The sequence below is a fragment of the Acipenser ruthenus genome, chromosome 11 (assembly GCF_902713425.1).
Source record: "Acipenser ruthenus chromosome 11, fAciRut3.2 maternal haplotype, whole genome shotgun sequence".
Taxonomy (NCBI): domain Eukaryota; kingdom Metazoa; phylum Chordata; class Actinopteri; order Acipenseriformes; family Acipenseridae; genus Acipenser; species Acipenser ruthenus.
The window spans coordinates 3,690,072-3,907,346 of NC_081199.1; the positions used below are offsets into that span (position 1 = coordinate 3,690,072).

At 39.4% G+C, this 217,275-nt stretch overlaps 11 protein-coding genes across 24 annotated transcripts; 4 read left to right on the top strand and 7 right to left on the bottom strand.

Moving 5' to 3' along the window:
• Positions 1 to 69,219: 69,219 nt before the first annotated feature.
• LOC117963085 (iron-sulfur cluster co-chaperone protein HscB-like) lies at positions 69,220 to 114,634 on the bottom strand. 2 transcript variants are annotated; one of them, XM_059032921.1, is made up of 6 exons: positions 113,961 to 114,634; positions 113,078 to 113,174; positions 112,444 to 112,533; positions 112,151 to 112,295; positions 111,756 to 111,803; positions 69,220 to 69,395 (listed from the first exon to the last, which is right to left on the bottom strand). In XM_059032921.1, exons 1-6 carry the CDS (start codon positions 114,380 to 114,382, stop codon positions 69,235 to 69,237), a joined length of 963 nt encoding a protein of 320 aa, XP_058888904.1. In that variant the 5' UTR covers positions 114,383 to 114,634; the 3' UTR covers positions 69,220 to 69,234. The 2 variants fall into 2 exon arrangements, with proteins under 2 accessions (XP_058888904.1, XP_058888905.1); XM_059032922.1 differs by lacking the exon at positions 69,220 to 69,395 and adding an exon at positions 108,510 to 110,908 and having other exon boundaries at positions 113,961 to 114,626.
• Positions 114,635 to 114,745: 111 nt separating this feature from the next.
• On the top strand, positions 114,746 to 121,682 carry LOC117427120 (serine/threonine-protein kinase Chk2-like). The gene is made up of 15 exons (XM_059032914.1): positions 114,746 to 114,893; positions 115,739 to 116,015; positions 116,381 to 116,487; positions 116,877 to 117,009; positions 117,302 to 117,392; positions 117,526 to 117,622; positions 117,759 to 117,812; positions 118,062 to 118,126; positions 118,403 to 118,502; positions 118,783 to 118,869; positions 119,007 to 119,170; positions 119,409 to 119,524; positions 119,938 to 120,023; positions 120,138 to 120,227; positions 120,307 to 121,682. Exons 2-15 carry the CDS (start codon positions 115,754 to 115,756, stop codon positions 120,388 to 120,390), a joined length of 1,536 nt encoding a protein of 511 aa, XP_058888897.1. The 5' UTR covers positions 114,746 to 114,893; positions 115,739 to 115,753; the 3' UTR covers positions 120,391 to 121,682.
• A 107-nt stretch (positions 121,683 to 121,789) lies between these two features.
• On the bottom strand, positions 121,790 to 124,833 carry LOC117426514 (glutathione S-transferase theta-1-like). Its single transcript, XM_034044161.3, has 5 exons — positions 124,631 to 124,833; positions 123,775 to 123,862; positions 123,254 to 123,404; positions 122,838 to 123,014; positions 121,790 to 122,399 (listed from the first exon to the last, which is right to left on the bottom strand). The coding sequence occupies exons 1-5, from the start codon at positions 124,755 to 124,757 to the stop codon at positions 122,259 to 122,261; spliced, it is 684 nt and encodes a 227-aa protein (XP_033900052.2). The 5' UTR covers positions 124,758 to 124,833; the 3' UTR covers positions 121,790 to 122,258.
• A 194-nt stretch (positions 124,834 to 125,027) lies between these two features.
• On the bottom strand, positions 125,028 to 134,002 carry slc2a11b (solute carrier family 2 member 11b). 2 transcript variants are annotated; one of them, XM_034045058.3, is made up of 12 exons: positions 133,883 to 134,002; positions 132,663 to 132,761; positions 131,522 to 131,682; positions 129,992 to 130,116; positions 129,584 to 129,713; positions 128,943 to 129,091; positions 128,247 to 128,434; positions 127,480 to 127,590; positions 126,972 to 127,073; positions 126,707 to 126,782; positions 126,253 to 126,380; positions 125,028 to 125,857 (listed from the first exon to the last, which is right to left on the bottom strand). In XM_034045058.3, exons 1-12 carry the CDS (start codon positions 133,940 to 133,942, stop codon positions 125,651 to 125,653), a joined length of 1,536 nt encoding a protein of 511 aa, XP_033900949.1. In that variant the 5' UTR covers positions 133,943 to 134,002; the 3' UTR covers positions 125,028 to 125,650. The 2 variants fall into 2 exon arrangements, with proteins under 2 accessions (XP_033900949.1, XP_033900950.1); XM_034045059.3 differs by lacking the exon at positions 133,883 to 134,002 and adding an exon at positions 133,391 to 133,670.
• A 1,019-nt stretch (positions 134,003 to 135,021) lies between these two features.
• On the top strand, positions 135,022 to 151,696 carry LOC117426889 (uncharacterized). Of its 6 annotated transcripts, none has more exons than XM_059032915.1 (11): positions 135,022 to 135,169; positions 137,534 to 137,645; positions 138,741 to 138,834; positions 140,656 to 140,710; positions 145,567 to 145,707; positions 146,232 to 146,392; positions 146,505 to 146,603; positions 147,283 to 147,428; positions 147,992 to 148,163; positions 149,878 to 149,965; positions 150,216 to 151,696. In XM_059032915.1, the coding sequence occupies exons 1-10, from the start codon at positions 135,052 to 135,054 to the stop codon at positions 149,878 to 149,880; spliced, it is 1,101 nt and encodes a 366-aa protein (XP_058888898.1). In that variant the 5' UTR covers positions 135,022 to 135,051; the 3' UTR covers positions 149,881 to 149,965; positions 150,216 to 151,696. The 6 variants fall into 6 exon arrangements, with proteins under 6 accessions (XP_058888898.1, XP_058888903.1, XP_058888899.1 ...); XM_059032916.1 differs by having other exon boundaries at positions 135,055 to 136,354; XM_059032917.1 differs by having other exon boundaries at positions 135,055 to 135,320.
• A 643-nt stretch (positions 151,697 to 152,339) lies between these two features.
• LOC117426434 (apoptosis-inducing factor 3-like) lies at positions 152,340 to 169,541 on the bottom strand. 6 transcript variants are annotated; one of them, XM_034043984.3, is made up of 23 exons: positions 169,037 to 169,541; positions 168,167 to 168,207; positions 165,851 to 165,974; positions 165,526 to 165,709; positions 162,400 to 162,610; positions 161,792 to 161,901; positions 161,211 to 161,320; positions 160,983 to 161,027; positions 160,547 to 160,643; positions 159,938 to 160,050; positions 159,697 to 159,783; positions 159,407 to 159,498; positions 159,026 to 159,156; positions 158,729 to 158,844; positions 157,444 to 157,515; positions 156,830 to 156,893; positions 156,560 to 156,636; positions 155,969 to 156,086; positions 155,728 to 155,826; positions 155,140 to 155,215; positions 154,243 to 154,347; positions 153,909 to 153,929; positions 152,340 to 153,561 (listed from the first exon to the last, which is right to left on the bottom strand). In XM_034043984.3, exons 4-23 carry the CDS (start codon positions 165,554 to 165,556, stop codon positions 153,513 to 153,515), a joined length of 1,824 nt encoding a protein of 607 aa, XP_033899875.2. In that variant the 5' UTR covers positions 165,557 to 165,709; positions 165,851 to 165,974; positions 168,167 to 168,207; positions 169,037 to 169,541; the 3' UTR covers positions 152,340 to 153,512. The 6 variants fall into 6 exon arrangements, with proteins under 6 accessions (XP_033899875.2, XP_034781003.1, XP_033899877.2 ...); XM_034925112.2 differs by lacking the exon at positions 169,037 to 169,541 and adding an exon at positions 168,949 to 168,964; XM_034043986.3 differs by lacking the exon at positions 168,167 to 168,207.
• A 7,601-nt stretch (positions 169,542 to 177,142) lies between these two features.
• LOC117427627 (putative claudin-24) lies at positions 177,143 to 179,015 on the bottom strand. The gene has a single exon (XM_034045789.3). It carries the CDS (start codon positions 178,037 to 178,039, stop codon positions 177,389 to 177,391), a length of 651 nt encoding a protein of 216 aa, XP_033901680.1. The 5' UTR covers positions 178,040 to 179,015; the 3' UTR covers positions 177,143 to 177,388.
• A 1,621-nt stretch (positions 179,016 to 180,636) lies between these two features.
• On the top strand, positions 180,637 to 192,064 carry LOC117426201 (leucine-zipper-like transcriptional regulator 1). 2 transcript variants are annotated; one of them, XM_034043576.3, is made up of 21 exons: positions 180,637 to 181,139; positions 181,640 to 181,702; positions 181,795 to 181,851; positions 182,283 to 182,362; positions 182,979 to 183,087; positions 183,218 to 183,301; positions 183,431 to 183,488; positions 183,597 to 183,736; positions 184,491 to 184,692; positions 185,141 to 185,185; positions 186,014 to 186,124; positions 186,691 to 186,783; positions 186,905 to 187,000; positions 187,401 to 187,590; positions 187,769 to 187,938; positions 188,431 to 188,587; positions 188,673 to 188,799; positions 189,044 to 189,193; positions 189,332 to 189,437; positions 189,590 to 189,670; positions 190,540 to 192,064. In XM_034043576.3, the coding sequence occupies exons 1-21, from the start codon at positions 180,970 to 180,972 to the stop codon at positions 190,654 to 190,656; spliced, it is 2,406 nt and encodes an 801-aa protein (XP_033899467.3). In that variant the 5' UTR covers positions 180,637 to 180,969; the 3' UTR covers positions 190,657 to 192,064. The 2 variants fall into 2 exon arrangements, with proteins under 2 accessions (XP_033899467.3, XP_033899468.3); XM_034043577.3 differs by lacking the exon at positions 185,141 to 185,185.
• Positions 192,065 to 192,363: 299 nt separating this feature from the next.
• On the top strand, positions 192,364 to 196,202 carry LOC117427078 (tripartite motif-containing protein 16-like). Its single transcript, XM_034045428.3, has 6 exons — positions 192,364 to 192,953; positions 193,249 to 193,344; positions 193,508 to 193,741; positions 193,930 to 194,089; positions 194,424 to 194,489; positions 194,737 to 196,202. The coding sequence occupies exons 1-6, from the start codon at positions 192,366 to 192,368 to the stop codon at positions 195,273 to 195,275; spliced, it is 1,683 nt and encodes a 560-aa protein (XP_033901319.2). The 5' UTR covers positions 192,364 to 192,365; the 3' UTR covers positions 195,276 to 196,202.
• LOC117427080 (galactosylceramide sulfotransferase-like) lies at positions 195,477 to 203,208 on the bottom strand. The gene is made up of 3 exons (XM_034045430.3): positions 202,699 to 203,208; positions 198,758 to 198,890; positions 195,477 to 198,386 (listed from the first exon to the last, which is right to left on the bottom strand). Exons 2-3 carry the CDS (start codon positions 198,883 to 198,885, stop codon positions 197,246 to 197,248), a joined length of 1,269 nt encoding a protein of 422 aa, XP_033901321.2. The 5' UTR covers positions 198,886 to 198,890; positions 202,699 to 203,208; the 3' UTR covers positions 195,477 to 197,245.
• A 3,248-nt stretch (positions 203,209 to 206,456) lies between these two features.
• On the bottom strand, positions 206,457 to 215,309 carry LOC117426247 (pescadillo homolog). Its single transcript, XM_059032924.1, has 15 exons — positions 215,122 to 215,309; positions 214,288 to 214,367; positions 213,653 to 213,806; positions 213,286 to 213,395; positions 212,966 to 213,137; positions 212,600 to 212,689; positions 211,714 to 211,830; positions 211,469 to 211,546; positions 210,960 to 211,049; positions 210,346 to 210,476; positions 210,124 to 210,249; positions 209,364 to 209,548; positions 208,661 to 208,809; positions 207,827 to 207,994; positions 206,457 to 207,305 (listed from the first exon to the last, which is right to left on the bottom strand). Exons 1-15 carry the CDS (start codon positions 215,143 to 215,145, stop codon positions 207,225 to 207,227), a joined length of 1,755 nt encoding a protein of 584 aa, XP_058888907.1. The 5' UTR covers positions 215,146 to 215,309; the 3' UTR covers positions 206,457 to 207,224.
• Between the last annotated feature and the right edge of the window lie 1,966 nt (positions 215,310 to 217,275).

A 217,275-nucleotide genomic window follows, 5' to 3' on the forward strand; every position in this document is an offset into this window, starting at 1 on the left:
ACAATTTGCAGATATTTATTTATTTATTTATTTATTGATTGATTGATTTTGTTTCTTATTTCTGCAACACAATGATATACACCTTTAATCTAAATTGCAATGAGAGAATTTTTAAAACTGACGTCTGGAGAGTCATTTGTTATGAATTACCTTTACCTTAGCCATGTAACTTATGGTCACTCTGTGGCACACATCCTGCTGAGACAGCATTCTATCATTGAAAAAGAATGCCACAGTAAAGGAAACATAAACATCGATGGGAGATTTAACATAGAGGGCACTCGATGGAAACCGCTCCTGACAACTTGCCAGTCTTATATTTTACCAGTTAAAACTGGAACTGGAATGTAAAAAACCTCTTGGGGGAGGGATGCAAATCTACCTCCACATTTAACCGCTCCAAAGTCTAGTCACTTCTAACACAGTGTGAAATACCTAAGTGATGTAATGAGTCTTCAATTTGTGTACTACTTTATAGCTCTCTGCTTCATCTACAGTCTGTGTATAAGTTATAATCGTTAGCATTAGGAACGGGTGTTTTAAAACATTTTAGCCGTTCACTCAGGGACGATTCAACACAATGCTCAGGTACTGACATTTACATTTAATATTGTCCCTACAGCATTTGTAAAAAGTGGAAGTGATAACAGGCATGCTAAGGGAAATGTGCCCTTTTGCTCTCTCTCTCTCTCTTCAATTCAAATACGCTTTATTAGCAAGACTACACAGAAGTATTGCCAAAGCAATGTTATTATGCATAGTTACAATGTACTCAATGTGTAAATATTTGTGCACGATGTATGTAAATACACCATTGTATCAGAAAAGGGTTAGGGTTGGGGGTAGGGGTAGGGTTAGGGCTAATTACAAATGGTATTATATGTAAGTACACATGTATTTACTAAGCAACTACTATGTAAATACACAGTAATTTGTATTTGTGTGTGCTAATGATGCTTTAAACCCATGGTTGGTTATGGCGCCCTACTGGGTGAGCCACGGAAGCAAAAGAACAAAAAAAAGTCAATAAATGAAACCACTGTTGTTGTTAAATAATTAGGCGCCAGAAAATGTGAAATGATCGGTGATACAGCACAGAATAATAATAATAATAATAATAATAATAATAATAATGAAACCATCGTTATCCAATGCCTATCCCTCTTGGACTGGATGCCAGGATGAAGCTGAAGAGAAAGTACTTATGCACAGTGTACCTGTGTGGGTGTGAGTGTTGCTGTCACAATAATGCATATTGCATCAAGCTCTGAAAGATGCATAATGCCAGAAGCACTGGGATTGCACTGTAAGTGATTAAATTTGGGGTTGTTTGAGGCTTCTCTCCTAACTCGAAATCACAACTTGGATGTCTTTTTTAAGTTGCAAAATGAAGAGTGGGTTTATCTAAGGCAACATATGATCTCCTATCCCGCATTTACACGTTAACACTATTTACTCTGTGCGTTTCAGACCCTAATGCATCTAAAAGTTGATTTGAGCTCAGTGTGATAGCAGCGCAAGGTCAGGCAGTTTGTATCAGATGTTAATCCAAAAGATTAAAACAAAGGATTATACTCCCTGGAGACTGAGACCTGTGCAAGCCAACGATCACTACGGAGCAAAATGTTTACAGTAAGGCTTGCCAAACAAAGTTTTAATTAACATGGGAAACAGTGCGTAGAGGCTAGTGATGCATTGCAGGATGGTTGTTGATCCAGTGATCAGTTCTTATCTATGAACTTACGAATTCTTTGTAACCATGTGTGGAAGGGAAGCATTGCGGTAAAGGCTGGCAAGCGGCAGAAATAGCATAGCCAGGAGACAGAGATTGCGGTTCAAAAGCTGCACGCTTTTATTTAACAATTAATTAAACAAACAAAACCGTTAAACAAAGATACCAAATCAAAGAAATGGCACATCCAAGCTTTGCTATCACAGTCTTAGGACGAGCACAACCTGCTGCTGTCACTTCTTTCTCAAAATAACTTAACTCTCCCCAGAACAAAGGCTCTGGCTGCTCTTTTATACCAACAAAACACACACAACATACAATTGTTTTGGTGCAGGACCTCAACCCTGCCACACCACGCAAGGACTGTGAAAAACAACAGGGCCTGTTCAATTGATCTAAAGTGCAGCGGGTTTAAATCAAGCCCCTGTTTAAATCATTAAACTGGGGTTCTCTGTTTATCAAGGTCATGACAATCAAACATCAAACAGTGCTTGTTAGTCTATTTAGTGTATTTCTGTCAGTAAAAATAAGTGCGACAACAGGGTAGGCCCTGTTTAAAGATTTAAACGACAACGTTATTTAGATCTCCCACCACTGAAATCAATTGGCTCCAATATCTGAGAAAGAAAACATGTAAGTGGCTGTAGCTAAGAAAATAATTTCATAAATCTTCCCTGCCTATTAATAAATAGGTCTCATATGTGCAGTGTTGAAAGAAACACCTGCCTACCAGAAAATCTGTTACTGCTTCACTTCATACTGTAGGTCTTTCGCCTGTGCAGTGTCTTCTCAGGAAAAAGGATGTTACTGAAAGCATGTCAGTCAATAGGGGAAACAGCAGGTTGGTTAATGAAAGGGTAAAAGCCGTTGAAGGGGTGGTGACACTCTCCCGATGAAATGACCAGGAAAGTGCAAGACTATCTGAGAGCAAGGCCTGCTGACAGAGATGCAGTTAACATAGTGTGCTGCATGACATCCTGTTTGTTGAAAGTAAAAATAAATGATTGAGAAAATGTAGCTGAGATCTTATCATCGCAGCAACATATAAATGAACATATTCAGATGTGTGATCAAACAAAATGATTTAATTTGGTATAAGTGATTCATGAATGGAAAATTATTATAATATAAAGCAGCTATCAGGGCAGTGCAGAAAATCCATTTTTGGTAATATTAACAGCAAATGTATACCTTATATCTAACCATCCTGCATTATAGATAGATAGATAGATAGATAGATAGATAGATAGATAGATAGATAGATAGATAGATAGACAGATAGATATTCACATTGCCCAAGATGCTGGTTTTCGCACAGTTTTATAAATAGAACAAGCCCTAGTTTCACTGAACTGTTTTTAATTCCTTTGACTTTCTTTTAAGCGACTACTGCATTTGTCATGGATCATACGATGTGTAATCGCATGCATCTATTCAAGGATCTGGCTCTGCATCATACGAATCAGCTGTAACAAGAACATCACCTTAGGACCATGTCATTATCCCACCATGGACTAACCATGAATACCCAAACACAGGCCAAAGATGACGTTGGGTATCTGTGTAAAGTGTTCATGAAATGCAGTGGTTAAAGAATATATTTAGTTTGAGAAATGAGTTGACAACATAGGCCGTGGCTGATTGAGTATCTACTGTATGGATCACATTTCTAAACCATTTGCCATCTTTTCTATCTGTATCCTGAGAATATATATATTTTTTTCCTCTAACAGCAATCTCATCTTCATTCTCAGCCCATTAATAACACACTTTCAGCTGTGCTTTAGCTTGGCCCAACTCCGATAAAAGGCCTCTGAATCCCAGCTATTAATTAAAATGACACGTTGAAGCCAAGTGACACTAAGCTCTCATTTTTGTAGTGGAGGAAAAAAAATGGTTCATGCAACTCTGCTCCACCACGCAGCACTGACAGAACTGCGCCAGGATATGGTGCTAATTGACAATTCTCCTTGCAACACACAGCAGGAGGGGGGGAGAGAGAGAGAGACGTGTCCCCCTAACGTCTGGAAAAGCCACACATGAAACTTAAAAATAACAACAATATCAGCAGGTAATCCCAGAGATCTAATGAGTTCAACCGGATACGTGTTCGTCAAACTTCTTCTAATTATTAATGTTTTAGGAGTTTTTTTCTCTGTTTTAAAATATGCTGTTCAGCTCCAATAACATTCCCCTAGAGAGTTCAGAAGAGAAAACGGTGAAATAAATAAATGGTGTAAATACCAAGCCTTCCTATCAATAGACGGAAGTGACAATTTAAAGGTTGTCGCCAATGACTACCAAGTGCAACAAGAAAGAGGATGTGCAGAGAAATATGTCAACAGCCTTTGTGCTACTGCCCCCTACAGGCACCAGTTAAATTAACTGACCATGAGCTATGAGAGCTGTGGTAATATCAGCCTGCTAGAAACTGCTGCTGGTTAGCTGGTAACAGGCTGCATACGAAACTGAAACACACCATTTCTGGTTCATAGAGACCCAGCTACTAGAAATACTACACACCTGCACCCTGCTGGTGTCTTTGCTGCATAAATATTTTGCATGCCATTGAAAACAATGTCCTACATTTCAAAGGGAACTTTCACACTGTGCCATGACTCTGCATATGCGTGTTCTGGGTAGATCTGAAAGGTAAAATAAAAATAAAACATTTTTACTGTTCCTTCGTGTGAGAAGACGTAATTAGTGCCACGTTACTGCCCATTTGCTTAGTATTTGTGACTAAGTCTTGATGTCTGCATTACTCCCTAATTAACCAGTAACCTACTGTACACACACTTCATAGCTCAGCTGCAGCTACCTCTACAACACAGTGCAAAAAAAGTGCTGAAATACAGTTTTAACAAGCCGTTAATGCAGAAAATAAGCAGGTACTGTAATAAGCTCCAATTTTCAATATCATGGTATTCCCTGCTAATTATGCTTGCACTTACTGCTTGTAGAATTAACTAATGTTTTACATACACTTTGAATCTACGGATTGCCCGTCATTTGTATTTTCTGACAGCTCTGCGAGATATCAGCTCCCATGGCAGCTGCTGTAAACAGCGGCTTTAAGATTCCTTTCTATCCGTTTCTATCAGAGCCAAAAGGTTAAGCTTTACATTTTCCCTGGAGCATTTTTTGCAAATAAGTTTGCATAATTTATTAAGTCAGCAGTCCTCAGCTAAAGGCCTTAACCCGAAGGAGGGCTGCAAATGGAATGTCCAAAGAGGCATTCCAGCTTTTTATCTAGAGAAAGATTCTTTATTTTCTTCTCTGCAGGGCTCTCTACTGGGAAATGCATTTCACATGCACTGAGTGTCTGCCACATTATCTACTGAGCATTTCCTTGTTTTTTTGAAGAATTATCATGATCAACCCACCTTGCAAAATGGGGTGCTGCATCAGGATTAGATTCGAATCAGAAAAACATAATCAGGTAGGAGTCAACATTTCAGTTGTTTCGCATCTATATACAGTTTTTATGTGTTTATTTATAGGGTTGTGCCGAGTAATAACTATAAATTAATATCCGTAACAAGCATGGTGTTTTTTTTTTTTTTTTTCTACTAAGCTTTTTTTGTCATATTACATTACAGCACTGTTTGGTCACTTTTAGAGTGCCAGAAAAGCATTTTTTGCTGTACTTCCTGTTTTAGCCCCTCCTACTTCCATGTTCAATCTGCCTATGAGTGCTGGATCTTCTTCCCATACCTTACTGATAATCCCTGCACTAGATGACTATCCCTGGCAACAGGGGTATAGTGAAAACACCTGTACCGTGTCAGTCGTTACTTTATTGAAAGGTATTATTTTTAAAAAAGGTCAACGTGACCTCCGTTTTCACAGTGTTGACGCTTGATAAGAGTATTTCTTAGGAACTGCTAACCCCAATATAATGAAACTTTTCATGGCATTTGCTACAAGATGTTTATTATAATGTACTGTCAGAGGAGGTTATGATGACCTACTTTGTCGTTTGTAACAATGCATTGTGTTGTTTATAATCTTTGGTGGTGGATGTGTATGTTACCGGGATATCTTGTTATTAAAGCACTTTACACAAGTTGACCCAAAAAATAAACTGTGTGAAAGCAGCATATTATTACCATAAAAACATCAGGCATCTGGGCAGTATATTATGAGTTTTTTTTATTTTATTAAAAGACCAAGATGGGAGGGATGTGCACGCCCTGCGTAGCCTGTGGTTATGACAAATGAATGAGATAACGCTGTGTTCCTGTGAGAAGCGACCTACATTCATGATGGTTAAGAGACCCATCTTTTAATGCCAGCATTGTAATTCCAGTGTAAGAGTCTCACAGTGCATGGAAAAAGACTGCAGTAGCAGCAGGAAATCCCACATTAATGGCAACAATGAAGAGGGTTGCATTGGGAAAGTGGGTCTGTGGAAAACAGATAAATGTAAAGACATTCATACTGTCAATGGTAATGCAAAGTTGAGGTATAGCAGCAAGTTGCAAGCATTGACTATAGTCGACACAGGCCATGAGCACCAATTGAGTATGTATATCTGTACAGTACAGTTAATGCTTTTGCAGTAAGCTGCCTTGTATGGGGTGATTTTGTATTATAATATCATACTGTCGAATGGTTACAGCTCAGTTATAAGTAAATATTCAGCGAGTTAAAGTTGTTTACTGGGAGTCAACGGAGATAAAAAAAAAACACACACAATTGTAATCTAATGACCCTGCTGTTGAATAACTTCACATAGCCGTATCACTGCCTGGAGTAATACTGTATGCTTTATGTCAGCCTGTCTCCACTCAAATACTAAACAACACCATGAATAACAATGGCGTAGTCCCTGGAGAATTCACTGCCTGATTGCGCTGGGTATGTTTTGAGCCCCAGGGCTAAATAAAATGTATCATGCATGCGGGGTCAATGAGGTATTCTGTATGTAATCATCTGTACTAATGCCTCATCGGGGGAGCTCTGCAATCTGAACTGTATCACCTTTTCTCTCAGGTGTTTTCTCGTATTGTTGTATTGTAGTGTTTCATATGTATTTTATTGGGCGTCTCACTGTGGCCCTTATTTATCAAAACTTTTTTTTTTCTTATTTCAGTATGTGCTTTGCCCCAGTTTTGTGGAAGGAACCTACTCTTTACGTTTCATTTCAGGACTTTGAAGTCTAGGTAACTTCTCTCATTTGTTTTGATATATGACTCTTGAATCAAGCATTTAGACGTGGCCCAGTACATGTTCTCGATTCCACCAGCTAGACCACTGACCTCAGGGAAATAATTGTGTGGGTTCACTTCCTGCTTGAGAACATCTTATTATTGACAGCTGCAGTTTTTCATTCTGCTCACTTTACTTCACCAGATGAAATTCCATTGACCTCTGTTTGCGAAGCAACCTTGTGCCCAGTGAACTTCCCCACAAGGAGACTGGGTGTTAAACCTAATGAGAAGGTTACAGTACCTCCTCAATGTCTCCAATTTCAGTTAGCTTTGAGTGTTTACTGTTACACCTCAGTAAAACACAGCCAAGCCACTGAACTAAAAGGGTGGGGAACACTTGTTCCACATTCAAATGTTTTGGTAGTGTTACCCCAGCTAAGCCTACATCGTACACTGAAATCATATTGTATATCTGGGGTAAACTCTGCTGGACCAGCTAGCTCAGGAAACAGTCACTCACACACAAGGTGGTGTATTGTCAAATTAACAGGTTTATTTGCAAGAAGAAAAGGTGCAAACCACTTAACAGCTTCAGTGTCAGGGCTATGCTCACTGGCGCTTTATCTGCCAACTGCAGAGCTCCTGTAAAGCTGTGGTGCCCATGCAATCAGACTGCATCTGAAAAGTCAATCCTTCTATCTAAAGGTTTAAAAAACAGCACTGAATCACTGAAGGCAGAAGGATGTGTCACTGCGTCTCTTGATCTAATTTTAGCTTTAACAGTAATTATCAAACAAAGCTCATTCAGCCTGCACAAGTCATGTGCAATCCAACACAGGCCACTGTTCTGAGATGTGCACACAATCCAGGGATGAATATTATATTACTTCACAAATTGGAAGCTTGAGAACAAACTCTGTAGAAGTCGGTTTAGCGAGTTTAAGATTTTCTAGCTTTCAGAAAGTGTATCTGTTCCTGCTTCTTATCGATGCAGTGCACTGGCTTCATTCAAAGCACATGGGAAGCTTCTAATGAAATCTGTACAAAACCTTTGGGATGTATACTTAATTAAAACAGTGTTAAAAAATGACACGGTTAGAAGCAATTACACATCCGAAAAGTGTATGATTACGGAACAGGACATCTGGCACTATGCCAGAAGGAATAGATTAGGACACAATGGAGAATATGACCTTCACAATCAAGTATCCCAAACCCCAATGGGATTTGTAGTGCCTCAAGAGTTGCGCAATTGAAGATCATTATTGGACTTTAAAATATATGCAGACAAACTTTTAAAACTATTTGTAATGTTTAAACTATCTCTTGAATTAATTATACTGAAACCCTATGGATGATTCTTTCAATATTTCAGAAAAGTAGTCCATTAACATTGCCTGTCATTTGAAGACTATGGTAAATTACACTGGTTGACTCAAAACCAACCTTAGATGTACAGAAAATACAATTATTACTGAAATCAAGTCACTTTAATTACCTCTTAGGTGACAGATGAGTATTGATATTAAATAATTTCAAATCAACCTTGCAAAACATGATATGATAATTGCTGTGGCTGTCAATCCCAGAATCTCATACCACCTTCTTTTTTTATCCTGTTATCATCACACATTGAAGCATTATTATATTTTTGCACAATCTATGTAAGTACACAATTGTTTCAGAAAAGGGTTAAGGTTAGGGTTAGAGTTAGGCTTAAAGTTAAGGTTATGGTTATGGATAGGGTTAGGGTTAGGTTTAGTTAGGGTTATATTATGAAAAAAAAACATTTGCACATTAAGTACATTGTAACTATGCATAATAACAGTGTAATTATACATTTATTTACTAAGTAACTACTATGTAAATACGCAATAATTAGAGACACTTAATGCAAAGTGTTACCAAAATAATGTTAGATGCTTTGGTGCTGCTTTGACTAAAGAATGACTAAATCACCCACTGGCAAGCCTGCCTCTGATAAGCAAAAAGAAGCAAAAAACGTTTTCATTTTTTCTATGTCATTCAATCAGTCCCCTCTGAGATGCAACAGCTCAGGTCTTTGTTCCTTCTAGCTCTCTTTAATTATTAATTTGTACCAATTAAACCCCTGACCAGCTCCTAAATCATTTTAAATATACAAGAGCACTCCAGAAGCGGAGCTGCATTTACCAGAATGCACAATAGACTTGATCAGCGTTTTCAACATTTTAACACATTGTTTGAACCGTCTTGTTTGAACAATTTACAATTCTGTGCGAATCAGCAATAAGTTGTCTTCGGTACTTTAAACGTTTACAAGAAACCTCTGACGTTATGGCAAAGCAAAACATTGAAAAGGCAAATACACTTGTAAATTAGACATTATTTTTTTTTATATAACAATTACCAGTTTCTAATAGCAATAAAACCCTAAAGTATTGCCTTGGCAGTGCGGTCCTGCAATCCCGACGTGGTCAACATCTGAACCGTTCTGTAACACCTTCTAACCCTGGTGCTATTGCTTCATTATAAGCTCCCACTTTGTATTTTACAGAATTTGGAATTAAATGTTTCTGTAAAGTGTGAAGGGGGACGTATTGATTGATTGGAGCCCTACCTTTACTGATGAGGAACATTGACTTTCCCCAGGCAGTTGATAAAACTATCCATCACCATCTGCTTGGGAGCGCTGACTTGTTTCTGAGTGTTCAAATTTCAGTCTCGCACTAATGACCCAGGCTGTCCAGTACTTTTTAAATGAAACGTCAATACTCAAGGCCTCTGCTTGATCTGACAAAAGCAACTAGAGACAAACAAAACACCTAGTTAATGATGGCTTAGTTCTACCTGTAAACTTATTAGGAAAGCCAGTGCTCACTAAACACTGAAGAAACAGTGGGTTCAGGGAGAAATGTAATCTGTTTTTTAAGGGGTTTGCTCAATTATCTCTTAATTATATAGACAATAGCAGTCTGGTCTGGCATGACAAGTTTTCAGGTGTTACTCTACTAGTGTTTTGTGTGGAATAGATTCTTTTAAATCACTAATTCAGGTCACACCCACTTTTCTCTGTGTAAGTGTGTAATAGCTGACCACTTAGAGCCAGCCTCCAAACCAGGGACTCTGACATGATTGATAGATTCATCTACACAAGCCCAATAGTACTAAAATCAATGGGGGTTAGAACATGATTTTTAAAGGGCTGGAATGCAGAACTTTTAAATCTCTTATTTTACTAACACAGCATCAAGTAACGTACTCACCCACGTACGTCCGCAAAAACGTGACTAGAAAGGAATATCTTCTGATTAGAAATAAATATAATCTGATAGAATTGTTTACACAACAAGGCTTCTTCTTCTTCTTCTTCTTCTTCTTCTTCTTCTTCTTCTTCTTCTTATTATTATTATTATTATTATTATTATTATTATTGTTGTTGTTGGGTACTTTCATTCACCCGGGTACTTTCATTCATCATTATCAGTCAATCACTGTTTCCTCAAGGAATGCTATTCTCTAAGCGAGGTGAAACGGAATTCAAAGAAGACTATGCTCTGTCAAACAAGGTTACTATACCATCTTGTTAAGAATAATTACCACAGCACAAGATCAATCCTGGCTGCCATGGACAATAAGGACATTTTCTGGGTCAACTAATCTTGGTTCATTACATCAGAAAGGTCCATTCTGCTGAGGCTCCCTGGAGGAGTGAGATCTATGTGTGAACACCATTGTTGTATTAGAAGTCCTCTCATACTGGCGGCTGCTGAAATGCTTCCATTGTTTCTAACAATTTACAATTACAGTCATTTTACCATTCATACGCTTCTGAGAAACTGCCCTTCCTATCTGTGTTCTTTTAGTTTTGCAATTATCTCCAAACACATCCTGCAACTCCTTACATAAACTTTTAAACTGAACAGTAACATGCAGAAGGAACTCAAAGCTTTTTAATACAACGTGTCGTTTTACCATTGTGTTCTGCAAAGAGAAAAAAACATTTTTTAATGTCACAAAACTAGAAAAAAAGTACAACTGTTTTTGCTTCAAAGCTAATGACACTTGAGATGCAACACAAAAGGGAGTGTGAAAGATTTGGCAATTGAGAAAACAGCATTTACAAGAAACAATATGAAATGTATAGCGACTAGAATAGGAGGCTATGTGGTAATTATTATGTTTCTGTTTAGAATTTAGCAGGTTCAATTTAATACAGTGTATTAAAGCCTCTGCATGCATGCATGCATTCCTTAGCAAGACCCTGGAGGAACATACAATGATTAATGTAAAGCGTTCCTTAAAAATCTATTTTCACTTTGCTATTGAGAACATTCATACACAAAAAGCTGAGCCGAACACCATTAATGAATAAAGCCTTTGGTGTTTATAAATATGTTTAATAATTAATAGACAGGGTTCCTTTCCGATGTAACATTTAATGAAAAGGAAACGCCTTTTATTTATTCAAAGCAGCTTTCAAATGTGCTGTGACTGAATGCCTAACAAGGAAGCTCCCTTATTGCCTTCATGAATGAATCTTTTATAGTTAAGTGAATAACAGGCACAGACTTTGTTGAACTCTTATTTAGGAACCTACAAACTTAAAAAATGTACATATCTCCAGTTTTATAATCTCCATAACAAAGCATGTTTTGATTTACCACCCTGGAGCATGATTACTGATTTGTGTTAATACAATAGATATTGAAGCGGAACCTCTTTTTCACTGCATTCTAACATCTTTAGCAATGTATACATTCATATGAGTCTTACATTAATGTTTGTGTTTAGAAGAAGGGAAACACTAGCACTCCCCTTCCCCACCATCTTCGCAATGCAAACAACATCCAGAACAAATTGCAACCTCGGGAAACATGGTACCACGCTGTTAAACCCCCACACTGTGGAGTTCACTGACTAAATTTAAAAGCAGTTTTGAAAACAGTGGATTTAAGAGCTTTTGTGATGATCTTTTCCCCCTGGGGAAATAGTGGAGATCCGATAACTCTTTGATCTGATGAACGTATTGGACAGGGAGCTCCAGATTGAGGGTATAAGCAATGACATTAGTAGGATTTCTTTAATCGTTTAAAAGTTTCTTCTTTACCAAAAGTTTTCCCCCTAGTTCTTCCTAAGTTTCAGTTACAAGTAGGGAGGGGCCAGTGATATGCAGTGATTGCTAGCAGTGTTTCGGCCAAGAAAAATGAGTCCCCTCCGAATCATCCAATAATAACTTTTTTGAGGAAATGGAGGTGTTAAGCAAGCCGAAAACTACAAATTGCCAACGCTTCAAGAGATGTTTAAATGATGTTGTTTTCGGATTAACCATCACCACCTAAGTCTCGGGCTTCCTTAGAAATGCTCAAAGAAAACTTAATTCAATGACAACCATTTCTTCAAAGACACTGAGAGGAGGACCAAACATGTGGCATTGAATTTACAAAGTTTCTTTTAGCATTTCTAAATTTACCACTACCAAGTGTTATTTTGTGAACGAAACTGTGTACTTCATGAAATGGTCGCGATAAACCTCACTTCACTACGCCTGTGCTTTTAACCTCACTTCACAACGCCTGTGGTTTTAGGCTGGACATGGGATGCACTAGCTGTTTAGTTACTGTGGTTCTGGATGCCTGCTCAGCATGGCAACAACATTTTTTTTACTAATAAAAAAGATAAACTGAAGTAGATCATGCGACTTTCCAAGCAGATGGTAATTTTGGAGCTAACGCTGGCAGGAAGCGGTGGAAGAGCTGTGAGCTTCCTGTTGAAATTGAAAGGATGTACGGCTGTAAGACACCCCCCCTAACAATAATTATCCCTGCGGTGATTTCATGCAGGACACAGCAAAAAAAAAAATAACAAGCAAACTGTAAGCCTTGGCACAAAGTGGCACATTGAAAAACAACTGCTGGCATCCATTAACAGAAATAGAACTACAGGTTTGTGGATGAATGATGCTGTGTTATATGTACATATAGACAGATGAAATTCTAGGCAGCTAATTAGTTTCAGTTCTGAACCTCCTCGTCGTTCTATTCATTGGAAACTAAATTAATCTCTGTTAAAAAAAAAGGAATTTCTAAATAAATCTGTTTAAAAGAGGCATTTCTGCTTGGATTGGCATTGAGCTGGTTTTTCAATTAATCCATTCGTATAGACGGGTTGCTTTGCTTTTGTTCTTGATGTGATAAACTTGTACAGATGTGTCAGGATTTCTGCTCCTCATCTGATCATCCCTCGTGTTTTCCTTGACAGAAAGAGAAAGTCCCCTAAATCTTCAATCTCGGAACCAAAGCAGAAGACATCACCTTAATGTGTGCTTAAAGGAACTGAATTGAAATGAAAAGCTCAACACATCTAAGCCACTTCTTATGTGGGAGCGGCACAAAATGGATCATATAGGGGAAGTATTTTTTTTTTTATTGTTATATTGGAATCCGTTAGGCATGATTTATGCAGTGCTTGAAAGTGCACATTGCTTAGCTACAGAAAGCACCTTTGGAATAACAGAATAAATGTACAGTGATCACGACTTGCTTTTTGCCTCTGGATAAACAGGGTCCAGAGCAGTGTAAGTAACAAGAAATCATTAAGATGCCGGCTGCATATGTCCCAAGGGAAGCAGAATGGGGCTAATTTGGAGAATTAACACTCAGCTCTTCTAATCAATAATGCCCACTTGATGCATGACAAGCAGTACCATTTCTATTTGCAGGGAATGAGAACATTATATCAAACTGTAACTAGTTGGAGGGCATACTCACAAGTATAGCTTTCCACTTATGCTATACAACACTGTAAGATCTAAATTCTAAATGATACTGCTGGCCATTTGTACTCAATTTGATACTTTTGAGAGATTGAAGAGAGATGATGTAAAAGTCATGGTGGCCATTTGTCAAATTCTAACTATGATTAGCATGCACCACGCCATGTCTCTCCCCTCCCATGCATTCACATTGAGTCTCATGCACCCTCCCTGCCAATGTGTGCTACTGTATATAGAATAAGGCACATTTTATGTTTAGCTAGTGGAACTAAACTGACCAGAGTTTGCAGACAGAATGATTCCTCTTTCCTACCAACAGTTGCTCTTCACTGGCTCTGGCTGACCAGCTTTATAGAAAAGTTCTCCAGTTACCATTTATTTGATATGCCTCACTGAAGCCATTACAAATAGTTTCTGTGAGGTGATTGCATATCTTTTGAGCTGGGGAGGTGTTAGGTCCTTTAGGAGAGGTGTTAGCCAATGACAGGATGTGGATCCAGAATATACCTATTGGAGCATGCTAGCTAATGCTGGTGTTCCTATTGCAGAAATTAGGATTGACAAGGTGAGTTATGATTCAGCACAAACTTCATGCCTTGCTTAGTTTGATTTCGTGTGCCCTGACAGTAGGAGCTCACTCCCTTTCCTTTCCGTTCTCTCCTTTTCCCTCTATCCCACCCCTCCTTCCTCTTCGCTTCCCTTTGTTCCCTCCTCTCCTTTCACCTCCCGTACTTCACAGTATAAAAATGAAGAAATCACACAAAACATGGCCAAAATTGGCATATTATTCAACTTTGAATCCTGAAATCCATGGGCTTCCCGTGGGATAAATTAAACTAAACATCAATGGGATAGCATGCCTTGTGGAACTCTTTCCTCTAGAATTGAAGCAAGCCTTAGTTATGTAATATCTCCATTGTTTTTGTATATACATATACATTTCATTGAGCTGGAGGACAAGTTTAGTTTGACAAGTTTATTTATAAGCTGTTGTCATTCCACTGCATAGAAATGTGTGACCTGTGTTCCTTGGAATTCCTTCCCATGGGATCTGTGTGAGTCTGACACTCTCCGATTTAACTCCGGGCTGAATCGTATTTACACAACACAGCTCAAAATAATCACCTTGGTCTCTTTGGTGGGTTTGTATTGTAAAACACATTGGTATGCATGGCCATACAAGATGCACTAGACATCCAATAGATAGTTTAAGTACTGTAAGGGCTAGTTTCACAAAGCATGTCTAGGTAGCAGCCTGCTAAATCCAATTCACTTCCATAAAAAAATATATATAATAAAAAAATTAAACAAAATAAGACATTTATACTTTAATCATATAGACTTGCTGGATAAATTTCTACTAAACTTAATAGTGCAACCTTAAAAATATTGTTTTTGATAAGATCGCTTGCTAGCTAGCAGCTGGCAGCAGTGTTTTGTGAAACTGGACCCTGTACTTTAATATTAAAACCTCTTGTAATAGTAATTGCATTCTAGATACATAACCACATGGGTAATTATAGTGTAATTATACAAGATGCCAGCAATGTTTTTATTTTGTAATTAAACATGTTATTGCATTGTAAGTACACAACCATGTGTGTAATGGCAGTGTTATTACAGTGTAGAGACTGTTAATGTAAAAGCAGGCATTATACTCCCAATAAGGTATTTATAAATACATGAAAAGCATTGTATTGTAATCCACATTAATGGCTGTATATCCCACATAGTTTACTCTTTGCCAAGTTGCGGACAGTACTTTGATTCCCTCATTCTTCTTGAAGCGTTCCTCCAAAGTAGCTAACTAACCTTCAATTATTTCTTACAGATGCCTGCAAGGATCCATTATAGAGAGATTTTGACAGTCAGAAAGAAATTAAATTAAGGAGAGGCTTTGTGACCTTCTTTCAATAAGTCTTTGGTCCCTTCTCTTGAGCTTTGGCAAGGCCAGGAGGGGGTCTATAGGCTCTTTAAGGGTGATGTTTTTTTTTAACAGCCTGTGCTGCAGAATACTGTCTAGAATTAAATCCAACAAAGGCTTTTTATTTTCACTGGTACCTTTTAATAGGGTCAGCTGAATATGTATAGAAAATGAGCTCGCTTTCAAGAAAAGAAAGGTCTTTTCCCTCAAGCAAGAAGTAGAATCTGAAGGTCAGTTCAGCCTTTTCTGAGATACCAGATGGCCCTCAATCCTCCAAACTGCTAAAAAAAAATCTGCTTAAAAACCCAGCGACTTGTTTTACCTAACCAGGGTTTACTTCGACAAAATCTTTTCATAAGTTCAAAGGTTATTGTTGGTAGGGCAATCATCACTTTAAAGAAACGGTCTAAAAACATACTGCTTGGCTGCAAACCTGGTCACTACCTTGTCTTGCTGCAGGTATGTTCAAAGGGACTAACACTCACTGTGCTCTGGTTCTACGCAGGAGATGCATGTGACTGTGTCCCTTTCCCTTTGATTTTAGTTTGCATGTTTACAGGTTTCAGCACATGTGCCTAACACTCCAGCACCTACTCCCACAGATTCCTGCAACAACCCTGTTAAAACAGCCTCTTGCTGTTTCTGCACTTGCAAAAACCTGCTCATTTATTTAAGCCTCTGCCTCTATGTGATGAAACCAATGCTGAATATATATATATATATATATATATATATATATATACATATATTAGATATTTGTAATACCCATACAGTCTTTATTTTGAATTGAATTGAATATATAGGGCAGCTGGCTCTTTGAGCTAAATATATATCCCTCCCCCTTTTAGTGTAGAGAGGTCCTGAAAGCAAAATGACTAACTGGTCGAGATGGGCTGGTTCTAGTTAATGCCTGGGCTAAGGCTGTGATTTTGGTTTCTAAGCTACATCTTCAAATTCAACAGGATGTGTGCGTGCTTGCCGGACTGAAAAGAGAATCAGTGCACTGCCACCTCGGACTAAATTAATTCATGTACAGGCTCCGTTGAATGGGATTTCAGAGTGCCAGCTTGAAAAAATAAAATGAATTCGTTTTATACTCATTTTTCATCTGCAATGCAATGCATCATTATGCATACTAAGTCCCAGACAGTGCATCCATTAGTCTTTAATTCGACTCATAGTCTGTCATAGACCACAGCAGTGCTTTCTTCAAACAGAAACCAGAAAAAAACCTGCACAGTGAATGTGATGCCACACTGCTTTAAGCTAGACTGAATTAAACTGCAAAGCAATGAGCCTGAAATCTGATATCCTGAGATTTCACTTGGGAAACTCTCATATAAAAAGATCATTATTAGAATAAACAATGTAATCTTGAATCTAAAGCACCATAGGCCCTACAGGATTCACAAAGCATTGCAGTTTACACCATATTTTTAAACAAAAAAAACTGTTTAAACTCCTTAAAGTACAGAACTGACAAGAAACAACTCAGCTGCATGTAGGTGTCCTTGAGTAAACCTTGAAAGCGTCGTTCATTTGAAGCTTTTTAACATTAACTTTTTGTTTTCCATGTAGACAAAACTGTAATCTGCAATTATTAATTTCTGTAAGAAAAATAAAAAAAGTAAAAATGGCTTTTAGAAAGCAATACTGATGAAGATAATAGCCTGAGCTGCAGATGAAGCAATATTAAGGTAAATTGTGCATTGTATGATATCTGGTTTGATTAAACTGTAAAGGTGCAAGCACAAGGAGGGACACCGGTCCTCCAGGACCGGAATTGCCCACCCTTGCTGTAGAGGGTATTCAAGGTCTCAACTGGTAAATGCACACCCATGTGGTGTGTAGGTGAATCATACTGGCATGCCCGGAATGGATTAGTAATGGAATTAAAATAATGGAGACTCCTTGTAAAAGAAGAATGGCACCAAAATCAATACTGAAGCCTGTCGAATTTATTACTTAAGCTGAATTCAAGCTACCTCGTTATTTCACAGTTAGATTCATTGCAAGGTTATGCTGATAGCAAATTTAAGTGGTTGTCTACTGTGTTGCTGTATGTCAGCACAGAACCATGACATAATTGGATAATAGGACTCAAGTCCACATAACCCTTACACGTAGTTATGGCAAAGTCAAAGTCATTTAAACTAATATTAATCACAAGCTTTTGAAAGGTGTTTGAGTGGGGAGGAGAGCTAGGAATGTGCTCAATGAAAACCATGCTTGTTAAGAAACAGCAACATTTCACTGCTAATGTACGGAGCCACGAGTAAAGAAAGCAATCACTGCTTCAAGACATAGCTAGCAATCCACAGTGCATTATTCACGGCTATAGTTTACTATAGTTTTGCCTGACATTTAGTAGCATGCATAACAAATATTGAGATGTTCTAATACATTTGCATACAACTGTACCTGTTTTCAAATAGTCGAACTGTAGTATTTTTACAGTAGGCTACTATAGAGCACTTTCAAATGGCCACGGAATCCAACTTGGGCGTTTATTGGTGCAGAACTTTGCGGCATTCTGATAAATCAGTTTTATACACAAAGAAGGGCACATTTAATTAGATGATAGAAACTACTCTGGAAATCAAATCAATCCATTAAGTTGCTATAGGACAGAAATTGAAGCATTACAATAAATAAATACAAATGTGTCAATTAGACTGAAGCTTTCTTGATTTCAAATAAACTCGTGCATCTTGAGAGCTGCCGTGAAAAACAGCTCAATTAATTTCCATGTGAAAACGCAGTTTTCATTTAAGGGAGGTATTGAGCCGTCTGTGCTATTCGTAGACTGGGAAATAAAGTGCTGGGATCGGCAGTGGGAAACAGCTGCACTCGGGCCAGATATGTAATTATCTCCTAATGGAGTAGCAGAGACTCTGAAATAATGATAAAGACATTACGTTGTTTAACTTTCTTTTTTCTAGTAGCAGCAACTAATTAAATATTGATGTACAAGCCGTGGTACAAATATCTCGTTCAGTTTTACTTGGGAATTAAGACCCTAAAGGAGAAACCATGTTGGTCATTGCTATATCCTGTAGAATTACCACCACAATGGAAAACTAACCTTGCTTTACCTACAGTACGCTTTATTACACTTTGCAATCTTTTTAGCATGGTTTACCAGGGAAAAGTTATTTGTATTTTTCAAAGTCAAGTTATGAGTGTTTGATATTTTTTGATGTTTTACCTACGGCATCGCAAGATGAGAAAAAACATGATACTTACTAAGGGACATAACCCAAAACGCACTTACTTTATTTAAATTCTATTAGCTTCAACTCAAATGTAACTTGTTTAATACTGTTCCAATGAGGCACATTCATATTCAGTATCAGTAGAAAAAAAATGTTTTTCTGGTCTAAATATTGGTCTAATTGCATATCTTTTTAACTGAACAGCCATAGTGATCTTGTGTACATGGCAGCACGCAAAGGTCATCTTCACAATCCTTATTTTCTCTGGTTTATATAACATTTACACCGTGACCTTTACTGGAGACTTCCTTGCCTATTGATGGGTAAGACACATCAATATTACTGGTCAGCTGTGTTTAACAACCGTAGCCTTGGAAACTACCTAAGATACTGTACCCAAGATATTTGGATGCGTTGTGCTAATTAAGACCAATCGATCATCTGGCTGTATCAGTGCCTACATGTTGCACTACTTTGTGTTAGTTGCTGGTGTGCTCTGTCTTTATGACTCGGGAAGAAGCCTGACTCTTGTAAAACAATGTTAGCATGTTCTATCTAAGGAATAAGAAATGCACGACAAACTCTAACAAGACTGTTATCCTCTGAAATGAGTCTACTGCCAACCATGTTTTTATTTTCTTCCAAAATTGTACACAAGGTGGTCTCAGTAAATGGTTTTGGCACAGAATACCTTGCTGCCAATGACAGGCTTAGGATTGGACAGTCATGGGACCTCACCCCCAACAGTCTCGTCCTTCCATGTCGTTTGTTACATTGTCACAGCTTTCTTCACAGTTGGGTAAACAGGACTGTTGCATACTGTAAGTGGTAAGTGCATGGATATTAATTTTAACAGCAGTGGTAGAGGTTAAAATTTCCTCTTGTTGCCTTGAATTACATGTTACTGCGATACATTATTTGCATTGAGGTGCTAAGGTATATACAAGACATCTGTTACACCTTATAGAGATATATGCACTTTGACAGAAGGGTACCCCTAATTATGTTTCAGTGTTTGTCCTGACAATATAATTCTGTCCAGAAGGGAATAAAGAATCAAAGTACAATATCACTCCAGGAAAGAAATACTGACAAAGAGATGGCATGAGACTTGGAATGCAAACTAGCTCCTCGTTTTTCTCATCATCGTCTCCATAAATAGCATTTCCTGATGAGCATCACGTTTAATGGTTGAAAATAACCTCTGAAGTTTAACTGCTGTTGAAAACACATGCCTACAGTTTTTCTTTTCTTCCATCAGTTACTGGGTCTTACAGACGTGGCAGTGTTTCAGTCAGGACAATGGATTTCTATTACAGGAACACTAACAAATCAACAAATGCAGGACAGTCTATATATAATAAACATTATCTGCCTCGCTTCTGTGCCGTCTCAGGAAAATCTGATTGGCTACTGGATTGAGAAACACTTTGACCTCCACTTCCCCAAAAGCTTATTTACCTGCCTGGTTGTAAATGTTTTAAACAAGTGTCTTTAACTTCTTATAACACTGGCAAATAAAAGGGTAACACTTTACATGGTCTCTAATTACTGTTCATTTGCATAGTAGTTACTTACACATAATTACAAGGTTAATATGCATAATTAGAATGTACTTAATGTGTAAACCGTGTCTCGCATGATACATGTAAGTACACAGTTGTATCAGGAAAGGGTTACTCTAATTTTATTAAGTCTAAAACAGTTGCCACTTGTGTGAATGTGTTCATTTTTGGGCAAATACAGTACATAATAAAAATCAAGCAAGGTGAATGTGAACTATCCCACCTACAGGAATTCAATCTAATTTATTTCTGTAAAGACAGTCAGCAGGAGAGATGAGCCAAATAAATTGAAAACAGAAACCTCAGATAAAATGAGTTATTGCATTTGTAATGTCGTAATAGAATAATAAGATATTTACACAAAGAAGGGAAATAACTATATCTCAACTGGATTTACAGTTTAAACAGCTCATTAAATGGCAAAGGGATTATTCTTAATAAAAGCGCACATCCCTACGTATTGTCAGATCGTTATCAGAATGCATATCTTGAACAGAGATACTGCGCTTTCTTGCCACGTTAATACAAAGTGGTACAGAGACTGTGCATTAGATTATTGAGTTTTAAATCGTTGTGCCTCAAATGCTATCAAAGTTTTAAATAATGCCATCCTACATTGCAAACAATCACAAATATCGACTGGAACACCAACTGCTTTGTAAATGTGTTGTTTTTATTGAGAATAGCATCAGGCTGATTTAAGTTCTGCTGCCTACAATACATTAATCAATTTTTTCTTGTGGTGTCTATGAACTTAGCTGTGATAAAGCACAATACACATCCATACACAAGAAATGACAACTGGCTTTTTATCTTATTGTAAGAGTTGACAATATAGGTACATTATTTTGCTTCATCTGAAGTTGAATATCATTATCCACAAAATCAGAGTAAGTTTTCATAACTCACTTTTTGAAAGCCCCATGTACATGCAATTCTGTGGCTGTCCTCTTTATAGACTGTGTCTGCGCTAACAATGTATCATACCAGCAATCACAGAGCTTTAAGAATTTTCTACATTTTAGAAAACATGCCTAATGTCAGTCCAACGTAGAGAAGATATTAAAATAGCTGTAATAACAATGGCAGCAGTGTGGAGTAGTGGTTAGGGCTCTGGACTCCTGACCGGAGGGGTGTGGGTTCAGTCCCCAGTGGGGGACACTGCTGTTGTACCCTTGAGCAAGGTACTTTACCTAGATTGATCCAGTAAAAACCCAACTGTATAAATGGGTAATTGTATGTAAAAATAATGTGATATCTGTATAATGTGAAACAATGTATAATGTGATATCTTGTAACAATTGTAAGTCGCCCTGGGTAAGGGCGTCTGCTAAGAAATAAATAATAATAATAATAATAATAAAACACAAACACTGTAATTTTACACATACACTGTGCACCTACTGTATAACATGCACCTCTAGTATACCACACACATGTATACTCCCCTACCAAAATAACAGTGTACTACTAGACTACTATAAGCCGAGTATACTGTGTACCTCATATATAGCAAGCAGAAATTATATGATATGAGTTATACTGTAAAAATTATGTTTATAAATGTTATTAAAAATAACTAAGGGAAGAGATAAGGCAACTCTTTATTTTGGTGAATCCCTAATATATTATGAAAACTTATGGAAAATAGAAATACCTTTGTTTCCCTTACAAAAAAAAATACTACTTATCTACAAAATGATTTTCGAGTTAGCAGAACACCTCCAAAATGAGTCACAGCATAAATCGTTAATGAGAATGTGACTGGTCTAATAATCATTTTAGAAGCTGTGTTCATAATGGAATCCCTGCAGCACGACATAAAGATGATTTATCTATTCCCTGACCTCCAAGGCTAACGAGAGTAGTGTTGATATCCTGCGTAGGTCGCCAGGGTGACAGATGCACTGGTCTTCTGGAATTCTAAGACTCACGACAACATCTCCATATAATAAGCTCAAGCCACAATACTGGCTGTAAATGCAATCATTAATTGGTGCAGTATAAGGATGATGTGTCACAGTTGACCCTAATTATGTTGCTATCTGACTTACACAAAGTCTAGAGAAACAGTGAAAGGGGCCTCATGCAACAACATACAACAGTGTAGTACCAGTACACATAGAATTTGCTGCCAACAGGGCCTAACCATGAAGGAACCAGATTTATGAATTGAAATAACGAGGCACAGCTTTTTCTGTTACACGCTCACAAGTGTGTGTATAAAGAATAAGTAGCTCCAAAACTTCCTCCTCTCTCAATCTGCTGTTTTACTCACCTGCCAGGTACATTTTTTCAGCCAAATCTTTTTATTTTGCCAAACCATTTCTCAATCGCCACATTTCCCTGGAAATGTCAAGGTGGGTATTTCCTAACTGACACTACTCTACACTATTTTGTACATTTTAATAGCGAATGTCAGAAAATATTTCCCAAGAGTAGGTTACTAGACTTCAATTGGGCCCTCCGTATATTGCCTGTCTGTTTCCTTTGTGCTGTTGCTGACAGCTTGACATGTCCTCCTGGACAACACTTGACACGAGGCAGGGTAACATTGGCCTCTTATAAGCCGTCTCTTTTATATGTACACATAAGGCATTGATTTGTTTTTGTTTCTTTTTTTTAATCCACAGCTTGGTTTCCATTAATATATTGAAAAATATAGAACATACCAATCTATAAATTCATTGCATGCACAGTTTCATATAAAAAAGAAATAGGTAGGAATTGCTTTGAGATGTTGGTCAGTTTTGTTCTATATACACGTATATATATAGTAGCACCAACAGGAATGCGTTGAAGTGATTTGATTGGCCATTGGAACTGGCACAGAGATATTGTGTATGGGTTTTATCTTGAGAATTACTAATAGTGGAGAATCATGGTGGCATCAATTGACTCTTAATTCTAAGTTTGGATAAATACATTTGGACAGAAATCCAGAGCATGGACTTGAATTATAGCACATTCTTTATTTATATGAGAAACTTAACTTATTGCAATTGGTTTACCGGAGACAAATTTCAACTTGATGTAAACAAGATTTGTAAAGAATACAGTATGACAACAGTCTGCTATTGCCATAGACTAGATTTTCCTGTTTCACTGTGAGAATTATTCAGCTGAAGAGTCACAGTTATCAGTAATTGAATGCAAACCTGTCTTAGGACTTGGCAATGACATATATTTGTAGTTTAATGGGAAACAGTGTTGCTACATGCTGAAGGCAATCCTTGGCGTGCGAAAGTTGGGATACCAGAAAGAATATATATATTTTTTATAATCTTATTTTATAAGTTGTTTTTTTTTTGGGGGGGGGGGGGGGCTTTTTTTTATCAGGATTTAAATTGACTGAACGAAGTGATCTGCTGTTAACAAGCTGTAAAGGAGCAGTCCCAGGGTGATGAGAATATCATTTTGAAACTATTTGGTTTTATAACATCTTCCAGGCACTGGGCTGCTAGATTGCAAAGTGTTGCTCTAAGGGAGTCTTTGGTGTTAAAATCAATTAGAAATGGAATGGAGTTAACGATAGGACCAGCTAGAGTCCCAGAAGCTTTCTACAAAGACCCCTTTCTTCCCCTGAAATGAAGAGGTTTTTGGTTGTTTGAGGCAAAAATTGCTTCTGAACAGGAAGATCAGTTCTTCTTCTGTGATGGTAAATCCCCACCTCCCACTCTGCAGACAGAAGCTTGAACCAAACTTGGAAGGTTATAAAGGAGTGAGGAGCACAGAAAATAATTGGGCACCAAACATGATATTGCAGTTCTCAGTGAATGTGACCATTGGGACATATGCATTTCAAGCTCATCAAAGTATCAATTTTGTATGATTCTCTCTTCATCAAAACACTGTGTTGTTACATGTGAGTATAAGCAACCTCCTTCCTTACGCTCCATGTCCTTGAGAAATGTGTATGACTTGAATTCACTGGAATTCACAGTCTTGACTCTTAACCCCATTAGCTTATCCAGTCAAGGCACTGTTGTGTGATTTATACAATCAGAGCTGGCCATGCTGATTTGTCAATCTTGACTGTGAGCTGCCTTTGGGAGAAGAATCTGCTGGGATAAGTTCACCTGGTGATTTCACAGGCTGGACCTCTGCCTCCAGGGTTCAGTATCTGTAACATAAGTGAAAATTGAAAAAAAAACTAATGAATGGTAGAAAGCAAGTCCATTTTAAAGGTCCATGTTTTAGTGCTAATGCCTTTTTCTGTAGCTGCCAGTAGGAAACGTGTTTTTCGTAGTGTTACTATAGATTTGAAAAAACACAGCAGAACCCTCAGGAAGATGTTCTGCAGTATGTGATTTATCTTTGCTGTCACAATCCTATGTAATATAGATAGGAACCTCCAACACTGGCTCTGGCCACACATTATAGCTAATACATTATTGCTCCTAATGCTAATAGGCTGCCAAATTAATCTCCTCTAGAAATATGTAGATGGGAAAGAAGTTCATGAAATTGGTCTTACCTTGTATCTTGAGGCACTGAAACCCCTAGACATGCCATCATTACTTCCAAAGAAACTGTGGGAAACATGATTACCCCTATTCCTACTCCCACTCCCCAATTACAGATTGATGGACAAGCTGCCTGAAGGATACAACAGACTTTCATACCAGCCAACATGCTGTATTTTCCAGGACAAAAATGTCTCAGCTAAGTATTGTAAAGGAATGGTTTTCAGTGAAAGATGTCAGGAATAACACAAACACACACACACACAATATGTGTATTTATATATATATATATATATATATATATATATATATATATATATATATATATATATATATTGGTGTTGGGCCATTGACATGGCTTAGACTCCACAAGGGATGTTAATACATTGTCATTAATGGCAGAATTACTGTTTTGAAAGTATATATCATATCAGGGTTCAAGTGAACTATTGGTGGATGGACTTGATCCCCACTGATGCTAAAGTAAAGTACGTCAGGTTTGTAGTACTGCAGGGGTCACAACACCTGATTAACCTAATTTACAATTCAGAGCAATGCCAAATCCAATCAGGTAGGCAGGACCTAATAAAGTGGCCAGATAGTGTATATGCACGCGTACCTCTGCAATACGCATGTGTTGTACTGCGGATAACTGCCACCTTGATTATAACTGAGGAATGGGTATTACCGATGCCATGTGTTCACTATGACTTTACATTGTATGAAAGAAAACTCCAATAGCAAGATCACTAACATGACTTAAGCACAACTGATGTGCTTCTGCTGTAGTTAAACACGAAAGCAGCAGCAATAACCTTCTTCACCAGAAGGTCACCTGTTTGAATCCCAGCCCTATCTGTCAGCAAGAGGTCCGCACTCATCCGTGAAATGCAGCTCACTTCCAGATCTTAAAGCTGGACAATAATGGGCTGGTGCGTTGGCACAGTCATGGTGGTGGCTTCCCAGTTTAATAGGCTTAGCGGACTGCCTCCGGGGAAAGGAGGAAATTACTGCATAGCTTTTCCCAGCAGCACAGCCAGCTGCTAATTAGGAGCAGGCGCAGGCAGCACAGTGCATAGGCTGTCGTATCTCTGGATGCCCACTGTTCTGCTGTCTCTGGCATTCTCTGCACAGGTGCTGCTAGAAACGAAATGAGAAAACACAGGCTCTCAGAATCCAGCTAACATGAACTATAACCAGAAGACTGCTCGCTTGGTTGTACTGAAATAAGCTTTTTTTTTAATTAACTGTCTGTCAAATGTATTTTTCAGTACTCATATTGCACAGTGTTCTGTATTCGTATTGTACAGGTAACAATCTGTGTCGGTGTCTGATGTTTGCTACTGCAGATAATAACTGCATGTTTAACATTTGTGTTGCACTGCAAAATCAATGAAGGTCTCAGTTATTCTGCGGGTTACTGAATAAATGTATGTGAAAGGATACTGAAATGATCTCCCCTGTAAACAAATGTATATGTATATCTTGGCAATTATTGGGTTTTACTTAATGTCTACAATGTCACCTAGTGGTTAAATGCTGTAATTGTGTCATGTGTTGTAGCTCAAACTCACTCCAATGGTCTTGCTCCAATCAGACCATGTGACAAACAGCAAACGTGCCAGGATGTAGCAGTTATGTGTATATCCTGAATTAATGTCAAACAAAAAAACACAGAATTATTCGTGATGATGATGATGATGATGATGATGATGATGATGATGATGATTTCCGAGTATGTCACTAAATTTAGAAACAGTACCAATGAAAGGATAACGTTTGAAAGAAAAATCTTCCTAAATCGATCAGTTAAAAAAAAGAAATCAAACACCAGCTTGCAATTACTTTAACAACTGCAATGATGCTGCTGAGGGCTATTATGAACTCTGCAATCTCCAGATATCCTACACCTTATGAATCATCACAACAACACTGTCATCCAGAGGCACCAAGGTAACAATATTGCAAAATCTAAGTTAAAAATGCACTGCCTATGGCAGTTTACTGGTACCTTCTGCCAACAGGAATGTAATGAAGGATCATTTTAATTTAATGTATGATACATTTGAACAGTAATTAACTACACAATTAAAAAAATGTACAATGTTTACCATTTATTAGTTCCAAATAACCACATTACATTCTGCATTGAACATTATTGTTGAGATGCAATATGTGTTACTAGTATTAACTTTTCTCCCCAATTTTGTATGCCCAATTATTATCTGTATCCTCGGCTCCCCGCTTGCAACCCCCCCGCCGACTCAGGAAATGGCGGCTGGAACACACGTCCTCCAAAACATGCTCCTGCCAAGCTGTCATTTTTCACACTGCGGATCCACAGCGAGGCCACCAGACCTATAGGGCTGGAGGACAACATAGATCTGGCGGCTCCACTGCAGAACCACAGGCACCCTATCGGCCACAGGGGTTGCTGGTGCACGGTGAACCATGGATTCTCCCGCCGACCTAAGCCCTCCCTACCCTGGTGGCGCTCGGCTAATTGTGCACCACCCCTTAGGAACCCCCGGTCACGGTCGGCTGTGACATAGCCTGGATTCGAACCTGCGATCTCCAGGCTACAGGACGCATCCTGCACTCCATGCGGAGCGCTTTTACTGGATGCGCCACTCGGGAGCCCCTGTCTTACTAACCTTAATAGAAATTCGTTATTCAGCTTACTCCATTCAAGTGCAACCAACCACAAACTACTCTATTTTACAAGGTTACTGTGGTTCATTATTTACCACATTTCTCCTTCCCCACACATTCTTACACATGCTTTATCACTTCAATCATTCAAAGCCTAAATCACTTTGCCAACTCTACTTCTGCCAAAGTCAACTCCCTTAAAGTGGTTTAACATTACCAACACATTTCCTTTCATATGATTACCAATACATTTTCACTAACCAAGCCAGTGGGGTCATTCCACAGTGAACCCCAAGCCAATTGGGTTATATACCTATTTGGTATCTAAACATATAACATGCATACAACATTCACAACAGGGGAATTGAAGACTAACGGAAAAAGGAAAACAAATGGTGCAAACCCCAGCAGGAAACTATTTTATTTATGGAGATTATCTTGTCAGTGTGAGTTGGTCCCGTACATTTTTCTATGTGATATAAAATTAAGCCTGGCAAATATTTGACCCAAATTCGAAATGCTTTGAAGTTAGTGACTTGGCTGGGTATGTGGAAAATGAATCTGAAAAGGGAAAAGGGGAGCTGGTCAAATTAGCACCTTTTTACTTGAACGGAAGAAGAGATAATTACAGGAGGCCGTTTGTTGAAGCGATGGATGAAATGAACTACAGTAAGATCGTGCAGAAGTAGTTATCATCTTCTAAATAAGTGAAAGCTTAAAAAAATCAATTGGCTAGGCACAGAGTGTCAGGATTGACCACATCCACATATGACATCATTTATACACACATTGTCAAGTGCACATAGAATCCAGGTGGTACTGTATGGGCATTCACAGCAACACCTTCATTAAAAAGGGTTATGATGCGACAATTAAAATGAAAAACAGGAAGAGAATACCTGGAACTCAACCTGAGGACCAAATTCCACGTAATGCGTTTGTAAACATGGTTACGTGTTGCAACACTGATTTGCAAATGAAAAAGACTGAGGCCTTAATGCCTCTTGGCTCCATACCCAACATTGAACTTTGAAGTCCTTTCAAAGGACTATGCTTTATAGTTCTTAAAATACATTAAGCCCTGAATGTCACCGCATAGAGAAATACAGCCTTTCAGATACTGTTAGATCTCAGTTCAGGAGAATATTATCTGTGATTTTGTATAGAGATTTTCCATTAACTAACTCAGTTTCCCCCTTTACTTTAATTTAATTAGCAGTGGTGCACAACACTAGCCATCATCTCTAAAGCTGAGGCTTTTCAGAAGCCTGGGAAAATAGTGGTCTAAGCTGAAACAGAAGCAATAGAGTAATTACAAAAAAAACTCATATGTAAGTAAGTAAGAAATGTAATATTCCTAAAATGTAGATGGTATGATTATCCCTTCATAGAAAAACAAAGACACAAAACGAATGTATTTATAATAAGATTAAAGTGACCTGTTTTTCATCTCATACAGCCACATCTAGCTGTGATCATTACAATCTCAGTATGTATTACCTCTACTTTGCCTGTTAGTCATTCTTTTCTGCCTGAATAATCTTTTTAAAATCCTAAATAAATCCAACATGACACCTTCACAAGACCCTGAAGCTATTTTTCAACTCTACAGAGTACAATACAGTTTCAGCTCCCACTCTTCTAATTATCATTTTTCTCTTTAACAAGGTGCGCATTTCGATCTTCTCAGATGCACCCTGGGGCATTCCTCATCCATTAATCTCCTGCCCTCCAAGCCGTTCACAACTACAGATCCATTCCCGGACAACAAATTGTTTTTAAAGTTCTTCGGGGGATTTCGGACAGTATAACGTAAATCATGTCCCAGTTTTAAACATGTTATACATTTTAATCAACGCGGATCATTGTCCACATTGACACTGAGTTCTATTCTTTCACTGTCTTACACAGCTAGCGTTCACTCATAAAATAACAATACACATTCTGATTTTTTTTTAATCTTGTTTAAGATTATTCCAAGCCAAACAACAGACAGACATTATCAAAAACTATATCTTTGGGCTCAGTTCTGCATATCAAAGGTGTGGATATTTCATTTTATGAATGCAACCAAAATCGTTGTTTTGCACATTTCGATGACATTCTTTTAACAACAGAAGCTTAGCTTAGCACTGTTACATTTAAATTGCACAGCAGCACACCCGCTGTCGAAATATATTCTAAATGAAGACTATTATACTGTGAGAACTAAAGAGTATTCTGATCAAGAGCATAAGAAAGGTCTGGGAACAAGAAGAGGCTGTCCTTTCCTAGCACAGCCTGTACCCATATTAAGGGGATCTAACTTATTGGGACAGAATGTTTTTTTTTTGTTTTGTTATGTTTTTAATGCTATTGCTATTTAAGAATCTACTGCTTCACCTGGTAGGTTATTCTTTGCATATATAACTCTCTGTGTAAAAAAGTACTTCCTACCTTCTGTTCTAAACTTTTACTCAGATTCTATCCCACTATATATGCTGTGACTTTTCTGTGCTGAATAGATTTTATTATTTTAACCTGCCACACTTTTTTTTAAGGAAAGACAGGTTTTAAAATATCAATAAAAAAAGAACAAAACTCAAATCTGTATAAAAGTCCACTTGCACAGACATCTCATCCACCTGAATGGTTTTCACTGGAGGCCCCCATAGCTGTCAGATTGTCAGCCACTAGGAATTTTCACGCAAGGCTCGGTTCACACAACACAATTCAATAAAATCACAATAACCTAAACTGCTTGTGAGTACTTTTTTCTAAGCTTTAATGTGCAACATTAATTGAAACTGATAGAAGATTGGTTCCTCCATAATCTGAGACAGACTTGTAACCACACGAATACAGAATTAGAAGATGTGTGTGTGTGTGTGTGTGTGTGTGTTTTAGTTTTATCTGCAAAAGCCTGCGCAGAATAGTTTTTGTCTACTGATAAAAGGTGGAAAATTGATTACGTGGAGTAATTACATTATTTTTCAGAATTTAGCTAAGGATATTGTATTTCTGAGTAGAAGGGAAATGCACAAGTTTTTAAAATCTTCAATAAAACCTTAATTTAGTTTCCAATTCTAGCTCTTTTCTTAGTTGTTACTGTCAATAGTATATCTGATGAGTTCCACTTCAACTGCAATCTGTTCAGTCTATTAAAAGATAGAGAATCATTACCATTCTATTCCTATAACACAGCAAAATAGATACACCGTATGCCTTCCTGAATTGTTGTTTGTTTTTTGTTTTTTTTTGGGGGGGGGGGGTGGTTTCAAGAAGCAAAATATGATTCTTATAGGGAGTATACCTTAATTAGCCTGGACTACCTAATGTTATCTTAGCGAAGGCAGTCACTGCTAATCAGGGTCTATTAAACCAGTCGATAGCCTAGGTAGTTATTCTTAAACCTGAACATAAGAAATCACTTGTGGCATTTGCTGACATATCTTTTAAAATCATATGGATGCATCCCACTTGATAAATTTGTAATGCGGTTTATTGATAATTGTAATGCTTGCTGTCTGCAAGACACCTATTCTGTTAGATGTGCACATCACTGCTGTCTCTCCCCTGTACCAATGGAGAAAGCTGTCAACATAAATATGTATATATAGGAGGCAGTGTGGTCCAGTGGGTAAAGTCCAGGGCTCGTAACAAGAAGGTCACCAGTTCAAATCCCACCTCTGCCACTGACTGACTCACTGTGTGACCCTGAGCAAGTCACTGAACCTCCTTGTGTTCCATGCTGTGGATGAGATGTTAAATCAATGTGCTATTGTAAGTGACTGCATATGATGCACAATTCACAGCCTACTTCTATAAAGCACTTTGTGATGGTGGTCCACTGTGAAAGGCGCTATATAAAAATAAAGATATTACTATATTATTATATAAAGTGTTTAACAGCCTGTAACCGACAAAAAAATGACAGTCACTTTGAAAAACTCTGCCTCTTTTTTGGTCATGTTGGCTACTGTCTCATTTGAGAAGTTATAATCTGAAGTGTTGGTAAGTCTATGTCTTAGAAATCCTCTTTCTTAAAAAAAGATTTGTAAGCAGTTGTTATTTAACAGCACTGTTGCATGTAGCTGGAAGCTCCTCAGATTAATTGGCAGCAAGAAGCTATACGGGGCCACAAGAGAGGTTGGGTTCAATGATGTGCCCGCTTTGTGTTTTTTTCCCTGACTAATCAGATATGGGTGCTTCCGAATTAGCACTGATTTGTTCCTGGTATCCAATCACTTCCTGTGTGGTGGATCACATGGCCTGACTGATTTTGTACAAAACAATTAGCAAAGCTTCAAATGTAAAAACTTTGACTGATGAAGGTAGGGTCAGTACTGGCACTGTGTCACAAAGGTGTACTCCTTTCCATAGCTTCTAACTTAGAGATATTGACTTTCACTGTCATAAACATGCCTTTTAAAAAAACAGCATACAGCCGGGTGCTGTACTGCAAACAGGTTTTATACTGAAGCCTTACACATTTTCTTTAAACATCTGCAAAAGCAATGCTCACATGACAAGACCATACAAAACAGAATAACTGCAGCAACCAGACATACACACATGATTTCAGCGTTTGTATCTGATAGTCATTATTCCAGAGTTTATATTTTGAATTTGCATGCAAGCAGCAGTAGCAGCCAGACTGTCACATTTCCTTGGGTAATTGATAATTAAGGGAAGGCATAGGAAAGAAATGGTTAAAAGGACAAAAGAAAAAGGCTGCACAAAGAGCACACCGAGGACTGACTGCTATGTGCCATGTGAACAATTCAGTCACTTAGCTGCTCATAAAGGCAATTTATTTTAATCGCTGTGTGATATGCCTTCATGGCTCCTGCATTTTCAAGGCAGGACAGTTTCTGGATGGGGCTGTGGTTAGGACACTTTACATTCATTACAGACTGTCCTCATTGATTAGGCTTGATTTAACGGGTGTGTGGTCAACCACCGCTACTGTAATTCTGGCAGACTGCTAAAGTAAACTTCATGGTTTTTTTTTAAATTTATTTATTTATTTATTAAACTGGTTATTTAAAATTAAACAACAGCCAGTGGCAACTATGGTGTAAGTGTGAACCTCAGAACTTCATTATTTCAACACTATCATATAAATTACAAAGAGTTTGGATTAGCAAAGGGTATTTGTTTTTGCTGGTCCAGACTTAAAGATTTTACAGAAGTAGTTTCATACTGTTAAAAAGGAAAACTAAATGAATGGTGTTTGGTTACATAACGTTAACCAGACTTGTCTTGAAGAGATATATTATAAGAGTGCTGGGCCATTGAAGTGCACAAAATAAATCTATATTGTATTGTATTGTATTGTATTGCATTGTATTGTATCCATCATTGTGAGTGGTCCTCATTGTAGTTACTGTGTGGCTGCATACATTGTGTTGTTTGTGTCTTCATGTAATTAAACACGTGGCGCTGTGATATAAATACACACACACACTGCAATACAAATTTTAAATGTGTTAAGCCATGGATAAAAAAAGAGCTGAGCTGTTTGCTGAAAGATACATAGGAGGAATAATGCAACAGCAGCAACCCAAATACTCCTAGCACAGGGTAAAGGTAGGCGCAATATAGAATTCTGACACCATATTATTGTGAATAATATATACTACTTTGACCTGATGAGCTAACGAAATAAAGTGGGGTCAGAATAAAATAGGAGGTCAGATTAATATCTTGCTCAGGCTCTGTGAGTGTCCCTCGATCCATACCTGTATTAGGAGGACTAAAGTACAGTTTCTTTTCAAAACCAAATGGGTTGCTGTGACCAGTGTATGCCCTGCCACAATAAGATGGGTTGTATTGGAGGAGACTGGATTATTATTATTATGTCATTTAGCAGATGCTTTTATCCAAAGCGACTTACAGAGACTATGAGGTGAACTATGCATCAACAACTGCTGCTGCAGAGTCACTTACAATAGGAACTCGATTTTATATGGGATTTGAACCAGGAACCTCCTGGTATCAAGACCTTTTCTTTAACCACTGGACCACCAAGCCTCAAACATCTATCCATGGTTATCAGAGGATTACCCCTAAGAATAGTAGACAAAACCCAGGGGGACCCCCTAGTGCTGTACATGAAATCAAAACCAAATCATCTGGGGTTTATCCAGGTGCGGTCTGTGTTGATCCAATGAACCCCTGACAGAGGTTCTGGATTGCTTGGTGCTGTTATGATATATACTGCAGTAGGCTACTCATTTCATTTGTGATCTAAGCCAGATTTGAAGCATTACCCACTAAGCCAGATTTGAAGCATTACCCACTGCACCACCCCATCTAATGTTAAGTTAATATAAAAGTCATTACTGCTAGCTGTGGATATAGGCTTTCCTTTTATCATCTCAGGTTTCAAACAGTGCCTTCCCAGCCTTGTGAAAGTACCCCACCTGCTGGTATTGTTGAATATGTTTTTAGTTTCACAAATATATTATTGTTTAATTCTGGGTCATTTACATTGTACAAAATACATATTTATGTAACAGCTTAACTGAATGGGTTATGTGATAGTATATGGCAACCCCTCACCACCACCCACCCTCCCTGCACCCCCCAAAGTACTTAATTTTGCTAAATGAAATATAAAAGGTATTATATACAGCTTGTTTCTAAAATTATGCAATGCCCCCCAGACCTCTCTACCCTTACTGTATTTACAGCATTCCAGTGTGCCTTATATTTACATGTTCTGTTCTACTAAAAATACAGCTATCAAGCCAGCCCCTCTTGTTTTCAAATACAGCTCTAAACTTCTTATTTGATCTGCCTCCTTCATCTACCAGGTCGGCAAGGCCTAAGGCTCCTCTCCGGAGTACGCCTGTCTTGTTTCTCAGATCAGATTAAACAAGATCCATACTAAACACTGGGCTGCTTCCCCTGCTCAGCTTCTCACTTCAAACAGCCTCCTTCTGCATTGAAACAACATCTTTTATTATTTATGTGTCGTGACAATCGATGGTGAACACCTACTGCCACCTATACAGTGATTCGTGATATGATTCTTCTGCCCAAGCAATCAAATTCTGTCATCTCTTAAATGATCTTTAATTGGCTGAACAGGTACAGGTGTTGGCAATTGCTCCTTGATTAATAGGCGCTACCTTGTGTCTGTTGAAAGCTCAAGTCAATTTGCACAGCAGTTTTGCGGTTTCCTGTACTTTCACCATACTTATGTAACCATGTTTTCCTGTACTGTATATGGGATTCACCATGCCTAATCTAGATGAACCATGCTTTTCCCTCCCTTACTACACTTTGATATGCTTGTTCTGTGGTATAACACTGCAAAGTTTTAAAACATGAAAGAGGCAGAAAGCTAGAAGAGCAGAGCAGATGTACTTATGGTAACACTCTATATTAAGAGTCTCTAATTTCTGTGTATTTACATAGTAGTTACTTAGTAAATACATGTGTACTTACACATAATTACAATGTTATTATGCATAGTTACAATGTACTTAATGTGTAAATGTTTTTGCATGATATCACCCGAATCCTAACTCTAACCCTAACCTTAAACCTAAACCTAACCCTAACCCTTTTCTGATACAATTGTGTACTTCCATATATCATGCAAAAAGATGCACACGTTAAGTATATTGTAGCTATGCATAATAAGATTGTAATTATGTGGAAGTATGCATGTATAATGCTTTGTAACTACCATGTAAGTACACTGTAGTTAGTGACACTTAATGGAAAGTGTTACCGTATTTATATTATCGAGAGTTAAAGAACACCGGGCAAACTCATTTTCTTCCACTGGGTTCCAAAAAGCCAGGAAGATGATATCCATCAATAATTAATATACCAGCATGTTTTATGACAGTTTCAGTCAGTAACACTATTAAATAATAAACTGCGCTTGGTTCCCAAATAACTTTTCTTTAATATTTTTAACAATGAATCTTTGTCAGTGCCTGTCATGTTATAATAATAGAGCCTCATGACTATAATAAAAAAAATATTATATAAAGAGCAGCACACCCTAAGAGAGGTGGCGACATTTAAAAACTCTGCAGAGGTTTCCTCTGTACAGGTTTTGCCTTCCCTTCTGTGTTTTCTTTAGGTGGCTAGAAGATTAGTCAGCAACCCTTCATTTAATCACGTGTTATGAAAATGCATCCTGTTAACTTGAACCTTATCCCGGGACAAGCACAATTAGCACATCCATAGGACTTTGTTCCAACCATGTCCAACCATGTAAAGAGTTATTAAATTGAACCAATGAAGCCTCTGACCAAGTCTTTTAATCAATTCATATTAGTTATTAAACGTGGAATGGAATGGACTAAGTTGTCTAGTTGTCTAGTTCTGATCTCAAAGATTTCTGAAGGTTCGCTCTTTTGAAACATATTTAGTCTGGAAAGAGCCCACGCCCTGTCCCACGTCAGCAGTCAAACAGAATTACAAGTGGGGCACGTTGAACCTATTTATTATTATTTTTTAATTCCCAGTGGCCCACTTCAAGTGAATTCACTGCTTGATTTGTTAAAATACATTAAATCCTTACGTTAAGCAAGTGCAACGTCACCCATTCTGACCACGCTGCAGCCAAATCCCTTGATACAGTCAGGAAGTCTGTTCAGACACAGCACAATTAGTAGCAATGTGTGCTCCGGAAGCACAAATCTGCATTTAAACATATATATGTATAGTTCAAAGAGTAGTTTCAGAATGGTCTGGTTTATTTAAAGTGCTTGAATAGAAAAGCCTGCTGCAATTAAAGCAGGGAATTTTAGGCTAGGGGGAATCGTTTTCAATGGAAGATTAAATCATTAAAAAAAATACTCCTTTACATCACAACAAAAAAAATGACAGTATGTTGTGATACATATGATTTCAAACCTTGTAATTGCGAAGCTTTAAAGTAAACATTATTGCTCAGTATGGGCTCCTAAGCATTGTTTTCTCAGGAAAAAGGTTGGGAGTGAAGCTTTCATGCTCTTCTGGGAAACGTTTCCTGAATTCCTGCACTGCAGCCATACCATGCACATATGCCTAATTATCTCCCTAAGGAAAAAAGACTGAAGCTCACTTCTGCTTGAAAGTCTAAAGGTTTTTTTTCTTTCTTTCCAGCCCAGCACATAAAAACCCTCTCTTATCTGTCACACTTTAAAGACACAAGCCTTTCTTACTTGTTCCTGTTAGCTGCTGCAAAAATCTTCAAGCTTTGCAGGCTGTCTAATAACGAGGCCTGCTACAGCAGACATTATAGCTGTATAAAGATTTTCTGATTCATAAAGCTTGACAGTGAAAAATTTAGTTTAGGAAGGGAGAGTAAAATGAACAGAGTTACTAGAAAAAAATACTTCTAAAACCTTGCAGAAAAACTGAAATGTGCATGAAGATCAAATTAAAATGACCCCATAAGAAAGAAAGAAATAGATACAATAATTAGAATGTGTTTAAAAACAGCACATTTTAACATGGTTTGGCAGTGCTGTTAGTAATCGAATAGACTCTCTTTGGAGTCCTAGGTGAATTTCAGGGTCTTGATCGCCCTGTACGTTGCCTGGATAGCAGGGTTGTTTAAAGCAGGCTTCGGTTTACGATAACGCCTCTGGTGTACTATCAGCTTCTACACAACATTTCCAGATGAGGAATAGAGAATCATGAGATGGATCCGCTGTGCAACGGCCTGAACTCTGATGATAAATATGGTTCAGTCTCCAGAGCTGCCAATTTAAAGAAACATGCCTCTCAAAACAGTCTTCACATAAGAGTCTCTCCACTACGCCTTTCCAGGAGTAGGACTCTTGAAGACTCTTTTCACAAGCCCCATACTTCTTGTGGCCCTGTGGTACACAGCAGGTGGTGTCCCATGTATGCAGCACTCTGGCAGCATATGAGCAGTGTATTTTCTGTCTCTTTGGACCAAGGTAAATCAGATGGTTCTTTTTGACTTGCTCCTTTTCAATGTTAATTTCTGGGGCCCACAAAATACAATAGTAAATCATTCACCTAGTATTTTGTTCTCAATTCGGATTTTCGATTGAAACATCATAACACGATAATTTTTTATTTATTATTTTCTTCTGATCAGCAGGTGACCAAATGCGGCCACAAGGAACGAAACAGTTGTCAACCACACTTGACACCTTCCTGTCGTTGACGTTGGATACCAGTATCTCCGCCCCTCTCAATTACAGCATGTTGTCAGCTCACATGGTCAGAAATCACTCATAAAATGAAAGGGGCAGCACCTGTGATTAACAGATGTGCTCCAATGAAGAACCGACAGTCCACTACGTTCTCTAAAAGCCGAGTGATTTATTACGGTATTCTCTGAAAAATAAAAGTCTGTAAAAGCTACCAAATGGAAAACTAAAAAAAATGTCTCTGATATCTTTAATTAGATGAGTGCTAATATCACCCCCCACTGCAAAATGGTTGTTCCACATATGGAAAATGCAATATGAATTTTTGATGAATGAGAAAGCTCCCCGAATCAATTTGCTTACAGCAAATGTTTAAATCTTTCAAAGCACATTACTGAATGTTTTAATATGTCTGACACAAAGCATTAAAAAAAATATTATAGGAAGCTATAGACAATAAAAAGCTTGAGCTCATTTGTCTTATTTTAATAAATGGCTTCAGCTGAAAATCATCAACAGCTTTTCCAAGATGGTTGGTCTAAGCAAAGTGAAAAATGTAATCAATACAGAGCTCTATTGCTAAGCTTCCACTTGACGCAAGCAGCTTTCTGTTTTAAATGCTACCAGTTCCCTGGTGTATGATAGCAAGCATAAAGAAACTGGCAGATATGTGCATACACCGGCAGTTTCCAGAAACAGCATTGGTTCTTAATTGGCTGTCAGGCATAGCGTTGGCCTTTCACACATTCCAAACAAAGCAAAGGAATTGCAAAGGGGGGGTTTGTGCTGCAGTGTTTATTATTTGTAAAAACATTTTAATAAAGAGAAATAAAAAGTCTAAGAGGGGGGACATCTAAAATGCAAAACACAAAAATACATTAAAAAAAAAAAGTTTTTAAGAGAATAAAAAATCTGTGGTGGTTAACATCTATAACATCTAAAGAGCAGGCTATTCATGAGATGGGAGCGGATTGCTAACACACACATATAAATTGCTTTATGTTTTCAGGTGATGCAGTATATGTTACCCTTTTCATTTTTGTATTATTGGAATTTTTAGATTGAAATGTCTTTCAGAAATGTCATCACTAAAGACAGAGTTACAGGCTGGTTGCTGTATTTTATCTATTTTCTAGCTACTGTGTTGTGTTTTTACTGTTCACTGTGATGTTTGTGTAGCCCCACGATAATGTAAAAGCTTGCTTTGGCACCCTATTGGTTTGGATTCAATTCATAATTAGTTTGTGTGCTTGATAGGCAGTTTATACACCTGCCTCTCCCTTCATTATGTTTTATATCTACAAAAATACAGAAATGAATACATTATAATAAACTTAATTTTGAATTAGTTTATAAAATGCCTTACCTGCTCATATTCCCCTGACTGAAATGAACATTGCATGTTAACATCGTACTGGTCTGCTGAGGCCTTTTAATAGAAATAAAATGATTCTATAAAGCAGTGTGCAATGCTTATTGGTACTTGTAGCACGCAAACTTAAAAACATTCACTTCTACATGTGTAGATATATACACAGATGCCTGCCAGCCTATAACCCTGCTGTATTGTTGTGGCAGTCTGGCTCGCAGTGGTGATGTGTGATGACGTCACGGACCAGGAAGTAACTCAAACCAAAACAGTGGATGGGCGGGTGAAGCTGAATGCAATTGCATTCAGCGTATTTAATAAACAAACAAATGATTTTCACAAAACACAAAACAAAAGGGCACGAGGGCCAAACGAATAAACAAACAAACAAGTAAGTGTCGTGCTGGAGAATCCAGCACGTTTTAGCAATTTTTTTTTTAAATGTTGCTCACTCTCTCCGCTCCCTGTACTCTCCTCTGTACACCCAACCTCGAGTGCAGAGAGCTGCAGGTTTATATACTCTGGCCGAGGGATTAACTAGTTGTTAATTATCTTATTATCCCTCGGCCAGAGTCTGCACGCGTTTGGTAAGGATGCATGACTGTCAGCTAGTTAAATAATCAGTAGCTGATCAGCCATGCATCCTCACGGGGTTTTTAAATATAACAATAAAAGACGCAGCGCTTTTACCCGCGCCGCAAACAAAAATACAAATAATAATACATAGGGGCGGGACACTCCGCCACAATTGTATTCTGCTGTATTATTCTATTGATAACCAACCTTTTGTTTTGTCCATTGTAATTTAGTTTGAAAGAGGAGAATTCTTCTGAGATACATTGCCGGCTGTAATGTCCAAGTTTTGAATTGGCTTTGTAGTTCAAGGGTTTTCCTAGCAATGCCTCAGTTATGATCTTATAAGCAGGTGACATCAGCCATACCAGCATTGGTAGAGTTGTGTTATAATGCACTAAAACTGTCGCTCTGATTGACTGAAAGATCCTCCATAGCAAATCAGCAGAGACAACCATAAGAAAATAAGTAGACAATAAGGTTAATAATACTGTAGCAGTGTGATTTGGGTAAGTTTTTGGAAATATTTAATTAGTTCTGCAGGCTTCCTATCTTGGCCAAAGCTTTTCAGTTTTCAAGATAGATAATTGCAACCTTCTCTGTTATGAACGTCTGAGATGTCAGTCCTTGAAGAGAGGTGTTATTTAAATAGACTCGGCACAGTTTCAAAAGGCATTGCACTTTGCTGTTCATTGTGTTGCTAGTAAGTCAACATAAAAGGGGCTAAATGAATGTCATTAATGGTCAACATGCTTGAAAATATCCCTAGTTTTGTGAGCAAGATTGTGAGGTCCTTTTTCCATTCCTTTTCCAATACAATGTGGAAAATTAGGAAATTCTAAAAGAAACTCATAGACAAAGCACCCTGGTATAGATTTTAAAACAATTATTAACTGCTATAAGAACCGCTGATAATGAGTGCAAAAAAATCATTAAAAAAAAGAAAAGTTTAAAAAAGACATTGTAATTTGAAGCTACTTATTTGTTCAGTATTGCAGTGTTCTCTTGTTATATCATGAGCTGACTAAACTGTGAAATATTGAAAACAGTAAATCTGTGAAATGCGCTTATACAGTGTAGTAAAACACATGGTCTCCTCTTCTAACCAATTCCATAATTTATTGGGATGCAATTAATATATTCCAAATTGGTGATGAGATCCTGGGTTTTGCGTGTTGTTTTATTGCTTTTTAATTGGATACAGGAGCACAACATCTCAAGTGAGGTGTATCTTACATTTTTTAGAGGGAGTTGAATTGAAGGGGTAATTGCTCAGCAATAATAATTCAAATGCTTGGATTATTGGATTGCTTTCCTGTGATTGGTAGGAGGTGAGTTATTATAAATATTATCATCTAATGCAGTATTATTTAAACAGTAATATACCTGTAGCAGTAAATTCACTGAAGACATGAGCACATGACCTTCTTGTAACCCAGCGCTTTATATTTTGTAGACCAGCACAGTTTTCAGTTTGGTATGGGTCTTTAAGAATATGTGGTTTTCTTCTAATTTGATCAAGAGTTTTAATGAACATGCACTCTGATACATTAATTCCTTTTTTGTTCGCCAACGATGGACAGGATAAAGTGCAGAAGGCCTCTGTGCAAAACAAACATGGTTTAACGAGAATTAAACCAGGCTGTGTGTTAACACCTTCTTCAAAATAGTGCAGTTGAGTTCTGGCAGCGTCAATAAAACTACTTCCTGTTGTGTTCCATTAAAAAGCTTCCCACCCCCAGCACTGACCTGATTCAACCATGTTCCTTTTTTACAAGCTCCTTAACCTGCATTAAACTAGCAAATGTGTGTCCCTGTTGCTAATTACTGTTAGTCACCACAAAACAGTTTCTAGAGTTTTCTACATGGAGATGAACTGGTAAACCTCAATTTCAAGGCAAGCTATTTTATATACGGTTACATTAAGTAGTCAGAGACTGGTGCTAATCAGAGGCTGTGAAACTAGCCAATTGTTTTTTCAAGCTGTTTGAATTGATTTCTCTTTCTCTGTATGTTAGCAAACAGCTCAACATTGTGTGAAGGTTGTTGAAAGTGAAAAAACATGTTTTGATAAAAAAAATGGATTTAATTACAGCACAAAATCCAAAGGTGTATAAGAATACAGAATAGCACGACCACAGCTGCAGTACAAGGCAGGCAAACACTTGTGCAGGAATTACCTTTCAAAATATAATAACATTTTGAAAGGTATTTTGTGCAGAGGTGTTTGCATTCACATTTACACTTTCAAAATGGGTCTATAACTTATTGATATATACCACTTCCAACTCAGCAGCATTAAACATATTCTCCAAGAGGTCATGCCAATTTTTTTAACAATGTTCCAGGAGCAAGAATGTTACTGACAATTACACAAGTGCAGCTAGTATCTGGCAGTTTCAGAGATAAATGACAAGGGAACAACAATGTGTTGAAGGAAGACTTGCAAAGCTGGATACAATGGGGAGTCCAGAATGTAATATAGAATTATAGAATTATTGTGTGAGTCATCGGATGGTGAATAGATTACATTCTGTGCGCATTGGTGATCTTTAATTAGTTTAGCTGAATCAGTTCAACAGCACTGGCATGTAACACAATAAACTGTCATTAAATCTGTTGGGTTCTGAAACCTCTTTGCATTATTTCCAGTAAAAGCATGTACTGTAGACACAACAAAGAATCTCTGGATTTAAACACAGTATGTTGCCAGCAGGCAATTAGAGCGAGTTGGAAGCAGTGGACCAATAAAGTGCATTAAACTTACAGAGGGCTGCATTGAGTAAAAGCGAGGTCAGCTGTGCCCTTAGTGTAACAAATACCATTAACATAAAGAGGTGAAGAACTGGGAGGGAGAACGGAGAACCACTGAACTCTGAAAGCTGTGGAATCCACAGTGTAGCACAGGATTGTACACACACTGGGTGTTCTATGATGATGAATAGATTACAGTTTCAGAGCCAGTTCAATACTACTGCAGCATGCATGATACAGTTTTGTTCTAAAACACCATTGAAGGAATTCATAGGCTGTAGGAAATATTGTCTCTTTTGAGCAGTTGGTTAGGAATGTATGGTTGCAATGGGGGGCTGCTAAGGAGAGGGCCTCTCTGTTCTTATCTGGGGAATGTATGAGTTGTTGCAGGTAGAGGGTGGGGGGGTGTAGTATATCTATTGTGATATACTGGTCACTCAGCACAGTTGGAAAAGGGAGAAGAGAGCCGGCATCGGCAACTGTCCAGAGCTAACAGGAAATAGGAAGTATTGCCTATTATATGGGAAAATATTAACATTGTCTGTTAATCTGTATTAGGGCTGGTTCATATCCTCTAGCAGTAGTGAATTTCTCTGTATAATTGTACCTGTATGGTGATTTGAAATTGCTTGTCGTGCCTGGTGCTTCTGCTCGCAGGGTCTCAATAGATATTAAGGAAACAGCTGGCTTTGTTTTCTTACATCATCATATTATTATTTGCAGTTATATTTTTTGTATTCCCCTTTGCATTTCTACATGAAAAGGTACATACATTGCTACATGAAAAGCTACATACAGCAGATATTTCTATTCAGATCATTCATTGTAGGAATATATCAGTTACTTAGCTGGCATCATTTAATCTGGCAGCTTTGTCATTTTCAACTCTTTTTTTTTTTCGATCTCTCTTCTGGATGTGATGGTGGCATAGTAACGCAAATTTCATAACAAGGTAACACAAATACTGTGTATATTTTTTAATTTACAACTGTGGTGATAAATGTGCAGCTTGTAAGATGTGAGTGACTGAAGCCCTCTATTTGTCCACAGGGCATGTGAATAACAGCTGGCCCAGCGAACACACACGGCTTCAGCAATATGCCTGCAGGGACCACCTCCCCACCAGCTGAAGGAACTCAGCCAAGTGTTAATTCAATACGGGGCACGTCGGGGGGGGGGGGGGGCGGGGGGGGGGCGGGGACTGTTTTGCCTGGAAGTGTGACATTGATGTTTTCTTTTCTGTGCTATACAATGTACATTTGGGACCATAGGACAGCACGCGGATTATAAAACCACAAAGCTTGTTTTTTCCAGATCTGTTGCTGTCAAATATCCCAGAGACAGAAGTTGGATTTTGGTCACAATTAGAGGGAGTCTGTGACAACAACTTGGATTTTGACCAGATCACATCTAGTATCCAATTATAGAGAGCTGGTTTAAACCTCTGCTGGCATGACCCCAAACAGCAAAAATAAAGAACAAAATACTGCATGTGAAAACAGAAAAAAAAAAAAATTTAAACAAACGCTTACATGGCATTCTATAATGGAGTTCTTTAGAGGGACAACACATACAACTTTATTATTATTATTATTATTTATTTCTTAGCAGACGCCCTTATCCAGGGCGACTTACAATCGTAAGCAAAAACATTTCAAGCGTTACAATACAAGTAATACAATAAGAGCAAGAAATACAATAAAACAAGTAAAGTACAAGTTTGACAAACCACAATTCAATAATACAGCAGGTAATAGTGATAGTTACATCAGGATATGATTAAATAGTGATAGTTACATCAGGATGTGATTAAATACAAAGTACTACAGGTTAAAAACTTGGCAGATTACAGTATTCTGAAGTACAGGATTAAATGCAGTAAAATAGGGGCTGATAAGAGCAAAATAAAGCACATTTACATGAAGGGTGATAGTGTCCCAGGATACAAACAGAGGAGTTCTACAGGTGCTCTTTGAAGAGGTGAGTCTTAAGGAGGCGCCGGAATGTGGTCAGGGACTGGGCAGTCCTGACATCTGTAGGAAGGTCATTCCACCACTGCGGAGCAAGGGTGGAGAAGGAGCGGGCTTTGGAGGCAGGGGAGCGTAGCGGTGGTAGAGCTAGTCTTCTAGTGCAGGCGGAGCGGAGAGGTCGAGTGGGGGTGTAGGGAGAGATGAGGGTCTGGAGGTAGCTGGGTGCAGACTGGTCAAGGCATCTGTAGGCTAGTACAAGAGTCTTGAACTGGATGCGAGCGGTGATCGGGAGCCAGTGGAGCGAGCGGAGTAGTGGAGTAGCGTGGGCGAAGCGAGGCAGAGAGAACACTAGGCGGGCAGCAGAGTTCTGGATGAGCTGGAGCGGACGGGTGGCGGACGCAGGGAGGCCAGCCAGGAGGGAGTTGCAGTAGTCTAGGCGGGAGAGTACCAGGGCCTGGACCAGGAGCTGGGTAGCATAGTTGGTGAGGAAGGGTCGGATTCTTCGGATGTTGCTCAGGAAGAATCGGCAAGTGCGTGCCAGAGTGGAGATGTGCTGGGAATAAGAGAGGCAGGGGTCCAGGGTGACTCCAAGGTTCTTAGCTGAGGAAGAGGGAGAGAGTGTGGTAGATTCCAGAGGAACAGAGATGGAGAGATCAGAGGAGGGGGAGGAGGAGGGAAAGAAAAGGAGGTCAGATTTAGAGAGGTTGAGTTTGAGGTGATGCGAGTGCATCCAGGAGGAAATAGCAGACAGACAGGTAGAGATACGGGAGGAGATGGTGGAGTCAGAGGTGGGGAAGGAGAGGAAAATCTGAGCATCATCAGCATAGAAATGGTATGAGAAACCATAGGATGCGATGAGGGGGCCCAGGGAGCGGGTGTAGAGAGAGAACAGGAGAGGACCCAAGACTGACCCTTGGGGGACTCCAGTTAAGAGAGGGTGAGGTGTGGAGGTTGCTCCACGCCAGGTTACCTGGTAAGTGCGGTTGGAGAGGTAGGAGGAGAACCAGGCCAGAGCAGTGCCAGAGATCCCCAGGTCAGCAAGAGATGATAGTAGAATAGAGTGATCAACAGTGTCAAAGGCAGCAGAGAGGTCGAGGAGAATTAGGACAGAGGAGAGAGAGGCAGCTCGGGCACATTTAAGTGAGTTGGTGACAGACAGGAGGGCGGTTTCAGTAGAGTGAGCAGAGCGGAAGCCAGATTGGAGAGGGTCAAGCAGAGAGTGGTTGGACAGGAAAGCAGAGAGCTGGCGGTGTACAGTCCGCTCGAGGGTTTTGGAGAGGAAGGGTAGGAGGGAGACAGGACGGTAGCTCTGGAGGGAGGTGGGGTCGAGGGTAGGTTTTTTGAGGAGGGGAGTGATCGAGGCTTTTTTGAAGGCAGAGGGGAAGATACCAGAAAGTAGAGAGGTGTTGAGGAGGGAGGAGATGAAGGGGAGTAGAGCAGGAGCAGCAGCTTGAAAGAGGTGAGTGGGTAGGGGGTCCAAGGCACACGTGGTGGGTTTGTGACCCTGGAGCAGGGAGGAGAGGTCAGAGTCTGAGAGGGGCAAGAAGGTGGAGAAGGAGGGTGAGTTAGTAGGGGTTGCAGTGGGTGTAGGAGTTGGAGCGGGAGGGGGTGCGGGGGAGGGAGAGGTGTTAAAGAGTTTGCGGATATCTGAAATTTTAGAAGAGAAGAAGGAGGCAAAGTCATCAGGGGAGATAGAGGAGGGAGGAGGGGGGGGGAGGGTTAAGGAGGGAGGAGAAGGTAGAGAATAGTTTACGTGGGTTGTTAGTGGAGGCTTGGATTACAGATTGGAAATAAGCACATTTAGCAGAGGAGAGAGTAGAGGAGAAGGAGGAGAGGAGAGTGCGGTAAAGGTCTAGGGCAGCAGGGAGTTTGGTTCTCTTCCATTTCTTTTCAGCAGATCGCAGTGCGATTCTTGCCGAGCGGAGCACAGAGGAGAGCCAGGGATGGGGAGGGGAGGGGCGAGCAGGACGGGAGGTGAGGGGACAGAGGGAGTCGAGGGAGGAGGTGAGTGAGGAGAAGAGGGTGGAGGTAGCAGAGTCTACGGAGAGTTGTGAAAAGGAGTCGATAGGAGGGAGGTGAGAGAGAGCAGTGGAGGCAAGGACAGACGGGGAGAGAGAGCGGAGGTTACGGCGAGAGGTGACAGTGGGGGTGGGAGGAGCAGGGAGAGGGGGGAGAGACAGAGAAAAAGAGATGAAATAGTGATCAGAGAGGTCCAGGGGGGTGACAGAGAGGGTGGAGGGGCAGCAGGCCCTGGAGAAGGTGAGGTCCAGTTGACGGCCAGCTTTGTGGGTAGGAGGGGACGGAGAGAGACAGAAGTCGAAGGAGTGCAGGAGAGGGAGGAATCCAGCAGAGTGGCTGGGGTTGGAGAGATGGATGTTGAAGTCACCCAACAGGACAGTCGGGGTAGACAGGGAGGGGAGGGAGGAGAGTAGATAGTCGAGTTCATCCAGAAAATGAGTGAGAGGCCCAGGGGGGCGGTACAGAACAATGAGCAGGAGTTGACAGGGAGAGGTTAGTTGGACTGCATGAAATTCAAAGGTACTGACAGAGAGTGAGATGAGATCGGAGGGGACAGAAAAGAGTAAGGAGGGAGAGAGGAGAAGACCCGTCCCACCTCCCCGTCCAGTGAGACGCGGGGTATGGGACAGGACGTAGAGAGAGGACAGGGCAGCAGGAGTAACAGTGTTATCAGGGGACAGCCAGGTTTCAGTGAGAGCAAGGAAATCGAGCGAGAGGTGGGAGGCAAAGGCAGAGATGAAATCAGCTTTGTTAGCAGAAGAGTGACAGTTCCAGAGTGCACCAGAGAGTGTGCGGGAGGGGGGGAGAGGCAGAGAAATGAGGTTAGAGGGGTTAGAGGAGCAGTAGCGGAGGGAGGGCAGAGGACAAGGACGGGAGGACAGAACAGGGATGTGAGAGACAGTCATAGCAGGACAAAAGGCACAGTGGGAGCAGTAGGGTGGAGGGTACAGACCTGACTAGTAGAGAGCTTCTTCTAGAGCCCCGTTAGGTTAGGATCTATTGGAGAGCGTCTCAGTGCAGGCCTCCCCTTGCTGGACTCCCACAGCTAGACTCCCGGCTCTTTTGTTGAGGCTCTTCGGTTGGCTGGCGCGTCTGGCTGGCGCTAAAATAGGCTGCTTAATATATATTAAAAAACAACTGCGTGGAAACCAATCAGATAGCAAAACAACTTCTATTCAATTAAACCACTCACCCGGTACTAATCACACACACCAACTCAGCTAATTCAAACACCACCTTACAGAGTTACCAAATGTAGTTAATTAAAGATTACTTGAAGCAGGAGCTAGCCTATCTGCCTCAGACAGTCCTTTGCAAGAAGCACTGAAAATACATTTGGATTCAAAGTGGACCATTTCCATTCAAGTAACCAAACATGATTAATTCCTTTGTATCATAAAATGTATTAAATGAACATTGATGCAAGATAATTAGCTTGAACAACCTTGCAAACATCAACATGCCCTGAGAACTGACAAGCTGGCGTTGGAACCAGTCTTTTACAGGAGCTGTCAAATTTAGAGATGTGCAACTCATGCTATTGCCCTGCAGAGTACCAAAAACATTTGTGAAAATTAATTAATTGTTAACAGAACCTGACGATGGAGAGGCAGCAAAATGTCTCACCTGGTTGTGTGGACCCATACACGCCCTAAGTGTTAGCAGGACTCGAGTGTTAGGAAGACTTGTGAATTCATATCTCAGGAAATCGCACGAGGCATAGTTTACACAGGGGTTGCAGCAATTGTGCAAAAAAAAAAATGTATACAGTCATTGTTTTCAGAAATATTCCCCACTCTTAGCCGGTAAGAGGCTACATTTATTTCATTTTATTCAGATTTTAATCACAGTAAATGTAAAAGTAATGTTGTTTTTGCTCAAGTCAGTCCAGCTGAATATTTTAAATGTCTGTGTACCAGTCCTCTCTGACATGTGTGTGCCAGTCTGACTGCTAGACCAGAACACTCTCTTGCCCTGAAGCCACTGTGGGAAAAAGTCTGTCCACTTTTAGTCTATTGGGATCCATCAAGGAATGCTTGATTATGCAGCATACACTGCCTTTTAGACTTCAGAAAGAATGCTGGATATCCACATCCTAATTATAGAAATATACGGTGGTTTATCATCCAGCAAATTAGTAACATCTAGATTTGTTTTATGATCAGTACTAATCTATAGGCATTCTGTAGTATTAGCATGGACCATTCTCTTACATATCTCTTCATTTAATTAATCAATGAATTTCTTGCAAGAAATCAACATGGGGTCAGACGTAGCTTCTGAAGCTGTGGAATGGGATAAATCAAAGTACAAATCTTTAATAAAAGGGAATGGTCGGAAACATATGTATAACACAATCATTGTACATTTAAATGTGTCTAATAAGTATATAAATCGAATATATACATACTAAATCTTGCCTTAAATGAGCTATTATTCAATGCTGTAGGTATTCTATGGGGAAAAGCACGCCCAGTAACAGCGAGGACTGTGAAAGTGTTTCTGTCATGATCACTTCCATCTTACTACAGAGCAGCCAAATGGAATCCTTCAGAGATGAGGAGTTTTCAATGTGAAACAACACTGAGATAACTTACTTACTGAAGGGAATACAAATCACCTCGGAGAGTCATGAAGCAATAGCAGACAGAGGAAATAGATTCATAATACATGTGCATTAAAGCTAAAGTGAATGTCTTTTATTTTATTTTAAAATGCCAAATTTTGAACGTGTGTCTTTTTTTTTTTCATTTGACACCGGTGCCAAAGTTTTTTGGGATTTACTTTTAAGTGTTTAGTAATTAACAACACTGTAACGACACCTGCTGTTGTTTGTGAGGGACTCCTTCATAGTCCTTTCATTTATTTTACAGTGTTTGAAAACACTTTCACTTAGGGATCCAGTTGTTTATATACAATCTAAACATGTTATTAATAATATCACTGAATTACAATGCACTTTTGGAATACATATATATTGATATGTATAATTGCATGTTTCATATATGTAACCATTGTAACAGATCCCAGAGCCTGTCTGAGGCACCTACATAGATCATATTATTTGAACCCCCTGTTATGTAATATTTGCTTTACATACAACACCTCGATTCTGCATTGCCCAATTGAAATATATTGGATTGCAAGCCATGCAATATTAGAGTCTTGAAACAGGTACCTGGGAACAGATTCCTGTTCCTAGTATTTGAATTCATTATGAATGCAGATTGAATTCTTTAACTCTCAACAGGGAGAAGATGGATGTTTCTGCTTTTATAGTACAATTTTGCTATTTCAATTACCACTAAGAATTCAACTTCCACCACTAACATCCTTAGATTTTATTAATAACTAAAACAACTCTCCAATAACATTTTCTCTGTAATTAGGGACAAAAGGTGCTAACAATCTGTCTCTTTCCCAGAATAAAGTTGGTTGCATGTTTCTTGTAACCAGAAAGGTAAAGGGCATCCTACAAATTGGTAATTGGAGCCTGCAACATGGCCAGGATTCTTCAGTCTCTTGAATACGCCTGTAATTACACATAGGCAGTTACCAATGACATTTGTAATAATGCTATATTTACTAATGTGGTTGTGTAATTACTATGTAACAACATGTGCCATTATTTATGTTCTGAAATGGTTAAAATAAAGGCAGAAATGCATGAGATTGAGGAAGTATTTATTGCAGTTGTTCTAGTTTATTAGGAATGGACTTCATGTTGTATATTCTGTCAATTCACAGTAAAGGGTAAATATCAGGTTTGTTTAGATAGATATAGTCTATGGAACTGTGTGGCATTCACATTGTCAAAACCCCACCGGAAATGAGGCACTCGAATATTTGCAGTCATTATTTCATCATCATTATCACCCAGGGGATCCCGATGAGCCCAATGTGTTCCTTGTGTTATCAAGGGGCTTTTGTGATGCATCTGGCAGAGTTAGATTTTCCAGCCTTTACGTTTTGGCATCACACAGGCATTTGTCAGCTGCCACTGGGTAACACATCTTTCTTGTGAATGCATGCAGCTGAAGAGCGCGTACGGGTAGCGATGAGAGGCCAAAGAAGGAATCCTGATGAATAGAAATTAAATGAAAATCATGCAAATTGAAAACGTAAGCACCAAATTTATGGATGAACTATTATTATTATTATTATTATTATTATTATTATTATTATTATTATTATTATTATTATTATTATTATTATTTGTAGTAGTTGTAGTCGCAGTAGTATTACAGCTGTTGTTATTGATTATACTTACAATAAAGTATATATGGGTTTAAAACGTGTATTGTTCCAAGAAACTTTAAATATTTTGTATAGTTTACATACTTAAAAACCCTATTCTTTTTTTTTTAATATATTTTTAATGTGCGGGTGTATTCAAATTTAAACTCTTATTTCCTTGAGGTGCATCTACATTCTCTGTTGGGTTAAAGAAAACGACATAATCTCTGGATCATTCTTTGATAACCCTTGGGAAAAAAGTCAGCTGACAAACTAAACCGAGCATCTTATCTTGTATTGTTTAGTTCTTGGCTACGTTTAATAAATTCACCTGCAAATCCATTTGCAGTCTGGAATTCATTGCAAGGCCATTTATTTAAGTTTACAAATAAGGACTGGCGTGTGCGTTTAGCTTCAGATGTTTGATCCTGTCTCTACTAATTGAAGGAAAAATACTGAATATCGATTCCACAAAAAGCAAACCGGTCATTAAAGGAGTATAAAGGAATCATACCACACATGCCATTAATTATAACCGGCAGAGAATTATAACTGATCTGCAGAAACACTGTGCTTCTCTATCCCAACAGTATAGATTTAAACAAGTAAGACACATTAAAAGAATGAAGTCATTTATCTGCTTTGTTATTTCTGTACAAGAATATTGTATTGCAATACCTGTTGTTGATTAATGCATCACTGCAAGTTGTGCCTCGACATCATATTATATTACCAGTGTAGTTTGATCCTTGAGTATAAGGCAGACCTCATTATTTGCCATCTGTTATATTCGTAGGGGGATAAATCCTTTTTTTCAGTGGTTAAGCATGAGTTTCCACCAAGCCTTCACCTGTTACTTGACCAGAGTCTTTCTCCCAGGCAGATCAGTCTTGTGTGAATACACTCGCTTGGGAAAACGAAATGATTGCATCTAACCTCCGCTTGTTCCATGTGGTTTTTCTTGTGGGAAACACAGCAATGGCTTCTTGCTTCCAGCTGCATTTGGAATTTGCAATCACAGTGTCCCCTTAGACTTGTACAATTATCTGGCTCTGATGAACCAGAAATCAGACCCAAGCTAAATATACTTTCTATCCCTGACTTCTTTTATGCAATCACATCAGTCTATTCAAGAGTTCGATCCTTGGTCCAATTGATGGTATATTGAATTCACACAGCATGTTTCTGCATAATGCAGTTTATTTGACTCTAAGTTCAGCCTGCCAATTAAGAAAGTGTCAATTAAAATGTAATTCCAGCTGAGACTAGAGTAAAGCGCATTGCCTAATAGGAATGTGCTAATTATCTCCAGTGAGATATTTTTAATGACAACGCCTACTGCTGAATATTCTAGCACTGTCCTGTAACCAAGCAAGGCAGGGTGCCTCTAGCACTTACTTTGTGAGTGCTGTGCTTCTAAACCATGGGATCTATTGTTGATTTTGAAAGCTGAGTTCACACATGGCCAGTTGCAATTAGGATCCAGGCACCAATTGATGTTCCTAATTTAAAAAAAAACAGCTAATCTTCCATGCTGTGTCTTTTTGAAATGGCATCATTATTCTTGTGTTTGTTTCAAAGCAGTCTTCTGTCCTCTCTTATCTGTATACTGCAGTTTCCACACTAATAGTAATATCAAGCTCCTGTCTTTGGTACAGCTGAAGTATTTGTGTGTTCTCAATGGAGTACCTATATGCGTCCCGTATTTCTTAAGACACAGAAGTTGTGTTGTGATTTACTCAAAATGAGACGTGTGTTTAAATGTAAGTCATATTCTCTACAGCAGGGGTCTCCAACCCTGGTCCTGGAGAGCTACTGTGGCTGCTGGTTTTCGTTTCAACCAATCTCTCAGTTGCTTTTCAATTGCATACCCTGCTTAGGCTAAACCTACAATATATAATAAACTGTGAGAAATGCTTTCCAATACAAAAACACTGACAAACTCTTGAAGGATTCCTCTGTGGTTCCCTATACAAAACCCAGCAACAGAGGTGTGATTGTTGTAACCCTGGAGAAACGTCTAGGTTTCTTTTCAGTTAAAGCACAGATGAGTAAATGCTTTCTTCTACAAGGTAAATGTGACTTTAAAACGTTATTGAGTAAATGCGCTAGTCATCTTTTAGACCTCAGTGGAGAGCAGTAGTCATGTCAGCTGCACAAAGCTATAAAAAAGAACTTAACAGCTTACCTGAGAAAAGTCCTTTTGAATAATTGAATTAGTCAGAATAAAGGAAATGCATCACAGTGATACTGGGACATCAACACAAACAAGCCTGCATAAATCGAAGACTTCTTATATTGTTAGCGTCTAGGTGCGGTAAAACCGCATTTTTAAACAATAGTTAAAAATGCAAACTGCCACAGGCACCAGACAAGCTGTCCAGCTGATACAGAGACTATGAAGATCATGGAAGATGCCTCCCAGATAATGGGCTCTGAAAATCCCTATTTCAAGCAGGCAAAAGTTTTTGAAGTGGGTCAGATTCATATTGATATTTTAAAGGCAAAGGATATTTCAACATTTGTGTGTGTATCTGCATGTGCGTGTTTAAACTCAATAGTGGGAATCCCTACTAAAGTAGCCAGGTGATGAATTAGTCATTCTTTAGTGCAGTAAGTGCAGAAGGGAGAGATGCTGAGGGTTATGCGAGTCATAAAAGTACAATTCAACATGCTTTACCTGATTAATCTTTTACTGAAGAAAAGTTGTTAGAGGAACCACTCTAAGGAAATTCAGCAGGGCGAGCAGAACTGTTAATCTGTCGAAAACCAGATCTTCAATAGAAGCTTGTGACATGATGGCTCGTGTGGTGACATCAGGCCAGGACATGCAGTTCAACAATTGTTGACAGCTTTTGATTTCCTCTCCTCGATTGAGTGATTCGTGCCTCTATATATACAGCTGTGCTGGGATTCAATTGCTAATTAATCATTCACTTGAACCCCGGCACGTGAACTCATTTGTGCCCACATACTACTACACATCGTATCTGTATGTGAAGTGATTGTGCAATCCTTGTGCCTAAATACACATACACATTTTAAATCACTTGTGCTACATAGCCTACCTTATACTCTGTGCACCCATACATACACACCAACAATAACACACCACATAAAACATAAAATACTCACAGGGGTGGGGCACCCCACCACAGAGCTATTAAACAGAAAGTGCAATACTGTGCCGGCAACCAAATCCCCAGGACAATATGGAGTCATAGGGAGAAGAATAAGAAACAGAGCAGGAGAAAGAAAACATAGAGATGCTGCCACTTAAAGACCAGGCCTTGCAGACTGGATTGTTTGCAAAAGCCCCTTAAGCCTGAGCTTGATTTAATGAGACCAGGAATAAAATGAATCACTATCATTCACATATCAGTCACAGCTTCAAAGAGCATAGTAAGATCCAAAACACTTCAACAACAAGTAGCTGCAAAGTAGCTGCCCTTGTATTCATTTGTCCATTGCAATCAGTGAGAGTAGCTGAGTTATTATCATTGTTCTCTATATCTGTCTTTAACCGGCTTTGAACTTGCTTTGAGCTTGTCTGGAGAATTCTAACTGCCTGACACTGGACCCAACTTCCTCATTTTCAAACCGTTACATGAGTGTTTGACATTTCTCGAGATATTTGTGTCTCATGAAATAAACGTGGACATGGTGTCTTTTTGTGTTTGCATGTAAAGCCTCTCATTGAAGGAGAGGGGGTGGGAGGTCACATTTAAATTATTTTTTGCAGCACCGCTCTCTCTGTATTATAGATGTAAGGTACAATCGAAGGTCTTCACACAGCATTAGCATTGCTTGACATTGTTGCATTCTGCTGTTACAAACACAGATGTGTGTTCTCGTTTAAGATGGGTTTGTTTTGGACTTTTAAAGGTGCCATTTGATTATAGGATGTAAGCTGGAGATAATTGTTTGGATGTATGAATGTCATAAATCAGGTTATGCAGATAAGAAAGTGCAAAGGGCATTGAAAGCAATGGGTAGCATCTTATTAGCATGTCATTCTGTACAGCTGGGAATATCATACTTCATTGTCTCCAAGTCATTTTATGTCGCATTGTTAGTGTTGTCAGTTATTGTGGAATCCCTGTGGACCAATCACAAGATAGACAAGATTTGATTCAGAAGGGCATTTGTGATTTGACAGCAATAAGAGTTAGTCTTTTGACTGTTCTTTTCAGATAGCTGCAGTCTGAATGCGTCAACACAGCTTTTCCTCAGAGGGGGGTTATGCAAGTAAACACGACATTGAATTAAAAAATGACAATAATAACACCAAAATGGAAAATGAACAAATTGTCACACAACAAAGGCAATAATTATATTCATTATGGAAGTGTTTATGATAAATTATGCCTTATGGAATAACCAGATTAAATCATCGCTTTTACATCAAAATCAAATCATGAGAAAAATTGAAATAAGCAAAAATAATTGCCATGCAGCCAGAAACGGCACATGCATCCACTGCTGGTATTCGAACTCAGAGACTGGTTACTCAGGGCACAGTTTTAAAATACTAATATGTTTTTTTTTGCACAATTCATGTTTTTGGTATTAGCTCCAGTTTATGAATTGCTCTTTTTTTTGGAAATGCTAGAGGATAATTCAAGAGCTTTGGATGCAACAGCTGTCAGAAACTTCCATGTCAGCGAATATTCCCGAAAAACAGGAAAGAGAAATACTGGGTTATTTTGAATGACTAAAACTCAAAGACGGGAACAATTTTCCTTATTCCAATGAGTTATCTGACATACACTGCCACCCTAGCATGAAGACATGAATTTGCAATGTGATGTCGCTGTACTTTCTGTGGTTTGTATGAATTAGCTGTACTTTATTTCAATGTATTGCATTGTTTTATGTTTTGCAATGCAAAGGCCTTGATGCAATTAAAGAATAACTGTCAAGCGATGGATGATGGGATAATCGCATACCGAATGTAACCAGTTTAACAGAGTTGACAGAAAACAGGTAAAAGTAGCTGTGAAGGGAATTATTTCAGCTTTAGATAATTGTATTTGTTAGAAATGGTACACGGATTGCTTATCTTGAATTACCAAATGCTCAGAGAGCCCTAATTTAATTTCCACAATGTTTAATTGCTGAATGGTTTTCTAACAGGACAATCCAATCTCTGGTTTCATTGAAAACCTTTAATTTATCACCAGTTAACACACAATTATTTTCCTTTTTTGTTCCTAGGGGGATGATTTATTACTTTTTTCCCCCCTACATTTATTTTCTTTGTTTTTTGCATGCTTTTAGCCAGATTGCCAAGACAATTGTCTGGCTGCCCCAGAGACAGAGCTGCCTAAGGCATACAAAACTGCAAAACCATATTACATTTGCCCTCCAATCTGAGGCCAGAAAATAGATTATTTATGAAGACAGTAAATATCCCTGGTCTGATTGTTAATCTCTGGAGTACCCGGAACCTATAACTCTGACTCTGGAAATCTTGCACAAAATTGAGCCAATTTGTTAAGCACAAAAGAGAACGCTCCAAAGAATTTGGAATATATGCATGTTTCTAGTGTGTGACTGTGGAATGCACAGAATATAGAGGATACTAGGCGCTTCAAAGCGAGAAATACAAAACTGATCAACATGTATATATACATATATAGTTACAATGTTATTATGCATAGTTACAACGTATTCAATGGGTACATTTTTTTGCAAGATATATCCCTAACCCTAAAACGAACCCTATCCCTAACCCTAAATCTAACCCTAACCCTTTTTTCATGCAGTTGTGTACTTATATATATCGTGAGACTTGTCCTGAGTCAGAAAGCCGAAACCTCACAATAAATGCATGATTTCTATTTTTTCCAAAAATGAAATCCCTCGTCTTGCATGTTCCCTTATGTATGGGCATAACTGTGCCGAAGCATTGATTGTGTGATTGCTGTTTGTAAACGGACACATATTTTGTGTTGACAAATTCTTGAGTGTTAAATTCTTAAATCTACCTTGAAACGTGATAATCAAAACTAGTTGTTATAATTGGGTAAATATAACATGCTTGCCTGTATGACACATGATTGCAAAGGTGTTAAATGATGGTTCTGCATAGGATTGTATCACTAAAGAAAATGTGATGGCGGGCTGCTGCTGTAAGAGAACAGAAGTGTAACAGTACAGCTAATATATGGAGCTGCTACCGGCTGCTCCTTGTGTCACTTTATAGAGTACAGATCCTGCAAAGGGGCGATGCTGTAACTGGGCGTGGACCGCCAACCCTGCACTGCGCAAACTAGCATCATAACCACTATACAAAAGCTGTATTGTATGATTTAGCTGTTGTTGCTGCTGTTTTTTTTGGTTTTTTTTCAATCAATGCATTTAATCTAAGTGCTATTGAACTGTACTTGACACCCGGGGCTTCTGCAAAGTAAATAAATAGCAGGGTTCCAATTTCATTGTCTGCCTTTGTTGGGCCCCCTGGCTGTAACCAATAGACTAGGAAGAAGAAAAAAAAAAGGAAAATTGACAAAAGGCTAATGTGCCATATAGTGCAAGATCAGGTTATATTCTTATTGATAAACAGAGCTTGGAATGAATGACAATGAAACCAGCGCTTCCCCTCGGGGACCAAGAGTTGTATAATAGGCGGAAATAAGAATGATTTAAGATTGTGGCAACCTTCAAAGGCCTAAAAAACCATCACAAAACAGGGATACAGCGCCCAGGTTCCTTGTCTACAATCTGTCCCTCGTGAACTGCTCAGATAGACACTGTAGCGGGATTCCAAGTCTGGGTCAGCTGTAATAGGCTGTGACTGCTGCCTGGCTAATTAGATTCAGTCAGATTGCCAATACTCCATAGAACTGTCTCATTAAATGCAGATCATGTTACAACCTGTGCTCCCCTAATACACTGCCTGCAGTCAAAACGGTCTTCTCTAGACCTCAGGTATAGCCTGTGAGATAACCGCTAATGCCCCTGGGAAATTTAGAGGTATCAGCAGCTGGAAACAAAACATTAACATACAATGATCCCACACAGCCTGCCAATTCACACACACACAAAGTGAGGTGACAGCCATTCTGCTGCCTATCTCGTTCTCAGTTCTGATAACATCTGAATGGTTTTAAATGTGACACGAGAGAAAAGTGTGCTGCTTGTAATTCTGTCTGCTCCGTTATTTCTTCCGTTTGTAAAGCGGAGAGTGATATTTGAAACCTGTCGTGCCATCCGAGATAAGCAAGCCAAGTCATGGGTTATAATGGGGAATTGCTTGTCTGCCTCTGGGGAGCCAGTGTTCCATCAGTTCTCATTAAACAGTGACTACTGAAACAATAGGTACATGACCCTGCAGTTTACAAGGAAGGTCTGGGGTTGCATTGGCTGCTTGGATACATTTAAACATACAGGACTTCTTTACCTCCTAGCCTGGTCCAGATCACTGCTTAGCGGGTGATTAGCTACTGTATCTGAACTAGGATGAATGCAGATCACTGCAGCAGGGTAAAGTGTCCAGATGTTTCTGTTGCTTTTTTTTTTACACTGTTGTTGGATGTTTTATAACCTAACAGATTTTGGTATACAAAAAAAAGAACATTGTAGCTCTAAGCCAAAAGAGAAACATTTTGTTTTCACTAAAATATAACAGGCATACAGAAGTATACAGCGTCACCTATCTGCCCTAAGAGCTATTCGCACTGTAACGTTTATTGGCTGCGTCTTCTAGGGTAAAAAAAATCAAACCTATGGAATTGAATACTACCTTTCGTATTTGAGCGTAATCACTGCGGGGGGAAAAAAATTTAAATTCGCTGAGGAAAAAAAAATCAAAACAGGTTCGATTTTTGGACGAAAAACGCCTCACCACCCTGTGCTGCTAAATTTGGATATAATCTGAAGGCCATATGGATCGGGTGCAAGGTGGCGCATGGAAAACCTTTGCGTTTGACGGTTAAAGTCTGGAAACAAAAATCACATTGAAGCATCGGGAGTAAGAAACACATTGAAATAAACGCGGTAGTGTGATTAGCCCTTTATCGTTGTCCAACAGTTGACAATTTCTAAATTATATTTGAGGGAGGTCCATGCTAGATGGTGGTATATGTTGTTTGTAACTGTTCCATTAGTGTTCATTCTGATGAAGACTTTCTTTGTGAAGGTTTGCCATTTTATGGAGTTTATAATTGGGCATTCTTCTGCCATATTTGTGTACACCCAGAAGTCTGAACAAACTCAATAGGTTAAAAAAGATTTAATATGGAGAATGCTGGACAAGCCTAAGAATCAATGGAACTGCAGGTATCTGCCTTCTTGCAGCATTGCTACTAAATAATAGACTTGACCTTTGCAGTCTTTTAATGTTGTAGTGGATGGTGAAGAGATTTCACCCTCAGAAATGCACGTGCTGGATGTAAGCACTTACATGACAGTGAAGAAGTACTTGCTAGTCCGGTCCACAAGCCTGCATTAATTAAAGTTCATAAATAAGGGTGTTTCCACTCTGTCTGAACTGTAACTCTATTACATTGTCTGCAACTCCAAGAGAAATCAGTGCAGCAGCAGTAGGAGCGTAGTGAAGCCCCCCGATCCATTCAAACTGTATCAAGTGACAGGGCAATACTTATCACAAGCCAATCGCTGCTCTGCACCCAAACCCTTTATTGAATACAGCAGAGGCACTTGCTAGACACCCTCAGGTTCTATGACATCAGAGAGCATTCTGTATGGATTGACACGTTTTGGTCCAGTTGGTATAGAATTAGTTCATGGACGTATTATTGCGTCCTCGTTGTCCAAGTCTCAATTGGACTGCTGAGTTGAACTCCAAACAGCACTCACTCCAGTTTTCCCCTATTTGCATTTCTACTCTAGAATAATATGGCTTAATTGTATACAGTAGTATATACTATACCCAGTATGGAGCTGAACAATTCTTGTAAAATATGATTGAACAGCTGCAAATATTAAAACTTGAAAACTAAACAAATCAAACCAACTCCTTCATTTTAAAAGTTCTTTCAAAACTAAAGAGCTACTCACACTTTAGGGATAACTATTTATACAGTGCCTCCAAAAACTGAAATCAATGAGGACAACCCAGCAATGCCCCTTACATATACTTAGTTGAAATGACAGGAATATCAATGCACAGAGGGATTGAGTCAGCAGTCAATAGCATGACCTTAGCTGTTACTATCAATGACTCGGTCAATCAGCCGTGACTATGCATGCAAAGCATGCAATATATAATGAACTGAATTAAACCCATGGACACACTCCAAACATACAGGGTACTAATTATAAAGGCCGCTGACAATGACACTGAATTTTAGTCGGCTGCACTTGAGCATGCGAAACTTGGCATACTAATGTTGCTGAAATGACTGTGTTACACACACTTAAACCATAAACAAGCTGCCACGTCTGTTGTAATCAGAGCTTTAAAAACTGAAAACACAGCTGGACACCCAGTCACTCGCATTGCAGTCGGATTCCCAACGGCCAATCAAGTATTACTCATGGCGTGAACTGATCTTTTACTAAACTAAAAGGGTGTGCCCAGAACTGGTTGGAAAACTGAAGTGTTTGTACAAGTAGACAACAGCCCGTGCATAAGCAGACGTGAGGACCGAGGTTTTCTGACAGACAGGAAAGCCTATAATCTTTGTTAGCCTGGAGAAGCAACAGCGATGGAGATAAGGCTTAGGGTTAGTCTGAAAAAGACAGGATCTGTGCTGGGACCAAGACAGCTTTCAGAAATCATTGCTATAGGACAGCCCTTGTAATCGGGTCCACGTGTTTTGGAACGTGGCAAGGATTTTAGGATCAACAGGGTTGGATTCGTAAAGCTATTTAATCCAAGTTGTCATTAGCGCAATTTTGATCTGAAGGAACACTGTTTATACTTCTAAAACAAATAATAAAAACAGCTCTAGACGACTCACAGGCCCCTCAGTGAAATGTCTGAGTTGTTTATTTCGGGGTTGGTAACATGCTAATGACGATTTGGAGTAATAGGAGGCTGTGTGGTCCAGTGGTTAAAGAAAAGGGTTTGTAACCAGATGGTCCCCAGTTCAAATCCCACTTCAGCCACTGACTCATTGTGTGACCCTGAGCAAGTCACGTAACCTCCTTGTGCTCCGTCTTTCGGGTGAGACGTAATTGTAAGTGACTCTGCAGCTGATGCATTGTTCACACACCCTAGTCTCTGTAAGTCGCCTTGGATAAAGGCGTCTGCTAAATAAACAAATAATAATAATAATAATAAAATAGCTCTGAGAATCTGTGGTGACTTATTTGCTGTATTGGTTTCTGAGCTTAACTGTGTTTTTTAGGTTTGACTTTTAGAAAATAGCTCCCATGAATTATCATCTACAATGTAGGATTATCACCCTTAGCCCAGAATAAAAGTGGGATGCAAGACACACAATTCAGAATGTTTGCATATCCCTAGACAGGCTCTGCATGCAGTATCGCCATTTAATTGCACACAGCCACAGTAATGAATTGCAGAACTAAAATATGTAAATCCTATCGGTCTCTACCGACTGGCAGCACTAGCCCTGCAGACTTCTCAAGTACCCTCAGGCTAAGACTCAGCTTCTAGCATGCTCTTACTGCTCGTGATGCAGTATGCGGAGAAACAGCAGACGCCAGTCAGATGAAAACAAGCAAGGAGTAATTGACACAAGGTTAAATGGTCAAAAAGCTGAGTGACCTAAGTCAGTGCTTAGCTGCTAATTGTCTGCTTGATAAGAACGTTTAACAAGTGATCTGCCAGCTAAGCAGAGGTAGAGTTTCGTCAAATCCAATTCATTCTGAAAATGAGAAAGTGGGTCATGCTGTTTCAAACCACCACGATTCTCTTCAGAACCAGCACAAACAGAATAGCCTGCAACCTGGAATACCTCAGTGGGGAACCTCAAGCTTGTACACTGGAATATTTACTTTAAACTAGGAACAAAAAAGGAGCTGTTGGGCTGCACTGGTATTGTATTGTATTGTATTGTGTTCTTAAAAAAAACAGATAGTGTCCTCTCAATAATAAACCCAATATGAATCGTTTAAACAAAATTAATTCTTGTAAAAAAACCACTCATAACATGTTCTTCAACAAAAGACAACTTTGTCTTGTTTTCGTAATATACATAGCTCATGGAGCAAAACAAGTAATCATATTTTGTTTGGACAAATTGTGTTTTAACAGTACTTGGCATACTTTAGGGTTTGCGTGTGTTATTTCCTTCTAGAACAAACATATATTTTGCGGTTCAGAGAGAATGTTTAGTAAATATGACCAAACGCTGGTATATCTCTTGAGAAGCACTCTGAAGAATTGTCATCTTTATTTCCTAACTGTAACCATGCCTTATCATCTCAATACATTATCAGTACCGTATCAGATGTGTCTCCAAGTGTATTCCTTGATAAGTGTGTGCATGAGTCACTGTCAAAGCAAAAAGGGGAGCGCGAGTGATGTGAAAAAGCTGTGCTAAGAGTAACCCAAGTAATTCATTCACAAAATAAAAACAGACATGCAGAATCCTGTTTGCTTTACTTAAATTTGTTATGATGAATAAAGTATATCAGCAAATCGATGTTAGAAATGAGCTGACAGGGTGTGGGTAATCAAATAGTAGTGTACTGAAAGGCATTGTCATTTGTTTAAATTCGTATACAGTGCTGCCAAACAGGGACAGTAATATCCATGTTAAAGAACAATGGAATGTACAAGAGCTCTGAAACTAGTTTCATTGGAATGGCAGTCTCCCAGTGGGAGATCTAGATGGGAGGGCTGTATAGTACTGATACTGGATGACTTACAAATATCACCACTATCCCACTATCACAACTAGCACTGAAGTGCGCATTAACACAGGGAGTAGACTTGTTTTTGCAGCTTAGGCGTAAATGACTGAAGAGGCACTTATAGGTAAATCATATTATTATTTCCACTCAATCTGGGTCACAGCAAGTCAAGACTGAGTAGGTTACATGTGTGGGTGAGAGCTAGCAATTAGTGTAGTGCTCTAGTGTTTGCAAATATTGTACCAGTAGCTATATGCAAGGATTTTTGCTTTATGTATTTATGTTTGTTTGCTTTGTTTCTGGATCCTTGTTTAAAACAGTTTTACCCTCCTTTTTTTTGAACTGCCAGACTTCCAGGTTGCCTCTCAGCTGCAAACCACTCTCAATCACATAGATTTTAGATCGTCAACTATTGTTCCCACTCAGGTACGTTCTCCTCTTTTCACCTGCCGAACCTACATTAAGCACCGGAACCTTGGATCCTGGAGGACCAGACTAGAATCATGGACCAGCCTAGAACCATGGACCAGCCTAGAATCATCAGGAGTCTGGCCAGCAGGGGTCTCTGAAGCAGGATGAGGCAAACTATCCGCAGCCAACTTTCTTCCCTGACCCACCTGAACGCAAAGGCCAATGCAGAGCTCTCTGTGGTTCCCCAGCCAGGATTGGAACCTCGCTCACCCTGACTCAGCCGGCACCGTCAGCAGCAGTGTTTTACTATGATGGAGACCTTGCTCTATATGTATATATCTATCTCTATAAATACATCCCATTCAGTCACTGTGTGCATCACTGTACCGTGCTAAGTTTCCTATCTATCTATTTTATAATAAATAAATGTTTTTTTTTCTTTTCCTACATTCCAACCTCTCTTTCATCCAAAAGGCTCTGCGCAAACAACCAAGCTATTTCTATCACTTTTGACATTTACACCTCCTGCATTGCATCACCGCTCAGTCTGACAAAGACAGGAGGTGAAAATGATTCAATGACACTGTGCAGCATAGCCGCCCAAGTGTGTCCCACGTATCTGGGTAATTACAGAAAACAGAGTTTGTTGCGAGACACTTTTACGTTTAGGGGTGAGGGGTTAATGCTCAAAATCTGTCCTCAGCAGTCAAGCGCGGATTGGAAAATGTGCTTTTAATTGTTAGTTTACAAAGACGTAACCATGTCCTTGAATATGTAAGATAACTTTTCAAACAACCTGATTAGTCTAGACTTATAAAAGGCGCTTGGTAGAAAAATGACTTTGCATTCAGTTAATTCAATAACATCTTACAAGGCATATTTAGTTAAAAAATGACTTTCTTTTTTCTCTTTCAAATGTTATTTTTGTACAGTGAAGTGTTTTCCAGCTTGTCCTCTTAACATCTTGACCTCTCAACTCATCAACAATCCCAAACGTATGGCACTGGGTCCAAAGAGCATTTCATTTGCACTATTTTTGAACAACTAGGCTGTGGTTTTTAAAAATAAATTACTATTTTAGGGAGCACCTAAAAAGTAATTTGTTTTTAAAGAAATGTCGCAGCAGAGATCATTACAAAAAAAAGATGAAACTATATTCATAGCTCATTGCCAATCCTTGTGGAATATAGTAACTTTGTGACAAACATATTTTTCTAACTTTTGATAGATTTGTATATTCCATTTGAATGGAGCCAGTATCCAATAGGAATCTGCAAATACAGTATCTTGCTAAAGAGTGTAATACGATGAACAGCAGCTCGTGCAGCACGTAGGGTTATCTCGATGCTCCTGGCAGACCACGTCTGAGGTGCTCTGCATGCTTAAATTGTGTGGTTTTAATAGTTTAAATGATAGTTTGGTCTCCTGTGGCTATACAGTATATGCCATAAATAAGCAGTCCACTTACTACTTATCTGGCTACTCATCAGACCCCAATTAACATGAATCGTGCTCTGTGTTACCTTAGATAAGGCAGTCCAAGATTAGTGCTAATTGGGGACTGTGAAACCAACCGAAAATATGTATTTGCATGTGCTGTATTCATGTGGCCAGTTTCACAGTGCTAAGCGGGTTCTGTGGGAGCAGACGATACTGGGTGAATTCCAGTTTTACTGTCTCTTTTATTCAGATTATTAATAATAAAGATATAAGGAGGTTGCATGTATATAATTCCCTCACCCACTGCTGTTGCATAGCTCATCTATTTTGAGTTGAATGTATTCCGCAAGAGCGTAAGTGTATCGGAAATAATTATGTGTCTTCTTTTCGTATTAATCTGTTCTGAATTATAATTAAAAAAGGAAATGTATATAGCCCTACCTTTTGAAAGCTTGGTGATTTATAAAAATAAGTTGTGGCCACAGACACAGTAGCTTACAGCATATAATTAAGTGTGTCAAAATGAATTGAGTTATATATCAGTTATTTTAAGCCCTTTTCTACTCACTAGTTCGGTTGTGAAGACACGAGTGGTGATTAATGCTCGGTGAAGGTCAATTAAATAAAAATAATTCCTGCCTTTTTCTGTTCAATTCTCCTCCCAAAAGTAGGCAAGACAGCTGGAGGAGAATGTGGCTGGAATGTTTTTAGTTTGACCTGAAGTGAGAGGAACTGAAAAGAGACATGTGTGAATGTGGCCAGGTTCAAATGGTTAATCGACTGCAATGTAACATGGCTTGAACCCGGGCACTTCAGAAGAGCAGACGCTTGCATGCTCTATTTCGACTCGCACAGGGAGAGCTGCCTGCTTGGGAGGCTGTTGTGACAGCAGATCCTGCCTTAAAGGGACAGCATTTTTTATTTGAGGTTTTGCGTTTATTTGTTTATTTATTAAAATGAAAGTCTGCAACCCTGCGCTAAAACTAATATTTTTGTGTGTTCAGATGGAAAACAGTAGGTCGAAAGAGGCAATTGGCTTGTAGGACACCCATTGATGATTTTTTCACCTGCTCGGTAGGCAGTGAGGAGACATTTGAATTAGGCATTTCAAATTGGGTAAAATAAAAAACAGAATGAAAAATAAAACTGTGGGCATTGTTCTACCTGCAGCTGGCACTAGCAACTTGAGAGACTTGTTGACAAAGAATAGTCAATACGGAAATCAAAGTGTATGTGATAATGTAGTATTAATAAAACACTTGACACATCACAATAAGCAAGGAATGGAAACTGCATGTGGGTGTGGGTTGGATTAATGCTATGGGCAGTTCATTTAGGTGGGTACTGTATTTCACTACTTGCACATTTCCAGTAAGATCATATTTGCCCTGTTCTTTCCCCATGCTTGATGAGCACTCTCTCATTAAAAGAGAAGTATGGCATGTGGAATCTGCGCCACGCTGCTTCCAAGGCTTTCAGTGCTTAAAAGCTGCTGCAAAAAAGAGACATGTTTAAAAATGTAGTTTTCCTCTCAGGCAGAGATTCCTTATTCTACAAACAGTGACCCTGCGTTGGGTGTCAGGCTGAAATCATCGTGAGCTGTCATATAAAAAGTGAGGACAATACATGCAGTAATGGGAAACTGAGAATGTGGAAGATGACTTTGTTTTGCTAACAAGACGGCTGGCAAGGGTGACACATCACATCATGTTCACATAAAAAAGCGAGTAGAGTTGACAAGGGTTCTTTCACTGCCGTGTCTGCAGAACACCGCCCTTGTGCCAGAGTCTCTGTCTGTGAAGCCTTGCCGTGTCTGCAGAACACCGCCCTTGTGCCAGAGTCTCTGTCTGTGAAGCCTTGCCGTGTCTGCAGAACACCGCCCTTGTGCCAGAGTCTCTGTCTGTGAAGCCTTGCCGTGTCTGCAGAACACTGCCTTTGTGCCAGGGTCTCTGTCTGTGAAGCCTTGCCGTGTCTGCAGAACACTGCCCTTGTGCCAGAGTCTCTGTCTGTGAAGCCTTGCCGTGTCTGCAGAACACCGCCCTTGTGCCAGAGTCTCTGTCTGTGAAGCCTTGCCGTGTCTGCAGAACACCGCCCTTGTGCCAGGGTCTCTGTCTGTGAAGCCTGGAGGGGAGTCGAAGGACTAATAAGTGGCTGTGTGCATTTGAATTGCCGTGGCACGCACCCAGGACTGGTGACCGTGTTTGTATATTGTGTGTGTAACTGGACTGTGTTTATTATTTGGGACTGCAAACCTTTTATTTTGAACATTGCAATACACATTGCTGTGTATTGCCTAGGTTTATTGTTTGAGGTCACCAGACCTGGATTACACTGTTAAAGCCTTTTCTAATTGGATTATCTCTGTCTTGTCTCCTGATTAAGCACCACATCACTTCTGCACCTGTACACTGTTAACCACTTTGCCACAAGGTGTCAACATAGTATAAACCAATGCAGACTGGTAATGACTGCAGGACCATGGTACTACCGGTACTGCTGTGATACCAGTTTAAAACCATGTTTGTTCCAAATCCATTGTGTTGCCATTGGTGGTACGGCAATGCAGGGGTATGCTGAGGTTTCTTCAAGTTAATATAGTGACATTATAATGACATCCTAATCTATCTATACCAGGGCGGGTTAGGTCGGTCAGGGTGTCCTCGGCTCACCGCGCACCAGCAACCCCTGTAGTCTGGCCGGGCGCCTGCGGGCTTGCCTGTAAGCTGCCCGAGAGCTGCGTTGTCCTTCAACGCTGTAGCTCTTGGGTGGCTGCATGGTGAGTCTGCAGTGTGAAAAAAAGCGGTCGGCTTGACGGCACACGCTTCGGAGGACAGCGTGTGTTCATCTTCGCCCTCCCGAGTCAGCGCAGGGGTGGTAGCGGTGAGCCAACCGTAATAAAATAATTGGCCATTCCAAATTGGGAGAAAATAATAAAAAATAATTGGCAACGACTAAATTTATAAAAAAAAAAAAATAATAATAATAATAATAATAATAATAATAATGTAACATTATTCAGCAGGGTTCATTCACCTTTATGAAGCAAAATTAGTTAATTTTATAAGGTGATGAAAAGTTTTTGGCCAGCTGTAAACATCAAGTGATGTCTTCTCAATCATAAAAACAAACTAGTGAGCTTCCATTTGATGTGAAGTGTTGATCTCCCTGTAGTCACAGTAATCAGAACAGAAGAACACAAAAAAGAAGATCGACAAAACAGACTCTCTCCCATCTGACATGGTCGGCATAATAATAGAAAAAAAAACATTCTCATTCACATCTGCAGAAACCGTGACTCCACAAGAATATTGTCTCCCCTTAGCTAGGATCTATTAGAGAAAACAACAGCAAACAGAAATGACCTGCTTTTTGATTAGTGACTTCAATTAAAAATGTTCCTTCATACTGTGGCGTTTTTTTTTTTTTTTGTCGTTGTTTTATTTTTAAAGAAAGGTGTTCTGGAGTTTGATAAAAGTCAAAATTTGCATTTAAATTGAGAGTGTGTAAAATATGATTCACAAGAAATATGAAATACACAGGGGACCTTGACAGCTCCCAGTAGCTAGATAATACAGTTCTGCATTTATACATCTTGCCAGCTGTGTAGTAAATAGGATCAGCCGTGACATGTTGTTTTTTTTTTTTTTCAATTGCCTAGAAGGTTTGTAACAAGCTCTCTAAACGGCAATGCTGCTGAGATAGCGTGACCAGGTGAAGTAGATTTATCTTACTGTAATTATCATGCGATTCAGGTGTTTATTAGGTGAAGTGAAAATCAAAAATCTAGGTGCAGCAACATCATATGTGATACAATACACAGGATTGGCACTGAATAATAAAAAACGCTTCTTTCGGCTAACCTCTGTATTTTTCAACTCAGCGATGAAAGACATTGATACAAACCATGTTATGTTCATAAAATAAAAACTAAGTAAGTGTTATTCGTCAAGCAAGAGCTTACGTTTCCACCGTAGGGTTTTGAAGTATTGGAATGGGAAGGAAGATTGCTAGTATCAGGCTGATAATAATTTCAACGCTTCCTCATTAAAAAAAGATATTAGGGTCTGTTCAGTTGATCTAAACCGTAGCAGGTCTAAATACCAGCACTGTTTTAAATATTAAGATAGGGTCAAATACAGTCATTTTGCTTACTTTTAAAGACAAAAATACACACATTTGTCAAAAACATCAAACATTCTTATTGTCTTGTTATGCTATTAATATGTAATAGCAGTTATAATATTGCATATAGTAGCATGTTTTAGAAGTAATCATATTTCATTAAAGATGTAAAACTGCCTTTTAATAATGCATCACATGCTGCAAAATGACCTACTAACAAGTAACTAGATTCTGCTAATAAAACATGTATAAAAAGTACAGCTTTTGCTAAATATTATATATCATATATTCATCTGTAATATATACTTCTAGAATTGTGACTGCTTTATTTTTGTGCTGCAAGTTCCTGAGGTTCTTTAATTGACGTTCCTGTATCTCAGCATGTTTCACACATTTCTCTGCACACGCTGTATTACCATCTTCATCATGCACGTTGATTATCTCTTGTCACCTGCTTTGGCTCTCATTATTTCTTCCTCAGCTTCTGGCCCCGATGGGTACGTTTGTTAGAGCAAGACTTCTGGCACAGTGTGCATGACGCTCTGCCTCAGTAACCCCACCTCCTGTTTGGTTGTGTCTTGTATTTAAATATCTGTTTCTTGAGCACCAGGGACAACCAAGGTGAGAAGTCAGCTTGGCACTTTTGTTCCAGGTGTTCATTGTTGCAATCAGGGTCTCATGCAGACATGCACCTGGAGAGAAAAACCTTCCTTACACAGTTTCACAATGGTTGGTCTTACCATACATTCCAATGTGGTATGTAAGAGCATAAATACATGGAGTAGAGCAGAGTAGAGCAGACTGGGAAAACTGTAAATCCATAACTTTAAACACATAATCAGTGAAGGCATTTCACTGGTCTTCTACAAACAACATAACTCTTGTTTTAAGGTGCATATTTTTACTTTCATATACCCCCCTGTATATAAACAGTGCAGTACAGGCATTAAAGTACAAAGCAGATACTAATGAAAAGGAAAGCAAAACAGCTTAGATGTGCCGCTTTCCTTCTGTCTTTTTTTTGTTTTCCCTCTCTTCATGCGACTGCTCACATTAAGTTGCTGTGTGAAATACTCCAAGGAGCTGAGGTATGGTAGCAAGTCTGGAGAGGGATTTGACGGTTCAGCTGTGAAAATCGAAAGAAAACAGGAATAAACAGGATCCCCTGAACACAAGAACCAGCTGACTGAAGCCCCCCTCGGATGTTATGAGGATATATTCAAGGACGATAAAAGTTTGCATTATAGTTGAGCTTGCTGTTTTCGTTTTGAACACATTTTCATTACATTCATTAGCTTTCAAACCATTTTACATCTCCCTTGGACATTGTAATAATATGGCAGGTTTACACCACCTATCACAAGTCTAATGCATGCTTTATGGATCCTTAGGTTACAGTAACATAACAAATAGACCACATCGAGGTTATAGCTCAATATTAAAATCCTGATATGAAGCAAAGGTTGTCTTCTAGTATAAATGGTGCAAGAGTGGAAAGGTTTTCTGTATTGCTATTCTGAATATCACATTCAAGGACCTTCTCCTAAATTATTCTCAAAAGTATTTTATTATATATATATATATATGCCACAGGCTGGAGGTAACAATAGTCTTCCCGAGGGGCATTTAATTTTCCACTATGAGCTGAGTCTGCGGTACATATTTAATATATGAATCAGTCAACAAAATAAGTGAGGCAAGGTTGGGAAGTAAATATGACTTTATATATTCTCTTTAAATATAGCTGATACAGCATAAGCAAATACATAAATAACATAAATAAATAACAGAAAATGTTTTTGAAGTTCATACCGCATAGTTGTCAGTTTCTTTTGGCGTCCAGCTCTCCGTCTGGCTTGCTGACTGGTGTATAATACGGTTTAAATCCTGGCCGTCATATTTGTTTGCATCGTCGAGTTGAATTTGTTTGAATTTCAGAAAGTCAAAAAACAGTGACAGTGACGTTTTAATCACCATTTTAGTGTTTGGAGCATCTTTCTTTCGTAGTATGTTTTGTAATGTATTTACTGTTTTGTTACAGAATCGCTGTTCAGAGTTTTTTTCACATTCAGTCCTTTTCTCTTTTTGTGAGGAGTGGAGATGAAAGGCATTCCTTTGAAAAGGGGCGGGACTGACAGTGATGTGAACCAATCACATGTCAGAGGGTCTATTGCCCAGTGGTGTAAGGGTGTTAGGGCAATAGTTCAATCTATTTTTACTCCTATGATGTTTTAACCAATCACAGGCCAGAATTAATATATATATATATATAGGATCATTAAATTGACAAGGATCAATCTGAGAAGAAAAAATAATTGGTTCTTGATAAAAGTATATTGATAAGTAAAAACGAGTTTGAATAATGATGTTGTTAATAATCATTTGTGTTCCTTAAGTGTATGAATGACAAGAAAAGAGCAGGTATCACGCAGTTTGTGATACAGAAATCATTCAGATCTCTGTAGGGATGTCAGATTTTACTGCAGGGCTTAATCAGCTGTGAAACCCCTTTGTGATCTTATTAAAAAAAAAAAAAAACTGTGTTTTAATTACACCCTAATGAAAAACTCTAGCAGTCTTAATGACAATGCATCATCACTTAATCTGGCACAAGAAAACCTCTCAAGAGTATCACAACTAGCACTTGCATTTATCCCGGCAATGGGATGGATCTCACGCTGTTTATCAGTTGAGCAGGGGTTGATTTGCAGACATTTACACAGTTTGTTTCTCTTCATTTTTGTTATTGTAAATATGAATGTGGTTTTTGCATTACTTAACTCTATGCTGCTCAAATGATATCTATGCTGATTTAGTTTCTTAAGGGTTAGCTTATGTTGTTCTCTTACCTGAACTGTTTCAACACTGCAGACCTGTATGCGGGTCCAGATTGCTGCATGCCATTGCTGTATACACTGTATAGAGGCTCGATCTATTTAATTGGTAATATTGTGGGTTTTGCTGTAAGGTTACTGTAAGAAAACAAAGCCAGCTGTTTTCTTATTGAGACCCTGAGAGTAGAAATGTCAGGTGAACAGGTAATTTTAATACTTAGCTATTATCTCTGGATGTCAGCTCTTTCTCCCTTTTCCAAACTGCCCTGAGTCTCCAGTGTACCACAATAGATATATCCTCCAACCCCCACACTCCCTCTACGTGCCACAACTCACACATTCCCCAGACAAGATGAGCAAGGCCCCTCTCCTTATCTCTCTTTTCTCCAACACAGTTACAGTGTGTACAGTGGATGTTGTACATTCGTTGCAGAACAACATACAGAAACCTTAATCCTTAAAAAGAATAGGCTGCACAAGGATTACCAATACCATCATTACAGGATCTATACATTATTGGTTGTTTTTGCAATGGAAGGTTAATATATACAGGACGATCATTTATTTTCAATTTCTCTACTTTAACATTGGTTGCCAAGGTTTACGGGTATGCTGAAGACAGAAATGGGTTGTGTAAAACTTTCAGTGTCTGCATGTCCACTCCAGGTTGGATCCACTCATTTCCATTTTATTCCTACCCATTTCCATATAAAGAGTTTGATTTTCAAAATATAGCGAGAACGTGTACAGAGATGTACAGCATGAATGTATTGTTACCTCCTTTAAGGACCGCAGCTCATTCTCTCAAAAAGAATGTGTTGATTTAGCAGGGAGTAGTGTAACATAAAAAACACCTTCTTTTTAAAAACATCATGCCGAAGCATGACTGCCAGCTGGTGCCACTGATCTTGGATCACCTCCACTGTCTGACCTTTTGATTTCATTTGGGTAAACAGTACATCAAGGACACTCAATGTATCCCTCCAGATGGGTGATTCAATTAAACAAGATTTTAATAAAGGCAACATGAAACTCAAAATGCACTGTAACTAGATCATCCCTGGGGGGGGGGGGGGGGGTGCAACAGCAGGATTATTATAGAGTTAAAGAGCAGCGGTATTTACGTCTAACACTGTAAAGATCTATACATGTTTTCAGTGATGCATGGCTGCAGCATACGGGTGAGTAAAGTTATTCCAGAGGAGGGTGATTATATTAAAAAGGTGTTACAATGCTTCTCTTCTTCCTGTGAAGTTCCATCATTGAATTATCACTGAGAGCAGAGCTGCGGGCATTCAAAAGTGTACAATTATATAAAAATAACGGTATGATTAACGAGGCGTGCTCCTGGGATCCACAGTTGTTGGTGTATGGCTGCAAGCTCGTTGCAATCAAACAGTTGGAGGATACTGAAATGCATCCTTACAGAATTAACCCATTTCCCATTTTCTCTTGTTTTTGTTCTCCAGCCACCATCAATCACAATAACCAGCACCAGGCTGCATGGTGCGATTTTAGAATGACCCTGGGATGCAATAACTGAGATTTAAATTGTGCATCTGAGCTCTGTGAACCTGACTGCGATCTGCACTTTCCTAAATTTAAGTCCTATTTCTCCTGGTATCATCTTTAGGAGCACAAATCACTGCAGCAGCTGTGAAGACTTAAGAATCAGAGAATTAGTATCCGACCCAGCGGTAATTTCTTTTCAATACCTAAAGTTGGTCTTCAGCCCTGGACACTTAATTGCTGCAGCTGTCATTTCTCAAGGAATGAATAAATTAATACGGGTAATTAAATCCACATGAATTAACAGGGCTGAATTAAAAATGAATTACTTCAGAACTCAGAGGCAGTGTGTAAGATATTCAAGTGTTATTCCTGTGGTGGTCAGTTAGAATTCATTATGAATTTGCAGCCATTATTTTGAAGTGTTACTGTTGTATCTAATGTTACTATGTACAGTACATTAATTTCAGACAGCCACACCGGTCCGTTTATACACCATATTATTCAGTAAGTACATGTAGAAGCCCCTAAATTAACATTTTACAGTCATCAATTCTGCTGTGTGGGAAAGAAAGGTTTGTCGCTGTTCTCGAGTCCCCACTCTCCCCACTGTTCAGCTGAGTGACGGTTGACTCAACGGAAACTGCAGCAGAGTGTCGAGAGACTTGAAAAGCAACCGAGAGCTCTGAACTCCATCCAATTTCACACAAATCAGATGGGGCCAGACTTCCAGGCAGTTTGCATAATGTGTTAATGATAATTCCCACAACAAAAGGCAGCAATTTGCATTTGTTTTTGTTGCATATACAGATCCCGCTAATGATTGAATCGATAAGAGGCAAAGTTTAGAATGACAGCAGACACTAGTGAGTCAGGAGTGATTGCTAAAGCTTAATGTTTCCAAAGGAGACACACCATAATGGTGGTTGCTCTCAGATCTTTTACTGTTTTGCCTTTAATTGCTGCTATTATCATCAATTGGACATACTTCCGTTACAGGAACTAATGTATGGTGCTTATAGAAGATAGTGAGAAACAAATCATCAGCCAGATGGAAAACATGAATTTTGGACTGGAGAGACAGTTTTAGAAAAAGAAGAATGAAAGAATCACCATTAGCGTTAATTAAAAAAAGAGCCACTGCAGCAAAATGTCATTCTGTGGTGGGGACATGACTTTGTGAATCTAAATGGTAATTAGATTTTATAAAAAGGCATCTTGTCTGTGGGTGTACCATGGTAAAAGCAAAACAACTTAGAACATTAGTGAACGCTGTGAAAACTTACAGCACAAGGATGCATGGTGAATGGGGCACGTAGTGTGAAAATGACTATAGAATACACTGCCTGGCTATTTTATTTGCACTAGTTTATCCAGCTGAATTTTACATGGCCCTGGTGTTGGGCATACTCACCAGGTATACCCTGGGTCACTCTGTAAAGCTGAGGGACACAAAGCTCATTCTTTGGCTTGGAACTTGGTTTCAGGAGACTAGTGTAGGTTTCAGGCCACTTCATGGCACACCAGGGGAGACTTGGGGTTTGATACAGCAAAGTTACATCAAACTAGGTCTCACGGTCTCCTGGAACCAGGGTTCAAGCCACTGGTCCTGAAAAAGTGGCTTTGTGTTGCCTCAGCTTAATGCTGAATGAATGCCCCAGTATACACAAACATAGCTGTGGATCAATTCTGCCCAACAATGCTGCAGACGATGATGCACCCATCCACTGACACACTCATCATCATGATCCTCTGCCTCTCTACACCAATATTATGAAATATGAACTAGTAAACATTGTAAAAGACACTATTCTTCATTTTTAGGATTGTGTTTATTGTATTCGAGATTCAAATCTAGTATTTATCATTAAAGGTTTATATTTTTAGGTGGATCCAATCCCAGCCAAATATCAAATCCCCCCTTGACTTCCTTTCTTTGTCAAAACACAAAGGGTCCTAATCCCTTCTAAAAAAAATTACAAATAATTCTGGTGAGACTTCAAAGACAAGGTGATAATGTTTCATACTTTAATCGTTTAATGAAGTGCAGGTGTGAGTTAATTGTGGCTTTACAGTGAGTTCCTTTGAATTATTAATTTGGGTCAATTAGATGACTCCTTCTCAATCTATATTCTTTGTATTTGGTTCCCGAAGAGTTTCAGCTAACATCGTTGCAATGGCCAGAGTCGATCAAAATGTCCCCGCAAGCTGTGGGTTGCATATGAATGAGAGCGAGGCCATCCTGTGGGCCATTGTGCTAGTTCAGCTAATACTAAGTGACTGCCTGAGCTACTGTATATCCACATGTCTAATTGCTCTTCATTTGCATTCTCTGTCGCAGTTGAAAAGCACACTGCCTTTAGGATCACCTTGAACTAAATGCATGCAATGGAAAAAATAAAAAAAAAAAGAATGAAAGAAAAGGAATTCTGGCTTCCTACCCAGATGCAGACCTTCACAGTTTCTGCTTCAGCAGGGAAGCCAAATTGAAAGTTTAGTTTCAGTTTTTTGATGTTGTTGTTCTTAAGAAATATGGAATTTATTAAATGGATCTGACAGTCCTTCTTTAGCAGCAATGTATCATGGCTTTCCGTGACCTTCTGATTTTAAAGAACCCTATAATGACTGTACCCTGTTCCTCTCGAACCTTTGCCATCTTTTGCCATATTACTCTTGGTATCAGATGTTTATTAATTGTAAAATCAATGTATTCAGATTGTTGAAATACTATTGAAAAAATTGGTAATATAAAATTCCTTACCCAGAAAATTCTCGAAATGAGTACAATGCATCCGTTACCTAAACATTATACAATGTGCTGTACTGCTCTGCACTGAGCTGTCTGTAAATACCACAGACAGAGGACTGGACAGCACATGTTCTCACGACAGCATGGCGGAAGAGCTATTGCACAGCGGCTGCTTTGATAGCAGAGGTGTTTGAAAACAGAAGCTCAAATAATCTAGGATGTACTGTACTGTTTCAACAGAAAAAAAAATATTTGTTACCCCCAGGCAAATTTTAACTAACTAAAAGTCTTCTGGGGTTTTATTGGAATACATTTTTTATGCACTCAGTTCATGCTTTTAAATAAACTGGTAATTAAACTGTTTTAGCAAAGTGATGAACATCCCTGCACAATTCCTTCCTATTTCAAAAAGACATCAAATATCATCCCTCAATCTCCTTCATATCACTGGCCTTTTTTTGGCTGCAAAATGTCCACCAAAAACTGGTCTGACAGTGTTCTTTGTCTAACTTATCCACTAGTCCCCATGCAGCAGCAGCATGGACACTGGAGTAGAGCATGTCTGCTACTCGATCCGTGGGGTGCTCTATGTGATGTTGTTAATACTAAAGCTCACTTCTTGTGTAAAATGTAGAGGTAGCCAAAGGAAGTATAGCCTTTCCATACCACGTGATAGAATCCTGCTCTTACGGGACCTGTGTGATTTTCTGACTTGAATCTCAATTGAACTCGGCTCGCTGCTGGAGAGAGAGCGAGCGCGGCTCTGTGAAGTGTGCTTGTGTGTTTAGAGAGAGCTGGAGAGAAGAAACAGGCTGCTTGGAGCAAAGCTTTTTACCGCCTTCATTCTCAGACCTTTCTGAAATGTAAGTCTGGATTTCACATCTTGTGTTGAAAAAAGAAAAGCACGCAAAACGTTGCTCAGTATACAAATAAACACCATTTGACAGCAAGTATGTTGTAACAACAGGGTACTTACCAATGGTTTCTGCTCTTACTATGTAACTATTGTATAATTACCTGATGTAATTACACTTATTCCACCAGCAGTTGCCGCTTAAGAGCTGGAAATGTTGGTAGCTCCTCAGTTGTCACCATGGTTATGTAAGCCCCATGCAACTTATTTTCTGTATACCAGCAGAACATCAAAATGTGTTTCTTTGTGCAGGTATTGCGACCAGGAAAAAACATAACCGCAATTTCATTTCGACCAAGTGGCTCGGGTCGTTGTGATTAAATAAATACAGAGAAGCTGAAAAGCGCAAGCAAATGCACAGCAAAAGATATATGTTCTGAAACCAACAGGGAATACTTAGCTGGAGCAAAATGCATGTTTGTTGTTCTAATTAAAGAACAAAGACTTGAATAGTGCAAGCAATGTGTCTTCTGTCCCACACCTACAGTAGAGAGGACGCCTACAAAGACACATACAAATGAGCTGAGAGCTTAGCATGTCAATGCATTGCTATGCAGTCTGTGTTGTGCCGAGGGAGGAGAGTAATTGGAGTGGGAGTTGCTATCTTGCTATCTTTTTAACTAAGTTATGATTAGTTTCACAGGTTTGTGGATACTTACTCACAGTATGACGTAACATGTATTATAATTGGGTTCCTCTGGTTTGGATGATATAAATGCAACTTCCAGTGGCAAACGTATATTAGTCTTTCTGTCTGACTGGCTTGTAAACAAACATAAAAAGATCTGGTAACACTTTGCATGAAGTGTCTGTAATTACAAAAACAGATCCAGCTTGCCTTTATTCCTAAAGGATTAGTATCTTGGTTTTGTTTGTGTGTTGCACTGTGTATTTGAACTACTGCTATATGAATATGGCCTGCACCTACATTTATCATTACAGTCCTAAAATACAGGTAGTATATGAGAAGTCACTATATTTTGACTCAGTGTTATGAAAACCAGAAGCATTTAATCCATATCTTGTTATTATATATTACTCTGTGTGCAGCTTAAAGCTGCACATTTTGTTGTTCTAATAAATGATTTAGCCAGTGATACACATTTTCATCATTGTGGCACTTCTGTCTCAGTGAAATAAGATTGTGTTAAATGGATGCCCCTCTGGGGACACAGAGCACAAAGCATAAGGGCTGCCAGATTGCTATTTGCTATTTTGGGAGCAGGAGATACTGTAGACCCTGATCCTTTACATCGCTTTTATCAAATGTTATCAGTGTGTTGTTGCAGATTGGTTAACACTGGCCAGGCAACATAAAGGACAGGGTTTTTGAATCTCATTTTATGTGTTGCATGTAAAGGTATATGAATCAGCCTGCAGCTGAGTTACAGATAAACATGCTGGGTATTATATTGGACATCTGCAACCAGGGCTTACCACTGAGAAGCTTATGGATCAGTGCACAGAGGAGCACAGAAAAACCTTTAAAGCGAATCTTTTCTTTTACCATAAAATGGCATGCAGGCATATCATTTCACTTTGAACTCCTAGCTCCTGAGTTGTGTGCCTTGCCATGCTAAGTGGGGTGAAATCAACTTTTCAAACATGTTATCTCTATTTCCAATTGTATGTAATGAAATAAAATAACAGGCAGACATTAACAGGGTCATTTTAATACACTTCTGTAACTTCGTAAATGCAAATGTTGCTCCTGAGTTTAAGATCTACGCAGAAAGCTCTTGGAATCACATGATCAAATCACATGTTGCGGTGACATTTCAACTCAGCTGGCCCCATAATAAACGTATGAAGACGGAGAGTACAGCGTAGAAGGAAGATCACACGTCATGTCATTTCTTAGGAATCAGGAAGCAATCAAAAAGAAGCTGGCAACTAGGATTCTACAGACTCATGCAATATATTTAAGCAACCCAGAACCACTCAGCATGACTGTAAATGTAATTAAAAGGTATGGGAAACGAGACTTGAAGCGAAATACCCTTTACCATAAAGAAAAATGTCATATCCTTTTTAAATTACACCTACAAAACCAATTAGAATTAAATTAGCATTTTCAGATGCAATCTGTTTTGCATAGGTAATGAATACAATATCCTTTTGGGCAGAATCAATATTGAAATTATTTTTTTGCACGTATTTGATATTTATAATTACAGAACATGTCTGTAGTAAATAGTTAAAAATTAGTTTTTTTTTAAAAATGGCAAATCCAAATAAAATAGATCAAATAGGTTAATGGGTTAGATTGTGCAGCATGCAGTGTTAAAACTAGGGCTTTTAATAGAACAGTCTTTTTTATTTATTTAAAACTGTTTAGTCAACAAGACAATTTTTTTTATTTTTATTAATAATAATTAAAAAAAAAAAAAAACTTCTTAAAAAGTCTTAGTAAGCTAGCACGGCAGGGCCGCACTTGTAAATATTTTGTGTGGGTTTTAGTTGTAAATAGATGTCTGTTTATTTTAAATATACATTTGGCAGTGGTGGGGTTTAAATCCCTACCTTACCAAATCCAGGTGCAGAATGTGGGATTTGTTTTATTGTTGAACTCTTTAGTTTTGTTATTTGCAAACGCTTCCGCCTCTGCTATTCTGCTATTCCTACAGCTAGCCAACCTTGACCGCATCACTACACTACCACAGCTACATAATTGCAGTTTTAAAGCCACAGCTGTTCTAGAAATTCATCTCTTTAATAACTTTGATTTAAATTGAATTGCTTAATTCAAAAACAGTATTTCAAAATATGAATGCAACAAACTGTGTATAATACAGGATAGCAGTGTGGAGTAGTGGTTAGGGCTCTGGACTCTTGACCAGAGGGTTGTGGGTTCAATCCCAGGTTGGGGACACTGCTGCTGTACCCTTGAGCAAGGTACTTTACCTAGATTCCTACAGTAAAAACCCAACTGTTTAAATGGGTAATTGTATGTAAAAATAATGTGATATCTTGTAACAATTGTAAGTCTGCTAAGAAATAATAATAATATATTTCTGGAAACAGTTTTTTCTTGCATTTATTTTTTTTATATCCAGTTATGTTTGTTAAAGTAAAACAAGTTTTACTTTACAAAAACTGTCAAGTTTGGTGTTATTTGAAAGAATGATTTGACCTGTTTAAAATAAAAACAAACGATTTGTCATGGCTTTTGAGTTTTGTTTATTTGAATAAAACAAGCAAAATCGCAGTTTTTTGTCAACATTCCAAGGAATCTACAAAAGGGTTCTGTAATTGTTCTGCGGTCTAAAGGGTTAATAAAAGTTAGAAAACAAAAAAGAGGTCTCCTTAAAATAAATCTATTAAAGCTAACGTGCGTGAATAAAAAAACAATCTTTAACTGATTAAAACCTGCTAAATCCAAAAAAAAAAAACCCTGTTTGCAATAATCCTATGGATGAGAATGCATTTCTACTAGGACTGCACCTCATACATCCTCATCAGAAACACAGCTGTAACTGCATGGTCGATGCCACCTGCAGTTCATTGATCTGTCCAAGGCTTTAGGGGTGCTTCACTGTCCCTGTGGTTTATTGATGTCACTCCTATTTGTGTGCTGGAAGGCAGCAAGTCTCTCGTGGTGGTTTCTCCTCCAGCTCTGCAACAGTGGAGGTCTGGGATCCTGTGGCGGAGTGTCCCGCCCCTTTTTAAATATTATTCCTTCTCTCCGCTCCCCGTACTCTCTACTCCAACACCCCCCAACATCAAGTGCAGCGAGCTGCAGGTTTATATACTCTGGCCGAGGGATTAACTAGTTGGTAATTATCTTATTATCCCCCGGCCAGAGTCTGCACGCGTTTGGTAAGGATGCATGACTGTCAGCTATTTAAGTAATCAGTAGCTGATCAGCCATGCATCCTCACGGGGTTTTTAAATAATAATAAAAGACGCGGCGCTTTTACCCGCGCCGCAAACAAAAATACAAATAATAATAAATAGGGGCGGGACACTCCGCCACAGATCCCCAGGAGTCCATATAACTGTCACTACTGCTTTCATTATACACTAGAAACACATCAATAATCCCCAGTTCTTTGTAACTGCTCAACAGACAGCTGAATGGGTTGATGCAGTCATTGCCTTATGAAATCCAAAAGCTCGACTTCTTAATGTTATTCAGGAAAAAAAAAACTGTCAGCACAGGCCACTCGTTTGTTCTCATAGATGTTCTGTAGTGGGGGACATAGTGATTTGAAGTGAGATTTATGAAGCTTCTTCTGAACCACACATTCAGCATATTGAAGTCCAGCTCACTTACAGCTTTCACAATGCAAATGTTGTGTAGAAATCAGTTTAATCTTCATGTTCTTCACCCTTACCAGGCAGTAGTATCAGTGGAGGGTCTATAGTTTTACTATAAGAATGACGTCACGCAACTCCAGACAGACAGACTGATAGAAAGAAGACATTCAAACTAGATCACCTCTTCTTGCAATAGACGTTCTGTTACAGGATGTGGTCAATTTTAAGGGCAGAACAAAGCCATAATGTGCTGCCCAATAATTAGGGGGTCATGGAATTACAATGCGCAACTAGTGCAGTTAGCCTCTTAGGTTGTTAACGAGGTAATGCTAATAATAATAATAATAATAATAATAATAATAATAATAATAATAATAATACAAAATGATGCCCTCTATATTCAGGATTCCTACTGGTAGCTGAGGCTGAAATCCAATAAGTAAGACGTCAGAGAGAAAAGGGTGCATAGAAAGGAAGATAAAGCACAATACAAGTCCGTCATTGTTGCCTTAATAATTCCGTGTGAAAGGTTTTAAGAAAGCAATCAAAAATATGCTCTTTGTCGTGCCAGCTGAAGGAAATGTGAAGATTTTTTGCTGGTGGATTTGATTATTTAGTTATTATTGTGTAAAGAATAAATGTCGTTCGGTGTGTTTTCTGCCCTCTTTTCGTTTCGAGTTGTATGCAATCGTTTTAAGTAGTTCTGAGTCACGTTGTCCTCAATGCCATTTCATTATTGTCTTCACATGGCTGTTGCTTGGAGCCGACCTGAGGGCAGTATTTTTGTCTTTAATATTCTCGCCTCAGTAAGTATGAACTATTCAGTGGCTACTAGCACATTATCTGCATGCCTTTACCTTATCAGAAACCAATGTAGTTTACTTCTACTAGACAGTAAATTATGTCAAAATTGCATTGATCCATGCAGTGATAGTTAGTGGTGGATGCAACAGAGAACGTTTTGTTCCAGTTGAGAGACATAGATCTGATGAAAGCACACAAGCGCAAACAAGTATTTGTTTGCTTGTTTGCTTATTGGAATGGTATTATTCAGGTGTCTCCACTGAGATGCCAGCATCACTTCCACAGTGACACACTGTCAGGGGCACCGGCACACATGATCCAACAAGAAGAAAAGCCGAATAAATAAAATCCATGAGGCAAAACAGCTGCAATGAAAATGGATACAAAACCGGGCGAGGAGAACGCTTTAGGCTGGCTTGTTTAATGGTACATGCATAACTATTCAGAAACTGAGACCAGAGATATCTAAAAAGTCAAAAAAAAATTAAAAGATTAAATAGAGAACTCTTTCGGCTAATGCCTCACTACACTATTGAATGCTTTCCCTTTTTGAGAATTATGATTTACTCATAAGGTGAAGATTCAAATATACAAAAATCTTTCTTGGATTCAAAGCCACACTTAAGTATTTGCCAACAGACTTTAAAAAAACGACTGCTGCTTCTCACCTCCCCACCACTGGTACGTAACGCAGCATCTGTCTTTCTGCTTATCCCATCTGTGCCATTAACTTCATTACACTCCATGCTTTATTAAAGCAGACAGACATGGTTACATCAGGGCCTCTGAAACGAATGGTTTCTTCTTCTGTTTGTTTTACAAAATCAGTTTACTTAAACGAAATCCCAAGATCAGCTTGAGCCAATTTCTTGAAAACCAAATTATTTCCTATGGCCACCAACTGATCTATAACTAGCAGAAATCCATTCTAATTCTGTTGCCATTATATTTTTCAACCACACTTTATTTTATATTATTAAATAAATAATAATAATAATAAAAATAAACATTTTGTTATTTGTTAGCTATTAATAATCTGTTGTATATAAAGTATTAAAAGTAACCAAACTGAACTACTAATTTATTCACATTTTAAAATGATGAATAAATGAATTTGGAAACAGACATAGAATAATGTTGGAACATGACTGGAACACAATGAATTGCTAATACATGCTGGTGCATTAGGGAGGATGCTTACCAGTGTCAGAGATGGAGGAGAGGAGGAGGGTTAGGAAAGATTACCCCCCTCAAAACAAGAGTGCAAAATGCACTAGCATGGAGGTACAATTATTTTCAAGACATTGCAACTATTCGTTCTCTTAGGATTTAAAAGAGTTTCATATGTGTTATTATAAACAAACAACAATATATGACAGATCACTGATCTACAGATATCGACACACAGAGAAATGCAATCCTAATTATGAGAGGGCAGTGTTTGTACCTGGGTACCCCTTTATATATTGTTTTACACCCAAGTAGGGGTAGGGTTGGGGGTAGGCTGCTCTGGTTATTGTTGTACATTGGTTACTGGAGGCTCACACATGTGTATTAAAAAGTGAATGAGTCCCATTGCAGTCCCCAGAGACCCCAGCTTTATTAGTTGACACACAGCTGGATTTTCAAACTCCAATGGGGAATTTAAAAAGCCGCCACATTAATTAGTTACTGCTTTCTAATTTTCTCAAATCGCAATTCAATTATATCGAATACACCCAGCACCCTTCAACCCTCCACATGTTCTGTTTTGCTCTGCACAGAGATCAAAGCGGTTTGCGCTGCAGATAATTGCAGAGCATTCACAGCTAATCCTGGAAAAGAGATTTAGGGATGAAGAGGTAGATTTCCTAGTGGACTTGGTTACACGATTTGGAAAGTAAATGATTTGGTACCTATTATAAACTGCTAGTTATTCTGAAATGGTTTTGATATGGGGATCAATTGCTTTCTAAATGCAATCACTGGCATTAGCAAAAGAGGATATTTTTAAAATGATGTATTGTCTTCAGCAAGTCCCTTCCTAGTTTTCAAAGCTCACGACAGTATATTCAAATGACAACACTAAAGCTTTGGCATGCAGCAGAAAGCTAAATATGATTCTTTTGAAGTCTGAAGATCAAACATCACAGAACCTTTTTTGGCTCTGATGTAAAACCACAGTGTTGAATCTGCAAGCTGCATCTGCAGATGTTATCTTATTTGTGCACATGACGGGGACAAAAGACCAGGTAGTATTGAGGGTCTACTTACCTACCCAAAATGGAAATGCATTGCCATTGGTTTTCAGTGGGCTTTTACCATCTCTGACTCCTGGCTGGATGCTCAAAGCAATGCATACAATCTTAGGGCTTGGCACTTGTCGTGCAATAATCGCTCTTCATGCTTTCTGGCACAGATATGATGCCATGGTGTGTATTGGTTGTTACCTTTTGGAATGTCATAATGTGAAATTGTTAACAGTGTGGTACCATTCTACCAGTGGTTCATAGCATACAGCTGCTTTTCTCCTACCATTGTCTTTCGGGACAGAATCATTGCATTCTGATTTTAGCACCACTGTATTGGCATAGAATATCATTTAGTAAGGGATGTGCATTTAAATTAGTTGACTTATTATTATTACTATCATGTATTATGCACAGTGTTTTTTTTTTTTTTTGTTTGTTTTACTGTATAGCATGTATTATGCATTTCTCTGTATTTAAAGTATTATGGATTTTCTTGTTGTTACTGCATCTTGTAAAGCGCTTTGTGATGGTGGTCCACTATGAAAGGCGCTATATAAAATAAAAATTGATTGATTATTATTATTATTATTATTATTATTATTATTATTATTATTATTATTATTATTATTAATAATAATAATAATAATAATAATAATAATAATAATAATAATAATAATAATAACTGTAATTGCAATTTGTATTATTAGTACTATAGTGAGAGTATTAGTAGTATTAGAAGTATTAGTATTAGTAGTCACACTGCCACACAAATCAATCCCAGTGCAATTTCCAGACAGCTATACCAAGCAAACCCTAGAAACAGCTTTGTATGGCTCTTTGCTTCTGTGCGATTGTAACTGCTTTCATTTGGAAAAGCGGTAACTTGTTTGTTTTGTTCCAAAAGGGAACTCATCTATAACTCCATCAACTGCTCTAAAAATGTCATCCCGCCCCAGTAATTTTCTCCAGAGTCTGAGTTCCTCCCTCTGCACAATCCTCAGTCGTGTAGATTTGTAGAGATTGTGTATTGTAAACACATGGAGGGGGCTAAACAGTGACAGGTCTGAATACCGTCATCATTCAACTGTATCTGTATTTCTTCTTCTGTCTTCGAAAGAAAGGAAAATTGCAGGTTTGTCCCCCTTTTTAATATTTTAACCGTGCTCCATCACCGTTTAGATCAATTAATTGATGTATTTAAAATACAAGAAATGGGGTTTTAATAATCCCGGCTAATCTGGTGTATCAATCTGGTGTATCAATCTGGTGTATCAATCTGGTGTATCAATCTGATGTATTAATCTGGTGTATGCTCAAATATCCTGTAAAATGAGTGGTATCAGAAGTCTGGCTGTATGATTAACAGGGCTGGCAGATTAAAACTCAGTAATCAATATGTTATTGTAACATTATTCAGCAGGTTTCGTTCGACTTTATGAAGGAAAATGAGTTCATTCGATAGGCTGATATGAAACTTGTAGCCATAGGACTGTTTGACTGTGAACATGACAAAGTGCTGCATTTCACCTGTTAAACTGTACATACACAACACATAGCAATACTTAGGAGTGCAAGTAAGCTTTATACATACATATCATGCTGTTCTATACTGTGCTACTGTGCTTTGTATCCAGAACATTTGAAATCTGCAGTGCTAATGACTTACTCTAGCCCAGGTGGCTACTCACAGCAATGCACATGTTAGTCCTTGGCACTTGTATAACAACTGCAATTCAATATGTCTTATGGCACAGATCAAAACCATTCTGATGGTTGAAATAACACTTTTAATGCAGTTCATATGAACACGGCGGGTCATTCGTTTTTTAACACGTTGAAACACGCACTGTAGTAAGGATACAGCTTGATGGTGCATGTGAATTGCACCATTATATTTGATTTGCATTTCCACTTTCCGTCTTCAGTCAACTGAAATGGCTGCGTCAAAAATGAATGACCCGCCATGTTCATTGCTGCAATTATAGGGACAAACTCGCTTGCTCCTCAGTAATTGTTTTACTGTTCCCATATAATGGAACAAATTAGATCCATTAGTGCAGGAAAAAAAAAAAATCAATGTATCCTACACTTACAGTATAATTTGTCATGTCACATTGTGAGTCTGTGAAAAGGTACTGTGTGTGTTTATCATTGTTACCTATGAGGAGAGATAATTGCCTATTGTGGGATGTAGGAGCTAGCTAGTGAGGGTGGAAGGATCCCTCTGAATGTGGCAGGATTGGGATGCATGCCTCGGATTTGTCCAGTGTGGGTCATACAGCATAAAACAATGTTTCATTCAGGACAACTTTTCAAAAATATTTGGAAGCTACTAACTGAGTTGCCTCTCTGATGCAATATCTGCTTTGACTTTTGGTTATGGTTGCTAGCATTTGCTGCCTATGAAGTGCTCACATTGGTAGGGGTATTAGATTGCAGTGAGCTTTTGACCTCTGTTTGATCTATAGATAGTTCATTGTAAAGGTTATTAATGTGAATAATACTGTATCAGCTTTTCCTCGTGTCGGTCTTGCTTATCACTAAGCATTTTGAATACTCTGCTCACACAGCTCCGCCTACATCGTATCAAACTGAGATTCCAAGTCCTCCTTCATCAGATCTCACAGCCCCCTCACACCCCACCCCCATTGCATTTCACTTACTGCACTAAGCAACACATATTGAAAGCCAGAAGGTAGGATATTGTCTGCGGATTGGAAAAACCTGACAGTTTGCCAGGGAATGCAAGATATAGAGAAAAACAATTTGGCACGGCCCTTTGACATCATCATTTGATCTTCTGCAGCTCGAACATGAATATATTTCTGTAAGGCTTCGTGCCAGACTATTAGGATTCAGATTACATTTTGTCTGGTGTGCAGCGTAACCCAAAAATGTCTCATATTTTATAAGCAGTTGCAGGGCCCTATGAAATCGGTTTTATTATTTTTTCCTGATTTCAGATTTTTCGGTTTTAAAAATCTGTAATTTGTTAGTTTTTTTTATAACCACAAGTGTTTGATACATTGACAGCAATGATGAAAACAAAATCTTCACCATGATCAAAATAAGGGCTAGTGGGCAGAGGAATACCACAATATTACTCTTGTTTTAGATGCATAGTTGGCAAGATTTGCCTTCATTTTCATTCCTTGCTCAAATGGCGCCCTAAGGAAACACTGCAGTGCATTAAGATAGAAATGTGTTTATTTATTGCTTTGCAGTTGGGGGTAAACTGATGAGATTGTATGCCCCATTACCAGTAATGGAAGCCAAGTTACATTTGGTACTGTAGATATGCTATTAAAAAAACAAGGCTACACACTATGAAACACATTAACAGAATACCTAGCAAGCATGACAACGTTCTAAGCAAAAGCAACAACAGATGGCACACAGCGCACTCATAACAGTTTATTTATAGTTTAGACTAGCTTGATTTATGAGATTAGCTAAGTAGCTGGGGCCTGCTAACAAAACTTTAAACACTGTTGTGACCAGGATGGCTGGTGGTGATGTCAGACCAGGAAGTTAGACAGACAACAATACTGTGAGAGAAGCGCTGAGGCGCACGTGTAATAATAATAAATAAAAGGTCATAAAACCCTGTCACGCTGTTTAAAGGCATGTTTGGTTAAGGAAGCCCATTTTTCTTAAATAAGATAATCTTTTCATGGAATCCTTTTCAACTGCTTCAGAGAGCACATTTTTTCAAAGCCCTGCTTAATTAGCTGTCTACTGTCTTTAAAAAACAGCCCTTGAAACAGTTATGAATGTTGTGTGAATAAAGCCTTATGTGGGTTTGGGGCAGGGCATGTTGGACTGCAGCTTGTATGAATGGAAAATGGCCTAATACATTTGGGTTACTGAAGCTTTGCATGCTCAGCACAGAGAAGTGATAAAACAAGAATACAAAAAAAAAGTGCGCGTTCTAATTGATAACACTGGTCAAGGTTTTTTTTTTTTTTTTATGAAAATGAGATTTTAATTGGTCCTTTACCATCGGATTTTCAAAATAATTAAACTCAAGCTGTACCCACACTCGTTCTTTTATGAAACGTGTTCGGCGATGAACTGTTCCTGAATGGTTTTAAAAGTTATTATAAATGAAGTGCAGTGTAGCGAGGATATCGGAAATGTCATTAAGCAGCCACTACCTGAATTCAAAGTCCTTTAACCAAAATGTGTGCGCTATATCTGAAGCAGCATTTTTGATTGCTTACAATCTCTAAACCCCTCGATAATGAATAAGTAGGCTGGTCACATCCTGTCTTCTGTGATATACATCGGCTTTATGCCAGCTAGGGAAAAGGGTGACATATGTTAAAGTAAGAACGGTCTTTGGAGGCATATTTCAAGGGCATATTTATATCAGAAAGGAAACACTGTACAGTGAGTTTTTAGTGAAATGATAATGTTTTTAGGTGAATGGTAAATGTAAGTGTGAATCATTTGAACAGTGTGGAGACTTACCAGTATTGTTATTGAAGCTGATGTAGCCAATACTGGTCGATATAAAAAGATCAAAAGCACAGGGCTTGTTACAGGTGGGCCTTTCCTCGTTGTCTGTTAGGTCAACGTTTTGTCAGACGCCCACAAGAACATCCTTTATGTTTATGGTGTATTTGTATGCTATAATTCTCCTATCACACAACATTTATATATTCAGCTGATGATCAGTGCAGCCTGTTTAGTCCATTCTGCACTTCTCCTGTCACTGACAGTCCCGGAAAGTGCAGGAGATGCTATCCAAACTACTGAGATACAGATAGGGGAAGACGCCAGCTCAAAGGTTTCAAACAATACAGGCTATAACCTGAACGCAGGTAATGAATCAAACTGAATCAAACAGAACAAAGAGCACAGGGTGTAACACAGGGACTCTGCTAGGAACCCCACGACATTGTCCATAACCTGAACACCAACAAACTGTAGGAGGCTACGGTGAGCTGTACAAGACTAGAAACAGACAGTTAACCCTTCTTTCCTATTATGGCTTGGCTATGAAGACCTGCCTATGGAATCAGTAAGCGTCTTTAATCACTGGTCCCAGTCCTACCAGATATATTGGGTCGTCCCTCTGAATGGGACTCACTAATAGCAAACGGAAAGCAGCATTCAGTCATTTTTCTCCATAGATTGTGCATAATAAATTACAGTAGACTCTTGCGAATCCGAACCCTGGTAGTTTGAACTGACTTATCAAACTAACCATGCTTTCAAAAATAAATCAATGCTGATAGCAGCTATAAAACCTTCAACAGCATACTTCTTCAATAAGTGTGTACCACATTTACAGCATTCTCTGTATGTTTCATTCAAATGCGCATTACTGATTGCTGATGAAATGTAAGTATCAAAAATATTTCAAAAGTCTAGACACGGCACTTTTAGTACGGTACTACAGATAACAATCAGAACTCCGAACAAATCACTAATCTAAACATGGCAGGTCCCCATTGACTCTACTGTACAAGACTAGACACATCTATCCAACTCTGTGATGATAATTCACTTGGATGGAATCTCCCTACATAGCAATATAACCTTTGAACTTTAGAGATGGACTGCAGTGGGAAAGCTTGACCATTTATTTCACATATAGTACCAGTAATAAGCTCTTGTTTGGGGATAATGGTTTTTTAGGAGTGTTCTGTGTCTAATTTATTAAGAGGCCTGTAACCTATAGCACACTGAATTGTTCTGGTTTGTTTGTTTTGTTTGTGTTTGCTCTTTTTGAAATATCAAGCCTCCTTCTTGAAAATCCTATTGAATTTTAATATATTTAATATCTAACAGCTGTCAAGATAACCTTTTGCAGTGAACTGTAAATAGCTGAAAGCAACACGAGGAACCACTTCTGGGTAAAAGTCTATTGTCTGTTTCACTTATCCTAGGGGAAGAAATGTACAAATTATTTATTTATTAACAGATCGTAGATGTTATTGTGGTTTTTAATGCACGTCTGTATTTATTTCATGAAACGTTGTTCCCAGAATACTAGCCTAAAAACATATATAAAAAAAAAGATTAAATACCTATACCTGAACATCATTCAGGAGTTTTTAAAATAATAAACAGATCCAAAGTGAAAAGCACAGCAATCAATCTAAATCTTAATTTAATTAATTAATTAATTAATTAATTAAAATTAATCAGGTTTAATTAATTTAATTTTGTATTGGATACAACAACAGAAAACATTTTAAAAATGTAACATTTAACATAGAAATATATTTTTACAAGATGTTCATTTAAATGGGTGTTTTTCACACTTTTTCACCAAACCTGTGGTATAGGAACATGACCTAAAATATCACTGCTGAAGACATTGAGAAAAAGATTCCAGTAAAAACATTTGTTTCTACTAGCTTCTTTTAGTATCGACCTCACAGATAGCCTAGCATGTTCAACAAAATTCTTTTCAAAACCGCAGTTAACCAACAACACCTTTGTAAGGTCCCTACCATCTGAAACATTTCAACTGGTCCACAAGCAGCCAGTATCAACAACCACGCCCAGCAGCAGATCCAGTTAGGGATGTAGATTACAAACCAAGGAGGAAATTCAACAAAAGGTTTACTCCGCAATGTCATAAAGCACCCGCTGAAGTTACACAACTTTATATGAACACTGATGAATATAATTCAATGCCCAGGTATTCCTAGTTTGTTTATTTCTAACATTAACAGGTATATATTTTTTTTTCAGAAAGATTGTGATTATAGAGTAAAAGATTTTGTGAAGTGTTTTTGATAACAGGCAACCCACAAATTGGCAAGGGATGCTATAAAACACACACACACACGCATACATATATATATATATATATATATATATATATATATATATATATATATATATATATATATATTTTTAAAAAAATCTACCCTCTTACTGGGATAATTTGAATTCATTTAGAAAGTACAGTACTCTAGCAATGTGTTTTCAAACAAACACTACCAGTTAATCTGCTTTGGGATGCCTTTGCACACATTTAACCAAAAGTGGAGGATGTCCTTAATGGGCTTCAGCTGCTGTCACTCCTAATTAGGTACAACAGTAAATGAGTTAAAAACAAGCCTAGTGTGGTGTCTGAAAGCCACGGACCTTAAACATGTTTTAGTGTGTTGTTCTTTAAAAAGCTCTGTAGCTGTGTGTTAGGCCTCGCAGATCTAACTTCTCTTGAGCTGCTTTTCCTTTTCTGGTGGCTAGAACATCCTAATGGATCTGCTTCAGGGTAATATATGCATCACAGAACTCGCCTAAGAGCTGGCTTGGGAAGACTACGGCACAGAATTATTTATTCATTATTTAAAAGGTACAAAATGTTAATGTTTTATATTATCTTGTTTCAGATAACTAAACAAAGAGCCCTGACTCCAGTACCCTTGCTTCTTCAATTCTCTAAAATCTATTCAACAAATAAAAACTGACACCTTTCTATGCTCTATTGTGGCCCAGGAAACTCTCACCCTAGATTTAGCTTCCCAAAATTATATAATGGCATTCACTGAAGGATTTAAGGTATCAACTGAGATCTCAATTACTTAATTGAACCCTTAATTGAACTATTTGTTAGATTAATTAGACCTTTTTTAATTGTTTTCAGCTTTAAAACAATTGGGGATTTCAAGTTACGTATATAATTTTATAAGCAACTTTTTAGGAGCTGAGAGCAATTAAAAAGGTCTAATTAATAACATTATTAGTTCAATTGAGTAATTGAGAACTCTGTTGGAATGAAAATCAGAAGACACACTTGGTCCCCAGAACAAGGACTGGGAAAGCCTGGGTTAGTGGATGTTTGAGAAGCTCTGACTCAATAAATAAATCATTGGTGTGAGTCTATGATGTGCTTGGAGAGATCACACTCATCATTTCCTATTCAACACCTGGCCACAGCACATTCCAAACTGTGTTAGAAAATGCTTCTGCGTTCCCTAGGTAACGTGTGACAAATTAACCAGGCTCACAATTCTTAGCACTGTCATTAAACCAACCTTTGCTTCAAAATAGCCTCATTATCACATCGTGGCTCAGGATGGGTGGTTTCACAAAACTCCAAACAGCACATGATGAAAGCTGTTAACATAAGTCATGAAGAAAAGAACAGAGCTGACTGAAAAAGAGATTCTGAAATGCTTGACACATTCTTCTGGTTTACCTTGGATTATTTACCTCCATGACAAAACAACCTACAGTATATTCATGTGTATGTTTTCTCAGGGACCTCGTTCAAAATGTGGACCCTCTCCATCTGTCTGACTCTACACAGTGAACAGTTTCATCACACTGTGGTCTCCTACAGAGCTTTTGGATTGCATTTTGGGTTTACTCCAGTCCACGGCTGATTTAATACACATGTTGTTATTGTCAGGTCATGCTGCTCATCATACTATGCACTTCTTTACAAACATGTATCCTATAGATGAATGTAGTCCGGGATTATGAGGTCTCTCTGCATGTCTGTAATGCATTTTATATACGGTAACTCTTTCAATCTCTTTTGCACGATACAACCCAGACCCTTTTCTGAGGGAATTGTGTATTTGCATATTGTGTAAAAAGATGTACGCATTAAATACTTTGTAACTATGCATAATAACATTGTCAATGTGTGTAAGTACACATGCATTTACTAAACAACTACGAAATACAAAGTAGTTAGAGACACTTAATATAAAGTGCAACCTTATACATGTATGCGTTATATCAATTCAATCTGGAGGACTTTTGATGTTCTAATGTTAATTTGAAGTTTAGAACACACTTTCACAAAATCCTGTTTTTAACTTCTTTAGCCACAGTCTGGTAACAGTTCATGAATAACAAGCTTAACTGTATTCACAAAAATAGTCACTGAAAAATCATTCATTCACTACGTGATGAGTAAAAGCTTTGTGAATAGGGCCACGCGTCCCAGACGTTATTTATAACAACCTCTAACATCCTGTGTGATGTTTCTCATCTGATAAGGCCTTATTCAGGAAGGGTTATTAATCTCCACTATCCAGCTGCTCAGTCCCTCCACTCTCACAACGACAGTAACTCAGATAAAGGATTGCCATAGAAAGACATGTATTACTGGAAGCAATATCCCTCAGCATAGAGGGAACTTGAAGGAACATCCTTGTTATTACATGGGCCCTGGAGAAAGAAACTTTTGATCAAGCATTTTTTTTTTTTTTTTTTAGAGGATTTGGAGTTTATTTTGACCATAGATTAAATTTAGAAAACACTCTGAATTAAAGTTGCATGAATTGTATTTTATGAAATGAATAAAGAATACACTGAGGTTGATTTAAGTATTCAAAAGCAATTCTTTTTTTAGTAGAACTTTATACATGCAAGGTTGGTTCAGCTAGTCAGACCACAGTTATCCATTCATTTATTCAGCAGTAACAACACAAGTCTAACCCAAACTATGCAAATTCAACTCATTTTGCTTCATAAAGTCGAATGAAGCCTGCTGAATAATGTTACGTTAACATATTGAATTACATACCGCTTTGCAGTTTTTCTATACTTAACATAAAAACTGACAAATGTGATATTTTAAAATCTAACATAAAATACTATACTACTATTATGGTTTCCGGTAGACTTCTGCAATATCATTTTGTAGTTTCTGTGATTACATGATGTTAAATAAAATATTTGAATTATGTTCATATATATATATATATATTTTTTTAATTATGTCTCAATCCTAAAATTCTAGGTGATGCAAAACTTTTGGCCATGGCTTTGCATGCCCTGCTTACATTGCAGTGTTGGCTATAAGGCTTTACATTAATAATTAACAGTTCTGCAGCATCCTATTAGACAATGGAAAGAATGTAAAACCCTCACATAGTGTACAGTCATCGTGAGCTAGACTCAGCTCGTGCTGATAATGATATGTTGGTAATTGAGGGCATCTCCAGGGAACCCGGTATAGTGCAAGACTTGTTCTAACAAGTATATTTTTTATCCCGCGGATAATTTGTGCCACTGTGTTTGAAGAAGCCATTTTAATATTCATCTGTGTTTCCTAATTAAAGTTACTTGATATACCTTCTTGTAGATAAATAAGCAAGGATACATTATCTTCCAATACTCTGTTTGAAATCAGACGCATATTGTGCAGTGTGATTCTTTTGCATGTACAGTATATTTATCCTTCATTTCCACTGCTTCTCAGATTCTGTTCTGTAGAATTTTAAATCTGGGGTTATTTAGAGTTTGTTATCCAGCGGTAGGTTTAGGAATAATTACACATTAAGTACATTGTAACTATGCATAATAACATTGTACATATGTGTAAGTACACATGCATTTACTAAGTAACTGCTATGTCAATACACAGCAATTTGAGATACTTCATGTAAAGTGTTACTCTATAGCATAGCTTCCCTAGTCTTGTATTCCTCACGCCTGTCTCTCTGTAATCCGAACTGTCCTGTAATCTGAACCAGCCCTTCCATAACTAAATGCATGTTGTAGAAACAGATTTTGCATTACCCCAAAAAACATCACCTTTCCCTGTGTGTAATTACAAATGCCATGCACCTTACATTATCAACACTGATAATTGCAAAGAACGATTAGCAATGCCGAACAATGCAAGTTGTCACAGTTTATTACTTTATAATTAGCGACTTTTTAATTACCAAAAAAGTTTTTGGCATTTTGAATCTCCTTGCGCTACTGATTTTGATACACACATCTATAATTGTTTTCCATCTCTCTCTCTCTCTCTCTCTCTCTAGATTATTATTTAACGTCTCTTATTCTCCCTATTCACACTGAAGTAATTCAATTTGGGGGTATGCTGCAGTAAAGGCTGTCTAAAACGATGTTATAATGCATGAAATATTTTCCATTACAAGAGAGGACAGGCAATATACACTGAACCTCAAGGCATTGCCGGGGATGATCCAAACACAAACCCACGCTCCAGTCAGTTTTATAAATTCACTTACAGCGCTGTTTTTCACCAATCAAAAAAGGTAATGATTTGTTTTTAAGCTTCCACTGATAATACAGGTTCTAACATATGTAACCCCTAGAGGTCATGAACCGTCTTTCTTATGCAATAGAATATATTGAATGAATAAAGATTTATAATTGTATTTAGATGAACACAATATGTTGACTAATTCCTTATTAGACTTAGTCCAGTAGCAGCTTCATACAGAGTGTGACAGTTCAATTGCCATATATTATACACAGTATTCCTCTCCCTTTATTTAATGTTGAAGGGCTAAAAAGAGAACACACCACGTTGTCAAATTTGTTTTTATTGCTGTTTATTTGAAACGAATGCTGAATGCTTGCCCTTCCTCACTGAGGTTAGTCAGTATATTGAGGCTTCGGAGCACAACGTTTACAATAAATACCAAAAGGTAAGGAAAATGAAGCTATTCCCATGGGCAGTTTTGAATTAAGAATAATTTGGTTAGGACGACTCTGGGAAGAATACACAATGTTTTATAAGGCGGCAATGATATTTTCACATTAGACTTAACTTGACTGATTTATCCCTCTTAGTTTAGCTGAGGGTAAATAGGCAGGGGGTATGGATTTGATTGCCCCCACCTGGGTGAATCCGACAGCACCACACAGATTTAGAGAGACACCACTGGTTATGCATGTAAAGCAACGGGGAGCTGGGTAACTTTATATGCTGCTAGGTGACGGTGTACAACATAATTTCACTTTATCCGTACAAGCTTACCCTCTGTCTATCAAACGTGTCTATAAATCTCTCCAGGTACCCTGCGATGTGCTAACTGGATAGGAATGGTGTCTGCACTAGATAGTGCATTTCATCTTTATTACAACAAGCTTCTTTTTTCATACGTTAAAGATTTTTTTTTTGTTTCCGGAGAGGATAGAACTGCTGTAACAGATCATTATTTTTGTTTAAGATTAAATATCTTTAAATAAGTTTCCAACATTACAGCTGTCTATGGCATGGAACTAGAACTGAAAAGCATCTCCTGAACTCATAGTCAAACTTAACTCAGAATGATTGCAAAGCATTACAAGTAAGTAACTGCAAACTAGCTGGTTTTGAGGGCTAGTTATACACGTAAGTAGGAATTGTGACTGCAGACCACTTGGGCGAGAAGCTCACGGAAACATTGCAAGACAAATGTAAACAGCTAATGTGTGAAACACTTTCTATGAGCTGCAAGGTTATCTGGGATGCTAAGATGAAGCCAGGGTCGAAGATCTCTGAGCATGTGCTTTAACATGCAATCAGGTGTTTGTTGGATTAGCGTGCACTGAGAGAGATTCAGAGCTGAATTTAGTGTCACAAATTGGAACACTGAAATTGAATTCTAGGGTTGGAATGCAGTGGCCTAGAAAACCATTGCATGGGTTTTTGTGGCTTTGATTGGACCATTTGAGAAAGCCGATTTAACTCTATTGGCAAGCAGATCAAATAGGTTTTATTAACGCTTGTATGAACAAAGCAAAGAACGGGGTCCAAGAAGTGAACAGTGTACACAAGTGTTTTATATAGCGAGAATACATCTCAGATTTCAACGGCAGTCAATTAGTTCCCCCCCACACAGCGTTATCAAGAACGTGTGGAAGAAGTCCATAAATAAGATTGCTCGGTGAACCTTACAGTCATTTTTCACTACGGATTCAAATAGGGTCATCTCCATAATGTTTAACTGCAGTTTCTCAGCATGTAGTAGCTGTCAACTGTGAACAGAATCACACAGCGTATCAAATCAATTCTGAATCAATTCTGGCATCCATAACAGCTAATTGAGTTATGTATTGTATGGCTGACTACATACAGTTATTAGCGCCCCAAGTTTAAGACTAAGGAATATAGATCATATACTCAGAGTATATTGAAAGCAACTAAGAACATCAGAGGGATGACTTGAATGTTGTCAGGGATGTTGGGTGAAAGAAACTGAAATAAAGAATGATTACAGCCATGGGAGAAATATATTAATTACTACAGTACTTAACACACTGTTCAGTATTGTAAAGGGCTGTTTCATAGTAAAGTATTGTTTACTTGAACATTAATTAACTAGATATATGAAATGATCTGATTTTAGATAACAAAGCAGCATTCTGGAAACTGCAAACGACAGTGTGGATGGGGATATTTTCAAAGGTCACATGCCATTTTATTTTCCAATCACTCTGTCACAAATACGCAGCCTAATCAATGGACACGGTACCTCCACTGCCATTTCAAATGAATGAGAGGGATTGTGTAAAGACAAAGGGTTACGTCTGTGAAGCACTTCTATTAGGTTCTACATAGGTCTATAAGTGATATAGGTGAAACGTGGTGCTGCTGAGTATCAATAACCCACAGCCTGTTCACCAGCTTGAACCTAAACAAAAGGTCAGGCATCAGTTTCTTTCTTTTCTAAAAGGTTACAGTGTATTTTCAAGATACGGGTTGACAAGAATAAAAATGAAAGCATTGCTGTAGAGAGCAAAGATATGGATGCCGAATCAAGCGTTTCACAGCTCTCTGCCAATGTGCTGATTTCATTTCCATTACAGCACAGCAAATAGGCAATATCACAGACCCTCCAACGGGCTGGCACTGCTGAAAGACTGAAAAGCCATGCTGCCAAGTTCGTGTTGCTGTAAGATATACAGCGTGGCATGTGTAGGAGGTTAAGGGACAAAGTTCTTCAAATCAAATGTAATGGTATGCGTGTGCTGTTATGTGTTTTATTACTGTATACCCATCAAATTCATTCTTTTCCTGAGCTTAGTAATAGATCTCATCGCCAACATTACTGAACAAACCACACGGGCCAAACTGAAATATTAAACCTAAGGACTGACCAATTGACTACAAACTTTACCCCTTTGAAAGTGCAGTCTGCGTTTGTCCAATATGGTGCCGCCAGCGGGCCAGCTAAGCAAGGTTAAATCCAATACTTTGGTTGAACATTGCATGGACCCTTTCTTTACTGATGTCATCAGACTGGTTCATGTTACTCCCCAGCCGTGATAAATATTTGCGTAAAATAATATGGGTGGCTTTTGTCCTGTTCCTCTCTGGGAGATGAGATATTACTTTAGGATTTGTGCAAATTGGTGCTTGTTGTAGTTCAGGAGCAGTGTCACCTGCCCACAGTACATGACTAGTATTCCACTTATAGCATGAACATCCCCCACCCCTTTCATATTATATTAATGAAACCTTTAAATTAAACTCCTCAAAGGTCTCAGATATAGAATATCAGCTTCTGTATTTGGTGATTGTTTTTTCAGTATGCTCTCTAGCATCACCGACTCTGAATAAAGGGTGTGAAAAGAAGAGTCCCCACTCTGTAGGCTGGTTGAACTTGCAATTAGACACGAAACATACAGGATATGGCATTAGTTACATATTAATCATATAGGATACTCCAGGAACATTGTTGTTAGACCTCGACTAAGGGTGGCCAAATAATCAAGAAGCCCCAAATTGTTTTGTAACGGCCATCCTTATGAGTGAAATAAACACCTCAGGAACATTCCATGCATATTCTGTTTATATAGCAAGTAAAACATATGGTAAGGAAAGCATGTTTAAACCTACATTAAATAGCTGAATTCTGATAAATAATTACCATAGCTCTGCAGCTGCTGAGCAATGCAGCGTAAAGTAATTTAGACATTTCAAACTGTCATTGGATTTGAACGAATGAAATTCCCAAAAGATATGCGGTACAAAAAAACAATAATACAAAAAAATTAAACTAGAAACATTTTTCAATGTCGTTTGTGATGTCACTACTGATTTTTAAGAGTGAATTTCCCAATACATTTACAATCACAGCTTGCCTGCCAAGTAACTAACTCTTTCACTACAGACATTGAATATTTTACATGTCCTGTGAAAGGCAGTCAAGTCTTGGTAATTGGATGGAAAGCAAACTCATGGCATCCTTTATAAATAGCCTAATTAAGCTTCTAATTAAACCCATGTTAATGAGTTATTAAACAAGATAACGTGTGCATGAAGAGTTTAATTCAGAACAGGCATAATTAAGCAGGCTTCAGACCACAACTGGTGTACATCAAGGTAAAAGTGAATAATCCTTTGGAACAAGTGTGTTCTTACTGAAAATGCAAGAATTACATCAAGCATGAAAAAACACTTCTGCGACATGGAAATATAAATTTCATGCTGTGTGCATTTTCCTTACATTTTCTATTGCAATTTCAGGTTGGGTATTCTTAAATTGGATACATGTTGCTCTTGGTCACAATTTAATCCATTCACTAAAGCACACAGGATTCATTTTGAAAGCAAGCTACCGAATCTGTTTTTATTTAATGTGCATCTTTGAAAAACAAAATAAAGCACTCATTTCAAAGTTTTCCAGGAGCAATTGATATAAATAAAAAGCACAATGTTTTTGCAGAGAGAGCTAACATGCCAGGTAAAAGAAGGGGTTATGGGGTAGGTGGCACTATTGGACAGACAGTAAAATCCTGACACTGTTAAAATGCAACAATAGATCTAGTATTCATCTAGTATGAGCAGATTCGGCAGGTCAAACATTGGGTTGTCTGCTGAGAGCTACTGTTTGCATTGCGGTGTGAGACAAGTGCTGGTTCTTCACCATTCAGTACCATTAAGGAGCAATCTTGACAAAACAAACATTAAACTCCTCTGAAATGTCAAAACCATTACCCTGACAGATTCACGGTCAGATATACCGTGTCCAGCCAACAGACCAACAAATGAAAGCTGCCCTTTAAAACTGCCTTGGCTTGGTTGCCAATTAGAGTTCTTTTCCTCTTATAGACCCCCCTCCTCAGGCACACAGCAGCAATGTACAGTTTGCATGTTTCAGGTATTAATATCAATGTTATAAGCATAGTGAAAACATGGTAAAGCATCAAGCATTGTAAATCATATGGAGGTATGGTAAAACATATTAAAAAGCATGGCAAACCAGGGTAAACCATGGGAAAAGCATGGCAAACTGCAAAAATACTGTTTTAAACTTTAATAAGGGTATTCTTAATTATGTATTTCTTTTCTGTGAGATGCTCACAGTACCGGTACATCCTTCCTCCTTCCTTCTTTTAGCAATCCCAGGTCTATTGAGGTTTCTTAAGGTTTCCTGTGTCTGAATTACTGCTTGTCAAAATGCTGAAGTGTGAAATAATTATTTTAAATGTGCATTCGGGGAGCATCTGCACTGTGTCTGTGTATGACAATACTGTACATCACCAGCCCTCCGAGTGACCAGCACAGCCCTGTTTCTCCTGATTTCTTGTCATTGTATGCTTACGCATAAGACAATTAATGAGCACAAATGAACTGTTTTACATTTTAGGTGGATTCTGTTGATTCTGAAGCTATTTTTACAAAACCAAAATATAACTAACAGAGTTTGTTTTTGTTTTTGTCACGAAACAAAGCTATCGACACTAAAACAACCAATAATGTTTTTAACCCTTTGCTGCCCAGAGTCCAATATATAATAAAACTATAATTGTCAAGGTGTTAATTTTCCCTGACTAGGTGTTAATTTTCCCTGACTAAATCTTGCAATAACTTTATACTATTAGTTGTGTTCATTTAGCCTATAATCAATTATACATGAAAGACATGTTGGAAATACAGTATTTAAGTACAGTAATTAATTTGCTGGTTGCTTTAGTAATTTCATGTGTTTTTCCCTGAATCTTTAGCACCACCTAATGGTAGTTATGGGTGGTGACTGTTTTTAAACTTTGTTTGATCTGCACTATATATATATATATATATACTAGGCATACAAGATCAAGATCACTAGCAGTCTCTCAGTGCTCACTTTGGCAACAGAAGTCACTGCAGATGGGAGCTGAGATAATGAGCAGAAACACATCAGAATTTATACTTGCCTTTCTTGAGAAAGTGAGAAATCATACTGTGAACTGAATCAGGTGCTCTGTGTGAGAATGTGCTCGGTCTATGTGAATTATCTGACACAATCATACATTTTATTTTAGTTGGTCGTCACCTGGTTGGAACGGAGGTCAAATAAAACCACCTATTCTTGTTTAAATGTTTGACGCCATTAAGGACCCAGGCTGTTTTTTTTTTAAAATCTTTAAGCTTCCTAAAGTTTGTAGTAAAAACTGTTCTCAGATGAAGTGTTAAGGTGGGTCTTAAGGATTCTGGTAGAGAATTTGATTATCCTGGTCAGCCCATAGCATATATTATTTTCTATGAATTAATGAGAGTTGCCAAGTTTTCTATATATAGTTCTAACATTCCGGTCCTTGAAAGGACTAATTAAACTAACTAACTGGCACAGACAAATGTTCTAGCTCCCCACTTAAATTGTACATTTCCTCTGTCTCTGAGTCAAGACAGGAATGAATCCAGGCAATGGAATGCTGGGAGCAGCAACAACGTAGAAGCGAAGGGGTGAAAGGTCACACAGTGACAGCTAACCACGTTTTGCTACAGTAGCCCAAATATAAAGCATGTAAAGCCTGATTTTGAAAAGTTTTCAACTGATAAACAGTTTTCAGTCAGAGGGAAATCCCTGCCGAACCGAAGTGTCCTTGGTTTCTCCTTAGCGCTGGCTGATTTCAGTTCAAATTCGAGTTCCCCGAGCAAGGCTTTCGTTCAGGAGCAACTCATTTCGAATGGAAACCTGGGGAGCAGTTCTCTCATCTAAGGAATCTTTCACTGTCAAGAAGCCACAAGAAATCATGCTGCGTTTTAGTTCATACTTCCATAGCCTCATATAACATCAAAGGTCAGCGAGATAATAAATCATGCGGTAATGTTAAGATCCAGAGCTTTGTGCCGCGCTTTTCTGAAATTATCGGTTATGATAATGTAAATCTCCTAATGTAAAGTATTTGCTGTAAACCATGTCTTTTTTTTAACTGCTGACTGCCTAGTGAAGACGCTATTACATATTTCTTCCAATTCCCAACTCCTATATATTTATCAGCTTCTGAGAGTCATTAATCACACCACTCATGAAGTTGTGTACAGTATGTAAATGTGTATTCACTTGTGTAACTGTGGTGCAATGTTGGGAATAAAGTTTCTTTTTTCAAAAAAACAAGTGAGTTTGATCTTTCCTTTACTCCATATAGCTCTGTTTAAGTGCACTGCTGCAGCCTTTTGTTGCAGATAGATGTGTCAGGTTTAGGGTGAAATGAAGCGTGGTATTTCTGAACATACTGATTCTTAAATCTTCTGACCCTAATGAAACAGCCGTGCTTTCAGCTCCTCCCTGGCAGCCTGCCTGGCTTCACTGCAGCAGCTACTAACAGGTGATTTCTGTTATGCTGCAGATGTTTCGTACTTTGTTTGAAATCCGCTGGGATTTACATGTAAGCACTTTACAGAGCAAGCCACATCTAACCACGAATGACTGCTATTTTATTTGAAATAGTTTGTAAAACCACGACAGATAGCGACCGGAATAAAAAGTGGTTTGGCAATGCAAATATATTTTAAAACACAGAAGTGCACACCTGTTATAAAGCTAACATCTTATATTCAATTACAATACTTGTACTCAATATCTTCCATATCAGGATTGCACACCGTTTCGGCATAAGTTATTCATTTCAGTGCTTTGCAAAATCCGAATGATATAAACCAATTAAATTGCTGATGCATGACTGCTTCAATTAATTCACGGCCAGAGGTACCCAAATGGATGCTGAATGTCTTCACCTTCAACTGCAGCAAAAACTCATCTGATTCTGATCTAATCTCAAATGCTACAGCACATAATAATCTTAACACTGGCAGATCTAAATGCTGCAGTTTTTGTTAAAAAGGGTTGCATTCTGGATCCATTCTGTGTGAAATGCCACAGACCACATTATTCATCAAACAGCAAAGAAGAAGAAGAAGAAGAAGAAGAAGAAGAAGGGCATAGAGATGTAGGTGTGCAGAATCACAGTTTGAATGAAAGATAGCTTGGATTAATGTGACATAACATTACTTGAGAGTGTTGGTGTTTATGTGGTATTAATACACTAACAGCCAGTTTGATGTGCCTGTGACAATTCACTAAAATATGATTGAAAAGACCCCCATTCGGTAGTGACCACAGCGATATATCTTTAAGACCTTATCTAAAGAGAAAGCCAATCCAAGTAATAGTGCATGTTAAAGCAGTTTTTAGAGACCGTTTGCCCTGTGATCCAAGAGGTTTTTAATAAAGGCAGGACCGTGTGCAGCATATACAGGGTTAATGTAGAGGTTTTATTCGGAGGCGACATTCCTCACACTGGAATGTCCAGTATGCACTGATAGGAGAAATTGCTTTGGTTTTTATTCATGAGCTACATAATTAAATAATATATTAGGACCACCTGTGCTTTGCAAGGTGCACTTTTATGAAATTGCCGTTAACAGATAAAAGGATGGAGCCTGCTGAAACCTGTCACTTGGCTACAAACATAGGCAGTGCAAGGTGAGAATGCAGCATGCATATCGGAAGAACAGCTTTCTCTTTCCTTTTAGATTGGTTTGCGTTATTTTACAAAATACAATTTTATAGCTTGGTTACGTGCTGTAAGCACCTTGCTTTCATTATCAGCAGCCATGTAACTTGCTGTCGCCTGCAGAGCCAAAAGCACACTGTTTATCAGCTCTGCTTACCTCACTAAAAGATCAATTGATTATTTTATTGCTCCTGAGAAGATACAGACACATTTTGAACTGTATAAGCTACTGTATGGAAACAGGTTAAAATAATGAAACCTCTTCAGTTTAAAAGAAAAAACAGAGGGGTAACAGAAGTTTAAAAAACCCTAAATGGTATAGCTACATGTCTGTATGCCTTCTGTGCTAGCTTGCATTATATAGTCCAGCAAGCTTTATATAGTACAGGCAAAAAGGAGTCCCTTTTAAATACTTCCCCAGCATTCAGATGATTTTCATAATGTAGCATTATAAAGGCCGGTGAGGAACCTGCCACACATTGATCAATGAAACATTTCAGGAGCAATACATTTTAAGTAGCCTTGCACTGGGAAGGTTGACTTCAAAACAACATGACATGGCAGGGAGATAAAGGTCAAATGGCCTTTAAAAAGTTTACCTGATAAAGTTTACTTCGGTAGTACTGAAGTTCTGAGTTATGGACACATTTGCCAGGCTTTCCTGTTAAGAGTTTTGCTCTTCTGTCTTAAATAAACCATTTTGTTTCTGACCCTTAATGACAGATGGTCTGAACCCTAATTAATACCCTGCTATCTGTCAGACCGACAGACCAGAGCACTGTAGCATACTGGCAGACACAAGGAGCTTGTTTAGTATGCAGACAGCCCTAGGAAGAAAGAAAAGACAGACACTACTGCATAGCACTGCCAAGCTTCACAGGATAAAACTGTCCCTATGCAAAGGGGGCACCCTCGTCACTGAATGCAATGCAGATCATTAACCATTCATTACATCGCTGTTCTGCAGCGTAACTAAGGGCATGCCTGAGTGTGTTTAAACCATACAGGGACTGCTACTCCAGACACGTGTCCGACTGCATAACAAAACTTCAATCAAACTTCTTTTTACAAAACTTTAATTAAAAGGCAGGGAGCCTAACAATAGCCTAATATACCTGATGAAAATGCGGACACTACAGCTCTTCCACTGCCCCCTGACATTCTCAGTGACTTTAATGAAGCAAGTCCAGTCGCTTGACGTACTTGCTGACGTAATTGCTAACCAGAAGAAGTATGAAAAGGATTTTTAAATCCTTAATTATCACTGGTGTACTGATAGCAATACTACCCTAAACCGTCACAAACATTAGCTTGCCTTCTGATCAAGTATCGCAGTGACCAATTAAACAGAAAGTAATGCCCACTGTTTCAAGTACTGCTTTAAGCATTGCATTTAATGAGTCTGAAAAATAGTTTAGTGTCTGCAATAACACTAAAAAGCAACTAATGTAATTTCCATTGGCTCTGTATGCTAATAAACTTACAGAAGGAAACATACCAATTCATAACTGCCTTTAATTCCTGACAGGTGTTTTTATTGGATCCAAGTTGTTTTCTAAACTTTTTTTCCTTTCTGTTGTCAGATTAATTCAGGCAACACTTTAGATTAAGCATACTCAATCTCAACTAGCTTTTATTAAAATGTTACTATGCCCAGTCACTCACGAAAGATGTATGGCTTATTTTTAGCTACAATCACAAAAGCATAAATGAAGCTCATCTGTTTTGAATGCAATGTCAGTACTGCTGTAATGAATGAATTGCATACAACATCATGCCACAATTAACACAGCATTGACGGACTTGGAACGAATACTTGAAAGAATGTTACATGCAGTTTAAGAAAATAGATTTTGAGCAATAATTATTTGTCTTGTTTTTTTGGGAAGTAGTAGGTGCTTCAATTACTTAATGTGTTAGCATGGTGAAAAAACAAGTAGCCAAATACTAAGAACAGTGAATAATCTAGAGTTGCACGTAATACAGAATATCTGACTTCAAGGTTTTTGTAGCTTTTTTTAAAGTTAAAGAGCATGGTTTCTGATAGACTCAGAGGTAATGTTTCTTAGTGAACTACAAGGCTTTGAAAGCCAATGAGAAAATGCTTCCTCAATCGGGACCTACTGAAGTGCTGACAACACCGATTTATTTGGTTGCAATCTTGTCTGATGCAATTACAACTAAAATGCAGACAAAAACGCTCAAGGCAGTGTGTGTGCGTTTTTAATAATCTTCCTGCTCCACTTCAGAAACCCTCACAGTAGCATGCATTATTATCAGCATGTCACAAAAGGATTACCAGCACGTTTCCTGAACCAGGTGACATTTCCCATCTCTGAGAGACACTGCAAATTGTGTTTTCAGCTACAAAGATTGACAATCAAGTGTGAACTCACCATTACTTTGAATTCATTTATTGAAATGTAATCTTAGGTTTTGTCACAAATACCCAACAAAACAAGATTTCAAGTCACATGTCAGCACATTTAATTAGGATATGATTATTACCAGGATGCTGTATTCATGCTAACGTGCCTGAACAGGAGCTCCGCGGAACACATGACTCTCCCACACAACATCTGCCACTGGACGAACGTGCAGGTATGTAAGATGTGAATACTATGGAAGCTGTTTCTGTCCAAGTTGGAGTACAATAGCGTCTTTTGCCAGATTCTTGGTTTTTTATTCATGTGTATTGAATTCTATGCCATCCCACCTGCAGAATTTTGCTAATTTTAAGGTCCTTTTTTCCTACCTTGTAGTTAACTTTTAATATTCATCACATCTCATAACAGCATGTCCTTTGCCCCGACAGCTCCACGCTGTAATGTGAAACAACAGTATCTCTCTAAAGCACTACCAAGTTGTCTGTTTTTTTTTTTTTAAATTACATTACAGACATAACTCAGGCAGGTTGGACACCTACATTGTGCACATGCAAATAGATACAATGTGTCGGGTTTCTATGGAATGTGTGTGTAATGCAAAGAGCTGAGTGTTCAGATAGAGGTTGTTTAAACTATGAAAAAAACGATCAACAGATGTAAAGGTTATTTAACTCAACTGTAATCATCCATCTCCATGACCTTGGTTTTATTAGTGTCTTTACAAGAGTATCAGGTCATTTACAATCCACACTTTTTACCAGCAGGAATTTCACGAATGTGGTTATTTAAAAATCAGCGGCTGTGTTTATTGTGAATTAAGAAGCAGGGAGGATTTTGTTGGCATGGAAACTACTGTGAGATTGTGGAAAAGGCTAGTTCTTGTTGATCTTGTAGAGATGCATAATACATTAATATAATCATTATGTTACAGCAGGGGTATCACAATGTGTGGTTCATGAGAGGACCCCCAGGTGCTCTATGAAAACCCCAGTAGTTATTATAGTATCTACCCCTGCAATTAAACTGCAGCTGCCCAACACAACTGCAGTTAAATATTAGGTGTAGATACACTTGCTCTAGTTGAAAATAGATATGGCTTGAATAGGACTTGTGCCAAGTTTCCAATCACCCACATGGAGCGCTCATGTGAGGTTCTGGTGGGGCTGGTTTGCCTCATAGCTTCCAGCCACCATTACAGGGCAGGCAGTCATTGAATCCAGGTGGAGGTTTCTCAGGCTGGGTCCTTGCCTCCAGGATTCAGTAGCTTGGAATGCCTCTGTTGCTGCATGGCAAATTGAAATGCTTTCACTTGTTCTCGCCCACATATACATGAAATGGTCATGACTTCTGAATCTCTCTTTAGAAAAAGATAAGCAAAATGCTAAACCTGGACATTTAAATATACTGTTCTTAAGATTAAACACAAACAGATAAAAGTGTAATGACATCCTCTTTTTTAGCGAGCTGCTTCTCATAAAGGTCAACGGTTATGAAACCAATCGTTTTTTAGGGAGAAAGAGAAATTCTGAATGACATGTTTTTCTATCTTCAAAACTGGCTGGTTCATTTTGCTTTAACTAACCACACTGATGCACTGTCCTGGCCGTCTCTCCGAACGCTTTGCAAGATTGTACGTTCTTAGATGTGGTAATTTATGCTGGGTGAAATTTGTATCATTAAAAAAAGACAAAAAAAATAATTAAAAAGCCCCTGAAGGAAAGCTTCCCAAAGAACATCAATCAGTGTCCCACTCGCTGTCTGTGTTACACATCATCTTATTAAGCCAGCAAACTAATACAATTCCATAAAGCAATCTGAAAACCCACTGCCTTGTAAGCTTTAATACTTGGTAAGTAATTAGGCTTCTAGTTTTCCGGTTCTTAAAAACATTAAACATCATCTTCAAATTAATCTTCGTCTTTCTCATTCCACTGCATGAGATAAGCCCCCACAAGCCCTTTTTAAAAGTGTACTGAGGTAGTAAAGCCAAAGCATCAGAAAACAGAATGAAAGCACGGTAACGAACAAGTTACAAAGCATGGACAATGCTTAACAAACGCAATATAAATTATTGTCTGGCTTATGTCAGGCTCCAACGTTTCTATTATCTGCATATTAATTGACACAGAGAAATGTTGTGTTGAAATGATTTTTCTATAATAACCCTACATCTCTGTGGTTGGGGAAAGAGCAGTTTTGGTTTGAGAATTTCTTCTTACAGGTTTTTGCAAAACAGAATTCCCCAGCAAAACCATTTTTCCCAAGAGAATGAACACATTTTCAATTATTTAAACACACTTGCAATGGTTCCCAACTCTGGACCTCTAGATTTATTCCAACCAGGTACTAAATTAGTTAACTCAGGGGTGTCCAATCCTGGTCTTGGAGGGCCGGTGTCCCGCCAAGTTGGAACAAAATCCAGGAGGGACACCGGCCCTCCAGCACCAGGATTGGACACCCCTGAGTTAACTGGACCAGCTGTGGGACACTTCATTTAATTCAGACTTTGACTGGTACAAAATCCTGGACTGGAACATGGGCCTGAGTTGGGAATCACTGCACTACTGGTTACAAACAACAAGCAAAGCATCGGAAATACTGACTGGATTATAAACAATGGTGGCAGTGCAGTCAGCAGTGTAGCCATGCCTGGGTATTCTGGTGCAAAGCTCCTGTCCCTGAAACGTGTCATGTTCATATTGCCTTACAGAACACCGATGCCTCGCAGTTCATTTACCAGCCCTATTCCACCCAAGAGTAATCTACAGGCAGCCCTGGTTTATTTTTGTATTTCATTTCAAAGAGTCGTGATAGATAACAGTAATTTGAGCCATCATGTTTTCACAGTCATTTAGAGTCAGCAGGGAAGATGTTTTGTGATTAGCTGATGAATAATGAACAAGACTGCAGCTGCTCTTTGTCGCTCCCCGCTCTCTCTTTCCCCAAACTGTCTATAAAAGTTCAATGGACGTTGCATGACAATTAGTATTTTTTTTTTTTTTTTGGCCAAGCCTTTGAAAACAGCCCACTAACAGACTAAAGGCAAGCTTGAGTTATCGTAAACATTTTTACTAAAAGGGCATTAAGTCTAAAACAAAAAAGTGTAAAAGCTGCTACAATTAAGCGTTAATGTCCAATACTGCAGTCAACACCAGCTAGATAATTGACTGCAGCAGCAGCTAGGTACCCAAGGTACCATTGTAGAGGATATTAACGCTATTATAAACTAATGGTTTTTTTGTGAACGAAGACATGTAGTTTGTTTTTAAGTTATACTTTGGACTGGCTCGCTTAAGCCGCTTAAAATTTAGCTGCCCTTTAAAGCGATTCTAGAGTTTTAAGGCCCATTTAGAGGGCCACTCTACTTGGAATCTGATTGGATAAGACGATGAAGAACAAAAAAAACTCCCCTTTTCTGCTGAAATGGATCAGTCAAGGTCAAAGTGGTGTGGAGTTAAAGTAATTCATTCATTCAAACCGCCACCCAGAAGTAGGACAGACATAGGTATACATTTCAGTTGTGAAAGAAGCACACTTGTGAAGAAGCCTAGAGGTACACTGTGAACTGAAAGCCTTCGACACAGCATTGTGTACTGGATGCACATTGATACATATTAATGCTGGAATAGTTAGTACGCTTAGCAGCCATAGAGAATCACGCAAAGCACTCAAAATTGGATATTGAACAGGTAAGACATTAAACATTATGAACATGCAGATAATATAAAGCATACACTTAAACCTTTTAGCAAAACAACATTCATCTAAGTTGAAACAATATTTGCATAACCACACAACAAACCTCACATTTATTAAACATAAGTTAGTTCTGGGCTGCTTGCCATACTCTTAAATGTAGAAGATGGAATTAGGCAATTTGGAGGCTTGTTCATCTACAGTACTAAACATGCATTATTACTAAGGATTCTTGTATTTATCATTTACAGAAAGAGAAAATATTATGATGACAAAGTAACAGAACTTTAGAGTTTGCATTTTTTTGTCTTAGTGAAAGTTGTATTTTTTTTATGTTTATTAGACTACAATTGCTTGTGTATTACATCGACTGTACTTGTATATATGTACGCTCTAATGTATTAAATGTACAGCAAAACGTGAGATACGAGTTCAATGTTCTTTTTCTTTGACACAAGGGCGAAAGAGTCAACAGGAGGTCCTGAGTTACAGGGGGAAAAAAATATAATTCGTAGCAGGACGTGAAATGAAAAGATAAGATGTGAAGGAGAGAAAACAACTGAACCTGCATACATGAGCTGTCCAGGGGAGCAGGGGGTGGGGAGCAGGAAGACGGGAATTCAAAATGACAGCTTGTGTTTAGAAATCTGCATTCCTGCTTTGAAACATATTTGATTTAGTATGCAAGACCTTCAGCAGGAATAATAAAACAGTTCTGATGATATCAAAAGCTAATATATTCACCCCTAAACTTTGAAAGGATTTACAATTATGTGTGCCAGTAGTTCTAATTAGCGGTTTAAAAAGATCCTTTTAAGTGTTTCCCTCTCAAGAAGCCATGACAATCTCTGATTTCAGTTCTGATGAATTCACAGGCCATTGTCTTCGTACTTCTGGTCTTAAATAGAATGTAATTTAATAAAACCATTTTTCATATGACACATCCAGGTATTGAAATACTTGATTTGTACCAAATCTGGACCACAAAAATAGTTCTTTAAAAAATAAATTAATACATTAAAAAAACGTCAAACTGGTCACAAACTGGAGAAAAACTTCTTCACACATTGTGTTACAGAGTATTTGCAGTAAAGCTGTGTACTTCTAGCATTACAGTGATTGAAGCTAACATCCATTCACTATTTAGTAGTCCTCAAATGTGTAGTTTTCAAAGCAATCTATGTATCTTAGCAATCAATAACGAATTTGTATTTTAAAAGTATATCTGCAAACACACTAGGTTAAAGAAATCATTGCAGGCCTCGCTGTCTTGCACTTCCACGGTCATTTCATCTGCAGAGTGAAACTGAGCCCACCTCTTCTGGGTCGACTTTTCCTGTTAATAACCAAAGACAATGCTGGGGTGAACCGACCCAGGAAGTGCAACTGTAAGACACTTCCTGGAAGGGAAGGCAAGCAAACTGAGAACTTTCTTTTGCCTATCAGATGCCATGTTTTAAAATGAAAATATGTATTTGCTATATCATCTTTCTATCAAAACTGCACATTTGAGACCTATATAGTCAATAGAATTGCACGACAGGCAATAGCTACAAAGGTATTTAGTGAGCTAAAGCCACTTTAATTGTATTACTTGTAAGTTTAAATCGTAAAAGTATTCCAGTATTATAAAGAATTTTAATTTAAATAGTATTATCCATGATATTAAAAAAAGATCTTGTAAGTGCTGAGCCAGGCTGTATCGACCCTCAGGATGAAGAGAGCTTTTCCTTCACCTTGTCCTCAATGTTGACAAAGTACTTCATTTTAGCCAGAAGCATCTTTGCCTTTTTAAGGTCTCCTGAAATATAGACAATACATTTGTCATCCACTATTATCCCTATAGGTCACAACATTTAAAACAGTAATAGATTATCTGTCCGATTATTATTATTATTATTATTATTTATTATTATTTATTTCTTAGCAGACGCCCGATACAGTATGTACTTTGTATTCAGCCCCACAGTGCCACCTTTTGAATGTACTGTGGCTTCATCTGTAAGATTGACAAGCAAGGCTTCTTAAAAAAAAAAAAAAAAAATAGGAGTTGGATATACAGAATATGGTCCCAGAATTCTTCACAAGGATCAGGGAAGAGACTGTGGAGGAAAACTTCCAACACACCCTGTAAGATTCAAAGTTAACAGCAGCTGTCTGTCTACTTCCTTACTGTGTGACAGTGTAAGGTATTGGCATACACGTCTATGGGATCATACAGCAGGCAGCGTCCATCTGCTCTCAGGCTTTATCCATACGACAGAACCACAAACCAAGCAGTTCATTTTAATGTGTAGAGCATTTCAGAGACAACTGTTCACAGACCTTTTTAATCTTGACAGGACAATGCAAGGTGATACCGTGTTCCCCTTTGCAAAAATGCAAGTGCTAATGTAAAGGCATTGTGGGGCAACATGAGCCATGACCATACCGTCTTATAACCTTGCCCATGGTACAAAGAGCCACTTTATAACCAGGGAGCACTGGAATGAGATGTGCTTATTCTCAAGTCCCACATATTCTCATTCTAATAAAAAAATCAATATACAGATTCATTTGATGACCATGATTTGATTCAGTTAAATTATATAGATGACCCACCCCTAAACAGATTACAGTTTGTGATACACTGTAAATATAAAAAGTACCTTTGCTGAACGACTCACTGACGTCTCTGATCAACTCTTGCAATCTGTCTGTGAAAAAAAACAAGACGAATAACAGTTCCTTGAGCAAGACAGTCTCATTTGCTGTGCATCACATAAATAAATCGAACCAAAAGCACAGGACTTAAAGAGACAGTGGTTTTTAGAATAAGGAGACGTTAGGGTCAAAACAATTATCGATTGTTGTGATATTGCCATCACTTATCGTCAATAACTGTGTTTCATCTAAAGCTAAACAGGATCAGAGCCACCGAGAGCAAGATGTTTTGTTCTTCCTGTAGGCAACCGATCTGTGCATAAAGATAAACTGGTTGGTTGACCTTTTAACACCCGGCAACTGCTTAATAGCGCAGGAAATCCAGTTTTGTGTTTGTTACCTTGAATACAATGTCCAATGTCACTGGCTTCCTCCTCTGTTTGTGTTGCAGCCAGGCTCTCATTGATTTCCATGATTTCGTTAAGAAACTGTGGCTCCATAGCAAAGTGTGTGCCTTCTTCTAGCTGCAGTCCTTGAAGCTTTAGCTTAACCAATGTGACAGAGAGACATTCAATAAATACATGTTATATAATGGGTTAATATTTAACCAAAGAAGTAATAATGAAAGTGAAATACTCTTAGTATTAGCTCATATTACAGCATTGTATGTTACTTTTACAGATCAACACATACCATATAAAGCCCTCGACTCAGGGGTCCAAGCAGGGTCCTATAGGCCTCGTTCACCAACGCTGACTGTTTTTCAGATAGCTCTTGCTCTTTCTGAAAAGAAAGAATGAAGCCGTTAATAAAATGAAAATCCACGCATTGCTTCGTTTATGATTAATAAATACTGAGGGCTCTATTTTCAATTACTCCCATCTTTAATCAACTCCTCTTGTTATGGATGGAGAAAAACACCAGTTAATATGACAAAGCTAAAACCAAACAACTGGGTAATATAATACAAGGTCACCCAAGCAGCCTCAAGTGGTTTGTTTCTCATTTGGTAACGTTAACACAAATTGATCTCTGTTAAAAACAAAAATATAGGAGTTAATTAAAGGCTGGAGTAAACGCTTTGAAAATATGGCCCTGTATCTTTTCATCTCATGTTGTAAATAAAATCAGTTCTACATGTTTCATGTGAAATGTAAGGTTTTATGGGGTGGGCCTAGTTAAGCTCGAAACAGGATTTACTCACACTGCTATACTTCCATCCTTCCCGAATATGGACAGAGCATTGTGCTCTTGTAAATTGAATTGCCTGTAGTTACACTGCGGCTTGTTTTAATAAAATAAATCCCACACAATACGATGTCCTTACCGTTTGTTTCTGGCTGAAATTGTCAGGGTGAAGAGAACGCTGCAGGTTTCTGTATGTTCGCTGAAGCTTCTGAATGTCCACAGCAAATGAGTTCTCACTGGAGAAATGTTTGTAAAAGTGACATTACTGATATGTACATGTAGTTAGAATAAAGGAGCCTAAGAAAACCCTTACCTTAAAAAAAAATGCCCAGCTACAGTATTTTCATGTTAAAATTACTGAAATATGACCAAGAGCTGAACAAGGTGGATTTTTATCAAGATGGGAACTTCTTAATAAAGGCTTGTATAGCATGCCTTTGTGTGTGCCATTCCAGCTTTTACACGTGTCTAATGACACTCGGGGTCAGGTTTAACATGGTCTACCAAAATGCACGACACATAAAACAACTGCCCACTCGTTTGTTTTTTGTTTTGGTGCACAGATTTGTACAGGTCACTGTTACAGCTCACGTGTCAAAACCTGGAATGCATCAGACTGCTACACAATTAGACACCAATGCAGATGCCAGTACAGCACACAGCCCTACTGCCTAACAGGTGCTCACAGTATGCTGTGTGGTAGATTGAACCGCTTTTTAAAAATATGCAGTCCACTAGTAGAAGCTCTTAAAAAAAAAAAAAATAATAAGCAAAGATGATCTGTTTTACATGCCGTTTCTTATTTTATATCACTTTACTTTTTTTTGTTACTTTTTGTATTTTAAACCCTTTTAATAAAACATAATTACAACAGCAAACTATACATGTTAAATATTAGATAACATTTAAAATACATGCACAGGGTCTGACTGATGTTTGCTTAGTTAGAAACTCGCGTGATTAATTCAATTGACAGTATCTTCCTAATATTACAATTGAAACACAAAACGCGCTCTCCTCACCAGTCCATTATGTCAAAGTAGTTCCTGTCCTCATCGGGCGGCTGAAGAACTTTGCACGTCGTGCAGAAGTAAGTGTGAGTTTGTTGCAGACTTTCCCCGCAATTCCAACAGTTCTGCGTTTTTAAAACGGTGGAGAAAGTCCTGAAACCCAGCCCGTACTGACTGTATGGCGAGGTTGTTGAAAATAACTTGGCTGCCGTCGCTTGCTGCCGTGTTTCCAAACATTTCCAAAAATGTGTAAGTGGGAGACAGTGTCTTGTCGGACTGTCAGTGTCATTTTCATTTAAGAAAGCTGGTTCGAAATCGGAGCACGTTGTTGTTGTCGATTTCAGCGATTTTGAAAGCGAATGCCTCGTATTCACCAAGCATATACTCTGAGCTTGAGAAGAGGCAGCTGGCCGTAATCGATTTAGAACCAACATCTCTTATCTAATAATATTCTACGCTGTTTGATTTCTCAATGACAGATGAAAACACACACATGCTTCTGTGTAGAATAACTCTCCTTAAAAAAAAAAGAGGAAATACTACCAAAATCACTTCCGGGTTAATTTATAAGAAAATAAATTCAGACGACAAAAATATCATAACTCACGCTGTAGCTGACTGTTTAATTTCTTAAAAGCGTAATGTGTGTCCCACAGTATAGAAAGCTTAAGGTTTTACAGCCGCTTGATTGTAGTTTAGCTCAAATGTTTGGAAGCCGAGCTGTTGTCTAGTGAACTACATTTCCCATGCTCCGCACAGAGTTGTGATTGGTTGATGCTTGTGGTTGGTTGATTTTGTATAACGTCACCGTGTCTGTGATTGAGGAAACACCGAGGTTAGGTGCTTGTCTGTACATGCTTGCTTGCTTGCATGCTTCTTTAATAAGGCGGTTAATAAATACAGCATTTCACTAATTAGGACTGTCCTGCAGTGTGTAAGGCTACGGTGAGTGACCAAAAAAAAAAAAAAAAAGTTGTATTAGTAATACTGCGATTAGAGTTTTAATTAGCGTATTGCTTTTGTGTTATAGTTTTAATATAGATTTCGATAAATGCATACCAATTGTATCGCATACAAGTAAATGCTGTACATAGCTCTTATATAGTAAAGCGAAAGAGGCTTTTTCGGTATCGGCTGTATTCTTTCTTTTTAGTTATCTTTTGTTTTTCTGAAAGTGCGCCTTCTACGTACAGCTACAAGAATGTTTATTGATGGATTGATTGAACTAATGAAATACTGAAGTTAATATATAAAAATAACATACCTATATTTAATTTACACTGGTGTTTTGAATTGCACTAAAGCTGCCCAGAACCATAACCCTTAACCCCCAACCACAATTCTGCCTTTGCTCAGTGTAGTAGGTTTGAGTCCAGTGACTTGCCTGTGATTACTGGTCCACGAACTCTCTTGCTTTCTGTAGAGAGTACCATAAAACTAACAAGGGCGTCAATTTTTAGTGCAACACAGCTTGGGGGCATTTGTATTGAATATCAAATTATTATAGCTTCCAGCAAGGAAGTCCACATGGAAGTTTGCCAAAAGACACACCTCAGTAAACTGCTTTGTGCAAAATACAGTAGGGTTAGGAGGAGGGGGGTGTGGGGGAAGTAGCACAAAGCAATATCCACTAGATAGAAACTATCATCAGGGCATCAGGTGATTCTAAAGGTTAGGGTTAGGGTCAGGGTGAGTTTTATGCCCTGATGCCCTGAGGACAGTTTCTAGTGGATGTTCCTTTCTGCTGCATGGGAGAACAGTAGTAATGGTGGTATGTTATATATTCATAGAGAATTCCAAGAGCCATGTCTAAAGAGCCTGGCACCAGTGAGTCTCAGTCCCAGTCCCAGTCACAATCCCAGTCCCAGCCGCAGTCCCAGGGCAGCTCCAGTTCCTCCTCCAGTAGTACTCAACCCTCAAGCCAGTCGTCCAGCAGCTCAGGGACTCACAGCTCTGTGGACACCGTGCCGACCCAGGAGCTGGCCTCCATCCCAGAGGAACCCGAGGAGCCTGTGCCACAGCCCTGGGGTCGCCTCTGGGCACTAGCAGAAGGGTTCACAAATCTTGGTGAGACCGTTGTGTACTACAGTAGTAGATCTGTTTGCTGTGTTCTTACTTTTTTGTTACATGCCTGTTGTTATTGATACAGAATGTCATGTTGGTGCATTCGTTAAGCATGTTCTGTTACACCTCCATGTATGTGTCAGAAGGCAGTTGAGGGATGGAAATAAGATATGGCATAGCGGTTTCACCCATTCCAAATTTTAATGATTAGCCACAGTGTATAGGTAACAGGCTTAGGTGTGTCGTATTAAACTCGAAGTAAAACCAGGAATAAATCTTAAGTGCTATGCAATGGAACTCGGGGAAACTTTTTTGTCTTTTTTTCCAAATTTGTTTAACAATTCTTTTTGCTTCTATTTCTATTATAGACTGCGTAAAGGAAAACTACTGGTTTGGAAGGCGAGCATGTGATTACACCTTCCAAAATACAGATAAATTAGTAACTTACAGCAAAAGACATTTTCGAATATTCAAGGTAGGTAATTGACTTGGTACCACATACAGAGCAGGACAAGACATGCCTTTAAGATGATTCGTCAGCAGTTGAAGTGTTGCTGTTGACAGAACATGATGCGTTGGAATGTTTCAAGTGTGTTCTAAATATTTGTTGAACTTTTGCAACAGCTTAACTGTGGCGTTTCGTGATTTTTGTTGTGCGTAAGATCAGCATATTGTATTTATGAAGCATATTGTATAAACACAGATCCTAGCTATAACAAACTTTCAAAACTGTACATTTGAAAACTATATAGCAACGGAAGTGGTGTTGTTACCTACAACCCGCTGAGCTATTGCAGGTTTATAATCTCTTCTCTAAAAGAAAGATTCTTGTCCCACTTCCTGGATACTGACCTCATCCTATAGGAGCAGGGGATTGCTTACATTGAGGACCACAGCGGCAATGGGACCTTTATGAATGGGCTGCTAATTGGGAGAGATAAAAGGTTACCACTGGCCAACAATGCAGAGCTGGCTCTCTGTTTTCCTCACGACAAAGGTGAGATTACTTTATAAACTGTAACACCAGTGAGTCAAAGGAGTGCTAACCAAGCTTTTAAAATGTATGTTCTGCCTTTTTTTTCTTTTAGCACTAGCAATGTTATCAGTGCCACCCCTTTCCTATTTCTGAAAGTCATTTGGGTCTTTGCTTGAATGTTGCATGTTTTGAATAAAATAAAATAAAAATAATAATTAAAAAAAGTTACTAACCACAATAAAAGTGGGACAGGTAGAAATGTTAAAGTGGATTTTAAAGCATTGTTTTTTCCCATCTTTATTCATCTCCCTAGTTTTTGTGTTTTCTGACCTCACTGTCGATGAACAATCCAACCTCCCTAAAGAATTCAAAGAAAAATACATGATATCCAGAAAAATCGGATCGTAAGTAGAACGTTTTATACTGCAGTTCACGTGTTAAGCGCAAACTAAAGCTTCCTACCTTTTTACGTGCTGTTGCCACTGGTTTCACTTTGAAACTGTATTGTTTAACTCTGCAGCGTTGTTATTTTTTTAGGGGTGTATGTGGAGAGGTGAAATTGGCATTCAAAAGGTCGACTTGCAAGAAAGTCGCAGTGAAAATTATCAGCAAAAAAGATTTCCAGTCAACCATGGTGAGTATGGCCTGGTTAATCTGTCCACTGTGTTCAATACAGGTTTCTGCAGTTTAGCCCTGCTGTGCATGTGCCTTAGAAACCTGAGCATGTTAGCTTTCTAATTCATGTTCATTCTTAATGGGTTTTTTTTCAGAACTTGTCTTCAAATGCTGAAAGGGAAATAGAAATTTTAAAGAAAATAGATCACGTAAGTTGAAATTCTGTTTTGGACCTGCATGCAAAGCATAATGTTTAAAAAATTAAAATAAGTGTACATTTCAGATTAGGAATAATTGATAGCACTGTACAATGTGTCCTTTTTTAGATGTGCTTTTATGTTTGTCTTGACAACATAGGGGTTTATTTAAACAAAGTGTAATTGAATACTTATTTAATTGTGTAGGACATTCATACTCAAAAAAATAAATAAATACTGTTTCCTTTTTTATGCTTCTAGCCCTGCTTAATAAAGACTGAAGATTTTTTCCAGTCTGAAGAAATGTATTGTATTGTCTTAGAATTGTAAGTATCATTGTTTGGTCTTTTTGTGGCTGAAATGTGAGTTGCATGTAGAAAGAATATATTGTACTGTAAATGCAAGAGGATAGGCATACATGGCACAAAACCTAATGACAGGTAGACAATGGCAGCAGTACCACATCGGTTCAGCCCTGGGATAGTCAGGCAGTGTGTCTTCATGAGTGAATCGTAATACATGGATCACACTTGAATAAAGAAGTGTAGACCTCTAATGCCATGTCTCACTTAACCCCAGCTAATTTGAGGCTGTTCTTGCAGAATGGAAGGTGGTGAGCTGTTTGACAGAGTCCGCCAGTCAAAGAAATTGAAAGAATCTACAGCCAAGCTGTTTTTCTACCAGATGCTTCTTGCGGTCCAGGTAGATACAAATAGAACAATGTAACTCACTTTTCATGTAGGCATCCCTGTGCGGAGAGCCTGTATGTGTTTGTAATTCTGCCACCAACGCTGCTTTTTCAACTGCTCATAACTCGTAAACCACGTTTTCAGATGGCAACTTCATACTGCAGACTGTTTGGCGTTCATTTTTCAAATCTGCCGACACACTATCAAAAAAAAAAAACTAGTTTGGTTGTAGTTGCTTTATTTACACAGAAGTGCTTGATTTACTATAACTTTTTTTTTTTTTTTATATCTAGTATCTCCATGAAAATGATATAATCCATAGAGATCTTAAACCAGAAAATATACTGCTAGCATCCAATGAAGAATGCTGCCTTATAAAGGTAAGTGTGGTACACAGACTGTATATATTTATTTATTTATTTATTTATTTTATGGGTTAACTATTTGTCTGAACAACAAAACAAAATAATAATCATAAATGACAGCTTTATTTCAAAATTCTTTCTTAAATCCTTAGATCACAGATTTTAATCAGTCCAAGATTTTAGAAGAAAGCTCTCTGATGAGGTCGTTGTGTGGCACGCCTACGTACCTCGCACCTGAGGTCTTCACAGACGCTACGACAGTGGGTTACAGCCGGGCGGTGGACTGCTGGAGTCTGGGGGTCCTGCTTTTTGTTTGGTAAGTCAGGTTGGTGTATGTAGTTAAAGTAAATATCTCATTACTTTAGTCAAATGTACTATATATTGAGGAGAGCTTATTTAAGCCCTTGCTTTCAGTGGAGACTCGCTCTGGCACAATGCGTGTCATCTTTGCAGGCATTTTGTTTTCTGTTGACACCTCAGATGTTTTTGAAGTTCGCCTGGTTCTAAGAATAAACTCAGGCTGGAGAGGCATTAAGCCGGGTTTTCTGTTTTAGCCTAGGCGGCTATCCTCCATTCCACTCTCAGGACACTAAGATACGGATTCGGGATCAGATCACCAGGGGCTACTACAAATTCCTTCCTTCAGCCTGGATGGATGTTTCTGACCTGGGTAAGGTTAGCAAAGATAGTGGTCAGCGTTCAGTAGCCATTATATGCGTTATAGAAACCGTGATCTTGCTGTGTGTGGACCACTGCAGGGATAGAAACTGGACCCATTGCATAGCGGTTTGATCCATTCCTGGTTTTATTTTTAATGTAATAAAACACACCTGAGCTTGATACCAGTACACTGGGACTAGTCAAGCTTGTATTAAAACCTGGAATGGGTTAAACTGCTATACAATAGGAGTATTATTTCCAGCTCTGTATTACACAGTCAGTTATCTGCCACTGATGCCCAGTGCATCAATATTAAAGTTTATTCATACACTGGGTAGTATAGATTATTTTGTGTATGCTAACAGATAAAATGTAATTCAAAATATATAAAGTGACTCTGACAATTTATTTTTCTTGTTTAAGCCAAGGATGTTGTAAAGAAACTGCTTGTTGTGAATCCGAAGGAAAGACTTACGATCGAACAGGCCTTGCAGCACCCATGGCTGCAGGTAAGAGTTCTGAACAATGCCCCTTCCTTGGTAGTGTGTGTTTGGGTTAGGCAGGGTCTTGCAGCCAGTAATCTCCCATTGACGTTGAATCCCGTTCCTTCTCGATATGTTTAGGATGAGCTGATGAGAGAGACTGCCAAGACTCTCATGTATCCAGAGACGTTAATGCCGCCACCAACTGCAGTGGAGCAGCCGCAGCCTGGAGTAAGGACTGTTGCATTTTTATCCTGTTCATTGTTCCGAATCTGCACAGCCTAATGTATTTTCTTCCTTTTTTTAAAAGGCTTCTACGAGCAGAAAGAGGCCAAGGGACGATGACGATGACGATGGGCAGCAAGCCAAGCAGAAGTTGAGTGAATCGTCTTGAGTTTTAAAACTGTTTATCATGGGATGGAAATAAGCCCCCCCCCCCCCCTTTCCATAACACGAAGAGCCATTCCAGGTCACGCTGCTGACCTTGTGATTTTGACCTTTTGCACACACAGAATTCTTCAAGGGTCACCGATAACGCAATGTGTTATCGCATGCGTCCCTTACATGTGAATGCAAATCTATATAAAACCTGCATCTCCTGTCAGTTTCAGTTACAATGGGCAAGACAGCCGGTCTGATAGAGGGCTGGTGGTAGGCAGACTGCTGGCAGGGGCCTCTGTATCAAAACTGCACAGTGATGTTGTGTAGGCCGTCCTGGAGATCAGGCTTTCTTTGCCCTTTCCAATTTCCCTTAAGGAATTAAAGAGGATGCGACTTGACTGTGATTATCTAGATAACCAAAACTGTTTGATTTGCTTTACATTTACCCCTGCCCTTCAGCAGCTGAAGAACATTTATGTGAATATCAAGCACAGCTAGCCGTTTGCTTAGAACTCCCAAAGCAATCTGAGGAATCTTTTAAAAGGGGTTGTGTTAATCACGTATTAACCTGGGATGTGTTTAATTTACTGTGCTAAACTACCCTCGTCTCTCAGGCCTACTGTCAGATTATAAAACAATCCAGTTCTGTGGTTGGTACAGGCTGAGGACGAATCCATGTTAATAAATGATTGTAATAGGAGGGAATACAATTCAAATCTTACGTGCAGAAGGGAGACTTTTTGTTGGACATTTAGCTTGCAACCTGTGCAGTGTTTCTAATTATCCGGACAGGGCTTCAGCATCATCTAAAACTGGATTGAGAAAAGAAACCACACTACACTGAAAGGCTGTCAATTAGAGACTTTAGTTTTATTTTCAGTCAACGGGTCTGCAAATTCAATAATCTCACTAGCAAAGTGGTGTTTTGTTTTGAGATTTTTTAAAGATGTTTTTTTTTTTCAAACAAAAATCCCAGAACATGTGATTTAAGTGCTGTCTGTCACCAGCCAAACTGGTCTCGCTATAACCTTCATGTTTTAACTGTAATGAGAGTACTCCTAGATTTAAGATTGGTAGTTCAGAAACATGATTACTTCACTAATTATATTCATGTCTTACAACTCTTAAACATTTGATGGATTTCTAAAATAATTCTGTAAATGTCAAATGATGGTTGTGTAAACTGGTTTGCCCCAGTAGCCCAGGCAGTTGGAATGTTCTGTATATGTTTGTCTGGATCATGATTGTTGTAATGATAATAAACTGTATATAAGGTTTTAAAATAAAGTATTTGGTGGTGAAAAATGTGTTCTGTATAATCATTTCCTGGGCAAGCATACAATAGATGGATAGTCTGAAACAAATATAAAAAGACATGCTTTCATTATAAATAATAAAAAAAAAGCACAAAATCGATTTGAAATATTTTTACTGAATAATTAACAGTTTTGTGAGATGTTTTATAACAATTTACAATACAATTCCATATACATTTTTGTAGTGCTTGGGGGTGGGGTTACAGCTATCTACCTTTGCATCCCTACAATACTGGTTGTTAAAAACAGCTTGCAATTGGGTGCTGGGTAATGTGTATTCTTTATATAAAACAATATTAAAAGATGTGCAATGTTTCTAAGGTCAGTAGGCTGTCCCCTCTGCAAGCACACAGGATCTGTAGCTTGCATGTGTTTGTTTTAAGCCAAGGAAGACTTGCTGCTCATCCTCCTGTGCAAAAAACAATGTCTTGCGACAGACCTTGTGTTTTTGTCCATATTATACACTAGTATTGAAACTATTTTAAGGTGCTGGGGTTTGTAGGAGGGATATTGCCAGTCACATGTATTGTAGGAACACCCCTTCTACTCTGTAGATTCAAGGCATTCACAGTTTGGCTTTGTCTCTGAGACGGTAAAGGACCACATGAGCGTCATCAAACGAGTCCTGCAGAGCCGACTGCACTCGACTCCTCCAGGCAAGAAGCTTCGGACGATCCTGCAGCACATCGCGGCCTCCAGCAAGAGGCTGGATACAGGAAAGGGGGGAAAAAAAACACATTTAATACACCTGCAAAAACGTATTAGAACAAAGTTGTAAAATGCTTAAGATTTGACACATCCAGAGCAAAACAAAAACAGCATAATACATGTGTCTACATTCAGATTGCTTTGAACAGCATATCGGACAACGGGTCCCCAAGGTATAGCCTTTTATGTCTCGTCATGTATCACATGGCAGCCTGTCCGAAAAGCCTTCAGTCCATATGCCAACAAACCACGCTGATACCGCTGTGCTGTGAATGGAAACGCACAGGACCGAAATCAAATCGCTTCCAAGTGGCAGATGGAAACAAAGCACATGGTTTGGGAGCAATGAACTGATTTGAATGCAAAACTAGGACCTCAAGTAGACATACAACCCTGTTCAATAACACAGTAACTCAGCGTGAGTCAGAGTGTGTACCTGCATGAGTTCACATATAGCCAGCAGGTCAGCCAGGCTGATGTCATCTCCGCACAGAAAGGGCTGTGATTTTAAAAACATCGACTCCAACTTGTCCAAAGTCCCGTTTAGTTCTGTTACCGCTCTCTCCACCTTCACTGCTTCCGTGGCCTGGCCTGTCATTCGGGGAATCACAACCTGAAATAAAGCATTGCAAAATGAAAAGCAAATTTTAAAAGCTTCGATCCTGCCTTAATATGCCTGCCAGTGTGTGCACCAGTCTCCTTACCCATTCTGGCCCGCTGTGCTATGCAAAGGCTGGTGATGCAAGCGTGGGACTGCACTGAAAAAGCAGCTGGTCTTACAGATGTAAGTGAGGTTTTCAAAATGTTTTCCCACGCCCGCTCTTGTTCAGTGATCAGGCTGCATGTACTCACCTCCAGGATGAAAACCTTGGCTGCGTGTGGGCGCGTGTTCGTGTGGTGCCAGGCTGTGTACTCGTCCACCCGGGCTCGTCGCTCAGGCTCACGGGGGTACCAGTGCTGCTGAACTTTGTATTTGGTGGCCAAATATTTTAATATGGCATCACTGCAATCACAATTACATTACAATTCATGCAGTCCCTATTCCGAGAAACATTTCTTTACAATGATCAAAATTTTTATCGTAACAACTTTTTTTGTTTTTTTTTCTTGAAAATACAATACACATCAGAGCTGGAAATAAGACTCCTATTGCATAGCAGTTCTACCCTTTCCAGGTTTTACTACAAGCTTGATTAGCCAGAGAATATAAGTATTAAGCTCAGGTGTGTCTTATTAAACTCACAGTAAAACCAGGACTGGATCAAACTGCTATGCAATGGGAGTCTTATTTCCAGCCCTGCCGCATTCAACAAAAATGAAAACTAATTTTATTTGAACCCAATTGAAACATAACATGCATTTACAGCACTTACCTCTCAGTTAGAACAAACCCATTGTCTACTATTACTGGAACCTTTTGCATGGGATTAAGTTTGGTAAACTCTGGACTCCTCTGATCACCTGACACAAGAGGCAGATTTAACATTTGTATTAAACAACTCAAAGTCATCTGATATTCAGCTTGTTTAGAGCATCTGCATAAGCAAAGCAAATTTCAAGGTGGTGAAGCTAGTACTACTCATAATGCAATATTATGAACTGGTCTGCTGGTTATGTTTCGACACCGCGTCATTGGGGACAAAGGTTAGTATGTAACTGGCTGCGTTTGACGAACAGCATGGATTTATAATAAAACGCGTAAGTTATGCAGACTGGGCTATGACAGCTCAGTATCTGCGGAAAACAGTGAACTGCACGATTAACACAACACATCGAAATGTATATTATGTCCATTTAAACGTTTTTGAAAACAATCCAATCAGAATTGGAAGTTGACGTGTTCTGACTGTATTACTGTGTGTGCAGGGTAAAGTTCAACTTTCATTCCGAGTCTGTTTTCTTATCACACTTTTTCAACTTCTGTTTAAATATACACGGTTAAAACAACAACAAAACAAAAAAAAAAAAAAAAAAACAGTTAAATAGGAGATCGGTCGGTTCCTATAACCTAGCAGATACATTGCAACTTTTTCTGGTATGCAAACTTAAAAGCTTGCCAATTAAACTACAATTCGTGCCGTTACATTTTGAGATATATATATATATATATATATATATATATATATATATATATATATATATATATATATATATATAGAATACATCGCAAACACATACAGTGTAATAGTTTACAGACACTTGCTGTCTGGTTGTAATGCGCACTCTCACCTTTTCGTATCGCCACGGGTTTCAAGGTGTAAGGGATTTTGTTCTGTTTCAGAAAAATGTGAACTGCTCTGCAAGGCTGTGAGAGCAAATCTAAATACACCTCCACGGGCGCTCTACGTGCAGCCATGAGGACTTAGACCTGAGTTTTTATTCGTGTTGAGAAACGCTGTCAGCTCGACCTGCTTTCTTGCAGTGCGCGTAATCAAAACCAGAGATCACGATGGTATTACACTGTGACCCCGCTCCCTTTTCTCGAACACAGTTGCCTTAACCATTTCCTGACCGTTGATTTTAGCGCTTTGAATCATTTCCAACACCACTTGTATTACAACGCTACGTATAAATTGACCTGTATTTGAATTTTCTGAATTGAATAATACAACAAAGAAAGAACCACAAGGAAATAGTGAACCAGTGATAATACAATGTTCAGTTGTTTTAATAGGTTTTTTTTACAGTATCACGGTCACATACAGTATATGTGTCTATCTATATATATAGAGTACTGTTTACGCATTCCCTGATCACCCAGTTTGTTCTTACATTACAGTGTTTAACTCATTACAGAGATATTGGACAGAGCAATTCAATGCTGCATATCTGGGAAATACTGAGAAACAACAACAAAATAACACATTCAATATTACACCATTCTCGCATACAAATTACAACATGTTTACAATTCTGTTTAAAAAAAAGGTTGGTTTTGTAAATCAACATGTTTCATCAACCACAAAAAATACAGAATAAAACATCTAAAATAGAATCCCCCTGATATAGTTTCGAGTACATCATGTTCCGTGCACCTCGTGGTGAAATGCTTCCTCTTGTCTGGCACATACTGTATTTATAACTCTTTGTTTCATTGTTGCTCTTTATTTTAATGTCGAGCACAGAGCACCATTGCTTTATTTGATCCCCCATCCCACCGCATCCCGCATGCATTCATCCACCCCAATACCTTCTATATCAGTCTAACATTCAAGTGATTTTTAAGACTGCATATAAAACAAGAACGCTTCACATATCTGCAGTGTTCAATAACTCTGATAGGTTTCCCACAGAAGCGTCTTCGGCGTTTCTTTTGCTGCCATAAAGCGCTTGGAATTCCTGTTCGATTTGGAGAAACGTTTTGTTTTTGGTTTCCGGCACAGCGAAGAATATGTAGATAGCAACCAGGCAACAGTTCACCAGGAACACCAGGAAGCAGTATTGCTGCAGGCCATTCTAGAATCAAAGTGGAAAGAATGGGCTTGATATATAAAAAAAAGTGCAAATATATTGAAGAAAATGCAACTGCCCAAGGGACACTTTAATAAAGAGCGTTAAACACACTAGCACCACCTGCTGGGCGTTTAACATATTGCAGCTCAGTCTGTGAAATATGTACAGTAAATTGATGTAAAGTGGTACCCAATGTGAATTCTGTATGCAGTGTAGAAGGATAGAAGCGATGAATAGTACAATTCTTTGACACCCATCTTGACTGCGATTCTTTATCAAGGTCTTGTGATGCTGTAAAAGCTTGTATTTTTCTGTATGCTGCTCTGGGGATTTCAATTCGAGCATATCCCTGATTAAAGTAAAGCACACACACACACACCTCACACATATATACGTACCACAATAAATGGAAAAATCATTCCTATGAAGAAAAAGCTGAGCCAGTTCACTGAACCTCCAATCATGTAGGCTGCAGGACGAGCTGGCTGTGTGAACAACTCTGTATTTAAAATGTTGGTTACTCCACCTAGGGTTTACGAAAATAGGGTTTATATACACAGGATCCCATGTAGACAACGAAATATATATATGCTTTTTCATATCTGTGGACATACTGTACAAACTGGAAATTGATGTAGTGTAACTAATCTGGACCAGACAGGATCCGAACTTGTTCAGAATAGTGATTTCGGAATCGGTACCATTCTTGAAATGCATTGTCTAATGTTTGTTTTAAAAATGATATGTACTCAAAAGGAATAATAACTTTGGAGAGGGGGGGGGGGGTACAGCAGACAGCAAGAAATTTACATTGAGGATGAAAGTCAACAGTATTTATGCTTTGTAAATTACCTGGTCCTAAGCCAAAACTCAGGATAAAAGCGAATACACAGGACATGCTTAAATAGGGCACCCATGGATTAGCATCCTGAAAACAAGAGGAAAAGGCACAGGTATTAGTATCAATTATAACAGTGTGCAACATTTAAGCAAAAGAAGACATGGTTTTACACAAATGAAAACTTCATTTGATGTACTGTCATGGAATAAGCCAAGTTGTAATACTTTCAGTATATATGCATAAACACACACTTTAGATAAAAAGTCAGCTTCTTACTTGAAAAGTCAGAGTTACTGTCAACAGAGCACACCACACAGTCATCAGTAAATACCCTCCAATGATGAGGATCCTTCTGCCCAGAGATTCAACAAGCAGTCCCTGGGAAAATAATCCAGTGAGGATTCGCTTCATTCAAAAAGGAAACCAAGACCGTGAATAGCTGACAAGCTGTACAACTATTTGGCTTACACTCAGCCCTGTTCAAAGGGACATTAAAAAATGTGTGGTCTTCATATAGACTAGAATACGGAAAATACATATAAGGGGATTAGTCAGTGTTCATTATATCAATTGTTCCATTTTTTTATTGCAATCTTTAGACATTTTAAACCGGTTCCTGCTAACTCCATGGAGTTCAAGAAGTTGCCCTGCAAAAACTTTGAAAAAAAAAACACAATTATACACACAGTGACTGAAGGGGATATACAGGGGTCCCTCTATACAAGTCGTCTTTAATACAACTGAATGCAATGAACCCCAAATGTAAAATGTGGCTTTGACTTACACAGGTGAGTGCAGTGAGGCATTCACAAGCTCCAGTCCCTATTGTGATGTAGGGGATCTTCTCCACTGGGATACCAGCTCGAGTGAACACATAGTTTGCATAGAAATAAATCTGCCAAGGGAAAAGAAACAGCGTGAACACAAATCACTTTTATCAGCTTTCAATTGAAACCATTAGCTATAGCATATCAATACATAGAACAATACCAATTAATAAGGTCACCTGAATACATGGTAAGTCTAATCAAGGACTTCAAAAGATGATCCAATATGATTTCCTCTCCTTCCCTATTCTTTAACAATGCAGCTCACTCACTCATGCAATCTCACACCATGTGTCAGTTTGCTATTCCTCAGGCTTGGCTTGTTTCTACTTCATACAGTCATGTGGTCAGAGGCTGTGTGAGAATCACCCTAATGCCCTGCAGCACCAGCACATTGGCTTCTCATGAATGCAACGCCTTTCAATAAGCATGCATTCGAATCACATGTTCTCACTGGTTTCACATTTTCTCTCTTTTTTATTTTCAATAGTTTCCTTCAATTGTTTTATTTAGATTGTTATTATTATTACTTATATATTTCTAATTATAATTCTTTCTGTTTTAACCGACATGTAAAGCGCTTTGAGATACTGTATGAAAGGCGTTATATAAATAAAATGAATTGAATGAAATTATGAAACGCATTTCTTGTTTTGAATGGCTGTTGTTTTGTTGCCATCATGTATGTGTACAGTACTGCTGAATGCAGTGACTGGATGCTTACAGCATTGATGCCACTGAGCTGCTGTGTGAAGTTCAGTAGCATGATGGTAAGGAGCTGCCAGCGCAGGTTTGGATCCATGAAGAGCTCCCATGGTTTTTTTGGCTTCACCCCCAGCATCGCTACACGCTCCTGCTCCATGTCTTCTCTTTCATAGTGGTAACTTTCAGAACCGTGCAATTGTTTCAGAGCTGTTTAACATACAAATAAAGAAGCCATTGAAGCCAACATGCTAACCAATCTGCACAGCATCCTACTTGACTTTACCTCATTTAATCAGCAGAGTGTTTGTTAATAACATGACCCTAGTCAGACTACTTGTTTCCTAAATAGATAAAGGTTCCATCTGTCCCACAAGTGTTGGGGTACCCCAAATCTAATGGGATTGGTATTGTATAACTCAGACTTATGTAAGCAATTTATATTAAATATAAAAACTAAGAGAGATAATATAATCAGGAGTAATATTATATTTGAACTACTGACACAAGGGTAAATAAGTATTCATTTATATTAATAAAAAAATAAGATTCATAAACCGCCCTTATTGCAACCCATAAAGTAAAAATTCATTTAAAATTGTTACTCAACCAAAACATTGAATTATTATCCTCTGGAATGTTAAAACACCAAGCAGACCCATCTCAATGTATCTGAGCTGCACATTCCTGACAGTACTACGGTACATAGAGCACCCACCTTTACTGCACTGAATGTCATCTCCTTTGTCAATCAGCAGATACCTGGGGCTTTCTGGGAACCAGGGTAGAATGAGAAACTGCAGAATTGCAGGTATACAGCTGGTGGACAGCAGCATGGGCCAGTAATCATCTCCACCCAGCAGCTCTCTATGAAACAAAGCAGTGTGGGCAATGCTGAACACCCTATCTGAGAACACATTTTTAAAGCTCCTTTTTGTATACCTGTAGGAATGCATAAGAAAGCGAGGGTGATATATCATGTTAGTTATACGTTTGCTGGCTTTAAAATTGATATCAAGGGTTGATGTGAACGTCCAGAACACCCGAACTGCAACTGAAACCCTTGAATCAACCCTTATAAAAGACTGCCATAGGAAAAGCATAGAAAGTGCAATACAGCATGGTGGAAAAGCATGGTAATGCAAAGGTAAGCATTGTAAAGAATAGCTATGGTAAGCTATGGTAAATGCATAGTATAACTATGGTAAAAACATGGTCAAACTGCAAAAATGCTGTGAGAAAATACCATGGTAAACTTTTCTAAGGGAATGAGCAACGGGCTGTATTTTCCCTGGAAAATCCAGTCCAATATGCATCATTGACTAGATCCATGCAAGTGCTTCTTACACAAGTTCTTACTTGAGCCCGACCACCTGTCCTGTCAGTATACCGCCAGTAATGAATATGGATGTGCCCATTGCCATCGCTCCGCGCAGAGACTTCGGAGCAATCTCTCCCAGGTAAAGGGGTTGAACGCAGATACCAATTCCTTTCAAAAGAAAATAGGAAGCGTTCACTAACGACTTAAATACATGAAATGAGAAAAAAAGAAAAAAGAAGATGTTCTGCAAAAAATGCAATGGTATTATTATGATGATGATGATGTCAGAAATCTCAATGTTACTCACCAAGAAACTCATTGAAAATACTAATGCAGGAATACAGGTGCACTGTAGGTTCCAATGATTACAAGTTTTCGAGCAATCATCAGCTTTAACACAGTGTAGCAGAATAACTAGTCACTTGTTCCTCAAGAACAGTATTTACCTGCATTTAGCCCGATAAGAAATCTGCCAACAATTAAGAGTTCAAACACTCCAGTGGGATAGCTGAGCCCCATCAGCAGGGATGCCAATAAAGCAAAAACACTGTTCAACAGCAGAGCTCCCTTTCTGCAAGACAGGGAGACATCATAATAATAACACAGTAAATACTAACACAGTAAATAATAATAACACAGTAAATAATAATAACACAGTAAATAATAATAATAACACAGTAAATAATAATAATAATACAGTAAATAATAACACAGTAAATAATAATAATAATACAGTAAATAATAATAACACAGTAAATAATAATAATAACACAGTAAATAATAATAACACAGTAAATAATAATAATAACACAGTAAATAATAATAATAACACAGTAAATAATAATAACACAGTAAATAATAATAACACAGTAAATAATAATAATAACACAGTAAATAATAATAACACAGTAAATAATAATAATAACACAGTAAATAATAATAATAATAATAATACAGTACTGCAATAATGTGAAATACCTGAAAATAACAAACATCACAAAAACATTTCAGTGTTTTTTGTATATATTTACAGTATTTTAAGTCATAATGATATGTATGTTAATGTAGTCAACATTTTACATATTATAACAGTGCCATTAAGTTTTTCAAGTAAACTGTACAGCGAAGTAAATCAAGATTAATGAACAATAATTGTATTCTTTTTTTTCTTTCACCCAAAGCGTATTTATAATTGCATGGCCTAAACCATGTGATTCCTACAGTATAATCAACAATAGGTAACTCTGTCTGCTGGTACGGTTTGAAAGAGACATGCGGAAAATCACATGAAAATCATCCCTAGCAAACATGTCGGTCTTGTGACATGTGCAGGGACTCTTTAAAGATCAATGTGTTATTCAAATTGAATTCTATAAGCTTCCTTTGCATATGTACCACTGTACTGTTAATGTAATGAAATATACTAATATTTATATAAATAACTTTTTTTTTTTTTTACTGGAGTGAGCAAACATTACTTTATTTCCCTGCATGAATGACATCCACACGCTGTTGCTTTAAGACACAGTATCCATTCTGTGAGAGTACTGTGACTAGTCTGGACTCTACAGCACCCCACAACAGTGGTGTATCTGTTCTTGCATTCCATCATCATTGCAGAGCAGCACAAATTGCCCAGATAACCTCTACAATAGCAAGCAGACTAGCCCGGATCACTCCCTAATTAATTGTTGCAACTTTCATACTAATGAGAGGAGCAATACAAGATCTGTATTGTATTCAATTATGTGTTACAATGATTTAAAACAATCATAAAATAATGGAGAAAAAACTGAGCTTAGGTCTTTTTGGCTGCAATAAACTATATGCAGGTGTTTTTTTTTTTTTTTTTACACATCTGTTTATACTGTACAATGGAACTATCAGAAACTACTGTAAATTACTCCGACAAATGTTTCGGATAATGTTTTCATCAGATTCTTCACACGTACGGTTCTTTGCTGCGCTGTACCTACCTTCCGAATCGAATTGCCAGCATTCCCCCAACAGATGATCCAATGAAGCCACCGAGAGTGAAGACAGAGACAATCACAGACCACAGGAGAGTTAGGATGCCTTCCTGTATGTTTGTACCGTATCTGTGGATCCAGGTCTCATTGATAAAACTCTGTACGGGCTACAAGATTAACCGAGTACAGCAATGTTAAAGCATGTGACCGTCCCTTGCTGTGATCTTTCAAACAACTCCATATTAAATGTACATTGATGCCAAGTCTTAAAGGGAGTTTGGTAATCAGTCTGTGAAACTTGACAATAATAGACATGTGTACATTTCTATTCCATAGCCTGTACCGTATAATAAAGTGGTGATAAACAAGGCTTTAGAGGTATGGTTCCTTGAATGTTTCCTTAGCTGTTGCTCAGGCTCATCACAGGAGCTGTATAGGGGCTCATTTGAGTTTATAAACTGTCTACAGTAGTGGACAATAGAACAGCACAGAAAATACATTGAACAACAAAATGCACACACAGTGCCCCCCCTTTATAAGGCAGCCCTTTATACGGAACAGGTAGTAAGGTGGTACGGTCATGGCTCCCATTTGCCCCATAATGCCGTTACACTAACACTAGTATTCTCGTTATAAGGCGGAACACAAACAGCACGGTCTCTATGGCTCCCTACAGCGTTATAAAGGGGAAAACCTGTATACCAACCGTCAATCAACACTAAATAAAAAAAATAATACAATCTATATTTCTAAATACATCCCAACCAGAGAACACTGTAATATAATTCAGGGATAATGGCATTGTTGTGCCAACAGATTTCCTAGCAAATGTCCCGTGTCCCAATGCATAGGAAGAAAGTCCCGATATTTACCCATAGAAAAATAATCATTTATTCTGCACAGTAGAGTTAGTGAAAACCACACGCTGTGCTGCTCATGCGGCTGCATATCACTAACTTACACAAAGGTAAGAACGCTTCATTGTGTGTATTTTTACTGTGATGATGGTCGTGTCGTGTTGAGTTGGGGGATACGTCTATTATATGATAATGAGTGTTTTTTGCATCATGTTAATTTTGTTTGTTGAATATAATCAGTCCACTGAAAGAGTAACACACAATATTAAAATACTTAATAAATCACTCACCTTGGTAGGAGCATTGATGACTGATATATTATATCCATACTGAAAAGTCCCTCCAATACATGCAGCACAAGCAGCCAGTACAAGGGTGAGGTTTGGAAACTGACAACAATATGGTACATGAAATCAAATACAGTAACACCTTTCAAAAAACAATAATAAATACATCAATACAATTAAGAAGCGGCATAGGTGCAGAAAGACGGGCCAATTTAAAACAACTACATTCTTTCTATTAGGGTTAGGGACAGGGTTAGTGACTTCAATCTTAAAGTCAATATTCCAGTTCTCTTAGCTGGTCTGTCTTTCTACACCTAGGTCTATGCCAAAAACAGCAACAGTTACTTTTGTGCAAAAACACTGCATTGTTAATAAGTTTAATGTGTTTAAATGCAAATTAGTCTGCTGCTGTCGCAATCGTTGTGTTGGTTTGCAGTTTGACAGAGACAATGGCAACGTTCCAACGAGACTCAATGGCTGATAAGTGCCATTATTCACGTTAACAAGATTAACATCATTATTTGTAAAAGGCTCAAGTCCCCCTAGTAATCTCCAGAAGACAAACAATGGCTTTTTTTATGTGAACTGCTTCTTATTACATTGACAGATTTCTGTCGAAACACCCAAAATGTGACACACTCAAATAATCTTAACTTTTCAAATAAACTTTCAGAGTGAAACACAGCCTTCCAAACACAAAGAATAACTTCAGCTTAAAGTCTTAAACTTACCCTGGACTTCCTCTGGATGTGCGGAACTCTTAGTAGCAAAGGCTGAAATTCCATTTCAATGCGATTTTTAAATTGCTTTTAGTACAGTTATATAAGTATTAGGATTGTGTTAACCAGCAGTTCACCAAAAAAAAACCTGCAATGTAGCTTACAGGACTTTACTATAACTGAAACATTTTAATCGAGGACGCATGGAACTGTATTCCCTTGTTTTCCTAACTCTGTAGCGCTGTCTTCCGCATCCCAGAAGGGCAGCGTTGGGAAGCCGCAGTCCTCAATTCAACCTATACCAGAGACAGCACAATAAGCAGTTGCTCAAGGGAGGACCCTCGTGGGCTGCTGCGAGAAATTCCATTAGATACAAATTTGTGTGGGGTGTTTAAAATAAATTGCTTTTCACCCTCAAAAATGCAAAACTGTACCTCGTGTTAAATACAGCAGGCTAACCTGAAATAAATGAAGTTTAATAATAACATTTAAAATTGAATTTACCTGTTTCTTTGCTTGCCCGCCACCACTATCAGATGTATCCAAACCTGCTTCACTATTCATTTTAAGTTGTGTGTGTGTATGTTGGTGTTGTAGCAATATTGCATTGTTCCGCTGTTCCTACATTTTAACTCCACCTTTTTGCTGCGATGGGGGGGTTTGGAACTGGTTGGCAGGCTTAACAGTTCAGTTTAGTAAATCTAAATAACAGTGCAAGGAATCAGATCAACAGGCTTGCATTCTTACCACTGGGAAATGATTGGGGATTTGAAACTGCTGTAGTGAAAAATCAGGGCAAACTTCATCATAAACCACACATAGCTAATAGAATACACGGCATTCGTGTACTGCATTGGTTTTTTTTTTTGTGAAAACAAGTCCTAAACATATATTACTAATAAATTCAGATACAATGAAAGGTTATTTAGATTTTACATGTCATTTGTAACATAACTGACTCAGGTCAGGCAGCTGTTCTATGTTTTACCCCTAATGTCGCTTTAAAGGCAATAATCAGTTTGTCGGGTTTAGGAAGTGGGTCTGAAATAAAATACATGAGCTAATTTGCTTGATCTAAAACCCTAAGAAAATGTGTTGAGTTGTATGTCAATTGTGTGCTATTATTTATTTGATTGAAATAATATCCAGAACTGGTCTGAAATTAAATGCGCTTTAGTTATACATCTGTGTGTGCGTGAGTGTGTGTGTGTGTGCGTGTGCGTTATAACTTGAATAATATTCCCACTGTAGACTATCAGCTTCAAGCAGCTTTACAAGAAATCTGGATGAAAATATTTAACTCCCATGATGTAAGCCTACTGCAATAAACAAAAACAAGGACAAGAAGCAGTGACGTGTTTCACCAAATAGACTAAAATCAAAATGACTAAGACCCAAGCTTTTTATTAGTCTATTGCTGAAGAAAAAAAAGTAATGTAAAATGTTCATGCAGTAAAAATCTCACAAGCAAGACGAATGAAAAATGACATCTCGGTACCACACACCATTTCAATATTCTACAAGTACACATTGTAAGGCGCTTCCCTCTGAGGGGCGCTCAAGCTCCGTCACTGTCTGAAACGAAACCGTTTAGAAGATTAGCGCTATTGTGTAACTTCCTATCAGTCCCCTTGCCCTGTGACGCCGTTGTCTTTCACGTTTTTCCTCGCATTATGTCCGGCGGCAGAGTGAAGCCCAGGTCCGTCACTAACTCAGTAGATTCGCCTGTCACCTCGCCCAGCGAGCGGATCCTCAGAGAATGTCACGCCTTCTACACCGACCCGGAGAACGGTAAATATTATATGACATATCAAATTGGATTGATATTCATTCCCACGGCTAATCCAAGAAGGAGGACCGGAGTGCAAATGCAGTTAATGACGTCCAGGAAAGACATACACCACTGTGATGCGAAGTTTGTGTACCATGTAACCCGAAAACGGTCAGTCCTCTGAAGTATCGCGTAAAACAACGCAAGCCATAGTATAAATACTGACAAAACACAATGGCTGGATAACTGGTGTAACCTGCGGGTGACAGGTGCAATGCAATACACTGTGTCCCAGCCCGAGCTTCCAGAACTTTCGGTTCAGCCTCATAGCAGTTTTAAAGTATCTGCTTCATTCAGAGCCAGTACCCAGTTTAGAGAGAGGATGTTGTAACTGTACCTTTCTGACAACAAACGGATGTAATACATTTTAACACGAATCTACAAGTTAAAAAACAGCAGTAGCAAACATCGGTATTTGTAACATTGCATTAATTCCGAATATAGATATTCAGTGTTGTACGTGCAGCATATTGCTACAGTATCCCGTAGTCTGTTATCTCTGTTACACTGTACGTAGGTGCTGTGATGTATCCGCTGTATTATTAACCAGTTATGCATGCCATTATAATTGCAATGTATTTCAACACTAACAGCATGCAAAAAATTAACATGATTAATTTTGAACATTGTGAACCGGTATGTATGTTAACTGCAATGCAATTAATTGGTATTCATAGAATTGTCCAAAAAGTACTATTGTGGTGCCATATGCCTTTGGGCTGCCATTGCCCCTTAGTACAGCACCACTGCATTTCCACTGTAGCAGCACCGCATTGCCTCCTGTGATGTCTAATGCCTGTCCTATTAAATGACATGAACCTGTGTAAATGATGGGGCGCGCTTGCTTGGGTGAGAGCTGTGACACAGAATCACTCTGCCCTCGCTGTTACTACAACCCCAGGGTTAAGGCTTTGTTTTAGTGATACACACAAGGTATCTTACTGCATCAGTACGTACATCGAGATGAGCAGTGAATTATGTTGTGTTGAAAATGATAAGCTCCACTCATGTACAGTGTTACCATGAAATAGATATATTTTAGGCAAGTGTAAAAATGAATCCCATGTGCAGGTACTGTCGATTTATTAACCCGTTGGGCTGTTTTCGTTGTTTGCAGACCTTCAGGGATTTTCTTGCTGTCAGAGGTACTGCATGTTATTTGTTTTATTTTTGCAAGAGGAAGCAAATACTGAAACTTTTTTTTTTTTCACCAGGCTAACTAACCTTGAGAGTGCGCGTCTTTTTATTTGAAACACTCTATGAGTCTTATATGTTACTGTGTAGAGCAGGTGGTGGTACCGCGATCGTTCTAGAATCTAAAGAGTTTAGCTTTTAACAAGGCATCTCTCTTAATGAGCATTTATAGAAAACATGCACATCGTTAAACCCTCAGGGTGTAAAGTGCTCCAGCAGGTTAAGACTGTTCAAGCTTGACAGCAGAAAAAGCAGGGAGAGAATTAAAGAGCACGCCATTGGCACAGATTGCCTTGTTATTTCTAGTTAATTGTAGATTGATCCTAATTGACTTAAACCCTATGATGCACCTTGTGCACGAATGACTCCCTAATCTGATATTACACTTGCGAAGGAAATACAATCGGAAAGGTTCCTGCATAAACAGAAATGGCGTTCTGTCACCTGAGAGTGAATACAAGGAGGTGAGATGATCTTTTATATTTGTTTAGGCTGGTGTGTGAATTCATTTTATATTCAAAGCCTTAGTGAAGCAGAAGAAATGATCTCTGGGACCTGGTTTATGGCCAAAGTGATCAGTGTTAATGCTGAGTACCATTTTTATAAACCCTGCTTATCAGCGGCTTCTCATTTTCAGGTAAGAGCAGACCCCTTCTCCCAGCACACAAATCTGTACTTGAAATCCACACCGGAAATCTGACAAAGTGAAGACATTTCAAGGAGCTTCATTAACTGAAGGCATTTCAATTAAATATCTGTTTTAGCCTTGCAGCATTTGTGAAGCATATTGGTCTTTGCACTACTTTAGTGGAGGCTGAAAAGCTGTATCATTGATTCTTCATCAGCTGCAGTTGTATTCAGTGCCAGGGAGCAAAATAAGCTGCAGGTGCATCAAGGCCATTTATCAACGTCAAAGACAGATATGTAAGGAATGGGTGGGTGGAATCATCGGCCCTGGCAAGCTGTTATATCTGCTTTTAAGTAGTAGCTTTGCTGTGGGTCAGAAACAGTTCAACACAGCTTTTCCTTCACTTGCATATTTATGTCAGTTTACATTGAAGTCTTTCCTGGTGATTTTTGTAGCTTCGTCACCCCCCTCCCCCGTGCATCTTATCTTCTTTATTTTCCAGGGCTGATAAAGATAGCAAGCAGCCTTGGTCTTCGGTTAGTCCCTCCACGCAAGAAGGTCATCGTGATGATAATGGGAAACCATTCAGTAGGGAAGAGCTCCTTCATCAACTGGTAACCAGAACCCTTACAGCTGCTTTTCTGTTGTGCAAATCATGTCCTGTTTTAAATTCCTTGTGCATTTGCAACATTTTAGCTTCACTCCTATTGTGTTTATCTTATCTTGCAAGAATGGACAGTGAGTCCCATATTGAGACATGCCATTCTCTGCCGTGTCAGTGTCACAGGCATAGAAATAAGACTCCCATTGCATAGCAGTTTGATCCATTTCTGGGTTTTACTGTGAGTTTAATAAGACTCACCTGGGATTGTTACCTGTACACTGTGGCTAATCAAGCTCCTAGTAAAACCTGGAATGGGTGAAACTGCTATGTATTAGGAGTCCGTCCCTGGTGTCAGGGTCACTGCTAGACAAACTGCTTCAACTAGACTTACTCATCTAGACTCTGGACAATATGTTTGGAGCTTTGGATAGAATGGTCTGTGATACCCCATAATAATATCTTGCAGACCATACCCATGCCACTAACGATGAAGGCGGGTGCTATTATTATTATTATTATACAGAACATTATAATTGTGCTACTTCATTAAATGCAGTACATGTATACACAATGGTGTTATGGTAGAAAACTGGTTTGATGAAAAGAGCTCAGTTTAATTCAGTAGGACAGCCTGAGGTGTTTTTGGAGTGCTTTGCTGTAATTGTTAGTCAGGCTCTGAAACCTGAGCTCCTGGTTGTTTATCACAGTTGAAGAGTGCTGACTCCGGTAGTGGAGGACTGCGTCTCACAGAGCTGGGTGCGACTTGTATCAGCGCCTGCTCTTTAAGACCTTGGACTGCAGCAGTCACACAGTGGGCGTATTGCACACTCTTTGCAAGAGAATGTAAACTCTCAACTTGATTAGAGGTAGCCACCTAACACTTCTAAACATAATACAAGTCATTGAATCAAAATAATAAAAAAACAGACAAACAATTAACATGGTAAATATGTTTCTATACAGTTTAAACCTTTCGAATGCTTTGTCATTGACGTTCGGAGCGTGAGAGCTGTTCTCTCAGTGATATTCTAAGCGTAGTTTCTGCTAATAAGTTCCAGTGGGGACGTGGTGCTCATCACAGCTGTTCCTGTGATTGTTTTTGCAGGTATGTGGAGGAGCACATTCAGAAGACAGGGGTTGCGATCGAGACTCAGGGATTCACGTTTATCACAAGCGGACGCAAAAGAGAATCACTCACAGTAAGCAGTTATTTCAATAGACTCAGGGATGGAAATAAGACTCCCAGTGCACAGCAGTTTGATCCATTCCTGGTTTTACTATGAGTTTAATAAGAGACACGCAAGCCTGTTACCTATACACTGTGGCTAATTAAGCTTGTAGTAAAACCTGGAATGGGTGACATTGCTATGCAATAGGAGTCTTTTTTTCCATCCCTGATACATCATGTAAACTTTGTGGCCCATATCTGGGAGCAAAGGCTTCTTTCAAGACATGCGTTACAAATACATAAGACCTTAATAGTGAACAGATATAATGCTATCACAGTATTCTATAGTACTGTCAAAATCATATAGGTCCTCAAATGATAACGGTGCTGTACTGTTATTAATACACATGTCCTACTTCAAATCCAATACTCCTATTCATAATCGCAACAAAATGTGTTGCTCTGCCGTGCATCCCAACATTCTACAGTGTTTGAATACGCGTCTTTGCATATACAATGTTCTCGTATATGTTAGTTTAAAGCTGACATGGGTTATTGGTTTTGAAATCTGCATGTTTTCATTTAGCATGTGATGCTTTTACAGCAGCTCTCCATGTGTTTTCTGCTTGCTTCAGAATCCAAACTAAATCATTCTGCTTGCAACACCCTTGCCATTAGATTGAACCCTGCTGAATGACTTCATCTGACAGTGAAACGGGGTTAACCTGATCACTGGCCTAGCATCTGTGTACCTAGTTCTCTTACACACATGGGGGGGGGGGGGGGGGTTTGGGGGGGTTTGGTGATTCCTATTTGTTAAATGTTTTCTTGATTCCTGAATTTTGATGGGTGTTTGAAATGCAGAAATGTAGTAATTATTAGTATTAGTATTAGTATGGATGGTAACATTTTAACCTGAGATACGGTTCCATCTGAACCTTTTTTAAAATAGTGTATCATCATTCAGTCACAGGAAATAATATTAATGTTTCTTGATAGATTCTGTCTACAGTAGATACAAAAACTGTGTTTTTTTGCAGCAGTCCATTCCTGTGAATTAGCCTTAGGGGGACTGTTGAGACAGGTGGCGTAGTGGTTAGGGACTCTTGACCGGAGGGTTGTGGGTTCAATCCCTGGTATGGGACACTGCAGCTGTACCCTTGAGCAAGGTACTTTACCTAAATTGCTCCAGTAAAAACCCAACTGTATAAATGGGTAATTGTATGTAAAAATAATGTGATATCTTGTAACAATTGTAAGTCGCCCTGGATAAGGGCGTCTGCTAAGAAATAAATAAATATGGTAAGAATAAAAAGCATGAGGCATGCTTATAAATATATATAATTAATCATTTACTGGAACCTGGGTACCTTCTGATACCAAGTGAACCTCGTCATTGTATGCTGTCTTTAGGCTTCTTTCCCAGCAGCCAGCAGCTCTGCCAACTACACTTAAATTTATTGCATCTAAGAGTGATATACTGTAACTATTATAATGGCACTCTCTGAGTGGCTGTTGCTAGCTTGCATCATATTTTAGAGGAGCTGTATAGCTACGAATAAGGCGTTGGCTGCTGTGGGCTGCAGATCAGGCAGTGTGTTCAGACAGCAGTTAAGGAGACGAAGATGAATCATGTAATTACAGAGATGACCAGTGCTGGAGGATTATCGTCTATATACAGGAACTGCTTAACTGGCCGGCTCAGTTTAGCTCCACTGTTAAAAATCCCGACGTTGATCTGAGGCAGGTCTGTCATGCGAAGGAGCAGAGAGAAGTCCCAGTCTGTAGCAGACTGCCTACGATCGCTTGCTGGTCCGTTCAAATGAAAAATCACCTGTCTCTTTTTTTATAGGGCAATGCAACCCTCCACCTGTACCCACATTTCCGAACACTTCAGGAGTTTGAAGGTAGGAACGTTCTTTTTTATTTGTAAATAAAAACGAAGAATAAGATGTTTTTTAATTTGCACGCCTTTATGAATAAATTATACGTGCTGCCAAATCTTTCAATTCCAAAATGTGTATTGGGAATATGTCATTAATATATTCTTTTATTCCATTAAAAAAAAAAAACATTTACACAGCAACTTTATCAATAGCATATTCAAAGTTGTATGAGCATTCGTGTTCAGCACACTTAATGATTTTTTAAAACTGCTGTCATTTTTACAACAAAAAGAGTTTAGCAAATGGGTGCCATTCAAATGATTTGAATTGAATTTGTATAAAAAAAAAGGTTTACCAGTGTTGCTTTTTTTTCTTTCCCAGGATTGTTTTAAAAGCAGAACATTTCATTCCCATTTCTATTCTGCGTTTTAGTTTTAAAAGGCGTGTTAGAAGTGGATTCATATATTTTGTGTTGGCCAGTAAGGGCATGTCGATAATGGGTGTGTCCCGTACTGGGTTTCTACAGTGTTCCCTCAGCTTACATCCCTCAATATGGTGAACATTTTAATTCAACTTCGCTTGCCTACTTACTGAGCAAAAGGTTTGGATTTTGTGAAACAATGGTTTGTGATGTATACCACAGACTCGATTTCCTTGTAATCAGTACCAGATGTATATTGTTAATGTTTGTTTCTTTGCATTTTAAATCAAGAATTAATGCTATTCATCCTAAATCATTTTTTTTTTCACCGGTGCCTGCTCTTGATTTGTTCTTATAATTAGCGTAACCTGTATGCTGTATCTACAATCAGCTTCTAAGTTTGTAATGATTATCCAGCTATCCATCCTTTTTCCCATGACAAAGCAGTTTCTATTTTAGGATGTTTAAGTTGTCAAGGATCCTTCTTTGCAGGAGTGAGACAGACCCAGGTAATATTAGAAGAGCGCAAAGAGGAATTAAGTGCACAGCTCTCCCTGTAAAAGTTTCCGTTTAAAATAAGACGTCATGTCATTTAGAAATACTTATAATAGAACCTAAACCTTTCTGCAAGTTCAGTTTTCAGTGCAAACTGACAGCAGTGGACTACGATTGACGTCAGGTAGTATTAGTTATGAGGTTTCTAGAGAACTAATGGGTTTTGACACAGCTCCAGTGCAGTATGTGTGGCAGTCAATAGAAGTTCATTGAAGTTCATTGAAAACCCCACCTACCTCACCCCACTCTGAAATTGTACCAGTAACTTAAACACAAATTGGAGCAAGGACCCATATTGCTTTCTATTTAAATAGCAATACTTGTAATTAGTTACGATGAGAAGATTTTATCTGAGAATGTACTGTAATGTGCATCTGAAATCTTTTTTGTAATGTCCTGTACAATAAAATCACGCCTTGAAAAAACAAGGAGATAAAACTATCAACCCAGTGGATGAATCTTGCAATAACTTTGTTCCCCAGATATTGTTGTAACAGATCAATATGTTATGTACTCTAATGCATGGCCTTTGTGTTTATGATGCATGCAGCAGATTAATCATTGATTGTGTCTAGAGCAGTGGACAATGGCCAATGCCATATTCAAGGCTTTGGTTAAGTCATTGCTGTCATCCTGTCCTGGAAGTCTCCCAACGCGATGCAGTGGTTTTGGTCGCAGTGTCTCTTTCTCAGACGCCGAGCCCTGGTTGACTTCAGCTCCACACTGACATAGTGTCTGTCCACGTTAATGAAGGCGAGATTTGGACATGTGCTTGACGTCACACTCGGAGATACAACATACATAACGTCTGCTCTGGGACAGCTTTGCAATAGGGAGCAGGAGGGCCGATAATCCGGTCTGTGGTTTTCAAAACTGTGGAAAATCTTTTTTTTTTTTTTTTTTTAACAATTCCTTTGTCCTGTGTCAGTCGCAAGTCCCTTGTCCTGTGTCAGTGTTTCATCACCACCTTCAATCAGAATGTATTACATCTTTCCCGGCCATTGCCCTGTCCGTCACACTAGTTTTGTAACAACATTACACTAATGCGTATCTAATTGTGAGGCAACATGCTTTCCCAAATGCATTATCAGTGAATGCATTTTGAGGTGAGTTTTACCTCATTAATTCCCTGACGGAGAAATACCATTGTCAAAACTTTATGCCCTGCATGTGCTTGCTATTTAAAGGCAAACAGGGTTATACCTAGTTTATTTGATTGAGTCCCAGCCCAGGTATCTGTCACAAGTCCCTGTGTAAGGCTAGAGACGTACTACGTCTCCAATTCAAACTGCCTCACAGTCTTGTATAACACTCTTGTTTGCATCAGCCTCAGAGTGGGAGTACTGTGATTGAATTGGTCACAGTTTAAATTGGTTATCGACGTCATCCATATTTTTGGGCTGGTTGGCAATGAGTTGATTGTTTTCCTGTAATCTGTTATTGCTGTAAGTCTCTGTGGATGATTTTGGACCGAAATTAATTTAAAGTGCTGACCTTGAAGTGAGCCTCACTGCCTGCGAATCCTAATCCTAGTTCTGTTTTTATAGTTTTATCAGTCTATTGTGTTACCTAAAGGGTGTATTCAAACAACCCTCCATATTGTATTGCACCAGTTCGAAAAACCGGTCCTGTATTGCCAGCTCCGACACTGGGCGGTATTTATAACTGCTATCCATGTCGTGTAATGCTGAACAGGAAGACTTGCAAATCAGTGAGTGAACAATACACGGTAATGTGAACTTTGTATTCGACTGTTAAGCAGTAATAAACATTCAACTTGAATGCCATTAATCTGCCCTGACCTACATAGGTGCCTTTGCTGCACTGTTAGGTGATGTGTGTTGCTAGGTTACCTCGTTGAAATCTCAGTAGCTTTTCAAAGACAGTAGTGCAGCAGTGTTTCTGTATGTGTGTACGTACATGTTTATGTAATTCATCCCTGGAAGCTGGATGTTTTTCGAGAAAGTTGAATTCATTTATTTAAGCAGTACTCACATGTGCTCTGTCTCTTATGGTACATGGAATCAGGTCTCTCAGTTTAGGAGTGTAGTAGTTTTATTGAGGGCGCATTTCATTTGCACGTTACTGGGCTTGGTTTCATCATTTCCATCGCTTGCCCTAAATCTGCAGATTAAAACTAAACCATTTTGTCTCAGCTGACAGGCGCATTAGTTATTATTAGAATCATTATATAATGCTACTTATTTAAATGCACTCCTTCGTGTCACCTGTGAGTCTTCTCCCTTGACTTAGATGGACCTGGGAATAAATGCAGCTTGTCAGTACCAGGTCTCGCATAAAAGCAGATCAAAAACCACTTTTGGTTTTTGCAGTGTGAAATTTCCAGAGTTTGGTTGAATTGGAGCAGAACTGGCTGTGTGTGTAGATGACGGAGAGTTACTCCACAGTCCTTCTTCACTGGCTCTCTATTATTTTAAGCTTCCAGAGTTTGGTTGAATTGGAGCAGAACTGGCTGTGTGTGTAGATGACAGAGAGTTACTCCACAGTCGTTCTTCACTGGCTATCTTTATTATTTTACTCATGTAAAGCTGCCAGTTGAAGAGCTGTTGTGGGTGACCATGACCACAGTGTTCGTTCGCTTCTGTAGTTTTACACTTAGGAGCCGAGGCTGACTGTGACTGTGTTTCGTTGTTGTTGTTATTTAAACCACACAACTTCAATTGCAACCTCTTCTGGATTTGAACTGTATCCCTGTGGCAATGTGCCCCGCCCCTGTGTGCTTATTATGTGTTGTATGTTGCGTGCGTGTGTTAAATGTTGGTGTATAGATTGGTACACGGGATATAAACGGGTCTGTGTTTCACGTGTATTTAAAAATGTAGATTTGTATTTAGGCACGAGGAGGGCACAAATCACTTCACGTGCTGGTTAAATGTAATATGTGAGCACGGGGTTGCACAGAATTAATTCACGTGCTGGGATTCAAGTGAATAAATAATTAGTAATTGAATCCCAGCACAATAGTATATATAGACGCACATTTCCTTCACTCGGTGTTAGGTGTTCGGTGAGTGGAGAACGGGTTTGGAGACGGAGGTAATTGTAAAAGTAAAGTAAATAGTTAAATCTGCTCACCGTGTTTTGTTCGTCTGTCTGTGCACTGTCTAGTCCGTTTTGTTTGTCTATTTATTTTGGCGCAATTGCCGTGTCCAGTGTTTTTTGTGTTTCAAACCTTTTATTTTCTGTTCTGTTGATTAAATGCTGAGCGAAAGCATTCGCTCAGCTTCACCAAACCACACCTCTCTGTCTGTTTATTTCCTGCTTCTGGTCTGATGCCACCCACTCCGGCCGTCTTTGTGACAATCCCATAGTAAAAACATGACTAATAAAGCTCAGTGATAGCTCAGGTAAGCATTGTAAAGCCCAGAGAGGTATGCTGAAGAATATTAAAAAAACAAGCCATGGTAAAATAACCCTTAGAAAAGTGTCCCATAGTAAAAGCATGACAGCTAGTAATAACCCACAGTGAAAGCATGGTAAAGCATAGGTGCAGTGAGCTTTGTAAAGCCCAGAGAGGTGTGGTAAAGCATATTAAAAAAACAAGGCAAACCAGGGTAAACTGTGGTGACTGCATAGTATAACAATGGGAAAAGCAAGGGGGACAGCTGCAATATCACAGTGGTAAACCTTTATAAGGGTAGCCCGATTGAACTGTGAGATACAGCATCAGTGTCCGTTGATCCCCCCTCTTGTTAATGTCACAAAGGGCAATGCATTAGCAAATTCAGGTAGTTTGACAGGGAAGAGGGTCAACACTATAAAAACATATTTAAATGACCAGAGTGGATTCAGAAATTCAAAACCCCTCCTCACTCCTTCTCCAAGCCTTCCCAGTTTGTAGCTGTTTTATATATACATGCAGCACATATATATTTTGTAGGTGTATCAGACTACCTCTCTACTGAGATCTCCACCTCCAGACAGAAGAAGTTCAGCCTGGTGACGTTCATAGATACCCCAGGGCTGGTGGACGGTGATATGAAGTACCCCTTCGATGTGAACAGCGCCTTAGCTTGGCTTGGTAAGATTCACTATCGTTCTTTCAGAAAGAAGCACTAGTGTGGTAAGATTAGTAGTGCGGTCCCCTGGCAGCCTTGGTAACACACATACACAGATGTGCAACACAGCCTTGACTGCTAATGAGTGCAAGCAGAGGTGATTCTGGATACAACTCAAACTCGCCCAGAATGGCTCAGAAATAGAAGACGACAAATTAAATCATGCCATTAAAACATATATCCATAGATAGATACTTTTACTTTTTGAAAAAGCATTGTTAACAATTAAATAGAATACATAAAAACAATATTAAAAAACACACACAAAGTGAAAATCAATGACATAAACTGTGACCAGCGTGTCAGAACTGCAGTAGATAGATAGATAGACTGATAGATAGATAGCCTGTGTAGCTGCTGTATAAGTAAAATCTGAGGAACAGGTAGGTATTGAATTGAACCTCTTTAAGATACACTTTGCTTCATGGAAGCAGTGCGCAGACAGGTGCTCTCATAGACCAGTGATCTCCTGTGTTTGTTTGTGCAGGTGAGCAAGCTGACCTCATCTTGGTTTTCTTTGACCCCATGGGTCAGGCTCTATGTAAGCGCACTCTGGACATTGTGGAGCGGCTCAGTGAGACGTGTGGAGACAGACTCCTCTTCTACCTCAGCAAGGCTGACGAGGCGGGCCGGGAGACTGACAGACAGGTAGCACCGCGGTCACCTGACTTCGCTGCTTCTAAATGAGACGGTCACAATCTCCTTGGGCAGACTTCATTATGCTGTGCTGTAATTGTGGTTGTTATTCTTATTATTTCAGAGAGTAATGATGCAGATAGTTCAAGAGCTTTGTCGAAGACCCGGCCTGAACAAATGTGGTTTTGAGATGCCTACGATCTACATACCCAACCCACAGAAGGTAAGTATCTGGCTAGCTGGCTGTGATTGTATTTGGTTACAGTGTGTTCTAAACACATTGATAGTGAGTAAAAACAAGCAAGATCTTCAACAGGAGTCCCATCAATAACATATCTACAGCCATAATTTGAGACATCATTTAAAAAAAAAAATTTATATGTATGTAATTTAGATCTTTTATTTAACATCATGTGATCATAAACTACAAAATCATACTGCAAGTGTCTATCGGAAGCCATAATAGTAGTACAGTATTTCATGTTAGATTTCGAAATGCCAAATGTATTCAATTTTTGTCAGTTTTTCGTTAAGTATATGGAAAACTACCAAGCGGTGTGTAATTCAATATGTTAAAAGGTAGCATTATTCAGCAGATTTCATTCCACTAGGCCTGATCTTCCACTTGTGATAAAGGATTGTGAGCCAGTAGCATTGTTAGGAAAAGGGCTTTAATTGAGACTCTTCTCCTGTAATTAATCTTTATTAATTTTAAAAGTTTCTGACATGCTGGGATCGCAATGAGTTTAGCAGCTTTTGCTCAGACTAACACCAGCAGCTGGGATGGCTTTTATACTTTAAAGAGTTTGATAGCTTGAGACGACACGTAGTTACGCAGCATGGCTTCAGCTGGGAAAGGTGCTGTGAGTTTTGCTCAGCTGTGAATAACGTTTGCCCCTCAGCCCAGCCGGTGTGTGAACCAGATTGATGGGGTTTGCAAGACGATCGAGAAGACCATTAGCCAGGCTGTGCAGAAAACACTCAACCAGCTGGAGAAGGACTGCGACCTGATCTGCAGAACCATCAGCGATCAGATTACACTTGACAGGTACTGCTGGCTTTTACCTTGAACACTGCACATCAGGAGTGAGTTAACCCAATCTTTTTCAGCATCTTGCAGTTGTTATTAAAGAATGAGCAGTAAAGGTGTTGCAATGATGGCAGGGTTTGTATTTTAAAACTGTAAGTAACTTCAGTTGAGCGATTCATGTTCTTAAAGGTTTCCCCTGCAGCCATCCCAGTCTTTTGCTGTGGTTGCTATGGAAATAATTGGCAGCGCATTTAACTCCAAAGGAATTTGAATGATTCAGAGCTTTTAATTACAACTCCAGTACTGTAAGCCCCTGCAGCCCCACAAGGGGTATCCTTCATGGGGTTTCTAGCTGGGCTTCATCTGATAAGAGGGTGTCCGCACTAAGGAGCATCCCTGCTTGTGCGGCTCCCTCTGAGAAGGGAAGACTTGGAACACAACCAGGACACAGCAACGATCCGTCAGCTCAATCCAGAAGAAATACTTGCATAACTTCACATCCGCTCTGTTCATCGCATGAGTTTCAAATTCATTTTCGTGTTGGATGTCAGTTGACCGTCGCGCTTCTCTCTTTCTCTCAGGGAGTATGTGGGCTGCAGTAAAAGCTCTTACTTGCAATTCCTCCTGTTTGGCACTCTGGGGATCCTGCTGCCTGTGCTGCTCGTGATTAGTCTCCTGCTGAACAGTTTCTCCAGGGACGAGGTAGAGGGAGCTGTGGGAAAGAGCCTGGCAAGCCTTCTGCACTCGAGCACTGTACGTGTACATATAAGGATATGCAATTCCACGGTAACACTTCAGTAACTGTATCTTGGTGGTATGCAAAAAACCTGGCCAGCCCATTCAGACAGGGGTTTTAATTAACTGCAAAACACCTGGCCGCCCCATTCAGACAGGGGTTTTAATTAACTGCAAAACACCTGGCCAGCCCATTCAGACAGGGGTTTTAATTAACTGCTAAACACCTGGCCGCCCCATTCAGACAGGGGTTTTAATTAACTGCAAAACACCTGGCCAGCCCATTCAGACAGGGGTTTTAATTAACTGCAAAACACCTGGCCAGCCCATTCAGACAGGGGTTTTAATTAACTGCTAAACACCTGGCCAGCCCATTCAGACAGGGGTTTTAATTAACTGCTAAACACCTGGCCAGCCCATTCAGACAGGGGTTTTAATTAACTGCTAAACACCTGGCCAGCCCATTCAGACAGGGGTTTTAATTAACTGCAAAACACCTGGCCAGCCCATTCAGACAGGGGTTTTAATTAACTGCAAAACACCTGGCCAGCCCATTCAGACAGGGGTTTTAATTAACTGCAAAACACCTGGCCAGCCCATTCAGACAGGGGTTTTAATTAACTGCAAAACACCTGCCCAGCCCATTCAGACGGGTTTTAATTAACTGCAAAACACCTGGCCAGCCCATTCAGACAGGGGTTTTAATTAACTGCAAAACACCTGGCCAGCCCATTCAGACAGGGGTTTTAATTAACTGCAAAACACCTGGCCAGCCCATTCAGACAGGGGTTTTAATTAACTGCAAAACACCTGGCCAGCCCATTCAGACAGGGGTTTTAATTAACTGCAAAACACCTGGCCAGCCCATTCAGATGGGTTTTAATTAACTGCAAAACACCTGGCCAGCCCATTCAGACAGGGGTTTTAATTAACTGCTAAACACCTGGCCAGCCCATTCAGACAGGGGTTTTAATTAACTGCTAAACACCTGGCCAGCCCATTCAGACAGGGGTTTTAATTAACTGCAAAACACCTGGCCAGCCCATTCAGACAGGGGTTTTAATTAACTGCAAAACACCTGGCCAGCCCATTCAGACAGGGGTTTTAATTAACTGCAAAACACCTGGCCAGCCCATTCAGACAGGGGTTTTATTTAACTGCAAAACACCTGGCCAGCCCATTCAGACGGGGGTTTTAATTAACTGCAAAACACCTGGCCAGCCCATTCAGACAAGGGTTTTAATTAACTGCAAAACACCTGGCCAGCCCATTCAGACAAGGGTTTTAATTAACTGCAAAACACCTGGCCAGCCCATTCAGACAGGGGTTTTAATTAACTGCAAAACACCTGGCCAGCCCATTCAGACAGGGGTTTTAATTAACTGCAAAACACCTGGCCAGCCCATTCAGACAGGGGTTTTAATTAACTGCAAAACACCTGGCCAGCCCATTCAGACAGGGGTTTTAATTAACTGCAAAACACCTGGCCAGCCCATTCAGACAGGGGTTTTAATTAACTGCAAAACACCTGGCCAGCTCCTGCTTATTCTGGGTGCCACCTGTTACCTGTTTTTATCTTTGGCAAAATACCATGCAAGGTAAGGCTCTACCCGGTCCCCACCATGAACAGATTATTCCCAGCTTCGGGAAACACACAAAGAAGCTTGTTTTGCTTGCAATCAACACGTCACTCAAGCTTAGATTTTGTTTTGTTTTCTTCTCTTGTCTACAGTAAGACTTACCAGACCCTTACAAAGAGGGAAAAGCGATGCCTAGCACAATACCAAGATTATATTCAGGATGCCGTGAAACACAAGAAGGTACAGTAAGGAGCTCTATATGTCACCGCTGTACTGTTTGTAATGGCACCATTGCAAAGGAATTTCTGCCTCGATTACTGGGAGCTCAACTGACCTACTGCCATAACTTATATTGCTTGTCATACATTTTGCACAGGAAATAAATGCATTGTTAGAAAAAATAAAAATAAAATTGCTTACCAGAAACACACTAAAACTGTAAAGGGGGCATGTTGTAACAAACATATTGCTGTGTTATTTTTTATTGCAGAAGCTGCTGTACGAAGAGTATCTGCATCAGTGTGCAGCAGAGTACGATCTGGGCTAGAAAAATAAACGTCACACCCAAAGCCATGGGAATTCTCCTTTGAGATATGTAACGTCTGTAAACCAGCAATAGCCCCATACTGTACAAGCAGTAACTCATGTGCAGTTGGGGTTCTACTTCTATTAAGGGGGTCAGTGCAGTGGCTGTCTAATTTAAGGTAATGAGCCGTATGGACATTGATTTTAAAATGCTGCCAACAACTCATCTGAGCATTAAGACTGCAGGTTCAGACAAGTGTAGTGAATTATTTTAAAGAATGCTTTTCTATGAATAAATTCAGTTTGATATTTGTTAAAGACAGCTGTCAGCTTCACGAATATCTTTCTTTTATTGACAAGCTGCGAAAAAATTTTTTTTTAATAACACTGAAGTTAAAGCTTACAAGCTTCACAGCAATAACATAACTGACTTTGATAGGTGCTACTTAAGTGAATTGTGTTATTTTTCAAAGAGTAAAGCCATTATTGGTTTTAAACCACTTATAAATTAATAATGTGAGTTTTTTTTTTCATAAAGGGACCAACAGGGATCTGAACATGAAAAATCATCTTAGGCTTTTGTTTGCCATTCACCTGTGTCTCGTCTTATAAATGTTTACCATAGTAAAGCATAGTAAAGCATAGTGAAAGCATAGGTAAGCATTGTAAAGACCAGCGAGGTGCAGTAAAGCGTAGTAAGAAACATGGCAAACCAGGGTAAAGGTAAATGCCAGTGTAACCATGGGAAAAGTAAGGTAAAAATACCGTAGGATTCACCGGGCTGCTTTTATTGCAGTTTGGATTTTTCACAGCAGCAGCCATCCTTAGTCTTACCATTGTGTGGTATAGAAGGCCCTTCTGCATGGAAATGAAACATGCAGATATAAGATCCGATTTTTTAATGATGTGTTTAGATTGACTTTGGGAGAGCGCAAAGTTCAACTCTCTGAAAGATAAACCAGCTATAAGCAAACACATATGTAAAACCAGATGATGGGTTACATTATTTTAAATTATTTTTGTACGTATACCTTTCAGTTTTTTTCTGTGTTTACTGTCTGTGCCAGTAAAATACCTTATGTGTATATATATATAATATTTTTTTTATATGACATTTTGTTCCTGTTGCTTAATGAAACTAAATAAGCTATGATGTGATAATGATATGTACACAGTGGCACATGTCATTCTTGGAATATTTTGACCAGTACATATTTTTATATATTTGAATCCAAATGCATTTAAACTCTTATTTATGAAATGTTTTTTTTTTAATTGAATATTTTCCCTTAGTGTCCGATACTTGTCTGTATTACAAAACATTCCTGCCTTTGCAAAGTAAGCATCAGAGTGGCTGTTTTAATGGTAGATGTCTCTAACGCGTGTCAGTGTGTGATTTTATATTATCTCAGCAATGTGACTTTACTAATAAACCTTTTTGTTTAATTCTGTTTCTGAAGATTATTTTACATAATCTGTCCTTAATTTAGCTGTCTGCTTCCTCTCTGTAGTCAGAAAGCAGGCCAGGTTGTTTTCTATTAACCCAAAGGCAGCTGTGACTGCTTTCCCCTTGCAGCAGTAGAAGGTTATACCCAAAGGCAGCTGTGACTGCTTTCCCCTTGCAGCAGTAGGAGGTTATACCCCGTGGCAGCTGTGACTGCTTTCCCCTTGCAGCAGTAGGAGGTTATACCCAAAGGCAGCTGTGACTGCTTCCCCCTTGCAGCAGTAGGAGGTTATACCCAAAGGCAGCTGTGACTGCTTTCCCCTTGCAGCAGTAGGAGGTTATACCCAAAGGCAGCTGTGACTGCTTTCCCCTTGCAGCAGTAGGAGGTTATACCCAAAGGCAGCTGTGACTGCTTTCCCCTTGCAGCAGTAGGAGGTTATACCCAAAAGCAGCTGTGACTGCTTTCCCCTTGCAGCAGTAGGAGGTTAGACATGTATGTTACTGTAAAGCTCTGCAAAGATTTAGTTTCTAGTAAACAGCTTATGTTCGATATTACGTCCTGTCTCGACTGTCCGCACATATTCATATAGCACCCAGTTTTACTGGCCAAAGGTTAATAAGCAGCCATATATATGCTATGATATTCTTTAATGTGTGTGTGTGTTTTTCTTCATATTCTTACTTCAAAGTGTACGTATACATGTAAATAAGAAAAATATGTTTTGGTAGGAAAATAAAACCAACACGTTTATTTTTGCAATGATAACTTGGCTCTTCAACCTTCTGCTCCCTGAGTTAGTAACAAAGAGTTTCCTCGAGAAATCAAACCTACCAATTTTTTTTTTTTTTTTTTTTTTTTTACCCCAGCAATAATAGTATCATGGTTAATGAAACTGCCCAGGGCAAACCTGCTACTAGCAAGTCTACAGCTGGAGTCGATTCCAAACATTATTAGTGTTCATTCAAAGGGTGCAATATCTTTGCACTTATAACCGAACAACAGGCAATGTAATGGTTTTTCACCCAAGTATCCATGCTCTGACATAATAATAATGAAAAAAGTTCATATGCGTTTGCAGCATTTTTCAACAGTCATTTTCCAGTGGTTCAGATCTGAATTACAGTGATTTCCATGACTGTAATGTTACGAATATAATGTACAGTTAATTTGGCCAAGGGAAATTATAATTGAAGTGCCTCAAATAAGAACATACAAGGAAAAACATAACACAGTAAAGAATAGCTCAACATTTTGATTTAGTTACAGTAACTAAGCTATCCTGTAGCACCTGTCTCCATTAATTCTTGGCTGCAACTGCAGGTTATCAGGCAATATTGTATTCTTCATTACTTTTACAATTAAATGTGAGGACGGCGCAGATAAAACATATGTACAATATGATATATAAAAAGACCCCTATAGACAACATACAGATTCAGCATGCACAAGCACTGTGATTGCACCCACTATTGTTTTTAGACTCAACAGTGCAAATACAACCCTGATCCGCTAAATCACATGCAGCTGCCCAGTTTTGGTTAATTTACACCACTTCATACAGTATGTACAGCACATTTAGCTGCAGACAGACCTCTCAAGTGAAAAAAGCAACCTTTTTTTTCTGGTGAAGGGCAGAAGTGCCCCAGGGTTTAGGAAGAGGGATTGAAGCTCACATCAAGACACATGTCCTGGATTAAGAGTGCCACAGTATCACTGAACTCATACAGTGGGTGTCGTCTTACAGAGGAGTTTCCTTGTAGACTGAGAGCTGCCTCCTCTTCTCGAAGGTCTTCACGTATGTCGGGGTGCTTCGAGGTTCACAGCTGCTGCGTGCCTTTTCCGATTAACCACGACATGTCCCCAGTTCTATAGAAACACAGCCCAAGATTCACGACTGACACTTTAAAATAAATTCAAATTCCACATGCTTGCGTCATCGAAACAGAAGCGAGTAACATTTTCAATTGTAATAAGAATTAATCTTGCTCCCCCCCCCCCCCCCCCCAGTGAAACATTAATATGAAGTTGAAAATATGGAACTAAACTGTATAGGAGTCACTATAGAAAAAATGAATTAAAAAAAAACAGCAAAATAAGAAAATAATTATTCTTATTACAGCATTGCATAATTTCTACAGTCAAAATCTACTTTATCAGAGTATATCGTATTTATTATGATGATGAAAAAAAAAACTGGTATATGTTTTACATACTTGCCATGTCGTACAAACATCCTTTTTTGCCAATGCAAAGCAGGAAACAAAACAAGAAGAATTTAGAGAAAAAACTTAATTTATTAATAATGTAAGACAAAAAGAACAGCAATAGACCAATGGCACCACACAGGTGTTAACACACGTGACCATTGAGTTTGCCTAAATTAATAAATAAAAGCCCTGTCCTCTTTCAATAGCTGTTATTATTGCGTGTCTTGCTTGTTCTGTTACTTGAGCGCAAGTAACTTCAAGGAAAATACACAGTATTTAATATCTAATGCATTTATTTGTTTGTGCTCCAGTAAACATAACTTCTTTTAAGGCGACTTACTCAACATCCCTCTTCCTAATCGTCCTCCCAGATCCAAAAACCTCCGCGACCTTGGACACAATGGGGTCGTAGTTCATACTTGCAACAGCAATCACCTCCTCGCTCCTACCACATCAACAAGAGGACAGAAAAAGTTCCCACAGCTCAGCACGCTATATTAAATCACGTGCAGTAACATACAAGCACTTTTAAAATGTGCTCATGTTGATAGGACGCTTTCTCCATAATCAAAATCAGATACCCATACGTAAGGTGACCATATGGCTCAGTGTTCAGCGGGACAGTTCAGGCTTTTCAACTCACAACCCAATGCATTCTGGTGAGCGTAGTCCTGCTCCTCTTAAAGGGAAGAATGTTACCTGAGACAGGTAAAACGTACCAGAATGCATTGGGTTGTGAGTTGAAAAGCCTGAACTGTCCCGCTGAACACGGAGCCATATGGTCACCTTACCCATACATCAGCTAACGGGAAGTACTTCAGAGACTCCACTGAGGGGAGGCACATTCTAATCTCATGCTGCATGCAGTTTCTGCTCAAGGTGATGTCTAAAAAGCTACCAAATGTGTTTGCAATGCTTTCATTAAAACAGGAATTGCTAGGGGTAATGAAGCGCTACAGCCCTGCAACACATCTACCAAGGCATGCACGACTGTCCCACCATGAAGGATTTGCTCTCTGCTGAGTCTGAAGCTGATCTTCCCTTGATGCACAGTGACTGCTATGCTTACATTTTAAAATGCAAACTCTTTATCAGCGTAAGAACTGCTTTTGCTACTTCCAGATAACACTTAAACTTCACAGTGATCAAGGGAGTAGCAGAAACACTCTAAATCACACGTAGGAGCATAGCATACAAAGAACTAGCACACATGACTGCTCACTAGAGATGTACTTACTTTGTGTAGAAGGCTACAAACTTCAGTTCGTCTAAATCTCCTTGGATGATTACAGAATCAAATCCTTCTCCGTGACCTGCGAGAATACATGGAAATAATAATTAGGTCATTGATAATCAATAAGATAAATGATCACTCCAGCTTGTCTGGCAGTTTATCACCAATGTAGAGAACTGCTCTCCCACATTCTCCCATATTTCATTAGTATCATTTTGCTGTTTTTCAGCTAGATGGCAGTAAAAGCTTTTTTTTCCTGTGCAATAATCCTGTTTTCCAAGCTGTTTTTATTACCCTGTCACACAAACGGTGAAAATTTCACTCCGGCACAAAGACCTTAATAAATCTGTCCTGTGGTCTCCTTCATAGTTATTTAGTGTTATGAAATTTCAACATTACCGTTCAAGAATCCTATGAAGGTTAATGCTGAATCATGGATATACTGAATAATACAGCAATTCCCAGTAATGTATTTATCCAAAGGAAAAGCTGTACCGGTATTATAAAATTATATCATGATTTACTGCAGTCTGGCACTGAGGTGCAGTAAATACGTACACAGAGTGCGATCATGTGAAATGAAAGGTATACCTGCATATCGAATACTTTTCCCAAACATCGCAGTCCAGAAATAAGGAACAGTATTTATTTCAGTTGCCTGGCCAAGCATATTAAGAGCAGCTATCCGACCTTAAAAAAAATAAAAATAAATAAATAATAATAATAATAATAATAATAATAATAATAATAATAATAATGTCATTGTAGATAGCTCTGAAATGCATCAAGTACAAACTGATCCACAAGAGTATCACATGTAAGAGGATCTCACCGTGCATGTGTGCCATCTGCCAATGAGGCACATTCACTTTCTTATTGCTGCGCAGGGCCAGAGGGAAAGTGACCACGTCTCCTGCAGCAAACACTCCAGGAACATTGGTCTGCATTGTCTAGGAATCAGATTACAGGTAATTAATACATCTACTGTAGCGTGGGCTTTTAGGCAAAACAGGGGTGGCGTGCAGGCATGCGACTGTACATATCCAATGTTTCTGTAACTAAGTGTTAGCTGGGGAGACTGGACCTCGACCAGCTACCTCAGAGTCCCCACTGCCTCTGCGTTTGCATGGGTAGCTGATAATGCTGCTTCTGTTTCATTACCTCGACTCACCCATAGGGTCAGCATTCTTCCTAAATGCAGTCTGGATCGAGAAGTATAGAACCTCACATAGCACTATCTGTTACATGGGAAAGAAGTTACCTCTTGAGCATAGCACTATGCTGTTGTATTAAGGAGAATATGTAGTATGAACCAATATATGAGACTCGTAGGGAGCTGCTCCTTTCGTGATAGTTTCCAGAAGTTGACCCCTTACTTAGCCTTCCACAGTGCTGGGTCTCTGAACTGAAAGCACAGCCTTACCTTGCTCACAGGGATGAAGCCTTTGGAATCCATGTTAATGCCGCTGTGTTTTAAGAAGGAAGTCGCCGGGCTTACTCCTACGACAATTGAAAAATGGGTTAGTAAACCTGGAAGAATACAAATACATTAAATAAACTGTAGGCTTTCAGCTATACTCAAATGCAGTAAATGAATGATGTCACGTAATAAAGGCAACAACAATGTAACCCCGTGTACCTGTAATTTGAATTGCATGTCTCCTCACACCCACGCTTGTTAAGGTTCCCTTACCTGTGCCAATAATGCAGACATCAGCCCTGAGAACCTTTCCACTGTTCAACACCACTTCTTTAAGCTGTAAGGATGGGAAACAAGAAACAAGCACACGTTTATTAAAATGCAATGATGTGCTAATGAACACAGAGCAATGCCTTTATTAATATCTCAATCAACGGTACAGTAGAGTTATAGAAACGTTAAACTCATTTTAATCAACCTGGTTCAAAGCTTTTGTGAATGTAATTGCAATAACCCATCCAGAAATACGCTTACATCTAGCAAGACACTGGTCATAGAAGATGCATTCATTGCTTGTAATCTGATGCCTATTCCCAACTATTACTAGTGGTCACCAACAAACCCATTGCTTTTGTGGAATGCATAGCACCAAGTCCAGCCTGCTTTGTAAACGGTAATGATCCTGTGGGTCTTGTTAATAAAAAGAATGGAGACTGCTGACCCCAGTGCTCTGGCCAAACTCCAGCGAGATGCTTATCTTTTTAATCCCATTATCGGAGTGGAGCACAAACACACAAAGGGCTTCCCTGTCTTGATATCTGTGCAATTAAAAAGAGTGGTAGTGAAAACCATGCGCCAGCTGTTTCCATCGTTCCTCAAATCAGTACCTTTCCTTGTTGGCCTCGAAACTCCGATACTTCATTCAGCATGTAGAACTTAATTCTGTTGTTGTCAAACATCTAGAGGGGGGAAAAAACGCCAAGTTTGTCAGCAACTTTTGATTTCCCTAGCCACGGATAATTTCACAATCCGGTTTTGTTTTTCAACAAGAACAAATCTCCATCCCTCTTTAGTCTATTTTCAGTTTAGTTTTTTTTTTGTATCCAATTATCCAACGCTGGTCCAGACTAGAGCTAGAAAATGGAGAGGACCTAGGCTGTCACGGTCTGGTAAGTGGAAACAGGATGCATTAGACTTATTGATTATGTCACTGCCAAGTTCAAGGATTGCAAACAGGCTCTTTGGATCTCCCAACCCCCATGTATGCTGTGCACTATAACAGGCACACGTAACAGCCAGTACAGACTCAGAATCACCCCACGCACGGGAGAGGTCTAGTGGACTTGCTTTGTACTGGAATGGTGTTTTTTGTAATAGAGACCAAAACCCTTCCGAGCTGGGCTTAGTGCACCAGGACTGGCTCCACCTGTCCGCTCCCTGGCTGGATTGAAACAATTGCCCAATGCAGAGTCCCATCATCACCCACTCTGTTGACACTATGACACGGGGACCACTAAATGAACACAGATTCCTAGCTGTTTAGAGAATGGCTGCCATTGTAACTGAATATGACTCAGCGGTAATTCAGATGACAAGCCGTGGATTGTAGGTAAGCAGGTAATAGAGCCTTAAAGCTAGTCATACATGACATGCATGCATTTCAAGACAATTCTATTTATGGTTAATGAACTTTGAGATTGTATCAGCTATTCTCTGAACTCTGCACCTAAAGACAATGCAACATTATATCTCAACCCCAGAAAGAATCCAATACTGTTGTGTGTCACAAGGCAGCAATAATATCTTTGGATACCTTTATGCCAAAGTGAAGTATACCAATCCACTATGACTTAAAGAAAAATCACTTCAGCACATGGGTTGGCCTGGTAAAACACTAGGGGGCAACAGAGAACAGCTATAAATACAATAAAGAAATATAAGAAGTTCTACAAAAATAGACTGCTTTTCTAACCTTTAACGGAAGGGCATTTTGCACGGTCGACGTCAGTAATGGGCAAATTATATAACCTGATATTAATCTGACGCAAGCAATGTAATCTCAATACTAGTTCTTCAGAAAGTTGTACTTGGGATAACCCTGGGGACCTCCACATATGAAGCATCTGCTCACAGGTGCTTGCCTGAGGAGCGAGTGACGAAGGTGAAAGTTACCTTCATGATGGCCCTTCCAACTTTCTCTCCCAAGGCTTTGCGGAAGGGAATGTCCTCCTGGCTCACGACTGACACAGAGTGGGCCTTTTCAGCCAGGTAGGCAGCGACCTCCATGCCTGGGAAACAAACAGTAACAGTGAGGGGCTGTTTGAAATCCCACCCTTTTAAAACCAATTCAATCACCATGTGCACAAGAACGACGATGGAGCATGTCAACATGGGTAGTGAAAACGATACCCAAGAAATGTAATAAGCAAAACATCCCTATAATACCCATAAGGTGATAGTGATTCTCACCTACATAAGACGCCCCCACTACAATCGCATTCTTGTTGTTGGCGAGTTTGGCTATGCAGTTGGCGTCTTCTGGTGTTCTCAGGTAAAACACATTTTCCACGTCTGTTCCTTTGCAATTTAGTAGCTTTGGACTGCAAAATCAAACATGTTGTAAGCGGTCCAGAATATATGAAAGTGTTCTGCCAGGTTGACGTCAATCTTAACTTCCTCGGCCTTCTGTTAATCATGGTAAAGTGGCTTTTACTTTTACTATGGAAGTACTAGCAGTGCTGAAAAGAAATATGTGTAGATGTTTTGGCTCTTCGAAATGACAATTTTGTGATTTCCATCAAGTCTGTGTGTCTGTTTAACTAGGTACTTACATTAAAAAATAAAACTGACCTGCTTCCAGTGGCAATAAGAAGATTTTTGTAGACCATCTTCAATCCATCTCTAAAGATTGCTGTCTTTGTCTTTATGTCCACAGTCACTACCTAAAACAAATATGTTTGTGTGTTTTAAAGTGTTCTAAAGCACTGAAAAGCCATTGTGAACGGTAAATCACAATATAGTAAGACGTGGTAAAAATACACATGCATCTATTACATGCTTCTTTTAAAGCAAAGTGCATGCAAGGGAATGCATGCAAAATGAATTGTGACAAAACCAGGGTGAGTCTTAAGGGCACTCACCTCTTTCTCTTTCAGAAGCTCTATATCGTACTTTTGGAAGAATTCTTTCGAGCGCAGTGTTATCTGTTCTGCTGTAGACTCCAGTGACTGAAAAAAGGGAAATACTGCATTACTGTGTGTATCAGGGACGAGCAGCCTGCCAGAACAACAGTGTTCTCAATTGAATGACCTGGTAGAGTGGGAGTCCATTTCCTGTCAGTGCCAGAGGTCTGGGTCATTGTTTCGGGGTTCATGTACAAACCTTACTCAGTTTAGGCCTGTCGTACGGCTGGTGTTTGTCCACAGTGCACATTACAATCCTGTCGCCAAAACCTTCCTGTCTTAGAGTCTCTGCACAGACCAGCCCAGCAGGACCTAGCGAGGGAATATGATGACAGCTCAGCAAAGCATGTGAATGACAATGAAATCATTCAAATAAAACAGCGAGAACGGGGTTTGAAACTATAAAGACATGTAGGTACATTAGGAGTTTATTATATTCTATTTAAACAAATTTTGCACCACAGATATTGAATCAAACCATTAGTTTCTGGGTAGAAGATATTTTCCCTTTTCCAAGGGAAAATACCTAGTTTGTCATTGGATTGAAGTTTCTTTTGGGTATGAATAAAGCTGCTCACCACAGAATTTCATGCTATGACAGATTTGACTGGGACTTAGTTAATTAAGAATGAGACAGCTGTGACGCATGCTGTGCAAATAGATTTAAACCTAGTCTGCAAATCAGACAGAGATAAAAATCCTCATTCTGCGTATGCAATAAAACCATAATGGCACCTAATTCAGACCTCTAAGGAATGTGCTTTCTAACATAGTTTGTGACCCCAGAGAGACAGCGGTAATGATTCACCTGCACCAATGATAAGCACGCTGGTGACTCCAGCGCTGTAGTTGCTCAGCCCTGTGCATTTCGACATCATCCTCGTCCTCTTTTGTGTCTGCAGGGCCTAGAACATTGGAGAGGGCTGATTAGTGACATTACTCTCAGATGACACAAACAAAAATGGTCCCTCACGCATGAATTGTCCTGCGCTAATGCTAACACAAGAGCAAGGTTTCAGCAGTTAACCATCAGCTTATACAGCAGAGGTGTAATGAAGCCTGGAGGTCAAGTCCTACTCCCCAGGTATAGCTGTGGTAGGCAGCACGGTCCTGGAATTAGACATGGAATATAAGACTGGAGTGCAAGGGGGTTGTGAGTTTGCCCTAGATCTAGACCTAAGCAGATTGCTATCACAGAAGTACATCAATCAAACCGTTGCAATTGTATAATCTGTATACTTTACCTGTTTGTTTGCCCGGATGATCACCTTGTCTTTTTCTACTCTAACCTAAAAGGAAGCAAATACACACCTATTAATATAGTCCAGATTGTGAGTACACTCTCTCATCACCCAATTAACATCAACTATAAGCCCAAACATCAAAACTTCAGAATGGTATTTGTGGGCAACAGGAGAAAGAACCGGTGAATTCACTTCTATTGTTTATGACAGTGGCAAAGCAAGCATCACCTGAAACTTTTCCAAACTGTCCAGACCAGGAAAGTCTTCTATATCTCCGGTGGCAATGCTGAAGCAGGCCCCGTGCCAGGGGCATCGAACCCGCCCCCCTGACAGCACGCCTGAGAACAGAGGTAACATTGTCTCTTACAGAAACCCAGACCGCATCATTCCTACTGCAAACCTAGGAATCCTAATCTTGCTATATTATAGGAAATGTAAAATCTTAATATGAACAGTATCATACAAATGATAAACTGCAGTATATTACTATGCATTATTTTAGGAATCTTGTAGGATTGTATAATCATTTTTCAGAAGGGTATATATACATAACCCTGTAATGCCCACATTTTGTAGTGATGAGAAATGTTATTAGATGTCTGGAACTAGAGGCCATTCTGTGTACCAGATAGTAGATCAGTCCAGCGACACATAATGTATTGCAGCACAAGCTCTCTTGAAATCATGTATGTGAATTCAATTTCTTTGCAGTTTGTTATAGTATATTAGTGATTAGCATCTGACAGATCAATTCAGTTTTGAAATATCTACATTACCCATTCAGTGCAACAGCATTCAATTCCACTCACCTTTCACTAGTGGTGCTCCATAGTGGGGGCACTTGTGACTGATGGCGCTATACTCTCCATGTTCCTTTATCAAGAGAGCCTTTCCTCCACCCACCTCCACCTCCCGCATCCTTGAAGTGAATAAAAACACAAAGAAAATGACACGATTCATTTGAGCCTGGGAATCAGACGGGCAGCTACCATTATTTATTTCCTTGAGGCGTTTAATGGTGGGCTACGGCTAAGATGAAGCTTTTTATTTTATTTTATTTAACTACATGCCTAAACTAACACCTCAGGACAATCTGAAATGCCAAGACTTGGTTTATTGTACAAACTAGACACTAACTAAATAGCTTAATGATGGGCCCCCTTAGACTTAGTGGGAAAGGCTTCAGACCCAGACCTGTTTAATCAAGGCAGACATAAAGCTTACAAACTGGTCCCTGCTAGAACTGAAATAGGCAACACCAGGACTAGAAGTCCATAATGACAAGACCCCCACTGAGGACTAACCGCAGGAATACATTTTGTAGCGACTTTTAAAAATTGTCAGATAAAACCAATTAAAACTGACATATGTTGTATGTTCAGCGCTGTCTTTTTAGGTATTAAAACTTTGCCCTTACTGTCCGTTCTCCAGATCCCTCACGTGGCATACAGCCGCCTCCACGAAGTCCCTGGGGTTCTGATAGGTGCTCAGGGCGAGGGACTCATCGCACAGGTGTTTCGTGGTCCCGTTCGGCTTGCAGTTCGCTACGGGACTCGCCATGCCATTGGGTGACATTTTGCCTCGTTCCTTTTCTTTCTCAGGAACCACTACTTCAATTTTCACCTCAACTGCGAAAGACCACAGGAAAGTTGGACCACAGGTTTAGTGAGTTAACTCGTTGCATATTATTGTCTTCCATCCATAACTATTAAACACAGCTGGGGACAGCTGGAGTCCACATCATCCAGTGCAAGTATATGAATTCAAATTAATTTCAACATTGAAGACATTTGTTATTGAATCTATTACCTTTCTTTAAGCATGTTATGGTCTGAATTATTACAAGCAACATTTGTAATCCAGCTACTGTAGTATAACACCACAGTGTCAAATCACCTTATTTGCTAACCTTGTAATCAGAAACTACATTAAAATCACATTTAATCAATTAGGACTTTAAAGGACGGTGCATTACATATAATGTGGTCAGTGGATGCTATCTTAAGCACAGCTATAGATTTTTTTTTTGTGAACTCTAAAGAGACACAGTAATCTTGTTTAAAACACAGGGGTTTCGTAATTAATTTCTTTGATCTATTACAAGTCATTATTCAGAGCCAGCTTTATCTACTCGCTTGGGGAATGTGCTGACCACCAAACAAATCTTAAGCTGCCTGGAAGTCCTACCTGCTGCGCAATCCTTTAATTAATTGGAATCAATGGAAACCGTTACATGGTACATTCAAAAGCAACAGCTTTGTCTTTTTCCTTTTAACTTAGACACCGTTGCTCTGGAGCACTTTCTATAGGCTCTTTCTATACTGGCTGCAAAGCGATCTATATAGCCCATGGGCTAAAGATATGGAGACACTGATAGATAGCTGGCCCTGTAGCGTTACTTCAATTGAATAAGAACCGCTCCAGTTAGTAGGTCCAGGAGCTTGTCTTCATTAAGACAGTACATGTGAAGGTGGAACCTTGCACTGATATACCATACAAGTGTCAACATCCACAAAACTTACACTGCGCCATCACCCCTGAGCAGATTTGAGCAGCGCAAAATCAGTATCGGTGCTTACTGTTGCTATAAATTGAATTAAGTTTTTTCAAAATGAAACTATTACTAGTACCTTTGGAAATGTTTAACTCAGATGGATAAGGTTCAGGGCTAAGAATAGGCTTTGATTCCAGAAAATGATATGTTATGCCCTTCTCTGCCAGGACACAGTGGGAATGAATGAGTTATTCCTGTGCTCTTACGGTAAACATTTTAGTCATGCTAATGAAAGTATTTCAAAGGGCTGGCAAGCATCTTTTAATAACGCTTGTGTGGTGTGAAATAATAAACCCTACTTATAACAAAACTAAAGCTTTTAAATAATAATTCCTAGCTTTGGAAACCTTTAGAATAATCCTTCAGAGAGTTTATGAGTTCAGTGTTTTTTGATCTTAATGATTTAAGACTACATCTGTGGGCCCTTTATACTTTTAAATTCCAAACTTAATTATGAAAATACAAAAAACAGTCTGACGTGTAGCCGTGGATAAGACTAGAAGCAGCATCTTCAATAAAATTAATCAGATGGATTTTTTTTTTTTTTTTTTTTAGTAATTCATCCTGAAATGTATTTTCTTTTAAAAAAAAAACAAGTCGAAGTGAAGCATAAAAATCTCTTTCAGCCATGTTTTTTTGTTTTTTTTCATTTAGACAATTTTATTCAGGCCATGACGCTTGGAAGGGAAACTAGAGATTTCCAGTAACAATACGAGTAGTTTGGGAATGAAGCTTCTCACAATTACCCAGGACATGAATAAAGAGGAGAAATGTGATACAACACGTAGTACAAAGAGACAGCAACACAGAGCAGAGGCATGTTGTTCTTAACACAGTATGTTCTTTCCTCGCTTCCAGATTGATTATTTCACAGGGTTTAGAGATCCGGTGAACCGGAATCTCACAAGCCTCTCTACATCTCCATATTATTGGGTCACGTGACAGCCTAATTACTTTAATTATATTATGTAGCATCAACATTTAAAAGGGCTGCAAAAATACTTTAGTAGCTACTGGTAGCCATGAAAATCCAAAAACAAACAAAAAAAAAAGAAACGCTAAAAATGTAATTTGCAACTATTTGCTTTTCAAAATGAAACGCTGTAAAAGGCCCACACTCCCACATTGAGTCAGGTTATCAGCAGGGCTGCATGGTCATTCCCCTTCTCATTGCTCTGACACAGATTACTGTTGTTTAGTACCATACACTGTTATTAGCCAGCAGTGTGTGGCAACACAAAGGTAATGCATTGTGCGCTGTTAAACTAAACTCATATTTCTGTATAATCCTATTGGAATTGTACAACTCAGAGAATTAAAATTCCTCATGAGAGAGCGGCTACCCTAAAAAACACAGCAGCAAATACGTGGCTTGTTTGACTTGTGGAATAGTATTTGTTTATTTAGCAGACGCCTTTATTCAAGGTGACTTACAGAGACTAGGGTGTGTGAACTATGCATCAGCTACAGAGTCACTTACAACAACATCTCACCCAAAAGACAGCGCACAAGGAGGTTAAGTGACCTGCTCAGGGTCACACAGTGAGTCAGTGGCTGAGTTGGGATTTGAACCGGGGACCTCCTGGTTACAAGCCCCTTTTCTTTAACCACTTGACCACACAGCCTCCACACATGTTGTGGTTTCTCTAGCAGACAGGGAGTGCTGGAGCCATGGGAAACACATTGATGCAATGAACAGCATTGCCCATATAGGGTGCTGTTAAAGCTCATTTGTGTAAATCACATAGCTTATAACTGTGAGCAGCTATAAAGCTGCGTGTTTGACAGTGGGTGATGTAATAGTTCATTTGCCACATGATATGAGCTTCAACAGCAACTGTGTTTCCTTGTGGCTTCTGTGCAAGTCCCAAAATCCAGCACTGTACATCGGCTGGATAAGCCATGTGGTGACGTGTATAAACACTAAGCGACTTTATGTCAGCCCTGTACTTCAAAGGAACAAGGGATTTCAGGATTTGAACTAGTCACCTGGTTTGGGTTTGGAGAAACATCCTCCCATGATGGGCAAAGGGTAATTCAAGGAAACTGCCAATTGACTCAAGGACCCTAAAGACTCATTGTGGGGCAGCAGGTGTTAGGGAAAGTCACAATGCTTGCAGGTTCTTCTTGAAAACTGTAGTTCGGGGATTGTCATCGTGGTCATCAGCTCTACCTGCAATTAGACAAAAACAAAGATATCTGGTAAGAATAGTATCTGCAGAAGTTTATGGATTGACCTAAGAAAATAAGGAAATGCATTCATAAAAAATGCATAACTAATAAAACAGTTTTGTTTAATAGCTTTTGTTACTACCAGGGGGTTCGAGTCATGGGTCCCTCTTGTTCCTTTCTCACTCATGTGCTCAGGCTCCAACCAAATGATTGTTTTTCAAAACCAATCAAACAATATTAACCACTGGCAGCAAGCTTAAGGTCCTCTAGAAAGAAAGAAAGAAAGAAAGAAAGAAAGAAAGAAAGAAAGAAAGAAAAGCTTATGTAGGTTGCCGAAGGGTGAACCAAAAAACCTTCATATTTTGACAGCAAAGATCTGAACCCTCCTACCTTGAAGCCAGCCAAGCTTATATGAGGTTGGAGGTGTTGAAATGACAAAGTGTGTTGACACAAGTGTGATGAAACCTAATATAACCAAACCCCTCCGCGTAATACCTGACACCCCACTGCACCTACTGCAGAATGTCACACAAGCTCACGCCAAACAAGATTCCCAAAGTAACTATTTTATCAGACAGATGAACTAAAAGTAAATAAAACATGTTTTGCTAAATTGTTGCATACTGTCTTTAAAACTTTAAAAGTTGAATGTGTTTTACTTGTTGTAGTGACCCTTACTGGAGACAGGAATCTGTCTGCACACAGTGACACAGCAAATCTACAATGTCCCGGTTTTTCAAAAAGCACTGATTCAGTGTCCTGTAGAGTTGCCAGAAGTATCCTGCACAATTGATTAAATCTGGCAGCTCCTGTCGAAGAAACCTGAGAAGGTTTAAAAGCTGCGTTGATCAAATAAAAGGTGTCACACGGTAGCTTATGATACAAGATTAAGAACTGAAATGAGAGAGAAGTAAATTGGTCCAAATTGTAACTTCGACCATAGTACTCAATGTACTTAACTAAAAGAAACCTCTAGCAAGTACTCAACATTCAGAACACACGCATTAACCAATCTGTAACACAATGCTGACAGTATTTAACAGGCCAAGGAATGGTCAAGTGATCTTAAGTCACCTAAATGGTTTTGTATCCTTCAAATGAAGGATACAAAAGTCAACTAAATGGTTTTCTATCCTTCAAATGAAGGTTTGAAAAAAAAAAAATTAAAATTCTGATATTGCTCCAAATGAATCCTTATTTTTAGTATCATTTCATGGGCAAAACTGTATTGAGCCTGTGCTTGTTCAGTAGAGGTCATTTTTAATTAACAAGAGACCACATAAACAGCCTTATTGGAGCTCTAGCTAGCTGGAATAGCTGTTATTCTAAAGTAGGTTAAGCAGATTTGGTACACAGCAACGTATGACGCAAATCTCAGCTTGGAACTATGGTCCGGAGCCCATGCTATTTCAGTAATCTTTGCTGAGACACAGTTTCAGTCAGTAACCTGTTCCTATTAAACAGCTTGGAAAAACACATGCATTTAGAATGCCTTGTTATGCTGTTCAAAATAGTAAAACTACAGTTATTAATAAACTCAGCATCCCAGGTAGGTTGAAGAGTGAGATTATTTCATTAGAAATTTAAAAAGTGTTTGGTCTTTTTTTTTTCCAGCATACCCTTTGTAAACTTGTTGATAATTCTACCACACTACAGTACTTCACCACACAGACAGCAGAACAAAAAGAAAATAAGTGGTTAGGTTTTCCAGGGGAGGGGTAGCCCAGAGAGAGGATGCAAGGCATTTGTAAAGTTGAAACAAGAAAGACTTCTGCTTCTGTAGATGCAGGATATACAGGTTTCAGCCGTAGTGTGTTCACTAGTCTTCCATACCCAAGCCCTCATGAAGAGGGACAAGACATTCCTTAGCATCAAATGTAAAATCTTGAATACATGCCTTCATAAATTCCACCTAGGAACTTTCTCCCAGAACAAAGCTACAGCGCTTTGGTAAAAATGGTAGAATACTGCACTGTGGCCTGCACAATCTCGCCACGTTAAAATGTTTTAGAAAGCCCCAGATAATCCCAACACTAATGGATGAACTTGTGTCATCTCACTTGGTGTCATTTCAACAGTTAGTCAACCTCCAACCTCATTTAAGCTTGGATCGCATCCAGGTAGGAGTAATAAAGAACAAGCTGACTCCTAGATAAAGTTACCAGATGACAGCCTTACAGACAAGTCTGAAAAATACCTTAGGATTACTGTTAGCATTTCCCAAAGAAACCTTAGCAGAACCATTAGCAGATGGCAACACAATGGATTTGGAACAACTTCTGCAATAGTTTATATTTCATATGGTAACACTAATAGTTCATACAAGTATATATCATTATCACATTGCATTGCCATTGTAACTTATTAACTCTACCTACCCTTGCCCAATTTGAAGTCTTAACCTCCAGTATAAGCAAGCATAAATACATTCAGAAAGCTTCAAAAGTTTATTTCCTACCTGACTTTTGGTACTCAGTCCAGCATGCTGCTATGCTAGAACTATTGAGAAAAACGATGAAGAAAAGTATGATAAAATCTCAATCCTTCTTCTGCTTAATTAATATACTTAATATCCCTACATCATATTGCCAGCACTGGATTCTTAACTATGTGAAACTAAACTCCTGGAAATCGTCCCAAGATGTTATATAAAGCAGTTCACATGAATGACATCCCCATTCAAGATCTAAATGTATCAAAGGCATTGTGTCTGGTATCCAAACACTGAAATCTGTGTCACAAAAAGCCCCCTGCAGAACTTGGTGTGAATGTTATCAATTGCAACCAAGATTGTGACTCAGTGACCTAAACAGACCAGCCAGTTCTACTCAAGACAAACAACTGTCTGACTGTACAAGTAGGTTACATTAAATTACCTATTCAATAGGTGCAGCCTTGTTACTGCCCCAAGCTTTTACTATAAAAACGTTTTACAGCATCAGTAACATGACCTCCTACCAGACTTCTAAACTGTATAGAGCTCTTGGTAGCTGCTGTGATAGTCAAAAATAAATATAATATGAAGAACTGAAATACGATAACTTTAATTCATTAAAGTCTGTAATGATACATTACTGACAGGAGATATGGTCCCTAGACAGAACTCAATACCCAACTCAATGTATTTTGCAGAAAAAAAAACAGCTAAGCAACTGTGATACAGTATGAAAGCTATAGTATAAAAGCCCTATACATGTCATTCTATCTGACCAGCTGAATAGCATGCCCTTTGCACTTCACCTGGCATGACTAGAGAGCCCCACTCAGGAATCATTTCAACAGCTCATTGAGAGAATGCTCTGTAGAACAGAAAGAAGAAACTGCTTACCTAGGCGAATACAGAGAAGGTGCTTCAGGATCCACTTAATCTCTCCAGCGCTTGTTTTGTCCTGGTGGAGATGCACACATGCTGCCCTCCCTGGGAATTATTTGCAAGGTGTCCCCCCTTCTTTGTTGCAGCAGTAGATCACACACTCACTCACACACACACACACACGCACACACACACGCACACACACAGGCTGCTCAGTCCCAAGGATTGCAGCAGGAAACCTTGCCAGCTCTAAGCTACATGCAGTATTGATGAAGTCGCTCAGGATGCAAACACAGCAAGAATTCACAAAACACCCCTTTCAGTTCCTGTCAGACCCAGCTCTACCAAAAGGCTGACTCGTCAGTTAAGCACCTTAAAGACACATTCAGTGGTTACATTGCCTATGTCCCTGCCTGCCTGCCTGCCTGCCTGCCTGCCTGAGTGCCTGCTCTAGTGTAAAGAGTTTTATTGCACTCCTCTGGAGTGCTCTGCAGTGGAAGACAGAAAGCACAGGTCAGGAGCTAATCTTTATTGTAGAGCCACTTAAAGGGGTTTACATCGTCGAGGGCTGCAGAGTGAAAATGCAGCAGAACCTGCCTAGTGATTGCCAAACAGCACAGATCTTGGGAGGTGAACGCAAGGGATCGCAGTAACAATGGAATGTGGGTCACAACAGTTCCTTCTGCATACTGGATAAGGATTCACAGAAGAAAAGTACAAACCAAATAAACACTACTGAAATCTAATGAAGTCTGGATCTTATTATTCTGTTGATCAGGGGTAACAAAAATTGATTATTTTCATGGTCTACTCCACATTATCTTTAGGATCCTATATGAAAATATGGAATATAGTGCAAAAATAATATAGCTGCCCCTATTAAAAGGTATATTAGCGTTAATGGCTACTTTTTTAAAAAATAAGAGGGTTTCCCCAATAGTACCGATGCAAAAGCAGCTAATTATGCATGCATAGCTTTTAAATTACACAGGTGTCCTAGAGATCACATGAGTAGCAGCACATTACACATTGCACACAACACATTTAAAATGTAAAGATACATGGCATAAGCCAACAGCTGTTCCTGTAAGCACCGCAGCAGAAAACCGTTTATAAATGAAAACGAGCTGGAATTTACATACAGATACAGATTGATCTTATCACCATGAGGCTATTTTGGTTTTGCTGAACTTATGCAATCTCAGTGCAGCCCTAAACTATGTTCATATGTAAAACTGAACAATGGGATTAAAGCCCTCTGGTGTTGACCAGTGAGGAGATACTGCTGCAGGGTAGGTGCAAGGTGTGGTAGAGCTGTGGACAAGCAGACTACTCAACTGCTCCATTATAGGAAATCATTGACAACTCAATAAATAAATAATTGACAGCTAATTAGTGCAAGTTCTTACCTTTCAAATGAGCTGTCGGAGATCACTCTAGGACCGGAGAAATTATGTGAGTGGCTAGTGTCAGTGAAACTGCAGTGAACAGAACTGAAATGGCGGCTTCCATGGGGCGCCACGTGTAAAAAAAAAAAAAAGCTGGTGTTCTTTTTCTCAGATTTAACGTAAATCGCATATTTTTTCCTAGATTTAACCAAAAAAAATCCAGAGTCAGCTAAATACATATCTCATAAAATGTATCTAATGATACATGTCTTCCATGTCTTCAAGAAGCAAGAGTTGAAGGATAAACTGTGTTTGTGGAGTTCTGAAAAGGCTGGATTTTGTTTTCCCCCCTAATGATTTCCAAATTGAAAATAAACTGTTTCTCCTGAAACATTCTTGCAGGATATTCTATAATGAGAAGCTTAAATAGCAGATTTGGAGGGAATTAAGAAGCATGATATAAATATCTCCACGCTTGTTTACAACACAGGAGAGAACGTTTGTTCTCCCGGACATTGCTCTTTGAAACACACAATAATATTATTTTTTTACATTTCATGAGGTGAGCCTCTTAAACTCTACCATGTGCCCTAGAAGTCAGAAATAGGCTTGCACAGGCTTTTCTTGTGTGTGTGTGTGTGTGGCATTGCAAAGCTTACTAATGCAGGTGGTGATTTCCTATAAACCCGTAATGTAATTACATCACAGAATTATTTCATTAAATATAGCTGGTGCTGCATTGCATCCTACAGAACATAAGCAAAACCAAATATCTAGTCATGGCCTACTTACACATAAATAGGAAAAGTTGAGACACTCTGGTTCTTTATCTTTTCCCATGATACAGTTTTAAGAAATCCATGATAGATTACATCATGTAGATATAGTTAATATAGCGGCACTTGCAGGTTCAGCTTTTTAGAGTTCAGGGGCTGGTTAAAATCACTTGGATTGTTTTTGTGAAGCTGGTTATGTGAGTCTGAATATGGGATGACAAAAGGAATGTGGAATAACCCTCTGAAGTGGGAGAACTGGTTTGTATTGATCATACTGGAAGTGCATGTCTAATGAATATCTTAGATAAATGGTGTTCCTTTACTCAGTATCCCCCCACCCCCCTTTGTCATGCGTTGTCTATTTTGTTAAATACCGTGCATGATCTGCTAGCCCTTGTGCAATGGTATCTGCTCAAAAGAGCTGTGCAAACTCTCACCTCTTATCTTTTCCAGTTGAACATTAAACCTTCTTTATCTTCCGAACTTAATTATTTTGCAATGCATAGAGCTTATAATGATCAATCTGAAGAAGTGGAGTGTTATCAAGTAAATGGTTGACATTTTACAATCAGGGTCAGTCAGGGTAAGGGCAAAGATTAAGGTATGATAGTGCAAGCATGCCATTTTCCATGGAAATGCTGGGAACAAGCCTACTCTGCTGTTTAAGCAAACTCAGAATTCAACCCAGCGAACTCCTGATTGTGTGACACCCTGCTCTCCACGAGCAAGCACCTTTGGAGACCCTGCTACAGTATCATTTCTGTATTTAGACATACCAATGATACTGCAATAGTATAAACCAATACATATTGGCAATCTATTGCAGATCCATGATAGTTTATCAGTGTACTATTGCACCTTATCAGTGTGCTATCCATTGTGTTGCCATTGCTGGTAATGCTGTGATCTACAAGTTCTAATAGGATTTCTTCAGTGTCAAATGCTGGTATTATAATGGTTTCCTAATGGTATTGACTACAGCTCTTCTGTATGGGAAAAGTAATACACAGAACAGAACACCAAGCATTTACTACTTTTACAATTGGGTTTTACAATGGTACAGTTAATGTGCATCTGCAACAATCTGATCCTGCCCTTGTACTGTAGACTTGTAGAACAACACATGTCCTTAAGAAAACAGATTAAACGACTGTCCTTCTAAGCAAGCACAACCAAGGAAGGTGGTGGGGCATGCAGCCGCCATCTTTCTTTTTCTCATTAAAAAACAAAAAAACAACCTTTGTGTGCAAAGTGATCTGCAGACTCCTTCTGGCTACAGTAACTCCTAATTTAGAAAAAAAAGCTAATCAAGGACGATGAGCTTCAATTTCTCGTTAATCGAAACTGCTGGTGCACAAGAGCAGCCTTTCAGTCACTGAAAGCCTGCATGAGTAGAAGAAACAGAAGGAAAGCATGCTTCCTCTGGCCTTGCTGGGATGAAACGGGCTGGAAAAAAGGTCTGGCTGTGAGCGCTGGGGTCACACTGTCATGTCAATTAAATCTGCGAGATGAGAGCAGCACACACTTAAACAAACTGAATGAGGCATCATGCATCTGGTTATTCTATGGGAAGTTTGAACACTGATAGGGCGACATTAGTTTCCCTTGCAAAGAGGCAGTATACTGCACGACTCCATGGCCCTCAAGGCAGCAGCTTTGCTAGAATTTTGGGATGGGGTGTAAGTATCGATAAATTAAAAAGGTTTAATTTATCAATACTTTACAAACGTATTAAATAGATGGCAATGGAGGAGAGCGTGTTATACACTGTAATACATTTCCAAATGCTTGAGAGATTCAGAATTGTACTGTGAGGTTTTTGCACCCCACAGCCTAACACTACTAACACCCCTCCTGGATCACAGTAGTAAAGTGAAGCTCGGTACAAAAGCATGTTAAAAGCAATGGAAAGCAGGGACTCAAATCTGGAATTTGAAATCACATAATACAGCCATTCTAAAAAAGAAGTCCTCAATTTGCAATTCCTGTGCTCTGCTGGTAGTTTGGCAGATCTGCATTCTTAAACCAGGGTCCACATTCCTTGAGTTCATTACATTGTTCTCCCTGATCCTTTGCCCGCCTCCATTTAAAAAAAAAAAAAAAAAAAAAAGCATACTTCTTTGTTTTCGTGAGATTTGCTTTTGTATGCAGAAATGAACACTAAGTTGGGATAACTGCTGTAACTGTGCTCTCAGAAGAGGGAGGATCACTTACTTATCTTTGACTTCTCCACCAGCAGGATTGATCTCCCATTTCCTTTCCCGGTCAAACACACTAGCATAGTGCAATGCTTTATATCATCAGCATTCATTTCCTACCTGTTTAACTCTTCAAGCAAGACCTGCTTCTGAAAAGACTCCTCAGTGCTCACATTGTAGGTGGAGAAGCATATCAGTGTTGCACAGGCTTCAGTGTAAAACGCCTCACCTTTGGGCTTCAGTACAAAGCACAACACTAATGTAGTATATACTTTACATGCCTATGAGATGTAACCACAAATCACCTGCCTGTGACCAGTGGTCATTAAAATGAAGATCTGGGGTTTGCCTGCTAGAGAACGGCATCTGAAGACAACAGCAATGACTTCACTCACTTTGGTTATTTGTTCTGAAAACTGAACTGCAATTACAACAATGATCTAAATGAAAACCCAGCGCCAAATTTGAAATGATTTATGACCTTCCGGAGACTTGTCAGTGAGATATACTGTATATATCATTGTAAAAATCCATTTCAGCAGATTGCAAAGCGCACACTGAACCCAAGAACCCCAGGAGATTGCATAACAGCTCCCAGCTGCATCTAACCAGTCTGATCAAGACAAAGAAGAAAGGCATGACATCACTATCGAAATCTGAGATGTGAGAAGTGCAGTCAGGTAAGACTTTGCAAACTCAGCCATAGTTTTACTGAAAAACTAAACAGTGCAGCTTTCTTAGTTTCTCAAACACATTATCAGTAAAGACATTATACACTTAGTAAGGCTAGATTCTCAAAGCTAATTACTCAAAAAATGCATTATTTTAATTTTTTTAAAAGGAAAAAACACTAAGTACAAAATTAATAGAAATTTCTGAGATTAATAAAATATAATTTAGAGAACTGGAGTTTATTTCTGGTTTTGTAAGCGCTTTTGACCGATTTTGAGAATATATGCCTTAAGTTTATAGATTGATTACCCATGTATATATACCTTCATGCAAGTTTAGCATAGTAAAAGCATAGCAAAGTGTAATAAAGCATAGTGAAAGCATGATAAAGCATAGGAAAGCATGGTAAAGAATAGCGAGGTCTGGTGAAGCATATTAATAAACATGGCAAACCAGGGTACGCTGTGGGAAATGCAGAGTATAACCATGGGAAAAGCATGGGGCAAAACTGCAAAAATACTGCGGTAATTTTTTTTTTTTAATTCTCAATTTGTGAAAGTCTGTTTATCACCTTTGATGATATCATCCATAACTATCACATATTCCATAGTGCTGAATAAAGACATACTAATACTTTGAGTATTTCTCTCTCCTCTTTGGTGGTCGATTACTTTATTCTTCATTATAGACTTAGAGATCGAAATATTTTGAACCATCAAACATGCAATACTAATTAGGCTACTATATGTGGATTTAATGTTATTTTTTAAAGCAATTTAAATCCTAGATACAATTTAAACATTAATATTGTAATCAATTTCTTTTTTTTATGTTAGAGGAGAACATTTCAATCAGAAGGAGGTTGAAGAAAGTGTACCAGACCATTGACAGCTAACTGCACCCTCTGGAGTTGAAAGAGGGCATTCATTTAAACTAATACAGTAGAGTGAAGTATCCAGAAGTCTATTAACTGAATTGTCAATTAACCACAACTTAGTCCCAATAAACTGTTACTCCTACCGGAACCTCATTTGAATATGATTATTTTTTAATACAAGTGCTTTCTTGCATAAATCACAGGCATCAATCAAACATATATGATATCCAGCAATACACACAAAGAAAAACAAAATTCATCAATGAATCAGTTCCTTTATTTAACCAGGTGAGATCCCACTTATCACAAGTTCTCCGTTCCAACGATGACCTGGGCATGAAGGCTGCAGTAGGATCAAGACAACATACAAAATGAAACCAACACATTACTACATGTCTGCTCTTAATATGTTGGAATGTAAAATGTAGTGATAGCATGTTTGGAGCTTCAACCCTTTATTCTATATTGTGTTTTGTTTTTGCAAAACAGATTGGTAATTTCAATGGGAAGAACACACGACTTTGTCTTGTGGTGTGCCAGTTCACTAGCTGAAGAGACACAAGCATAAATTGGAGTCAGCTAGTGGTACATAGCTAGTTTCCAAGAATCCCGAGTCTCGACGCAGCTAGTATTCCAGCATGGTCGAGTCTAAACATTTCCCCCAAAGGAAAACCTCTTGTGCTGATATTGTGTAGGGTGTTGGAATTTGGAGATGAGTTTAGCCATTAGGCACACAGTTCAGCCTGCCCAACCCGAAAAAAAGGCAACAGTAAAAATGGCAATAACAGTTTCAGTCCAAAAAAAAAAAAAAAAAGTAATTAAGAGTTACAATTTGGCTTGCCTTCACCTGGTTTGGCAGATCAGAAGAGATTAAGAGGGCCCCAGGGTCCACAGCCATTAGAGGAAATTAAAAGCATTGGAAATCTTGGAAATTATTGCCAGAAAATAGGGCCAGAAAAGACTCCATTTTGAAAGCCCCTGGGGCTCCACAAACCCTATTACAGTATTACCATTCCACTTAATAAAGTAGCTTCTCACTCTGACAAGACATTAACAAGACAGCATTTAACCATTCACAAGATGCAGCAGTGATTGTGAGTTTAATGCAAGGAGGCCACTTGTTGTAACTATGTAATGCAATGAGCACATGTAATGGTTAGTTCAAGATCACTAAGCACGACGAAGGCTATATTAAAAACATCCTGTCTTAAACAAAAACAAAAACACATTGTATATAATATACAGCACACCCCACTTAGCTGCATGTCGCTTAGAGGAATCGTTTCTCTACCTGAATAATTTGCTCATGCAGAATTCATATCCACTCATGTTAATTACTACAGTGAATATCAGACAGATGAAAATTCAGCTAACATCTGTGAAGCTACAAAGCAAAACAACTAACTCCCCTCGACTAACAAAAAAAAGGTTTCCATGCCAAGTCTATGACAGCCTAAAGATACTGTGGTACCTAAATGGTTAACATGCTAGTTTGCAATAAATGGCTTCTTAGTGCTTTATTGTAATAACACAAACAGTACAATAGGCACCTGTCTTTAAATGAAACTGGATAGGGCTAGGAGGATTTCACGTTACCAGTCAGAAGAGATTTCTAGGAAAGGTAATCTGATCACTTAGAAAAAGCAGTTAGTGAATTAGGATTATAAACTACAGCTGAAAGACATCTAAATATTAGATACTGGGAGCTAAATTAATAAAGCATTGGCATACCATGGTCCTAATGCTTAAAAAAAGGGGTAATTGTTTTTAACCCTGCTTGCAACATACAGGTGCAACGCATTTTCTGATCTGCGCAATGTTTTATTTATAATAATGAAAGTTGTCTGCTTAACTTTTTTTTTTAGCTTCACTTGAGATGCATATAATTATTCTATGGAAAATAATTCAGATGTGAGGAAACTGACAATCACAAAATGATGCAGGCGATTCATTCCAACACACAATCACAAATGATTTTATGCATGTGAAGAAGGCATTGTGAAAAAACATCAAAAATTCACAACTTCGAAAGTGCAAGGACAGTGCAAATTCTGATGTTTTTCTACAGGAATTATATATATATATATATATATATATATATATATATATATATATATATATATACACCAGTATATATATAAAAAAGTATATACATATATATATATATATATATATATATATATATATATATATATATATATGTATATATATAAAATCTAACATTTTAAAAGAAAACATTGCACTGTGCCTTCTGCATGAATAACATTTTAATCAAAATAAATTCCATAAAAATCTGCAAACAAGTTTAATTACCTAAAATAAAAAAGTGGGTGCAACAAAGGCGGCCAATTGAAAGTTGCAAATTATAAGCAGTTGCAATACTTTTTTCACATTCTTGTTGTATTTTTGTGAGTTTAGCAACCTACTGTGATCTTTTTAACCAGGAATCGTCATGACTATAACACCTCTGTCTTTAAATACTGCAGCTCTTTCTGCTTTCCAGTGTCTAAATAGTAGATTCTCGGGTGCCTGTCCTTCATCATGCACACGGATACAAAAAGAAAGGATCCACCAAGCAAGAGAAATAAACCAGCAAACCACCCTGAGAACATGGCCTCTCCAAACTCCCATCTCGGGACAATCTCAGGCAGGTTATCGTCCCAGAACTCGGACACTATCCCGTATGCCACCATGGAGACAGGGAATAGGGTTGTAATCCCAGAAACCAACGAGAGCACCCCTCCAAAAACCAGCAGCTTCTTCTTCACCTCCTCCTTGCCTTCTCCCAGTTTGACACAGTCCAGTCCGAACATGGTCACGATCAGGCTGAGGAGTCCCATCCCGATGGAGATGAACATCAACACCCGGGAGACCACGATGTCCGAAGGTAGAGCTAGGAAGGAGTCATAGGCTTTGCACTGAAGACCCACTTCATCCTGAAACACGCAGGTATGCCACAGCCCCTGATACCAGTTCTCCATTTCATTGAGATCTGTGTTGAGGGTCTTCCACAGGGGCAGAAAGGTGGTCACAAAAGATGTTGCGAAGCCGACCAGAGACACAAAAAACGCCCCGAACTGCACGCTTTTCGCAGTGAGTAGCACCATCTTCAATCAGGTCCGTTGCGTGCCTTTCCAGGGAATAGCTCTCTGCTGCTCAGCCTGATAGTGTTCCTATAATCTCAGCACCTAATATATGCACCTAATAAATTCCTTGTAATCCCTAAGCTCTTGCATTACAACAGACATACTGTTTTGTAAAAGCGACACATATCATTACTGGGAACAATGGACTCTGTTTTAAATGAAACCAGATATGTCCAGAAGGACTTCAAATGCCGTGCATGCAGAAGGAGTTTCAGCGACAAGAAACATGATCAAGTTGAGAGAAAGGGGAAAAATGCTGGGTAGAAAGTTGGTGCCCGAATAAAGGTATGCAGCTTGTTCTTAGAAAGACCTGAAGAAAATGCAATGGGCAGTGTTTGTTCCAAAGTTCAAGATAACTGATCATAACAAAAATACGTTTTGGGTTACTTGTCTTTGCAAAAAAAAAAAAGTGCCCAGGAGACATTCACCAAACTTCTCGAATAACAGACATGTGAGTAGCATTAAGAACAAAAAAGGTACCGGCATTAACAAAGACATTTTCTTGGGTAAAGGTGCATGGGTAATTCCAGCAAAACAATATCAGTATAACAAAAACAGGTGTGGGGGCTTCCTTTCAGCTGAATCCAATGCTTCGTAAAGTTCTACACAAGCACAAAAACACAATATTAGAGTCCCCGAGTGGTGCACCTTAATAAGGTAGGTTTTCTGCTGGCTTTGCAAATTGGCATAGAACTGTAAGCCAAGCCCTAGTGAAGCAAAGTCAGCAGCATGGACAGTGACATCACCCTCAAACACAACTCCTTCTGGTCACAGTTACAATGACTGCTACATAAATATGGGTCTCATTTTGAAATAGGAACTTCTCTACACTTCACTAGCAGTACCTAAAAGTTGCGGGAGGTGCATTTGATAGGGCGCACCTCTTAAAGAGTACAGCAGAGGGGTTCCAAAAAAATATAGAGTTACACGTCCCCACGTGTTGTTACAACTGTTTAAATAACGTACCTGTAATATTTATTTTCATCGTTAACATCCTGACAACTTTTTACACTTCTAACTTTAAAGTCTGTTTCAAAGCTCTTTTCAAAATGTCCGCTCTGGTGCACTAGGGTTTGAGATCTGTCATCTAAATAACTGCAGGACAAGCGATTAAAATAAAATAAAATTAAAAAAATTAAATATATAAATAGTGCTCTAGCTTTTCTGTTCCGTACCACATCATGGATCGTTATCGCTGTTACCTGTTTGACAATGTGGGCAATAATCCTGACACTATCAGTGCACTGGAGCGAATATTTTGAAAAGAGATTTGAAACAGACTTCAAAGTGTAAAAAGTTGTCAGGATGTTAACAATGAAAATACAAATTACAGGTACATTATGAAAACAGTTACAGCCACACTAGAAGTTGCTAACACTGTATTTTCAGAACCCCGCTACTTACTCTTTAAGGTAGCACATTTCAAAAGCTGTCTGTCAGGCAAAAATAAAATCCTGTAATAAAACCAGACAAGAATCATACTTAAACACATCTTAAACAGGAATGACACGAAAGAACTGGGAAATAACAAGTTTTAATAGTTACATAATGTAATATGTAACATAATACTAGCCTTTTGTCATTCAATGAAATCTATTCAGCCGATTTCATTTTATAAGGCTCATGGTGAATGCTCATTCATTTCTGTTTCAATTGTAGGAGCACTTAACGCAATCTTAAAACCTATCTAAATAGGCTGAATGACATGAAAGAAGCTTCTTATTTGTGGGCAATAATCTTCAGAAATTAATTGTCAAGCCATTGGACTGGCTAATATCTTTCAGCAAGCTCATTTCAAATGTAAAAGGCTTTTTTTTTTGCTCTTTCTTTTTCCCATGATACCAGGTGCAATCAGCCCCAGAGCAGCCGGTCCACACTTACTGAACCGAGTTGACCAATCTTCTCTTTCTCATCAAAACGCCATCAACGTGACGTAGTACTGGAGTGCGAGAAAGCTGCAGAACTGTCAACGACTATTATTAAAATCTGTTTATTTGGCAGACGCATTTATCCAAGTCGACTTACGGGTGTTACACATGGCAATACAAGCTTAGATTGCAAAAACGATATTTAAGTACAGTAAGTAGAAATACTATTTAAAAAATCCCTTATTTACCGGCAGTCTCGTTTATTTTGAAAGGTCGGCGTTGACAGGTACTGAAAGGTGAATGGTATGCCGTTTACAGTAGTACAGGATAGTGTACATAAAAATTCGTTCAAAATCTCACAAAAAAGAAACGCACATTCGATTTCTTCCAACAGCCAAATACTCCTTTCCTCGCATTTATATCGGCGTGCTACTACTAGCCTACTTACTATTCTTGGGAAAGTTTGCCTGTTTTATAAGGCTGCTTGACTATCTTAATTTCCATTTTTAACTAATTTGCTGTTTTAAATAAGTTCTGAGTAGCACAGGTTTTTTTGTTTTTTGTTTTTTTTTCATACATTACTTATTTTGGAGCTTCTGCACGTAGCTCCCAATATACAATGCGGTTGACAGCCGCTAGCGTCTCTGGGAGTTGCAGTTCTTTCCTCGTCTCTATATTTTCTAAGTTCAACAAGCCGTTGCGGCAATTGAACTACAGCACCCAGCATCCTTTACGGAGAGGCGTGGCAGCGAGCAGTAATGGCTGTGTTGTGCTTGGATGCTGGTCCGTATTTGCTGTTTTATACGAATTTCCATTTTATAGCAGTTTAACTGAGATATCGCGGCGCGTAATAACACTCCCGTTTTCACTCAGGGGAGGAAGAAAGCTGTGTTTTGCTTTAGACAACCATCCCGTCCCGAGAAGAGTCTAGGAAGCGACACAAGAGCAGTCCGTTGTAACATAACAGTAATAAATAGTACTTTCAGGGGAAGGGCTGAGTTGTGTTCTATATACAGATACTGAATGTCATGGTTTCCAGGAACCATGTCTTCTAAGTCCAAGGTGGCCCCGAGTGTTGAGTTTGACCATAGCTGCTCTGACAGTGTTGAGTACCTGACCCTAAACTTTGAGCCTTTCGAGACCGTCCATCGCTGGAGGAGACTTCCACCCTGTGATGAGTTTGTCGGGGCCAGGTGAGCAATACAGTGCGGTGTCTGAAAAAAACTCCGGAGATTGATGAGCGCAAGTGTGTTGCCACGGTGTGGACAGCTATGAACTGTGTAACCTGTACTGCGTATATCTGTATTCCTATAATTGAAATACACGAGTAAGGACTTTTTGACTTGATAGAACATTATTTAACTAATAATAAAAATAGACTGATATCATAATGAATCAACACCTGTGGCTCAACTGTGCACTTAGACACGAAGGCAGAGTGGACAGCTGCATATATTATTATTATTATTATTATTATTACAGTGGCAAAATAAACAATAGGAACCAGAGATGGAAATGAGTAGCACACTGGTTCAAAGGCTTTTGCCTAGAGATGAAAATATTGGTAGAATTTTTCAAATAACATCCAGGCTGCCTTCCAGATTCACACTGTGGTATGAACACGATAAACATGTGATCTCTCTCAATCGAATGACACATTTGTGCCTGACCCCTTTACTCTCCCCTTTTGCAGGCGCAGTAAGCACACAGTTGTGGCATACAAGGATGCTATCTATGTATTTGGAGGAGACAATGGGTGGGTCATTTTGAATGATTCTGCCTGAATTTTTAAGTCATAGCAGAGGAATACATGAACCCCAGTAACTCATGCTTGCCTCCTCTCCACAGGAAGAACATGCTGAACGACTTGTTACGATTTGATGTGAAGGACTGCTCATGGTGCAGGTGTAGTATAATGGTTTCTCTCTGACTTGACAGCTGTCCTGTACCTCTAGAAAAGCAATGTGTCCGTGCTGTGTAGATGCAGATCACACAAACACCCCAGGGTGTAGCATGGGAATGCTGGGAATGTCCTGAGTGTGCTGTGATTTGCATCTGCAGTGTCTAATTAAATGGAATACAGGGATGGAAATAAGACTCCTATTGCTTAGCAGTTTCACCCGTTCCAGGTTTTAATACGAACTTGATTAGCCACAGTGTATAGGCAACAAGCTCATGTCTGTCTTATTAAACTCGTAGTAAAACCAGTAATGGATCAAACCGCTATTCAGTGGGAGTTATTTCTAACCCTGTAATACATATCGGTGTAGATTTGTAATGCACATTTTAATTGCTGTTTTTTTTATGGCTTTGTCTTTTTCTTTGATTTTATCCAGGGCTTTTACTACAGGGACCCCCCCTGCACCTAGATACCACCACTCTGCCGTGGTCTATGGAAGCAGCATGTTTGTTTTTGGTAAGAGAGGCTGTGTCTGTACCAGACACTCAATTGTCAGTCCATAGGGTAAAAATGTGTACTTTACATTACAGTATTTCCCCACCGGGTGGCACTGTGTAGTGTTTTAAAATCCCAAACTGAAAAATCAGTTTCAACATTTTTGGCCACTGGAAGCACTGCTGGTTCTGCAATAGTTCCCATTAAAAACAATAGACCCCCCCCCCCCCCCCCCCCCCCCCACACACACACACACACTTTGTTATGATAGATATGTGATTATTATTATTATTATTTTGGATTATTCATTAATTTTGTATTCCTGTTACTGTGTTGCTTTGTATGTTTTAGCGCTCCTACTATTCCTTTGTATCCATTTGTTCATGTATTACTTTGTTTTCTGGAAAACAAATAAACAATTGTTCAAAATAAAGCAATAGAAAAAAAGTAGATCTAGAAATAATTGTCATTTCCACTCTCTGAAGATCATCAGTAAAATCACAATCCATTGCCTGCACAGCTCCAACATAAAATACCCATTGTTAAAGCAGTTGTACAATTATTTTATCTTGAGTTCGCATAAGGATCAATCCTATTATGACACATGATTTGATGCAGTTTTATCTGTCATTTGTAGGTGGCTACACTGGGGACATCTATTCAAACTCCAACCTGAAAAATAAAAACGATCTGTTTGAGTACAAGTTTGCCACTGGCCAGTGGACAGAGTGGAAGGTGGAGGGAAGGTATTGGGATTGTATTGTGTAGTTGTTCTTGTTTTCAGCCACTTTAAACACAAGAAAAGAAGTGTTTCTGTAGTTCACCTTAACCTTAAAAGAGAATAGTAAAGTAATATTATGTTCACTCTTTTATAAGGTTACCTGTGGCCAGATCAGCACACGGAGCAACAGTGTACAGTGACAAGCTCTGGATTTTTGCTGGATACGATGGAAATGCAAGGTAAAGCAGTCTGCCATGCTGGAGAATATGGTTATGCATCAGGTTGCGTGCTCAGATTCCTTTAATGGTGTCTGGAACAGCCATTGGGGCCCGTGCTTAGGCACTGACACCTCTTTGTATTCCTTCCAGGTTAAGCGACATGTGGACCATCAGCCTTCAGGACAGAGAGCAAGCATGCTGGGAAGAGGTGTGTCTCTTTTTTTGTTCTGTTGAGGTTGTGCAAACATATTCGATAATGGTTCTGTACAGAGCAGCCCTGCTCTCCTGCTGATGAAGTTTGTGTGTGGTTTTTCAGATTGAACAGAGCGGTGAGATCCCTCCGTCGTGCTGTAACTTTCCTGTGGCGGTGTGCCGGGACAAGATGTTTGTTTTCTCTGGTCAGAGTGGGGCTAAGATTACCAACAATCTCTTCCAGTTTGAATTCAAGGAAAAAGTGTAAGTGTGGTGTTCCATCATACTGAGTCCCTTGTGGAGCAGAAATGTGCTGTACCAGGGGAAGTGACCTCAGTAATGTGCTGTACCAGGGGAAGTGACCTCAGTAATGTGCTGTACCAGGGGAAGTGACCTCAGTAATGTGCTGTACCAGGGGAAGTGACCTCAGTAATGTGCTGTACCAGGGGAAGTGACCTCAGTAATGTGCTGTACCAGGGGAAGTGACCTCAGCAATGTGCTGTACCAGAGGAAGTGACCTCAGCAATGTGCTGTACCAGAGGAAGTGACCTCAGTAATGTGCTGTACCAGAGGAAGTGACCTCAGTAATATGCTGTACCAGGGGAAGTGACCTTGTCCCTTTTTTTTCTTGCTGTTCATAAAATAGACAGTCTGTTCTAATTCCTGTGGGGTTAATTCCCCCTCAGAATCCCCCAGCTGTTTATTTACATAAAACATTGCTGCTTCTTCCACTTGGGGGGGGGGGGGGGGGGGAGAAGTGGGGCAAACATTGAAACTTAAGCAAAAACTTAGTGAATCTGACCCTTATTTTTGAAACAATTTAAGTTGTGGACTAATCCTAATAAAGTAGCCAGGACAGGTTGCTTTTATAAGGGGAGTAGTGTAGCAATCCTCCCCCCTCCCCTATAGAGTCAGTTATGCTGTTCTATCGCTTTCCAGAAGTGAAAAGGGTGTTATTAATTCGACCCTGCCGAGAGGGCTCTGTCTTTAAGGATTGCTTTTGTTTTTTTCTGTGCAGATGGACTCGCATTCCCACCGAGCACCTGCTGCGCGGTTCCCCTCCCCCTCCCCAGCGGCGCTACGGTCACACCATGGTGGCATTCGAGAGGCACCTGTACGTGTTCGGGGGCGCTGCCGATAACACCCTGCCCAACGAGCTGCACTGCTACGATGTGGACTCCCAGACCTGGGAGGTCATCCAGCCCAGCCCGGACAGCGAGGTACGAGGGGAGCGATCAAGGGGCCGTCAGGAGCGCAGTGCGTCTTAACACTGAGTTTCATGATCCATAGGGTTTGTGTCAATGATCGCTAAGCAAAAGCACTACATGACTATTTGTGATCTGCCGGGCACATTGTGTGTGTTTAATTTTACATTTTTTTATATATCTGTGTTTTTATGATAAATTATATTTACTGTTGGCAAAATCATGTGTTCGGTTATATTTCATCAAACCTTAATAAACCCAAACCGCCAATCAGTATAATCGTTTGTAAGCTAGCACGTGTGTTTTTAATAGTTTGTTTTGTAGCATGTAAGTCTTTTTATTTAATTTTTTTTGTATCTTTTTAAAACCGGGCACTTTTTTTTTTTTGTTTCAATGCGATAATAACTTTTTTTCATTGTGTTTTGTATTTGTGTTTTATGAACTGCTGATTTCCACCTTCCAGGACCCCCTTGGAAACGAGATGACTTCATCTCAAGGGTTCATCCTGGTAAAAAAAAATAATTTTAATAAATAATTACACGAAACGAGAATTAACATATTTCTGTTGTGATCTCTGGATGACCGTTTAACAGTTTCCAAATGTTTTTTTTTTTTTCCTTTCTTGTTGGTAGTGAACCATTTACATCTGTGCCCGTGCTTCTCACTTTTATTGCTGGTTTAGGAAGTCTTTTTATGAAGCCGTCACATGCAATGATTGTCTCGTTATCCCTCTTATTTCCTGTGTAATAGGAAAAGCACCCATTATCGAAGCACCACGGGCTCTCTCCCATTGTTTCTCTTGCCCCTCATTAGTGATGTGCTCAGACACTGAAGACAGATGTATTTGCTTTGGCATCAGCTCTGTAGAGAGCATGATTTGTCCAAAGAACAGCATGTATTTTAGAAGGTTCATGGGTAACGATCGTAATTAATTTGGCACAGTGGGGGGGCTGGGCTACAGTAGTGCAGATGAAACAGACAATATTGAGAATTATGATCTACTGTTAATAATATTGATTTGCAACGTTTTTGTTTTTTTTTCTAAAAGAAAGAATTAAACCTCTTGACCCATTAAAGAAATAAGTGTAACTGGATATATTCATTTCTTGCTGCTATCTGTAACATAGTTATAAACAGTTCTGCATTCTGCTAAAGTATACTTTTTTTTTTTCATGCTGTAAAACAGTGCGCTGTTGCGAGTTCAGTCCTCGCGCATCATTGATGGAATCGGCTGTCCTTCTGCTATCGCACTAAATCACTCCTCAGTGTAAAGATCCTTGCAGAATGCAGTATTAGTTGTATGAATTTCCAGTTAACCTGGTTGTGTTTTTCCTAGATGCCCAGTGGGAGGCTCTTCCATGCTGCAGCAGTGATCTCTGATGCCATGTATATTTTCGGAGGAACAGTAGACAATAATGTGCGGAGTGGAGAGATGTACAGATTCCAGGTTAGCAGCTCAATACTATAAAAGATATAGCACATACTGAACGGTGTAGAACACCCACACACACGTGTTTTATAAATATATGTACTGCCTGCCATAAACGCTTTTGTAGCATGCATTTAAATAAAGGTAACTTTAAAAAAATACCTTTTAAAGCCCTGGTTTGCAAAGTCATCAAATTAACAGCTTTTTTTTCAAGCTGTAGGCATCCATTACAGCATTACTGTTCTTTTTGTTTTATTAAGAAATCTATTTTGTATGTGTCAAAGTGTGTAACATATTCGCAGAAGAGCAGTTGAATTGTTTAAATCAGGTTAAATATAGAACTTCTCCTCGACACTGACACCTTGTGGCTGAAAAATATTAACCAACAGACAACTCATATTTAAGCCAATCAGTGCTGCGGCTCCAGAGTGGCAGAATTCAATAACTTTGAAGTTCCTGTGTAATCTGCAGATAGACACTCTTGAGCTCATGCCAAACTGTACCACATCTCAGCATACCTGCCCTGTATTTAATGTCATTATCTACATTTTTTTTTTGTATGTTCCTTTTGTTATCTGTTTTAGTTTTCCTGTTACCCGAAATGCACCTTGCACGAAGACTATGGCAAGCTATGGGAGAACAGACAGTTCTGTGATCTGGAGTTTATTCTAGGCGAGGTAAGGCAGAACAAGGCTTCAGTGCGGTACATTTATCACCTTACCCCCCTGCATCCCCTGCGTTTACTTCATCTCATTTCCATTGCATCTCCTGACGAGTGTCTCTGTGTCATGAGGGCAGAAGGAGGAGCGAGTGAAGGGCCACATCGCGATCGTGACTGCCCGAAGCCGCTGGCTGAGGAAGAAGATCACACAGGCACGAGAGAGGCTGCGTCAGGTCAGCGTGCAGCACCAAACACTCCACACTGGACATGCCTATCAGAGGTCCAAACACCATGATCAGCTAACACTTCTTCAAAGAAAATATTGATGCTGTAGCCGTGGTCATAATTAAGTGTTAGATTTACCTTTTTCTTTTTTCTTTTTTTACAAAATGTTATTTTTTTTCTAGTTACTTATCCACTGCATGTCTCTGGTGGGATGGAGTACCTTCTAGATGTAGCTTTATCTTAAGAACCGTTCATCCAAGTGTTTTGTCACATGCTACAGACAACCCAAGTTATAACTGGCCAATATATAAATTCTGTGTCAAGCCACAGAACATTGGAGCAGAAAAGCCGAGCACAGCAAGTCATTTTTTTATTTATATATTTTTTTTAAATCCCTGCCCCCTGCAGAAGGTGAAGCAGGAGAGCGTGGAGGAGGAGGCGGTGGCAGCTGGGGTCCAGAAGGAGGTGTCCGGAGGCAGTGTGAAGCACTCCAGCACTCAGCCCCTGCTGGAGGTCACCATCCGGGACGCTGAGGCACAGCCCTTCAGGGTCCTCATGCAGTTCCTGTACACCGACAAAATCAAATACCCACGCAAAGGTATTTCTGCAGTTCTGTAATCAGAATCATATATTGCATGCAAAATGTGTCCATGGTGAACATTGTTTAGTCTTGTGTCCCTCTTGCTCTGTGATTTGCAGTAATGTCTTGTGTCCCTCTTGCTCTGTGATTTGCAGTAATGTCTTGTGTCCCTCTTGCTCTGTGATATTTTTTTTAGGTCACGTGCAGGAAGTTCTATTGATCATGGACGTGTATAAACTGGCCCTGAGCTTCCAACTGGCCCGTCTGGAGCAGCTGTGTGTGCAGTACATCGAGGCCTCTGTGGACCTTCAGAACGTCCTCATCGTGTGTGAAAACGCTAACAAGTTACAGCTGGACCAGCTCAAGGTAAACTCGGATTTTTTCACACTTGGACCAGCAGGTTTTTTACAGTGGAAGGACACACTGAAAATTCTTATATTATATAATATAAATATTGTTATAAGGATGGAAATAAGTCCCCCATTGCATAGCAGTTTATCCATCCCTGGTTTTACAATGTTTAATAAGACCCTCTTGAGCTTGTTACCTATACACTGTGGCTAATGAACCTCATACAAGTCTGGAATGGAGGAAACTGCTATGCAATAGGAGTCTTATTTCCATCCCTGTTTAAGACCTACCTGATGTAAATAAAGCCACAGGGTTCAAACAAAGTATATGTCATATTCGTAAATCCTAAGAGAAATTGGCCCTTTGCTCCAGTGACCCAATTCTACCCTGTCTGCGAAAAAAGAAAGCCAGATCATCGGTTTACTTGTGACCTAATTTGTGTATATATTGACTTGTATATATAGGTTGCTTTTATTTATATATATTTATGTATTTTTGTCATTTCAGGAACATTGCTTGAACTTCGTTGTAAAGGAGTCTCACTTTAACCAGGTGATAATGACCAAAGAGTTTGAGCATCTCTCTACCCCACTGATAGTGGAGATCGTCCGGAGGAAACAGCAGCCCCCTCCCAGGCTGTATTCCGACCAGCCTGTCGATATAGGTAGCTCCGTTCTGTCTCGCACCAGTATGTAATGAGCTGACTGCAAGGGAGAGGTTTTTGGTGATCAACTCTGTGTTTTTTGTAGGAACTTCACTGGTTCAAGACATGAAGGCGTATCTGGAAGGAGCAGGGTTGGAATTCTGTGACATCACTCTGCTTTTAGATGGCCACCCCAGGCCTGCCCATAAAGCAATCTTGGCTGCCCGCTCCAGGTAGGTGCAGTCTGGATCGGGACACAGGGTTACTGAGTTCTATCTTTTACAGAGGATCGATTTGCATGTCATTAGAAACAGGAGCTGTGGGAAATGTGTCCAAGTCTCAAAGACATAAGACTCTCGTTACATAACAGTTTGATCTATCCAAGGTTAATTTTACATTCATAATTTCATCAATTATATATATATATATATATATATATATATATATATATATATATATATATTTGTGTTTTTCCAGTTATTTCGAAGCAATGTTCCGCTCCTTTATGCCAGAAGACGGGCAGGTGAACATTTCTATTGGTGAGATGGTGCCAAGCAAACAGGCGTTTGAGTCCATGCTGCGGTATATTTATTATGGAGATGTCAACATGCCTCCTGAAGATTCACTGTATCCTTTATTGAGCAAAACCTTTAGCTTAGTTCAACAGAAATCTGTTCTGGTGCTGTTGTTCATTGCCCAGGCCATTGGGCACTTTTTTTAAAGATGTTTTGTTTTGTTTTTCTTTTCCTTGACTCTCAATCTCAGGTATCTATTTGCCGCTCCGTATTACTATGGTTTCTCAAATAACCGCCTCCAGGCGTACTGCAAGCAGAATTTGGAGATGAATGTTACTGTAGAAAATGTGCTGCAGGTAGAGTTACAGTCTTCTTTAAGATTTCATAATAGCTGTTTGTTTGTACGCATTTGATCTGTACCCCTACCCAACCTATCAACACACAGTGAACATGGTGTAACAGATCTAGGCAGCGGAGCTCATCATTATTATTGTTCATGTGTTTTTAGATCCTCGAAGCTGCAGATAAGACGCAGGCTCTGGATATGAAGAAGCACTGCCTTCACATCATTGTGCATCAGTTCATCAAGGTGGGTTGGCTCCTGTCTGGAGCTCTGGGTGTCTGCTGCCCCTTCTCTCCATCCTGGCTGCTTTAGCTCCGAGTGTCTTCTCCCCTTTAGCCCCCCATTCTTAAAGATCTCAACGAGTGCCACAGAGAGCTCTTTTGTTGAAGTCTAAAGAACTCACAATGTCCATATACATTCCTAATCTGTTTGCCCTGCTTAAAGATGAAACCAGGTGATAGTTGTGCTGTTATTTATTTTTTTTTTAAATCCAATAACAAAAATAATTACACTGCCAACTACAGGTCATACTGGTTTGGAGTTAAAACTAGTACCATCTCACTCATGAAACAAGTTAAAGCATACAGTTCATTATTGAGCTTCATTAGGCAATCATTTTTAAAAATTACTTTGCATTGTGTTTTTAATAAGCTTCTCTTTTGATTTGCTCTCGACTTTCTGTCTGTCCCTCCACCTCTTTATCTGTTCACAGTGCTTAAGAAACCACACATCTACCCCAGTAAGTCCAGTGAGACAGGCATCTCTGGTCCCCAGTGGTCATAGTGTTTTAAAGTAGTGCTGTATTAACATCTTAACTCTGGAACTAGGATACAGCGTTTTACATTCGCAGCTAAGCTGAATGAACCCTGAGCAAAGGTTTAATTATTTACATGTGATTCACTGTGACATATCTTTCCTCCCATCAGCAAACACTCAATTATAGTTAATAATATTGTGACAAATTTAAACTAATTAGAGTGAGACCAGTAAGACTGTCTACAGTACCAGCTATAGCAGATTCTTTCACAAACTCTGTGGCTCTTTTTGTTTCACAACCCTTTTCATTCTTCTCTTTTTTTATTAAGTTATATATTTATTTTTTTTCCCTCCCCAAGGTTTCCAAGCTACCCAACCTGCGATCCCTCAGCCAGCTGCTGCTTCTGGACATCATTGAGTCCTTAGCCAATCACATATCCGATAAGCAGTGTGCCGAAATGGGCTCAGACATATAGCAGCACTTTGCTGTGTGGTTAGTCTCCTCCAGCAAGGAAGTGCTTTACTCAGATTCACTCCTTCTCACCATGACTGATGGTTGTCACTTGTATTTATTTATGAGCTGTATGGATTGATTCACAAGCATGAAACCGTTCATTTTTTAAACTGCATAGTTTTGTTATTATTTGCACATAAGGCTTCAAAACCAAAAATAAAGAAAACTGAATATATGTTGGTGTAAAACCCTGAAATGGTCCAAAAGGGCAAGTGTCATATTTTTTCATATATTATTAGTAGTAGTATTACTGTTATTTTTATCACTTTTGTTTGTTTCATGAAACTGTTGGCATCACCCTTGCAAGGTTTCTCAGATGCGCTCCAGTGAGCTCAGTTTAAATCCATTGTACAGCCATTCTCCAGGCACTCCTGCAGTCTCTGATGATGTCATTACTGTATGATTGTGTTATGTAATGCACAGCCCACTTTTCCAGGGAGCGTGATCTTGTACATTTGTTTAGATGTCTGTTACATGCATGGTACCCACACCTCCTGTCTCTTTGGTACTTGTCGATGGGACAAGATCCTTATTATCGAACGGAACTCGGAAGATATCTGCTTGGGGTTAAAGGTGAGGTTGGCAACTAGGGCCACATTTGTTTCCAGGGGGGACTTGTTTAAGGATTAGAGAATCCATTCTCTAGTGTAGCGCTTGAGTCATTAAGAGGACGTGCAAGATTCATCCAAAAGCAGCTTGCTCTGTAGCAGGGTTGGGGCAGGACTTGTCTTGTGTTATTACAAAACAAAGTGAAACTGAGGACAAGTGGCTTTTGATTGGCTTGTATTACAGGCTGGTAAGAGCAGGCGATCACTTAGTTCAATTGACAGTAAAGCCTGACTTTGTTATATAGAGATATATAAAATACCTTTAAAGTCGCCCCGTTTGCATTTGTTTATAACTGAAAAAACAGTAAGCAGGTCTAGGGGCAGACTGGAATTGTTTATTAAATATCTAAGGTTAGATTCCAGGAAAGGGAACCGCTTCACGGATAGTACTCTAAAGGAAAGAGGAACTTTGTATTCCCATCTGCTTTTGACCTTCAATGCTTTTCATAGACTGAAAATGGGTTTAAAATGATGACAATCTGCAGTAATGAGTAGAGAAACTTGTTTACGCTGTTAAGCGTGTTGTCAAGTAATCGTAAGAAGTTTCTATTGTAAGCTTTACTGTAATCGTGTTGATTTTAAAAAGTTGAGTTCCTTTCAGCATTTAAAAAATAAATAAGTTGCTTCTCTGACAGACAAAACATTGTTTGCTGTTTAGCAAATATTATTGTCAGCTATGTAAGTGTGAGGTTTATGTAAAAAGATCTCTTGTTACCCTGTTGTGTACTGTATTGTAAAATAAAATAAACAACGTGCTCTACATCACAAGTGTCTGTGGGTTTCCTTGAACATCTTGTAGGACTTACATTGTGTATTATTTGGGGCAGTTTTGTGAGTTATAAACATTTGTTTTCAATATTGATGTACTTGAACTTTAAATAAAGTGTTTATATGGGGGCTGGGCATTCAAATCTGAGATTCCCACTCTGCTGAATCAACCTTTGTAATGACACCGTGAGGTTTCTGTGCAGCTAGCTATCTCCTCCCCTTTGCAATCTGATATTGTTAGTTCCGCCTCAACTGCAAGAAGCAGTTTCATTTTCATTTCTGTTTGCTAAGAAAAATGGCAACAGCAAGCGATCTGCTCACAGAGGAGTTTACCTGCCCTGTGTGTCTGGAACTATTGAATGATCCGGTCACTGTTGCGTGTGGGCACAGCTTCTGTAGAGAGTGTTTAGAGAGCTACTGGGGTCAGACTGACCATACAGAATGCTGCTGCCCCCAGTGCAGAGAAACCTTTACACCAAGGCCTGTTCTGCGCAGAAACACCTTGCTGGCTGGTGTTTTGGATAAGGTAAAGACGACCCAGGCATTTAAGGTTCCTGTTCCTGGTCCTGGTTATGCTGGTCCTGGAGATGTTTCTTGTGATTCCTGCACTCGGCTAAAGTTCAAAGCTAAAAAATTCTGTTTGGTGTGCCTGGCCAATTTCTGTGACATACACCTGAAGCCTCACCGGGATGGTGAAGCTTTTAAAAGACACAGCTTGGTTGACCCTGTCCAAAATCCTGGAGAAAGATTTTGCCCACATCACGAAAGCCTTCTGAAATTGTTCTGTAGAACCGATCAGACATGCATTTGCTGGTTGTGTACAGACCAGGAACACCGGAGCCATGATACTGTCTTGGCAGAAAGTGCATGGGCTGAGAAAAAGGTAAGGATTTCAATGTCTTATTGTTATACAGATCGCAAGAATTGTACAAGGAAACATTGCAAAGCAGGTATTCTTTGTTGTTTAATTTCTTTTAGCAATATTTCTCTCTTCAGCAATTTTTGATCCAGTAACCAGACGAAAGCAGAATATTTAAATGAATGGCAATAATAATGGGGCATTGGCAGATATTTGGGTATGATCTTATGCAATGAAAAAATCAAACGCTGCAGTGTCTTGTGACAGGAAGCTGGTCATTGAAACATTGTGAATCTTATTGTGTTGCTCTGCTTCACAGATCCAGCTGGGGGAGACACAGACAGAAATACAACAGAGGATGTGGGTGAGACGAAAGGAGCTGAAAGAGCTAAAACAAGCTGTGAAGTTACTCAAAGTGAGTACCATTAGGGCACGTCAAGCTAGGATTTTATATAGACTGACCAAACAATATATTGAACTGGTGCATCAGCATGCAACTGTAAAACATTAATGAAAAGGGCTTAAAATAAAAATCCTAAATGTGTTTTTCTAAACTCTCACTTGATGTCCCCTTTCAGAGCTCTGCACAAAGAGAATCACAGTTATGTGAGGAGCTTTTTATTAAGCTAATCCGCTTCATTAAGCAACTCCAGGACAAGGTTACAGCATTGATGGAAGAAAGTGAGCGGGCTGTGGTGAGTCAGGCTGAGAAACTCATCAAGCAACTGGAGCAAGAGCTTAATGAGCTAAGCAAGAGAAACGAAGATCTGGAACAGCTTGCAGAGACAGAGGATCAGATCCATTTCCTACAGGTAAGCATTCCACAGCAGGCTGTAATATTAATAAGGGTATGAGTTTCAGCAGTATTATCAACACCAACAAATCAATGTTTTTTAACTGCTCAAAAAGACATGCGAAAACAAACTACAATAATTTAAACAAATAGTAATTTATTGAAGAGGGAACTAGCACATCCTTTCATCTGCTTTTACTATTGTAGAATTTCCAGTCCGTGTGTGCCCATCCCAAGGATGGATATTTACCAAATGTTACCCTTGATACACAAAACACCTTTGGGCTCGTTCAGAAGGCTGTGTCTGACCTTGAAGACTCTATTGAGAAAATCTGCAAGAAGGAAATAGTGAAGATATCTCAGACAGGTTGGTTAAACAAGACTGTTCCTTAGAAAGTACTGTCCCGTTAACTGGAAGTTCCAGGGGAAAATTAAGCTTAACATTTTATAATGTTTAGAATGTTTTATGTATGTATATTTCTCAAACTGGGCAACTTTAAATACTGTATATAGAGAACCCCAACCTCCCCCCATTGTATTTATCAATAATAATAATAAATAAAGCAAAAACAATAATTGCACAGTAATTAATGAGAGTAAGAAAAACAAGTAAGATTGTTTGCAGTTGGGTTTGCATCAATTCACATGTGTATCTCCTCTCTCTCTCTCTCTCTCTCTCTCTCTCTCTCTCTCTCTCTCAGTGAGCAAACTTGTGTTGTATAATCTCCAGGCTCAAGCACCTAGAAACAGATGGGAGTTTTTAAGACGTAAGGCTGTTGTTTCTAATTTTATTGAAAGAGTTTTGTCAAGGTTCTTGGAAGCATTCTAAATAGGATTTCTTTACGGCTGCCCTCAACTTAAAGAGCAGCATATTTAATTAAGTATATTAAACTACTAGAATGTTTTTTTTTTTCAAATTAACATATAAATATGTAAAAGCTGCAGGTATCCTTGAGGTGTATCTTAAGCTCCTTGAAGTCTTGGAGCGCTAACCTTCCATTTTCTTTACGTCAGATTCCTGCCCGCTCACACTGGACCCCAAAACTGTGCATAGAGAGCTCTGGCTGTCTCAAGGGAACAGAAAGGTTATGTGGAGGGAGAAAAAAACTCAGATATCTCCAGATTGCCCAGAGAGATTTGATGGGTTTGCCCAAGTGCTGTGCACTGAGGGTCTGTTCGGGACTTGCTATTACTGGGAGATCGAATGGAGTGGGAACAGTATTGGAATTGGAGTCGCTTATAAAGGGATCGACAGGAAGGGAGGTGCGGATTCCTGTTCCCTTGGGAGAAATGACAAGTCCTGGAGTTTGCTGTGCTTTGGTTCCAGTTACTCAGCCTGGCACAATAACAAAAAAACTGCATTCACTGCCTCCGGTTCCAATAAGATTGGAGTGTACCTGGACTGTCCTGCTGGCAGTGTGTCGTTTTATAGCGTCTCTGACACTGACACAATGACCCTCCTGCACAGGTTCGAATCCACTTTCACTGAGCACCTCTATCCTGGATTTCTGCTTCCATGCTTTAATTCCAGTTTAAGAATCAGTCAGATATAATAGAAGTCTATATTGCCATAGTAATCATTTATTACACATTTCTACATTTTTTTAAAAGCTGATAAAGAAATATTACTCTAGTCTGCCTTTTTTATCATCTTAATATCGGGCAATTGGCATAACTAAATAATGTTAAGTAAGTAATTATTTTTATCATCCCCTGTTCTCTTTATTTTTGTGGAAGTGAAAATCAGGGACAACTTGGATTCTTCAGTCATTTATTGAACATGAAAACCAGAAAATGAACAGCTTTCATAATACTGGACATAGCATTGATTTCTGAAATAAAGAAAAGTGACAGAAAAGTCAAGAGATATAGTGTAACCAACTGGTATGGTGTGTGGACTGGGAGCCAGGTACAGGAGAACCTGGATTCAAATCACCTGTGTTACAATGTGACCTTGGGGTGAGTCTCTGGACCCCACGAGCCTCGGATCCACCTGGAAGGAACAGGCGGACCCCTCTTGAGATGAGATGCATGTCTGTAAAGCTATACAGTGGACTGAGAGATGCTACTCCCATCAAACCTGACATTTTTAGCTATCCACTTGTCGACAATTGTTCTAATTGAATAAAAAACAAAATATCCATAGCAAATCAGAAAATAAGCAAAATTGTTCTTTACAGCAAAAATTATAAGTTTCTTAGATGCTACATTTTTAGGTTTTATAGAGCAAATGTTATTACAGAAAATAGGCATTAAGCTGAGGCTCACTTGTTCTGAGGTTGTGTGGTAAGTGCTGGTACTGTACATTTTGTATTTGGAGCTGTTTAGCCTGCATGCTGAAGAAAATAATCTGACAGCATTAGAATGAGTTATACTTAGTAACTTATAACACTGCTGACAAGTACAGTAACATTTACTATATATATATATATATATATATATATATATATATATATATATATATATATATATATATATATATATATATATATATATATATAAAAATGAAACAACAACAATATTTGTAAAACCTTGAGGTGCCCAGAGAAACCCCTGCTGTTCACATAGAAACGATACAGTGAGAACATACTGGGATTAGTATATTCCAATGGTGGAGTTCAGTCATATTTCAGAGCCTGGCTTTCCAAAGTCTATGTCCTTAATAATGATTAAAGACAGTTTTGAATAAAGTAGAAAATATCAACAGACTCAGTAAACAGTGCAGTAACCACTTATTAAATGCAACTTATTTTTTTAAATCTTTTGTCTCACATTATCCTCCTTCCTATATTCTTAATACCAGTATCTATGTGCTCATAAATCTACAAATTCCCAACAGTAAACTATCTATAATTGCTAAAAACAGCAATTAAAAATCAGACTTGTTTAAATAGTTTTTTTTTTACTGAAAAACAAGCCAGGTTTTATTTTCATGAAATGACGTGAACCGTTGAAGATGTTCTAATTAAAATAAATATTGCTCCACATTTACTTTGATTACTTATTTCCACCAAACTTTTTTTTGAAAGCCAAAAATTAATTGTTAATATAACTGTTGATCTAAATAAATTAAATAACCCAGTTTCAGGGCACATTCTTCTAATTGACTTTCTCATAAGGCACTACTGTACGTGCACCCTTGTTCAATCTGGGTCTACACCTAGGTCACCAAGCGGCACACGGTATGCAGCTGAAATAGCAGGCAACCCTGCTCAACTCTCTGCACCAGCTAGCACAACTGGGCAAAGATAACTGCCTTAAAATCCTCCTCTACATAACTAGCGGCACTCCTAAAGCTGTTCTTCCACTGTCCAGTAGCTTTCAGACTAGAGAGGAGAGGACTGTACTCGCATGTGCCTTATGGCTCACATGGTTCAAAGGCTACTGGCAGCAGATGAGTTCATTTATATCAATATAATCTGAAACTGTTATCACTGCCTCCACAGCAGAAGTTCATCCAAATAAATAATGTGATAGGAATTGAAATGCATTTTTCTGATTGGTAATGTTCGTATGGGCCGCGCTACCAGTTAAGTAACTCCCTTATGTGGGCCCAGAGTTTGGTTATCCACAGATTGACCCCCAGCTCTGTGAGATACTGGATCTCTGGGGTCAGCATTTTCCGGCAGAGTTTTCTGTGCTTCTTGTCAATGTTCTTCTTGAGGTTGTAACCCAGGATGGACTTCTCGCCAATGGGCTGCCAGGGCTGCATGGCCGACTCCTGGATCCTGCCTGCCTCCACAGGCTGCCCCCCCTCGATACAGACCGCTGCCATCTCAGCGTTCCTCCGCTGCAGCTCCTCGACATCCCGGGCCATGCGCTCCCGCCCGTACGCTTCCACTTTCCTCCAGAAGGTGGCATTGAAATGGCAGTACAGCTTCCAGTCGATCATGTTCCAGTCGGTGGCCTGGCTACGTAGCTCAGGAGTCAGCCTGGACACCACTGGGTCCTTACGGGCGTTGAGCTTGAAGTAGAGCACGTCTTCCATCTCCCAGCAGAGGGCCTCCTTGAGCAGGATCAGGGACTCGTCGATGTGCTCCAGCAGCATGATCAGGGGGAAGCGCTTCTCCATCGCCTGGATGCTCTCCTCCACCCGAGGGTCATCCGGATTGAGGTTGTTGTCATACCCGAAATCAAAGAAGAGCAGGTTCTTGAGGTAGAAGGAGTTGAAGCCCTCGGGGTCATAGTAATGCCACGGGTCACGCAGGAACTCCGTGATCTTATCCTCGGCTGAGATCTTCCAGGTCAAGGGGACCACGCTTCCAAAGTAGTGGAAGGAAGACTCGAAGAGGTCGGCCGGGTGTCGGAGGATTGAGAAGTAGACGGTGTCGGACGGCAGAAGCTTGTGGATCTCTGGCTCATTGAATCGCATGTGATTACAGATGATGTTGTAGCACATCCCTGGCCGGTAGTCTTTGACCTGGGTGCGCTGGAAGAGCGAGGGGTAGAAGAAGTCGTTTCGGCTCTCAGGGAACGCAAACTTGAGCCGATGCTTCTCTCCGAATCGGAAGAGAATGTTCAGGATGGTGCTGCTAGCCGTCTTGTGGGTCTTCATGAACATGACGTCTACCTTCGGCGTGCAGGCCCCACCCTGGGAGGAACTGGAGGCAGGAAGGCTGCGAGCGCGAGCCGGACGGTAGGCGCAGGAGTAAGGGACTGGAACCCTGATGAAGAGAAAATGCATTTCATTGCAATGGGAAACCTTGCTCTGAACCTTATGTTACAACTTCATTTCAGCAAGCCAGCCTCTTTCACTGTCAGAATAGATTTTTATCTCAACAGTGGTTCAGGATGTAACATACTAGCTATAGCATGCAGGTTGAGTGCTAGCCAGAGAATGTAACCCATCATTATCCCCTTAGGATGTCAATCTTAGGCAGGTGTAGCCTGGAGATTTAGCTTTCACTGACCTGGAGGGCATGAGCTAAGCAGTGGATTTCTAACAGAGAAGTACGATCTTCACTGTGCGCTACACACTGCCTGAATGTGAGCTTAGGATGCTAAGAGATGGGTTAACTGCCAGTGAAACACTTACTCTTGCATGTTTAACCGAACAGCAGGTGTCACGTAGGAGTAGAGAAGGATCATACAGCTGGTTAGCAGGGTGCCCAGGATCAGCCCTTTGCAGATTGATTTCCATTGCTTCCCCTGCTTCATCAACATGGTACCTGTGGCAGAAAGAGAAAGGTGAGGACCTATATACTGTCGGTCCGTCTTCACTCATGCAAATGAATCCTTTACATAATAAGCCCAGGGATGACAGCTGTAGTTCTTTTCACCATCGGATCTGCTCTTGTCAAAGCCCACTTTCTTGTCACAGCCTCCCCACCAAAGCTATATTTATCAGGTAACACAAAGATTAGATGTTCTTGCTATTCTACATTCTTCTTATTAATAAACAGTAAACTAGGGTTAAAAGTACAGCCCTTGAAAGGACTTTGTCTGGAGGCCAATTACTCTACAAAGGACAGGGTCTCACTCATTATGTTACTTCCTGTGTGCAACCTCCAGTCTTCCCCTCCAAGGATTAACGTCGCTCTCCATTGGGGGCATGCTTCAATTAACTGGATCTTAAAGACCGAAAAGTGTGGCTGAGTCCCTTGCCTGAGCCTACCAATTAGCCCTCCAGGATAACAATTAAATGAGTTTGCTGCTCAAACCCAGTGTGCTTATGTTCTGTAAATTGAACCTGTTGTTTTATTGTACACTATCCTAGTACAGGAGTGTTGTGCACATGAATTGATGTTGTGTGATATAGATGAAATGTCACAGGTGCAGGGTTTAATACAGTCATCGTCTTGGTAGTTTAAGAACCACATCCTCTACAGGACACAACAGTCCTGTGTGCGTGGCTCTGGCAAGCCTATAACACTGCATTCCAGATTCCAGACACATCGTGATTTACCAGAGCAGTCCGAATCTGGCTCCACGTTTATTATTGATATACACAAATAGTCACTTGTACAGTTCCATCTATGAAAAGATTTCAGAGAGAGGAAGCTTTCATTGCTGGACAATCCGGCCATCTATTCAGAAGAACACAGCTTAAAGAAAGAAATGTTAAATCTGTATGAACTAATCGTTAACCACTTCAGTGCTGGTGCAGAACGCACAAATGCTGTTTCATCTCACATCTTCAAACTGGGCTCATATATGTCTGACTTATGCAATAGGGTCCATGCAAACACACAGTGAGAAGCCAGACACACTTTCATTGAGTTTTAAGAATGTCAGAATTGAGTACAGCAGTAAGCATGAATGAAGATGACTTGTAACCTTTTACACTTCTACCTGCATTAAAAAAAGTGATATATGTACATCTGGACTTAAAAACTATGCCCAGTATTGTGAAGAAGCTCTTTTCTTCGTAGTTCAATCAACACTTGCTGAGGGTGCAGTGAAATACAGTCCACATAGTCACTGTGCAGAGTGTTGCACTGCAGTCCTGGGACGCCTCTTTGTTTCAGTGTAATACAGAAGTGGTTTGCTGGTCTGGCTATTCAATGAATTATACATTCCTGTAGAAACTGATACACAAGAAGGTAAATGAGTCGGACTGGCTGCAGGTAACCAGAGAGCAGGATGACCGAGGCACTGAGGCACTTATGTGGCTTCCACTGCATTGAGCAGCAGTCTCCTTTCTCCAGTAAGAGCTGTTTGAACAAGGGGGTAACTTGAATAAATCTCAGTAACTAAAAGAAAAACTGGAAAAGCAAGAAAACTGTGTTCAAATCTACAAGAACATCATTTGAATTTAAACTCCAAAAGCAAAACAGATGCTTGTATGTTAAAGGACGTTAAAACATCTTACCCAATTTTGATAATAACCACTCTTTTGGGATTTCTGAGTGTCTGTTGCGAAGCCCAAACCAGAGCAAAAACTACCGCTGGTAATCAGATAGCAAGCGGATTGTGAGTTCAGAGTCCAGACCCCAGCTTTGTTTAATTTCCGCTCTATTATTCACTCTTAATGTAATCTGATCCGCACACACATACTGCTTTTGCAATTCCTTAAAAGTTTGTTTGTTTCTCTGAAAGCTTCTAACTCTTCAATACATGCCTTGGTATGTTAGGCAAACTTGCTTTGTGCCGAAGCACGCCTATTCAGAAGGGTGTCATGAGCAGGTATTGTAAATTATAATATGCAATAAATAAATAAACAAACTTGGACTGGATCATACCCAGCTGCAATCCTAAATGGCTAGGATGCTAGAAGCTGATGAAATTAGTTTGAGGAAGACTGGTGAAAATTCATGTGCGCCTTGTAGAGTGAGTATAAGCATCTCTCATTGCAAATTCCAACGCTCTGCAGTGAATGTCGTTTTCCACAACAGCAGCACAAAGCAACAGGGTAACTAACCCGCGATGCCATTTATGGGACCAAACGTTCAATTCAAAGCCCGTTTTAATAGAACATCTTGACCTCGTTTTTGAAATACAAAGGCCAAAGAATGTCTTTGGGAACGGGTGCATGTGCGAAGCTGTTTGTTTTTCTTGTAAAGTGAGAACACCCTGGCAGTCACAGGTCTAGCTCGTTTTCATTGATTCAGGGTATTAATGCCCTTGAGTGAATAAAACCTGTACAAGCAAGCCAGTGTGCCTGCTTTCCCCCAGGCTCTTCTTTTCATTCGTACATTCAGGAGCACAGGAGTATGAAAAATCTATGGCAAATGACCTGTTAGCTGATCTCCAGCATTAGAGTTAGATATTAACCGTGGCTGAAGCACACTGCATATGTAACTGTGGACTGCAACCTCCCGCAAGGTCAAACCTTCCCATTTTAATTCATTCAAAACTAGACCTGTACCAGATATCTTGTTGACTTTCCAGTTTGCTTACGTTCCCTAAATGCGGTTTCAGCTGCGGACACACTGACTGATTCCCTAATTCTGTCCACTGCAGCCCAGTAAAAAAGTAAACAACGGGGAAAAAGGTGATACCATTTTTGCTATACCATTGAAAGAATAACTTGAACAAAAGTTATTGCCCTGGATAAGGGCGTCTGCTAAGAAATAAATAATAATAATAATAATAATAATAAAACAGAGCGCGGATATTTTCAGCGTTAGGCAGCAATACTGCGACATTCACAAAACGCTAAGGACCGTCGCTAACGATTGCTTTTTAATGTCCATTTTGACCCATCAAGTTTGCATTTCAAGATATCTTTTCTAAAGGGTTCATTAGTTTGTTCTTGTTTTTCAAAGCACTGTTTAACGTAAGATAATTTTTACAAACACTATGCTATAACCTGTGAAGCTCAGCATGCACAGAAATTTACATTTTCACTTGTCTCCTACTATTTTCTTTAGTTTAATCAGAAATATATATATATATATAGTTTTTAAAATACGCTTAACAAAAAATACAGTTGCTTTGCTATTTTGCTGTTGTTTTCTAAGGACCTACAATATTCAGACCTTATTAAAACGTATCCCCGTTTTCTACAAATGTACTCAATTGAGGGGCTCCTATATATGCAGATGCGTTCATTTACTCGTCACTTGTTAGTCCCTTACTTGAAAGATGAACTCCCTATAAATTACTTACAATAGCTTTTTGGTGGTATGGTGGATCCAGTACGTTTAACTTTTTTCACTCTACACCAAGAGTAACGTTTGGTTTAAAAGCATCTATCATACCTCTTCAACGCAAACCCTGCTACCCTGTCGCATACAACAGCATTTTTTCAGTGGCATTACCTTGGAACATGTTTGACACAGTTGATAGAGTTTTTGTCTGGATATACACCCCATTCACACAGCCTCCTACAGATACTGTACACATAAACAAACCCATGTTACTCAAAACATGTACTATCTACAAACAATCCAGTCCACTATCAATAAATGCTTCGTCACAGACGCATCTACCTAGAGACGTGCATTCTCTCTGACACTGTCACTGTCAGTATATTAACAAGCAAGCGCTGCAGCTAGTATCAACTTCCACGAGGAAACAACTAGATGGAGTTACCTTGACATGCACAAATCCTTTACTGTACAAAAATACAGATCCGGTATTTTGCCCTTCTTTCTCCTTCGTCTTCCTTTTCGGTCTTTCAGAAGAGCTTCTCGGCAGGTCTCTCTGAAGAGTGTCTTCTATCCATGTGCGCTGTGCTCCGTGTCTGTACTCGCCCGGTTCAGTCTCGGAGTGTAAGGGGACTCTCCTCCTGCAGCAGGTGCTTCTCTGCTGCTCTTATTCCTGCCTCCCTCCTGGCTGCACCGCTAACCTCTGCTCTCTGGCTGCGCGCAGACCTGCTAGGGAAGCTTGTGACGTCATGTGGAGCCAGGGGACTCTTGTCATAAGCAGTGGCTCTGTGTGTGGAGGGTGGTGACGGGCTGGCTCAAACTGCTCCAACAGATGAGGCTATTCAAGCAGGGACAGGGGAGGGGGTATGCAGTGAGTTATAGCATAGACAATAGGATTCATTTCACTAGAAACGAAAAGGGAAAAAATAAGATCCATCAGTAGTTTTCTCTTGTCCTCAAGCAGATCCCCTGGCGATTCTGCAGCCCAGCTAAAGCTTGAATGGAGCGCACTGTTCCAGCACAAAGGAGTTTTGCAAAAAGACAACCCCACTATATAACTAATTAAACAGCTTCAGTGTCTAAATTGGGGAAGTTATATAAGCATGATATACCCGTGGTGGGATTGGTTAACTGGTCTGCTGTGTTGAGTTAGGAAATTGTTTCCTAGATTCCACTGGTTATTTGTCTTAGAATTCTTCAGAGGTCTACATTGCTGAAACAGTTAAATACCCACCTTGTCTTCTAATAAATGAACAGAATCACTGTTAAAAAGGAGCCATGCTTTTCAGGAACCATGCCCAGCACAAATAAACTAAACCCTCCTGGCTCAAACACCCCGTGGCAGGGTAGAAGCCCTGCACATGTAGATAAATGTATAATTTGTAAATATTATGTGTAAATATCATTTGAAAAAGGGTGTGTTAGATATGGCAGGGCTGAAAGTTAAGATTCCAGCCCTGGTTGTTTTGGGTGTGTTTGTGGTGGTGGGTGGCAGGGATAGGGTTAATTCCTATCCCTGCCAAATACATGTGCAGAATGTGGCCAGGTGTTGATTGAATTATTAATTGGCAGTCAACCCTGGCCACATGGTATTTAAGAGAGGCAGGAACTGTCTGGGAAAGGGGTGACCACATGGAAGGTATGTTTGGTGGGTGTTGCGTGTCTTCTTTGGTTTCATAAGTCAGTGAAGGTGTTGCTCAGCCTGACACTATGTTTTATTTGTATTTTTGTAGAACCCTTTTGTTTGGCCCTGTGCCTATTTGTTTTGTGTTTTTTGTTTTATTTTTGTTTAATAAGCATGTGTCCTGGCACTTAAAACCTGCAGTTCCTGTCTCTGAATCTCTATCCACCTAGTCATCCTGTCGCACACCCTTTTACAGAAAATCCATTGGCAGTCAAATGAAGGTTGTAGGGGTAAACATTACCTTCGATACTGGTTGATCCATCAACAACAAAAAAAAGGATTTGATTAAAGTTATTCACGTTGAATGCAAACATAAGGACAATAACATGTAAATGTGTTCAGTTACTGTAAAAAACACAAGAGCCCAGTAAAGGCAACTGAATTACATTTTCAAAGCAATTGAAAAGATTGAGCTTGGAGGTACAGCAACACAGTATAGTTTAGATATTTGGATTGTCTGCAGACAACAGGTAAAAAAGCATGAAGCTGAATCCCTGCATTCATCGTGTTCTCTAAGTAAATCGCATCTAACCCGGTGCCTGTATACCTCTGGATCTTTAACAGTGAAGAGAGTCTTTGCATACTGTTGATGTGTCTGTTTTTGTATGCTCCACGGAGGAAGGTGTGATGGCAAACGGAAAGCCTAAACATGTAAACACATTTAGATGTGGGTTAAAGTCTGCAGGACGTTTGCACCAGTTTGGATGCAACATAAATAGTCATAAATACATTTGCACTGACGGAGAACTTAAATGTACTTTGAATTGCCACGGACCACGGTTAGCATTGTACTAGACTCTAGTTCTCAGGGTTCGAGAGGCCACAGATTTTTGTATGACGGCGAGTCAATGCCAAACAGATCAAGACTGGTCTCAAGCAGAAACCACGACTCTTGTGTTTGGTAGGTGATCATTAATGAAACAGATACTCCCTGGGAAGTTTTTGGACAAGAGTCTGATTAAAGCATTAAGGTCATTTCAAGTGTAGTGTTCAACTTACAAGTTTTCCTTGTTTTGATGGAAGGATCCGGATAAAACTCCAAATAATAAATGGCTTTGTTTTTTATGATTACTAGCCTTATTTCCAAAACGTCTGCAAATTGGTTGCCATCTTCCACTTGGTGACATCAGAGCTGAAGGGGTTAATAACGTCAAAGTCATTGCAACCCCCACCCCCACAAAAGAAAGATAATTCAGGCTATTGTGACGGAGGAGCTGTAAGTATGTGCAGAATGTGCGAGAGCCAGGCTGCGATCAGAGCTGGGAGGCAATGTTCACAATGTAGCGTGGGCATGGGGGAATGGAGATATGGAGCAGCAGGGCACAACCCCTGGCACCTCCCACGGAGAACGTCACAGGGTCAGGGGTGGGCAATTCCACAGGTGCAGAGCTGGGTCATCACAGCCCCACTGGTGAGGTATGAGGAACTGTCTACAGTACATTGTAATAATTAAGCTACCTGGCGACAGAAACAATAGTACCAGGCTGGTAGTGGCACAGTGACACCAAACCGACAGCTAGGGCCACTTCAGATGACAAAGCGTGCAAGCCTTGTTTACTGTACAGAGCAGTGAGAGACAGCAACAACCCTGCATAATCACAACCACATTTAAGGTGTAGAAAACAGAAATTGTTTTAAGATTGAGTAAAACTTTGATAAATGAAACTAACTGGATTTCCTACATTTCTTTTTTCCTAAAAATTGTTCTTATGAAATGCTCAATTCTAGTGAGAAATGCTCAAAGCTCAATCTGTGTATCACACAGTAGACTAGGCCTATGTTAAAGAGTTAATGCTGGCATTATTATAAAATGATGCCCTGTTATCCATGGAGATGAACACACCTGACACCTCTCAGGTCACACTGCCATCTAGAGCTGTTTGGCACCAGGCTGGTGCTGTCCTTTGTTTCAGTCTCTGACACAGGCCGATTGTATGAGCTGTCGTCCGCCAGCCCCCACCCTGTTAATGAACAGTGACAGTGTGTACCAGCCCCCGGGGGAATTAAAGAGACCATTTTCAGAGGCAGGGTGTCGTGAGTCACAAGAGAACAGAACCCCTCCATCGTCATTAGCAAAGTGCCAGCCATCCTGCAGCGAGACAGAACTGGAAACTCGTTTCTACTGCATCAGTGCAGACCCCTTTAAATAGGTTTTATTCAACCTGTGTAAATACCAGCAGCCCTGGCTCGATTTACTCCACCTGCATGTGCAGGGCTGTGTAAAAGTGGCCCGAGATAGCAGAGCTTGGGTGCCTAAACAGCCTGGCCCCTAAACTAACTCACCAAACAAATAATTTCTCCCCTTGTAGGCATGTGGCCACACCTGTGATTGCTGGCAGAGATGGATTTAACGCGGGGGCGGGGTTTACATTGCCAATAAACAGTGGGGTAATAACTGCTTTTTAAAACTGTGAATATTTATTTTTACCAACACATTTTTTAATAAGTAATCGCTAAAGTTCACCCAGTGGACTCCAATGCTATCCCTTGGAGAAAAGAAAACAAATGCAACACGAACATGGTTTGAACAGTTTTATTACGTACATTATAAAGAAAAAAACTATTTTTTTATACAGTTTCTTTAATACAATTGATTTAACTTTTAAACAAAACCCACAATGGGGCTGCCACCCAACTTAACCCTTCACCTCCTAGTACACTTGAGAGAGGAGGGAGCCTGTGTTGCAGTTTTTAGTATGCAACAATGTCCTATAAATCACGCTTTTTACATCTTGAGCAGGGATGCTTTTAAAATACACTTGTAATAAAAAGAATACAAAATTAAGTGTGGTAGATAAATGTTTCATAATAAAAGGCACGAACGGAAAACAACCTCCAGTAATGGTTTGTACAGTAGATTCAATTTCCCTAAAAGTAGGACAGGTAAGCACTGCTACCTGAACACTTAAATGAAAAGCAATGCAAATTCTTCACATCTCTCAACGGATTCAAATGAATGTGCTTTGAATTTGCCCCGTTAGCAAGTGAAAATCACCAACGTTGAGCCTGGGGCACTGTGGGTTTACACACACACACATCTGTTACGAGAACACACTTCTACGATAATCCTCTTGAGAATTTTACTCATTTTATTAGGGCAGGCTATTAGACAAATGGACAACAGTTTGGTTTCATCACAAGCTTATGATATAAAGCCACTCATTTCTCATGCAGCTTCAAATCCACATGTTTAAAATAATGTTTTGCAGTGTGTGTGTGTGTGCAACACGACACCACCCCCACCGCCTCACGGACCGTCACCTTATTCTTACAGTTCATTCCTTCTTCTATTTCTTGGCCTTTTTCTTCTTTTTCTCAGCCTTGGTCGTTTCCTCATGGACTTTCCTTTTCGCAGCCAGTTTGTTTGCCTGGGAGAGAAAATGGAATTGGGTTAAAATCCCCCTAAGGTGTTAAAAGCACACTTGTTTATATCCACATTCAAATCTTTCCCCTGTCGTGTGAACACTTTCAGCTTCATTATCGGCTCATAAATTTGTATGAGCATGACCTGGATTATAATGCAGGAGCATGTTTGGGTTCTCTGATGTTCCTGAGGCCACAAACCAGAAATACACAGCTATAGCCGTTTCATTTGGTTATAGGAGCAGTTCTATCATGACAAAAGCTTAGGGAAGTATGACATCCCACAGTGTAACTCAAAAGCTTTTAACCATGTGGCCCCAAAGCAGGAGACGTGCACCAGGGATGGAAATAAGACTCCCATTGCATAGCAGTTTGATTCATTCCTGGTTTAAGACACACCTGAGCTTGTTGCCGATACACAGTGGCTCATCAAGCTCGTAGTGAAAGTGCTCTGCAACAGGAGTCTTATTTCCCATCCCTGTGCACTGTGAAACACAGAAGCCCTGTTAAAGTCCGCGCGGCTCACCTCTCTGACTTTCCTCTTCTTGCCGAACATGATCTTGTCGTAGAGGTACTTCTCTCTCTTCTTCATCATCATGATGGCGAGCCTCTTCTCCTCAGCCTTCTCCTCCTGCTCGGAGCGAGCCCTGTTCTCTGCCTTGACTTTGCCTGCCGTCACCTTCACTGGGAGGGCCTGGGAGAGGAGGGGGAGGCACAACCACAGCACTGCAATCGCATTCAAATACTTAACGCGGCTGAATAAGCCCTTAATTCATGCATGGCAGCCTCATATGGGGACGGATTAAAAAAAATAATAATAATTCTTTATATGGGGACATATGAAGATGCAAAAGCATGATAACCTCATACGAGGATGCCCCCCCACCCCCCCAATAAGAATCAATGGAAGTTTTTTTGCCAAACAACTTTTTTTTTTTTTTAAGCTACTTTTTAAAAAAAAATGTCATGCATGAAAGGTTTACACAAATAAAATTACTTGTTTATAATAAATACAAAATAAATCACCTGGGTATTTCAAGCATAATGTTATTTATGTGCTAAGCAATAACAAAACACTGACCATAAAGTGGCTGAAAGCATAGTGGTAGTACTGAGATAGTCTCCTAGCTTCTGTGTATGTGATCATTGTGTATGGACTGTATGGGATCACTGTGTATGGACTGTATGGGATCACTGTGTATGGACTGTATGGGATCACTGTGTATGGACTGTATGGGATCACTGTGTATGGACTGTATGGGATCACTGTGTATGGACTGTATGGGATCACTGTGTATGTGATCATTGTGTATGGACTGTATGAGATCACTGTGTATGGATTGTATCTGCTTTGCAGTACCTTGCCCTGTGCTCTTTGCTGCTCCATCTTCTTCAGGTTTCTCTCGTCTGTCTCCTCTTCCTCATCCAGATCTTCATCCTCAGATCCCTCCTCCTCATCGTCCTCCTCCTCCTCCTCATCTTCCTCTTCCTCCGAGCTCTCTGCATTCTCTGTGAAAAGAGAAAACAAGACCTCAGGACTTAGACACTTCACCATCTGTAACTTTGAACTGGAGCTCAGCTTTATTTCCCTCATATGGAGACGGATGTTGTGTAGCCGTTACAAAAACATTGACAGTTTATTAAATAAATAAATAAATAAATAAATAAATAAATAAATATGGCAGGTAGTATATATGACCATCCAGGGTCGGGTTCAGCTCCTGTTTTTCAATTCCAATTCCATTTCCAATTCCTTTTTAAAATCAACTCCCAATTTTCATTCCAACTCCCTTTCCCTTTCAATCAATTCCAACACATCACTGATCAAAACTGCAATGAGCAGTACCCTGTTAAAATGAAAAGTCACTGTCAATCAATTCAACTGCCTTCAAATCAAAACAGTGAAACAAGCACAACAATTATTATGTCTCTAAAATATCAATTCCAGTTCCGTTGGCAGGAATTGGAATTGGGAATTAATTTGAAAAAGGAACTGAAAATGAAAAACAGGACTGGACCGCTACCCTGCAACAACTGGAGCTAGCTCCTAGCATTGTGCCTACCTGGCTTCTCTCCGCGCTGCAGGGCTCTCAGTCGTAGCTTCTCTGGCGGTACATAGTCCCCATCCTTCTCCACCACGAAGGGGGACAGGTGGGGTGGCAGAGTGACCCCTGCGAAGTAATCCTCAACAGGCAGCCGCAGACTGGCATTGACACAGTCGAACACCCACTGGGGCTGCACATAGTACCTGCAGTGCAAGCACAGCGCGGGGTCAGTGTACTGTACTGTGTAACCTTACAACTAACTGCAATACAGACACGTGGAGAGTTAAACACACACTGTATCAGCGCAATCAGCTTTAGGCTCAGGGGAAATCAGCTTAAACAATTGTTCATTTCACAAAAATGTACCACTTCTAGTTGATAAAGCACCCTGGCCGGTTCGGAGGGGGTTAATAACAGGAACAATGGCCCAGCTCCCATGACTCCCACTTCCTCCCCCAGGAAGTCTCCAGAGAAAGAGCTGCATTGATGTCCAGGGGGGTGAGAGAGACTGAAAGAGGCCTTTGTGAGCTGTGGGTTCACAGTGCCAGAGAAGGGAGAGTGCCCCTGTCTTGCACTAGAGGGGCTCACAGTTTGGGGGGGGGGGGGGGGGGGGGGGGCAGACATTAAGAGGACAGAGATAACACCCAGGCCTGTCCGATCAGCTGCCTATAGTAGTGTTGATTGTGTTCTAGACGACTAGACGAAGCAGGGCTTATTAGCAGCTGCCAGGGCTTGAGCACAGCTGACAGAAGCTGGTCTTGTTCAGAGCCCTCCTCACCTGTTGATGTACTGCTTGTCCAGGCTGGGTCTGTCCACTATCTGGTGGGTGATGGTCTCATCTGTCACGTCGAAGGTCCCACCGATACACACAGACTTGTCCCAGGACACCTGCCCTCCGAAACACCTGCGCAGGTAACCGGGGGTGGGGGGGGAGGAGATTAGTTCTGTCATTGCATTTATCTTCAGTTGTTAATCCAGCTGGTTTTAGCAGCGGACTGACCTGATGATGAAGGCTAGGGGCTCCCGAGGCACCTCTCTGTTGAGGAAGAACTTGAGGCCCTCGAAGATCTTCTTGTGAGCCTCGCTCTGCAGCTGCTCCTTCTGCCTGGCCTCCAGCTGCTCCACATCCTCCTGAGGAGGAACCCAGCAGAACGGTAAGAATGCCACAATCCCCTCGAACCGGATTTCCTCCGGATCAAGATGAACTCCACACCCCTGTACTTGTGTTCATGTGTGGAGTTCAATCGACACCAGTAAGAAACCTCACCTTCACAACCCTGCACTGCTCACCCTGACCCAGAAACAGACACCGGGACACGTCAACTGCTACAGGTTTATGTTTTTAAGTCATTTAAAACTCTGATCTTACAATACAAGTGACAGACAAATAGTACAATTAAGGACTCAAAGTATGACTGTGTTGCTTTTTATTAGTTATGCAACTTTTTTCTTCTCCAAAAAAAATGGTGCAAATTGTCCTAAAAAAACAAATGAGGCATTTTATTTTTTCTGTTTCGTTTGTATAGTCTTCAATAAGAGTAATACTGCCCGGTGCGTGGATGTTACAAGCTGCTTCAGTGAAATATTTATTTGTGATGAGCGCGCACTCCTTACCCCCTCCGCAGGGAACTGATCCAGCTCCACCTCTTCCTCTTCACTGGAGGAGACGACACGGGCCAGGCTGGCACTGAGAGCCGAGAGTTTCTGAAAGAAAGGAGAGGACAGAGTGAGGGGACACTGCCAACACAGGATGAACCCAACCAGTGCATAGAAAACAGCAACAAAATAAAGCCTGCACCTTGTTATCTATCAGCAAAGACAGAAGACTGACAGTGACTGCCAAACTAAAACACTTAAACATAATATTCAAAAGGCACTTTTTATTGTTACTTCAGTCTTCCAAACTGTTTTAAGGAAACCTTATCCTACAACCAATGTTGGTTAGCTGTTTTGTCCAAAACCAAGCAAGGACAATACAAACATATCAATCTGCTCAGCTTCCCACCTGTACCACACTATGCTCTGTACAAATCAATGACACTGATCTATCAGAGATGAAGCTGGGTTAAGCCGGGGCGATGCTAGACTTCACTCATCCCAGACACAGACAGACAGGTGCATACCTCCAGATAACTCTCAGAGTCCATGGCGTACTCCTCATCATTCTCTGCTCTCAGCTCCGCCTCGTCTTTACTGTCCAGCTGTGGAAATCAGAGCTACAGGTTAGCTCCCAGCACACTGGAACAACTGCAGTGAGTCAGCCAACTTCATACAGTGACACCTACCAATGCAAAGAAGTACTGCAGGCTGCCATTCATGAAGACATGAGGACAGGAGAGCAAGGAGATCCCCTACAGTTCCCACTCACCTTGGGAGGGTAGGCCAGGTTGAGGGTCTGGTACAGACGGAAATTGACGAACCCAAGCAGGGTGGTGTAGAACTCTGTGAATGTGGCCATCACTCTGTAATCCACATCTGTTGGGTGCTGCAATGACACACACACACAGTTTATTAGCAGTCTCATTAACCTCCGACAGTCTGATCAGGATCAACCCACAGTAAAATGTGCTCTACCTGCAAAGGTATTCACACGGGTGTGATTTAAAGGGGCAGCAATGCAGGATTCCTGGCTGAGACTCAGAAGTGCTGAAGGGTTTAGGGGGTCTGCAGCCACCTCTCTAAAATAACTCTTGGAAAGCAGTTGTACAGATAGCCATTCTGCAGCTCAGCCCCAGGACTTGAAGCTTGGCAGTGCTGCTATATTAGCCATTAACTGGGTCTGGCTGTTAATGTGAATTCTTTCAAATAGCCTTTGCTAATTATTGCCTTCTCCCATTGTAGCTATTATAGTTTTCAAATAAAAAGGAACCAAAAAAAATGTATTGATCAGGTACCAACCTCAATATCTGTTATTCATGGCTGTTTTCCATTTACTCCACATCAACACTCTCCTGCTCTGTTTGTATTTATTGAGATTTTTATAGAAACTTGAACTTGTTTAGCCATGACTCTATACATGAGCAGGTCTTATGATAACCTCCTCCCCCCCATTGTGACTCTGTTTCATACATATTTATTAATTATGAGTCATTCCTTTCATCAGCCCTTCTACAATTTTAAACACAATCCAATAAATTGCCTTTTCCAGCCATTCACAATAATGGATCTGGCACCTAATGGTATCTTTTAGAGTATTTTTAACTATACTTTAATATAATGTAGCTGGTTGTATTCTGCACATAAACTCTACTTACATTGTGAGCGAACTGGTAGGGCACCAGCCAGGTAATAAGCTGCCCCAGAACATCTGCCTGGTAGTAAATACCCTTGATGGACAGGAAGACCTGGTAAAGGACAATTAAAATCAACAAACAATCAAAAACACATTTCAGCTGGGCTCGCATTCCCCATTCTCTCATCTTCAGAACAAAGAATAGCAACTTCCTAAAACAATGGCTTTTACAGGCCAGCCTGCCTCCCAGTCCCTCATCTCAAACACTAAGCCACACTGCCTCCCAGCCCCACAGGTATAACCCGTGTCTCACTCCCTCGGCTCTAGCCACACTGCCCCACTCACAGCCCCTGCGTGTTAAACTGCAGTTCACACAAACAGCCCATACCTTCTGCAGGCAGCGCGAGGTGACGATGTAGTTCATCCACTCCACAGTGAGCCGTCGGCACAGCTGGATGGTTTGCACGTGGCACTTCCCCGTGCGAGCGAAGGTGGAGAACAGGAAGCACATGGAGAGAGTGTCGTCCAGGTCACGCAGGGCATCAATGAACGTGGGGTACCTGCAACACCCCAAACTCGCCGTCAACGCACACGCCCAGCAGAGTGGATACAACATATCAGGCAGACAAGAGCTGCTCTAACTACTTCATTTAAAAACTCTAAACGTTACAGCGCCTCCTGGTGTTGAAAGCTGGTAGCGCTGCTCACCGCTCCTTGATGACGTGGTCCAGTTTGTAGGAAGGCTTGTTGTCTCTCAGTCTCTGCACCGCTGTCCACTCTGCCTTCCCGTACGCCTTCCGGAGCTTTCTGACAAAAACCTGACCAGACAGAGACTCTAGTCAGACTCTAAAAGGAACACCTGAGAACTACTTGTGAAATGTGTTTGGAGTTCTTTATAGCTAAAAACCTTTAATTTTCCTCTTTGAATGCCTGACACATGCAATGTAACTGTAGTGCAAGACAGCGAATTATTCCGAGGTACGAGTAAAAGTAGACAAACGTTTCCTATAAAATGTATTTTTCAGAGTCTTCACTGACGGCTCTGCTGGTCTTGCTACACCCCTGCGTGTCGTACCTTGTATTCTCTGAATTTGTTGACAATGGGCTCGTGCAGCAGGAATCTGATGTCCTTGAGCAGGTAGAAGGTGCGGGGGGCTGTGGAGCCCTTGTTCACCACCTTCTTGTGCTTGGGCTCGTGGGGGTAGATTCCCTTCAGGATACACAGGCGCCTGGGGTAATAAGAGAGACAGCAGGCAGGGAATTAGGGAAGGAGAGCATGAGGCTGGGTGGCACAGCAGAGGCAGGTCAGTCTATAGGAATCAGATGTTAATGATCAACCTGCAACAGGTTCATTAAAACAATTACCTAGAGTGGGATGAGCGCACATCAATCACTTTAAAACACTTTTAAACAGGTATCTTCTAGAAAGACAGATGTTCTGAGTCTTAATGTCTTCAGTGCACAGCTTTAACAGTGAAGTGGTTGTTTTCAAGCACTGTGCTAGCCAGTACTTATTTAATGTGTGCAGTATACAATGCATGTATAGTTATTGTTTTTATAGTCTGCTATTGCTATTAATACACTCCTCTCTCAAACCACATGGACTCCCTCATTTATCATACTCCCATGACGGGAATAACTGTTTTAAATGAAAATGCACCGCTGCAGTCAGACAGGGATATTAGAACAGCGTTTCACGAGGACTCGAACCTGAAGTCAGCCAGGCTCAGCTGCAGCTTCTTCCGGGCCTTGTTTCTGGTGATGTAGTTGGTGGCTGCTCCCCTCTCATACTGTCACGGAGAGAAGGACAAAGGGACTTACACAACGGTCTACCAGCTACCAGCACTGCACACAGCAGGCACGCTGTACAGATCACCCAAGACTAGGTGTGCGAACTCAGACCATTTTAAAACACTGAATCCTTTTCCTAAACAAAATGATTTGCTATTGATACAACACAGCACTTCTGAACTCAAATTATTACTTTATTCTGTAATATGATCTACTTTTTGAAGGAAGGCAATTTAGCGCGATAGGTTTTCAGTCTAATAATAAATTATATGTTGCTCTAAAACATGTAATATACCACGGAGAGAAGCGGTGTGTTGCGCACATGTCATAATCTAGCTATGACAGGCAAACCTGTCAAATATGTGATATGTCGTGTGACCAAGAGCATATCTCACTAATGTATTTGTATAGTAGTACGGGCATGTCTTCTGTTATGTTAAACTCCCCTACAAGGACCCCTACAATGTGCAGCCTAATGTTTTCATAATAACCAAACCGTTCGGAATTAAAGCACCGTAAATAAATAACAATTGAGATAAACCCAATTGTTCTTCCATCTGCTTAACAGTTAAACGTAAAATTTAAAAAATACGTGTTGCTTTTTTGCTAAACTGTCCAGCGATGTGTGAAATACTGACTACTAATTAAATACCTTAAGTTGCTCCGTCGGTGTTACACGGACCTACTATTAAACACAATCAAATATTGAATTAAATTCCTTAAACTGGAAATACTATCACTGTGAAACATTACCTTCTTTTTCTCCACACCTCCCATTTTTGATGTTTATCGAAGGTTTTCAATTCCGCCGGTCTAGCAAACTCCGCCAGCAAACCCGATCACTTACACACGTGGGAGACACACTCTCCTCCCAGGACCAGCGGGGTCAAAAGCTCTCTGCACTAGCGCCTGTTCAAAACTCCGCTCAGCTCCGTGTCATTTCGGCTGTTTAAGACATTCATGTAGCCGTTTTTGCCTCATATGTTCTAGACATAAAATATGTTTTTTCTTTCTGAAGACACTATTTGAGATAATGCAGTATCATATTTTAAATTAATTTAACGGGCGTACGAAAGCACTGCTCCTATTTGAATTGATTTACTTAGTTGCCAATCTGTGTTTTTTGTGTACTTCCGAGCAAGTGACTCATACGGTGCGTGGTGAATTTCTCCACAATGGTTTATCGTGCTTTTTGTTATTTTAAGTTTGAGCTAAACGGAAAACTGCAATGGGAAATTAGTTCCTGAGATATAGAAAGGCTTGGGATGCACATGCAAAGCATTGTATTCTAAGATTAAGAATACTACCAGATTATCAATCAGATCTACGAATCGCCTTAATTACACTTGTATTTAAAGTGCTGTATATTGGTATACCCCACGGTAATAAAAACATAACGTGTAAGCATGGCAAATGTATTGTGAAGCATGATCAAGAACGGTAAAGCCAATAGAAGTGTGGAAAAGCATGCAAATCTACAAAGGACGCTGGCTAAAAACATATTTGTGTTTATTAGTATGATTTTTTTAGCTTTGGTACACAACACTTCTTAAATTAAAGAGATTATATGAATTATCACAAACTGTTTAAAATACTCGTGTAACTCCTGTTAAAAACTCATGCAATGATGGTGCATTCTGTGGCGACGGTACTGCTACGATTTCTTTCAGAAAGAAATATTACTACAGGAAGATAGCAGCGCTACACAGTAAGGTATAAATCAATGAGAAATTAAACTGTTCAGTGTGACAAAGCTGACAGTACCGTGCTTTGAATAGGTGTGTGTTTGTGATGGGATGGAAGACGGAGTAAGCGATTCTGTCACAAGTGCGCTCATCTAACAAGAGTAATCAGAGATCCTTTTTCAGTTCAGTCATGTTAATTAAATAAACAACATTATATAGAATGCTCATGCGACTCACCTGGTGCAGGCACTGCGGTGTGGTGTTCAAAGTGAGTTATGCAGTCAAGGAAGCGCATGTTCATGACCTGGCATTGTCAGGGAATCCCACAGTGATCTCTGTACTGACCCTGGCAGGCCCGCAGGTTGGGGAGGACATATCATCACAAGGTGTTTGCCCTCACTGATCTACAGTGGCCCATACTGGCCAGGCACCCAGGAGCTCAACACACTGAAGGTACTTCTATAAGAGACTTGGACTGGCTTTGACTGAGGTGTTACTTAAGCCTGTCCATCCTGTACCTGAAAGTGAAAAGAGGCAATGGGCCACACTTAGTATGAGATTACATTTCTTCTGATCACAGTACATTTGCTCTGTAATGTTGCTGCTTTCCTGTGGTTATTTTATGCCTTTACCATGGTTTGCCATGTTTTTTTTTTAAATATGCTTTACCATTCTTCCACAGGCTTCACAATGCATACCGATGCTTTACCACACTTTCACTATCTCTTACTGTACTTTGCTATGCTTTTAATATGGTAAGCAAGATAGCTTAATCTGAAGTGGTCGATCGTTCGAGAACACATTTTCAAATAAGAAAGAAAAATAGTATCCATGCTGATCAGGTAACAAATGAAAGTCTGCATTCTTTCAGACACAAAAAATACACAAGATCGGGCAATGACTCAGGTTTCAAGAAACAGTGTTTAAATTCCCTTTAAAGAAGGTAAGGTGACCCCTATAATGTGGGAGTAACGTGGTTAGGATCTACGTGCTGTGATAATGAGGCACTGGCTACGAGATCAGTCTGTAGAAAGTCTCGACGGTGATTGTCATTAAAAGGTAATTGGTTGCAATGGGAAATCAGTTCCTGAGATATAGAAAGGCTTTGGGATGATAGTGCTGGATTGAAAAACAGCTCGGCAAGCTTGCAGGAAACAGGCAGATCAGATAGGGAGGAGCAATTCAATTAGATCCAGAACGCTTCGGATCTTCGCTTTAGGAT

Coding starts and splice junctions, on each gene's coding strand:
- LOC117963085 (XM_059032921.1), bottom strand. CDS start 114,382: ATGTTGGTTCTAAATCGATTACGGCCAGCTGCCTCTTCTCAAGCTCAG. Junction 113,175..113,960: donor TACTTTGACATAATGGACTG/GTGAGGAGAGCG, acceptor ACATTTCTCCAG/TGAGAACTCATTTGCTGTGG. Junction 111,804..112,150: donor CATTGGACATTGTATTCAAG/GTAACAAACACA, acceptor TTTTTTTCACAG/ACAGATTGCAAGAGTTGATC.
- LOC117427120 (XM_059032914.1), top strand. CDS start 115,754: ATGTCTAAAGAGCCTGGCACCAGTGAGTCTCAGTCCCAGTCCCAGTCA. Junction 116,488..116,876: donor GACATTTTCGAATATTCAAG/GTAGGTAATTGA, acceptor CTCATCCTATAG/GAGCAGGGGATTGCTTACAT. Junction 118,870..119,006: donor AAGAATGCTGCCTTATAAAG/GTAAGTGTGGTA, acceptor TTAAATCCTTAG/ATCACAGATTTTAATCAGTC.
- LOC117426514 (XM_034044161.3), bottom strand. CDS start 124,757: ATGGCTGCACGTAGAGCGCCCGTGGAGGTGTATTTAGATTTGCTCTCA. Junction 123,405..123,774: donor GGGTTTGTTCTAACTGAGAG/GTAAGTGCTGTA, acceptor TTGTGATTGCAG/TGATGCCATATTAAAATATT. Junction 123,015..123,253: donor CCAAGGTTTTCATCCTGGAG/GTGAGTACATGC, acceptor GCTTTATTTCAG/GTTGTGATTCCCCGAATGAC.
- slc2a11b (XM_034045058.3), bottom strand. CDS start 133,942: ATGAATAGTGAAGCAGGTTTGGATACATCTGATAGTGGTGGCGGGCAA. Junction 131,683..132,662: donor TCATCAATGCTCCTACCAAG/GTGAGTGATTTA, acceptor TTAATCTTGTAG/CCCGTACAGAGTTTTATCAA. Junction 125,858..126,252: donor TGATTTTTCCATTTATTGTG/GTACGTATATAT, acceptor CTTTGATTCTAG/AATGGCCTGCAGCAATACTG.
- LOC117426889 (XM_059032915.1), top strand. CDS start 135,052: ATGTCCGGCGGCAGAGTGAAGCCCAGGTCCGTCACTAACTCAGTAGAT. Junction 135,170..137,533: donor CTACACCGACCCGGAGAACG/GTAAATATTATA, acceptor TTTATTTTCCAG/GGCTGATAAAGATAGCAAGC. Junction 146,393..146,504: donor GCCGGGAGACTGACAGACAG/GTAGCACCGCGG, acceptor TTATTATTTCAG/AGAGTAATGATGCAGATAGT.
- LOC117426434 (XM_034043987.3), bottom strand. CDS start 165,556: ATGGGAGGATGTTTCTCCAAACCCAAACCAG. Junction 156,087..156,559: donor GCTTCATCCCTGTGAGCAAG/GTAAGGCTGTGC, acceptor TCTGATTCCTAG/ACAATGCAGACCAATGTTCC. Junction 154,348..155,139: donor TTTGTAGCCTTCTACACAAA/GTAAGTACATCT, acceptor TTGATGTGGTAG/GAGCGAGGAGGTGATTGCTG.
- LOC117427627 (XM_034045789.3), bottom strand. CDS start 178,039: ATGGTGCTACTCACTGCGAAAAGCGTGCAGTTCGGGGCGTTTTTTGTG.
- LOC117426201 (XM_034043576.3), top strand. CDS start 180,970: ATGTCATGGTTTCCAGGAACCATGTCTTCTAAGTCCAAGGTGGCCCCG. Junction 183,489..183,596: donor AGCAAGCATGCTGGGAAGAG/GTGTGTCTCTTT, acceptor GTGGTTTTTCAG/ATTGAACAGAGCGGTGAGAT. Junction 187,001..187,400: donor CACGAGAGAGGCTGCGTCAG/GTCAGCGTGCAG, acceptor TGCCCCCTGCAG/AAGGTGAAGCAGGAGAGCGT.
- LOC117427078 (XM_034045428.3), top strand. CDS start 192,366: ATGGCAACAGCAAGCGATCTGCTCACAGAGGAGTTTACCTGCCCTGTG. Junction 193,742..193,929: donor ATCAGATCCATTTCCTACAG/GTAAGCATTCCA, acceptor TTACTATTGTAG/AATTTCCAGTCCGTGTGTGC. Junction 194,090..194,423: donor AGTGAAGATATCTCAGACAG/GTTGGTTAAACA, acceptor TCTCTCTCTCAG/TGAGCAAACTTGTGTTGTAT.
- LOC117427080 (XM_034045430.3), bottom strand. CDS start 198,885: ATGTTGATGAAGCAGGGGAAGCAATGGAAATCAATCTGCAAAGGGCTG. Junction 198,387..198,757: donor GTTCGGTTAAACATGCAAGA/GTAAGTGTTTCA, acceptor TCTCTTCATCAG/GGTTCCAGTCCCTTACTCCT.
- LOC117426247 (XM_059032924.1), bottom strand. CDS start 215,145: ATGGGAGGTGTGGAGAAAAAGAAG. Junction 212,690..212,965: donor CCTCGCGCTGCCTGCAGAAG/GTATGGGCTGTT, acceptor GTCCTTTACCAG/GTCTTCCTGTCCATCAAGGG. Junction 211,547..211,713: donor ACCTGGCCTACCCTCCCAAG/GTGAGTGGGAAC, acceptor TGATTTCCACAG/CTGGACAGTAAAGACGAGGC.